Source organism: Peromyscus californicus, unplaced genomic scaffold (assembly GCF_007827085.1).
Source record: "Peromyscus californicus insignis strain IS unplaced genomic scaffold, ASM782708v3 Scaffold_7__1_contigs__length_154581171, whole genome shotgun sequence".
Classification (NCBI taxonomy): Eukaryota; Metazoa; Chordata; class Mammalia; order Rodentia; family Cricetidae; genus Peromyscus; species Peromyscus californicus.
In genome coordinates this window covers 57,764,727-58,053,084 of record NW_026294595.1, presented here as the reverse complement: position 1 = coordinate 58,053,084, position 288,358 = coordinate 57,764,727, and the positions used below count along the sequence as shown (strand labels likewise).

General features: G+C 39.8%; 3 protein-coding genes and 1 long non-coding RNA gene across 9 annotated transcripts; 2 read left to right on the top strand and 2 right to left on the bottom strand.

Annotated features, from left to right (window-relative positions):
• Positions 1 to 58,281: 58,281 nt before the first annotated feature.
• Nup35 (nucleoporin 35) lies at positions 58,282 to 84,477 on the bottom strand. 2 transcript variants are annotated; one of them, XR_008214983.1, is made up of 10 exons: positions 84,345 to 84,477; positions 80,836 to 81,006; positions 78,823 to 78,950; positions 76,779 to 76,833; positions 65,253 to 65,394; positions 62,162 to 62,231; positions 61,316 to 61,444; positions 60,039 to 60,203; positions 58,747 to 58,879; positions 58,282 to 58,577 (listed from the first exon to the last, which is right to left on the bottom strand). XR_008214983.1 is itself a non-coding variant. In XM_052723849.1 (9 exons), exons 1-9 carry the CDS (start codon positions 84,382 to 84,384, stop codon positions 58,802 to 58,804), a joined length of 978 nt encoding a protein of 325 aa, XP_052579809.1. In that variant the 5' UTR covers positions 84,385 to 84,477; the 3' UTR covers positions 58,282 to 58,801. The 2 variants fall into 2 exon arrangements, 1 of the variants encoding a protein (XP_052579809.1); XM_052723849.1 differs by having other exon boundaries at positions 58,282 to 58,879.
• Positions 84,469 to 94,382, top strand: LOC128101073 (uncharacterized). Its single transcript, XR_008214984.1, has 2 exons — positions 84,469 to 84,709; positions 89,047 to 94,382. It is a non-coding gene; the product is annotated as an uncharacterized LOC128101073 (long non-coding RNA).
• A 517-nt stretch (positions 94,383 to 94,899) lies between these two features.
• Positions 94,900 to 158,151, bottom strand: Dusp19 (dual specificity phosphatase 19). Of its 2 annotated transcripts, XM_052723850.1 has the most exons (5): positions 157,577 to 158,151; positions 108,944 to 109,657; positions 105,752 to 105,798; positions 99,457 to 99,609; positions 94,900 to 95,280 (listed from the first exon to the last, which is right to left on the bottom strand). In XM_052723850.1, exons 2-5 carry the CDS (start codon positions 109,164 to 109,166, stop codon positions 95,041 to 95,043), a joined length of 663 nt encoding a protein of 220 aa, XP_052579810.1. In that variant the 5' UTR covers positions 109,167 to 109,657; positions 157,577 to 158,151; the 3' UTR covers positions 94,900 to 95,040. The 2 variants fall into 2 exon arrangements, with proteins under 2 accessions (XP_052579810.1, XP_052579811.1); XM_052723851.1 differs by lacking the exon at positions 99,457 to 99,609 and having other exon boundaries at positions 157,577 to 158,149.
• A 186-nt stretch (positions 158,152 to 158,337) lies between these two features.
• On the top strand, positions 158,338 to 239,609 carry Nckap1 (NCK associated protein 1). 4 transcript variants are annotated; one of them, XM_052723846.1, is made up of 32 exons: positions 158,338 to 158,516; positions 169,734 to 169,751; positions 170,756 to 170,866; positions 183,841 to 183,927; positions 184,220 to 184,276; positions 184,984 to 185,126; positions 185,211 to 185,301; positions 189,553 to 189,690; positions 190,606 to 190,654; positions 193,270 to 193,426; positions 196,226 to 196,282; positions 197,152 to 197,248; positions 197,552 to 197,658; positions 198,363 to 198,495; positions 201,404 to 201,485; positions 203,324 to 203,382; positions 206,915 to 207,060; positions 208,810 to 208,942; positions 211,815 to 211,934; positions 216,399 to 216,538; positions 217,864 to 217,995; positions 220,678 to 220,896; positions 221,275 to 221,405; positions 221,575 to 221,672; positions 223,473 to 223,566; positions 229,008 to 229,090; positions 229,435 to 229,515; positions 233,372 to 233,465; positions 235,168 to 235,284; positions 235,824 to 235,933; positions 237,626 to 237,715; positions 238,720 to 239,609. In XM_052723846.1, exons 1-32 carry the CDS (start codon positions 158,409 to 158,411, stop codon positions 238,834 to 238,836), a joined length of 3,399 nt encoding a protein of 1,132 aa, XP_052579806.1. In that variant the 5' UTR covers positions 158,338 to 158,408; the 3' UTR covers positions 238,837 to 239,609. The 4 variants fall into 4 exon arrangements, with proteins under 4 accessions (XP_052579806.1, XP_052579805.1, XP_052579808.1 ...); XM_052723845.1 differs by having other exon boundaries at positions 183,835 to 183,927; XM_052723848.1 differs by lacking the exon at positions 169,734 to 169,751.
• The last annotated feature ends 48,749 nt before the right edge of the window (positions 239,610 to 288,358 follow it).

Below are 288,358 nucleotides of genomic sequence, written 5' to 3'. Positions count from 1 at the left end.
TTGGATATAAGGATATGTTGCTTTGGAAAAGAGTCTCTGCTTTTGTTCCCACAGAAAGCCAGAGGCTATGGATTTGTTCCAGATTAAGATACATCAGGTTTGACCAGCCAAAACCCCCTGAAAGGTCTCCGATGACACCATGGCCCAGATGATCCAACATCCAGAATGGTTTCAAGGCAACTGGCTCAGACAATACAGCCTCATGGACTATTCCATAATTCTAAAATTTTCTTTGTTTCCCCATAAGATACAGCACCCCCCTCCAGCAGGAAGTAGTAAGAGAAGCTACGCCCAAATTCCCAAATTATATGTAATTTTACTTTGTTAAGGTTAAAACCTTCCTTTTTGAAAAAAAAAAAGTGGGGGGGAGTGCTGTGGGATGTTCTGTACGGCAAATGTGTTGCTGATTAGTCAATAAATAAATCACTGATTGGCCATTGGCTAGGCAGGAAGTGTAGGCAGGACAAGGAGGAGAATAAAGCTGGGAAGTGGAAGGCTGAGTCAGAGAGACACTGCCAGTCACCACGATGAGAAACAGCATGTGAAGATGTTGGTAAGCCACAAGCCACATGGCAAGGTATAGATTAATAGAAATGGATTAATTTAAGCTATAAGAAAAGTTAGCAAGAAGCCTGCCACGGCCATACAGTTTGTAACCAATATAAGTCTCTGTGTTTACTTGGTCGGGTCTGAGTGGCTGTGGGACTGCCAGGTGACAGAGAGAGAGAGAGAGAGAGAGAGAGAGAGAGAGAGAGAGAGAGAGAGAGAGAGAGAGAAACATCAAAACAAATCAAAAAGACAAATCCAGAATGTGGTCATTCTGTGAGACAAAACAATTTGGTAGCATGGGTAAAAAGCTAACGAGGAGACCATTCTATCAAAAAAGAGACAAAAAGTACAACCACTGTCTTTGTTAGGGTTCATTTTGGGGTGATAAACACCATGAACAAACGCAGCTTGGGGACCAAAGGGTTTATTTCAGCCTACATGTCCACATCACAATCCATCGTGAAAACAGGGTAGAAACTCAAGGCAAGAACCTGGACACAAGCGCTGATGCAGTGGCCATGGAGGGGTGCTTCTTACTGGCTTGCCCCTCGGGGTAAGCTTACTTGCTCAGCCTGCTTTCTTATAGAACCCACAAACACCAACCCAGGGATGGACCACCCACAGTGGGTTGGGCCCTCCTTCATCAATCATAAATCAAGAAAATGCCCCACAGGCTAACCCAGAAACCAATCAGGTGGGGCATTTCCTTAGCGGAGATTCCCTCTTTTCAAATGACTCTAGCTTGTGTCAAGTTGACAAAAAACTGACCAGGACAACCACCAAATGTGAAAACCTATTGAAACCTTGTACTGTAGCAATCCTCTGACAAGAGATTAAAAATTTCAGGAAATTATGAAATATGTATTAGATGACACCAAATAATTATTTAACTATTGATTGAGAAAGTAATCATCAAGAGAATAATTAGGCTTTACACACTTGGACTGAAAATCAGTATTGTGTGCAATTCATCCTAAACTTTATCAACAATGAAAAGGGGAGGAGCTGCAGCAAATATAATGAAACCCCAATGAGCCTGATGAACTAATTTTCCATATTTGGAAGTTTCCATGATACTTTTAATACTTATTGATCAGAACTTCATTAGGCAATTTGTATGAAAACGTCCTTTCTAGGACAAATGATATTAGCAAAAGGCAATTAAAAGGAAAATATATGGCTATTGAAAAATGCAGTGATAGAAACCAGCTGTCACATATTCACGATTCACCACAGGTATAAAACACCACGTATTTATCTATGACAACCTTCATTAACTATTTATGAAATGAATGTGCTATCAGTGCCTGATTAACAAAAGAAATAAAATATGAGAAAATTAAAGAACTCTCTAAAACGTAACTTGGTTCATGTCATACACTAGCTACACACACAGATACGTTTCTTCAATTTAGGATTTTTAGCAGAACCATGCGTCCAACCACATATGGATTCACACAAAATTAAGCACCTGTAAATTTTTTAACAACTCTGAAATTCCATATGTTTGTAAAGGACCATTGTGAATCACTGCTGTCATTTTTTTAAAGAATAATCATAGAGCATGAAAAATGATAGATATACAAGTGTTTCTATGGGGTGTTGACTTCAAGTCCACTGGATATGCAACCATATATTCAGGAATAATACAGCAACATCATATGGGAGTTTTTCTTTATTATTTATTCTATGTGTCTTTTACATCACCTATCTTGATCCCATTCATTTTCCTGTCCCTTCACATCTGTCCTCTGCCCCTGCACCCTCCCCCAAATAAAACAAAATTAAAGAGAAAAAGGGGAAATGTTTTAAAATCTCACCATGGAAGCTGCAGTGTGATACAGTGAGTCACATAGTAAACCCCTTTGTCCATATATCTTTGCTTGCAAATAAATGTTCATTGCAAAGAGTCATTGAGGCCTCTGGTTTCTATTACACTATCAATGCTGGACCCTCACTAGGACTTTTCCTGGATATCCTGATGTTGTCCTGTGTTATGGAGATCCTGTTGCTTTGGGTCTGTGAGTCAGGCCCCTTCATGTGCTCCAGCAGATCACAGATGAGGTCAATGTTGGGGCGGGCCAAGTCACAACCCTGGTTCTGGGCCTAGGCAGCTATAGGGTTGGTCTGCCTGCCAGTTCTCCCCTGTCCTCACCACCAGGGTGAGTTCTCCAGCATTGCCCTGGCTAATTCACCTCTTGCAGCAATGAGTGAGGGTTGGGGCCAGTTCTGCTTTCACGCCCTCAGAGTCAGCTCTCCCACACCTACATCTTCAGGGCAAGCTCTGTTGTGTTGCCCAGGTGAGGTACACAGGCCACTCTCCTGAGTGCTACAGCTGGTGAGGGGTAGGGACAGCCCTCCTGCTCTGACTGGAGGTGGGAGGGAGGACATCTCTCCTCTGCCCATACTAGCACACGTCAGATGAATAATGGGGAAAGCTCTCCTTTGCTCATAATATCAGGGCTGGGTCACCCTCACCTTTGACCACTGGCAGCTCTACTGTGCTGCCTAGGTGAGTGGCAGGGCCCTTTTCCTGAGTGCTGCAGCTGGTAAGGGGAGGGTCAGCTCTCTCATCTATTGAGGCAGCAAGGGGAAAGGGGTGACAGGGGAGGGGTATTTCTCCATTTCTCACCCTCTCACATCACCATATGACAGACAAATAGTGAGGACAACTCTCCCATGCTTATAACTTCGGGCTGGCTCAACCACACCTCCACCAACAGGGTTGGCTTCATTGTGTTGCCCAGACAAGAGTCAGGGCCTGCTCTCCCGTGTTGCAGTTGGTGGGGATCAGGGATAGCTCTCCCACTCTTATGAACACAGGGTCAGCTCTCCCACCTGCCTCAGCCATTGATGGGCGGCATATTGAAGTTCTATCGCTACGTTTTAGAGGAACCTCTACACTGACTTTCATAGTGACTGCGTATATGTCCCTAAGTTGTACGTAAGTGTTCCTCTTTCCCAACATCCATGCCAGAATTGGTTATTTTTATTTTATTGAACATAGCCATTCTGATTAGAGTGAGATGGAATCTAAAAGCAGATTTCATCTGTATTTCCCTAATAATGATTGTTAACAAGTTTATAAATATTTATTGGACATCTGTATTTCTTTTAAAAACTATTCAATTCATTAGCCATTTGTTAATTGTAAGATTTTGGTTTGTAACTTTTGCACTTTTTATACATTTTAGATATCTCTTCTGAGATATAGTTGGAAAAGATTATTTTCTCATTCTGTAGGCTTTCTTCATTCTGGTGGTTGTTTCTTTATTATGCAGTAGCTTTTGTAACTTCATGTAATCCTACTTGTCAATTCCTGGGATTGTTTCTTATGCTATTACATTTCTTTTAGAAAGTCCTTGTGGGGCTGGAGGGACGGCTTAGTGGTTAAGAGCACTGGCTGTTCTTCCAGAGGATTCAGGTTTGAATCCCAGTGCCAAAATGGTAGCTCACAACTGTCTGTAACTCCAGTTCCAGGGAATCTGATACACTCTTCTGGTCTCTATGGTCACCAAACACACATGTGGCTTATAGACATACATAGAAGTCCTTGTGGATATCTACATCTAGAATTGTTTTTACCTGGGTTTTTTTCCAGATTTTTCAAAAATTCAGGCCTTATATATAAGGTCTTTGATCTACTTTGAATAGATTTTGTGCAAGGTGAGAGATACGAATCTTGTTTTCTGCTTGTAAGGGTGGGTATCCTGTTACCACAGTGTCATTTATTGAAAATATCGCCATATTTCCAATGTATATTTTTGACGCCTTTGTCAGAAATCAGGTGGCTGGACCTGAGAAGATGCCTGTTGGTAAAGCGCTTGCTATGCAAGCATAAGGATCTGAGTTTAAGCTCCAGAAGCTGGGTTTAAAAAGAGTAAACTGGCCGGGCGGTGGTGGCGCACGCCTTTAATCCCAGCACTTGGGAGGCAGAGCCAGGTGGATCTCTGTGAGTTCGAGGCCAGCCTGGACTACCAAGTGAGTTCCAGGAAAAGGTGCAAAGCTACACAGAGAAACCCTGTCTCAAAAAACAAAAAAAAACCCAAAAAACAAAAAAAAAGAGTAAACTGAGGCATGGTGGCACATGCTTGGAATTGAGTACTGGAGAGGCAAACCACAAGCAGCTCCCTAGCCTAACAGACAATGCCCAAGAATCAAGACGAACTTCTAGATTACAGAGAGAGAGAGAGAGAGAGAGAGAGAGAGAGAGAGAGAGAGAGAGAGAGAGAGACTCACTCGTGTTAATACATACACATGCACTCCTCATCCACACACACCAAGAAAAAAATATGTGCCTAGAGCTGTGTAGGTTTATTTCTGGGTCCTCAATTTTATTTCCTTACACTACAGGTCTTGTTTTGTGTACTACACAGTTGTCTTAGTTATTTTATTTTACTTTGTGGGTGGGGAGGGTTCATTGTTGTTTTTGTTTTGTTTTGTTTTGTTGTGACTATGGCTATGTGATACAGTTTAAGATCAAGTAATAAAGTGCCTCCAGAGTGGGAATTTCTGTTTAATGTTGCTTCAGTATTAAAGACCTTCGTTCATATTAATTTTATGAATGTTTTTCTAGTTCTGGGAAGAATGTCATTGGAATTTTGATTGGAATTGTGCTCTAGTCCATAAATTTATTTATTTTAGGTAATGCAGAAATTTTTATATTGGCTCTGACAGTCTATTGGCATGGGAGATCTTTCTATCTCGTAATGTTCTTTTTTTTTTTTCATTGTCTTTCTTCAGCATCTTATAGTTGTCATTTCTGACATCTTCTGCCTCCTTTTTTGGCTTCATTCCTAGAGTGATTTTTTTTTCTCTGCAATTACAAAATGGAGTTTTCTCTCTGATTTCTCTCTTGTAAAAAGGCTAGATTTCTGTATGTTGATTTTCTATTCAGCTACTTTAAAGAAATTGTTTAACAGAGTCGGGAGTTCTATGGTATCCTTGGAGCTTTTTAAGTGTAGTTTGCATCATCTGCAAACGAGAATACTTTTTCTTCTTCCTTTCCTATTTGTATCCTTTTTAGTTCTTTCTCTTGCCTTGTTACTCTAAGATGTTAAGCACGTATTGAGTGGCAGCAGTGAGAGTGAGCATTCTCATTTGACTCCTATTTTTAGAGAAAATGCTTTCAATTTTCCTCCATTTAGTATATAGTGTTGTGGGTACCATTTGTTTCTTTAGGACTTTTACTAGAAAAGGATGCTGGAATTCCTTACAGGTCTTTTCTGAGTCATTTCAATGACCATGTGGTCTATGTATTGTATTATATTCATCTGCATATTATAAACCAGTCTTGTATACCAGGTTGGAAACCAATTTGGTTTTGATGTATGGTCTTGTTTAATATGATTTGCAAGAATCTTTATGTCTATATTAATCAGGAAAATTAGTACATAGTTTTCTTGTTGTTGTTTTAGTATCTGGGTAATACTGACTTCACAAAATAATGTACTCTTTTCCTTCCTGTTTTATGAAACAGTTTGGGGAGTTTTGGTCCTCTCTCTTCTCTAAAGATTGGATATAATTCAGCAGGAATCTGTTCAGTCATAAGCATTTCATTGTGAAGAGATTTAATTTTCATTTCAATTTTGTTTCTTAATACAGATCTATTTATATTGTTTATATCATCTTTATTTGGCTTGGGTAGGTCATAATTGTCTAGGAATTTGTCCATTTCTTAAAATTTTTCCAATTTTCTTTTGAAGTAAAAGTTTTCAAAGTGTTCCTTACTAGTCCTCTGCATTTTATTGGCATCTGTTGTAACTTCTCTTTATCTCTAATTTTATCAATTTGAGTCTTCTCGTTTTGTTAGCTTGGCTAGAGGTTTGTCAATCTTGTTTTGTCTTTTCAAAGAACCAGCTTTTTGTTTGATTGATTTACATATTGTTGCTTTGGTCTTCATCTATTTACTTTCTGTCCAGATATTTATTATTTTTGTCACCTTTTGCATTAGGTTTATTTTTTTCCTGACACCTTGAGTTGCATCGTTAAGTTATTTGCTTGATCTAAGTTTTCCTTTAAATTTTTCCTTAGCTCTATCCCAAAGGATCTGTTAAACTGTGCTTTAAATTTCATTTGAGTCTGAGAATTTTAAATTTTCTTCCCTGATTTCTTTAATCACCCACTGGTCATTCAAAAATATATTGTTCAGTTTCTACATATTTGTGTAGTTACTGTAGATTCTCTTGCTACTTTTTTTTCTAATTTTATTTTTCTGTGATCTGACAATTATTTTGTTTTTGTTAAGACTTGCTTTTTGAACTAGAACTTGGTTTATTTTAGAGATAATTCCATGGGTTGGTGAGAAGAATTTATATATGTTTCCATTGAATGGAATATTTTACAAATTTCGATCATCTATTAGTGTAATTTAATTGCAATTTTTTTGTCAATTTGTAGTTTGGCTGACCTAGCTAAAGATGAGAGAGGAATTTTGAAATCGCCCATTCTTTCTTTATCACAACCTATCAGACTTTTAATTCCTATTAGTGTTGGTATTATGAAAATGGGAGCCATGACATTGTAGATGATAGACAGAGAGACAAATGATAGATAATATGGGTAGATATAGCTATATTTATATATTTATCATTGTTACCACTTATTTTGTTTCCCTTGGATTTTTTTTGACTGGCTGGCCCCAGTGTCTCCCTCTCTTTCTCCCTTGTTCTCTCCTTTTTATTCTTCTCCTGAACCTAGATTTCTCTTCCTATTTATTTTCTCTGCCTGCCAACCCCACCTATCCCTCTCTCTGTCTAGCTATTAGCCATTCAGCCCTTTATTAAACCAATCAAGTGCTTTAGGCAGGCAAGTTGAAACAAATACGAAACACCTTTACATAATGAAACACATTCAGCACAAAAAAAAGTAACACACCTTCACATAGTTAAAGTAATATTTCACGGCATAAACAAATGTAACACATCTTTATATAGCTAAATATTCCAAAACAGTGATACAATTTGTGCATCTGCTGGATATCACTTCCACTTTGGAAGGATAATCATGTTGGGCAGCCCATTATTAAAGGCTCAATCTCCAATACCACTCCATGAGTAGAAGGCAAAATAATATAATAGTGACAAAAGAAAACATTTCAAGATGGGGAAATATACCTGCTATGTAAGTCTACTGAAATCTACTACTACATTACCAAAGGCCATAATCCAGAAAATAGGAAAACCAATGTAGAAGATGCTATGAAATTTTGCATGTATGTGGAAATATTACATGAGGCAATAGGAAAGAGGAGGAAAAGCAAGGTTAAATGAAAAAGAGAAGAGAAGACAAAAGAATGTTGGGCGAGAAAGAAAAAAGAGCAAGAAAAATTTAAAAATTAGAAAAAAAATTAAAAAGAAAAGAAACACACAAAATTTTTTCCAGTGATAAGATAATTTGATTACAAAATTAAATAAATGTGAGAGGCCCACAGGTGCAGGCAGTGGCCAGAGGGGCGTGGGATATGACCAGACAGCAGCATGGGCAACAGGGCAACACTACAATGAGCGAATGTGTGATGGAGAAATGGGAGAGAAAAAGAAGCGGAGTCGTTCATGTGATGTAGAAAGAGGTGGAACTGATGATGTAATAGGGTGAGGAACAGGCTGATGTCCGTGGTCTGTGCCACAACCTGACACCATGTGATGTGTGGGCCTGTGCTCCTTCAGAGGGCCGTGTCTGGGTCCATGACCCTACCACAGCCAGGGTGGGTGTTGATGTCCTGGCCCATGTTACCACCAAAGGCCATGCAGATGTTCATGTTCTGGACTACTGCCTAAAGCCACAAGGGCCATGCTGAGCAGGCCCTACCCCTCACTACCCTGAGAGAGCTGGCCTCACTCATCGCTGGCTGCTGCAGGCAGGGAAGCTGACCCTGTCCCTTGCTGGTGGCAGCATGACTGCACCAGTGGTGGCATGGGCACGGGAGAGTTGGCTTTGATGGAGAGGGCATGGGAGAGCTGGCTCCACCCCTTACCAGCTGCCACAGGGTCATGGGCATGAGAGGGAGGGCTGGCTCGTCCCGTTGCCTGAAAGGGAGCGGGGGATGTCCTGGTGGAGGCCGGGGCTAACCAACTCAGTTACCACCCAGGCCCACATTCAGGATTTTGAGTCAGCCCACTCCAACATCGATCCCATTTCCTAGAGCACTTGACGGGACAGGTCCTGAGGAACCATAGTCACAGCATCTCCATGACTCTGGGCAACAGCAGGATATCTGAGAGAAGTTTTAATGAGGCTCCAGTATTGATGGTGTAGCAGAAGCCCAAGGCCTTGAACCAGAACAACCAACTCATTGCAATGAACTTTTACAAGTAAAGCTGTTTAAACGAAAGGGAGGACTATGCAACACACCGCAGCTCCCAATGCCACTATGACTAACAAATATGTCATGGAGAGGCGGGCAAGATGGAGGAGCAAAGTGGTTTTTGTGGTTATTGTTTAATCGTCATTCTTATTTTTTTTTTCTTTTCATTTGGGGAGGCTACAAGGGTGAAGGGTGGGCATGGAGGGACTGGGAAATGAGTGGAATTGGGTGCATGATGTGAAATTCCAAAAGAATCAAAAAAAGAATGAGTTTTTTTATTTAAATAAATGTAAGAAAGGAAGGAAAAATTAAAACAAGAGGGTTTTTTTTAACTTTTTTTAATTAAGAAAATTTTTTTGTACATTTTTCATACCAGTCACAAATCCCCCTCTTCCGGTCCCTTCAGCCTCCCCTCTCCCAACTCACCCCCTATTCCCTCCTACAGGAAGATAAGGCTTCCCATGGGGAGTCTGCAGAGCCTGGTACATTCGGTAGAGGCAGGTCCAAGCCTCTCCCACTGCCTTAGGGCTCTGCGAGGTGTCCCACCACAGGCAGTGGGCTCCAAAAAGGCACCGGAGATGGATCCCGAACCTGCTGCCACGGGGCGCCTTAAACAGACCAACCTACACAACTGGCCCGCTTGAGCAGGGGGCCTACCTAGTCCTGTGCCATGGAGGCTCCACGGGTGTTGGTCTAAATTTCATGAGTTCCCATTAAAAATAAGAGGTTTTTTAATGGATAAGATAAAATCAAAATAATATTAGAAACAGTACAGATGGAGGAGGGGGAGGGGGAAGACGTGAGGGACAAAAAAACACAGGAGGAAAATTCAAGATTGCCTATTAATGAAAATGTTAAGTGGATGCGTAGAGGGAAATTTTTTTAAAACATGATGAAGTAAAAACACTATTTTTAAAAAGAGAAAAGGGAGAAACGAGGCGGGGGGGAATGTTGTAGCTGCTTCTTTTTCTTTCTGGGTCCCAGACAGTTGGTGAGGAGAGGGCTCAGTTGGACCTGTGGGCACCTTACTTTCTCATGGTGTTCAGCCAGTAAGTAGTCCCAAGAGCCCAGTGTCCAGCAGAGCTGTATTCACTCAGCAGTTTCTCCTCTTCGCGTGCCAGGGACTTCTGCTGGCCACCTTTAGCTTTGCAGTAGACTGGGAGGGTTCACGTTCTAACCAGGGAGAGGCTGTCTCCAAACCGTGTTAGGAGTCAAAGCAATCACAGAACTGAGATCTGTAGGGGTGGAGAGCCTGCCTTCCTGTTTTAAGGCCTCCTAGGGATTTACCCACCTGCTGCGTCGATGTAGTCACAGTGTCCCAGGCCTCTGGAGGTTCTGAGGTTTGGACCCTATATGTCAATGAAGGTCAGGTAAGTGTCTCCAGGTAAGTGTCTGAACTCGGGTTCAGTCACCAGACTTCGGTGTTAGCTTCCATTGATTATATTGGCTTTCGGCCGTACATGGCAGGATGTTCCCTTCAACACTTCACAGCCTGAGTCAAACTTCCGGCCATCTGTACTTGAGTTTGTCAGCATCTGGCCTTCTTACTCGCCACAACTGCCTCCCAGGGCTGTCTCTCACAGCGGGACTGAGGCAGGTTAAATTCGGTCTCTCATTCTTCTAACTGTTCCTCATTCTCAGGCCCACCCCAGGGTAGCTCAGTTTCAGAGAGTAGAGCCTCCTCACTCCTAATGGGGCCTGATCTCTGTCTTTGCATTATGCAGAGTGACAAAGTAAGATCGATCTCAACTATTGACCCACCTGCTGGAGAAATCAATGTCTCACCAAAACTTTCAACTCGTTTTGAGGCTTATGAGGGCTCCTGGCTTGGCCAGTAGGGAAGGATCGCCAGTACTGGATCGTTTCTCTCATCTCTTTGTATGAGGCTTCTGATGCAAAGCCATGCAGCTGCGGCTGTGTCCAGCCTGGCTTCTTTCCATGCACCACCTGCTTTTTGCTAGGCCCTTTTCGGGTATCATGTAACTACCTTTTTTAATTTCTAAAATTTTTTTTCTCTTTCTTTGAAAAAGAGTCTTTTTTTTTCTTATCCTGTATTCTTTCTTCAACTCTGTCACATAGAAGCATTTTCTAATCTTCCATGTTAAATAGAAGTCCCCCTCTAGGAATTGTTTTTATAACCTTATAAAACCATCTTATTCTGGATGAGTGTATGTTTGTGTGTATCACAATGTTGTGTTAAGTGTTGTAGAATATCATTTTAGGGTGTGTTACTTTTGTCAATGTTGCATTTGTTTAACTCTGTGAAGCTGTGATACTGTGCCTGTCTAAAACACCTGATGGTCTAATAAAGAACTGAGAGGCCAATAGCAAGGCAGGAGAAAGGATAGGTGGGACTGCCAGGCAGAGAGGATATATAGAAGGAGAGATGTGGGGAAAAAAGAGAAGTAGCCAGAGAAAGAGGACTCCAGGGCCAGCCACCCAGCTACACAACCAGCAATGGAGTAAGAAAGAAAGGTATACAAAAATAGAGAAAGGTAAAAAGCCCAGAGGCAAAAGACAGACAGGGTAATTTAAAGTTAAGAAAAGCTGGCAAGCTGGGAGGTGGTGGTGCCTGCCTTTAGTCCCAGCACTTGGGAGACAGAGGCAGGCAGATCTCTGTGAGTTCAAGGCAAGCCTGGTCTACAAAGAGAGTTGCAGGAGAGCTAGAACTGTTACACAGAGAAACTTGTCTCAAAAAATAAGAAATAAAGAAAGAAAGAGCTGGCAAGAAATAAGCCAAGCTAAGGCCAGGCATTTATAAGTAATAATAAGGCTCCATGTGATTTCTTTGGGAGCTGGGTGGCAGGCCCCCCAAAAGAACAAAAACAAACAACAATTAAGATTTTCAGCTACTTATTCCATTTGTTTTGTTGTTCGTTTTGTTTCTTGAAACAGTGTCTCTCTACATAGCCCTGGCTGTCCTGGAACTCACTATGTAAATATATAGACCAGGCTGGCCTCAAATCCACAAAAATCTGCCTGCTTCTTGCTCCCAAGTACTGGGATTAAAGGTGTGTACCACCATGCCAGCCTTTCAAATTCCTTATATAGATTGTAACTGTACAGCTGCATTGTATGTAGGCATGATATTCAAGGTTGATGCATCTTTACAAACTAGTTTTCTAGAAAAAAGTCTATTCTAAATTTCTAATTCATCAATATCTATTTCTACATGCTAGAAAAGTAAGCCCTGTTGTATCTGGAGTTATGCTCCAATTCTGTTCTTATTACATCCACCTGTTCTCTCTTTACTCAGTCTAGTTAGGGTTGTCTATGATTCATTTTGTGACACAGTCAGTTTCTGGCTTTTTGCATTGCCCTGCATTTTCTTGTTATGATTTGCATTCAGAGTGGTGTGGCCTCAGACATGATCATCAGTGCAGTAGCTTCATCTGCTTCCTTGTCTCTGGAGGCTGGCTCCACTGTCTTTCTCTAACTTCTCAAGTTGGGCACCTGCTTATTTATCACTTCCTCGTTTTCTATTACATGTTGTTAAGGTATAAGTTCATCCTTAAGGCCAAGTTTTACTTCACCCCCATATGGAATGTGTTTATTACTTATGTTAGTTATACGTATCACTGGGCTTCATCATGACATTTTCATACACAGGTAATATGATCATATTCAGCCATTATCCTCACTGATCCCTTCCCTCTCCTGCTCATCCCTTTAATCTTCCCAGCCAGTCCCCCCTCTATTTTACATCTTTAGGAGTGGAGGGGGGAGTGATCCAGTGAGTTTCATTAACGATTCCTTGAGGTGCTTGCATGAGAAACTATGTACAAGAGCTGGGAACCTGGGCACAGGCTTATACCTCTGAAAAAAAAAATGTCTTTCTCAACCTCAGCAATGATTAACTGCCTAGAGATGCACAGGGTGGAGTCCAGGCTGCCAGCTGTCTCGGTCTACTCTTGCAAGATTCCCGAAAGTTGCTTACATCCATCTACCATTTCTCAGGTACCATTATATTCCTTCTCAGGTCTTTGATGGGATTGAAGACTAGCAGTTATAGTTACAACTTAGTATGTGTGTGTATATATATATATATAATCTTAGATAAAACATATTAAGTATTAGATTCAGGTTCTTTGGGATAGGACACCTTTTGGAATGATCTTTGTAACATACCACTTACCTACGCTCTAGAATTCTCTGGATTTTAGTATGTGATTCTTGCTTGATATTGTTCGCATTGGTTATAGTTCCATCTTATCTAGGTCATTATCCCTCATTATTCCTGGACAATATTTGATAACCATTCCTTTGTATATAATCTTGTATTAAGTTAGAACCTTCTTATTTAGACAAAAGGGGGAGATGTAGTGGGTAGCCATTCCAGCTTTGGTCTGGAAGTTCCAACCCCCATTGAGGCTTCAGTAACGTGATAACGCCTACAAGGCGGGGCCAAGAGAGGACCCTGAAGACCCGAGATCCGGATGCGCTGCCTTCTCTTGGTTCCCAGACCCTGGTTGCTAGAGGTAGACAGAAAAGAGTTCTCAAGAGAACACCGCTGCGTCTTCCCCAGACCCTGTAGCCTATCCCTTCATTTGTGAGTTACCCCACAAAATAAACCTCCCTTTTAACTACATGGAGTGGCCTTAATAATTTCACCAATGTGCAGGCCTTTGAGTTCTTCCCTGTTTTGGGACAAGGTGTTGACAGGCCCTGTCTTATGCAGGTTTTATGCAGGTAGCCATACTCACTGTGACCTTAAGAGGGCAATGGCCATGCCTGGGAGGCAGCATTTCACCACATTCCATCCCATCTTCCAGATCTTACTTTTTTCTGACATCTCTTCAACAACGTTCTATGATCCTTGCGAGGTATAATCTAGATGTCCCATTTAAGGCTGAGCACTCAATGGTTGCTTATTCCCAGTATTTTGACCAGCTAACAGGTCTCTGTAGTTATATCGCCCACTGCAGAAAAAAAAAATCTTCTCTAACCAAAGCTGACAGATATATGCAAAAAGAAAAGTGAACTATCAGGTGATGTCACACTACAGCCATTGCTACCTAAACTCTTGTCATGAAACATGGTTTCATTTCAGAAAAATATCATCCTCTATTATATAAATATCACTAATGTCAATTTTATTTGCTTTAATGTTAGATGTTTAGTGTGTAAATTTGTTATAGTGTCATGGTTATGTTAGAGCCACCTAATGAAAAGTCCACCTGAATTCATGTTTATGTATCTTTATATGACAATATAAGAACATAAGAAAATTCTACAGGTTGAAAAAGTTCAAATGTTATTTTTTTCTAGAATTGCTTCCTAATACAAGATATTAGAAGCTATGTAATTCCCACACATAAGATAATAATGCAATAAGCTATGCCACACCCACACAATAAAATACTAGGCAGCTATAAAACAGATGAAAGAAGATCTGTGCAAACTTCTATGAATGGTTCCCAATATATATTAAGTGAAAAACGGCAAAGCAGAGAAGGCATATCTCTGGTGTGCTACTGTCTTATAAGAAAGACAGTGTAAAACCTCACTAGAGTGAAACAACTAGGGTTAGAATGTGCAAGCTGATAAAAGAAGCTAACCAGGTATTATATTAGTCTGCTTTTAAAATCTAGTCCTCACAAGCTTTATACCAGCTCAGAGGTAGGTACAAAATACACTATAAATATTGAAGCAAATAATGCTATCTTGAACTTCCAGGCCAGTGACAGCAAGTTCTAGTCTGCTTTTTTGGGTGATTTATGTTCATGTCAGTAGCTAAACATAGGCAAGTCAGATAAGGAGAAAGCAGGAGACGTGGAGACACCCCTGTACACAAAATTGCCCACTAACCTTTCCTACCCCATCTCCCCAGCTCCTACCTGCAGATAAGAAGAATGAGGGTCAGTCGTCAATTGCATTGTATCCAAATGTGCATTACTGTAGGATAGGCTACAAGAGACATTTTACATCATTGAGCAAGTTCAAGAAAGTTGAGAGTACCACATAAGATGGCATGCCTTGTACCCTTCATCTGATGTCTCTCACACAGTGCCTTGTGATGCCTTTTTTACTAGTTCTCTAATTGTAATTTCTACTCTTTCATTCATTTTTAAGATGTATTTCCACAAGTACATTTTAATTAACTTGAGACAAGGTCTACCACGCAGTGCCCTCTATTTCGCTGAACCAAAGCAGTCAGTCATCCAGTAATATTTATAACTGCTTGAAATGTGGCTTTTCCTTCACAAAGAATATCAGGTTGCATTCAGACAGAGGGAATATCAGGTTGCATTCAGACAGAGGGAATCGAATGTACCTAACTTCGTGGTAGAAGAGTAAATGGGTATTGCGAAAGCAGAAAATAGTGAGTATTCACGAGGAGGCTGCACAATGCGTAGACCTGCTATCCTGATAAGGACCTTGTTCATCACCCAGTGAGCAACCAAAAGCCATTAAACATGACTTAAAGCATTGCCAACGTCAAATTAAAGTGGTTTTAGATTGTCCTTTGCTTTAGTCATCCATCTTGTTTTAACTTTCCCAGGAGTTTTTACAAAAGGTTCCCCTCACTGACTTTGCCCGAATCAAAAAGCATTTAGAGGGCTTTCCTTATCGCTACTTTAGATTTTTCAATTAGCAGGACTGTCAGAACAAATGCAATAGTATTTTAAAAAGAATCTCCTTAAGCCTCTGCCAAGCGTTTTTTATTTCCTCAATCCAGTCATATTCTGTTAAAAATCCTCACTTCCTCAAAGAGGATGAGTGAACTCCTGCACATCTGAAAATTACACAGAAGTCACTGGGTGTCTCATTGAGATGTGATTAAGTCCAAAAAGACTTCTCTGGCTCAGAGTCCTTACAAGTTTAGTGTCTACCATGGAAAACAGACTACATGAATAACTATATTTTAAGAGGAGAGCTGTTAAGAAAATACAAACCTAGCATGATTCATGTAAATTTCAAGGGACTGCACCATTAGGAAAGCTTGATGGAGTGTCCAAGAAGATCCATGAAGACTGAGTGCAAGAGGCAGGTAGCAGCATATGCCTTGTGGTTACCCATAAAACTTCAGTCACAATACTTTGTATTTATAATTTATTTTTATCAGTTGTGTGACCTGAGAAAATTAATCTTTACATCATTAAATGTCTGTGCTTCTAAAACAGCAATAGATAATTGCTGTAGATGGTCATCAAGCCTAAGTGAAAGATAATGAGAAAAGTACATAATAGAATGAAAAGCTCAGTAATTCATATTATTATCCAACAGGTATATTGGTGGGCTCTACTAAACTGTCTAGAACTTCTAGCAGCTTTTGCAATTATTGAGCATCTCCAGGATTGTCTCGCAAGGAAAGAAAATCTTTGGAAGCAAGGACAAAAAACTCAGAGTCCTAATCATGTGTCTCTGGGGAAGTATTTTTTTTTTTCTTTCCACATGTTCTTCAGCTTCTAAGAAGGAAGCACAACCCATTCTGAAACTGGCGTGGAAGATCATTTAGTTGAATTAGCACAGACCCAAGCTACCATGCAAACTAGGACAAGCCTTTCCAGGCTGCAGTTTTAGATTAGTGCTTTATAAGGTGAACTTTTTACTGAGTCAAACAAAATTATATGATGCATTAAAAGCTGATTTAAAGATTCCTTTTCAGGAGCTGGAGAAATGGCTCAGTAGTTAAAGACAATATCTACTCAAGCAGAGGTTCCAGCACCCACATTGGCTCAAAATGGGGCTCACAATCACCTGTAACTCAGCTCCAGGGGCTTCAACGCCCTCTTTTGGCCCCCACAGGCACATGCATAGATGTAGTGCATGTACAGACAAAGAAGTACATATTACATATACATAAAATAAAAAGAAATCTTCTTTAAAAGATTCATTTTCAATAATCTATAAAAATAAACTTGGTAAGGTGTTTTTAAAACATCAGATATACATTGCATGCATACATGAAATTTTAAAAAAATAAATGGAAAATATTAAAATAACAAATATTGTGTCAGACAGATATGTGTTTACATCTGACTCTGCCATTTACACTGTGACCTAGAGCAAGTCAATAACACACTGAACTTTGGTTTTCTGATGTGTAAAATGGAAATAATAATTGCAGGCATACTTAATTCTGCTGTGCTTCACTGTATTACACCTCTTGAGTAGTGTAAGGTATTTTGTTTTGTTTTGTTGAGGTTTTTTGTGTTTTGGTTTTTGTTTTAGAGATTAAAGGTTTGTGGCAAGCCTGTGTTTAGGAAGTGTATTGGCACCATTTTTCCCAAACTAATGGTTTTATGTCACATTTTTCTAACACTTGCAATATTTTGACTCATTCCTCTATTGTATCTTTTTGGTGGTTTGTGATTAGTGATCTTTTATGTTAATATTAAAATTATTTTGGGGAACCATGAACTGCACATATATAATTCTGTACCTTCAATTGGTAAATGTGTGTGATCTGACCACGCCTCCAATGGATCATTTCTCCATATCTGTCCCTCCCCTTGGGCCTCTCTTTTCTTGAAGACAGAACAGCATTGAAATTAGGCCAATTAATAACACTACAACAACCTCTAAGTGTTCTAGTGAAAAGAAGAATAGCTCATCTCTTAATTAAACTCAAAAGCTAAAAATGTTTGAGCATAGTGAGGAAAGCATGTGGAAAGCTGTGATAGGCTAAAAGCTTGGCCTCCATACAAGTTAGCCAAATTATGAATGCAAAGGGAAAGTTCTTGAAGGGAATTAAGAGTGCTAGTCCAGTAAACACATGAATGAGAAGAGCAGATAACAACCTTGTGCTAACACAGAGAAAACTTTAGTGCTCTGGATAGAAAATAAAACCAGATACAGCATTCACTCCAACCAAAACCTAATCTGGAGCAAGGCTCTAACTCTCTTCAGTTCTGTGGAGGCTGAGAAAAGTAAGGAAAATAGGTAATGCTAGCAGAGGTTGTTGGTGAGGTTTAGTAAAAGAGGCATCTTCACAACACACAAGTGCAAGATGAAACACCATGTGCCCATATAAATGCTGCAGCAAGTTACCTAAGGGATTTAGCTATGGTGACTGGTGGTGGCCACACTGCACCATAGTGTAGATGAAGCAACCTGTTATGAAGAAAGGATGCCAGTTAGGATCTTCATAGCTAAGGTGGATAAGTCAATGACTGGATTCAAAACTTCAAAGGACTCTAATTAAGGTGACTCTTACTGGAAGTCATTGCTTGTTTGCCAGTCAAAAGACCCTCAAGTTCTTTAGAATTATAGTAAATCCACTCTTCCAATATTCCATAGATGAGACTGAGCCTGGTTGGTGGCACATACATTTATAATATGATTTGGTAAACATTTTGCCACCTGATTCACAAATCACTAAATGCTCAAATAATCTCATTCATATTTTAATGTGCCTTCATTATTTAATATCATTAATGCCCATTATATCACCATATAAAGACACTGTACAGGTGTGTGTGTGTGTGTGTGCACATGTGCATATGTGTGTGTGATTATTATCAAGGTAGAAGATAGATGCTGTAAGTCTCTAAACTCGCAGACAATATTTATTTAAGGCCAATAACCTATAGCATTGTGAGATATAATTGTTAATTAAAGTCACTTTGGATTAAATTAATGATGCTTCACATTTTACCAAGGAACTGCAATTCAGCCAGGAAGCCATAGTGTATCTTATTATATATACATATGTACACATATACATATATATATGTATATACAACTGAATGAGATAATCTGATTTTTCCTCCTCTCCTTGAGTACTGCATTATAGGTGGCAATGAATAACCACAATAAATGACCACTAGTCCTAATTAATAAAAATCTGTTCCTTGTTGCACATGGCAGTGTACACCTGTAATCACAGTACTAGGAAGGTAGAGGCAGGAGCAGCAATAAGTTTGAGCTAACCTCAACTGTCAAATATAATCAAAAACAAAAAAGTTCATCTCATACAAGGACAGTTGTATATGGAGAAACAAACCACATTTCATCCACTTTATTCATCTACATCATTTAGTCCCCAAAGAAATACTCAGATATACAAATGTAGGCTGAATATAACAAAGGCATTAGATAGGATTTTTAAGTGCAATATTTAATGTCCAAAAAAATTTAGAAAGAAAAAGTATATACACCTGCAAATAGTTATGACTATAAATATTTGTGTTTTAGAAGTGATATATATCTATATAGTTATAGTGTTTTATAGTATTTGTCCATATTCCTTAAGAAATATAAAATGTTAAGAAATAAATGAGTTGAGAAAAAGCATTTAATCTTTCTAAAGAATTTGAGTCTCATTAAATTATTAAAGATTGGCTTTAAAAATAGTTTCAAGGGGTTGGAGCAATGTTTTAACAGTTAAGAGCTCTGGCTGCTCTTCCAGAGGACACAGGTTCAATCCTAGTAACCACATAAAGGCTCACAAACATCTGTAAGTCCAGTCTCAGGAGATCCAGTGCCCTCTTCTGACCCCCAAGGGCACTTAACATACATGGTGCATAAGCATACATGCATAAAAAATACCAATACACACAAAATAATAAAATAAATATAACAAATATTAAACACAAAATAATAAAAAATAAAAATAAATAGCTTCAAGGTCAACCTTGGTAATAACTAAACACACATTCTACAGGAGAAAATAAAGCTGTGTGGCAACTAGTTTACAATGGGGAAAGAACAGAATCCCAACCACCCAAGTTATAGTCCTTCCTTGTTCTTCTTGTTGAAGCCCATGGGCAGTGGCAGATAGAGCAGAAATGGAAGGGTTAATGCCAACCTGCATGAATATTAGGCAAGAAAGAACAGCAAAATTGTTGAATTATTTTTAAGATTGATTTATTACGTACACAGTGTTCTGTCTGCATCCATCTCTGCAGGCCAGAAGAGGGCACCAGATCTCATTACAAATGGCTATGAGCTACCATGTGGTTGCCGGGAATTGAACTCAGGACTTCTGGAAGAGCAGTCAGTACTCTTAACCTCTGAACCATCTCTCCAGCCCCGAAACTCTTAATTTATGGCAGTTTCTCAGAAACTGTGGGATCTTCTAGGTCATTATGTGACTCAGTATTTGTTTTATTTTTTTTATAATTTTTTATTTAAAAAATTTTTCTTTCCTTTTACATACCAACCCCTGTTCCCTCTCTCTCCCCTTCTCCCACTCCCCACCTCCCACATCCCCACAACCCCACATCCCATCCTCATCCCCTCCTCATAGGGGGTAAGGCCTTCCTTGGATAGTCAACACAGGCTAGCATGCCAAGTGGGGGCCAGCCTAGCCCCTCCCCCCTGCATCAAGGCTGAGTAAGGCATCTCAGCACAGGTAATGGACTCTAAAAAGCCAGTTTGTGTACCTGGGATAAGTTCTGGTCCCATTGCCAGGGGACCCACAAACACCTCAAACCACACAACTTTCACCCACATTCAGTGGGCCTAGTTCGGTCCCATGCAGGTTCCCCAGCTGTGAGTCCAGAATCCATGATAGCTTGGGTCAGCTATCTCTGTGGTTTTTCCCATCATGATCCTGACCTCCCCACCTTGCTCCTATAATCCTTCCTCCCTTCCTCTCTTCAACTGAACTCCAGGATCTTGGCCAAGTGCTTGGCTGTGAGTCTCTGCATCTGCTTCTGCCAGGCACTGGTTGTAAGTTCTATGATGACAATTAGGGTGGACACCAATCTCAGTGCCAAGGAAAGCTAGTTCAAGAACCCTTTCCACCATTGCTATGAGTCTTAGCTGGGGACAATCTTGTGAGTTCCTGGAGTTTTCCCTATCTGCAGATTTCTCCCCATCCCCTTAATGGTACTTTCTGTCAAGATTTCTCTTTCATTGCTCTCCCTCTCTGTCTCTCCCCAACTCAGCCATCTCGGGCCCTCATGTTCCCACCTCTCATCCCCTGCCCTCTATTCCCACCTCCCAGTTTACTCAGGAGATCTTAACCCTTTCCCTTCATGGGGCAATCCATGTGTGACCCTCTTAGTGTCAGTGTTTGTTTTTTTACAGTATATGTGTCTTCCTTGCTTAATGGCTTCATTAGTACCTGAAAACCCTGCTGTTAAATAAAGGGCTTTTAAATGAAAAGAAAAATAGTTTCCATTAAATTTAATAGAAAAATTGTGATATGTTTCATCTCAATACAAGATACCCAATTTTCACAGCCAGAAAAATGTACCAGTTTGCATTAGTAATAAACAGCAAATTTTGGAAAGCAAACAAATACCACCCATACTTAATAACACCCATACTGTTGCTGGAACCTTTTTACTAATATTTCAAATTTGGGGGCTCATGATTACTTTTCAATTAGACTACACTTGAAAATAAAAATCGTATCATAAAAAAACACCTTCTCAGCAAGATACAGGCATAGTGAGGGGAGTGGAACAGACTGAGGACTCAGAGGACACTGCATATTCCTATTTCTTCCTTGGACTATGCACACAAATGAGATGCTTTGTGCTCACCCACCCCGGAGGTAATCAGCACATCCCTCCCAGAAGTGCTGCTTTAATTGCCCTGCCACACTTGCTGCTTGACCTCCAACACGTAGGGACATGTCCCGGGTGGGTGTGCTACATTTGCTGTGCTCTCATCAAAGTCTGAGAAACAGCTCATCTGGTGATCCTAGCCTCACCAAAACTACCACACTGACTCCCAAACTACCATCTATTTGGTCCACAGAGATGTTTGCAAACATCACTGATGATTACAAGTGACCAAATCACATGGACACCACCCTGCCAATCCATCCAGAACCATTGCCATGAACCAACCCAGAACCATAGAGCATCCTACCATCTACCTACAGAAAATTCCCCCCTATAAAAGCTAGTCATAAAACTGGAAGAGGTTACTATTCTCACATACATGTAGAGGTCAGGATAAGGACTCTGAAAACATGAAAAAAAATCAAGCAAACATAACATCTCCACAAAATAATTGAATTTTTCCAAGAATAGACCTCCCCACCAAAAATCTATGAAATGCCTGTGAAGAAATGAAACAATGATTTTAAGAAAACTAAGTGAAATGTAACAAAATTCAGTAGCATTGGTTCGTGAGGATAACTCTAAATGAGAAATCAACAAACACTGAAATAATAAACAAAGATGTTTAAGTAGAAGAATTAAATAACATATAACCCTAGAATTTGACCTTTGACTCTTAATAAGTATATGTTCCTTAACTCCGCTGCATTTATAAGGTTGAGTCACTACCAAGTTCAACTTGGTGGCATCATGTGATATAATAGGATACAATGATGTTTGTGTCTTTATGATACAAAAGATTGAGACTTGAATTTGTATAACATGTGGAGTCAGGAAAAGCATTTAGAAATCTTCTAGCCTGACCTATATTCACATCCTTTCTTGAGAATCCAAACAAGAATTTAACTCATTGCTTGAATGTCTCCAGTGATAGGGAACTCAGGAGCTAACACCATTGAACTCGATATTATTGTCCATAAAGCACAAGAAACTGCTGTGGGGGTAAGTGATGTCATGAGATCAAGGAAATAAATAACTTCTTTGTTTACACCCTAGCTAACCTCCTCTTCCACATACTTGAATCAGTTGGTTTTCTCAGCCTTATGTGGAGATGTCATGGCATTGAAGTATACCTAATATAAAAGGCAACTGTCGAGTTGAGTCAACTTCCTATGCAAAACCGTGAACTTGGACTTCTCAATAAAATTGACTTTTTACCCCAAAAACTGCATTAAAGAATTTCTCAGCTTGATTATTTATAGCAATTGCAAAAATGATTTTAAAATATACATGAAAATCTGAGCGAACTAGAACACTAAAGGCGATCTTGAAGAAGGCAAGTTGGAGACTCACAAAACTCAGCTGAAACTTGCTACATTTCACCTTTTGCTTTTCAATTGGTCTTTGTCTATGGTGAGAGATGAAGGTCTAGTTTCTCTCCTCTGCATGTGAATGAACTATTTTTCCTATGCATTTTTTAATAATTTTTTGAGGTTGTAATATAATTACATCATTTTCCCCTTTCCCTTTTCTCCCTCCAAGACCCCTCATTGATCACTTCCAAACTGTGTGTGGTGATATTTTGTTTGTGCTCTAACAAATAAAGCTTGTCAGGAGATCAGAGTGAGGGGTTAGCTACTAGTTAATCATAGAGGCCAGACAGTGGTGGCACACACCTTTAATCCCAGCAGTTGGGATCTCATGCCTTTGATCCCAGTACTTGGGAGGCACACACCTTTAATCCCAGCACTAGGGAGAAAGAAGCAGGAAGTAATATGGCTGGGTGGAAAGAGGAATATAAATCAGGCAGAGACAGGAGCTCAGGCCCCCTTTCAGGCTCAGGAGCTGGTGAGGTAAGAAGTGGCTGTGGCTCGCTCCTTAGTCTCTCTGATCCTTCAGCATTTACCCCAATATCTGGTTCCAGGTTTTTATTGTTAAGACCAGTTAGGATTCATGCTACACTTGTGGCCTCTTTTTCCATGAATCGTTGTTACATGCATACACACACACATACACACACACACACACACACACACACACACACACACACACACACACATTTTTTAATATTACCTGCTCAGTCTGTATAATATTACCTGCATGTATATGTTTTCAGGGCTGACCATTTGGTATTGGATAACTGGTTGATGTGCTCTTCCTTACAGAAGACTGCTTCTCCCTCTCTCAGCTTTTGTTAGTTGCCTGGAGTTTTTTGTGTAGGGCTGAGATCTCTTGAGCTTTTCCCCATCCACATTAAAACATCTAGTTGCCCTTGTTCAGCTCATGTTTAGGTAGTCATGTTGCTGAGACTTTCTGGGTAAATATTCTGTTGTTACTAGGAGACAACCTATCACAGCAAACTCTCTGATCCACCATATCTTAAAATCTTTCTACCTCTCTCCTGCAATGCTCTCTAAGCCTTAGGTATGAGAGTGCTTTGTAGATGTATCCTTTGGGACTGGGCTTCACAACTCTGCATTTTGATTGGTTGTGCAATTTTTTGAAGCAACTGTTCTTTCCCTATGTATTCAGGGCATCTTTGTTTGAAAGTCATTTGACTGAATGGGTGGGTTTCTTTCTGGAATCTCCAGGGGCCTTTCTTGTCTGTTTTTATACCAGTGCCATGTTGTTTTGAGTGATGTGGCTTTGTGATATATTTGAATGTCAGCTGATGTAATGTTCTTGAATTTTCTCTTCATTTCAAGGTTGCCTTGTCTTGAAATACATAGCCTTTTGTAGGTGCATAGATATTTTGGGATTCTATTTATTTCCATGAAGAACGTCATTCAAGTTTTGACAGTTATTCCAATAAGACTTTAGGTTTGCTGGGTGGTGTGAACATTTTTATAGTGGGAGTTGTTCTAGTCTGCAAGAATGGTATATGTTCCTATCTGGTTCCTCCTCTTTCATTTCTTTCCTCAGACTTCTGCAGTTTTTGAGTGCAACTTTTTCACCTCTGTGGTTGGATATATTCTTGGATATTTAATTCGACTATTGTAGATGATATTATTTTCCTGATTTGTCTTTTATATAGTCCATTGTTGATATATAGAAATGCTGCTTGTAGCACTAATTAGACTCAGTGTGTTTTTTTTTTTTTTTAAAAAAAAAAAAGAGGACATGGAGTTGCAAAGAAGATGTGAGAGTTGTCTAGGAGAAGCTGAAAATGGGAAGTGGAGATGAATATGATCAAACTACATTGAATGCATACATGAAATTCTCAAAGAATTAAATGTATTATATAAAATTGTTATATTTAAAAAAAATTACTTTTTGGTGTCTTAAAAAATGAATTAAATGAAAATGTTAAATTTAACTAAGAAATTCAGTAACATACTAAATCAATCAAAAACAGAATTTTTAAATTTGAAGACAAATCTTTTGAAATAACACAGTTAGTCAAATGCAGGTCACTTGAGAGCCTCTAACCTAGAATTGTTATGTCAAGAAAATTGTCAAATGTGTCATTGACATTGCCTGAAAGTGTAACATTGAAATGTCATTTTTAATAGCATTTTTTGTGTGAATAAGTTGTTTTACAAAAAGAAAATAAGCCAGTGTCCAAAATGGCACCACTTTGCAAAAATCATTATGGTAAAAGTGCATTCCCTTAAATTGTCATTTAGAAGTTAAGAGTCAGCAATCACAAGTGGAAAGTGCATTTTGAACTGTTTAAATGTTACTTAAAGCATTAGACTGCTTATGTCATTTAACTCTTGAGATTACTCAATGAGCTAGCCTGTCTTTTATTGAGATTTTGATAGACAAAACGCCATGGACTCAGGACTTTAACCTCAACTACAGTTTTTCTTTAGGAGAGCCTTGCAAAGCAAAAGCTTTGCCATTTTGGTATAATTTAGCCACATTGCTCAGAACGGTACTATGGCAATGATCAACATCACCCATACAATTTCTAGGTCAATCTCATAAATTAAAGTATTATTATTTGTACAGTCTTGCCAAAATAATTTTCCTGTCTCATAGAGGAGACCACTTTTTTCTGGAGGTCCAAGGATGGCATGGAGGAAAAAAAGTGGCAACCTTCTATCAAAGAAGGACCCTTCAACTCAGCCCTGGTATGACGACAACACTGACTGCCCTTCCACCTGAACACTGTGTTAATGTCTCCTCCACCTGAACACTGTGTTAATGTCTCCTCCTGTTTCTGTGGTTAGCCTAGTGGTTCTCAACCTTCCTAATGCTGCAACCCTTTAATACAGTTCCTCATGTTGTAGTGGTCCCCAGTCATAAAATTTTGTTGCTATTTCATAACTGTAATCTTGCTACTGTTATGAATCGTAATATAAATATCTGATATGCAGGATATCCAATATGTGACTCCTGTGAAAAAGTCATTCAACCTCCCCAAAAGTGACCCAACCAACAGGCTGAGAACTTCTGGTCTAGGCTAAGCAACTCCCACTCCTCAGGGTTTATAAGAAAGTTAGTGGTTTATTCTTTTCATTATCTTCAAAAGTATATGAGAGTTAAATACAAAGTTTTGCTCCATTAACTCATATCATGTGACTATAAATTTTATTTAAGAGTCAAAAGACAATAGAGCCCCTGAACACAAATGTGAAAAATTATCTATTCATGATTTAAAGCTTTTCAGAACAACTAAAGGCAGTGCTATGCAATAGACCTTCTGTAACAATAGATGTGTTCTAATCTGGCTTATTTAATGTGTTAGTCACTAGGCGATTTCTGTTCATTTAAATTTAGATTGTTAGAAATGTGTCCATTAGGCAAAGATGAAAAGTGAAAATTTGAGAGACCCTGGTAAATAAGTCCAAGTAACATAGAAAAGATAAAATGATTGGTTCTTAGCACCATGTAGACAAAAAGCTCAGTTATGACTCTCACAAGTCTTTATCTGCCCATTGGGAAAGCAAACACCATAATTTTGATAGTTCATAAACAGGTGCTTGTCTAAGACTTGTGAATGAAAACACAGAAAAGTAAAATATTTCTTCTACCATTTCAGGTTCAGTTTTTGTGGGATATTTGTACACTTTGTGAAGATGTATTGCTCTGATTGGTGAAATAAAAAGTTGAACATAGCTAGGCAGGAGGTGTAGGCAGGATTTCCAGAGAGAGAAAGGAAAGTAAAGAGGAATCTAGGCTCATCGGAGACGCCAGGAGACACAGAGAGGAAAGAGGAGGTTTAAGATGGAAGAGACATAATGCCATGTGATATGATGTAGAATACTATAAATGGGTTAATTTAAGTTACAAGAGCTAGTTAGCAACAAGCCTAAGCTATAGGCTGAGCTTCCATAATTAATGAAAAGTCTCCATGTCATTATTTGAGAGCTGGCTGGTGGGACAGAAAAGGACTTGTTACATTCAGTAGCTAAGATATCAGAACTAAAATGACAAAAGAGAGTAACAGGAGAAAGGTGTTTAACTTGATGCAAATATTTTAGTATTTTGTGTACATGAAACTTCATAGAAAATGAACAAGTAGTTAGACCCAGGAACTACATGCCATGTTAGCAAAGCCAATAATATATAGAGGAAGTGCCATGATAGACAGAAAGGGCATGGCATAGGGTAGGGTTAAACAGATGTGAGAACTAGTGAAAGGGTGACATTATTTTAATTAGGTTTGTTTGTACAGATCCATCTCAGTGCTGACCTTTGGTCTGTGGTGAAAATGGTTGTCTCCCTCTCCCAAGTGTGGCAGTAAGAGCACAAACTTTCACGAAAGGAAACACAGAGCATGCTTCCTGTTTTTGCTGTTTCTTACATTGCCTTCAGTGCCAAACAATCCTTAAGTCCGAGTGGCATATTTTGAGATAAGAGATTTCAGTTCCCTTCACTATCACTAGTGATTTTTGTACAAGCAGAAACCATTTGCCTACTATAACAATTTTCATTTCAATGACATAAAGTTCAGCTTTTAAGGATATAGTCTGTCCTTCCTCCTTTTTAAGATTTTCATTCTCTGTAATTCACCTCAAAATTAGATCCTTGAAGTCTTTTTTTATATATTTATTTATTTATTTATTTATTTATTTATTTATTTTTGTGTATGAGCACATGTGCACAGCAGACGGAGTACAACTTGCAGGAGTCAGTTCTCTGCTTCCATCGTGTGTGTCTCAGGAACTGAACTGGGATCACATGATTGGTTTGCAATGGCCTGTATTCCCTGAGCCTCCTCTTGCCCTGTGCAAATCTTTTCTTTAGGTTCATGTATTAGTCGTCTTCAATGAAATGTTTTCTGAAACTCTACAAGATACAGGACAATCTCTGAGTGATGAGAATCTTTCGGAGAACACAGGAAGCATTATTACTTTGAATGAACTTAAAGGCTTATGGATTGGAAAGATTTAGAAATTAATGAGGTGAATACATGTTGTGAACTGGAGTTAGGAACTATACAAGAAAAGAATTGAGCCTCATGAAGGAATTGCAGGGAGAAGAGCGTTAGCCGAGAGGGTGAAGAATGCCTCTCTGGAGAGGACTCAAGTTTGCAGAGGAACTAAGGAGTTAAAGATAAAACAGACTGGGGCTGGAGAGATGGCTCAGAGGTTAAGAACACTGCTTGCTCTTCCAAAGGTCCTGAGTTCAATTCCCAGCAACCACATGGTGGCTCACAACCATCTGTAATGAGATCTGGTGCCCTCCTCTGGCCTGCAGAGATACATGCAGACAGAATACTGTATACATAATAAATAAATAAATCTTTAAAAAAAAAAAAAAAAAAAAAAAAAAAAAAAGATAAAACAGACTGAAGGAGAGTAGCTGTGCCCATAGGCCAAGAGAACAAGGGGGACACGTACAAGGACCAGCTAAGGAGGCAAACAAAATGGACTTGTTTGGATTTTATTCTAAGTACAGTAGGAAGCTTCAAAACTGTTTGGAAAGGAAGTGAGTGACGATTCAATTTACATTACAAAGTAGAGGTTCTGTGAACAAAACAGAGGGAGTGGGCATGAACACAGGGAGATCACTCAGGAGATTAGAAAGAATATTGTAAAGTACTAATAAATGCTGTGAGCCCTGGTTCCTGCGGCAGTCTATAATAATCCCATTGTATACGAACCATGTACTAAAACCCAGTACTTTAGCACAAAGTTAAGAAATAGATGCTGAAATTTCGTCACAAATCAGCTCAAGACCTCAAATTGATGCCTGCGATTCACTAAGAGTGTGAAATATACAGTCATTCAGATATAGATAGAGAGAGTCAAAAGAAGAAAGGAAAAAATACCAGGAAATGATGGAAGGGTCGCATGGGGTGGTAGGATGATGGTAGGAAAGGAGCAGGACTCATGAAGAGTAACTCTCACACAGTGATGGGACTCAGACTCAGCACCTCACGACTGCCAGGCAGTGTGCATTCATTTGCAGATCTCAGTCAGACTTCCCTATAAATGGAATGGATCACAGAGCATCCACCTTAACTTAACTGTTATTTGGAAGCACATGGAATGGTACCTCCAAATTCTCAGCTGACTCAGAACATAGACAAAACTTACTTATACTAATGTATATCTTCTCAACATAAATCTAGTTGACTCATACGATTTACCTATCCCATTATATTAAACTTATTTTTATTAGTTACACAAACTCAGTTACCTCCTTTACAAACCTTGTTCATTCACTTTGTGGCTCCCTATTGAGTTTACTCAGATATTTGCCCTTTATAAAAGAGTACAAACAGCTTGAAGTTTATTTTCTAGGTTAATATATTTAGGGCTCTAGGTATAATTCCTTTGCAAAAGTAGGATCAATCCAAAAATAATCTGCTTCGAGATAAGAAGACAACCATAACTTGGAAAAGGTCAAAAGGGAAGTGTTAGTATTTGAAGTGTGACTCATATTACTTCCCTTGTGATTATAAGCACAGTCAAAGCATTTCATTACATTTCAATGCCTAAATTATAAATCAAGTAGCTATTTGCAGCCATAATTATTTACCATATGTAATTAAGCTTGTAGTCACAAACTCTGGCAAGAATCAACATTAACATTTTTATTACTCTTTTTAAACTGGTTAAATGATGAATATAGTTATTACAGAGGAATTACAGGACTGAAAAGTCCTTAATTCTTACTAAATCTTAAACCCTATTCTGTACTTGAATTTGTTCTTACGGAAATTTCAAAGAATTAGTAGTTTGAACAGTCTCTATTTTTACATAAATGCCATGCATTTCATCAAACTTGCCTTTAATAATTAAGTCATTTAAGTACTCACAGACTTCTTATGTACAGAAAATATGTACCAATAGTAAGGGTAAAATTAAATGACTCATTTCCTTTGAGATCAGAGCTGAAAACCTTTTGTAACAGTTAGCTTATGAATTTCACCAAATACCTCATAGTCATTTACTGAAGTTTTTCTTCTCTCTGAAATTCACATTTCAAGCTATTGTGTACAAAATGAACTCAATGTTTTATAATATACCTCAAAATGTCCTTTTAAATGTCTTGCAATAAAGACAATACTAGCTAACACTTAGCAGAGGGGAGACTCAGTTTATTTCCTAATTTGTTTTTGTTTGTTTTATTTTTTAATAATTCTTTTTTTTTAATTAAAATATAATTATATCATTTTGACCCTTCCTTTTCCTCCCTCCAGCCTATCCCATGTACTCCCTCCCTAGCTCTCTTTCACATTCATGGCCTCTGTTTCTTTAATTGGGGTGTGTGTGTGTGTGTGTGTGTGTGTGTGTGTGTGTGTGTGTGTGTATGTGTGTATCTATGTCTGTGTGCCTATGGGTCTGTATGTCTATGTGTCTGTCTGTATGTAAATGTACAAATACAACTTGCTCATGACATAAAAACATATAATGTTAATTGTATGTATATTATTTCAAGGCTGACCACTTAGTACTGGATAACCAATTGAGGATCTCTTCCCTGAAGAAGATTATTTCTCCCACTAAGAATTACTGAGTTGTCTGCAGTTCTTTGTCTGGGGGTGGGACCTCCTGAGAATTCTCCTTTGCATGTTATTATGTCTATTAGTGTTGTCTGTTGCTAAAGTTTTCCTGCCTGGCCCACAGTCAGTACAAATCTCTCTCACCTGTCAGTCCCACAGCTGCTCAGACCCGACCAAGTAAACACAGACACTTATATTGGTTACAAACTGTATGGCCGTGGCAGGCTTCTTGCTAACTGTTCTTACAGCTTAAATTAATCCATTTCTATAAATCTATACCTTGCCACGTGGCTTGTGGCTTACCGGTATTTTACATCTTCCTTGTCCTGATGGCGGCTGGCAGTGTCTCTCTCACCCAGCTTCCTGTTCTCAGCTTTTTTCTCCTCCTTGTCCCGCCTACACTTCCTGCCTACCCAATGGCCAATCAGTGTTTTATTTATTGACTAATCAGCAACACATTTGACATACAGACCATCCCACAGCAGTTGTCCCTGTTCAGGTCTTGCTTAGGCAGCCCTGTTGTTGAGACTTCACGGGCATAGCTTCCCAGACATTTCTGAAACAAAAATCTCACAGCAAACTTCCTGATCCTCTGGTTCTTACAGTCTTTCTGCCCTCTCTCCAACAATGATCACTGAGCCTCAGGTGCAGGAATTGTGTTGTAGATACATCAGCTGAGGATAGTGATGGACCAGCCTGACTCCATCTTAAGGATGGAAGCCATCTTGTTATAAGAGCAGAACAAGTTCATTTCTCCTTGCTGCAAAATTCAAGTTGACCATGCTTTACCCTGTTTCTGGAATGTGACATGCTCCCCACCCCATGGAGTTTGACTCACACTTTGAATATACCCTGACAAGATGTTCTGTCAAATCATTTTGAAACATTCAGCCAAGTTCCTCTGGAAATCCGTCAACCCTTGAAAACTTTCTAGTCTTACAGTTTGCGGGGGGGCGTTATATAAGCCCTACCTTTTCCTATTTTCAATGCTATATTTTCAAACCCCACTTTGGAGCTGGGCGGTGGTGGTGCATGCCTTTAATCCCAGGACTCAGGAGGCAGAGGCAGGGGGATCTCTGTGAGATTGAGGCCAGCCTGGGCTACAGAGTAAGTTCTAGGAAAGGCTCAAAGCTACACAGAGAAACCCTATCTTGAAAAACAAACAAAAAACAAAAAACTTCAGTTTCCCAAGAACAAAAGACCTTGTCCATCAAACCCCACTCTAGGGAGATAGCCCTGTCTGACAGAAAATAAAGCTTACTTAATTTGACCAAAGAGTTTGGGTAATGGTCTTTATTCTCATTTAGTAGGATCAACACTAATTACCACATGATCTCTCCATTTTGATCAGTTGTGGTTTCCTGTAATAGTTTCTGTTCCCAAAAGAAGTCTCTTTGTTGAGAGGTGAGACCTATAGTTATCTGTGGGTATAAGGATAAATAATTAAAATGCAGTTAAGAATTATATTGGTTTTGGAAAGTAGTTATAGGCTCTCCTGTAAGAGTCACAACATCATTAGCCCTGAGCAGTTAGCTAAGTTTCTGGCACTAGGCATGTTTTCCCTCTTGTTGAGTGAGCCTTAAGTCCAGCTAGAGAACTTTTGGTTACTGCCAAGACCTGAGTGTCACTTTTGCACCCTTAGGGTTAGCATGTCATGCTGGTCATTGTTGTGGCTTATAGGTGTCATAGCTGAGTAGGACTCTTGGTTGCTCCCCTCCCTTGAATGCTTGCATCGTGCCTACTCGTCTCATGAAAAGCTTTGTCCTCAGGGAGGAAGCATTCAGGTCAGTTCTAGCTCAGGGACCTCAGGGCCATTTGTCAGAAGTGTGTGGTGTTGCTGGGCAGCAGTAGTGCACGCCTTTAATCCCAGCACTTGGGAGGCAGAGCCAGGCAGATCTCTGTGAGTTCAAGGCCAGCCTGGTCTAGAGAATGAGATCCAGGACAGGCACCAAAACTACACAGAGAAATCTTGTCTCAAAAAACCAAGGAAAAAAAGTGCATAGTGTCTTCAGAAATAAGGACATACCTTCCACCTCTGGGAAATAACTAAGGACAATATCAATAACCTATAATGTTTTTGGAGTCTCTTGGACAAATTTGACCAACAATTTGAAAAGATGTTTCTCATGACTTGTGCTTGGGGGGTTGTTAAATACTCTATGGCTCTTGAGGAGAACATTGTCAGTCCAAGTGGAAATTTTTCATTTAAAGTATATATGTATGCACATAGGCTTATATGTAGTATATGTAATTTCAGGTGAATAGATCATAGTGTGAGTCCTAATGACTTTTTCAGACATCCTTCCTATTATTTACCCTCCTTCCTTCCTCTCATTCTATATTGCTCTCCTTTCCACCTCCTGAATTTAAGTCCCTCCCTGTCCATTTTCCCCAATTCCCCCTTCTAATCACTTCTATCCTGCTATTCCCCTATTGCCTCTGTCTCAAACCCAGCAATGGTTCCTTTTTACTTTCCTGGTTTTTAGAGTTGCTCCAGGTTATATTCTCACATCTGAAGATTTGGAATTAGAACCATAGATGAGAAAGAATGTTTGTCTTTCTAGGTCTGGGTTACCTCACTCAATATATTTTCATCCACTTATCTGAAAATATCATGGTCTTATTTTTCTTTACAGTGGAATAGTATTCCATAGTGTATATATACCACATTTTCATTAGTCATTCACCAGTTGAAGAACATTTAGGTTATTTCCATTTTCTAGCTGTTGTGAATAGGGCATCAATGACAATGGCTGAGCAAGTATCTGCGGAGTAGGATGTCAAGTCCTTTGGGTATATGCTGAGGAGTGATATATCTGGGCCCTCAGATGATAGACTATTTCTGAAGATTCTGGAAACTTTAGGAGATGAGGCTAAATGGGTGGAAGTAAGTCATTGGGGTCCTTGGGGACATATTACCTCTGACTGCTTCCTGTCTTGCTTTCTATTTCCTGTTTGGCCATTGAAAAAAATCACTCCTCTATCACAGGCTTCCACTTCCAGGATGTTCTAAGCAAGTGTATGAAGCCAAGCAACTGTAGATTAAACCTTCTGAAACTGTAAACCAAAATAAACCCTCCTTTATTGTTGAGTAGTCACATTAATTTGAAAAGTTTACAATATAAAGTGAATAAATGCAACACCAAAACTCACTGGATAACATTGTGACAGGCATCAGAATAAGTTTAAATTATTGGAAGTGTATGATCTTATTATGTATGAGGGGGAAATGGCTGTAACAAAGAAGGGCTGCTCTATCTACATTGTTAGTTATGAACAAGTATTGTGTCCAGATAACTGATGTATAACTGAGTGGTAGCTCTAAACTGGAGTCAAGAAGCTTAGATCTGAGCATATGCACACAGTAATTTATCTTCTTCACTGAGCTTCAGTTTCTTTATGTATACAATGGGAAGAAGGGTAGATGAATACTGCCCCCAAAGCTATTTGAAGACTAAAGGAGAAAGCGTCCATGAAGATACTTTTCTATAGCAAAGTCTCCAGCTGAACAAAGCTTCATTGAGTGTGTGCTCAAGTGAACTAAGTCAAAAGCCAAAGACAGAAAGGCAGGCTGCCCGCTATCAAAACCTCTCCTGAAACAAAAGAGAGGGAAAAAAAACAGCATACATTCAAAACTTGCAACTTGTGGTAATATTTCAACTGACATGAAAATATTTTCATTTTGCAAGTTTCTACTCCCTCTTAAATAATATTATGTCTTATTCCATCCAGTTTGACTGACAGGCTCAATTTCTCTCTTTGGCTAATACTGAATGAAAACTGCAAAAAAAAAAACAAAAAAAAAAAAAAAACAAAAAACCTGTGCACTCTGTAATAACCAAAAATTAAAAATATGTATGTGGAAGTTTAAAAACAAATCATATATGCTTTTTCTTTCAAGAATCTGAGCACAAATCAGTCCAGGAAAGTGTTGAGATCAGAAGTCAGTTTGCAGTAGGCTGAAGAGGGAGTAAGCATGAAGATGTGCACATAGAAGACACTGGCTTCTTTAGGAAGACAGTCTGCTAAAAAAAGAATGGAGGAAGCTGTGGTGGACTGTACAGGGAGGCCTCCGGCACATAAAAGAGGGAAAGAGCAGTAAATTCCAAATGCACTCAGAAACATAAGACTTTCTTGAAACAATTATGCAATCAGAAGCCAGGTTGCTGGGATTTGAGATGTAGGCGACAAGTGAAAGGCAAGAGTGAGCCTGCCTTTGCTGCAACCTACACTCCTGTTCCTACCTCTTTCCTTTGAAAATAATGGGGACTATACACACGCGTTTACAGTCATGTGATCCTACCCTACACTCAATGAGAATCATAGTTGTATGACCTCTGTGACTACACCCCCTCCTGCTATTATAGATATTTCATAAAAATTAGTGCTAGCTTTCTCCTTAGCTTGTACATGGTTTTCTTTCATTTCAAGAGTTTATTTTATTTATTATTACTGTATGTGAATGCACATGCACATATGAAAATCAGAGGACAATTTTGTGGCATCAGTTCTCTCCTCCCACCTGTATGTGGGTTCCAGGGATAAAAGTTGGGTCATCAGATTAGAGCAGCAAGTGGATTTTATCCAGTGAGCCATCAAAGGACCCAATGCCCTCTTCTGGCTTCCACAGGCCCTGCACATGTGTGGTAGACAGACATACATACAGACAAAATATCCATACATATAAAATAAATGATTTTTTTAAAGAAAGAAAATGCTATCTATTGAGCAGGGGAGACAGCTATGTTGGCGAAGAACCTGCCTCTCAGGTATGAAGATCTAGGTTTGATCCCCAGAACCAACATGAAAATGTTGGGTATGGTGTAGATGTAACCAACCATCTTATTAAATAAGAAACACAGAGCCTATACAGAGATGAAAGCCAAGAGGTCAGAGCAATAGCTAAGAGCTAAAAACCTTACCCTTCACTGTCGCTGTACCTCTCTGAAAAGAGAGCAACTTCCTGTGTCTGTCTTTTTCTTATAGAGTTTCTGTTCTGCCTTCTCATTGGTTGTAAACCCAACCACATGACCTCCTAGTCACTGCCTGTTTGTCCAGACCTCCAGGTCTTCTATGATTGGTATTGAGATTAAAGGTGTGTGTCTCCAATGCTGGCTGTATCCTTGAACACACAGAGATCTACCTAGCTCTGCCTACCAAGTACTGGGATTAAAGGCATGCACCACCACCGCCCAGCTTTTGCTATGGCTTGCTAATAGCTCTGACCCCCAGGCAATTTTATTTATTAACATACAAGTCACATTTCAGTACAAATAAAATATCACCATATTTCCCCTTTTCTATTTTAATAAAAAGAAAAAAGGAAAAAGGTTATAACTAACATAAGAAAAACTATATACAAAAGGACAATAACTATATACAATACATACAAGTAATAAATACCTAAACAATGTCTAGTCCATTTGTATTTGACAAATTCAGAGAAAATAATTCCATTATCTATCCTATTTTGGTAAGTCCAAAATGTACCTAATTCACTTTCTATCCTAACTAATCTTCAACTATAACTAACTAATCTTCAACTCCCTCAGAGACCCAAGAAGGAAATAATATTACCTAATAAAAAATAAAAACAGGAAGTGCATGCAAGCAGCCTCCAAAAAAATGTGAGTTGATAGAAACAGCCAGCTGCCTGGACAGTCACTGAGGTTTCTCCACAGTGTTGGGGCATCATCTTCAGCCTATAGGCTTAGCGTATCTGACAGACTCATTTGTGAAGTAGGATGTACACAAGGTCAATAGTTCGACCTCACATTGGGTGAGAGCAGTCCATGTATCAGAAACACCTGAATTCCACTGGTATCATGTAATGATTCAGGATTTTAAATTCTGGAAATCATTGATGTTTTTTTTAATTCAGCTGTCCATTCTTCTTGGCTGTGTGTGTGTGTGGCTTCATCTCAGCATCCTGTTCTTCTCCATATCCTTCTATTAAATGCCAGTCTACTATTGAGAGGTGTGAGTTTAGTTACTCTTTAAGAATAACTGTTTCAGCTGTTGTTCTACTGCACATCAGAAGCCATTGGCCCACTGCCTGTTCAGCTGCCTTCAAAGAAAAGGGCACTGTACCTTTTCCGGATTGCGAAGGCCACTTCAGGGATGGTGACATATTGTCCTGGCCTTAGAAGATGCCTTTTGATAAAGCCATAACCACACTTGTTTTGGCAAGAATCATTAGTTCTTTGTTTCATGTCCTGTCTGTCCTGTTTGCCAGCAGTTGATTCGAGGATAGTTTGTTGTCCAGTGGCTAACTTTTGCCACAATGACACCATGGCCCAGATAATCCAACATCCAGATTGGATTCAAGGCAACTGGCTCAGACAATACACCCTCACAGACTACTCCATGATCCCAAAATTTTCTTTATGTCCCCATGAGATACAGCGCCCCCCTCCAGCAGGAAGTAGTAAGAGAAACTACACCCAAATTCCCAAATATACCAAGCTGGCTTTGGAGATGTGTAAAAGTTAAAACCTTCCTCTTTTTTAAAAAAAAAAAAGAAAGAAAGAAAGAAAGAAAAGAAAAGGGAAAGTGCTGTGGGGTGGTCTGTATGTCAAATTGCTCTGATTGGTCAATAAATAAAACACTGATTGGCCAGTGGCCAGGCAGGAAGTATAGGCGGGACTAACAGAGAGGAGAATTGAGGAAACAGGAAGGGAAGAGAGACACTGCCAGCCGCCGCCATGACAAGCAACATGTGAAGATGCCGGTAAGCCACGAGTCACGTGGCAAGGTATAGATTTATAGAAATGGATTAATTTAAGATATAAGAACAGTTAGCAAGAAGCCTGCCATGGCCATACAGTTTGTAAGCAATATAAGTCTCTGTGTTTACTTGGTTGGGTCTGAGTGGCTGTGGGACTGGCTGGTGACAGAGATTTGTCCTGACTGTGGGCCAGGCAGGAAAACTCTAGCTACAGTATGGTGGCACTAGCTTATAATCGCAGTGTCTTAGGGTTTCTGTTACTGTGAAAAAACACCATGACTACATGCAATTTGTAGAGGAAATGGATTATTTCATCTTATGCTTCCAGGTAACAGCTCATCATGAATGGAAATCAGGATAGGAACTCCAGCAAGGCAGGAATCTGAAGGTAAGAACTGATACAGAGGCCATGGAGAAGTGCTGCTTATTGGCTTGCTCCCCATTGCTTGCTCAGCCTAATTTCTTACAGCACCTAAATCACTAGCCCCATCCACAGTAAGCTGGGCCTTCCCATAACAACCAAGAAAATGCCCCAGAGGCCAATCTGCTGGGCATACTTTCTCAATTGAGGTTCCTGTTTCTCAAATGACTCTAACTTATGTCAAGTTAGCATAAAACTAGCACTCAATGCTGGAGAGGCAGAGATAAGATGATCCATGGGGGCCAGCATAGGCAAATTAATAAGCTCCATGCTAAGGAGAAACCCTGTCTCAAAAAAGGAAGACAGCATTCCTGAAGATGACTCACAGTGTCACTGATCTCTGGCCTCCATGTGCATACATAACACTCATGGGCACACGCACACAAACACTCACACATGCAAGCATGTACCCATATATACTTTAAAAAAGAAAATGATATCTGTTGAATGAATGGTGAAGCCCATGTTTTTGGTGTTTGTATACATTCTTCAAAAGCATGAGATAGATCATGGAAAGCCTTAGGATTCAATCCTTGGAATGGAGTAAGTGTCTGCAATTAGGAGGTAAACTTAAAAAGATTTTAGAAATGAGAAAATCAGACAAGAGATATATAGTAAACATCTACTGTGATCATGCACTACTTTAGATACTTGTGATACATTAACAAAAACTGGGTAAAGATTTCTGCTATTTTGGAGAGGAAAACAGTAAACAATAAGTATTACATATTAGAATCATTAAAAAGTGAATTATAGGGGTTGGAGATTTAGCTCAGTGGTAGAGCACTTGCCTAGCAAGCACAAGGCCCTGGGTTTGCTCCTCAGCTCCGAAAAAAAAAAAGTGAATTATATAATACAGTGAATGTGCTACAACAGAACAAAGGGTAGAAGGAGTCCTAGAGCTAGGGACAGGGGTACAATTTTACATGAAGAGGGTGATCACAGTTTACTTCATAGGAGCAGACATATCTGAATAGTCCTTAAGAAAGTTATGATGTTGGGTAAGTAGGTATCTGGCTTTTTCAGCTGGCAGGAGCCACCCACACAAAGGGGGAAGCGTTCTTGGGATATGTGAAGGACACCAAAGAGGGTGGCTGGATCTGAGTATGTGAGGAATCAAGGGGACCAAGAAGGTCAGCAAGGAAACACAAAAGAGGAAGTCAGATCATAAAGGCCATTAAAGACTTTCATCTTGCTCTGAAGCAATTGCAGGGTCACTGGACAGCTGTCAAAACTGGAATGGCATGTTGTGAGATATTTTTAAACCATCCGTGTCGATGCTGTTAGAATAAAGGAGGTGGTACTGGATATTTACATGACCTAAGTTCCCCACACCATGGCATCTTTGAACAATAGACATTGATTACTTCTTGACTGTTGACTAAAAATGTGGAAGCAGCTAAGCTGGCTCACTGTGACTCAAGGCATCTCAGGAGTCTACAACTGAGCTGTCAGCTGGGGCTGTGGTCATCCCAAGCCAGAGTGGCTGAGCCGCAGAGCTGTTACCAGAGGCCTCAGGTCCTTGCTAACACAAGTAGGTGTATCCAGAGGGCTGCATGACTGTCCTCATGGTGGGGCTGTTTCTCCAGAGCAAGGAATTCAAGAAGACAAGCCTAAGGCCACAATGCCCTCTAAAAGCCACTACTCCAAAGGAGAAGCGTCACTTTGCCTTATTCTATTCCCCAGGAAGGTCTTTGTAATTTTTCTGTTTTTTCACATTTTCTGAGCTTCACTTTTGGAGCAACTGCCTTAAAAGATGAGAGCCCATAGTATTCCAATTTAATTAAATACATTTAATCACAACTTTTACTTGTGCACACCCCCAGTAATTTAAAGAATTGGAAGAGAATTTCTTCCAAGGTGTTTAAATGTGTATATATTTGCATTAAAGTTGAATTAAAGTAAATGATAGCAAATTGATAAGAAGATATGAAATGTGCCCTTAAGAGGTCCATATATGTGTGTGTATGTGTATACATATATATGTATATATACAGATGTGTATATATACATATGTATATGTACCCAGGAATCAAGCCTTTACTATATACATATGTACATATACAGATATACACATATACTCTATATAAACAAAGGATGAAAAGTTCTGAAACCTTCAGCCAAAAGCTAATCTTTCCTCCTCATTTCCACCAAGTATCTGTCACTGCAATGAAAAGTATGAGACAAACAAAAGAGAGACAAGAAATCAGCACCAGCACTGTAGTGTCCACTGCAGTCATCTTACTAAAAGGCTCGGTGCTTCTGTGCTTACATTCACCCACACTTTGAAGCAATGTCCTTCACTGTGTAAATATCACGACACTCAGCCTTCACAGCATGCAAATACAATTGTATTTTGTTTCAAAGACTTAGGACAAGAAACATGGGGACATTTTCCAGAGGCCTGAAAAATGAGAGCCAGGGCATTACACTTAATTTCACTGTAGCATGCTATTGTTTGAATCTAAAATGCTTCCCATGCCTTCTGTAGCATGCTATTGTTTGAATCTAAAATGCTTCCCATGCCAGGCTGTTCTAATGGCTGGTGGTACTGTTTCAGGAGATTACAGAACCTTTATGAGGTGAGATTTAGTAGGCAGAAGTAGGCAACTGTCATGCTTTCTCTGCTTCATGGTCTACTGTGACATGCACAGCTGTCCTCTGCCACAAGCTCCCATCACTATGGTACTCTATCCAGTCCACATACAACCAAGCAATCATGGACCTGACCTCTGAAACCTTGAGCCAAACCAAGCCTGTCCTCTAGTTGTCTCTGTGAGGTATTGTAGGCACAGCCATACAAAGGTAAGCAACATGAGGTACTTCCCTCTCTCTTCTTCTACTAAAGTATAGTAAAAGGGTCAGAAATAGATTGCTTTGCTGCAATGGAAACTCCGTACCCAGTACACACTGCTGGATAAAAACCAGACCCTCTGAAGAATTAGGCTGTCGCCTGCAGGTAGAGCCCTGTGATTAATTTCTAAGAAGTCTCAGGAGCATTGTAGTTGGGCAATAATAAAGATCATGCAAAAATGATCTGTTCCTCTTAGCATCCTAAAATTTCTATCTCACTGTAAGGAAAAGAATGAAAGGAAGGCCTCTAACACAAGAAGGAAAAGCACAGCAGTTTCAGCAGACTGCTTCCATTTAAAGACCTTTCTGTGTTGGTTTTAAGTCCTCTGACCTATTTGCTTTAATCTTGATTTTTGTCCTGAGAAATAGGTTAATCTATGTAAATGCATCATGGCTTTGATTAGTTGTTACTCATAAAGAAAAATTCTATAGTTTCATATATATTCTGATTATTGGGTATGATAATACAGAATTTTTATAACAGTAGATATATACAATTAAGTACTTTGAGGAAAAAATATCCTCCAAGATGATATACTTCCTTTTTAATATTCCATACTTAATTCTATGAAGGGCTTAATCCTCTGCTGAGCACACAATAAACTGATGACACACTCCATTTTTATTTCACTAAACGCAAACTGAAAATGAACATCTTTTATTTGGGAACAAAATTCAATTATAAAGAAAATACGATCTGAGATCAATAGCTTATTAGATGCTCAGCATGAGGGATAGTTGCAGTTCAGCTTAATCTACTGAAATATGTATCTATATACAGTTTATTGGCATATTCAAGTCTACATGCAAAGAGACATGCTTTCAGTTTACTTTTATTGAAACATAAAGAATAGAATGGTTTTCAGAAACCTAACAGAAAACTTGAAATCAACAATCTAGGAATCCAAATAATGTATAGCTTCTCCTTAAATGTAAACTCAAAATCTGAATATCCAGTAGTCTCATTTTCATGAATATTTTATATTTCAAAAAGTTGATTGGAAGAAAACAGAAATGTCAGTCCTCTGCAATAGAAATAATTTAAAGATGTTTATTTCAATTTTATATATAGTTTTGCTCTGTTTTGATACAGGGTCTTTCCATGTCATCCAGGCTGGTCTTCAATCACAGTGCATCTCCTGCCATAAGCTCCTGAGTACTGAGACTACAGGTGTGCCTCCTCACTTCCAGAGCCATCAGTTTATAAGGTTGCAGGGAGGTATGAGAAAGGGAGCATCTGCTGTGGAAAATGCTGGTGATGAGCTAAGCAAGAGAAGATGAAGTATTAACTCTTACATTCACTGACATGGAAGATATCATTTGCCTTCATAAGACCACCTTCAGTGGATGGATCATGGTGAAAGCTTACTATCATATGAGTTTTGTAAGCACTGGAGAAGACATTTTCTGTAGTTGTGAGATTTTTATATACACTAAATAGATATATAACTAAAGAAAGATAAATTATGTTAAGAGGATATACTGTTCTTGTTTTCAATGAGAAGTAGCACCATATGTTTCATGATGGGCCACCCTTAGGGGGAAAAAACTAATGACTTGGGGCTGGAGAGATGGCTCAGGGGTTATGAGCACTGACTCTCTTCCAGAGGACCCGGGTTCAATTCCCAGCTCCCACATGGCAGCTTATAACTGTAACTACAGTTCCAGGGAATCCGACACCCTCACACAGAGATGAATGCAGACAAAACACCAATGCACACAAAATAAAAAATAAATAAAATAATGACTCAAAAGGTAGGAATTGTTATAGTGGGCAAAAATAATACAAGAGTTGCCCCAGAAGAGAGAGCAGGTGACTCCTATACAGTCACAGGAGTGAAAACAGTATTTTAGTTATTTTTCTCATTGTGACAGAATGCCTTGTACAGAGCAAGGAGGGAAGAGAGACTTAACTTTGTTCACGGTCTGAGGGGATACAGACCATCATGATGGGGAAGGCATGATGGCAGGTGGCTGGCAGAGTAGGAACCAGAGGGGAGGGCAATTCCAGGGCTCAGTTGTTCTCTTTTCCCTTTTTTATTCAGTCTGGGACACTAAATCACAGGCTCATGCTAACCACACTACAACGTGTCTTTCCCCATTCAGTGAGTCCTCCCCAAAAAAGCCCTCATAGACATTAATGCCCCAAGTGTTTCTTGACCCAAGCAAGTTGACAACTGAGATGAATCATTACAGCTCACATAAGACTGTGGGTGAGCAGATGTAGACTAGAGGCCTGTGGAAGTTCTCTTCTGCTTACCTAAATTTCCTCAGTGGAAAGCGAACCCAGATCCGCTGAGAGAGAGTGAAAAGTAAAACTGGCAAATTTGGCAAATTCTCAAATCTATATTATTTCTGAAATACACAAAGAAAGTCTTTTTATAACTCAATTAATTTCTTTTTAACACTTCACTCTGTTTGGAAAGATGTAGGAGGACAAGGATACTATAAAAATGCCAATTAATAGGTCCAGCTGGAACAACCTCTAAAGTGGGAGATACTCAACCAACTCAAAAAATGTAGCTGTTCTTATCATCCTCCTCTTCTCAAGCTGGCCTCTGAGGCCAGGGGAAGGCGGAAGAACTAAAGAGTTGGTTTGATCCCTGCCTTGTAGCCTGCCATCACTGTACTAGTCTCTGTGGGGTGCTGGTTATGACTTATGGGTGTACCAAACTGTTAGCCTGAGAAACAGTCCTGTTTTCTGAGGGCACAGTCCATCACCCTTGCTCCTGAGACTTCACATCTACCTTCCAACCATCACTGCCTCCACTCTTTGACAGACCTACTGTGTGAATATCCTCAGAGTCTGAAGGTGGCTCCCAGTGAGCATCCAGCCTCACTCGCTCCCTTCCTTGACACAAGGGGACTTTGAGAACCAGTAAAGCTCATCTTTTTAAGTACCTTTACCCACCTTTGCCACAAAATCACTCCCATTGACACAGAGACTGCTGTGGAATAATCCTTCTGTACACTGTGTGAATATATGTCACTATGATTGGTTTAATAAACAAGCTGACTGGCCAGTAGCTGAACAAGATAAAGTTAGGTGGGAAAGCCAAACTGAGAATGATGGGATGAAGAAGTGTGGAGAAGAGACACCAGCACACACGGAGGAAGCAGGACGTGCAGAAAATGAGGTAACAAGTCATGAGTCACGTGGCAGAGGGTAAATAAGAAATACGGGTTAACTTAAATGTAAGAGTTAGCTAGTAACAAGCCTGAGCTATAAGCATTTATAAGTAATCTTAGGTCTCTGTGTTAGTTATTTGGGAGCAGGCGGTTGGGACAGGAAAACTCCCCTACAAGAGACACCCTAAGTAACCTCACAGGAACATTCCAGATGGAAAATGGGGACAACAACTCATCTATCTGGGGCTGCTTACCACCTCAGAGAAGCCAGGAGACCATGTCTGACTACTTCTTTCCACACATTTAGGAGCCAGAAGAAGCAGGCTGCTTCATTTTACTGGTGGGGTCTTCCAGAGCATCGTGTCCTACTTTTTATCTTGCTACTAAACCCACCTACTTAACCTGAATGGGTAGAGGGGTCTTTGTTAGACTGTAGAAGAAAATATATGATAGATACTCTGGGTATGATTCTAAATAACAATAGACTTGCATTGTTAGAACTGAGGATTACTTAAAGTGGAACTACAGGAATCCTAAGATCAGATGCACTCCACACAAACAGTAATGACTGACATCTGTGCTTTCTATTTGCCCATGTACTTAGAACTGTGTTGAAAATATTCTTTCACTGGTATGGTATTACAACGGTGACTTTTCAAGCCAGCATTTCATTGCGATTGTTTTAGCATCCCTTTGTTTTGGTGGCATTACCATCTTTGTAATTCTATACTGATTTTAACTATACTGGTGATTGTTTAAAAGGCACAAATTTTACAAATAGACAAGTCAATAAACATGCTTTACTGCTACCTAAACTGCAAACCCAAAATATTTACCAGCCAACTATGTTTAGGCCATTTATGCATTCTCCCTGAAAGGTCACGTCTCTGGATAGAAGGGCAGACTGGCATTGCTTGTGTCTTGCTCATTGTCGTCTAACTTGTAGCAGCCTTTCTTCTCTTGGGAAAAGAAAACCTCATCAATTAATATTAACATACATAGGTCTGACACTCACGGCTGTTAAATTTTCAAAGCTTATTAATGCTACAATGTTACTAAGAATGTGTCAAGTGTGTTAAAATATTAGCTTCACTTAAGAAGCTTTAAAGTTGATGTACTTACTAGAACAAAAATGTTTATCGATTGTCCCTTTCAGTGTTTAGTAAATTAACTCCTTAATCATGATTGTGAAGTCAATGCATTTGAGCCATGTTTGGATCTTTGAGGATAAATTATAAATACACAGGAGGTTAAATAAAACGGCCAATGAGTGATACTCACATCTTATAATAGGTACATAGGTTTTTAATTCTACACCAAGAGTAATTTAATGAGTCCATCAAATCTCAAAAGTTTATAACTCATTGTGCTTCTATGTTGTTCTACATTGCTGGATTTTTCTACTAGAATTTTGCACTTTGTTTCATAATGAACACATAAACTTTGGAAAATATTTAAAAACTTGCAAATTGGTGATGAATGTATGCCAATTACAGCTGTTCATATTTGTTAAGTTCCCATTTCTTCTAACTGGCTTTAACATTAGACAAACCAGGCTTAAACCAAACTCTCCATTATTCCTTACATATCTGTACTGACTCAATGTCCCTGTCTGTATAATGAGGACAATTATATTTAAGGTTCCTCCAGAGTGATGAGTTTTTTGTTTTGTTTTATAAACTGCCTAATGACAGGTGCTCAGTGACATAGCTTTAATGAGCTCATAAAAGAGGAACTTGGAGTTCAGACGTGGAGGAAGGAAGGTGTAGGTTTTCTATGTGAAGCTGTTGTGAACAAAGTCTCAGAGGCAAGTGGCATTTCTTTTTGTGGTTGATGTTTACATCTTTCACTATTGGTCACATATTCTCGGTCCATATTCACAGACTTCTAGTACTACCGATGAACATCTCTATCCACGGGTTGGCTCCAGGGATACACTACATGACATATGTTGGAAATAGAACCCTCAGTTTTACTTTCACATTGGCATCTTCAACCAGTCTCTTGCATTCTGCTCATGTATCTTCTAGTTTTGTTTTTATTTTTATTTATTGTATGTGTGGATGTGTGTGAATGTGACATGCCACAGTGTGCATGTGGAGATCAGAGGACAACTTATGACATTTGGTTTTCTCCTTTCATCATATGGGTTCTGGAGTATGAACTCAGGTCACCAGCTTTAGTGGCAAACTCCTTTGCCCACTAAGCGGTTCATCCAAGTAACCCTAATGCTTCCAGTTCTGACACTAGAATGGGGAAGAGGTGCCTTGATTCCATAGAATTGACTAAACGGAGTCCTTTACTTCTCATCCAGAAATGTTTCCTACCTACCAACCATGTTCCATTGTGCTTTTGACTGCCTTTGTCCAGGTCTTGATAATTTCATGAACAGGTTAGCGTTCACTTTTTCCTATGCTCTTAATTCACTCTAGATATAGAAGACTAGTCCTACTTGATGACTCTGTTCCATATACTGTGTGTCCAAGAAAAACATGCACAGGTCTTCACTTTTCAAAGTATAGTATGTGACACCGAAAGGAATACCTATGATGCTTACCTGCTCCAAGTACAGATTCCTATGGACATCATCATGGTCTGTATATGACCCCAAAGGCCAATGTGTTAAAATCTTGGTTGCCACGTGAAGGGTTTGGGGACAGAGTTTAGACTATGAGGGGTTTTATCCTCTTCAGGGAATTAATTGATCTTATGATTTGATAGCATCCCTGGCACAATAGGTTACCTCTTACTCTCAACCACACATGCCCTTCACTACCCAGCCATCATAAGGCTTTCCTTCTCCACACCCTTCCACCATGGTACACTGCTTCACCACAAACTTAAGGCAATGGAGCAGCTAAGCATGGGCTGAAACCATGAACTGTAACAACTGAAGAAGCTGTACTAGCCGACAGCAGAGCTTCCTGCGACACTAAATTCTAACTTCTCCTTAGTTCTGCTTTTTAAAATAAGGGCTTCAATTCTTTTATTGTGTTCAAAGGAAAACTTTGAAGGAAAAAAAAAAACCTTATTTATACCTGCTCATTTTTGCCCCAGTATATTTTTGATCCTTTATAATAAAACCAAGTATGTATTTTAAAATTAAAATCAAGACTCACACATGGCAAGAAGGTACAAAGATGTAAAAAGTATTTCAGTATTTCCAAAAGCTTAGGCATTTTCACCTCACATTTTCCAGCTGCTATCTGGACACTTCTTGCTAGTCACCACAAGGTGGAGGCACACCTGCATTTGGGAAGTGTTTCTAAGAGAAGAACTTTAACTTCCCGTGGATGCATTTCAAAGCTACCTCTGGAAGGCTTAGCTTCTAAGCAGCAGCTAGGAGAGACTTATCTGTTCCACACAGTAATCACGCAAATAACTTAGTAATTCAAGGCTAACAAATTTATTTCACTGATCCATCTCTTAGAGAAGCGTTCAGAGACCCTGCCCAGGAACTCTGCCATCTGGTTCCTCCCCATTTGCTGAAATTTGGAACTAAAAAGCTGTTCATGCTCCCTGAGCAATCGAAACTTTTTATACCAAAAATGTGTGCACACCTCAGCCTCAACCATATACACTAACACCAAGATACATGAAGCATTAAACAAATTTTAACATTTAAATATTCACAACTAACAAATACAACCACTGACAATATTCAGACAATCTTTTGCAAAGTTTTGGTTTACAGAACCATGTGGTTTTTAAATTGTTTATATGTTTTTTAGTACTTTTAAATAATTTCTTAAAACATTTTATTTATTTATTTATTTATTTATTTATTTTTTATTTTTATTTTTTTATTTTTTTTTTTTTTTGGTTTTTTCGAGGCGGGGTTTCTCTGTGTAGCTTTGCGCCTTTCCTGGAACTCACTTGGTAGACCAGGCTGGCCTCGAACTCACAGAGATCCGCCTACCTCTGCCTCCCAAGTGCTGGGATTAAAGGCGTGCGCCACCACCGCCCGGCTCTTAAAATATTTTAAAGCAAGAGTTGTACCAGAGCCCAGAAAACACAACAGTTCTCTAGTGCATCTCAAATTTAAAAATCAAATGTATTTTCATAATTTTCCCTCCTTCTTCTAAGTACTCCCATGACCCCTACTCCCTCTCAAATTCATGGCCTCTTATTCGCTATTATTGTTACATATAAATAAATATGCCTGATGAGTCCACTTAGTTTTACACAGATATGTGTGTTTAGGCATCACTAGTTGGTATTATATAATCGATTAGGGTGCTCATCCTGGAACACTAATTATCTCTCAGCAATTGTTAACTGCTTATAGCTCTGAAGCACCCCATCTAGGTGTGGGTCCTTGTAAGATTTCACCCACTCACATTGGCATGTCAGCTAATGTTGTCAGTGTTAAAGTATTGGTTAAGCAGCCATGTTTAAGTAGCTTCTCTGTAACAGCTAGAAGACATAATCTTCCTGGTCCTCTGGCTCTTAAAATCATTCTACCCCTCTTCTGCGATGTCCCTGAGCCTTCGGTGCAGAGGTTGTGTTGTTGGTTGTAAATGCGGCACTTTTACTCTGTGAGGAAAGGTCATGAGGCACAACAAAATCCAGCATCAGAGTTTTATTGTGGAGAGGGGGGAGGCAGAAGAGAGTGACCAGGCCTGTGAAAGACACATGCCGGGAGAGATGGGGGAGGAGAAGAGAGCAGAAGAGAAAGGAGAGGAGTCTGTGACTGGCTTTTTAAAGATTCCCCCTGCACAGGCGCATGTGGGCTTATTGAGCTATGCCATGCATGCACAGATTGTGCAGCACACGAATGACATAAGACATAAGACCCCTTACTTAGCTACTGAACTGTGCATGTGCGGTCATATAGCTGGAGTGGCAGAATCCTAACCTTCCAAACTTTTTGCTTATTATAAAAAAGCAGGTGAACAGGAATAGGGGCATTGTTTCTCCCCGAAAAACTGCTTCCAGCTGACTTGGTGGGCGTTGGTTGACTCTTGGAGGGGTTGGGAAGGGGGCTTTTGGGGGAGCCAGTTGTCCTGGGGTCATCTGCTGCTTTGAGAATTGTCTAACAAGGTGCTGTCCAGGTGGATTCAAGGTGGTTTCTGAGCTCGCTGACCTGTCCAGGTAGATTCTCTGGAGTTTGGAATAATTTTTAAACATATTAAGAAGCAGCTATGGGAAATTTAAAATGTTGGGCTGGTAACCATACATTGTAGTGTTTAGTACTCTGCTTATATTGGTTAGTCTAGTAAGAGAGAGAGAGAGAGAGAGAGAGAGAGAGAGAGAGAGAGAGAGAGAGAGAGAGAGATTTGGAATATGTTTTTAATTTTTACCTGAGATAAGCTTTATCAGAGACAGATTATTTTAAGGCATCTATTTCCTTTATTAGTTTAGCATCCAGGAGACACAGGTGATCAATTGCTGAGAGCATTTAACAGTAATAGATTGTTATATTAAAGTCTGTATTTGTAGAGCCCAGACACTTTTGGGTCTGGGGGTGTAAATACCTTTGGGCTGTTACTGTTCCTTACCACCTGGGTATATACTTGATGGTCCTTGGACTCCAGCTCTATGGTGATCCTGTAACCATTAGCTGAGTAGTTAATTAGAAGAGGGAACCAGGAAGAGAAAAGCTTGTGGGGTGAAACCTCATTCTTCTGGAATTGGGGACAAGGCAGTGGATCCTGATGTCCTCTGGAACAGAGAAAGAGCAGGGTCCTGTCTGTGTCAGTGTGCATGAGGAGGAGAAGCACTGCTGACCGGTCTGGAGAGAGATGTGGAGGGAGCAAATGAAATGAAAGCTACCTTAGCTGGAAAATCTCTTCCCATTAGGTACCCCTGAAAGGACAACTAAGTGGTGGGGTCCGGTGAGATGGGTAAGGCAGTCCCCCTTCCCTGACAATAGGGAAATAAGGAGAAGTGGGACCCCAAAAGTCCCCCAGGACTGAGTAAGTGGCTCGGTGTCCAACAGGAAGGAAATGGATCGCCCCATGCTGCATCCTGGGTTCCCTGTGAGCCCATGGCCAAGCCTAGAAGGTCTACTGGAGTTCTTTGATGTCCCCATGCAACAGGTGCATGAGGGCAGTCAGATGACCTGTTATCTCTCTAGGTGGCTTTATAAACTGAGGGGCAAGGCATGCACTAGCCCACATGGCCTTTTCTAGCACACATTTAAAACAGGGATCTGGAAGCCATTATGCAGCAGCCTCTCAGATAGCATGTGCCAGCATTTGGCAATTCTGTTCATGGGCTTTCTCATCTCTCCCATGGTACCTTAAATGCCACAGCTGAAACTTCTGCCTGTAGGGTCAGGAGCCTTGCTCTCCAAATGAAGCATAGCCCTGATGTTGGGAATCTCTGGGAGACAAGAGACAGATTTTATTCCATATCTCGAATTAGGGGTTTTTTTTGTTTTTGTTTTTTGTTTTTCTGGGGGGGGGTTGTTTTGTTTTGTTTTGCTTTGTTTGGTAGTTTGCTGGCTTGAGCACAGCTTTAGGAAGACCCACCAGGAGGCAGGCTGTAAACTGATCTCTGGCTAGAGAGCCATCTGGATTATTCTGATCCTAAACTCATTTGCATGCATCCTAGCCTGCTTCCAGACCTGTCTGTGCTCCTCAGGGCAGCTGAGAAGGGTGACAGAGTGAAAGGGAGACCCAGAGTTCGGGATACCAGAGAACAGAGCTGAGGTCAGATAGGCTGAGGTTCTTTGGAGTCAGAGATTCCTCGGGTTCAGGAATGCACGTGGGCAGGAGAGAAAGAAACAGAAAGAGACAGTTCAGTGCTTAGGTAACAGTGTGGGGATAAGGTTACTCTTTTCACTTGCCTGTTCGCTGGCAGAAGTTAGATAATTCCTGTGAAATATCGGGGTTCAAGCAGCTATTACATGGCCATGTTTCTAGGGATATTTAAGGCATTTCTCAGAGGAGGAGTGGGACCAAGAGGAGGAAGCCTTTATGTCCCATGACTGCAGCTGGGAGAAAAATAAAATTAAAATAACAAATGGGATCCAAGACTCCCATCTTAGACGTCCCCGAGAGTAGGTAGTCTGTGGACCGGCATAAATTAGCAGTACAAATTACCCTACCCTTTGTCAAGGGAGGGGTAAGAGCTGGGAGCATACATAACAGAGGACCCCCCAGGAGTCCAGACAGCATTCAATGAGAGTGAGTCATGGTACGCAGCCCGAGGACACCCCCCCCCCAGGGGTCCCATGCAAGAAATATCTCAGTCTACAGTTGTGGGAAATGGCGAGGGATCAGAAAGGGGAAAACTCATCAATCTGGGCAGCTGGTGTGTTTTGCAGAGCAATCCCGGCGGCTGGGCAAATGAAAAAGTAGGCAGTAGTAGATCCAAGAAACCTTGGTACAGGGTCCTGGACACAGAGCGCTGGAAGAACCTGATTTGCACAGCACCAATGTTGGTTTTAAATAAGTGGCGCTGTTACTGTGAGATAAAGGTCACGAGGCACAAAACCCAGTATCAGAGCTTTATTGGTGGGGGGGAGGGAGGGACAGAAGAGAGTGACCAGGCCTGTTGGAAAGACACGTGAGGAGAAGGGAGAGATGGGGGAGGAGTCTGTGACAGGCTTTTTAAGGATTCCCCCTGCACATGCGCACGTGGGCTTATGGAGCTATGCCGATTGCGTGACTGCGCTGTGCACACTGAATGATCAGGCAGCGCATGGATGACATAAGATCCCTTACTTAGCTACTGAACTGCGCATGTGCGGTCATGCAGCTGGAGGAGTGGCAGAATCCTAACATGTAGATACACATGCATCAGTTGGGGCTGGGTTCCCCAGTCAGTTGTTCTCTGCATTGTGAGCAGCTGTGGCTTTTTCTGTAATGCTCTCCACTTGCTGTTAAAGAAGGAAAATAAAAGCTGCTTTGATGAAGGGTAAGAGCCACATTTATGTGTGCACATAACGATACACACTCAGATGCAGGCAAAGATTACACTGGTTTAGGAAAGTAGCAGAAGATCCATCACCTCACTAGCCACTGATAACTAACTAGGTTAGAGCATGATTTCCATCCTGTTGAGACGGCCTTAAGTCCAATTAGAGAGTTGTTGGCTGCCGCCAAGATAGAAGTACTTTCATTGCACCTTTAGGGATATCTTGCCATGAGGTCATTGTAATTCATAGGCATTATATCTGGGTAGGACTATTGATCCTTTGGTAGTTTGCAAACCACCTTCCAGTACTGTGAAAGAAGCCCTCAGGGAGGAGATTCCCAGGTCAGATTCAGTTCAATTCCTCCAAATTCTGTCTCCAAAGTGTGTGCTATCTTCAGCAACAGGACTTCTAGGAAGTAAACACAGGCAATAGCAATAGCCTACACTGTTTTAGGAGTTGCTTGGACTCCCCCAGTGGCAGAAACCAGGAAAATAAAAAATTACCATGGAGGTAGGAGGAGTTCTAGAGGGAAATACCAAGATGCAGGTAATATGAAGGGAGAAAAACAGGGTGTGTGTGGGTGGGGGGAGCTTTAGAGAGGCCAGGGAAGACACTATAGAAGGAGAGGAGAGGAAGGAGAAAGCAATAACACTGGGGATGTTTTAAAAAGCCACAGAGGGGGCGCTGGAGAGATGGCTCAGAGGTTAAGAGCACTGCTTACTCTTCCAAAGGTCCTGAGTTCAATTTCCAGCAACCACATGGTGGCTCACAACCATCTGTAATGAGATCTGGCGCCCTCTTCTGGCCTGCAGGGATACGTGCAGACAGAACACTGTGTACATAATAAATAAATAAATCCTTTTTTAAAAAAAAGCCACAGAGATGATAATACTCTCCAAGAGCCATAGACTCTAATAAAATCCCCAGTACTGGGCCGGGCGGTGGTGGCGCACACCTTTAATCCCAGCACTCGGGAGGCAGAGCCAGGTGGATCTCTGTGAGTTCGAGGCCAGCCTGGGCTACCAAGTGAGTCCCAGGAAAGGCGCAAAGCTACACAGAGAAACCCTGTCTCGGCGGGGGGGGGGGGGGGGGGGGGGGGGGGGGGGGGGGGGGGGGGGGGGGGGGGGGAATCCCCAGTACTGGGTGTTAGAAACCTCTTTTCAAAGACAATTATGAGTATAATTTGATACTGTCATTTACATCCACATTGAAATTATATCCCTTATGAACTTAGGTGTGAGACTTTGTGAGAAGGCACAGAAATGGAGATGGGTGTGTTACTAAAATTGAGACAGAGGTTCAAGGCAATATAGGAATCTCTTTCCTGATCCTAAATAATGATGGGAAGTACTAAAATAATCAAGAACAATAGTAACAAGACAAAGGACCAATGAGCACCAAAGCAGCTTGTGGAAATGTATGCACAGACAGAACAGCACAGTGCATATTACTGAATGAACCTGAGCAAAAATGAGACCCTCCTCAAAGCAGAACCTTGTGTGCAGTATGTATTTCCTCAGTTCCAAATCCCTTTTCTTTACTCTGCTTTGTGAGGTGGAACTAGTTCCAAAGAGTCTTTTCTTCCCGCCAGCTGGATCCTGGACTCTGCCAAGAGAGGGTACAGAAAGTGCACAGGCATCACCAGGAACAGGAGCTGTTTCTTTTCAAAGGTCTGTTTTCAATGTGGCTCGACTGAATTGAAACTGAGAATAATGACAACAGAAATGTAGAAAAGACAAGGTCCCTGTATATGAGGGCAAGTGGAACAGAGCCAAGGAAAACCGAAAGCCAGCTGCCAAATATCTAAATATTACAAGAAAACCACAGGAAAGAGGCCAACAGGCAGTTAGAAAGGCTTCCCTGGAGTTTACCTTTTCTAAAAGTTTAAAAAAAAAATCTACATAAAGAGAATCAAGAACAAAGTATCAAAATCAAATCTCAGTCCAGCCTGGAGGTACAACTGGGAAGGCCGAGGCAGGCAGGTCTCTGAGTTCCAGACCAGCCTGCTCTACACAGGAAGTTCCAGGCCCACCAAAGCTGCATAGTGAGGCTCACCCACCCCCAAAAAAAGAGTGGGGGTGGGGAGGAGAAGGAAGAAGAAAGGGGGGAAGAGAAAAAGGAGAAGAGAAGAAATCCAGCCTCCTAAATTAGCATGATAAAAGAGGGAACGACACCTGTGTTTCAGCAATGAAAGCAGGAGAGACACACCCCAGAAAAGAACAATATACCATAAACATCTATTTCAAGTGGAGCTGAGAGATATGAACAAACAATGCAGGCCTAAGTCAGAATCAGAACAAGGAGATGAGACAGAACTCAGAAAACAATCCAGTTGAACAGTTTCAAATACAGAAGACAACTGAATAAATACCCAAAGGCCACTAAGGCCAAGGTGGTCACTCTGCTCCTCACATTCTGTTTCTTTTTCTCCTTCCTACCCAAGTACACAGATTAGATACTCCAAGAACTCCAGGACATTTCTTACTTTTTAACTTGTAAACAGTAAAATGTATTTTCTACTAGTAGAAATGTATTTTCTACTTTTGGAGGGCTTCCAACCACCTCTCTCTGCTGTCCAAATACTGAAGTAAATAATGAAGCTGAAACATACCTTACTCTTGTATAGCAGTTTCCTTCCAACTGAAGCACTTCTTCCAGAAGCGAGGGGAAGGCTCATGAGAGAAATCCAGAATGTTGCTGAGAGCCCCTCTCCTCTCTCCAGCAGGATATAAAGGAGATGCTTCCGTGGTTAAGAGCTGTGGCTGCTCTTCCACAGGACCCAGCATATGGTAGTTCACACCATCTGTAACTCTGTTTCCAGGAGATCAGATACCCTCTTCTGACCTCCATGGCACTGGGTATGGAAATGCTGAACAAATATACAAGCAGGCTAAACACCCACATACATAAAATTAAAAAAAAAAAAAAAAAAGCTGATTAAATATTGTGGACACCTTGGTAAGTCATGTGCTTGTCAGAGGCCAGAAGAAAAGCCACCAGGTTTACTACACTTGTGAATTTGTGAGGGGTACAGTGGTCTAAGGCATGGAATAACCCCTCCCTAAATAACAATGTACTTAGCATTTCCCGCTGCTGAAAAGGATAGAATTCTGGATCACTGGAAAACTGAAAGACCTAGTTCTTGAGTGTCAGAAAACTTCCATGGGGCAGAGCAGGAGGGCCCTGGAGCAAATAAAGGCTATAATACAATAACCCACCATTTAGGCCACATGGTATGGTATATCCTAACATTCTAGAGATACAGTTGTTATGTCCAGATTACAGGGACCCCCAAAAGACCTGTTTTGGGGTCAAGCTGTTTTGGGGTCCCTCCACACAGTCTCCGGCAGTGCTGATTATAGAAGTCATCGACACAAACCTCTACTGTTCCAGAGCTAAAGTAGTTTTTCTAGAGCCTTAACCTTCCTGTAACAGGTAACTGTTCACTGATCATAAAGCAACTGCTGGCATTTTAACAGTTACATAACAGAACAGTAAACATGTGACCAGAGCTGCCCATTGAAAGCTGGGCATCATCAGCTATACTAAGTCCTAAGATCACATCAGCAGAGTTATCAGCTCACAACATGGTCAGGATAGGGTCCGATTCAGGAAAAGGTAGCCAAGTCCCCAACGCCTCAACCTCTCCCTCGCCTTACCGTAACTTTTGATTTTAGTGCGTTTCACTACAACAGCTGACAGTGCAGAGAAAACACGGGTAGTAAACAGGAAGGAACTGACATACCATTTTATGGCACACCAAAATTTGCTGCCATAGTGGACTTTGGGAATCTACCCACTTGGCTGAACTTTCACATTAAGTCTCACCAGCTTTTGGCCTAGTGATGCAGACAAATGAAATGCTGACCACAGGATGGCAATAGCCATCAAGTTATTGTTTTGAGGAATTGTTTGAGCTGCATATAGAAAGAAGCTTATTCACTTTCCCTAACATCTCGGGTGCATTCATCTATTTCCCCCAGTGGAAAGTTCCTGTTTCCAGTCTCGCTGTTTTCACACAGGTGGTCAAGTCCAAAGCTTGCTGTCACTTTCTCTGTGTTAAAATCCTCAGCTAAGTTGGGTGTTCTTGCAATGCACACTTCCAAATACTTGTGGTTATATTTTTATGTTTGCCAGATTTTCCCTTTTTATTCAACATGATCTGTTTTCTGTATTACAAAAGGATTTATTAATCTCATTAACTGCTTTCCTTTGATTTCAAAAGCCATCTTCAACTTACTTTTGTTGTACCAGATATCAAGTCCACAATCTTACACATGCTGGACAAAAACCTCGGCTCACTCCCAGCCCACCGCCTCAATTTTTCTTACATTCCCCTTAAGGAATACATCTGCTTTTGCTTATTCTAATTTAGTTTTCTTAGTGACTTTTTCACCTTTAGTTCCAATATTTTCTTAAAATTTTAAAATTCTAGGTTTTTGCTATTCTAATTTTCTAAACACATTAAAATTCAATATAAGGGGTTATAATTTTTAGCTACTTCATGGACATTCTTCCAGGTCTATGAGAATTTTATTTTGTCCTTTATCTTTCTTAAATTAGCGAGTGCTACAATAATTTTGCCATCCTTGTGTGAATCGCCATTTCTGAACTTTTAAAAGGGGGCTTGGTTTGAGGTTCTTCTAACTTTGTACAGAGATGGCAATTCCATTGTTTTAGATTCAATAATCAAAAATGCAGAAACTTGCTTACAGACTTCTTTGGCTCTTAAAGGGGAAAATCAAATACATTAAGAAATATATCTAGCCAAAAAACAAACTTTACTTTTCTAAAGGCCTAGACAAGCAATAAAAGACTCCATCCAATAAAAACAAAGCGCCTCTTTTTAAGTGTGTGCCCATTTCATAGCCAATTCGATTGTGAATAGAGTTTTTTGTATAACAAAACAAGATATAAAATACTTCAATGCAAAACTTCACCCCAGAAAACTAAAATCTTCAGCTGTAGTTTGCAGAAGCTTAATGAAGCTTAATGGTAAGTTTAATGAAGCTTACCAAAACCTTCTAGGGATTGTTTTATATAAAAATGTACTGAGGCCCAGACTGATGGCCCAGGGCCAAGTGCTACACTAAGCCCCGACAGCGTTTTTACAGCCAGCAGTAGTGAATGCAGAGTAACTGATTTGTGTCCAGCCCTAAAAGGAACTTCTGTACCAGAAGAGGGAGTGGAAAGACTGTAGAGCTGGGTAATGGGGAAGCATGCTCCGGGAATCACGAACTCGCAGCAGCTGAGGCAGCCCACACTTGGACCTATCAACCTTCAAGTCAGAGGTGGCGGAAGAGCAAATGGCGTCCTGTGCCTCCACAGCATACTACTGTCAATGGCTGCTAGAGAAGGGGGTGTTTTTGTCTTCAGTAGTGCAGGCGCTGCTGAGTCCCCGATGTTCCAGCAGATAGGCCCACACTCTTGCTCAGATGGGAAGCCCTGGTTAAACTTAGTACATATTAAAAACAGGTGGGAAAGAGACTTGCAGGGGGTGGGGGACTGTGGTGAAGAGGGGGATAAGGGAGAGTAGAGAGGACTGTGACCAGAATGCATTATAAGTGTCCATGAAATTGTCAATTACTTGCAGTAAATGTTTTTTTTTTTAAAGTAAAGTTAAATTGTATTAAAAGAAAAACATTAGTTTGGTACATGCCCTGTATTTTTTAAATAAAAACTTTTCTTATAAGGTGTGCTGAAGACCTTCCCAGCCAAAGGAGATAATGTGAACAAAAAGAACAAGGGACATGGGGAGCTGGAAAGATGGCTCAACAGTTAAGAGCACTGGCTATTCTTCCAGAGGTCCTGAGTTCAATTCCCAGCAACCACATGGTGGCTCACAACCATCTATAATGAGATCTGGTGCGCTCTTCTGGCCTGCAGGAACACATGCAGGCAGAACACTATATAGGTAATAAATAAATAAATAAATCAAAAAAAAAAAAAAAAGAACAAGGGACAGGACTGGGGTGAAACTGACTTTTTCAAAGGGACAAGCAAACAGTGATTCTCTCCTCTCTCCCTCCTTCCCTCCCTCTCTCCCTCCCACCCTCTGTGTGTGTGTGTGTGTGTGTGTGTGTGTGTGTGTGTGTGTGTGTGTATGAGAGAGAGAGATCTATGTACATATTTTGTATTTGAGTTCCTAAGACACCAAATGATAATGTCACTAGCATGTGCCAAGGCACGAAGCCATTATTCTGGAAGTGTAAAGGGTAAGGATTGGCATTTCTGTATCAATGTATGCTATTGCAACCAAACCCTGGTGGAGGAGCTCTTCTACAGAAAATAATTTCAAACTGTAAAGACAACAGCAGTGCCAGCTGGGAAGTTTACTGTCTCCAAACAACTGCTGCAGGAGAGCATCAGCAATACAACATTTCACTAAAGGATTCAAAGGACGGTCCAAAGGTGACAGGCTTGTACCTGTGTCCAATGATCAAGGTAAGCACCATTGAAAGTGTGACAACTAGAACTCAACGCCTCTTCTCTTTGTGGAAAGTATACCTATTGCTATGAAAAAGAGGAAAGCAGAATGCGATTAATTCTCTCTAGACCTAACGGCTAAGATGTGGACAAACTGAGGTCCAAGTTCAACAACACCAGCGGCAACTGATCAAATACTGGCACTGGACCAGGAAAGCAGCTCACACTCACACCGCTGCTTTACCAAGGCCCGATGTGTTGGGTGGTGAGGACTGTTTAACTCTACAGTCAATAAGACACTATTAGTACCGTGGCAACCTCATTAAGACCATGTTTTGAATAAGCACAAGAATAAACAGTTAATTTGGGGAAAAATACAGAATTTTTAAATGGCCTGTATTTTGCATATTAACAAACTTACCTCTATAGAAATGTTTTTTTTTGATATAGCCAAGTATTTGGATTAAAAATAACTCAAATCTGAGAAGTGCTTCAAACAAAAGGAAAGAGAAATCAAGTAGGAAAAAACAAAATGGTAATAAAATCTAGACTCTAGGTATAAGTTAATAAAATGTTTTCTATTATTTCAGTGAACCCTTAAAACTTTTTATGCCAATAAATCAACCTTCAAACAAATATTCAGCACATAAAAACTGACAAAGTTTATTAAGAAACATTAGTAGTCGGTGGTTTTTAAAAAGAACATAGAAGATGACAATCCACAAGACACATACAAAAAAAAAAATCAAGATATTAAATACCATCTAAAATTAAAGACCATAATTCAAATTGCTAATTGTAATCACTGCGTATGGTGAAGTAGTGGTTGCTCTCCATGAAATTCATCCATCTCCTCAGGAAAGCTAACGAGACTCACTTCAAACTCCATCATTTCCTTTCCTGCAGTCAACGCTGTCCAGGTGCCAAGCATGCACTGTATCACAGAAAGCACAGATGCTATCGGACAATCTTTTCCTCAGGTGTATTTCAGCCATCTTTTAAAGTGCAAGCTACAAACGGGCTGTTTCCTAAATAAAGGCTGTAAAAGACAGACATAGCTGAGACAGCACTCCAACCCTGCCGTAGATGGTTATAGAACTAACCCAAGGAAGCGGCAGTCCTCCGCAAAGGGGCCCAGTCCAGCTCGTACTGGACGGACTACCAGCCGAACATGTACTCCATCGCTCTGGACACAAGACTTTCATCTTTTTTTGGTGTTTGTCTGTCAGAAATAACCTATTAAATAAAACACACACCACAACAAAGAAGAGAGAAAAAAATGTGTTAGGTTACTGTTTCTTAAGTCAATTCTACAGTTAATGTCTAATTTAAAATAGAAACAACAAGCCGGGCGGTGGTGGCGCACGCCTTTAATCCCAGCACTTGGGAGGCAGAGGCAGGCGGATCTCTGTGAGTTCGAGGCCAGCCTGGGCTACCAAGTGAGTTCCAGGAAAGGCGCAAAGCTACACACAGAAACCCTGTCTCGAAAAACCAAAAAAAAAAAAAAAAAAAATAGAAACAACAAAATGAACTTAAGAGCACTGAACTATATATAAGTTTGACACAAAAATATGGATTTCTAATATTAACATTTCCAATTAAAAAACTAAGAAAAATCAAACCCTACAAGAAATGAGGAATTTAAAATACAGATTTAAAAAGATAACAACAAAAACTTCCAATTCTGTAATGATCTCCAAATATCAGGAGATTACAACACAAAATTCGACTGCCCATCTGACTAGCGCACACACACTCATGTGCAGGTATCATGACCTGTGCCAGAATTCAAGACTCTTGGTTAATTGGTAGGGGACAATTAACCACCAAGCAAGCACCACAATTCCTCTACCATTCTTCAGAGAATGTGATGAATTGCTCTACTTTTTTTAAATGACAGCTTTTTCATCTCTGATATTTAAAGTTGATCACCTCTTGATAACGACTACTATTACAAGGATTTTTTGTCTTTGCTTTTGTTTATAACTTTTTATAATCAAATAAGCTTTAATATTTTCTCATGCCAGCAATGTATAGTATTAATGTTCTGGTGGGCATACAACTGTAACTGAGGAAAAAAAAAACCTTTCAAGATATTTTAAGAAATGTTTTCTTCTGCTGTGCAGTACTGCAGATCAAACCGAACACTGTACACACACTGGATACGTGCACTACCACTGAGCTATATCCCCAGCCCAAACAAACTGCTTCAATGTTCTAGACAACTTTCAAACTGGCAAAGGTTCTTAACTTTAAAATGGGAAATGTAGAAGTCTGAAGGTTTCACCAAGGAAAGCCATCAGGAAACATTTAACTGTAATCTCTCTCTCTCTCCCCCTCCCTCCCTCCCTCTTTCTCTCTCTCTCTCTCTCTGATATATTATTATACTAAATACCTGGTAGTCACTGGTGGAGGCCTTGTATGCTGTAGCAAGAGGCCTCATGGTAGAAACCCTGGGAGTGCTTCCAGGCTGTGTTGGAGTGCCTAAGGTCTTGATTGGTGGTGTAAAGGCTAGAGATGGAGATGACAAGGCTCCTCTGTCACTGTTTTCCATGACACTCTGGAGAAACAAAGAAACACAGGATACATCATCTAATACTATGTAGTATTTCACAGAAAATCTTACTAAAAAAAAAAAAAAGAGGCTACTGGATTTGATCATATAAAGTTTTCAAAAAAATTTAACTTTGAGAAGACAGTATGTTTCTTAGCTACAATTTGAGACCTAACTCTCAGCCACATCAAACAGCCTCAATCTAATTATAAACCAGAAGAACAAGAATCTCTGAGCAAAATGGATGTTTGGGGAAGAAACAGGGTTCCAGAGAAGGAGGTAAGAGAGAGGAATGGGGATGAACAGGATCAAAGTATATGATATACATGTAAGAAACCTTCTTTGGAAGCATCTCAGGGCAGACCCTATGGTAAGCCAGCAAGGACAAAACAAAAGAAAAACTATTTTACATGTAATTGTACAATTACTGTTGTGCCATAGCTATCCCTATGGAAGAGAAGACTCTAGAGCCCTCTCAGTAGCCTCAGACTTTCAGTATCCTTTCCTATTCCGGTTTCCCTTAAGGAGTCTAGACAGAAACACCATCTGCTTTGTTTAATTTCGGTGTATACTGGCAACAAGCAACGCTTCCAGTATGTAACATTCAGGGAGAGGTTTGCATATACTTACTTCAAGTATGTTCAAACTGACTTTTTAAGCCACATGAAAAGTTTAAATTTTACTCACTAATATTGAAAAAGTACATATAAAGTAAGCTGTAAAGACTCTGACACAGAAATGAGTATCAGAAAGCCTTGGCTTTAGTTAGCATCTATGTGGAAACAGCACCAGTCATTACAGTTTACAGAACCTGATGCTGCTCTGAGCAAGATCAGAGTAGGTTAGTAGTCCAGAGTCTAAACTCCAGGCCTCACTTGAACAACTCCACACAAGTTACTTAGGCTCTCCAGACATTTCTTTTTGAAAACTGGAGGGGTGAAGACAGATTAACGTCCTGTGATTACTTTTGGCCCACTGCAGAACCATGCTACCATAAACACCATTTTATAAACTAACAGAAAGAAGTATAGTGAGGCTCAGGGGCAAACACTAATGTCAATACTTATCTGTGCTCTTCATACAGACTAAGAAGTTCTTTTAAGTCACCCACAACTTACTTTATCTATACATGGCTTGACACCAATCATGATGGATTCTCCAAATATTCTCCCATCTTTGCTTAAGGCCTTCCGGGCTTGTAATTTAGACTGGTAACGAATATGCATCCAGTTGCCTGTGTTGGACATCTGCAAAGAACCAAGTTATTTCTTAAGATACGAAACCCATATACGACATACAAACACGGGGACAAAACGAACTTTCATTTTTTTATTTGGTACCCCGTAAAAGGCTGCATAATAGAATTCAGAAAGATCCTATGGAAACAGCTTCACTAATCCCGATCCAGATCTCAACTTTCTAACATAGAACATGTGGCAAATATTCCCTAAAAGTAAAAGTAACTCTCAGAAGAATTATCTCCTACAGAAAAGTTTTATTAGGAGCTATTATGAAATTCTAAAAGGCTATATTCATAAACATGACTTTGTGTAGAAGAACTGAAGTAACAGAAATGCATTCTGGGTATGGCCTGCATATGGTACAAGCATCTCTGAAGGCCGCTGTCGGATAAAGAGCTCTTAGGAGACTCCAGCAGCTCTGGGCTCCCCGCTTCCTCTGTTCCCAATAAAGCTTAAGAAGAAAACATTAATGTAATATGAGACATATTATTAATCCTAGGAGGCTGCGAACTATTTAAGAAAGGGAGGGTGGACCCTGACACTCTCACTCAACTCTTTATTCCTTCTCAGCAAACACTATGCAAGTTTGAGTCTTCTAGACTCCACAGTATGTGTTCTTTAAATTTAGAAAAAAGACAAAATTCAGAAGTAGTGTTCTTCAATTTATAACTTTTTTCCATAATCAAAATCTTAATTGAAGAAAAAAATATAAGTAAGCCTTACCACATGCTTTAAGATATTCCCATATTGTGCAAACTGTAATAATATATAAGAAGCAGATGCTTGTGGAAACCTGGGGGGAAAAATTGCCCAGACAAACTGTCAATTTTCATTATCAATACAAAAGCAAACTACCATACCATACTTCCTCTATAGTATATCAGTCACTCAAAGGCCATACCTTAAAATTACTTTTGATTCAGCTATTCTCCATTTTCAGAGCCCATCTCTGAAATCTTTGAAATTCCCACTCCCATAGCTTATTACCACAGCCCTTCATCAGTTAGCCAGATGCAGGTCTGCACATACACATAATATATATTTTTATAAGCATTAGGTGTATTGTGACTAGAAAGGGAAATTTTTAACATTATAAAACTGTATCACGCCGGGCGGTGGTGGCGCACGCCTTTAATCCCAGCACTCGGGAGACAGAACCAGGAGGATCTCTGTGAGTTCGAGGCCAGCCTGGGCTACCAAGTGAGTTCCAGGAAAGGCGCAAAGCTACATGGAGAAACCCTGTCTCGAAAAACCAAAAAAAAAAAGAAAAAAAAAAAACTGTATCACTCTGCACTGTGCATCACCTTAAGATTTCTGGAATTTAGTGCTTAAAAATAAAACTCAGCATCAGTAACAAAGCTAAAAAGTTACTTAAAAGGATGACACTCAAAAATAAATCTAGCATCAATAACAATGATATTAATTACTTGAAAATGATTAAATTACTACAAAATTACTTGAAGGTGATATTCAAAATTTTAATAGCCATATCTTTTTTTTTTTTTTTTTTTTTTTTTTTGGTTTTTCGAGACAGGGTTTCTCTGTGTAGCTTTGCGCCTTTCCTGGAACTCACTTGGTAGTCCAGGCTGGCCTCGAACTCACAGAGATCCGCCTGGCTCTGCCTCCCGAGTGCTGGGATTAAAGGCGTGCGCCACCACCACCCGGCTAGCCATATCTTTAATAGAATACTTTATTAAGTCTTACACAGTTTGAATATTTTGCAATAAGGTATGATTACTTTTGTAGTCCAAATAATGAAGTGATTTTGTCTGAAAATAGTAACAGCTATTACCAGTATAGAAAAATAGCTTTACAAAATTTAAACTACTAATATATATTAACCTGAAACTTCAATTAAACAGTTTAGGGGTGAGGGGGGGGTAGTCTCTCACACAGACAAAAAAAAAGTGAAATTAAACACATTAAAATCTATATAAATAAATCAGGGGCCATGGCACATGTCTTTAATCCCAGCACTCAGAAGACAGAGGCAGAATGATCTCTGAGTTCTAGGAGTCCAGGAAGCCAGGGATAGAGTGAGATCCTGTCTCAACCACCCCTCCAACAATGTGAATAAAACACTGAATTCAGAACTGAAAATTCATTTTTATTTATTTATAGATCTCTGGATATGAGATTTTTTTGTTCCAAAAAAAGTAACAAATAAATAGGGTACAAAAAAAAGTAACAAATAAATAGGGTACAAAAATGAAAAGGAAAATAATGATTGCATGTGAAGATGGCATTTGAGAAACAAGACATAGTTTGTAGACTCTAGGGTCACTTTCAGTAAAATCTAAAAGTCCCCTATTCTTAAGGCGATCATCCAAGACAATGGATGTCTTGTTTATTTTTATTACTATGGCCCCACGTTGATGGAAGTTAAACAAGCAAAGGAACATATAATGTATCTCGGAAATACTCCCCTTAAATGATCAAAATAAAGTTTTATTCCTTAAAAAAAAAATGCTTCAGTAAACACATACAGAATAGTTAAAATATAAAAGTAATAAGATACAGCATTGTAAAAATCTTAAATATTTTTTAAAACACTAGAAGTAATTCAAGTACTTTTTTCAAAAAACGGACTAAGAAATTGACATGCACACTCAGCACTGCTCCTACTTTGTGAGGAAAAAAAATAGAATATTTAAACACTGAAAAACAGAATCAAGTAGCCAACTCAAATGCTGGGGACATGGGGCTTTGCAAGGCTTCCAAAAAATGCAAAGGAATGTGGTTGCCCTGCTTCTCACTAGAGCAGTCAATAACGTGCAAAATCCCTTCAAAGCAGTGGCCATCACACCTTTAAGAGAAAGGTCAGTTATAGCTGGGAATAAAAACAGGATTTAAGACTTTCCACCATGCACTCTTATACACATTTTGAATTTTTAAATGTTAAAATGTTAAACGCATAAAACCCAATAAACATTTATTGTCCACTATTTATTCTTCCTTCAAGGAGCCCTATGTGTTATCTTTATATGTTCTACTCCCCAAAACGAACACAGTAAGATCCAATATAAGTGAGGCAATCACACTTTGAGAAATAATCTACATGTGGTTTAGTGTAAAGACCAAACTGATATCAAAAGATGTCAGTTTCTGAAGTTCTTGCTATTTAATGAATTGTGATTGGCTGAAGAAACCACTTTGCTGTCTACAGTCCATTTCCCTCATCTGTGTAAAGTAAAAGATTTACTGGTATCTCTAAGGTGCTTACATTATTATAGCAATAAAAATTGTTCTTCGCATCTAGGAGTGTCACCACATTTCTATTATTAAATACTGACTAGAGTGTGACACCTTGGTGACACAGAACATAAATGTATTTCAGCACTGCCAGTTCAAGCCAGCTGAGAAGATTACTTAAGCACAGAAGGAGCCATTAGAAAATGAGGAATATCGAGGATACGGACATATGCACACTGCTGTCTGCCACTCAGTATGAAACATGTCAGCAACAGAAAATAACTGATAAGATGAGGTAAATGTTGTCAATGGTTCATAGTTGTAGAATCTACTAGTAGGTGTACATGTGTTTGCTGTCCAAGTCTTTCAAAGCTTCTGCACTGTTCAACAATATGACCAAATACTGGGTGGGGCTATGTTTTTTGTTTTTTGTTTGTTTGTTTTTCAAGACAGGGTTTCTCTGTGTAGCTTTGAGCCTTTCCTGGAACTCACTTTGGAGACTAGGCTGGCCTTGAACTCACAGAGATCCACCTGGCTCTGCCTCCCGAGTGCTGGGATTAAAGGCGTGCGCCACCACTGCCCGGCCTAGGGGCTATGTTTTTAAAAGGTCCATAATCCTTACCCAAACACAGTCACCCAAGTGTCATCGAGGTGATCTTCTGAAGTCAGAGAATCTCCTTGAGTATAAAAAGGATCCAATTGGGCAGGAGAGAGTGTTGTCTTTCGTGGTTGGCCAATATTTGCTGGACTAAACATGCTTTGTCCTATATTGTTAAGTTTAGGAAGTTAGTTACCAACATAAACACATGAGCTTATTTTAAAATAAAAGATCTTAGTTCAAATGGCAAAGTGTATTAAAAGTTGACCATTATATATAAATGATTTGAAACATGTAACTGTAGCCAATAGCCATTTCATACTGTCATGAGAGACAGTCATTAGTAACTGGGATAATTTATCATTTTGTCTTTGTCTTTCGCTATATAGCCTAGGCTGGCTCCAAATTTGCAATCCTCCTGCATCAGCCTTCGGTGCTCAGATTACACGAACATGCCATCACACATGATTCTGCATTTGGTTATTTTGAAATTAAGTACTAATGTCACATCATGAACATGGTAAACATTTGTATATTCCAACAGAAGATAATGGAAGCCCCCTCTGCTCCCCCACACCCAGTGCTGGGGATAAATCCAAGAGTGTCACACACGTGAGTCAACTGCACCTGTCACTGAGCTACACTCCAACCCTTGGTTGTTTAAGCCACATGATCCCCCTGCATCTGCTAGGATTGAAGAGGTATGTCACTAACCCTTTTTTTTCCTCTTTGGTTTTCTGAAACAGGGTTTCTCTGTGTAACAGCTCTGGTGTCCTGGAACCAGGCTAGCCGCAAGCTCACAGAGATCCGCCTGCCTCTGCCTCCCAAGTGCTGGGATTAAAGGCATGCACCACCACTGCCCGGCTGCCACCAAACCTTCTATAAATTTATTTCATCTCAAAGGTCTTGTCAATTCAGACTACATGTTTCTGAGAAGTAGACACTAATTTTCTTTAATTTTTACAATAGAAGTGATTTATTTAATTCAGGAAATCACTTCATATATATGGAACAACATTCTTGATGTTTCCGGCATAGCAACACAAGTCTTAAAAATATGAAACCAAGCACAAGCATCCCTAATGGAGCCTACATTCTAGAACAAAGACAAACAGATACATAATGTTAGAACCCACACTATCCTAGACAATAGCAACTAACAATTAGTCAAGAGAGGGGCTGTGAACACGGGAGGGCAGCATGAAAACAATGCAAAGTACATCAATGTCAAGTGTGGTAACCAGGTGGAGACAATGGCCAGTGCAGGGCCCGAGAAGGCTGGGGCTGGTGTTGAGTACAAGCAAGAAATCCACTACTTCCACACTGAGCAAGGAAGACCGAGACCAGCAGGCTCATAAGGAAGCCCTGATAAAAGGGGCTTTTGCTTATACCTCAGATGAAGCTGAAAAAAATCAACAAAAAACTATGAGCAAGAGTGACTCTAATAAGGGGCTGGAGAGATGGCTCAGAGGTTAAGAGTACTGACTGCTCTTCCAGAGGTCCTGAGCTCAATTCCCAGCACCCACATGGTGGCTCACGGCCATCTGTAATGGAGCCTGATGCCCTCTTCTGGCCTGCAGACACACATGCAGACAGAGAGAGCACTCATACATTCATTCATTCAATCAATCAATAAATCTTTTTTTAAAAAGTCTAAAAACAAAAAAGCAAATTAAAGTTATCAAATAAAAACACTAATGTAAATGAATTTCTAACCGAAAAAAATATGGTCACCTAAAATTTCAAACATCTCAATTCTCTTAAATATGTTACATAACTTGGGCTTAGGAAGTCATCTAATCCAACCTATTAATGTAGCCTTTACTTCAGGAAAAAGGTTAGATCACACTAGATCTACTAAGCTTATTAAAAATCCCTTCAAAAGGGCCAGCTTGGTGACTCAGCAGGAGGTAAAGAAACTTTCAACCAAGACAGATGACTAGAGTTCTATCCGAGATCCTTGTGGTGAAAGACTTGTCAACTTCTACAATATGTCCTCTGACCTCAATCAACATGTATGCCATGGCAGGAGTACATACATACATGGACAAAATAAAAGAGGGGAAAGACAATACAAATAAATAGACTAAGAGTGCTAACTACATATATGCTGTCATCTTTAGTTTTGATTGTCTACTCCAAGTAGAATCAGGCAGAGTTTCAATGAGGAACTGGCTATACCAGCCCGGCCTGTAAGCATGCTTGTAATGGATGTTGTTGACTGTATAACTTAAGTGGGAAGACTTGTCTTCTGTGGGTGGAACCATCTCTTGGCTGGGATGCAGGATTGTGAAAACAGAGAAATTAGGCTGGGCACAAATATGCATGCATTATTAACTCACAGTTCTTCATGTGGATATAATGTGACCAAATGCTTCAAGTCCCTGTTGTCTTGACTTCTCCACAATAATAGGCTACAGCCTGGAACTGTGAGCCAAATAAACCCTTTCTCCCTTAAGTTGCTTCTGTTAGGGTATTTTTAAATCAATGCAACAGGAAGAGGAACTAAAACATCTTATAACACACTGGACAATTATTCTTTTCCTTGTCATCACAGATGGATTTAATAGTAAAATGTATTTTTAAATTGAGACATTTAAAATGGAACATTCCAGGGACTTGGGAGTTGTCTCGGCAGTTAAGAGCACATAATGCTCTTGCAGATGACCCAAGTTTAATTCCCAGCACCCATGTCAGACAGCTCACAACTGACTGCAATTCCAACTTCAGGGGATCCAATAGCCTCTTCAGGACTCTATAAGCACTGTCGTTACACGTACATTCACACAGGCATGCAGACAGACAGACAGACACACACATAATTAAAAATAAATCCTGCCATGTATAGTGGCACATCTTTAATCCCAGCACTTGGGAGGCAAAAGAGGATCTCTGTGAGTTCAAGGCCAGTCTGGTCTAAATAGCAAATTACAGGCCAGCCAGGGCTATACAATGATACTCTGTCTCAAACACAAATAAATAAACCTAATCAACCATCCCTTTAAAATCTAATTAATTCTTCTATAAAGATATGCCTTTAATAAGCCAAAGACAATAAAAGGTACATCAGTATAAAACCTAAAGCCAATTCAATTTTTATGCCTTGTATAAACCATTAAGATACAGTTTAGTTATGCTATATCATGCAATAACCTTCAAGCAAGAAATTAAATTAAAGCTCAAGCTGAGACAACCATTATGACCTTTAAAAAGACAAACCAAAATTAAGTCTCAAATGAATAAGCAATCTAATTTTTGCCTTGTCAACTAATCTAAAAAATGTAATTACTTATATTAATTGAAAAAGTATTTACATAAGTTTAGTAGAATTGCTCCCCACCAAGTTAATATTTAATTGCTCCACTGAGTTCACTTCTTTTAAATAAAACTTCTGGTACCTATACTCTATGCTTTGTAAGATGAAAATAAAGTATGCCTATCAAAACACATCAGATCGGACAGTAATTTATCTCCCTGGGTAAATCACTATCCAAACATCCTTCATAAAATCAGATTAAAGAGCAGGCAAAAGCCCTTGTTACCCTTCAATTAAAGAACAGATCCAATTATTTCAAAAGAAATGAAAACAAAAGAACTATGGGAAATTTCAAAAGGACACGATAAATGAACATTGGGAAAGGAGTTCTTAGGCATGACACCTTCTCACGATGAAAAAAGTAGCAAGGATGTGTAAGAAAGAATTTTGCTTCAGCTCACTGTACAGTAGGACCTGTTTGGTTCCTAGGAAGAAATGCCTACACCCTGGGGATTTCCCCAACAATACAACTGTCATGGTAGGTGCCTCAGATTGACGTGACGGCATACACTACCAAGGTGACTCTTGGTCATTCCAGACAGATCATAATAGCACTTGCAGAGGTTTCTGAGAGCCTTTCACATAAATTATCAAAACTTAGGCTTATTTTGGTAATCCCCAAATTTATATCCAACTCATCTGAAGATATGACAGCCCTGAATATCCTCTAATGCACAGCCTGTGTCTGAAGTGAGGATAAACTGGTAGGTACTTTCCTTACAGTGTATGATCTGACATACTCACTGTATCAAGATGTGCCTTGGACAGCAGACAAAGTGTCTAATGAAGCAAAGTGGACAGAACACCTTGATTCCCTGGAGGCCCTCAGACACCTACTAACAGTCCTTCTGGGAAGTCTCTTTAGTGTGGATGGACAGCCGCTTCAGGGACCTGCTGCCCTGACTTCCCCACAAAGAGGGACTATAAGCTGAACTGTGAATCAAATAAGCCTTTTCTCCCTTCACTTGCTTTTACCAGGGTATTCTATCACAGCCACAGAAGAAACTAAAACAGTTAAGTCTTTTCTTCCTCATCAGAGATGAATTTAGTAGGGAAAATTTATTTCTAAAATGAGACATTTAAAACAAAACATGTCAGACGCTGGAGAGATGACTCAGCTGCAAAAGGCTCCTTGTTAAAACCAAGGAGAACTAACATGTGAGGCTTATACGACAAGGAGTCTTGTAGTAGAATATTATTTTAATGTGTTACTTTTGTTTATGTTGCATTCTTTTACTCTGTGAAGCTGTGTAACTGTGCCTGTCTGAAACACCCGATGGTCTAATTGAATGACCAATAGCAAGGCGGGAGAAAGGACAGGCATGGCTGGCAGGCAGAAAGAATATATAGAAGGAGGAATCAGGGAGGCAGGGAAGATCTAGGAGCCAGAGAAGGAGGAGGACTCCAGGAGCCAGCCACCCAGCTACATAGCCAGCCATGGAGTAAGATTTACAGAAGAAAGAGAATGGGAAAAGCCCAGAGGCAAAAGGTAGATAGGATAAATTAAAGGGAAGCTGGCTAGAAAGTAAGCCAAGCTAAGACTGGGCATGCATAAGTAATAATAAGCCTCCATGTGTGATTTATTGGGAACTGGGTGGTGGGTCCCTCAAAAGAGTAAAAAACAAACAACAAAAATTTGGTGTTCAAATGAGGGCCATATTTCTGTAAAGCCAGAGAAAGCTGAACAACAATCACAAGGGGTACCGTTCCCTTAAGGGTTTGGTCGGACAGTTTCTGCCAGTCACTGAGCCCTTGAGCAGCAGTACATTAAGTAGGAACAAAATAAGTAACAACACCTGCCACAGTATAAGCATTGGCATCCTACAGCTCTAGGAAGGTTGAATGCAGCTCTTGGTCAGACAAATCTCCAACCAACCCACCAAGAGTTTCACCCTTCGCTTTCCCAACCTGAGAGGCGAGTGGAGCCAGCCAAGAGAGCCACACAGAGAATCCAGATGTATCTTAGCAGTTTAAAAGTTTGCTCATGTGGTCAAAAAAGACTAGAGATATGCAGTAAAAGAGATCCAGACAGTAAAAACCCCTAAGCAGGTCACAGTGTGTTTAACCAGTGTGTGTAGGCTTAAGAAAAGAAAAAGGGTATAGTCATAGGGAAAAAAATGAATAGTTTATAAAGTCTTTAAAGAGAAAAGCCATGTAAGATGGAAAATAAACAGATAGTCTGGATCCTGTATGTTATTGTGTTGATTGCGAATTTTTTGATTGTTGAAAAGCAAAGGACAGCTGCAAAGAGACCTGGAACTGAAAAGGGGACTGTTGAAATAAATCAGCCTATATACTTTAGGAATGTCTTAACTTTTAAAAAGTCAAAAAAACATTTGTCAAGTGGCAATCAAAAATGCTTTGGAGTTTTGTTCCCACAGGAGATGAGAGGCTATAGATTCCTTCAGGGTTAATATGGATCAGGTTTGATCAGGCAAGACCTCCTGAATCTTGACAGGTGTCAGCAAAGGTTACTGCTGGTCTTCCCAGGACTTGGTCATTATTTCAAAATTTTCTCCTTGGGACCCTAAAGATACTTCGTCCACAGATAGTAGGAAGAAGTATGGAGAAAACTATGCCCACATTCCCAGGAGTTGGGGGGTGTGGATGGTTGTTGGTTATTTAGTGGGTTATGGATGTTTGTTATCATTTAGAGGACTATAGTATATTGATATAAATTTAAAGTTATTTTTGTTACACTCTATATTTCTCCTTTAAAAGGTTTTTGTATATTGATGCAAATTTAAGGTTGTTTTTGTTACCACACATATTTTTATACACACACACACACACACACACACACACGTTTCTACTCTTGTTTAAGGTATTGTACCTATGAAGTTCATTTAAAAATGTAAGGTAAAATTCTAGTTTTTGAAAGCTGTTATTATAAACTATATCGGATAACCAAGAAACATAGATTAGTAGTCATTTATAATAATCATGTACAATCATAATAATAATGTAGCTATGTTAGTTAGGTATGTTTTCCAGATCATACAGAGATATATTTTAGATAGATAGATGTCTTCAAACCTTTCAAAGACTTACAGAACATGGCATTTAAAATGTTTTGTTAACTTAGGGTTTTTCATGACAATGAGACACATCTGCTCCTAGCATTCAGAGATGATGGGCACTGAAGAAACTCGTTATGGAGTTTGCTTTCATTGTGGCAAAGTTAGCCCCAGGGCAAAGAAACTTCTCTTGCCTTGACTGTTGACAGTCCTGAGCAGGACACACAAGAAACAGATGGTTGAACTTTGCCAAAACAGGGCTAGACAATCCTTCAAAATTCCTGCTTCACAGAAGAGTCTGCCAGATATTCTGCAGGACACTGAGGAAAGCGACTGATGAACTTTAACAAAACAAGGCATGATAGTCCAAAATTCCTGCTTCATAGAAAAGTTTACAGATATTCTGGAACTGTAGGCTGAAGATGGATGCCCCAATGTCACAGAGGAACATTGGGTGACTGTCCAGGCAGTCAAATGTCTCCACTGTTAGGTAATATTACATCCTTCTGGGTCTTTGATGAAGTTGAAGACTAGGCAGTTATAGTTACAGTTTTTCTTAATTATGATAGGAAGTAAGTTAGGTATAAAACTCTGGATTCCCTAAGATAGGATAGATAATGCATTATTTTCTTTGAATATTCTAACTACAAATGGACTGAATATTGAAAATTAATTCTTACTTGGTAACTTTTTGTTGTATGCAGTTATACTATGTTAAAGTTAAAACCTTTATTTTTTATTTAGACAAAAAAGGGGAAATATGGTGATATTTTATTTGTATTAAAATGTTTATTTGTATGTTAATAAATAAAGTTGCCCGGGGGTCAGAGCTATTAGCAAGCCATAGGAAAGCCGGGCGGTGGTGGCGCACGCTTGTAATCCCAGCATTTGGTAGGCAGAGCTAGATAAGTCTCTGTGTGTTCAGGGATACAGCCAGCATTGGATACACACGCCTTTAATCTCAATACCAACCATAGAAGACCTGGAGGTCTATACAGATAGGCAGTGACGAGGCGGTCATGTGGTTGGGTTTACAACCAATGAGAAGGCAGAACAGAAAGTCTATAAAGACTTTAACACAGGAAGTAGCTCTTTCGGAGAGATAGGACCATCACAGGAGGAAGGTTAAGGTTTTTGCTCTTAGCTCTGACCTCTTGGCTTTCTTCTTTGCATTGGTTCTGTGTTTCTTATTTAATAAGACAGTTGGTTACATCTACAGGGAAATGTAGTAGAATATTATTTTAAAGTGTGTTACTTTTGTTTATATTGCATTTGTTTAGCTCTGTGAAGCTATGTTACTGTGCCTGTCTAAAACACCTGATGGTCTAATAAAAAGCTGAACAGCCAATAGCAAGGCAGGAGAAAGGATAGGTGGGGCTGGAAGGCAGAGAGAATATACGGAGGAAGAAATCTGGAGGATAGAACTAGGACAAGAGAGAAAGGAGGAGCCAGAGAAAGAGGAGGTCATCAGGGACCAGCCACCCAGCTATACAGCAAGCCATGGAGTAAGAGTACGATTTACAGAAGCAAGAGAACTGGAAAAGTCCTGCAGGAAAAGCCCAGAGGCAAAAGATAAGATGGGTTAATTTAAGAAAAGCTGGCTAGAAACTAAGCTAAGCTAAGGCAGGGCATTCATGGCATTCATAAGTAATAATAAGCCTCTGTGTGCGAATTTATTTGGGAGCTGGGTGGCGGGCCCCTCAAAAGAGCCAAGAAACAAACAACAGAATGTGGTGCTAGGGCCCTTCTCATCCTAGCTAGACGGAAAACTGTCACTGTCACTGCTTAGAAGACCCTGGAGGAGTGCTACTTCCTGCGTTGCTCCCCATGGCTTCTTCAGCTGCTTTCTTATAGAACTCAGGACTGCTCAGGAGTTGTCCACCATGAATTGGACCCTCCCATGTAAATCATTAATCAAGAAAATAACCCACAGACTTGCCTACAGGCCAATCTGATGGAGGCATTTTCTCAAATGAAGTTCCCTCTTCCCAAAATACCTGGGCTCCCAACTTTATGAGACCAAAGATTTTGTCTCTGAAGAAAAGGAAGCTAAGCCCTGGCAGTAGTGGCACATACCTTTAATCCCAGCACTCAGGAGGCAGAGGCAGGCAGATCTCTATGAATTTGAGGTCAACCTGTGTCCACAGAGCTAGTTCCAGGACAGCCAGGAATGTTACACAGAGAAACCCTGTCTCAAAAGACCAAAGAAAAGGAAGCTAAAAACCTCAAAAATCAATGAGTCCACTCATAGAGGATAATAATGAGAGGGTACAGTGAAAATCTGTATAATGAAAAAGGAAATTTGTCTATACTCAGAACACCAGCCAGGTAACTTTGATGCCATTAAGATTTTCTTTGAGAAAAAAATTAAAAGGGAGGAGACTACATATGCTGAAATTAGCCTCTAATTAGCCCTTCCCAATATTCAGCATATTATCCAATTCTCTTACAGTGCAGCCCAGTAAGAAACAAGAGAGCTTCTATTAACCTTGCCCCCAATCCCAACCAATGTGGACCCCTACCTATGCAAAAGATTCCATATAGCTAGCTTTTTCATATCATGTTCAATAAGCATGCATTTACCAACAATGACAAGAGAGAGAAAATAAGTACAAAAAAGAGAAAGAAACAGAATTAAAAAGAGTACTATTAACCTCAGCCACTAAGACATCTTTAAAGAAAGAACAGGACGTTATATTTCTAAATTCATTCAAAAAACAAAAAAGACTATGGAAATTAAGATGTCACAAAGAAGAAAGATTCACTGAGGAAATCTGAAAAGGCGGTATACAAATGTGGATGGTAATGGAGACAAGAAAAAAAGAATCACAAATCTCCAAGGGATCCAAATGCAAACCAAAGGAATTCCCCAAAAGAAAGCAAGCATCTAAGATCCAGATGGCAAGTTCCTCAGAACAAAGGAAGCACCTTAACTAAAGGATCCATCAACTCCCAAGGAAAACAGAAGAAAATCCCACAGCAATGCACACTGTGAAACTGAGAACACAAACCATGTAGAGATCATAAAGGTTTTCTCCCAAGAGCCATGAGTCGCCATGGTGGGTAACTTCCATAGAACACTGGAAGGTAAAAGACAAAGGGACTCTGTCGCGGAAATTCCAATCTCAAATATAAAGACTACAAAGAAGCATTTCTACCCTGTTTGTGTCTTACTTATTCTGCAAGCTTTATGATAAAGCTACTCAAATATGCGCTTCACCAAAAAGAAAATGAAAACAAAGGCCAGAAGGCAAGCAGATCTCTGTGAGTTCAAGGCCAGCCCGGTCTACAGAGTGAGATCCAGGACAGGCACCAAAACTACACAGAGAAACCCTGTCTCGGGGAAAAAAAAAAGAAAAAAAGAAAGAAAATGGCAGAATGGCAGATACACAACTAGAAAAAGGGAGATCCTAGGATGACAGTTGCTCACCTTCTGAAACAACAAACTGCCAGGAAAGGAACACTCTCAGCTTACAACATGGAAAGAGTATTTTGAAACCTCGCCCACCCCTATGACAAGGCCACAGCTCCTAATCCTTCCTATACAATCTAACAGGGGACCAGTATTCAACATGAGAGCTGTTAGGGTTTAGTCTCATTCAAAGCATCACAAGATGATATGTTAAGGAAGCATAAGCAAGCACACAGTAAAACTCACGCCAGTATAGCACAAGACATCACTTCACGAGAGCTGCAATTTCAGAAACCTCAAGTTAGGAGGTAAGCAAGAAAGGAGCATTTAACACTAAATACAGGAACTAAGAAAATAGCTATAAGTGAAGTCTGTTTTTTCAAGTTTCTCATCAATTCTCTTTTCTGTATCTTACTTAGCCAAGCCTAAGTCAGTATATCTGCTAGATCTTTCGAAAAACTATTCCTTTTTACTTGTGCCTCATTCAGACTTTCTATACAAATTCCTTAAACTCAAAGCAGAAGCAGCAGGGTATCCCAGCAGTCAGCTGATAGTAAGTATCATTATTCTTGCTTCTTACATTCCATTTTCTTTTGTTACTATGTTCTTCCTCATGTATCTAGACCACAACCATCTTGCTCTTGGATTACTCTAGAAGTCTCCAAAGGTTCTGTCTCTCTGTTCCCACTCTACCTCAAACCTATATAAATTAAGAGCCCTTCCAAACCAAAAAAAAAAAAAAAAAAAAAAAGAGACAAGGTTTTGTTGTGTAGCCCTGGCTGTCCTGGAACTCCCACTATAGACCAGGCTGGCCTTGAACTCAGAGATCTGTCTGCCTCTGCCTCCAGAGTGCTGGGATTAAAGGTGTGTGCCACTATGGCTGACAACATTAAACATTTAAATTAAAAAAAAAAAAAAAAAAGAGCCCTTCCAGTGCCCTCATTTAGTCCACTAAGATCTATGGCACGACCTTGCCCTTGATAACTGCACCACAGTACACATACAGCTCAAGTCATTATTCAGTTTATGGTAAGTAATAACATAGCAATAGAAAACTAACATATTACTCTATAAAACTCCAAGCCCAGCCAGATGAGGTAGCACGGCTGTAATCCTAACACCCAAGAGCCTAAGACAGGAGGGCTGGAGGAGACTAGCCTGAGTTACTAAGCAAGACCCCGTCCCCCCAAAAAACAAAACAAAACAAAACTTTAAGTCCCCACCCCACCTATACCCTTTCCTCTACACAAGATGTATTAGCTTCTAAAGAACGTTTATAATTTGCTTATTGTTTATAAACATAAATCCTGCAACCAATGCTGTCTACTTGAGGATTATCTACTGTGTTGTTTCACATAGCTTGTTACTGAGCAGCTGAATACACATGCAATGGGAATAATAAACATGTATAAAGTATTATGTCCTAAGGATTATACCTATAGTAATTAAAATGTTGTTAAAGAAAAACTAGGGATTACACTCAGTGGCTGTTAGATTACAGCTTTGGATCAATACCCCTCAAAACACCTGTATTGTTTGATCTGAGTATTCTTTCCAGTTGGAACAACTCTATTTTATACAGTTTTTAATAACTCAGGAAATACTTCAAAAGTCTATTAAGTATGCATTCTTAAATTCTTAATACTTTTGGTAGACTATCCTATCTATAAATTCAGAAAGCAATCTATACAAAACACTACCTTCCTTAAGGAAGTTACTGACATTTCAGGAAGTCTCCAAATCTAAAGAGGAAGACTGCTGGCAATCATCATAGCAGAGAACAGAGTTTGAGTAAGAGGACTCACCAGTCACAGGAGTTGTAACTCCAACAAGAGGACTCTGCATCACTGAAATGTTTGTCTACATGAAAACAAGAGAACTAAGTTAAAAGCATAAAGTTCTACCCATGCACAAACACAGTCATTACTACAAAGCCTTCTTCAATGGATAACTGAACTACTAGAATGTACTAACTTGAGTTGTCTCTAATCAGCTCACCAAAAGGTACTTACTCACTTTGTCTTCTGTCTTGACCAGTATTAACCCAAAATATGCAAATATCAAATTTCCTTTGGGTCCTTTAGTATACATTATAAAACAAGAAACATGGGTCTGATGACAGCTCGGTGTAAAGTACTCTTGCTGCCAAGCCTAACCCCTGAGCTCAAGGCCCGAATCCACACGATGGGAAGAGAAAACCTACTCCTACAGGCTATCCTGTGGTCCCCACAGGATATCTTGACGCTCATTTGCCCACAACATACATATATACACACAAAGTAAGTAAATTAATTAAAACATAATTTAAAAGAAGTTACATTGGATAAGAAAAAATCTTACAGGAATTAATGGTAATATTGTAGCTATTTGGTTTTATTTTTCAATGTACAATACTCAAACTAATGGATACAATGGTGATTTCTTCAAATCATCAAAATCACACAGAAAAACAACGCAATTTTAAACAGACACAAACTATAAAACAGAACACATTCAAATGACAACAAAAGACAACTTGTGTTTAACACTCTCAGTATAATATTACAAAGAGGAAAAAGTATCATTAAGCATCCTTAAATAAGAGAATATTTTAAAGGAGTTAAAAATCCTTTTATAGGGTTGGGAGATGGCTCAGACCTGAGTTCACCAGAAGACCTGAGTTCATTTCCCATCGCCCATGTCAGGCAGCTTGCAGAGGCTTCTAACAACAGCTTGAAGAGATCCAGGACCCTCTTTTGGCCTCTCAGGGCACCAACACAGTGGCATATATCCACATAGATACACACATACTCAAAAATAAATGTTTTTAAATCCTCCTATAAACAGAAAAAACTATCCAACCATCTGACGCAAACCAGAGCTAAGCACGGTATCCTGGGATTTCTAATTTGGTCTCATCTATTAAAATTCATACTGACTTCAAAATCAAAAACATCTCTGTATAGATGATCTACAACTCTGTAAACATTTCAACGAAGGCAGTAACTAATGCTAGTTCTTCTCATGTATCAGAAGAAAAATGAGAATGGTCATGAATCCAGAAGAAGCCAGTAGTTCTCATACCAAGCTGCACATCAGGTTTATTAAACCTTCAGAATGGTCTCCATTCAGGAGTTCTAGATTTGGTAAACCTAGAAGATCACTATCCATTAAGAATCTTACATATGCAGGCTGGGTGGTGGTGGTGCACACCTTTAACCCCAGCACTTGGGAGGCAGAGCCAGGTGGATCTTTGTGAGTTCGAGGCCAGCCTGGTCTACAGAGCGAGGTCCAGGAAAGGCACCATAACTACACAGAGAAACCCTATCTTGAAAAACCAAAAAAAAATGCAGGCTGGGTGGTGGTGGTGCATACCTTTAATCCCAGCACTTGGGAGGCAGGGGCAGGCAGATCTCTGTGAGTTCAAGGCCAGCCTGGGCTAAAGTTCCAGGACAGGCTCCAAAGCTACACAGAGAAACCCTGTCTTGAAAAACTAAAAAAAGAAGAAAGAAAAAAAAAAGATATCTATAAAAACCACAGATTACTAAAGTGAGAAAACAGTCTAGAGTCTGCTACCTTCCCTTTTTTGCTAACAGGATTTTGCTATATAGGACAGGCCAACAATCCTCCTGCCTTGACTCAGCCTCCCAAGTGCAGGGCCTATAGGTGTATGCCACCATGCTCCCTTAGAATTCTATAACATTTTAAGTACATTTCATGATAAACATGTGCATACATGTACTTGCTTATTCTATGCTCATGCTTACTCCAGAACAAGTATCAGGGAAAACTTTCTAATTACTGACCTCACTGTGTAAGCACACAAAAACACAAAATGACTAATTATGGAGCATGGAATTCATGTATCACCTGTCTTCTTGAGGTCAAAGGTGTTGATCCAAGTCCTGGACTGGAAATATCATCATATATACTTCTAACAGGTGGAGCTCCACTTTTATCTTTATGAGCAGGTACAACTGGCTGTGGTGGTGATCCCCCTATGATGTACAGAAAGTCAGGTGAAAAAGCAAACTAACTATTCATCCATCTTCTAAGGTATGTTTAATCTGTGGTTTTGAAATAACAAACTCTGTTTCCCAGAGCTATTCAACTTTTATTCTGTATAACCGTCACCTGGGGCTCTTGTTTGATGTCAGACTGATTCAAAAGATCCAGATAGAACCAGTGACTACACCTTAACAAGCTCCCAAGTGATATCACACTGTTGGTGAGCTGCAGACTGCACTTGGAAAGGGTTTCAGAATAAATTGCTACTGGAAATTTTAGGTTTTAAAAAACACATGTAATGTTGCTTCCTCTACTCTATGCTTAACATTTCAACACACAATGTGATCAATCCCAGAGCTACACATGGTGATATATGCCCTTGGTCCTACCTACCAGGAGGCTGGGTTGGGCCGATCACCTGGATTACAAGATCAAGGCCAGCACTGACAACATATTAAGACCCTGTTTCCAAACAAATAAAATATAATCTCATTTCTTCCTTGAAAGTATGTATTAAACAACTCCATTATACGCCAGGCGGTGGTGCACACGCATTTAATCCCAGCACTCAGGAGGCAGAGGCTGGCGGATCTCTGTGAGTTCAAGGCCAGACTGGTCTAGAGAGTGAGTTCCAGGGTAGCCAGGACAGTTCATGGAGAAACTTTGTCTCGAAAAACAAAAACAAAAACTCCACTATATATATCTGAAAAATTAAAATCACCTCAGTATGGAATTTGACCCTACTTATAATTCTTACAGTAGAAACATTTTTAATAATAACATAGGAGGGGCTGAAGAGATGGTTCAGCGGTTAAGAACACTGACTGCTCTTCCAGAGGTCCTGAGTTCTGTCCCAGCAACCACATGGTGGCTCACAACCATCTGTAATGTGATCTGGCACCCTCTTCTGGCCTGCAGATATACATGCAGACAGATTACTGTACACATAATAAATAAATAAATTTTAAAAAATAATAATAACATAGGAAAGGGCCAATTTTTGTGGCATAAACAATGCTAACCAATGAAGCATCCAGGCCTTTATTTAAACAAATACGACAGCTTCAACAGTAGTCTGGCTACTCAGAGCCCAGACTATGGAAAGAGATTGTCACTAAAGAACAATAAAGAACAAGCATTGTCAAATTATTATTATCTTCAGAGTCCTCTTCTGAAATACTATTTTTTGAAAAATGGAACTATTACTACCTATTTTTTCAAACTTTGTTTTTTTTTAGTATGCATGTTTGTAGCCTTGACTGTCGTGGAACTAGCTTTGTAGATCAAGTTAGCCTGCCTCTGCCTCCCAAGTGCTGGGATTAAAGATGTGTACCACCATCCAGCTCACACTGATTATTTTAATGAGGTAAATATAAATTGATTAGCATTCAGCCTTGTTCACTACTTAGTCAAGACACTGGGGAAAAAAATATAGCTTCATTTCTTGTGGGGGTTTATGGTAGTTGCTAACTAGTTTATAATTTATTGTTTTTAGACATGTGGTCTGTGGTTCAAGCTGACCTCCAAATCACTATGTGGGAGAGGATGTTCTCGAACTAATCCTACTGCTTCTATTTCCTAAGTGCTGGATTATAGGCTTTCACCACCATGACTGTATTTATGCTTTTTAGGCCCCAGCTTGCCTGAAATACCCTATGTGGCCCACACTAGCCTTGAACTCACAATCCTCCTTCATCAGCCTCCTGGGTGCAGAGATTATAAGGGCTCACCATCAGTCTGGGCTAAGGTATAACTTTATAATAAAAGTATTTAAAAAATAATAATGTGCTGGTGAGGAAGAATGTTGAACCATCCCTTATCTCAAATTCTACTATGCACACTGATAAACATAATACTACTAAGCAATTAACCCACCTGCAAGCAAAGGCGATCTCATTTCCATTACTCCTACTGAAGGGCCACTAATTGATCGAGGTTGTGGAGTCACTGGAGCTGGTAAATCCCCCATTAAAAATCCAGGTAAGAACTGGGCATTAACTCCTGTCTTTGGTGATGTCGGTGAACCCAGCATCATTGGTTCAGATCCTAAATTAATCAAAAAAAAATAAAAATAAAATAAAGTCATTTCTGCTATAATATCTAACAAATAGATATAGCAATTTATGATAAAAGTTGAATAATTTAACAAAAAAATCTTAAGTATTTTGAACTAGAGTTGAATTTATTTTAAAAGCTACTAAAGATTCTTTCAAAAAAGTAAAGCAATCTTGTATTCACAATATTAATCTTTCCTTCATTTTTACGATACTAGAGAGCCAGCTCGGGGCTTTGCCCATGCTACACCCACAGTGTTAATCTTTGGCAGATGTTCCTGGTTACATTACTTCACTGACTTAAAGCATCATTTGAAAACCTTAGCTTATTATTTTAAAAGAAATCTCTAATACAAGCAAAATAATTTTTTTCTACAGTTTCTACTGTGCAACCAAAACCAAGGAGAATACACCAAATTTATACAAATCTTGACAAATCAGAAGCAATGGGTTTCGTTTCTTCTTCCCTATACATAAAACAGTGAATTATTTCAGTATTAAAATGTAATCATGCACACAGTACAACATTAATAAAGTTATAACCTGCCTTTTAACTCAGAAATACATTGAAAAGAATTGTAAAATTTATTTTCAAATCATTTATCATTAGGAAAATCATTTGGAGAACTACAATCAACAAAAGTTTCCCTAACATAAAACCAATCTAACAAGAGAACACTTCATAATCATCAACTCAAAATCAATCTTCTAGGGTTGAAGAGTAGCCACAGTGGTTAAAAGCACTGCTCTTCCAGAGGACCCAGGTTTGATTCCCAACACCCACATGGTGGTTCACAAAACTCCAGCTCCATAAAATTCGATGCCCTCTGTGGCTTCTTCAGACACCAGGCACACATGTGGTACATAGACATAAATGCAAGCAAAACACTCATGCCCATAAAATGAAAACAAATACGTATTTTAAAAATTTAACCTTCTCAAATGGCAGCTATGGTTATTCCCATTATGAAAATAAGAAAACTCTGAATTTAAGAGTAAAATTAAGCCGTAAGAAAAGCACAGGCTACATAGAGATGTGAGTTCAGGTTCTCTTAGCAAAATGATTGTAAGGGTAGAATCCATTCACAGCTTTTATTAGAATAATAACAAGTATAACACTTGACCTGATAGTTAATATTCAATAAGTACTTAATACTAATTAGTCTACCAATATCTTATAATACCAAAACCTTAGTGAAGTGGTGATGTAGAATTTGCATTTCTGCTGAACACTTCATTTTCTTGCTTAGGTAGTAAACCTTTGTATGATTTATTGTATTGAAGAAGCCGGGTGTTTGATATTAATAGTTATATGGTTCTTACTAACTATTGCTTAACTTCTAAATAACCTAAATCCTTGTTTTCTGCTGTTCAAAAGCTTTCAATTACTTATTCTCCCCCCCCTTTTTTTTCATTATTGCAGATCTAGATATAACATAAGTTTAAAAAGTGGGAAAAAACCAAAGTAATTCATAAGGGTAAAATAAGTATCAAAATAAGATGTAAAGAAAAATAGCTTTATTGTAATTCTTTTGTGAAGTACTAATTACATGGTGCTACCACATATTTCAAAAGAACATTAAACTCAACAGTCAAAAAAGGCATATTCTGAAGAGATATTTAGAAAACTACAGTAACAAAATAAAAGGGTTTTGGAAACAACACAAACTACCTTCATTCTACCATCTATAAAGGGTAAGGGAAATTATGACAAGTGTAAGAATTAGGTCAAGGGCTGGTGATATGGGTAAAAGCCCTTGCCACTAAGTCTAAACTCAGTCTCCAGGGCACAGACACACACACACATACATACATACGCTTGCACATTATATAAAGAAAAATCTAATTAGGTCAAGAAAAGTTCAGTTCCCTGAATACATAGTGATAAAGTGGGAAGCCAGACTGTCACTAACCATCCCTTGATGGCTAGATTTAAAAGCTTTGTGGCTGCATCCTGAATGTCTTAAGTGTCACTTCTCAATCTCTGGCCCTAATTAAGTACTGCACTGTCTTACTCAGCAAGCAGTGTGTGATGAGTAGGGGCTGGGAAAATGTCATACCAGGAGATATCTGGAAAATGTGCAACATGTGAACCTGCACAATTAATATTGGGGAATGTCAGTCTTGGCTAGGCAATATACAAGGATGTGCTTAATTACAGTATTTATTAACCCAACAAACATGCACTCCAAAATGTCATTGAACAGAAAAACCTGGACCTAATAATGAAGTTTTCCGATCTCTAAATTAATATGAAAAAACCTAGATCAACACCGGGGCACAAGTTTAAGGTAACACTGTAACTACATTATTAACATTATAGGTTTAGCTTTACTGACACGCTGAAAGAAATCCAAATCAAGTTAGCTACTCTTTGTTGTTGTTATTTGTTTTTCAAGACAAGGTTTTTCTGTATGTAACTCTCTCTGTAGACCAGGCTGGCATCACAGAGATCCGCCTGCCTCTGCCTCCGAGTGCTGGAATTAAAAGGCGTTCGCCACCACCGCCCAGCCAAGTTAGCTATTCTTAAAAGAAACTTTTTCTGCCGGGCGGTGGTGGCTCACGCCTTTAATCCCCGCACTTGGGAGGCAGAGCCAGGATGATCTCTGTGAGTTCGAGCCAGCCTGGTCTACAGAGCTAGATCCAGGACAGACACCACAACAACACAGAGAAACCCTGTCTCAAAAGAAACTTTTTCCCAAAACACGGCAAGCATTACAAGCCATTTGAATCTACAAAGTTAATTCTGCACAATATATGCCATGCTTGCTCTCTTTTCCAAGCTCAGAAAGTTAGAAACTAATATTCTGGTAAGTTTATTCAACTGTAGACTGGTTGTTTTTGTTTTCGATTGTAACATATGGCCGTTGTCATTACTCACAAAAATCGGCGTTAATTAATTCGCTAGATTTTCTTTTCCAAAGACGGCACGTTCGGAAAGTTTCCCCGACAAACAATGGGCATGAATCTTCAGACTAAATAGTCCTCCAATAGAGCCACATTCCCAAGCAAAGGGCGGGGGAGGAGCGGGGAGCCAGGTTGGGTCTAGGTCATGCTTTCATATACAAACTCCTTTAGCGAAGGACACAGACACCCAGGGGGCTCGGCGGCAGCGGGTTAACACGCCGCCCCGGGGGTCACCGCCCACCCACGTGCATGCTTTCCGGGTGCGGGGCAGGTGCCCACACTGGGGCCGGGCGCAGCGCAGGGCTCCCGGGTACCCAGATGTCACCGAGCACAGCGCTTCCCTCTCCCTCCGTGGCGTGCGACGGCCGCCTCTCGGTCCACAACGGGCTGGCTGTGCCCCTGGGGAGGCTGCGGTTCACTTACCCAGTGTGGGCGCCTGGGGATCCACGGCAAACGCTGCCATCGCAACGGCCGCCACTACTCCGGCAAGGACCTTCCCAGTTTTCAAAAATGGCGGAAACTCTCCCCACGGTTAAGGCCGCGCGGCCTTATGGGTTGCGTAACTTCCGACCATGCGCTCTGCGGAGGCTGTGGGTGCTTCGGCCATTTTGGAAGAGGGCAAACTTCTTTGCCTGGTCTGCGAGTCTAAGAAAGGTTTTACTGGGGATGCATGCAACAGTGTGAGACCTCTGGTTCTGAGAATGGCATTGGTTCACGCCTCAAGCCTCCTGATATGTTGGTGTTCGTGCTTCATAGGAACAGATTCCTTTGCTCACTTGATTATTAATGTGAGTTTCCCCAGTACACTGTCTTCCATCGACTTTCCTAACACCTGAGAAAATAGGCTTAATGAAACTGTATATTCCTTTTTCTCAACAACTTCATTTCTGCACTTGATAGAGGACGTTCATTTCTCAAAGTTTTCTGCCATCTATATCATTTCTCTTAAATGTTGTGTTATGTAGGCACAAGTTCATATTAAAGCATAATCAACTTATTGTGTATTAATACATACAAAAGAATATAGATAAAAAATATGTAAATAAAGGTCATTCTGCTCGTGACATTCCTGTCCTCCCCTCTAAACTCTGCTGTTTTACCCTTAGGGTATATTCATGTATTAATCACACACATCTACATAGGATGTATATGTTAAAATACGTTTAGTTTCACTGTTTGCAAACTTAATTTAAAAATATGCTTCATGTTCTATATTCTGGAATGTGCTCTGGGCCTTTCCCAACCTTTCCAAAATATTGACATATCTTTTGCTAGTTCTTTCCAAGCTTTCTAAAATCCTAAATCCAGGAGGACTTTTGTTACTGGAGTGAAGTAATAATGTTGTGGTGTTCAAATCCACTGGGAAAGACCAAAGACTTAGACTCAATTCAAATTTGGATTAAATGGATATATTCTTACTGCTAGCAGAAGGATGACAGCCTTAGAACCAAAAAGCAGCGGGGCCAAAGGGGGCTAAAGGAAGGATTTATAAAGGTGGACATTACAATTATCTATGCTTTATGGAATCCACAGCTGGTGAGAAAACTGCTTTATTCCTCTCGGTTGTTTCTCTTTCAGAGACTGGCTGATCCCAGTCCCACAGCGACAAGTGGGTTTACAAAATCGAGAGCAAGCGGTTAATTATCTCATAGCAGTAACATCTCCAGGCTACTAGGATCTCACAGGCATTTCAGGGAAAAGGTCAACAGCCCTTGAGGGGTGTCTGCTACCGTGTTAAGTTTCTTAGCCATCACAGGGGAATCATGTATAAATCATGACACAGGTCCAACCACTCTGGGGAAAGTGTCACTAATGACTGGGATAAAGTGGTTTCTTCCTGGGCAGGCAATAACACAGTGCTATCAGGTTAGGGCTGGCTGTCACATCTCCACAATAGCAATTCCAAAATTCTATTTTGTTGTTTTTGTTTTTGTTTTTGTTTCTGAGTCTGGGTAACTTAACTCAGGATGATATTTTCTAGTTCCATCCATTTGCCTGCAAATTTCATGCTGTCATTGTTTTTCTCTGCTGAGTAGTACTCCATTGTGTATATGTACCACATTTTCTTAATCCATTCTTCAGTTGATGGGCATCTAGGTTGTTTCCACATTCTGGCTATTATGAATAGTGCTGCTATGAACATAGTTGAGCATGTATCTTTGTGGTATGATTGAGCATTCCTTGGGTATATGCCCAAGAGTGGTATGGCTGGGTCTTGAGATAGATCAATTCCCAATTTTCTGAGAAACCGCCATACTGATTTCCACAGTGGTTGTACAAGTTTGCACTCCCACCAACAGTGGAGGAGTGTTCCCTTTGCTCCGCATCCTCTCCAACACAGACTGTCATTAGTGTTTTTGATCTGTCAGATGTGGGTTGGTGAAGGTCTTTTCCCATTCTGTACGCTGTCTTTTTGTCTTATTGATCGTGTCTTTTGCCCTACAAAAGCTTCTCAGTTTCAAGAGGTCCCATTTACTAATTGTTGTTCTCAGTGTCTGTGCTACTGGTGTTATATTTAGGAAGTGATCTCCTGTGCCAATGCATTCAAGAGTACTTCCTACTTTCTCTTCTATCAAGTTCAGTGTAACTGGATTTATGTTGAGGTCTTTGATCCACTTGGACATTGTTTTGTATGTACAAAAAGAGGGTGGGGAGAGGAGAGAGGCTTAAATAAAGGCAAAAGCCGGCAAAGATTTTCAAAAAAATTAGCAGCAGAAAGTAGGAAAGAGAGTTGGAAACTGAAGGATTTAAGAAGGGTTTATAAGCGGGGTGGTGGTGGTGCACACCTTTAATCCTAGCACGCAGAAGGCAGAGGCAGGCGGATCTCTGTGAGTTCAAGGCCAGCCTGTTCTACAGAGGAAGTTCCAAGACAGCCAGAGCTGTTACACAAAGAAACCCTGTCTCGAAAACAAAAACAAAAGCAAAAACAAAAAAGAAGAAGGGCTTATAGATTATACTTCATATAATGTTTATGTTGGTAACAGATTTTAATTACTGTTTTCATTACATTTTAAACCTGTTTTCCTTGGATTTTAGTCTTTACCCTTCCAACTGGCTCTTTTCTGATCAAGACATAAAGATCTGGTGTGCCTCATCTCAAAAGTCTCTCAACTGATGCTACTTCCAGCCCCTGCACCCTCATCTCTCCCTCATATCAGAAGTCTCCCCGCTTTAACAGATCTTCTAGCTGCCTGTCTCCAACAACCTTTTGTTCTTTTAATGCTACATTTCCTAGGTCTCATAACTTTCTATCCTTTGCCTTTCTTTTCAGTAGCTGATCCCATTTAATTATAGTCTGGAAATACCAACAAAGACTCCCTGGTCAAGCCTTTTTTCCTCTCCTTTAAACTCTCAGTCGTATCCCTTGAAGTCTTTATCAGTTTTCATACTCTGTACATAATTTCCAGTACTATGTGTGCCCATTGTCCACAAAGGCAAGTGCCACTTTTCAGATGCTTGCTTGACAACCTGTCACCCTGTTAGTACATCAGCCCCAGTGTTTCTACTTAAAGTCCTTGGAAATTGAAACAATACCATGATGCTTAATGCATGCCCGGTCATCTTTGCTTCCATTGATCTCTACCTTTTCTGCCATCATGTGTTAAAATAGCAAGTCCTCTTCATTCTGCCTCAGCTTCTAGACAATTGCACCCAAGTCTTTCTACTCCTTTGCTTTCAGTCTTTTCCACTGAGCCCAGCAGACCACTAGCCAAAGTTCCCTTCTTTATACATACTGTCTGGGTGTTCAAAAACCTTCGCTGGGGGATAGGAATGTAGTTAAGTCTGGGTTTCATCTCTAACACCCAAGGGAAATAAAAATCTCACTGGCTTCCTTTACCAATAGGAACCTCCTTTGCTTCAGCTTTGGTTCCCATGTGTGTGGGGACTCATAGAGGCTCTCGATTAAGGCCTTCCTCAAGGTCAGAATCTGAGCTTGCTTTACCCAGCAGGGCTGCAAAATGGGATGAATTGATCATGGGCATGGTTACCAGGTATTTGGAAGGGTCTACACTTGGCTGTACAATGTGCTTTGATCTTGCAAGGGGGAGGTCTTTTGCCTCTCCCCTTGGCATTGTTATAAAAAGCCATTTTGAATAAATGAAGGGGACTGAGTATTGACCCAAGGCCCTCCCAAAGCTATCCTGTGTCTCTGTCTTTCTCCTCATTGTCTAGGTCTATCTTTCTGATATTTTCTCATTCCTCTCTCCTCTACCCAAGAACCCTTTGAAAGGTCCAGGCTGGTCCTCCCACAGACACCCCCACATACGTGAAACATATATTACAACTAAGAATATCCCAATATCCTTTGTTTTGTGTATACATTCTCATCTGGGTAGCACAGGAAGGAAATTTTTAATATCTCAGAGTGGGAGAATAGAAGAACATCTTTAATTTAGAGATTTCAGTAGGCATCCTTGGAAGCACTTAACTGGGAATAGGGAATGGTCTCTGTGGGTTAAACACCTGACATGCAAGCCAGAGGACCTGAGTTTGGATCCCCAGACCCAGGTAAATCCTGGCACATAGTAGCACATGTCTTTAACCCCAGCACTCTTACAGTGAGATGGGAAAATCTCCAGAAGTTCTTGGGTCAGCTAACCTTATATGTGCAGCCACAAATATGAGATTCTTATCTCAAATAAGGTGAAAACCAAGACACAAGACTATTCTCTTACCTCCACATGTGTGCCATGGCATGTACACCTATACTCACACAAACTTACTGCCCCAAAATCATGAATGCAAAGTTCACTATTTACTGCATACCTGGGTGGACAACAAAAAGCTCAGCCTGGAGATTAAGTAGGTTAAAAATACCAGCTTCAAAAACAAATCCTTCACCTTCTCGCCATAATTTCCAATTTTTTCTTTTCTCGAGGCAGGGTTTCTCTGTGTAGCAAGTCCTGGCTGTCTTTGTAGACCAAGCTGGCCTTGAACTCACAGAGATCTGCCTGCCTCTGTTTCCTCTGGGATTAAAGGCATGTGCCACCACCTCCCAGCTTCCAACATATTCTTCAACAGTCTACACACCTTCATCCTCTTCTGAACAGGTCTTCACATTATGAGCCTTGCTTGCAACAGTCTGCCTGCCTAACATACCTTCACTTTCTATCCCAATCTACAGTGATCCTGCCCTTCATTCAGCTAAGCCTTCATCTGAGACCTCCAACATTCCAGCATGGGTCACCCTATTTCAGAACGTCCAATGTGCATGAGGACTACAACTCATGTGCCAGAAGATGCTTGTTTTGAAGGTTTTATTTTTAGTCTCACAACATGGATTTTCTTTAGAACAAGGGCCATTGTCTTTTCTTTCTTATTTTCATTTTATCAGTAAATAGATGAACAAATTAATTACAAATTAAAATAAATATTGAACAAAAAATAATTGTCTGACATAACTTATTTGACGCAATTTTGCATGTTTGAAGATTTTCTCAATCATAATCATAAGAACCTTAGTTCTATTGGAAGTGCTTATAATCATAAACAAAGACTTGTTTTCAGTTCTGTTTATCGCTTTTGTTGTATAATGAGAGTTTCGAAACTTGGATTATCTTCTGTGAGAAACACGTGTTCATTTTTTTATGCTTCTTGTCACTCTTTGGAGGTGTTTTGTATTTGCCACAAGCCTGTGTTTATTACATTAGCATCTTAATCAGAAGGCCTGTCTTTCTATTTTCTCCTCTGAACCTGTTGAATAAAATGTCACGTGGGCTTCCCCCATGTCTATTCTGAATTTCTAATTTACCCAGGACTCGAGATCTCATCAATGTGCTGCTTTGTATTCTGCTGATTTTTCAAGCTTAGATGGAGAACTCTTTCTTTAAAGCACGGTGCACATGTCTGAGCAACACAAGAATCCTGATCTAGCTATGGAAAAATACAGAAAAAGTTCAAGCTAGACCAATCCAAGGCTCTGGCCCACTTGCCTGTCACTTAACAGTACAGGAAACACAGGTCGGAATTTTGATCTATGAAGAATTCAACCTGAAAATTAATTCAGGGCTGGACATATTTGAACTTTCTTCTAAACTAAAACAAATTGTGAAAATTCAGAAACACACCTCGGAATTTATTTACCTTTAATGAAATGACACAGCCACAGTCAAACTTTTGTGTATCTATCATATATACTAATAATTCATCGGTTTAATTAAATCGCTATTAACACAGATATATACAAATATAAAATCAATCTTGTGCTTTTAAGATAACTTTGCCTATTCTGTAAAAATGTAGTTTTTAAAAATCAAGGAGGGGCTAGAGAGATGGCTTAGTGGTTAAGAACATGTACTGCTCTTCAAAAGGACCAGAGTTCAATTCCCAGCACCCATACCACACCCAGCTCATAGCCACCTATAACTCCAGCTCCAGGGGAATCAGAGGCCAGAGGCACTTGCAGTCACACACACTTACGCACACACAGACATGCACATACATAGAATTAAAAATAATTTTTAAATTAAAAATCGAAGTGAAGAGAAAAGATATCCACCTTTTGTAAGACTTTGGAAAACAGATGGAATTTGTCTTCTTCGGACAGAGAGCCAAGGGAGGAAACATCATGCCTGTGTTATCATCTCTGCCTTTTGGCTGAGATGATATATCCCAGGCTGTCATTCACTTAGACTGTGACGTCACATAAATCATCCACATGACTTCACAGCAGGCCAGGCCAAATGATCTCCAAAACAGCTTCATGTTTTAAAGTGTATCCTCTCAACAAAAATACACACCTACAGTTGGTACTGCGTTTTTTGAGCCCTAAAAACAATAACAGCATCTGTATCTCTAAATGTCTTTAAATAATAATACACAGAAACATGAGGGTTTGCTGATGAACTCATTACAGGGAACACCTGACAGAGAGGGCACAGCCAGACATCGAATGAAACATGAACTAGGCCAATTTGCCTGTTCGTTTTTAACCAACTAAATGTATCCAGTAATTTCCAAACTTAAGTAACTTTCATGTGAAAATCTGTTTCCTGGTCCTGTATTCAAATACCAGTTAGGTTTAATCAGATATTATAAAGGTTCAGGGAAGTTACAGCCGTCAGAAGAGACAGCTTCCGGGGTTGGGGGTTGGTCTTGATTCCTGAAAGAATGATGTCTGGAATTTACCTTGAGATGACATGTTCAGGGGGGAATTGAGAGAACTGACAGTAAACATGACTGCTGCTAAAAAGGATGCTGTTTTCTATAACTCTGTTTGAGATTTTCTCTACATCATTTTTTTTTTAAACAGAAACAAGCCTAGGGGCTGGAGAGATGGCTCAGAGATAGAAGTACTGGCTGCTCTTCCAGAGGTCCTGAGTTCAATTCCCAGCAACCACATGGTGGCTCACAAGCATCTGTAATGAGATATGGCAATCTCTTCTGGTCTGCAGGCACACATGCAGACAGAACACTGTACATAGTAAATAAATAAATCTTTAAAAAAGAAAGAAACAAACAAACAAACAAACAAGCCTAGCTGGGCAGCGGTCCCTTTCATCTCGGCACTTGGGAGGCAGAGGCAGGCAGATGGGTATGTATGAGTTCCAGGCCAGCCTGGTCTACACAGCAAGTTCCAGGACAGCCAAGGGTGTTACACAGAGAAACCTTCTCTCAAAAACCAGCCAACCAACCAAACAAACAAAGATAAACAAGCCCAAATACTAAGATATTCAAAAGTCATATGTTTTGGTCTCCACTTATGTGAAAACTATTAGTGAAAAATCAATGAAGCCATTATTCTTTGCCTGATGATTATTTTTATTTAATGAATAAGTATTTTGTTGAGGACTGGTGCAATGCTCTTGACTTTGAATACTTAATAATTATGGGGCACTGGTAACTCTAGAGTTTAGTTGATTCATCTGAATTGTAGAAAGTTTAACATCAGCCTTTTATGTTATACACTGGTTTATTCACCCCAAAGTAGATACATGTTATTGCCTTATCAGTAATTGGGCATATCATATAGTATTTAATAAACAAATCTGGCTTCTCTCATTACTTAGTCTACCAAACTGATCTTTCCAAGGTTAACAATAACCTCCATGATGCTAAGCCCAGATGCCTTTGGTACATGTTTATTGTATGTATTTTCTCAGCATCATTGGTTGCATCTTATTTATCATGCACTTTGAAGCTTTCCTTAGTTCCTTTGACAGTGTGCTCTGGTTGCTCTCTTCTCTCTTTAGCCATATCTCCTTTCTTGGCTCACCCTCCACCCAGCCTTTATATGTGGTTGTTCTCTAAAACCCAATTTTATGGCCTTAGTTTTACTCTAAGCTCTTTGTGTGGTGCTATCCATTTCCCCTGCAAATTCATACCAATAACCAGATGCCCCATCAAGTTCCCCTCCTGACATACCCATTGACTTGGATATCTCAAGGACACCTCAAACCAAATATAAAAGGCCAACTTAAGAGTGAATATTTATTCCAAAGAATGGCATCACCAGCTCTCTAATTATTAAAGCTGGAAGCCTTGGGATGATTTTGAAAACTCTTCTTTTCTTTTTGAAAACTCCTCTTTTCAATAAAATTCAATGCCAAAGTTTATAAGACCTAGTCTCTAAATATTTTCCAAAAAATACCCACCTGTTTCCTTTTTATAAGATTCACTTTATTATTTTAATTACGTGTAGGTATATGTGTTTGCATGTGGGTATGTGCATGTGGGTGTAGGCGTCTGCAGCAGCCAAAGGTGTCACACATCCTGGAGCTGGAGCTGCAGTTACAGACGCTTGTGAGCTACCTGATGTTTGTGCTGGGAACCGAACTCTGGTCCTCTGACACAACAATAGGTGCCCTTAACCACTGAGCCATCTCTCTAGCTTCCACTTCTTTCCCTCTTGACTGCATCAGCTACATCTAGTTTCACCACCTGAAACCTGGACCTAACCTTCTGACTTGCCTTGCTTTTCCTCCCAACTCACTCTCTGCTATACAAGCAGACTGACGCTTTAAAACGACATTGTGCAGATCAGAGATCTAGCTCCGTTGTTGGAGTGCCTGCCTCGCACGCACGAAAACCAGCACCAACCACATAAACCAGCTTTGGTGGCCGGCGGCTTGTCACTGCAGCACTTGGGAGCTGATGGAAAGGGAACCAGAAGTTAAAGGCCATCCTCAGTTCGATGGCAAGTTGGAGGCCACCTGCTAAATTTGAGACCCTGTCTCAAATAAATGAACGATCATTCTTGAGGCTGGAGAAATGGTTCAGTGGTTCAAAGCCCTGGCTGCTATGGCAGAGGACCTGGGTTCAATTCTCAATACCCCCATGGGGCGGTTCAGTTGTCTGAAATTCCAGTCCCATGGGATCCAGTGCCCTATTCCAGCCTCCATGGACATCATATGCACATGGTACACAGACAAACATGCAAGCAAAATACCTGTACACATAAAATAAAAATGAAAACACAACAAAGCATTCTAAGCAGATCTCATTACCACCTCTTAATCTCTTCACTACTCTGAAAGACTAACATCTCAAAGCTCTCTACCAGGTCTCACTTGATCTGGCCCACAGTTCACATTCATGGACAGCATCTTATGCCCTCCACCTCAGCGCTCCCACATCTCAGCACTTCCTTCCATTACTCCAACGTTTCATGCTCCTCCCCAGACTTTGGCTTTTACATATATTCCTGACTCAATTCTGAAAAAACATGCCACAACCCACTCACCTTCAGTCAACTCCCACTTATGTTTTAGAATCTATCACAAATGTCATTCAAAAGGCATAAAAGAATTCTCTCATAACTAGACAAAGTTAAAATTTACAGTATGTATTCACATCAAATTTTAAAGATTTTTATTTGTGTGTGTGTTGCTGGTGATGGAGGTCAGGGCCTTTTTGCAAACTGAACATGGACTCTACTGCTTGATCTGCAATCCCCTGACCCAACTCAAAGCCATAAAGCAAATTTATAATATACATAATTCAGTTTTGTTAACATGGAAGCATTAAAGAAAAAAAAACTGTTCAAAGTGTTCTTCCAAGAAAAAAATATGTGTAATAGTAAGCATTCTAACAATATTTAAAATTTTTTATAGATTCATTAAATTTTATTTTCTAAAAAATACGTTTTCCTGCAGAATACTAAAATATAAAAGAGATCAATCTTAAGATTACATCTTAAAAAATCATCTCTCACTATAAGGTAGTTTTTAGGGATCCCAAGAGAAAAAAAAATGTGATAGGTGACCCATAAACAGAACACTTAGCACCCAAGTTAAAAAGAGCAAAGTGTTGGGCTGGAGAGATGGCTCAGAGGTTAAGAGCACTGACTGCTCTTCCAGAGGTCCTGAGTTCAATTCCCAGCAACCACATGATGGCTCACAACCATCTGTAATGAGATCTGGTGCCCTCTTCTGGCCTGCAGACAGACATACATGCAGACAGAACATTGTATACTAAATAAATAAATCTTTAAAAAAAAAAAAAAAAAAAAAAAAGAGCAAAGTGTGGCAACAGCTAATTAAAAAAAAAATCATAAAATTAAAGCTTAGAGCATCTATGCAATTACTTAAAGAATAAAAGAAAAATGCTTGTAATACGACCAAATTTAAAAGTCAAGATGAAAATTTGGTTTTCACAATAGGATTTAAAAATCACATGCATTTATAACCATTAGATAGATGTTTATATAAGCCTTTGATTCTGGTACTCTTTGGGGGAGGCTGAAGGTATTATTTTTTAACTTTAAAAATATTCTTACAAAAACTTTACTTCCTTTTGAAATGGTAAATCTTCACTTATTAGGTCTATCACTTCAAACGGTTTTTGTTCATGAAAGTGTATGTGAGAGAAGAATAAATTAAAAGGCTTCATTGGTTTGCTTTCCTATCTCTAACACAGAGATTTTTAGGTTTAAAATTTCTCCTACACATATCAGTGATTTAGCAATTTGATAATCCACTATTTTCTCTTAGGAAGTTAAAGAAATGCTTAACCAGATAATGCAATAACAAAGAGAAGGTAAAACTTAAAAATGTATTAATATATTAATTCAGGGCAATAAAAGTAACCCCCATTTTCATGGGTAAAAGACAACAGGAAAGATAAGTTTTACAAGTTTCCTCTCCAAAACAGAGGCAGATGCAGAAGTTGCTTGTACAGATCACGGGCCACGGCCCCTGTCCACTGAGGGCACGTGGTCACCGCCATTGCCCTCTTTGCCCACTTGGAAGGTGCGAAGCTGTTCTATGAAGCCGGGGTTTGGACATACGGATGGCCTTGCATCTTTCACCAACGAGTAAGCACTGGTGAATTCGATTTCTTCAGAACTCATCAGGAAGCCAATGACAATCGCAGCAGCCCTGGAAACCCCTGCGTTACAGTGAACAAGAACCACGCCATCCTGAAATGACATCAAACAAAATCCACGTTACTCTCCTGAGAAAGGTTATTAAATCAATTACACATTCTTAGCAGACTCAAAACTATAAAGAAAAAAGTTCATCTTGTCTATTTATTTCACAGAATAAATTTCACCACATAAACTGAGGAAACTCAGTTTATGTGGTGAAATTTATTTCCCCACATATGCTCTTCCCCAGGACTGAAATGTTCTGATAATGTGGTTGGAGTTCGCAAACGGCATCTTTAACAGGACTCAAATGATCCAGCCAAGTACACAGAAAAACCTAGCAACTTACCAGCACATGTATATAAACAACTGGTGTCCCTGGCTTGGAATACTAAGTACAAAATCACTGGCAAGGAAACAAATGATGCTGTTGGGACTATTATTCTGTAAGGAAGTAAATTACAAATATTCTTAACTGATCGGTTAGTAAATGATGGCATGAACAACTTACAACATCATGAAATGGAAAAGGTAATAATTATATACCAGCAGTGAGGTCAATAAATGAAAACTTCTCAGGTAACTCGTAAATGATACTTTACCAGTGAAATGGACACAATGCAGGATGGATGCTGGTTTGGGCAATATTGCATTAATAATGAATGCCATAGATCCAAGAGATCAACACTGATACAGCTTGGCCTATTGCAGGCTTTTAAAAAGTTAATGATCTGTAGTGAATGGAGCACACACCACAGAATTAAACATTTCAGTAGCTTCATTTTTCCATCTTCATCGGGTACAACACAGGAAAGGGACAGGAGGGGACCATATTACTAGAAACCCTAGTCCCCAGGCACACACATTACACTACTGTTGTTATGGGCCATTGGACTATTTTAGGTTGGCAAGGCAGCTTCCTCACATCTGTGTATCTGTGATAAAATTACTTTCTTGAGGCACCGTATTCAATCTGCAAGTCTATCTCTTTTCAAGAGTGATTAGCAACAACTTTAATATTTTGAAATTTCTCACATCAACAAGTCTGCTTCAAGTGTTTTCTTACAGGTGTCTATGATTCATTTTTGAGCTTTGTTTCTGCACAAGGAAAGTAAAATAATATTCACTATATACATCTATACATCATGAACTTTTCCTACTCTAAAAAATTATTTTTATTTTTAAAAATTATATATATGGGGAGGGGTGCATGTGTGGGTTTATGCACATGTGGGTAGAGTGCCCATGGAGGCCAGCTCCCCTGGAGCTGGAGTTACAGATGTGAGCTGCCTGGGTACTGGGAACAAATTTTGGTCCTCCAGGAATAAGTGCTCTTAAATGCTGGGCAGTCTCTCCAGCCCCTCTCATTTTGTTCTCTGAGGGATTTCCTCTTCATTTTGCAGTACTAATAATTAAATCTATAGCTCTACACACACTAGGCAAGCACTCTATCCCCATTTTTTTTTAACTTTTAATTTTAAGACAGGTTCTCATTAAGTAACCCAGGATTCTAAACTCACCTGGTACTTTTCAGTCTTCCTGCCTCAACCTATTTTTTTTTCCACTTTGTACCGACAGCTTGTTTTGTTTTGTTTTTAGAGACAGGGTTTCTCTGTGTAGCCTTGGCTGTCCTGGCACTCGCTCTGTAGACCAGGCTGACCTCGAACTCATAGAGAGCCATCTGCCTCTGTCTCTAAGTTTTGGAATTAGAGACATGACTCACCACCCAACAGTTGAATTTTTATGACTTAAAATGTTTAAAAATTTTATAACAACTTGAAAATTATTTATATTACTTAGTTCAAAAAAAATCTCTAGATCTAAGTTTTACCTGATTTACAATGTTAATATTTTCTTTCACTATTGTATATAACTACTTTTCTTTTTTTATAGATTTACTTACTTTATGTGTATGCATGTGTACCCTGTCTATGGGGTGCCCTCGGAGGGCAAAAGAAGGTGTTAGATTCTGTGCTGACTGGTCTTATGTCAACTTGACACAAGCTAGAGTTATCTGAAAGGAGGGAACCTCAATTGAGAAAACACCTACATAAGATCTGGCTGTAAGGTATTTTCTTAATTAGTGATTGATGGGGGAAGCCCAGCCCATTGTGGATTGTGCTATCCCTGGGCTGGTGGTCCTGGAGCCTATAAGAAGCAGGCGGAGCAAGCCATGATGAGCAAGCTAGTAAGCAGCACCCCTCCATTGCCTCTGCATCAGCTCCTGCCTCTATATTCCTATCCTGTTTGAGTTGCTGTCCTGACTTCCTTTGATGAGGAACAGATATGGAAGTGTAAGCCAAATAAACCCTTCCTCCCCAACCTGCTTTTTTTTGTTTGGTCATGGTGTTTTGTCACAGCAATAGAAACAGATTCCCTGGAACTGGAGTGACAGATGGTTATGAGCTGCCATGTGGGTGCTAGGAAACGAATCTGGGCCCTCTGCAGGAAACAAGTACTCTTAATGGCTAAGTCCCACAACATTCCAACATGGAGTGGGGGAGTGACTCACGAAGTCTTAACCCTACTTGAGGAGCTGCTGACAGTCAGCAGGTGCTAGGGTAGGGAGGGGTCAGTTTTCTTTCTAGGTGTGGTCTCGGGTAGGTTGACCGTGCTCCAGTGGGTGGTCTATGTCTACATGCATATGGGCAGCATTACTTAAACTAACTGAGAGGGGGATGCGGGAGGATCTTGGAGGAGTTGGAGGGAAAGCGTGGAAGGGGATGGGTGTATGATTAAAATACAATGTATCCATGTGTAAAATTCTTAAAGAAAAAATTTAAATATATTAAAAATCAAATCAAATCAAATAATGAAACACTTCCAATTTTTTTGGTAGTCAGCCTCTGACAATCAGTGAAGTGAGATTCTGGTGTAACTTCCTTATGATGCTGAGGTCTCATAGCAAGCTTCCAGCAGCACAGGTCACTTAGGTAGCACTCATGGCTGATCGGTCATGGTGCTGTGCTTTGAATACATTTTGAGCATGTCCCCTAGAGGCTCATGGTTTTGAAGCTCAGGATCATGTTGTAAGATTAGGAGATGGCGGGACTCAGGGATGTACTCCTGGAAGGGATGTACTCCTAGTCGAAGAGTTCCCATGGGACTCCCGATTAGTTCTTGGGGGAAGAGATTATTATATAAGCTGCACCCACCATCCTGCCTGGGGATCTGATATCGCTACTATAAACAAGTCTACGAGTGTGAATTCTCTGATACTGTTCTTTATCAAAAATGTAATACATTCCATTATATATAATAACTAAAGGAATTAATTAGAAAACTATAAACTTAATTACCATTAAAATGTAAAACAGAATTACTTATTGACAAAAATAATTTCAAGATACAACTTTAGGTAATAGCCATCCTAGAAGTCCTGCCTATCAGAATGTTGACATAGGTCAAAGTTAATATTGAAATAACATCTTGTGTTGGTCCTCTCAAGTCACAAAACCAGCAGATAGTTTCTGATCAGGATTTTATATAATCTCAGGACAGCAATATGCATTCTGCCTTAAAATTCTATGGTTCAAAATGCACAGTGGCCAGAGCTACAGCTCCACTGGTAGAGTACGTGCCTGATATGAACAAGGCCCCAGGTTCCATCCCCAGTAAACATTAAAACAGGTAATGCACACCTGTAAATCTAGTAGGAGGGTGGTAGAGGCCGGAAGATCAAAAGTTCAGGATCATCCTTGGCTACACGACAAGTCTGAGGCTTCGCCTAGGCTCTACAAGACCCTGCCTCCATAAATAAATAAATAAGTATTTTTTTTAAATGCACAGCTACACAATCTCTGTGCCTTAGTCATTGAAATGAATGAATATTCATCATCACAAATGCACTGACAAGACGAGAGCAGACTGTACCCTTTGGTCCATCTGGTTTCTGACAAATCAGTCAGGATGTAGGTGCTAATACAGTCCCAGAGGGAATTTAACTACATATTTGCGCAGGAAAGCTCAGTAATCGAGGGAGTTTATCTCCCAGTGTTTCTTGGTAAGAACTCAGAAGAAACAAAACTAAATGAATATGAAAAGTAAACTTCTCATTAAGAAAAAAAAAACCAATTAGAGAACCAAAAACATGAAGGATTTAATTAGTAATACTGGAGGGAAATTTTCATAGTGGCTCTTCACAAATTCATTAACATGTACAAAGACTGGGAGGTGGCCCATTTTCGAATTTCTATTCCTGAAGAACTGTATCAAAATAAAACTCACCTTCAGTTTTGCTTGCTCAATAAATTCAAAACATTCTGGAAAATAAGACAGGATATTGGTTTCAGGGACATCCAATATAGAAATGGTCTTATATGTAAATTCACTGAGAAAAGCATTTTCAACTCCATATGCAACATTGAGAATATGAGTCACCTTAAAGGAAAGAAAAAAAAAAAGATGATTTTTAAGTTCTATGAGTTAGATGCTCTAAAAGCAGGCTGTAATGTTAACTTCTGGAATAAGAATAATGAAGATGTAACGACTCACTGAATCTTCTCTGCCTCATCCCACAACAACAATGCTCTTTTATAATGCATGCATGGCCCTCTTACTGTTCTCCTACTCCTTGGAGATCGCCTCCCTCCCTGCACTAGAAACACTATGAAAATACAGACCAGGTTGAACTTAACTATCATAAGAACTTAGTAAAAATGACCTTAGCAGAAAGTACTTAAAATATCTACTGAAAAAAAAAAACCAACTCAGTGAATATCCATATAAAATTTCAGTGACCAAAGAGTGGTTTTTGTTTGTTTGATTGGTTTGTTTTTTTTTTTATTGCAATGAACCACAGGTGGTGGAGCTGATAAGGGACACAGCCAAGAAGGCTTTTTCTAAAAAGCTGAACTCTACCACTCAGTGAGGGAACTGTTTATCAATGCTGGCCTTGGGATGAGATGCCCTTTGCAATAGGGATAGGGATAGTTAAGAATACCTTCACTGAGGACTTCATATTTACCAGGCACATAGGTTGTCTCAGGTCTCTTACTTAGGCATTATTATTTTCCTTGCAAATCAAATTTTGTTTCTAACTGGCTCTGAAATCAAAACATTGTAAAAAGGAAAGATGAAAATGCTTGCTTGTCTCTACTCCATTTTTTCTACTCTTCAGCAATCATGTTCGCTGCTTTTCTTTCATATTCTTTTGGGGCTTCCTTATGCAAATATTTTATTTATTGATCTAGCACTCAATGACTATCTTACTAATAATACAACCACTATTACACATTTTACTTATTAGAATTAAATCCATACAGAAATTTCCTTATGGTCCTCCACAAGAGAATTTCCACCAATTACAACACTTGACCAAAGTTCTAAGGCAAGGCTTTGAAAATGCCACCCACTTAAACTAATCATGTGGTTCACAACATCCTTATATTTTTCTAGAAACTCTCCATCACACAACTTGCTTTGGCTTCACTCCCCTAGGCATTATTAAGAGGGTGACTCCGCAGAGAGGAAGCAGGATCTGATAGAGATGCCCTTGTTTCATCCCCCAAACAGTGAAGCAGAAAGAGGACAAGGGTGCCATTAAGAGAGGTGATTAAAAAAAAAAACAAAAAACAACCACTTGCCTATGCAAAGGCTTTTCATTTGCCATATTACCCTGAATAACACTAATTTGTTAGTGGAAATGAGACTGGAACTTTCAATAGCTTTGTTAACTGTTGATGTGCAAGGGCTCCTGGTATGAGATCCGGGATTAAACAGACGCCAGATTAAACACAGGTCAGTAAATTAACAAGCAACCCTGTCAGACTAGCTAAGGAATTCATTATTTGTTATTTTCCTTTGGGAAATAACTGTAAGTATTTATTACGTAACATTTTTATCCTTGACTCAATCAATATTTTTTTTTTCTCAGAGCGATGGATGACAAACAGAAAAGAATAAAGTCTTTATCTTCTCAAAGTCCTTGTGGTAATAATATAAGTGGTGAGAGCTAAGAGGATAATGAAGTGGACCCTAACGGGAGGAAGAGATTACTCAATGTACCACCTGCCTCGACCCCACTCCCCAGCCTCGTGTGTGGGGGCAGCCATACACAGAGCTAATCTTTTGGACTCTATGCTCTACCCCATCTGTGCCAGTCTTAGTTGCCATGAGGTTTCAGTGATGTGTCGCACTCTCAGAGAAATCAGCTCACCCAGGGTGCCCTACCAATCCACCCAGGGTGCCCTCTCACTGCCTTGTTTGATTCAGAGAAGATAATCTTATATGAAATCTTCACATAGCAACCTGCACATCTCCCCATCAGCTCTCACCATCTTACCTACACCAGCACCTGCCCTTTCTTTCTGCTTTATTTCAATAAATGATACATTCCTACACCCTTCCCAGTATGTGCACCTGGAACCACTCTATGACTTCCAGATGTTTCTCTAGTGACTTTCCTCAATCTTCTATTTGCCCCTCTAACATGAGCCTTAAAACATTCTCAACACTTCCTAAGCCCAACCCATTACCTCCTCTCCTGGCAGCACATTCCCTCTACTTCTCAGTCTTCTGAAATCTGGCTTATCAATTTCTCTTACTTGCTGTTCCATGGCTGTGAAGAGACACCATGACTAAGGCACCTCTTAAAAGCCATTTAGTTGGAGGCTTGCTTGCAGTTTCAGAAGGTTAGTCCATGATCATCATGGCAGGAAGCATGGCAGCAGCCAGCCAGACATGGCACTGGAGCAGTAGCTGAGAGCTCACAATCTGATCCACAAGTTGCAGGAAGAAAGAAGGGGTGAGACTGTGCCTGGCATGGGCTTTTGAAACCTCAAAGCCCACCCCTAGTGAGATACCTCCTCCCATAAGGCCACACCTCCTAATCCTTCCTACACAGTCCACCAACTAGGAACTCCCTTCTCCCTATAACTAAGCAACCAATTGTGCGAATTTGGGGCTCTCAGAATACCTCAGATCTGCCACTTCTCTTTACCCCTCTGAAATCTAGTCTAAGCCACTATCAACTTCTCTCAGAGTACCAAACTTCATAGTTGGTCTCCCCATCTCTAGCGCAAACAATCCTCCGATCTATTTCCCACACTGCTTCTAATGAGAAATCTTTTAAAAATACACATTTAGTCCTGTTATTTCACTAGGCAAAACCTGTCATTGGCTCTCACTATGTTTTGGATCATGTCTAAACAACTGACTCTGGTTTACATGGCCTTTCACAATCTGTTTCATGCTTACCTCTCTTGCTCATAGCTTGGTACCCTTTGTTCTCACACTATTTTCTGAACTCCATTTCTGTCCCTGAAAGCATCAACCTTCCTTTCCTCTGGCTTTGGGATCTGTACACACACCATCTCTTCTATCTGAATCCTCTTATGGAGCAAAATTTTAGTATTACCTCTACCAAGAAGCTTGTCCTTAGTTCCCCCAGTCTCAAACCAAACAAACAGAGTTAAGGGTATCATCATTCTATACTTTCCTACTGAACCATACAATATACCATTCTATAGTTTTTCAATATCTTTGGGCACATTCAGAGCATAAGCTTCAAGTGAACAGGAATCTTGATGCTCCTCAAACCATTCAACATGAGCTGAAACCATGCTTGATATGATAGCAAACAGCTAACAATTACTTTGAGGAAATACTGAAAACAAGTAACAAATCCTATCAGTTGTATGAAAGTAGTTGGTAAGAAACAGTATTAGGGAAGACTGGTATATGAACTAGGACTCAAGAATGGGTGGATCTTTGACAAGCAGAGGTGAGGGAAAGTCTGTCCCCTATAGAACTGCTTAAGCATAGGCAAGAAATTGATAAAGGTTCAATTTGAACAAGAGAGTCCTCTTAACTAGAAGAGGTGATAGTCCATCAACCAGAAGGACCACTCAATTTAAACTAACTTATATCACTAACACATGCTTTTCATTTGATCAGATATAACTTGCCAAAAGGGAACCTCTCCAAATTTAGGGTTGGTGAAGGGTTTTGTTTTTGTTTTTCAGGAAAATGAAGGGATCCAGCTAAGGAATCTGAAGAACACTGAACAAATGAGAAATCCAAAGAAAAAGGACAAATCACACAGAAAAAAATGCTCCATGAAAAAGATTTTCTGCAGTGAACCACGACTATGCCTAACAGTCTCCAAAAAGATGATGGGAGCCCACAATGACAATTCCACATGGACTATGATAATGCCATCAAGCTAACAACTACCACCAAAAGACAGGTTTTGGACTATAAACTGCTTAAGACAATATTGAGATGGCTAGCTGAGATGATACAGCCTCACAGACTACTCCAATCAGGACTTGACCATAATCTTAAATTTTCTTTGTGTCCCCATAAGACTACCAGCACACCCAATCATCAGGAACTAGCCTAGAAAACTACACACACATTCCCAAATAAATGGATTATGGATGTTTGTCTTTGCTTAGGGGTTGGTTAAAAATTGTTATTGGTCATAGTTAGTCTCTTTCTAAAAAAAAAAAAAAAGAAGATATAGATAAGAGGTAGATTATTGAATCTACTCTAAAAAAATAGAAATGATAAGATAAAAGGGTAGATTATTGAATCTACTCTGAAAAGAAAAAAAGGAGAATGTGGATATGATAAGATAAAAAGGTAGATTATTGAATCTATGTTTAAAAAGCAACTAATAGTTTTAAATATTTTGCATTGGATTGGATTTTTGTATATTGTATACAAATTTTGTAAATTGATACAAATTTGAGATTATTTTTGTTACAACATACTGTACATACATTTCTAATCTTGTTCAAGGCATTGTACCTATACAGCTCATTTAACAATGTAATGCAAATTTCTAGTCCTTAAAAGTTATTACCAACTAATTTGGATATAAAGAAATGAAAGTTAGTGGTTAGTTATTACAATTGAACTTGTAGTCAGATTAGGTATGTTTTCAAGGTCAAATATATATAATATATATATATAAAATATATATATATATTATATATATATTAGATAGACAGGTCATCTTCAAATACTTCAGAGATCTATGGAATATGGTATTTCAGATGTTTTAATAACATAGATTCTTTTTTTTTTTTTAATGACAATGAGACATGTCTGCTCCTGGCAGCACCAATCTACTTCAGAGAAGATGATGGGCATCAAAGAAACTCCATATGGAGTTTACTTTCTTTGTGGCAAAAGTTAGTCACTGGGCAAGAAAGTGCCCTCGCATCAACTGCTGACAGTGTGCTGTCCAAATGGACAAGCAGGACACAAAAGAAAGGACTGCTGAACTTTGCCAAGACAAGGTAGGAAGGCCCTTTAGAAAATCCTGCTTCACAGATGAATCTGTCAGATATGCTAGGCTTGTAGGCCAAAGATGGATGTCCCAACGTTGCAGAGGAATCTTGGGCGACTGTTCGGGTAGCCAGCTGTTTCTATCATTTCTCACATTTTTGGGAAGTCGCTTGTTTGCACTTCCTGCTTACTTAGGTAATATTATTTCTTTCTTGGGTCTCTGAGGGAGTTTAAGACTAGATAGTTATAGTTTTCCTTGTTAACAAATTCAGAAAAGAAACTCACTAAAGAGGTGCAAAGTGTATAAATTTGAAAGACATCAAAAGATAGTATTCAGTTGTTAATATAAATTAGGAGAGAAGTGAATTAGGTACAATATTTTGGACTCACCAAAATAGGATAGATCGTAGAGTATTCTCTCTGTATTTGTCAAATGTTTACAGACTGGACATTGTTAATGTAATTCTTGACTGTATATACTGTATATACTTATTGTACTTATTTTATATACTTCTTCTTATATTAGTTATAACCTATTATTTTAGATAAAAAAGGGGAAATGCCGTGATATATTGAGTACCCTAATAAATTTGTCTGAAGATCAGAGAACAGAACAAGCCACCAGATTAAACATAGAAGCCAGGCAGTGCTGGCACACACCTTTAATCCTAGCACTTGGGAGGCAGAGATCCATGGACTACTTGAGATTGACTCAGTCTAGGAGAGAAACAGAGGCAAGCAGTGGTGGCACACACCTTTAATCCCAATACTTGGGAGTCACACGCCTTTAATCCCAGTACTAGGAAAGTTGAGACAGGAAACGATATGGGTGGGCGGAGAAAGGTATACAAGGCATGAGGAGACAGGAACTAAAGTCTTTTAGTTGAGCAAAGCTGTTCAGGCTGAGGAATCCTAGAGGTAAGAGGTGGTTAGTTCCTTTATCTCTCTGATGTTTCAGCATTCACCCCAATATCAGGCTCCAGGGTTTTTTGGTTTTTTGTTTTATCATAAGACCATTTAACATTCAAGCAACACTTCCAGGGTAAGTTCAGGAGGTTGTGTGAAGGAATCTGAGAAGGATGTGAAACTAGAAAGTTGGGGTACAGAGCTGTATATTTAAATCAGGTACAATGATTTTGGCAATGCTATTAAAATGATAGCCCAAATGATACAGATTAAACTGAATGATGCAAAGGTTGGAGCAATACAGTCTTTCCCATGTAATGGGAGAATGGACATTCCTGTATGTGGTGCCAGACCTGAAACGTCCATTTACTTCATTTACCTTGTGCTTTCTCAGTAGCTCCAGATCATGAGCAGCATCCTGTGACCCTGAGGAAATAAATCATATTATCTTGAATACAAATACAATCATTCTGAATTTTCATGTGAATTTTGTGTAAGGATTCTCTTTAAAACCAAACAGAAGGGGGAAAAAATCAATGTGGGAGGACATCAGTTCAATTTTTGGAAGGGAAATTTGGTAATATTCACCATGAAAATTTATCTTTTATGTCTATGGACTTTCCCATTTTGAATAATCTATACTAAAATTATAGATGTTGAGGTGATTACTTCTGAGAATGTTCAACATACAACAAATAAAAACAAAACCAGCAAGCAAAAAACTCTAAGTCCAATATAGGTGCTGAGATAAAAAAAAAAAAAAAAGATGGTACAATTACATAGTGAAATCTGTACAGCAATATGTACCACTAGAAATAAAAATTAAAATAGGTAAGGCATGGAACACCTATTCTCAGTGTGTCAGGAAATAAAAATATGCTACAGGGGCTTGGAAGATGGATGAATGGGTGGAGTACTTGCTAACACAGGACCTGAGTTAGATCTCTAATACCCACATAGAATCCAGGCATGGTGTGAAATACACAATAAAAAACAAAAATATATATAGGCTTAAAAATAAAAGCACATGGAACAGAACATTAAATGTGGGGTTATAGGTGATTTTTTTTCTTATATGAATTTTATTGTTTATAATAAACACCTCATTCTTTTATAAAAGAAAAAAAAGGTATTAAGAAAGTCAGACACCCATAGAGTAGTAGCTTTGAGGTCCACAGGCTCCCACCCACACTGCATACCACTAGTGCTGTACCTTTCACAGTCTCTCTCTGTTGAAGACAGCTCTCTACTACCCCACATTTGGAGATGTTGATAAGCAAATTCTTATCTGAGAATGGCCAGTTAACATAGAGCAAGCTTCACAAATGATCAAACAGGACATTTACAATGAAGGAGTCCAAGAATATTACTTTCCTGTGGTTCTATCTCCATTATCAAAGCTCTCCCCCTCCCCTTCCATATCTGAGGAATCAGCCAGCTTCCCTTATATGATTTCTGGTGACTGAGGGGCCACAAGTACACAGTGAGTCCAAGCCGAGAGGTTCCTTACTAACCACACCTTCTGCTTCTTTCTACTTGGAAGTTGAACTTCCAAAATATGGACATTTAGTAAGTATAGATGGTGGGTATAGAAATTGTCTGTTCTCTCCTCTTTCTGTAACTTTCTGCCAGTTTGAAAAACTTCTTGACTAAAAGGTAATTCTCAGTTTTCAAATATAGGAAGTCTTAGCCATGTTGGGGTTGGGGAACAGGTTCAGATAAATTAATTTTATTTTAATAGTTTAGTGAACATACCATCTTTTAACTAATTATTCTGATCTGTTTGTATTTTAAAATAGTAAAAACTGCAACATAGCTTAAATGAAATTCTTCCCCTTTTTCACCCCACACTGTGACTGCCTTGGTAACCTCCCCGCGGCTCCTCTCTCTCTCCTCTCTGTCTTCTAAACCTGAAACACTCAGGTCAGGTTGATTCTATTTCAGAGTTGGTTGGTGTCTCTTCTAAGTGACTTCCAAATTATAACAACATTGACATAAACATTCTGTGTGTTTGTGGTGTTGAGGCAAGTACTGTATTGCCGAGTCTCACTCTGCTGCTCAAGCTGCCCTCACTCTGTAGCCCAGGCAGGCCTTGAACTAGTTATTATCCTGCCTCGGCTTCTGGAACAGCTACCATTGCAGCTAATTAGGATTCTGTTTTTAATGTATTTACTTATTTATTCATTTACTTTTTATGTTTTCTACCTACTGTGCGTGTGTAAGAGAAACAGACAGAGAGGGGGCGAGAAGGGGAGAGAAAGAAACAGAGACAAAGGACAAAGATAGAGTGTGTGAGTGACTATGGAGGTCAGAAAAAGCTTTAGGAGGTCAAATAACTGAAAAGTACTCATATACATATTATCATTCTTGGATACAGTGAACAAGATCTGAACCAAGATGGTTTGGGGGCCAGAGAGATGGATCAGTGGTTGAGAACACTTGTTGCTCTTGCAGAGGACCAAGGTTCAGTTCTCAGCACCCACACTGTGGTTCACAACCATTCTTAACTCCAGTTCGAGGGACTCTGCTGACTTCTTCTGATCTCTGAGGTTACCATGCATGCACATGCACAGGGTGGACATGTACACATGCATGCAACACATGTACATAAAATAAATAAACTAAAAAATATTTTAAGCAGATAGCTTTTGGAGGTCTAGAGAGAATAAATGAATTGCACCACCTAATGTAAGTCTAACTGCAAACAACATAGTATAGTGATAGAGGGTAAGAGTCAGTCAGACTTGGACTTGATGCCCAACTCTGCTATTTACTCAGTCTGTTACCTATGCAAATTACTTACCAGATCCTAAAGCCCAGTCCCCATTTGTAACATGAAGATAATCCCTACTTGGAGATCTTTAAAAGAATCATATGCTGTGCATGTTTCATATTGTGGGTATGTCTAACTCCTGGTTCTGTGTCCAAGTGTTAATTTCTCATTCATAAATGCAAAATAATGCAGACCCATGGGATAGGCTGGAAACTAAAGAACACCATGCCAGATCAACAAGATAACAAGTGAGTTTTCTTATATGCTTTCTTCTTTTGCTATTTGTGGGCCATGCTTGTATAAAAATTCAGTGTTTCCATATCACAAGATATAAGCCATCATCAGACTCATAGCTGTAAAACTTAAGCTTTGCTCTCAACACACCAAAGACAGACACCATGAGCAGATGCTCTGGGAAGCACGCTTTCAACGTCCTTTCACCAGCCAAGGAATCAGTTGCTTTTTTTTTTTTTTTTTTTTTTTTTTTGCATTTTTAAAGGATACCGTCTTTTTATAATACAAGAAAACACAGCATCCCATTATCCTCCAGAAAAACTTAGAAAAATAGGGAGAACATTTCTTCTAAAATTCAATAAGCAGGTGTCAAAATGATAAATGCTGTGGTGGAAGAAAGGTCCCTATTTTATTCCTAACCTAAAAACGTAAACATTTTAACTTTTCATCAGATAGCTGATAATACTATTGTGCACAGGGGGATTATTTTGCATAGAGGAGGCTGATGGCAAAGGAATCCAGTTAAAGGGACTCCACAACGCAGTGGCAAGTCAGTCTACTCACCCAGAAGCAACCAGGGCTTAATAACGCCAACTTGCAGGTCCAAGCTAAGGTCCTGCACATAGCCACAACCACCCCCACCGCTGGGCTCTGCTTCCACAACATGAACTGTGGCATCTTTCCACGTTTCTATCATTTTCTTTCCAGTCAGCGTGGTCACCCTGGTGCACTGCTTCCTGAGATTGTTCCGGGAGAATGCTTTGATTTCTTGGTTCAGGGAGTGCATTACATGAGCGGAGGAGGAAAAGCAGCAAGCACAAAGAAACACGGCACTCACTGCGCGTCCCTAACTGAAGCGGGATCCTGCAGGTGACAACCGCACCACTTACAGAGTAGCCCAACCTTGCCGTGCTGAGCGAGCGCACCGTTGTAAGGCGAGATCTGATTGGCCACTAAGAAACAGGGGCCAATTGGATGCTGCTTCTCCTCTGCTGACGGAAGTTCTGTTTCTTCCGGGTCCATTCAGCAGCAACTCTGCCGGCTTGTCTTTAGTGTTTAATCCCAGCTTTCCTTTGGATGCGGGATGATCATTTCTAAGACTCACTTGGAGAGAGCTGTCGTCTCCTGGCTCTCCAAGGGCAGTGTTTTCTGGAAATGTTCGGCTGCTTAGCTGCTGAACCACGGACTCTTCCTGTGGCTCACTGGCCTAAAGGGGCTCCAGTCGCCTCCAGGGGCTGCTCCGCGTGTGTCCTCACTTTTTCCTCTCTGCTGTTACCCCTAGGAGAAACGTTGACTAGATAAAAACCACTAAGTATATTAGTGAGGCTCCGACTGAAATACAATGTAAATAAAAGGTCGTTTTAAATATGTTTCTATAGATTAGCAAGGCTTAAAATTTGTGTATTCTGACTTTCCACGCCTTATACAGAAAGCATGACAGCAATTCTAGACGTAGTTGGGAAAAATTAAGTATACAAACAGAAGAATGGAATGACGATTCTGCCTGCAAAAGGTGATTTGTTTTGCAAACAAAACTGCAAGATTTCCTCAACTGAAAATTTACTTATTAACCCTTACTAAATTGCAATTTTAAGATAATTTGAGTACAATGTATAAAGTTAAGACTTAGAAAGATGTATGCTCCAGCGTTACATATGAACCTTTTTTTTTCTTTTGAAACTTTCTGACATTAAAGTAAGTTTATGGGCTGAATTTTTGTGTTCCTTCAAAATGAGTTGGAATTATAGCCTCAAGTGTCCTGATATTTGGAGATAGGACCTCTGGGAGGATAATTACTATTATATTAAAACATATGGCAACATTAATGGTTTCATGAAAAGGGAAGAGAACTCTTCCTTCCCTCATCCTGTACCAGGTAAAGGAGGATAAAGGAAGTTGGGAGAAGTGGGTGTCTGTAAGCCAGGAAATGGGAACACACCAGGAACCTTGCATAGGCCAGCACCTCGATTTTGTATTTCTTGACCTCCAAACCACAATAAGTAAATTTCTCTTGCTTACACTACACAGTTTATAGTTTTTTGTTATGGTAGCCTGAGAGAGGAACCGAAAATTTCTCCTTCAAATGGAGTTACCTGCTCACAACACCTAGTGGGAACTCCAGAGTAAACTGTAAATTGTTTGCATCCTTTAGTTGATCACAGGCGCATCAAAACCAACTCTAACCGTAAATCAACCCATGTATTTATCTAACAATGAGCACTTACTGCACACTGCATTCTGCTAAACTTTTACACACTTAGTGTTATGCATACGGCTCATAACAATAATTTAGACATGTCATTTTACTTCACCACAAGCTTAATATATATGTTATATATAATAAATACATATTTATGTAAGTCCACAGTATTACAACTGGGGAAACTTGGATTCAGGGAGAATATTTCACAGCTAAGTTTTGAACCACAAATAAAACCTGAGTTCAGTGCCTCAGTTTTTTGTTTCTGTTTTTTTGTGGTTGTTGTTTTTTTTTGGTTTGTTTTTTTTTTTTTTTTTTCCGAGGTTTCTCTGTATAACAGCCCTGGAGTGCTAGGATTAAAGGCATGATTCTGTCCAGCTTCTTCCTTACTATAGAATGCTGCTCTGCCCCTCAAAATAACAGTAATTGTATTGACAAGTATTAATTGAACACCAACTATGCGCCAGGTGCTTCATGGATTAAACACATTAGTGATTAATGCTGAGTCACCAATGGTGCATCCATGTCACATTAAGAAAAGAAATAAATGCACTTCCTCTTGGGGTTGTTTAACCAAGAATGGGCCCAGACTTTCTCTACTTCATGTTCCCTGAGTCTTCCATCCTGTCCAAATCTGTGCCTGCCTGGAGGCTGTCTGTGACTCCGTCCCTTTATCTGTGTCTGTTATCTGCCTGTGTCTGTTCCTGTACCTGTATCTGTCTATATCTGTGACAGTCCCTGTGAGTCTGTCTGTTGTCTGTGTGTCTGTCCCTGTGTGTCTATCTGTTGTCTGACTGTGTGTCTATGTGTTCAATCTGTGTGTCTATCTTTTTTGAACATCACAGTAAGTATCACATGGGGAAGGAATGATATACTTTCTAGAAATGTGTAACTCTAAAGGACAGTATGTGGTTGGCCTCAGTTGTCATAAAGTCTGTATAATCACTTGACTTCTGTCTGCCCAGTCTTGCTTCCTTTCTCCTGATCCTAGGAACGCTTAAAAAAAGATTTATATTATTTATTTTATGTTCATAGGTGTTTTGCCTGCATGTGTGTCTGTGCACAGCATGCACAGAGTGCTGGCAGGTGTCAGAATAGGGTACCACATCCCTGGGAACTGGAGTTACAAGTCAACTGCACTGTGGATGCTGGGAATTGAATCTGGGTTCTCCTGTAGTTAGTGCTCTTAAACATTAAGCCATCTCCAGCTACCCCCAAAAGCACTTTTAAAAGAATTGAATGCTAACTATACCTCAATCTGCTTCAAATGAAACTGAATTGAAAAGCAATATGTTATTCACTTTGTAGAGGAAAAAAGGCCAGAGCAACAGAATTTGTGAGGAGGTCACTGCCATGGTCAGAAAGTAAAATGACACATCTTAGGCAGCAGAAGAGGAAGTAGCAAGGCATGTTCTAGATACACATGGTCCTCAACTTAAGATGAAACTCTATCCCCAAACCCATCGTACGTTAAAATATTGTTAGGTTGGCAATACGTCTGATACACTGATACACCTATTGCATGTTGGAGCATAGTCACACACCCTTAGGGGGACGTTGTTTGTTTGTTTGTTTTCTCCTCCAGATGGTGTGGCTAAATGCCGGCTGGCAGCTTTCACTGCCTCTGCCCAGCATTACAAGACAGCATAGGAACTCACATTGCTGGTCTAGGCAAGGATAAAGTTTCAAAGTACATTTTCCACAGGTAATTATCACCTTTGCATCATCATAAGGTTAAAACACCATAAGTCAAAACATTATAACTAGGGACAGTTTGTACATGGGAATCAAACCACAAGGAACTGATAATAGGATCAACGTAAAGGATATTTGGATAATTCCAAATTATTAGCATGAGCAACTGAGTAATAAATGTGCCATTTATTAATAAAGGATTGTGCTGAAATGAGAAGCAATTCATGATAGGCTTACGATGTGTTCTGGCTAGTCTTATGTCAACTTGACACACAAACTAGAGTTATCTGAAAGGAGAGAACCTCAATTCAGAAAATGCCTCCATAATATCCAGCTGAAAGGCATTTTCTTAATTAGTGATTGATGGGGAGAAAACCCAGCCCATTATGAGTGGTGTCATCCCTGGGCTGGTGGACCTGGGTTCTTACATGAAAGCAGGCTGAGTGCTCTTTTTTGAAGGGAAATGGAGGAGCAGTGGATATAGGGGAGGAGGACTAGGAAGAGGGGGAAGGGAGGTTGTGTTTGGGATGTATTATATCAGAAAAGAATAAAGAAAAGAAATTTTTAAAAAAGCAGGCAAAGGGAATGAGCCAGTAAGCAGCACTCCTCCATGGCCTCTGCATCAGATCCTGCCGCCAGGTTCCTGCCCTGTTTGAGTTGTTGTCCTGACTTCCTTCAACTATGAAGAGTGATGCAAAAGTGTAAGCCAAATAAACCCTTTCCTCCCTAACCTGCTTTTTCATCATGATGTTTTGTCACACCAGTAGAAACCCTAAGACACTATGCTTAATATAACTGTTGTTTGAGTATTGGCGTCCAGTGGGCAACTATTCATAGGAAACTGAACTTGCTAAGAAGGTATCTTCTGAAAAAGTCCATTTTGGAGCTTAAAGATACCATTAAAACTACTGAACTGAATGAGGGGATCTGGTACAGAAGATTGGCAAAGAGGTCCCATATATGGATCCATTCAGGCATCAGAAAAAAATGGGGAGGCCTCAGCAAAGGAGAGATGTGAGGAGAGGTCAGGGAATGAGTGACTAGAGAGAATCCTGAGACTACAAACCAAAAAAAAAAGTGTTCTTGAAACAGTGTGGTCTGTGTTGTCACATGCCAATAAATGCCATCAAGGTGAAGACTGAGACTATTAGAATTAAAATTAAATTATTAGATTTAGATTAGAGCCCCCCTCAATAAAATGGGCACTATGCCCAGCACTGTACTAGCACTATTCCATGTAAGCTGCCAGATAACTCAGAGAGGTAGATACAATGTACTTACAGAAAAAGCTCATTTAATCTGGCTATTAATGGAGTAGCCCTTGATTGAGATTTCTTTGTTGAGTTTTAGTAACAAGGTTAATTTGACACAGCTCTGCAAGTTAAAAATATGTAGACTTCACACATTTTGTAAAGGTCATATAGAATTATTTTTTATATTTTTGTAGCGGCATTCATTCTTGATAATATTGTATCCTCCACAGACTGTCTACAGGCCAATCTGATCTGGTAGGTATCTCAACTGGGACTCCCTTCTCTGAAGATCTAGGTTTTTGTCAAGATCAGGCTAACTAGGGCAGACATCAATATACTGGCCATTCAACATTATCTAGTTTAATGCACCATTTCTCAGAAAAGGAAGTAAGGTCTAAAGGAATAAACCAATTTGCCAAATGTCACATCACTTGTGATCCCAGATCCCTTGATTCAATATATAATGCAGATTCTATTTTATTGAAAATATTTTAAAGGTAAAACTGTTCACAAAGCTAGCCTGGGTGCAGAGGTGTTGGCAAAAGCACTATTCTTGGTCCTGTAGTACTTGCAGGAGAGAAAGAAGCAAAATGCCATGAAAGAAAAGGAGGCATTTCACCCATGGGGTGGCATTGCCTGTTTCCACCAAGATCAGTAAGGGGTCATTCTGGGAGAGGGCTATTCAGGAGCATCATTTAACCTCTGTCTGGGTTGCACATGGTCATGATAACTTTAATGAGAGTATGATCACTTAAAGATTAGGATGAGATCAAAATAGTAACACTCCCTTGTGGAGGGGTGGAGGCTCACAAGGCTCCTCCCTTCCCTGAAATTATATGACGTGAGCATTGACTACGGGGTGGGACCCCTGAGCTGTGCAGCTTTTCATGAGTCATCCAGAGGCCTGGGAGTCCTTCAGTGGTGCATCAGCCTTTGAGTCACCCATGCTTCAGTAACTAACCCCAGTAAACTCACTGATTCACCAAAAGGGACTCAATAGACTCAGTGCCATTTCCATCTGAATTGATCAGATATTTACTTCTTTAGGTCTCCCACCCCAGGAGAAGAAATGAAACATTTGACACCCAAACAGGGATTGGCAGAATCAAAGATGAGAGGTAGAGCATCACAGTGGAAATTCTGGTATAGCCATCTTCATCAGTGTGGTGGGATGGTGTGCTTCCTTGTCGTGACAACACTTGTACAGCCCTTACAATGAGAAGTAGAACATGCAGCTGAGACTGAACTCTCTGCTCCGAGGGAAGTGACCCATGTAAGGGAGAAATTAAAATGGGAAATAAGCATATCGGAGGTATCCACCATGTTAGGTTCTGATTTGGAAGGAAAAGTAGGTAGCAATGAGGATGAGATACTCACTGGCTTGCCACCTCTCAGCTGTGGGTGTAAGGGACAGACAACGCTGTCTGAGTTACTCAAAGCAATGGTGCCAAGATTTGTGTCGAGCCAGATTTCCTAAGGGAAATTTTAACAAAAAGCTAGATGCTACGCTTATAAGCTGGACATCTTTAACACCTGCATGAGAGTTTGATGAAGGGGTGAAGGTAAGGAGAGGACCATGCTCCCCTCTGTACCGTGTTATAAAGGGAGAGTATCTCCTGGGTGGCAACCACCCAAGACACTTTCTCATGAGGTAACCAATGCTGCTGCTGCTGCTTTTCTTCTTCTTCTTCTTCTTCTTCTTCTTCTTCTTCTTCTTCTTCTTCTTCTTCTTCTTCTTCTTCTTCTTCTCCTTCTCCTTCTCCTCCTCCTCCTCCTCCTCCTCCTCCTCCTCCTCCTCCCTTTTTTTTTTTTTTTTTTTGGTTTTTCGAGACAGGGTTTCTCTGTGTAACTTTGCGCCTTTCCTGGGACTCGCTTGGTAGCCCAGGCTGGCCTCGAACTCACAGAGATCTGCCTGGCTCTGCCTCCCGAGTGCTGGGATTAAAGGCATGCACCACCACCACCTGGCACCAATGCTTCTTACAGGCAAGGATTGTACAGGGTGATAAGGGACCCATGCTGAATTATAGATTTTTTTTTTTTGATTCTCAACTAACGTGAATTTGAGATTTGCTTGGGTATGGAAGTGGAGTACACCTTAATTCATGGTGACTTCTGAAAGTCCCAGGGGCAAAGGGCTGCAGTGGGTTGATAAGGAGACAAAGCAGAGCAAGTGCAAAGGTTAAGCTTGATCTGTGGGTAGACTGTTCACCCAAATAGTATGTTTTTCTCCTGCAAGAAAGCATTCTGGGGATGGATATACTACTAGGAAACACACTGCATATTACACTTGGAGAAATTTTGTCTGTAGGTGCAAATTTTAAAGTTAGCCAAATATGGTAAGGATGAAACTGGAACCAAAGAAGTTGAGAGATGGTTCACCCAGCCTGATGTGGGGGCCCACAGAGACTCCCCAGTAAAGCCTTGCTCAAGGTCTGAAAGTCTGAGCTTGTTTTACCTAGCAGGGCTGCATAATGGGATGATTTAGCCAAGGGCATGGTTACCAGGTGTTTTTAAGAGTCTACACGTGTTGGTACTTTATACTTCGACCTTGGAAGGGGGTAGTCTTTTGCCTCTTCCCTTGCTGATGTATAAAAAGCCTATTATGAATAAGTTGGGGCAGCTGGGTATTGACCCAGGACCCTCCTGAAGCTATCCTGTGTCGTCTCCATCTATATTTCTTTTCACTTCTTTTTTCTTTCTTTCTTTCTTTTTTTTTTTTTTTTTTTTTTTTTTTTTGGTGTTTCGAGACAGGGTTTCTCTGTATAGTTTTGGTGCCTGTCCTGGATCTCACTCTGTAGACCAGGCTGGCCTTGAACTCACAGAGATCCACCTGGCTCTGCCTCCCAGTGCTGGGATTAAAGGCGTGTGCCACCACTGCCCAGCTCTGTCTATATCTCTGTCTAATACTTCCTCATTCCTCCCTCCTCCCTCCAAGAACCCTTCAACAGGTTGGAGCTGTTCTCCCACAGCCTGGGACCATTTCAGTGGCAGAATGTGGCCAACAAGGATCCCAGATAGCTTCAAGGCAACATCATGGTTTATGAAAGGCTAGATGTAGTAGATCGTCTTCCTGATGCTGCTCTGCTGTACTCACTATTACTTTTTAAAAATGTTTTCTCCCACTTTCTGATAAAATTTTTTATTATTCTCTCTCTCTCTATGTGTGTAGCAGGAATCTTAGAGAGTCTTATTTTTTTTTTTTTTTTTAATTTTATTATTTTTTTTTTTTTGGTTTTTCGAGACAGGGTTTCTCTGTGTAGCTTTGCGCCTTTTCCTGGAACTCACTTGGTAGCCCAGGCTGGCCTCGAACTCACAGAGATCCGCCTGGCTCTGCCTCCCGAGTGCTGGGATTAAAGGCGTGCGCCACCACCGCCCGGCTGAGAGTCTTATTAATAAAATCAAACCTGGGGCCAGTTATTGGGGTGAACACCGGAAGGTCAGAGAGACAGAACAAGCCACACCTAACCTCACCTGGCCAACTTCTCAGCTGATCTTATTTCCTCAGACTGGAAGCCTCTGTGTCCTCATATCCGAATGACTCTCAGCTGAACTATGCTGCTCAAAACCTAAAAGCTTAACCAGCCAAATGCTTCTAGTTTCTGGTCCTCACTCCTTATATACCTTTCTGCTTTCTACCACCACTCCCTGGGATTAAAGGCGTGTGTCACTATGCCTGGCCGTTTCCAATGTAGCCTTGAACTCACAGAGATCCAGAGGGATTTCTACCTCTGGAGTGCTAGGATTAAAGGTGTGAGTGCCGCCATTTTCTAGCCTTTGTATCTAATGGCTGTTCTGTCTCTGACCCCAGATAAGTTTATTAGGGTGCACAATATTTTGGGGAATACAATACCACCACGTGTGTGTGTGTGTGTGTGTGTGTGTGTGTGTGTGTGTGTGTGTGAGTATGTGTGTGATGTATGAGTGTGTGTGTGTGATGTATGAGTGTGTGTGTGATGTGTGAGTGTAGGTGTGTGTGTGATGTATGAGTGTGTGTGTGTGATGTGTGAGTGTAGGTGTGTGTGTGTGTGTGAGATGTATGAGTGTAGGTGTGTGTGTGTGTGTGATGTGTGAGTGTAGGTGTGTATGCTTCGATGGCTCAAGTGTGAGAGTCGGGGACAACACTGTACAATCTGTTCTCTTCTTACATGTTTGCATGAGTTTTCCTGGTTGAAATCCATCCCCAGGCTTGTGCAGCAAGTGCATTCCCTCAGAGCCATCTTGCTGGTCCCATTACTTTTTTTTGACAGAGGAATTGATACAAGTGATGGGTGTCTTTTTATACTGTTTTTTTTATGTACATATATACACAACACAGGCCTCATTTCAAAGGGAAAAAGAAAGTGTTTCTTTTTAGCCAACTGTGAATGATCATGGCCCAGAAACAGACGGAAGTTGTCATAAATGACATGTGCCATGCCAAAGTGGCTTTGTGAAACTTTTAAAGTTATAAAACAAAAGAAAATCAAGTTATTTCCTATTGGTGAGATCATCAGGTAGGTGGGTTACAGTCAAGGGGGGGGCTTCCCACCGTCAGCTTTAGATGCTCCCTAATAAGAGTCCTAGCTGGTGGGTGTTGGAGCTGGTTGTCTGCAATGGGTTTTAACTGATAGTCACAAGGATATTATCCCACAGGCCTGGAGAGATGGTCCAGTCGTTAAGAGTACTGGCTGCTCTTGGAGAGGATCCAGGTTCAATTCTCAGCACCCATATGGCATAACACAACCATCTGTAACTCCAGTTCCTGGGATCCTACATTATCTACTAGTTCCGTTTGATACCAGGCACTCTGTCTTATAGTCACCTTTAACACAGTTGTGGCTTTTTTTGTAAAGTTAAATTCCTGGCTCCCCTGGTTGGGTGAGTATTATGTTTGTTCACATGAAGGACAAATGTTGGCATAGTACAACCCACATTTAGGGTGGGACCTCCCACTTCAATTAACCTAATTAAAAAAATCCCTCGCCGGGCAGTGGTGGCGCACGCCTTTAATCCCAGCACTCGGGAGGCAGAGCCAGGCGGATCTCTGTGAGTTCGAGGCCAGCCTGGGCTACCAAGTGAGTCCCAGGAAAGGCGCAAAGCTACACAGAGAAACCCTGTCTCGAAAAACTAAAAAAAAAAAAAAAAAAAATCCCTCACAAATATGTCTAGAGGTTGTATCCATGGCAAACCTAAATTTATCAAATTGATAAGATTAACTATCACAATCATTCCTAACTATACATTCCCCTCTTGGGTGTATACTATCAAATATTTCATTTGATACTTGGAATATTAAAAATAATGCATTATTTTTAATTAAGTTTATTGGGGGGTGATTTTGTAGCTATAGCCTCATGTGGAGGTTTTAATTTTAGAGAGACTGGCCTTTCATGTCTATTTTAGTCACTGTTCTATTGCTATGAAGACACACTATGACCAAGGCAACTTTTTTGTTTGTTTGTTTTTATATTCCAATCAAACTTTCCCCTTCCCCTCTCTTCCCAATTTTTCCCCACTTCCCCCCCAAAACACACACACACACACACACACACACACACACACACACACACAATTCACTTTCTCCACTGTTTCTCTTCAGATATAGGCAGGCCTCCCATGGATATCAGTCAGCCATGGCATATAAAGCTACAGTGAGTGTAGGATCTCCCCTCTTCTATTAAGGATGGACGAGGTGATCTGGTAGGAAGAATGGGTCCCAAAAGCTGGCAACACAGAGACAGCACCTGCTCCCACTGTTAGGAATCCAACAAGAAAACCAAGCTACACAACTGTAAGATATATACAGAGGGCCCAGGTCAGTCCCATGCAGGCTCCCTGGTGGTTGGCTCAGTCTCTATGAGCCCCTAGGAGCCCAGGTTAGTTATTTCTGTGGTTTTTTGTTGTTGTTTTTTTATTTTTGTTTTTGTTTTTTGTTTGTTTTTTAATGGTGCCCTTGACAACACTTACAATCCTTCCTTCCACTCTTCCGGAGGATTCCCCAAGATCCACCTAACGTTTGGTTGTGGATCTCTGAACCAAGGCAACTCTTATGAAAGAAAGCATTTAATTGGGTGCCTGCTTATAGTTTCAGAGGATTTGTCCATGATCATTATGGTGGGGAGCATGGTATGTGGGAGACCTGCTCCCACATTTATGACCAGGGAACTCTTGAAGGGGGAGAAGTGAGAAATATTTAGATAGAAAGAGATACCTGGACGACAAGAGGAAAGACAGGGACACAGGATAGCTTCTGGAGGACCTGGGTCAATACCCAATAGCCCAGAACTTTATTCAAAAGGGCTTTTTATCACATTGCCAAGGGGAGGAGCAAAAGACTTCCCCCTTGCTAGATACAGCCAAGTGCAGACCCTTACAAACACCTGCACTCAGGCCCATGGTCCAATCATCCTCTTATGCAGCCCTGCTGGTAAAGCAAGCTCAGATCTCATTAGGAAACCTCTGTGGGCTCCAACAATGGTAGAATGCAGGCAGGCACTGAAGAAGTCACTGAGAGCTATGTCGTAATCTGTAGGCAGGGAGGGGGCGTGGACACTGGGCCTAGCATGGTGTCTGTAGCACAAATTTTAATTGGTCTTAATAAAAACCTGAAGCCAGATATTAGGGTGAAAGCTGAAAGATCAGAGAAGCAGAGCAGCCAGCCACTAGAGTTCTTCCCTCTACTGAATCTTCAGCCTGAAAGAGACCTGAGCTCCTGTCTCCTCCCACCATATATTCCTCTCTCTGCCCAGTCATATCACTTCCTGTCTCCACTTCCCTAGTGCTGGGATTAAAGGCATGAGATCCCAAGTGCGGGGATCAAAGGCATGAGCCTCCACTGCCTGGCACTGTTTCTCTTTTAGACTGGATCAATCTTGTCTAGCTCAGGGTGGCTTTGAACTCACAGAGATCTGTCTGCCTCTGCCTCCGGAGTGCTGGGATTAAAGGTGTGTGCCACCACTGCCTGGACTCTATGGCTAACTAGTGGCTTAGCTCCCCACTCTGATCTTCAGGCAAACTTTATTTGTTAGATCACAAACAAAATACCACCACAAATGTCTTAGTGTTTCTATTGCTGTGAAGAGACACCATGACCATGGCAATTCTTATAAGAAAACATATTTGGGGTGGCTCACTTATAGTTTCAGGGATTCAGTCCATTATCATCATGGCGGGGAGCATGGCAGCATGCAAGCAACATGTGTTGGAGAGGTAGCTGAGATTCCTGCATCTTGTATGCAACAGGAAGTGGACTGTCACACTGAGTGAAACTTAAGCAAGAGACCACAAAGCCTGCCCCTACAGTGACACACTTCCTTTAAAAAGGCCACACCTCCCAATAGTGCCACTCCCTATGAGTTTTATGAGAGCCAATTACATTCAAACTATTGCACATGGACTTTTGAAACCTCAGAGCCCACCAGGAGTGAAACTCTTCCTCCAACAAGGCCACATCTCCTAATCCTTGTAATCTTTTCAAATAGTGCCACTCTCCATATGAGCCTATGGGGGCCATTCTTATTCAAACCTCCACAATGTCCAAATTATTATACTTTTTTATTTATGATTAGTAATTTCATTTGTTTTATTATTTTGGCATTATACCAGATTCCAACCTGGGGAATTAAATGGACAGTTACATAACAGAAAAAAAAATCAAATAACAACATAACTTTAGTTTCTTTTCTAATGAAGTTGGGCTTTCTTCATGTAATAAATATTATTAATGACATTAGTAGAGACAAGGGGTCAGAACTGTGAGAAATCTGGATTTCATAGACTTTGTGAGATAATTTTGACTCTGGATCTGTTCCAACTCTCTACCATCACAAAGTTTCTATCACTAGTCTTATCAAATCTAGGTGTGAATTTTTTCCCCTGGGAGTATCAGCTTATACTATACTGGTAAGTCCCTTGGCTGCTAAGTCCCAAGTCCAATTTTATCTCACGAGATGGATGGCAACAGACCTTCTGAGATCCTGTCCACCTGACACAAAGCTGCCATTATACAATGCCTCCCATTGTGACTTACGGATTTGAAAAAGCCATACAGAATAACAGTGAAAACAGAAAAAGACAGGACACCCTGCATGGGTGAGAAAAGGAACTTTAAGATAAGGTTATTGTGCAAAAACCCAAATGCTGAGAGTACTGACTGATTGATTACCCCCATCCTGAAACACAATACAGGCTATTGTCACTATTGTTGAAGACCCCAAGCCTTGAAGAACATGAAGAAATCAGGCTGGGACAGAGCTGGAAGCTCCCTCCTGATTGTCCGGCATTCATAGTGCTTGAAGGCAGTATGTGGGCTGCTCTGAGAGAATTGCCAATGAATTCCCAACTATGGAGCTTGTGTTTTATGCTACAATAGGGTAGAGGAGACATGTTCGCAGGTGCAATCACTGCATAACTTTTATGAATGAAAACAACTCTTCCAATTAGATCTCAGTCCCTCCCCATAAGAAGGAAGCTGTGTTTGGTACTGTGAGCCCTGGCAAAAATCTGTGATTGAGGAAATCATAGGCCCCAACCATCTGCATGTTCCTGCTGCTATCAGACCAGTCAAAGGAGGCTTCTGTTTTGCAGTGGTTAACATGGAGGCATGTGACTGGGGTGGTGGCTGACTGAGAATGGGCTCCATAGGCCCATATATTTGAATGCTTGATCCCCAGTTAGTGGAACTGTTTGGGAAGGATTAGGAGGCGTGGCCTCATTGGAGGAGATGTGTCACTGGCACGAGCCTGTGATCCCGTTTCTCTCTTCCTTCTACCTACAGATCAGTAAGTAAAGTTCTCAGCTGTCTGTCCAGCACCATGCCTGCCTACGCATTGCCACAATTTCCACCATGACGGCAATGGACTAACCCTCTGAAACTGTAAGGAAGCCCCCCAATTAAATACTTTCTTTTATAAGAGTTACCTTGGTCATGTTGTTTCTTCACAGCAATGGAACAGTAACTAAGATTGTAGCTGGAAGATTTCCTGTGTCCCAGCCTGCTGGCGGTCAGGACAAATCTCTCCCACTTGCGTCCCCCAAGTAAACACACAGAGGCTTATATTAATCATAACTGCATGGCCATGGCTCAAGCTTTTTGCTAGCTAGCTCTTATATCTTAAATTAGCCCATAACTATTAATCTATACATTGCTACATGTTCCATGGCTTGACCTGTGTCCCATTACATGTTGCTCCTTAGGCAGCTGGCTGGTGTCTCCTCTTGGCCTTTTTCCTGTCTTTCTCTTTGAATTTTCTGCCTGACTCTAAGCTGCCTTGCCATAGGCCAAACGGCTTTATTTATCAACCAATCAGAGAAACACATATTCGCAGCGTACAGAAAGACATTCCCCCATCATAAGACAACTGGTCAAACTGCTGAGAGTGTCTGGTGCTGTGGCACAGAAAAGAATCATAAATATCTTTCTGAGTCTGAGTTTCCTCACTCAGGATGATATTTTCTGGTTCCATCCATTTGCCTGGAAATTTCATGATGTCATTGTTTTTTACTGCTGAGTAGTGCTCCATTGTGTATACGTACCACATTTTTTTAAAAAAATCGATTCTTCAGTTGAAGGGCATCTAGGTTGTTTCCAGGTTCTGGCTATTACATCGAGATCATGATGGGGAAACCTACAGAGACAACCGAACCAAGCTAGTAGGAACTCATGAACTTTAGACCAACAGCTGTGGAGCCTCCATGGGACTAGGCTAGGCCCTCTGCATAATCGAGACAGTTGTATAGCTTGATCTGTTTAAGGGGCTCCCTGACAGTAGGATCAGGATCTATCCCTGGTGCATGAGCTAGCTTTTTGGAGCCCATTACCTATGATGAGACACCTTGCACAGCCTTAATGCCGGGGGAGGGGCTTGAACCTGCCTCAACTGAATGTACCAGGCTTTGCTGACTCCCCATGGGAGGCCTTACCTTTTCGGAAGAGGGAAAAGCTGGGGAGGGGAATGGGAAGAGAGAAGATAGGGGGATCTGTGGTTGGTATGTAAAATGAATAAAAAATTTTAAAAAAGAATCATAAAACACACACACACACACACACACACACACATGCATGCACGTGCACGCAGTTTGGAGATCACTGTAGAAAAGAAGTAGAAAGAATGTAAGAGCCAAAGGAAGAATAGAGTTTGGTGAAGTCCATCTTGAAGCAAACCAGCTGCGATGACCCACATCAGAGTCTCACGAGATCAAGCCTATTACTATTCCCTCATGAGCTGGGTGTGGCGGCATAAGCTTTTAATCCCAGCACTCAGGAGGCAGAGGCAGGAGGATCTCAGTGTGTTTGAGGCCAGCCTGGTCTACATAGTGAGTCCCAGGCCAGCCACGGTTACGGAAAGACCTTGTCTCAAAAAAACAAAACAAAACAAAAAATTTCCACATGGAGGGAGGATGGAGGTCCCCAAAGCTGTCAGGGTTCCCCGGGCAACCTTTCCTGGAAGTACTGAATGGAGAGGGGTGACCTTCAGTGCTTCAGCTGCCGTCAGGCATGGATGGTGTGCGACGTTCTGAGGCTGCAACTGCCTTTGAGTCACTCATACTCCTATAAGAAGCTTTGATAAACTAATTTACTCTTTAAGCTGGACATGAGTAGAATCCTTTCTGTGGCATGCCTGTGCCCGCTCTATCTGGATGACTATCTTTACAGCTTCTCAGGAGTCACACAACAAAGGGCCAAGGGGTCTGGGAATGAAGAGCAGGAAGAGACCAGAAGTGAATACACCCTGAAACACGCTTTTCTGCTCTCCAGATAATTTCTCGTATTCTCTTCCCCTTCTTTTTCCTCCCTCGGCAATAAGTATTAAGCCTACACTCCTGCACATGCCACGCAAAGTACTCTATCAGCCCCATTTTTGCTTTTTGTTTGTTTGTTTGTTTTATTTGGAGAAGTGGTCTCACTAAGTTGTTCAGGCTGACTCTAAAATCATTACATGTAGCCCAGGCAGGCCTTGAACTGGTGTTCTTCTGTCTCAGACTCCTGGGCATCTGGGATTATGGGCCTGTGCCACCAGGTCTGGCTCCCTTTCTCTGTCTTGGCAGATTTAGAGTGCCTATGCCAAGTAGTACACTGGGCATTTTCCCAGCATTGGCTCTAATCTATCTGAAAACCTCAATTTCCACAAAATAACTAAAATGCAAAGAACCAGTAAGCCGCAGATCTTGTGTTCTCTCTGAGGTCTGCTGGATTTTAAGACTCCTTTTCATCTTGCCGCACTACCTGGCCTGACATTTTGCATGATAAAATCTGCCATGGGAACATGTAATCTTTATTAATTCAGAATGACTAGATGGGTAAAGTCTTTGTGTGAACGTGGCAGTCAGACTCCTTCCCTTTGCATTACAGTTTCTGGCCCGAGTTGGTGATCCCATCTGCAGTCGCTCGGGAAGCAAAGGCACAGACTGAAATGAGCGCAGGGAAAAGCTCCTCTTGAGGGTTTTGGCACCTGCTCCCTGATCTTTCCACAGACATTTAGAAATTAGACAAATTACAGCCAGTTTGAGTGCAAATTTCCTTTGTGAATTCAATGCCTCATAAGTGAATTTGTTAATGGGACATTTTGTCCCACAATGTGTTTTTATCTTATTTGCATGGCTTTATTTATATTATAATAATATAAAAAGAAACAATAAAACAGAAATAGATCCTCCTGCCTTCCCTACAAATATTAATTATTTGAGCGTTTAGGGCACTATTTAAGTACTCTGCATAGCCTAAAATAGCAGATCTTTTCAAAATGTAGAGAAATTTGGCTTAGGACATAATTCAGAATTTTAGTCTTCTGAGATATACTTTATACACATAAAAAGTAGGCTTAGCATAATTGTCAATATCTTCTTCATCTGTTCTTTCCTCAAAAAATAGACATTTTATAACTTACTTTTGAAATTAATGGTATGTTAATTATATGATTATAATTATATGATATATATGTTAATTACTGAGATGTTAATTATGTGAACTATATTACAGTCATTTATGCTTCAAAACTTCATGACCAGGAAATCAACCAATAAACTTCTGGAGTATCTGCAATGAGTATTGTGCTTCATCAAAGGCTAGGAAGGTACAGAAAAATATCTTTCACTGAACTTTAGGGATCATTCATTGTAAGACATATCACTATTTTAACGTACAAACAGAAAAGAAATATTTTCAGTTGAACAATGTCACATGTTTGAGACATTATTGTTTATAATATGCATTCTAATCTCAGAAAAACTAGTAAGATTTTTTTAAATGTACATTCTAATTGATAAAACTCAAAAATGAAAAAAAGATTCTGATTTTCAAGAACCTACAGGTCCATAGGAGAGGGATGAAAACCAAGCCAGAGCAGGTGAAGAGAAGGCTCAGCAGTCAAGAGCATTTTGCTGTTCTTATACAGTTCGGTTCCTAGCACCCACATGACCACCAGCTCACCATACTCTGTAACTCCAGTTCCAGAAGGTCTGATGCTTTCTTTGTGACCTTCATGGGCCCCTGCACAGTTGTGGTGCACACACATACACTCAGACATATATATATATATATATATATACACATGTACATAAAATAAATTTTGTTTGGGGAAAAAAACAAACCAGAAAAGAAAACAGAAATCATAGAAGAAAATCCACATTATTAACAAAATCATAGGTGTAAAACTTAAAACATGTTTGCAGGGATACATCCTGAGTATAAAAGGTACAGGCTTAAATTAATATTTACACTGTGTATTAATCAGGGGTCCCCAGAGGAACAAACTTAAAGAGTGAATATATTGTTACAAAGGAGATTTATTAGATTGGCTTACAGGATACAGGCTGTCTAACAATAGCTGTTTGCATGCTGGGGAGGCTGAGAAATTGGTAGATGCTCAATTTACGGGGCAGGATGCCCCTGCGGTTTCAATCTGGTACTGAAGTAAGGATGGCAAGATTCCTGGGGAGACATCAGTCTTCGGTTCATGCTGAAGCGTGAGAAAGCTGGGTTGTGCCTGTTGTGAAGTGGTGGCAATTGCCAACAGTAACAGGTTAGACACACTCACCAGCGACGAGTGGAGGTGAGCAAGCAAGAGTCAACAGTGCTTTCCCCTCGGGACCACTGCCGGAAAAAGTTGTGTGCTACCAGGGTCTTCCTCTTCATTTAATCCTCGCAAGAAATGCTCCTGCAGACCCACCAACAGATGTGTATCTTAGCTGACAGTCAAGATTAAACATCATATCCATACTAGATCACATAAGCCTCAAAAACCATGCAGAGTTACTTGGGTTTAGAGTGTTTATGAACATTGGGGATGTCATAATCAAATATTATTACAAGAGCTGAAGAAAATGTATCTGAGGACCAGTTAGGAAACTAAAGTATTAATTTAGTTATAAGGGACATGAAAAACTTGATTTTTGTTAAAACCCTTTTGAAAACATGACTCACCGGGCACTGTTTTAAAACATAATTCATAGGGGCTAGAGAAATGGCTCAGAGCACTCATTGCTCTTTCAGAGGACCTGGGTTCAGTTCCTAGTACCCACATGGTTAGCTCACAACCATCCATACCTCCAGTTCTCGGGGTTTAGACTTCCTCTTCTGACCCCCATGGATATCAGGCACACATGTAGTGTACTTACATACATGTAGGCAAAACACTTATACACAAAAATTAAGTAAGTCTAAATTTTAAAAAATAGTCAAGATGTATATAGGAATTGAAGACAGATGCCATTACATGGATTTTTGATGAGACATAAAGAAATGTCTCTTTCCTATAGGCAGAGAGAGCACCAAGGGATCAAAAGGATTCTCTCCAAGTTCAGTTGAGTGAATCAGTGAAGTTATCAATGTTACTCACAGGAACATAGGTAACTCATTATGCAACTCTACCAAGATGTCCATCCCAGTCAACTGTTTGTCTCTTAAACAGTGGTGACTGGAACCTCGGGGTGTGGAGGGGTCAAATGAAGATCTCATGAGACTCTTGAGTCTTGTAGTGCTTTCATCTCCCTCCATAAAGGAATGTTGATTTCATGATGATCCCATACAGGTCAACACAGGTGCCTTGCTTCAAAATGACTAGGATAATGTCTTCCCCAAAGAAGACAGAGTACAGAAGCCCATCAAAGATAACATGATTGTATTTAGTCAGTGAACATGACATTAGTATTTAATTTACATGGTGTGTTTTATTGTTTGTTTCTTCTTCTGTTTTTGGGGAAGGTTGTAGGCAAGCTAGCCTTGAACTGGTTATGTAGCAGAGGATGATCTTGAACAATCTGCCTGCCTCCAACTCCCAAGTGCTGGTGTTATGGATGTGCACCACCGCCCTCATTTTAAAAGTACATTATTAACCCTAGAATTTGACATAGACCACATCATTGTACATTTTTAAATGTGCAGACTTTGCTGGCCCTTCTACCACCAGAGGTCATTGCTGAATTAAATGTTATTATTTTACAAAAACAGGGGAAAGACGTGACTTCGGTGTGCATGGGCTGTTGTGTATTTGTGTCTATATGGCTATTTATGTCTCAGTAGCATAGATGATTCTGACTTGCCAGCTGTAGAGTCACACAACGGGTGCTCATCTCTATGGCAACCATTTCTAAGATAAACGTGTTCCTGAACAATGGGCCCAAAATAGTCTATTACCCATGTTGGTAGATTTCCACCATAGCAGCAAAGAACAATTTAGAAAAACCTGATCCATTCCTTAACCAATAAGCACATCGACAACAAACACGGGCAAACCTGTAGAGAAAATATGTCTAAGTGTGTCTTTGGGTTTAGGGAGAGCTATTTTTTTTTTTTTTTTTTTTTTTTTTTTTTGGTTTTTCGAGACAGGGTTTCTCTGTGTAGCTTTGCGCCTTTCCTGGAACTCACTTGGTAGTCCAGGCTGGCCTCGAACTCACAGAGATCCGCCTGGCTCTGCCTCCCGAGTGCTGGGATTAAAGGCGTGCGCCACCACCGCCCGGTCGCTATTTTTTTTTATATTGCATTTCACATTAGTGTGGGAACAGCTTCTCTCTTTCCACTCACTGTGTGGGCTCTGGAGATCTAACTTAGGTTTGTGAGACTTGACAGCAAGAGCCTTTTACCTGAGTCATCTCTCCAACCCTGTTTCATGCTTTGGGGGCTGAAGCCTCAATAGCTAAGGAGAGTTTTAGGACTGCCCTAACTACCAGGTAGACTAAATACTTTATCTAATTTTAAAAATGTGTTTGTATATGTAGGAACGCATATTTATACCTGAGGATGTAGACAACTCCAGGTGTCATGCTCAGGAGGACTGCCTACTTCCTTTAAGACAGGGTCTTGTGTTGGCCTGATGCTCACTAATTAGGCTGGACCCACTAGCAAGCAAGCCTCAGGGGTCCTCCTAGCTCTGCATCCCCAGAACCTGGATTATGAGGACACACCACCAAGCTCAGCATTTCCTGTGGGTTCTGGGGTCAAACTCATGTCTACTAGCAAGGCCAAGTGTTTTACTGGCTGAGCCATCTCCCAGCCGTGGTCTGACTTTATTTATTTATTTTTATTGGAGATGGTGGCATTTCCTTAAAGATTAGAGATTAGAATATCTTAAATATCTTGATTTTCCTGAAGAGGAGAGATTAGAAAGGGTTTGGGGTTCTCATATTGGGACAAACACCATCACATAGTTTTATGGGCAGTACAATTTGGTCTTGAAGATTTTTTTTTCCCCAAAAAGGACCCAAAGTTTGGGTGGGTAAGGAAGTGGAGGTGGATCTGGAAAAAGTTGTGGGGGGGCAAATATGATCAAAACACATGGTGTGAAATTCTCAAAAAACTAATAAAAATAAATCCACTGACACCCTATTAAAATGTATTTACTCTGCAAACACACCTCTACATTCCTCTGCTGGGTTTTCAACTTCAGAGTCCCCCCAAAGAGCAGGAAATACTCTGAGACCATCAAATGAGTGTGACCAGGAAACTGTCCAAAGATGGATAGACTCCTGAAGGCAAAGATGACTCTGCTCAACGCTTTCCATTGCCTGAAAGTAGAAACCTGACTCCACGGTTTTTGTGGCTCTATTCAATATCACGTCACAGTTTCCAGTGCCATTAAATTCTCTGTGCTCCAAAATTTGGATAGAAAGGCACCTCAACGGCAAGTACCCAAGTGTTCTTTTATTGGTGTGGAATTACTTAGAAATATCAGGGCGTGTGTATGCTATATGCCTCCTATAACCTCTCCCTTCTTTGAGAACCTACATTGTGCTCAAGCTACATTAATATAATTAGTGTAATTGTGTATAATCTGAGAAGGGAATTTCTCTTAGGGTCAATTTCCAGTAAAATTTGAAATGTAAGAACCTGTTCACATTTAGAAGCCATGAATAATTTGAATGCTCTTGACAGATATTAAATTAATCTCCAAAAAGGTTAGAGCCATATGTGGAAGTACCTCTTTTACTCAAGATCGATTTGGGCTGGGGGAATAGTTCAGCTGGCAAAGGTACTCCCCTCAAGCCTGACAACGTAAGTTCAGTCTCCGGGGTGCACTCTGTTACACCGTCCTCTGACCTCCACGAGTGTGCCTTGGAATGTGTGCACCCTCACCTACACCCACTCAAAATAAATAAAAATATAATAAAGATTTTAAAAGCAATTCTTTTACAAACTTAATTTTTTCTGTTTTCTAAAAGGTAGACTCTTGTTGCTCTTAATTTTGAAGATCACTTTTTTCTCATGCTGTAAACAATGAAGGAAATTAGGTGTGGGCAGTTTTGTGTGTCATCAAGAGCAGAAATTTTATTTCACAAATGACACAAAATTATAGAGGTTAATATTTCACTGTTTTATTATAGCTCTTTTCAATGACTTGAATTAAACTTAAAATTTACTAAATAAGAATTAAATGAGTATATTGTCAAGCTTGTTAATAAAGCTACAGGTGATATTATCAGCAAAATGCAAACAAAAACCTCTTTCATTTTCTTTTGTAATGGAAGGAGGGGTCATTTTTACTAGTTGACTCAAAATTATTATGTTTTTCTTGTCAGTATAAATCTCTAGCAATGTTTAATATTGAGGGAGACAGTCAATAATACTTCACTATGAGTATGAATATTATCTGATTAGAAAATCAGAAGTTGTTTTTCCTTATATCTACATAGCAGCCAGAGTACTTTTTACATAATCAAATTCCCTGTTCATGCCTCCTTGTCTGAATACACTGAACAGTCAATAGTCGAGGAGTGTTGTGAACAGAACAGACAGCATAAGGCTGGATTGGTTTATCCTTTGAGGCTGTAAAGGTTGAACTGGCTAGGAGAAGAAAAGGCAATTATTCTGAAGGGGGATTATTGTTCTTTCCTGCCAGTGACTCAGCACAGTGAAAAACCCCATGCATTCTTCATCTGATTCTCAAAGATACAAACAGTTAGAAAGCAGGGGTCATGTGGCCACCGTATCACATGCTGTTAGCTTAGGTTCCGTTTGCTAGAGATATACATACTTAACTGATCTCATAAGTTTGGCCCTCCGGACTGGCTGCTGCCAGGAGTGTCACTTTTGAAAAAAGACTTACTTTTTTAGTGTGTGTGTGTGTGTGTGTGTGTGTGTGTGTGTGTGTGTGTATGTGTGCTTGTATGCATGTGTTGTGTGTAGTGTGTGTATGTGTAGTGTGTGTATGTGTGTGTACTGTGTGTGTAGTGTGTAGTGTGTATATTTAGTGTGTGTATAGTGTGTGTATGTGTGTGTAGTGTGTTTAGTGTGTATGTGTAGTGTGTGTGTTGTGCGTGTAGTGTATATAGTGTGTGTGGTATGTGTGTAGTGTTTGTGTGTGTGTGTGTGTATGTGTCTCAAGAAGAAGGCATCAGGTGTCCTCCTCTATCATGCTCTATTATCCTTAAGGCAGGATCTCTCCCTGAACCCAGGGCTTCTGTTTTTTTCTGCCAGGCTGGAAGCCAGCAAGCCCCAGTCATGTTCCTGTCTCTGCTCCCTCTCAGATCTTGGTTACAGACATGTGTGGGGCTCCTGGCTTGTTACATAGGTTCAGTGGATACAAACTCTGGTACTCATGATTACACACCACTTTTTCAGTGAGCAATCTCTCCAGCCCCCAGGAGTATCATTTTGTTATTTATTCTTAGTTCTTTCAAAACTTGCTAATAATTTTTAATTACCATTAATTAATTACCATTAATAAATTTGAAGAAGAAAAAAAAATCTGGACCAGCAAGATGCTTCAGATGATAAAGGCAATTGCCAAACCACTGAGGTGTCTCTCCGGCATCCATTAAAAAATCTTTTAAAGGGGAAAATTGAAAATAAAATTAGCCTCATCTTGAAAATATTGTATATAACTTCAATGCCTACCTGAGGAAATTAAGAATAGTTGTCATTGAAAAAATGTTCCAGAGCTTACTTTAAGAGGTTTTGAGGGCTAGTTGTAACAGGGCCCCAGACTTAGTGAGCCCTGAGTCCTTAGCACAACTGACTCCATGGTGGAAGTACCATTCAGGTTGTAAAACAAGATGTAGACAGCACCACCTGCCAAAACTAAAACAAAGGCCTAATCCATCGAAGTCTGTAGTCTTGGGAAAATCTCTAAATGTACTAACCTTGCTTTTTTGACTTCTGTGGTCCTGCTTCTGGCTAAGTCTTCCTTTTAACTGTAGTATGTCAATCCAGAACATAGCTGTGTACTTAAAAGCTCACCCTGAGAAAGGCTCACAGATACACTGGAATTGCAATTGCCGGCCTGCTAATAAAGACTTTCTATTGACCTAAACCCATGTACAATCTTCTCTGGTAAATACCCCACAACATTTCTGGAGGCCCCAGCAAGACCCCAGAAAACAGACCTCGAGACATTAGAGGTCTCAGAGCCCCTTGGAGCTTGGAAGAGTGCAGTAATCAGGTGACTCCAAGGAGGTGCACAACCTGAGATGTTCCACGTCCCCAGGGGTCCCTTTGATCAATCACTTTCTAACACTTCAGAGAGGTCTGACACTTGTGGTGGTTTGACTAGAAATGACCCCCAAAGACATGATCCATAGGGAGTGGCAGTATTAGGAGGTGTGGCCTTGTTGGAGGAGGTGTATCACTAGGCGGTGGGCTTCGAGGTCATATATGCTAAAGCTAAGTCTAGTGTGGCAACCTCCATCTGCTGCTTGCGGATCAACATATATAACTCTCAGCTCCTTCTCCAGCACCATGTCTGTCTGCACACTGCCATGCTTCCTGCCATAACGATAATGGTCTAAACCTCTGAAATTATAAGCCAGTCTCAGTTAAATGGTTTCCTCTATAAGAGTTGCCGTAGTCATGGTGTCTCTTCACAGCAATAGAAACCCTAAGAATACCTCCACCCCCGAAGAAAATAAATTAGAAAGCCGCCTGGTCTGTCACCTCCAGAGGAAAGTCTGGTTAAGGCTCTGTGGTAGTTTGAATGTAATTGTCCCCATGAGCTCATAAAGAGTGGCACTATTAGGAGGTGTGGCTTTGTTGGAGTAGGTATGGCCTTGTTGGAGGAAGTGTGTCACTGTGGGGGTGGGCTTTGAGGTCTCATATATGTTCAAGCCACACCCAATGAGTCAGTCTACTTTCCTGTTGCCTTTGATCAAGATATAGCCAGCTCTGTGTCTGCCTGCATAGCACCATGCTCCCCACCATGATGATAATGGACTAAACCTCTAAAACTGGAAGTGAGCCACCCCAGTGAAATGTTTTCTTTATAAGAGTTGCCGTGGTCACATCTTTTCACAGCAATAGAAACCCTAACTAAGGTACCTTCTGTTTGGACACATAGTAGAGGTCGGTTGTGGCTGCTGATCCAGTGTCCAAGATCCATGTGGGACATCACTGGATCCCTCTGCTGTTCAGGTGTATGAATGTGTGGTGGCCAACCCTGGTTGTCTTTACTCGTGTGTGTGTGTGTGTGTGTGTGTGTGTGTGTGTGTGTGTGTGTGTGTGTGTATGCCTGTATGTGTGTGTGTGTTTCTGTCTGTTCTGTTTCCCTGTATTGACCAGTGGCTTTTTCTCATGTGAGAACTCCATGGCTTAAGACCTGTGCCCCCTCCTCTTGGGGTCCTAAATCCTTTTGGCTCTGCCAGGTCACCCAAAGAAATCAAAAAAACCTGCACTCTGGGAGGAAGAGCACTTGCTTGTTTCCCGCTCTTGGTCAGGGTTGGTCCTTGTGTAGGGCTGGGGAGAGGCTGGGCCTTTCATCCAGGGCCCTGCTACCTAAGCAGAATGCACACAGGGAGGGGGAAACAGTTCCCCCAGGTGAGCATCCCCTCTGCTCCACTCTGTTCTAAGTGGCCCCAGGAACGGAGAAAGTTCTCCTGAGATAAGCCTGAAGAAAAAGAGAAAGTCCCACTCCTTTCTCTTTCATAATTTATATCTCTTTTAAAGCAATGATCTGTAAAACGAACAAATAAAAAACAAAAAAGTCCCTGGGCTGGGGAGGGGAATTACTGTTAGACAACTCAGTCTGGACAGAATGGATTTTCCCTTCTGTCCAACACTGACCCAGGAGACTTTAGACAACTTTCATTAGGTCCTTTTTAAAGATTCAAGACAGCTGCTAAAAAGATTTCCTTTGTTACCCAGTTGGCCCAAGATATTAGAAAAAAGTTATCAAAATTAGAAAAATTTAAAGGTATTAAGTAGGTTTCAATTGCTAGAGGTAGCTTAAAGGTGCTTAACAACAGAGACCTGATGGGGACAAGGCCCTTTGCATAAACTGAAAGTCACCGTCACCTTCTCTGATGATGAGACACAGTTAGACTTACAGATAACGCAGTAAAATGCCCTCTGTCAGAAGATTATCTCCTAGCTGAAAGTTCTGCCTCCAATCAAAAGACACAGTTGGACAGTCTCTCAGATTGACAACAGAGATTCCAGGGGGGATGGGCAGAAACCAACTCCCCAGGACTTCCCAACACCAAGTTCCTATAATTGTTCAACTAACCAACTCAGCTACCTCCATCCAGATTAAACAATGGTCAATGACCCTGGACACAAAAGGGTAAGTTGTAGTGCATATTGCCTGGTTTATAGAGCTGGACATCCTGGTGCCCTGCCGGTCACTCTGGAATACACCTCTCCTGCCTATGAAGAAACCTAGGACCTCCGATTCTCATGAGTCTGATTCTTCCAGAGAAACAGGTATACACTGTCATGGACCAAAAAGATGCATTCTTTAGCCTCCCATTGGCAGAGATGAGTCAACCCATCTTTGCTTTTAAATGGACACATCCAGTGTGATGTTACAGTGGGCAACATACCTGGACCAGGTTGCCCCAGGATTTAAAGATGCCAAACACAGACTTCCTGTCTCTCTGTAAGATGTTTCTTAGAAAAATAGATTATAAAAGGGCCACTGAGGGACTGCGGCCAGAGTTACAGACCTTGGGCTACAGTATGTCAGCTAAGAAAGCCCAACTTTGTACATCAGAGGCTACCTATCTTGGTTACCAGCTGAAGGGAGGCAAAAGGAGCCTGTCTCAGATAGGACTGCTGCTGTCCTTCAGATTCCAACTCCAAAGACTAAGAGACAGGTTCCAGAGTTCCTAGGTGCAGCTGGATATTGCTGCCTCTGGATACCAGAGTTTGTGGAAACAGCAAGGCCTCTATACACCAGTACAAAGAGGGGCACTAAGCTCCTCATCTGGACTGAGGCTAAACAAAAGACATTTGAGGCTTTAAAAATAGCTCTGGACTTCAGCTCATGCCCTAGAATTTCCAGATATCTCAAAACCTTTTCATCTGTTTGTCCATAAAACAAAAGACAGAAGGGAGTTTTAACCGAAACTTCAGGGCCATAAAAACGCCCTGTGATATAACTATCTAAGTGACTGGGCCTGTAGCCCCAGGATGGCTCACCTGTCTGAGAGCTGTGGCAGTTACTGCTAGTTTAATGAAAAAAATCAAACAAGTCAACTCTGGGCCCAGATCTTATACTCATAGCTCCCCACGACATGGTTGGGACCCTCCTCTGAGGAACCCCCAAACGCTGGCTATCTAATGACTGAGTGACCCAATAACAGGCCCTACTTCTCACCCACGCTTGAGTTCGGTTTGAGAAACCCACTGCCATCAGTCCAGCCACCTTCTTGCCTGATGACACAGGTGCTCGTCCACAACTGTCACGAGATGAAAGATGAAACCAGGTACCTGGGAGCTGCAGTGGTTACTTTAACCAAAATGACTTGGGAGCAAGTCAGGTGTCTCAGCCCAGAGAGCAGAACTGATTGACCTGACCCAGGCCCCAGTACCAAATCCTACTCCTGGCCCACCCTAGAGTCTGGCCTGAGAAACCCACTGCCATCGATTTGGCTACCCTCTTGTCTGATGACTCAGGTGCTCACCCATGACTGACAGGAGATGAAAGATGAGACTAGAAAAATGGAAGCTGTGATAGTTACTTTAACCCAAATGATTTGGGTGCAAGCCAGGTACTTCAGCCTAGAGAGCAGAACTGATTGATCTGACCTAGGCTCTCAGATTGGGAAAAGGAAAGTCCACCACCATATACATGGACTATCAGTCAGTATGCTTTTACTACTGGGCATATCCACAGTATGATCTACATAGAAAGAGGGTTTTTCACTGCAGGGGGAAAAGGACATAAAAAAGTTTTGGCCTCCTAGAGACTATTTAGTTTCCTCTACAAATTGCTGTCCTACACTGCCGGGCCACTGACCTGGCTGCCCGATTAATCATTCCCAGCCAGAAATCAGGCAAGGCTGCTGGTTAAGCTTAGACCTGCAGCCCCTGTACTTCATAGGAATAGGAACTAACCAGACTGTCATCCCATTGATTGACAAAACTCATTTGTGACTGGGGGCAGCCCAAATCAACATTACAGGGCTTAGGGTCTGAAAGTTGTCTAATATCCTAATCTTTAACCCTGGCACTTCCCCTTATTCCTATGCCTGCTCTTCTGCCTTATGGGTTCATTCATCTTGATAACAGCAATATGACCAAGCCCCTGAGATGACTAAACATGCCTCTTCAGATGCTTTCCAAACTAAGTAGACAGGTTGATCAGGACCTAGAGGTATTATAACAACAGTTAGATCCCCTTACAGAAATGATCCTACACACACACACACACACACACACACACACAGAGAGAGAGAGAGAGAGAGAGAGAGAGAGAGAGAGAGAGAGAGAGAGAGAGAGAAATGATTCTACAAAATTGGCGAGGCTTAGACTTATCCCTCACGAGATAAAGGAAAATATGTCTGGCTTTGAAAAAAAACCCGTTGTTTCTATGTTAACTTATCAGGAGTAATTAAAAAAAAAATCTTGCCATGTTTGGGGGGAAAAAAACCTCAAAGAGAAAGAGACAAAGTATTAATTAGATAACTGATACCAGTCTCTGTTCTCTGGTCCCCCTGGCTAACTACTCTGCTATCAGCACTGACTGGGCCATTAATTCTCATTCTGATTGGATTAATGGTGGGCCCCTGCCTGCATTTTAGACTCTATGGCCAATTATGTATCAGTTCAGTAAAATTAGAGGACCTTAGGACCAACTACACCTCTTTGGAGCAGGATGAGCCCACGATTTGACTCATTCACTAAGACCAGTGGGGAATGTAACAGGGTCCTAGACTTAGCAGGCCCCAAGACCTTAATGCAACTGACTCCGTGGTGGAAGTACCATTCAGGCTGTAGACAGCACCACCTGCCAAAATAAAACAAAGGCCTAATCCATCAAAGTGTATAGTTCCATGAAAGACTCTAAATGTACTAATCTTGCTGTTTGGCTTCTGTAGTTCTGCTTCTGGCTAACACTTCTTAACTGAAATATGTCAATCCAGAACGTGGTTTTTGTGCTTAAAAGCTCACCCTGAGAAAAGCTTGGAGCTACACTGGGATCCTATACATCCAGTTAGTCACCAGCTGGCTAATAAATATGGGCTTAAAACCACATCCGAGTAGTTTTCTCTCATGAATACCCCACAGCACTGTGAAATGGCTTAATAGATAAAGGCATATGCAACCTCAATTCAAGCCCCAGGACATACATGGTAGAAGGGAGGACAAAGCCCTGTTAGTTGTCCTCTGATCTCCATCCAAGTACCATGGGACAAACACACAGACCACACAGAAATAAATAAATGTGACTAAAATAATTAATGGGCTAGAGAGATGGTTCAGAGGTAAGAACTCGAACTGCTTTTTCAGAGGACCCAAGTTCATTCCCAGCACCCAAATCAGTTGGCTCACAACTATATAACTCAGCTCCAGGGGATCTGAAGCACACTTCTACCTTACATGGGCACCGGCATACATGTCACACAGATACACACACACACACACACACACACACACACACACACACACACTCTTTCTCTCTCTCTCTCTCTCTCTCTCTCTCTCTCTCTCACACACACACACACACACACACACACACACTCATAAAAAATTTAAAAATATTTTTTAAAAATAGAGGAAAAAAGAGTTGTTTATTATCATTTATATTCTAATTTTTGACACAGCAATAAAAAATCTGGTTTAGATTATAGGCAAATAAATTATTTCACATTTAAGTTTGGAAAAATATCACTAATGAGTTAAAGCTGACTGGGCATTGTAGGGAACACCTCTAACCCCAGAAACTCAGGTGGCTGAGGCAGGAGGATCACGATGAGTTTGAGGTTAGCTTAGGCCACATTTCAAACCTCTGTCTCAAAAAAAAAAAAAAAAATAGAAAAGGGGGAAAAAGGTCAAAGCTGAGTGATGTGTACCAGCAAAATTATATCTCTGTCTGTCTCTCAAAAGCTTTAGGACACTCAGAACCTTCTCATTAAAGGCAAGACTGTTCCTTTAAGTTCGAAGGACACAAAGAAAAAGAAACCACTCACATGAATTGAACTAATTTGTTCCGCATGGACCGAAGAAAACAAATTCCTCATTACTAGTAACTGAATATCTTTTACACTGTGTTGTTCCAGAGTGCAGCCCGCTGCCCTAACTCTGGTAACCATTGTTACTTAATACAAACTGTTCTTTAACTTTACATGAGAATAATCCATGGCTTTTTTACTTCCTGTTTTTCTCTAAAGAAAACACTAGCAGTTTGAAACAGGATCAATTGTATCAGTGGGTGGGATTGCCACTTGTTCCAAAAGTAAAGGGAGGTATTACCAGGAGGCTCTCAGCTCTGAAGCCTGTGGGTGTCTGGGTGTTTGAAAGCCCAGCACTACTCACTGCTGCTTCTTTGGTGTTTGTGATCTTTGCGGTCGCTTATGTCTCTTCTTCCTCCTGTTAAGTCTTCTTAGGAAAAGGATATGAGGAGGGTGTACCAGCAACAGATTTCCCTGACGTACTGCTTCACACAGAGCAGCTTTGAAAGCTGAAAAACTGGCTTGCGTGTACTTCAGCAGCAGGTTTCAGAGTCTAAATTTGCAATGTTTCTGCAACCGTTCTAAGGCAGACTAAGTATGGCTTATGTCATGTGCAGAAACCACGGACTTGCTATAAAACACTGCATTTAATTTAGGACAAAACAGCCAACCCTGTGCTACTTACAGCAATACGGGAAAGGGAAACTCAGACAAATGACAACCTGCAGACAGTTTAAATCCTCGTGCTAAACAGCAGTTTGCACTTCTTCCTTTCCATGAAAACATTTGGCCAAGGTGTTCCACTGAAAAGCAAAACGAATTGGGTTTCACATTTCTATCTCTCCTTCTATCTTCTGTGGGAGGTGCCAGGCCGGGCAGCCAGAGAGCATGATAAATAAGGAACTTGAGAGGTTGATCTACAGTGGGCTATTTGGCCTTGATAAAATGTTGATTACAGAGGCTACCCTGCTGCAGAGGCTAGTGTATTGAACTGATCAGGAAAACTCTACAGCTCTAGATGACATACATAAAAACTTCACTTTCTGCCATGTATGTCCAGCTTAAACACGGACACTTCACAGTGACTTGCTCCAATTATGTCTCTTTTCTTTTTCCTAATTTCTCTGTTTTGATTTGAAACAGTTTCACTGTATATTTATTCTAGGTGGACTAGAGCTCCATGTACTCTTGCCTCTGCCTGCTATGCTTCTTACGGGCCGAGCGCTGGGATTACAGGCGTGGCTCACCATGCCTGCCGCATTTTGTCTCATTGAACGCTGTTATAATAGAGTTCTGGGGCAGTCTCTGAAGCTCTCTACACACTTAGTGAAACAACGAACTCTTTAAAATTGTGCTGGACTACGGATGGAGCTCACCTGTGCAAAGTCTCGGGTTGGATGCTTAGCACCAAACAGAAACAACAAACCCACAAAAACAGCGAACTGTGCTATGAGCCACAACTCACAACTGTATGTTGTTAAGATACCATGGTTCCTTGGACTTATAGTAGGGTCCCTGACCAAAAGCTAAGGAGGAATCTTAGTACTCAGAATAAATTCTGTATCAACATGTAAAGAAAAAAATGACTGCAATCACTACAATCATTGTACACAGCCGGCCTGCCTTGGAATGACTGCTGAAACACTGTAGTTTTGTATCTTGATCTTTTTTGACTACTGGGGGAAATGAGTGAAGATGACTTGTTCATTCCATTCCTTTCTTCTGAGTCAATTCATAGGATTCGAATCACCTCACCCTCTTTTCAAACAAAGCTGTCCAGATGAACTCTGTTATTTCCAACTTGGGCTGTGTCAGCCAAGTTTCCTTTCTAACATATGTAGTTTCTGTCGTTTACAAACAAGCACATGCATGTTTATCTCAGGCAGTACATGACAGAATTGCTAGCATTTTAAAACAACTTACCAATGTTTCCTGCTCAGGTCAAACAACTGCGTTACAGAAATCCAAGACAAGAAAGTATTAATATACAGTAAATGCTAAATCTCACTTTGCTATTTTAATTGTATAATCAACTATATGACATAAGTAAATGGATAATGGATGGGATTTTCTTCTCTTCATAAGCTAAAAATAACTTGTTTTTTCATTTCTCATATATACAAACTAAGACCATGGAATGGGAAAATGTAAAAGGAATTGTAGAAGATCTGAGTAAATTCTGATCCTAAAGGGCTTCAGAGCAGCAATGAGTGGAAGCAATTAAAAATGATATAAGAAATGGTGCAACTTTAGTATGGAAACAACCTAGGTGGCCTAATATATCTTCATGTTTGCAGTTGAAAACCTCATTGAGAATTCCTTTCCCTCTCTAACTCCTTTCATGTAACCTCCCATCACTTCTCCAGTTCACAGCCTCTTCTAAAGTTGTTTTACACACACACACACACACACACACACACACACACACACACACACACACCCCTATTCAGTCCATTTACTGTTAGTCTTATATCCATGTGTTTAGGGTCGACCACTTAGTACTGGTAACCTATCATATGGCTCATACCCGGAGGAAACTGATTCTCTGATTTTCTCTCCCTCGGCAGCAATAGACTTCCTGGAGGTTTTTGTTTAGGGATGGATCCTTGTGAAAATTTCCCCATCCATGTTGGCATATTAACTGGTATAGTCTTGTGCAGGCAACCACACTGTAGAGCTCATGAATACAGCATCCCTGTCATATTTAGAAGATACTATCTTGCAGCAGCATTCTGGTCCACAGCCTCTTGCAATCTTTCTCCTCCTCCTTCCATGATATTCCCTGCTTAGCTGTAGGGGCTGTATTGTAGATGGATCACTTGAGGCTGGGCACCACAGAATCACTTACTCTCAATTTTGACCAATCATGGATCTCTGTAATATTCTCCATCTGCTACAAAAAGAAGCTTCTTTGATGCGGGGTGAGAGCTGCACTTACCTATGGGTTTAAGTAGTAATATTTAGAATGCAGTTAGAAGCCATATTGGTTTAAGAAAACTGCAGCCGTAGGTTCTTCTCCAGGGTCTGTGACCTCTCCGGCCATAGGTTAGTTGGCTAGGTTTCTAGTACCAGGCATGACTTCTGATCTATTGAGTGGATGTTAAGTCCAATTACAGTCATTGTTTACCCCAAAATATAAGTGCCACTATTGCACCCTGGGGGACTTCTTGCCATACTGGTCATTGCTTTGGTTCACAAGCTTTACATCTGGGTAGGACTTACTGTTTTTCCCTCTTGACAGCTTGCACAGCACCTTGTCAGATTATGTGACTCAGTCCTCAGAGAGGAGGATTCCAGGTCAGTTCCAGCTTAATTACTCCAAGTCTTGTGTTCAAAGTATGTGGTGTCTTCAGCTATAAAGTCTTACCTTCAAGTTCTGTGAGGTAGCCAAGGGGGATGACAATAGCCTATACGGTTTGGGGAGTCTCTTGAAACCCCCGACGAACAATTTGAAGAGAGGTTTTCCATGCCTGGCACTGGGGTTTTGTTAGCTTGTCTATGCCTTTTGGGGTAAGTACTATCACCCTGTGTGTCATAATTCCATTTAATATATATAAAATGTATAATGTATATTAATATTATATTATGTATAATGTATATTATACCATATATTAATATATTGTATATTATATAGATTATACGTTTGTTAAAATATTTATACATTTTATATATACTAATATAACATATATTATATAAGGTTTTCAAGTAAGCTTATAATGTTCCCCTATAGCTTTTCAAGTATCCTTAGTGTTACATATCTCACCTTCCTCCCTCTCCCTCTGTACTACCTACCCTCCTTTTTTCAAGGTTAAATGCAATTTATTGTGTATGACTGTGGTAACACTGGATTTGCATGTAAGTGTGAATGCAAAGTTGAATTTATTTAATTTTTAAATTGTACTTATTTTTGTGTATATATGTGTATATGGTATGGCAGTGTGTGTGTGTGTGTGTGTGTGTGTGTGTGTGTGTGTGTGTGTGTGCGCGCACACATGCAGGCATCATGGTACAGGTGTGGAGGACTGAGAAGAGTTTTTGTGGGTTCATTTGTCCCTTTCCACCTTTACATGGGTTCCTGGGATCAAACACAGGTCATCAGGCTTGTGTAGCAAGGGCAGAGCCATCTCTCCAGGGCCTACAATGTTGAATTTAAGCAGTAGTGAACACCTGAATTATTAGAAACATTTAGCCTGCAAAGATGTCTTAATGAGGAAAAATCATCTTATGATGAGTTTGTATACTTTAACATGCTGTATATTTTATAATAAAGAAAAAGTTATTACCCTTGGCATTTGCATATAATCACCTTAGAATTATAGTGATTATGGTGTGTGCCTCACATGAAACAGTGAAAATATCATTTTCAGAAATTATTACTTTGAAATAGGAGTTTTTCAAGCAAAGCAATTTGATATAATTAGGTAGGTTTGTAATTTTTTTGGTTGAATGCTAAAACAATGTGTTAGCTATTTAAAGAGGGCTATTATGCCATAGCCATCACCCTACTCCTTTTCTGCTCCCTTCCTTCACTGTACTCAACTAAAAAAAAGAAAACCCACAAGCTTCTATTTTTCCTGCATGCAAATGCATGTACCAATGTACAGTGTACACTGTACAGAGAAGGGCGATAACAATAACCATGATAACCGTAAGAATAGTGACAGCAGCAACATTTACAGGCCATCTTACTGTAAATTTGCATCTGCTGAGATGGTCTCATACAACAACAGTCTAGTGAGGTAGGTCCAATGATGTCTACTGAGGTGAAAAACCAACATTTATAGAGTACTTCGGCCACATGCCCACAGCCACACTGCAGTGAGAAGCAGAGCCAGGTTCCACCTTTGTGCATCTGACCTTTAGCTTGGGCTGTTTTCTTCTAACCACACATAACATGAAGCTTGAGGGAACACTGGATTTTTTTTTTTTTTTGACTGTGCCTGGGGTATTAGGAGATATGATAAAACTTTTCTAATTCTCCCAAGAAAATTATTTTTAAAATTATGTGTATACTTGTGTGTGGGGTGGGGTATGTGCATGTGTGAGTGAAGGTGCCCCCAGAATCCAAAAGTGGGTGTCAGATCCCCTGGCATTGGAATTATAGGTGGCTGTGACCCAAACTCTGGTCCTCTGCAAGAGTAGTACTCTTAGTCCATCCAGTGATGAAGATGTGTGTGTGCGCACCTGCGCGCACGGGTCAAAGGACAACTTTGTGAGTCTCTCCTACTCTTACATGGATGGATGCTGAAGATGGGACTTAGGCTTGCATGACAAGCAGTTCATCCAACGAGCCATCTCACTAGCCCTTAACATGTTTGGTATGGTGTAGGAGCTCTGTCCCTTCCTCAGTATGAGTTTAGGCAGGACTTCCTTCTCTGCTCAACAGGAGCAATTGGATTTAGCTCCTTACAAGACTATGCTGTTTAGATGGAATTCAGTGGCCCAGATCAGACAGCTGAAATGGCAAGCACATTTCGAGTGATCAATACTGATGAATTACCATCATTATCCTTTACCCCCACCCTCATCAAAACAAAACATTAGTCTGGCCTCCTGTCAGCTGCTTCCTCGCCATGCCTTTCCTTCTTGCTCTCTTTAACGTGCCATGACCTTTCACAAGTCCTATGAGTGCATGTCTGCTTAGTTCATTCACTCAGTGGGGGTGGGGACATCGCTCCATGACAGAGTACAGACCGCATGTGTGGGGCAACCTGAGTTCAGTTCCCAGCGCTATAAAACAAACAAAGCAAGGTAGTGTCCAGAGCTCGTTTTGGTTGACCGAAACTCACTGAAATACTTCCTCTCTTGACTTCCCAGACTCCATTTGTTATGATTTGCAGGTACCTCACGGGCCATTTGCTACCTCCATTTCCTTGACCTAGGACCTACAGTCGGAGTCTGTCAGGTATGGGGACAAGATGGACAAGATCCTATTTTGTTTACTCAACCTATTTGCCCAAAATTATCTAATTTAATTGCATAAATACCAACTGTACTTTTTTTGTTTTTTTGACAATTGATTTTTCGAGATAGGGTTTCTCTGTGTAATGGCTCTGGCTATCCTAGAACCTGCTTTGTAAACCAGGCTGGCCTCGAACTCACAGAGATCTGTCTGCTTCTGTCTTCTGAGTGCTGGGGTTAAAGGCATTCACCACTACACCCGGTCCAATTGTTACTCTTATGGTTCCAATTTGCATCTCCTTGGAAGCCCCATTTATTATCATATTTGGCTTCCCTCCCGAGTTTTGAAAGAACATTCACACTTGGAATAGACTAAATGTAAAACTGTGAACAGATCACCTTTGTTTCAGTGGAGAGTTGGGATTATCACAGGTTTAACTTGTATTCTAACTGCAGTTCTGTTCTAACATTAATACTGCCAAAATTGTATGTTACAATCTAACATAATTGTGTATAAGGTGCTGAGGATTGAGGCCAGGTCTTATTATTTTATTTTTATTTAAGGTCAGGTCTTTACACATGCTAAAGAAGCATGTTCCTTTCAATTTCATTGCCAGATATATAGTCTAAGATTTAAAAATAAACCAAACCAAAAAGTTCAATAAATATTGTATACACTGATATGGATTCCATTACATGCTATTTGCATACACAAAATAAAAACCTCATGAGTCATTTGTGTTATGAAAATAACAAGGAAAATTAAAAAACAATCATGTACTTAAGTTGTTCATTGGGTCAGACTTGTTCCTATAGAAAAAGCTGAAGTTCTTTGGATGATTTTAAAAAGGAATCTAAACTGGACCTTGGTTGTGCAGTACGGAAGTGTAAGTGTGTACGAGGTGTATCACGGAAGATCTAGTAAGCTGTAAGCTGACACTATCTGGATGGGAATGATTAAGCTTGGGGCTATAATCAATTTTTCATTGCTTTCTTTTTTATCTTTTTGTATGGGTTCTATTTCTGGCATCTCCTCGGCTGACTGCTGGAGATGGTTTGTGTCTCCTGTGGTCTGTCTTGGTTACTCTTCTGTCACACTGTGCTGCACTCTCTGCTGAGTTTTAACTCCTTACTCCGCTTTCTACAGATACTAGGATACCATTGCACCATCTTTTCTTAATTCTCTTTCTTGATCATTTTTAGTCGTGTAAATCTCTTATCTTATCGTCTCTGCCATGCTGGAGAACAGAAACTGCAGTAACGATTTAGCATGCATCTTACTATCTGCCCTTTCTTTGACAAGTGTTAAAACTATAAGAAAACCTCCCATACTTCCCCATAGCTCTTTGCCTAGAGTTAATTCCTCTGTTTACACTACAGTCTCACTAAACACAGTCTTTGGAAAAACTTCATAAGTTTACTATTCTTTTGCTTGACTGTTCCCACAGTTTGCCCCACTTTTTTTCCTCTCTGAATTCCATTTTGGCAGAATGTAGCAGTTGCCCAAAAGAAGAGATGAACAGCATACGTAACTAATATATGTCTACTACTCTAGTCCTGGGTGCTTTCAAGGTGAAATTTGACCATCTATTTTGAGCTAGCAGTATCTAGTTTGAGGTCTGATAGAAGGAAAACTGTTGGATTTGTCTTTAAGAACAGGGAACTATCACCTTTGACTGAAGACATCCTAATCAAAGGGTTTTTAACCTAAGCACTCATGGAAATGCTGCCAGCAAGTTTTCTGCTCTTTTATTATGTAGAGAAACAATGGAGGGCTGGTGTAGTAAGCTTTCTTGTTGGGACTGTCAGCCTGCAAATAATGACATAGAGACTTATGATTAATTATGAAAGCTTGGCCTTAGCTTAGGCTTTTTTCTAACTAGCTTTTATAACTTAATTGACCTGTTTCTATTAATCTAAATTCTATCATTTGGCTCAGTTACCTTTCCTCTGTCCCGTATGTCCAACGTGTTCTGCATCTGGCTGGTGTCTCTCGAGCCCCTAGATTGATCCCGCTGACTTCCCCTCTCTCTGCTGGAAGTCCCGCCTATCTTCTCCTGCCTAGCTATTGGCCATTCAGCTCTTTATTACACTGTCAGGACCAGCCGACCTGTCGAACAGCACCTGAATAGAGGAGTGAAGATTAAGAAAGAAAGAGACGGCCGGGCAGTGGTGGCGCACGCCTTTAATCCCAGCACTCGGGAGGCAGAGCCAGGCGGATCTCTGTGAGTTCGAGGCCAGCCTGGACTACCAAGTGAGTTCCAGGAAAGGTGCAAAACTACACAGAGAAACCCTGTCTCGAAAAACCAAAAAAAAAAAAAAAAAAAAGAAAGAAAGAGACAAGAGACCGAAGATAGAATTGGGAGGACTCTCGGTGAGCAGCAGCCCCAAATTTATTTCTCATAGCCTTTTCATACCCAAAGCAAGTGGGGCAAAAGACTTTCTTACCATGGTTCAAGAAACAAACATGCATAAACACATCCTTAATTCTCAAAACATCTAGTAAACACGCCTTTGGCCAAATATCCTGTTATTCAGCCTTGAGGAGAAAAAATAAGCTTGAACTCTCTGACCTTAAGTCAAGATGGAACCAAGCCACAAGCTGGAGTCACTGTGGCTCCCACATTACACCAATCACAAAATACATCTTTATACAGTGTACAAATATCCCATAACATTTCCCCATTTTTGTCTAAATAAGAAGGGAAAGTTTTAACTCTAACATAGTAAAACTATATACAATAAGAACAATTAGCTGGGCGGTAGTAGCTCACATCTTTAATCCCAGCACTCGGGAAGCAAAGCCAGGCGGATCTCTGTGAGTTTGAGGCCAGCCTGGGCTATAGAGTGAGTTCCAGGAAAAGTGCAAAGCTACACAGAGAAACCCTGTCTCGAAAAACCAAAAAAAACCACAACAACAACAACAAAAGAACAATCAGGTAAGAATTACATTCACAATGTCCAGTCCATTTGTATTTAGTAAATTTGGAGAAAGTACTCCATTATCTATCCTATCTTAGTGAGTACAAAGTTTTATACCTAAACCACTTTCTAACATAACTTGTATTACCATCCTAAGAATATCTTTTTAGACTTAAAAACATTTCCTTAGATAAACAGCTTAAGCTTTTATGTCTCTCAACCTTATGCATTTTACATCTCTTAGTTTCTTTTTTTGAATTGGGTAACAAGGAAAACTGTAACTATAACTATCTAGTCTTCAACCCCATTAAAGACCTAAGAAGGATAAAATATTACCTGAGTAAACAGGAAGTGCAGAGTAAGCAACTTTCAAAGGTATAGAAATGACAGAAACAGCCAGATGCCTGGACAGTCACCCAAGTTTCCTCTGCAACATTGGGGCATCCATCTTGGGTCTACAGGCTTAGTATATCTGACAGATTTTTCTGTGAAGCAGGAATTTAGAAGAACTGCCCTACCTTGTCTTGGCAAAGTTCAGCAGTTGCCTTCTTTTGTGTCCCGCTTGTTGAATTTGGAGAGCATACTGTCAGCAGTCGAGGCAAGGGCAGTTTCTTTGCCCAGTGGCTAACTTTGCCACATAGAAAGCAAACTCCATATGGAGGTTCTTCAATGGCCATCATACTTTTTTGAAGTAAACTGGTGCTGCCAAGAGCAGATGTGTCTCACTGTCATGAAAAGCCTTATGTTATGAAAACATCTTAAGTGCCATATTAGGCCTTTGAAGTATTTTTTTTATTATTAAGAGATTTTCTATTCATTTTACATACAGATTCCCCTCTCCTCCCTCCTCCTGCCCCCGGCCTTTGAAGTATTTGAAGACCACCTATCTATCTAAAATATATCTGTTTGACCTTGAAAACATACCTAACGTGACTACAAGTTTGTTATAGATGACTAACTATTAACCTGTCTTTCTTTATTATCCTTAATAGCTTTCAAGGACCAGAACTTTACATTACATTTTTAAATGAGCTGCATCAGTATAATACCTTAAACAAGAAAGAAACATATATGCAGTATAACAAAAATAACCTTAAATTTGTATCAATATACAAAAATGGCTTAAACAAGAGTAGAAACATATATACAGTATAACAAAAATAACCTTAAATTGGTATCACTATACGAAAGTCCATACCAATGTAAACTATCTGAGACTGGTAATTGTTTTTTTAGTTTGAAAGTAGATTCAAAAATCTATCTTTATCCTATAATTTCTATATCCCCCTTTTCTTTTCAGAAAGAGATCCATGAATCCAACCTCCCTTGCTTTGTTTTCTCCCTTACCATGACAAATAGCAATTTGCAACCAACCACTCCTGAACAATGACAGATATCCATAACCCACCAAACGAACAAAACCAACCTACCCTAACTCTTGGGAATGTGGTTGTGTTCTCTAGACTACTTACTGTTGTCTGGAGGCAACGGCATCTTTAGGAGACCATGAGAAAATTGAGAAAATGGTCAAGTTCTGAGAAAACCAGCAATAACATTTGTTGTCCAATATTTGTGTAAAGTAAAGTGCAGGGCTTGTCTGAAGTCCTGGCTGGAATAGTGCATGAGGCTGGACCATCTTAGCTAGCAGCTTTGCAGTTTTTTGAATGTAGAACTTTGAGGACACTTTAACAGAGGAATTCTGAGAGGCTGGATCACCTGGGCTACTTGTCTTCATTGGTATTGGTCCCCTTTTTTCTGAAAACATACCATTTTTTAAAGGTAATGTGTGTGTGTGTGTGTGTGTGTGTGTGTGTGTGTGTGTGTATACATATGTATGTATATATATACACATATATATACACATTAACACAAGTATGCAATGTGCAGTGTGCACAAGTCAGCTAAAGATGATTTTTTTTGTTCTATGTTTGAGCAGGTAAAAGTCATCTGTTAACTGTATAAGTTTGTTTGGATTATATAGCCAAACCTCTATATCCATGTCATATGAAAGGATGACATATAATAATAAGTCATGAGGATTCTGTAGTCAACAAGATTTATCATGTCTCATCTAGTCTCAGAGTTGTTCTCATGCGGAGAGATCAGCATATATATCACCTGTCCCATCTTTCCTGTCTTCCTCCCTCATGTCTGTAGCCAAGATCCTCAGGAGGTCTCCCCTGGTCAAATCTAATCTTTATTAACTTTGAAGGAATCCATAGCCTTTTGTTTCCTGTGGAAACAAAGACATAACCTCTTCCCCAATGCAACACATTTCCCATCTTCTATTCTGAAGCCAAGACATCTCTAAAGTATATAGGCTAGTTTAATTCAGCAGTCCCTTCCACAATCCAATGACTCTCAGCAGCTGCTGCTCACTCACCAACATTCAAAAAATTCAAAGTCAACAAAGCACCATACAGGATCCAGATGTGCTGTGGAATAATCCTTCTGTATACTGTGAATATATATTATTCTCATTGGTTAATAAAAACTGACTGGCTGGTAGCCAGGCAGGAAGTATAGGCAGGACAGCCAAACCAAGAATGCTGGGAGGAAGAAGGGTAGAGTCAGTGAAGTTGCCAGGAGAAACAGAAGGGAGCAAGGCATGCTGGAGGATAGGCAAAGCCATGAACCAGTTGGCAATACATAGAGTAATAGAAATGGGTTAATTATATAAGAGATAGTTAGCAATAAGCCTGAGCTATCAGCCAAGTATTTATAATTAATATTAGCCTCTGTGATGGTTATTTGAGAACTGGTGGGCAGGACAGAAACTTCTGCCTACACAGATGTCCTGCACATCCTTATGTGGCTTATTATTTTTTATTACTTTATTTTTACTTTAAAGACTTTATTATTTTTAAACTATTTTTTTCTATGACTGTCTATACTCATCTTTTACTGCATCTGTTTAAAGGTTTTCTTGGTCTGGACCGCTTTGTTGTGTACCTGCAGCCTTTTCTGACAGTGCAAGCCAAGCCTTAAACCTGCTGTGCAGCTCCACACATGGCACTGACTGGCTCAACCCCACAGGCAGCAGCAGGGAGCCATGTCTCTGTAGCCGAGGTGGCCTGAGACACTGCGCAACTAGGAAGCCCAGTTTGGCTCTGTGTTTGCATGTTTGGAACTTTTTTAAAAAAAGCTTTCTCAGGTTCTATGTGGAAATATGTACCTCCACATTGGATGCCATATGTAAGGAGTCTTTCTCTATCCTGCCAGCCAGCTACCAAATAATGACATGGAGACTTCTTATTAATTATGAAAGCTCAACCTATAGCTTAGTGTTCCTAACCAGCTCTTATAACTTAAATTAACTGATTTATATTAACGTATATTCTATCACGTGGCACTACCTCTCTTCCATCTTGCACCTCCTGTTTCCTTTCCGTGTCTCCTGGCATCTCCCATGAGCCTCAATTCCTCCTCCTCTTCCCTTTTCTCCATGGAAATCCCACTTATACCTCCTGCCTAGCTATTGGCCATTCAGCTTTTTATTACAAAAACTACAGCAATACATCTTCACACAGTGTACAAATATTCCACAATAGGCTGGGTCAGATAACTGATTTAAAAAACTGTAAAGTAAGAGTCTTCACAAAAAAGGAAAATCAAAACAAACAAACAAAAAGCCAGTAACACAAGAAAAATCAAAACAAAACAAAACAAAGCAAAAAGTCCACAGAAGCAAAACATGGGAGTTCTTTTGTGTTGGCCAACCACTCCTTGCCCTAGAGCATGTCCTCAGTGACACCCCATTGGAGGAAACTTTGCTTTGAGGATTTTTGCTTTGAGGATGGGAAGGAGTTGGGGAGAGAGAGAATGATAGATTACATGAAGTTGAGTTGTAAGGAGGTGGGGAGGATTTAGGAAAAGTCAGGGGATGGAAAAACAGGATCAAAATACAGTGAATGACAAAACAAAAATCTCCCACAACACAGAAAAGCTCCATAGGCTATGGGGCTGCAGGATGCAATTTCCATGTGAAAAAATAAAACAAAATAAAATACATAATCAAGAAAACCCCTTCACAATTAGTAAAGAGCATTACATAAGCAATTCTCTGTAGTTTCTGGAGAAAGCAAAGCTTATGTATCTGTTGTACCTGTCAAAAATAGGTCATACATTCATTAGCTATGAACTGAAGGATGGGAACTGAAGGAAACATTCATGGAAACTGGATGGGGTTAGGGGACTATAGAGGAAAATGTAGATACTTGTTGACCAGATGAAACAAGATACAATCTTACCCAACTGATCTTTAGTACTATTACAGTAAACTTCATGCATGAATTTTGGAGTCAGAAAGATAAGGGATTCAATACCAGATCTGCTATTGTCTATGGGGTGGCCCTTCTGCAGTTGAAAATTAGTTATCTACATGTCAGTTTTGTTATTATCTCATAGTACAGTGCTTGCTTAACATTCATCTAGGACCTGGGTTCTATCCTCCAGCATTGTAAGGAAAGAAAAGTAAACAGAAGGGTTAGAATGACAGAAGGGAGGGTGTGTGTGTGTGTGTGTGTGTGTGTGTGTGTGTGTGAGAGAGAGAGAGAGAGAGAGAGAGAGAGAGAGAGAGAGAGAGAGAGAGAGAGAACAAGATTATACAACATCTCAAATATTTCTTCTTGAGATAGGTAGTATGCTTACTGAAATTTGACACATAATGTAAGAGTTTCTAATAAACACTAACTTAATTTCTACTCCTTATTTTATTTTCTTAATACAGAGTTTACATTAGTTGAAGAAACTATTATTGTAGCTTGAGTTTTCCTGCCTGGCCCACAGTCAGGACAAATCTCTCTCACCTGCCAGTCCCACAGCCTCTCAGACCCGACCAAGTAAACACAGAGGCTTATATTGGTTACAAACTGTATGGCCGTGGCAGGCTTCTTGCTAACTGTTCTTACAGCTTAAATTAATCCATTTCCATTAATCTATACCTTGCCACATGGCTCATGGCTTACCGGCATCTTCACATGCTGTTTCTCATCATGGCGGCTGGCAGTGTCTCTCTGATGACTCAGTCTTCCACTTCCCAGCTTTATTCTCCTCCTTGTCCCGCCTACACTTCCTGCCTAGCCAATGGCCAATCAGTGTTTTATTTATTGACTAATCAGCAACACATTTGCCATACAGAACATCCCACAGCATACTATCATTAAAATCAAGTTTTGCTGCAGTAAATCCATCCCCCAAGAGGCCTCAAATCAATTATTGTACACACACACACACACACACACACACACACACACACACACACACACAGAGCCTATTGAGCTGTTGCCTGCAGGTGTATTTGTTTAGGGCTGAACACTTGGAATTGGATTCCCGATCAGGGAGCTCATCCTTGGAGAGGACTAATTCTCCCTCTCCCAGCAGTCATTAATTAACTGACTGCAGCTCTTCATTTAGGGGTAGAGTCTTGTGAAACTTGCCCAACCCACAATGGCATGTCAATTGGTGTTATCATTGTGCAGGTCTTGTTTAGGTGATCATATTTTTGAGATTTCAGTGTGCAGCTTCCCAACTATATCCAGAAGATACTATCTCACGGCAGATGTTCTGGTCCCTCTGGTTCTTTCAATCCTTCTACCCTCTCCTCCACAATATTTCCCGAGCTTTCAATGTAGAGACAGTGTTGTAGATGTGTCAACTGAGGGTGAGTACCCCACAGCCACTTATTCTCTGCATTTCACCAGTTGTGAATCCCTGTCATAGTTTCTATCTACTGCTTAAAGAAGCTTCTTTGATGAGAAGTGAGAGCTACATTTGTCTATGGGTGTAAGTAGTAATGTTTAGAATGCAGTTAGAAATTATATTGGTTTGGAAAAACTGCAGTAGTAGGTTCTTCTCTAGGGTCTATGACCTCTCCAACCAGTTATTTAGCTAGGGTCTAGTACTAGGCAAGACTTCTGTTTTACTGAGTGGACCTTAAGTCCAAATAGATAGTTGTTGGTTACCCCCAAAATATAAGTGCTACTACTGCACCCTTGGGGATATCTTGTTATAGTGGTCTTTGTTGTGGTTGGTAGGCTTTATATCTGGGTAAGACTGTTTTTCTTTCTTAGCAGCTTGTATACCTTCCCATATTATGAGGGCCAGTCCTCAGGTAGGAGGCTTTCAGATCAGTTCCAGCTCAATTCTTTGAAGTCCTATGATGGGGATGTTGTTCTGTATATTATGAATATGTGTTGTTCTGACTGGTTGAGAAACAAAGTTGTTTTGCCAATGGTGAGGCAGAATAAGATTAGTCAGGACATTCTAACTATAGAGACAGGAAGAAGGCAGAGAGAGATGCCAGCCAGCCGCCCAAGAAGCAACATGTAATGGGATGCAGATAAAGCCACAGAAAACGTGGCAAAACATAGATTAATAGAAATGGGTTAATTTAAGATATAAGAGCTAGCTAGCAGGAAGCCTGCCATGGCCATAGTTTAAAAATAATATAAGCCTCTGTGTGTTTACTTGGGTCCGAGCGGCTGTAGGACTGGTGGGTAAGATAGATTTGTCCTGACCATGGGCCAGGCAGGACATAGGAAAAATTTCAGCTACAGTCCTATATCTGAAATGTGTGGCATCTTCAGCTATAAAATCTTACCTTTAAGTTCTGTGAGGCAACCAAGGACAATGGCTATAACCTACATTATTTGGGATATCTCTTCAATTCCCTTGATCAAATGAAAATAACCTTGATTTTTTTTTATTACGTGTGTGTGTGTGTGTGTGTGTGTGTGTGTGTGTGTGTGTGTGTGTGTGTCTGTTTAGGACAACTTGTGGAAATGGTTTCTCTCCTCCTATCATGTTGGTCCCAGGGATTGAACTCTGGTCATCTGGTTAAGTGTAACCTCCCTTATGCACTGAAAAGTCCTGGCAGCCCTGTATACATTGTGTGTGTGTATGTGTGTGTGTGTGTGTGTGTGTGTGTGTGTGTGTGTGTGTGTGTGTGTTTCCCTAATGTCTTTTACTCAAATGGATTTGGCTTATTACAGTGTCAGGTTAGTTTGTCTGAAAATTAGTTGTTTAAAAATTAAGTAAGATTAGTGTGCTGGCTAGTTTTATGTCAACTTGACACAAGCTAGGGTCACTGGAGAGGAGGGAGCCTCAACTGACAAAATATATCCATAAGATCAGGCTGTAGGCAAACCTGTAGGACAATTTCTTAATTAGTGATTGATGTGGGAGGTACCAGTCCATTGTGGGTGGGATCACTCCTGGGCCGGTGGTATAGGTTCTACAGAAAAACAGGCTGAAGCCAGGCAGTGGTGGCACATGCCTTTATTCCCAGCACTCAGGGAGCAGAGGCAGGTGAATCTATGTGAGTTTGAGGCCAACTTGGTCTACAGAGGGAGTTCCTGGACAGCTACAGCAACACAAAGAAACCTTGTCTTAAAAACAAAAAACGAGCCGGGCGGTGGTGGCGCACGCCTTTAATCCCAGCACTCAGGAGGCAGAGCCAGGCGGATCTCTGTGAGTTTGAGGCCAGCCTGGTCTCCAAAGTGAGTTCCAGGAAAGGCGCAAAGCTACAGAGAAACCCTGTCTCGAAAAACCAAAAAAAAAAAAAAAAAAACAAAAAAAACAAAAAACGAAAGACAAGAAACCAACAAAACCAAAAATGAAAGGGAAAAAAAAGGAAGAAAGAAAAAGAAAACAGGCAGAGAAAGTCACGAGGAACAAGCCAGTAAGCAGCACTCTCCCATGGCCTCTGCATCAGCTCCTCCCTCCAGGTTCCTGCCCTCTTTTAGTTCTTGTCCTGACTTCTTTTCAAGATGGACTGGGATGTAGAAGTATAAGCCAAATGAACACTTTCCTCTCCAAGTTGCTTTGGTCATGGTGTTTCATCATAGCAACGGTAACTGTGGTGGTTTGAATAAGAATGGCCCCTTAGGCTCATATATTTGAATGCTTAGTCACCAGAGCGGCACTATTTGAAATGGATTAGAAGGATTTGGAGGTGTGGCCTTACTGGAAGAAGTGTGTCACTGGGGGTGGGCTTTGGGGTTTCAAAAGCCCGGGCCAAGCCTAGAGTCCCCCTCTGCCTTCAGATCAGGATGTAGTTCTCAAGTACTTCTCCAGCTCCAGTCTGCCACGCCACGCCATGCTCCCTTCCATGATGATAAAGGACCAAATCTCTGAAACTGTAAGCAAGGCCCCAATAAATGCTTTCTTTTATAAGAATTGCCATAGTCATGGTGTGTTGCTAGAGTTTTCTTGCCTGGCCCACAGTCAGGGCAAATCTCTCTCACCCGCCAGTCCCAAGCCGCTCAAACCCGATCAAGTAAACACAGAGACTTATATTGGTTACAAACTGTATGGCCATGGCAGGCTTCTTGCTAACTGTTCTTACAGCTTAAATTAATCCATTTCTATTAATCTATACCTTGCCACGTGGCTTGTGGCTTACCGGTACTTTACATCTTCCTTGTCCTGATGGCGGCTGGCAATGTCTCTCTCACCCAGCTTTCTGTTCTCTCCATTTTCTTCTCTGTTAGTCCCGCCTATACTTCCTGCCTGGCCACTGCCAATCAGTGATTTATTCATTGACCAATCAGCAACACATTTGACATACAGACCATCTCACAGCAATGGTGTCTCCTCATAGCAATAGGAGAGTGACTGCTGTAGTCACTACAACAGTAACCCTGATGAAGGCAATGAGTATCTGCAGACTTCTTCTATTGGATACTCTAAGGTATAAGCAGCTGCAAGTATTCAAGTTCATATGGAAACCAGGCATGGTTCACATGCCTGTAATTTCAGCAGTCACAGGAGGCAAGGCAGGAAGATGACTGTGGTGATTTGAATGAGAATTGTCCCCAGAGGCTCATGCTTGAATACTTGGTTCCCAGTTGTGGAACTATTTGGGAAGGATTAGGAAGTGTGGCCTTGTTAGAAGAGGGTGTGTCAACTGGGAATGGATGGGCTTTGAGGTTTCAAAAGCTCATGGCATTCCTAGTTAGGTCTCTCTGCCTCACATTTAAGGATCAAGATGTAAGCTCTCAGTTACTGCTCTATCACCATGCCTGCCTGCCGCCACGTCCCCCATGATGGTCATGAACTCTAATGCTCTCAACATAAGCCCCCAATTAAACTAGTTCTTTTATAAGTGGCCTTGGTTATAGTATTTTATCACAGCATTAGAAAAGTAACTAAGACAACCACCAAAAGTTCAAGACTAGCCTGAGCTACATAGTGAGATGTTATTATAAAACAAAACAAAATAAAAACCCTTTCTACCCCAAAGCACAAAGAAACAAAAGATCATCTGGAAGCATGATAGCCTTTCTTGAAGAATAAGAATTCTGTTCAAATTTATGTGTCATTTTCTTGCTCTGTCTAGATGGTCAGAGTTCCGCCTGAGCTGAGCCCAGATTGTCATTTAGGACATTTTCAGTGACACTGCCATTTTGGGGGCCTGATTTGGACCTAACACAACTGTCCATAACTCCAGTGCCAGGAGATCTGACACTCTATTCTGGACTCTGTGTGTACCAGGCTTGCACACTGTGCACTAACATACATGTACGCTAAAACATTCATACACATAAAATAAAAATAAGTGCATCTTGAAAAAAATACTGCTACCCATCGAGACAGAACTGATTTCTGGTTTCCCTACAGACACATATTGCTTTCTACCCCCAGGGCCTTCACATTTTCTTGTCTGGCTTCACAGCAGCTTTCCTTTCCCAGTTTCCTCTTAATTGTCTCGGGTTCCAACCCCAGCCTCTGGTAAATTTAAATGTTAGCTACCAGCCTGGCAAGTAGCTGAGTAAATTAAATTTCCCAATTAGTTAATAACAGAGTAAATAGCTCAACAGATGGTTTCTGAGATGCAGGAGAGGGAGAGAGAGAATATATACATTGAAGGTATGCAGCTCTATGTATACTGCACACTGACAGATAAACTTTTGATTTTTTTTCCCGTGGGACTAGAACTCTTAAACAATCCTTAAGGAAGATCTATTCTGTGTACTCCTGTGGATTTCTGTAAGCTAGTAGATACAGTAGCTTTGTAAAATGTCTTAGAAACTATTTGTTACATTTCATTGGAAAGTTGCTTTGATGAGTAGTCCCGTATCTTATTAACCTCAGACTGCCTTTTATTTAAGGTGGTGGGGCATTTCATGATTGATTTAAGTTAATGAATACATTATAAAATTAGCTCATATTAGTTAAAGCCCCAAATATCCAAGTGACCTGAGTCCCCTGCGGTGGAAGTTTTCACTCTAGTCATTCACGTGGAGACCCAATTTGTTCATGTTTGAAACCCTGAGTGATCAGGAGTGGACCTGATGTGCGATGGGAGGGGTGTGTGTGTGTGTGTGTGTGTAAAAGTAGAATTGCTTCCCGAAAGGACTGGGGTTTAAGGTGGAGGCTGGGGGCGAACCCTCCTTCACTGAACCAACATTTTTTTTTTTTTTTGCCTACCACATGCCAGAGCCCTATTCGTGTCTCCTCCGGATGGGTGCCGGTCCTTGATCATTCTCCATTCTGATCATCTCAGGAACTCGAGTCGCCCTCACTTCCGACCTCCTTCCTCCGAAAGCCGGCCGGAGGCGGGAGCGAGGCCCGGGAGGTGGTGGCGCGGCGACGCCGGTCGAGCGGAGCACACATCTGCCGCCTTCTCCCGGGAGCGTCTGTCAAGGCGTGGGAGGAAAACACGCTCCCAGCCGCCAGCCCCCTCTCGGGGGGGTTGGGGGGAAAGTCTCCCGAAACACACCCTCCCCGCCCCGACGCCGCCGCGGGTCCTCGGTGGGGGGGGCGGGGAGCGGAGGCAACTTTTGGGGAAGTCGAGGAAGGAAGGCGGCCTAGGGGGGGTCGGGTCCCGGGAGCCGAGGCCGGGGCGGGGCGCCCAGGAGCGCGGGCCGCAGTTCTCCCGGCGGCCTCGCGGGGGCGCCGGTGCGGCCGATCAGGTGACCGAGCGCCGGTCCCGGCTCCGGGGAAGCCGCCTCGTTCTCAGCCGCCGCCGCTGCCGCCGCCGCCGCCGCCACCGCCACACCTAGCGGAGGAGCCGGGAAAGGCGGCCCCGGGGGTGGGGGGGGGGAACTGGGGTGGAGAGCGCCGCGGGTGGAGGCGGAAGGGCGGCGGGCGGAAGCGAGCGCCGCGGCTGCTGTGTCACGGCGCGGGTGGGCGCGCGGCATGGGCGCGCCGCGCTGAGGCGGAGGTCGCGGGCGGGCGGGCGGGCGGGCCTGAGGGAGGCGGCGAGCCGGGGAGTTGCGCGCCCGGCGGCGGCGGCGGCGGCGGCCACGGCGGCCGCACCATGTCGCGCTCCGTGCTGCAGCCCAGTCAGCAGAAGCTGGCCGAGAAGCTCACCATCCTCAACGACCGGGGCGTCGGCATGCTCACGCGCCTCTACAACATCAAGAAGGTGCGCACGGGCCGGCGAGGCCGGGCGGGGTGCGGCGGGGGAAAAGGAAAAGAAAAAAAAAAAAAAAAGGCCGCGCGGGCGCGAGCTCGGCCTGCTCGCGCGGGGGGCCTCCCTCCGGGATGCGCCGCGGCCTAGCGTGAGCGGCGGGGCGGGCGGGCGGGAGCCATTTTCTGGCTCCCGGCGGCGGGAACCGGCCGGGCCGCGCATGGCCGCCGCCGCCGCCGCCGCCGCGGCGGCGCGTTGGTTTGCGGGAAGGGGGAGCGCGCGGCCTTGCCGGGCTGCGGCGAGCGGGCCCGGGTTTCTTGGCGTGGGAGTGCGGGAATGTGGCGACTGACCCTCCGCTCCCCACTTGGTCACTCGATTTTTTTTTTCCCCCGCCTCGGTCGCTGAATAAAGCCCCACCCCCCACCCCTCCACCCCGACAGCATGTTGACGTTTAGGATCATTTCAGTTTGGAGATGGACGGGAGGGGGAAGTGAGGGTGGAACCGGTTTTCGTCTGAAGTACTTGTCGGCTGTGAGTCACTGGAACAGGAATAACCACCTTTCCTCTCTGCTCCTCCACGCTGTAGTTTTCCCAACCCTGTCGGATTAGCACCGTTCCTTAAAGTACAATGGCTGTATGAGATAAAGACGAAATCTGTGCCCATTGCTGTTCCCTTCGCAGCGTAGTACGATGATTTGAGCAACTAGCCAGTGGACCTATTGGAAACCTGTGTCTTCAGATTAGGGAGTGGAAGGCAGTATTGAAGTTAAGAAAAGTAGAGATTAAAAAAAAAAAATAGAAAAATGCCACATTAACTTACCTTAGAGGAAAACAACCCCAAATCCATTTATTTTAGGACAGCTTTGATAAGCCTCAGGGAGTTTAATAGAGAAAAGTTTGCTTTTGGTACAGTTTATATCTCTACATCCTTGTGGGTTTCTGTGTATTTGTGTCATTTTTTTTCGTAATCTCGTTTTTAAAAAAATGTAACGTGAACTATTGCCCTTAGACCATAGCAATCGAGTATAGGTTGTTTGTGAGTGTTGCTGAAGATGCTTTTAAAAATTCAAGTCAGTATAAACTTGCTTTGCTCCTCCAAATTGATTTAGACACTGTAATTTTGAAGCACACTGTTTTAAGTCAGTAATGCTAAACGTTGGGAAAGGATAGCTGTGCTGTTCTGGTTTCCCACTTGGTTTCAATGAATTATAGTCTCTAAACCCAGCATAATCTGGAGCTAGGATGTGCCCATTCAGTTTGTGACATGACAAAGCCCTCTGCATTCACTCCTTGATTGTAACTTTATGGGGTTAGGAAAAATTTTAATTTGAGGTAGTATGAGTTGCATTGATGACAACTTTTGGATTTCACTGCTTAAGAAGTTTGGAAATCAAGTTCTATATGGACTGTGTTTAAAACAAAAAAAAAAGCCCAGCAAATCAAATGTTACTAAAAGTTACCAGACGTGTGGTATTGTGGTTAAAGGAAATGGTTTTGATGGTTTTCTAGAAGAGGAAGTGAGAGTAACATCAGAAGTGGTTTGGGTGTTTGAGCAAAATAACTTTCTTTAATGCAGTCAAGTCACTGAACATTCTTAGAGAATAAGTATAAACAGACTCTTAATGCTTCATTTTCATGGGTAATAGTAGATGGAATTCTAAGCATTTAAACTCATAATTACAGTTTGCTGCCTTTTTCAAAGTGTTTTTCACTTCCTGTTTTGAGAAACTTCAGGCTCTTGTGTTGACTCCTGGAATGGGAAATAAGTGAATGTAGCCATTATATCTAATTGTCAAGCATTTTGGGTTATTGAAATGTTGTATTTTAGCACCTATGTATGGTTAGTTTCTTGAAATATTTTGCCTACTTGGCTTACGAATTTCTTCTGAGAAGAGCAATTCATTTCTTAGGGCATTTCAATACTTGGGGCATTATCTAGCACACAAGGCTTTGATTAGTGCTCACTGAAATCGACTCTGTGTGTGTGTGTGTTAAATGCATCTGATATTTATTTTGTGAGAGGAAGAGAGGGCAAGCAAGCAGGGCTGTGTGGAGGTTAGTGGATAACTTGTAAGAGTCTGTTCTCTCCTCTATCTGGAGGGTTTCTGGGATCAGACTGAGTAATCTGATGTAGCTGCAAGTGCCCTTCCCCTCTGAACCATCTTGCTGGCCCTTTTGATAGAATTTTCATCTTTTAGCCCATGGAACTGCCTGTCTGTATACCCAGTTGGCTAAGGATTGAAACATTTGTTCAAATATCATGCCAAAGAAGTAAGATGTGTTCATGTGTCTCTAAGGTTCATGTTGTCTGTACTCTTATGGCAATATAAATCACAATCTTTTTATTTGTTTCTATGTTCTTTAGATTTTTAAGTTTTATATGTATGAGTGTTTTGCCTGCATGTACTTCTGTACCACCTGTGTGCCTGATGCCCACGGGGACCAGAAGAAGGTGTGAGAGCCCCTGGAACTGGAAGTAAAATAGTTATCAGCTCCTACTCATGTTTCAAAACCTGGCACGAATGTCCCTATCCATGTTCTTTTCTTTCCCAGTCTAAAATCTTTAAAGTCTCAAGTCTCCCACAATCCTACTTACACACTGTGTTTGGTTAACTAGCTACACGTCTTTCTCTAATCAAGAAGATATGAATGTCTTGACACTGGACTTAATATTCCCGTTTCTCCAGTGCTAAAGGAGACATTCAGTAGATGGAGATTAAATGCATGGGCGGAAGCCCTCTCAACATTAGACTACCTAAAAGATGAGCTTATAAGGAAACATTTCCAAGATTCTTTTAAGAGATTATTTGAAATTGTCATATATACAAATCTGTTTACACATTAACAATTTAAGGCTTTATGAAGTTTGATATTATTAAAATACCTCAGTGTTCTGCTTCAACAGGGAATAGTTTCATCATTGTCTATACATTTTACCAAAGCCTGCAATATTGTTAAATTCTTGGTAATGGTATCAATTCTTATAATCTTAAGAACTTACTATATTCACTAACAAATACAATATTGAAAACAATGAGCAAGAAATCTTAGGCGTGTGATTACTATTAATTAAACTATTAAACAAACTTTGAGTATTATTAATGAAACAAACAGGCTAATCATGATTCCTAATTGTATTTCGTGTATTGCAGGTTACATAGTTTTTCAGTGTACAAAGTTATTATTTGACTTTGTGATTTCATACCCAAGACAGTGCTGGAAAACAAATCCCAGAGGCTGTGCTTGCTAGACATGTTCTGACACCAAGCTAAATTCCCAGCTTCACTATTTGTCTTTGAAAATAAAAATCTAAAATGAAGATTATGGAAGAAAAACTGTATTTCGCTGTTTCTCTTCATTCTGGTTTTCTGTTTTCTAGGTACTTCTCCTAGTTTAAGCAAAATGCCCTATTTATTTCTGTTAGTTTCTTATGTGGTTAGTTTTTATCTTGTACATGTTAAAATGTATCAGGGACTAAATCTCAGCAGTAACCATAAAGGGAGCTGAGGAGCGAGCTCATTTGGAAAAGGGTTTGTTACACAAGCATTAGAGTATGAGTTCAATCCCCAGTACTGACCTAAAATTTCAGATTTGTAATCCCGTCTCCAGGGAGATAGAGACAGGTGGATTCTTAGAGCCTGCTGGCTAATCAGCCAACCTAATCTAATCAGCCAAATCAGCCAGCCCCAGGTCCCAGTGAGACACCCCCCCTCCCCAAAATAAAAAAGGTTAGGTAACTCCTACGGAATGATACCAAAGGTGACCTTTGGCCTCTACATGTATATACATGTGCACACACCTACAGTTGACCCATGTAAAGAAAATCACAAGGAAAATAAACTTAACAGGCAAAGTTGATACAAAATATATTCTACCAAAGAAATTTGAGTTAAAATTTTAAATTGCTGGTTTAAAATTATCTCTCCTTTTAATACATTACAAAATCAAACAAATCTCCACTAGTACTCACTGATACACTGATAACATATTGAAAATGGTCTTTTCGCCGGGCGGTGGTGGCGCACGCCTTTAATCCCAGCACTCGGGAGGCAGAGGCAGGCAGATCTCTGTGAGTTCGAGGCCAGCCTGGGCTACCAAGTGAGTTCCAGGAGAGGCGCAAAGCTACACAGAGAAACCCTGTCTCGAAAAACCAAAAAAAAAAGAAAGAAAATGGTCTTTTCATACAAATTCCATCACAAATAATCCACAGTAAAAAGGAAAATTATGCCTCTACGTGTACATTTCTGTAAGGTTATTGGCATATTACTATTAATTGTATATTCCTTTTAGATGTTTAAAAAATTGAATTGGCTCTATCCACAATCAGATTTCTGAAGAACCTACTATGAAAATTTCAGGAGCAGTGAGATGCTCAGTGAGTAAAAGCACTTCTGCCAGACCTGGTGCCCGGAGGAGGATTTAAGGTCCACGTGGTGGAAGGACAGAGCTGACTCTGGAAAGCTGTCCTCTGATGTCTGCATGTGCTCCATGGTACATGTGAGCGTGTCCTCTTCCACATCTCTCTCTCTCTCTGCACCCCCCTGCACACAAAATAAATAAATGAATAAAAGATGAAATTTCTGAGCTGCATGGATGGCTCAGCACTTAAGAGCACTGGCTGCTCTTCCAGAGGACAGGGTTTGATGGCCAGCACCCATATGGTAGTTCACAACTGTCCTTAACTTCAGTTCCGAGGGATCTGACACCCTTTGCTGGCCTCTGGCAGCACCAGGCATGCCCACAGTGCACAGGCAGGATAAACAAAGATTAAATCCCACACCTTTTGTTCAGTAAAGGTACAAAACATGTTCTAAAATATTCGTGCTGGTATTTTTAATTTATTTTTTAATCTCTCTCTCTCTCACTCTCTCTCTCTCTCTCTCTCTCTCTCTCTCTCTCTCTCTCTCTCTCTCTCTCTCTCTCTCTCTCTGTGTGTGTGTGTGTGTGTGTGTGTGTGTGTGTGTGTGTACCCCCCAGTCAGTCAGAGGGCAGCTTGGGGGAGGGTGTTCTTCTCCTCCATTATGTGGGTGTTGGGGATTGACTGCAGTCATCAGGCATGGTGGCAAGAGTCTTTAACAGCTGAGCCATCTAGCCAACCTTAATTTTTTTTTTTAAATAGGCAAACAAACTATACTTCCCTGTACTTAGATTTTCTTTTTCCAAGTCTTATGATATTGTGTGTTGACAGTCACAGTCTAGGTAAAGCTTTAGTACTAATTTGTTTTAACCTTGAACAAATTATTTATCCTTCTTGGCTATAATTTATAAAGTGAGATTAGTAGTTTTTACCTACAATTGAATTATCCTTTATTTCAGTACACATTAGAATTGTCTTGGAAGAACTTGAAAATGTCTGGGTCTTGGCTTGACTCTAATGAGTCAGACGGTAGTTGTGATGCTGAGAAGCTCTGCTATAAGAAAAAAGTGGTGCAGTCCTTACTGTCTCTGAGTTCTTCCTCAGACAGCTATTCATTGTCAGGATTCCGTTTGTCAGGTTATAACTACATTCTTGGAAGGTTGTACAAGGCTCTCTTTAAAACGCAAAATGTCTTCATGGTATGTACCTGCCCTCAGGACCTGTTAGGTGCCGGACCTACATCTTTTTCAAAGTCTTACTAGCCCTGCTGGTTGTAGGCCAGCACTCTGTTGCTCTGTATCTCCAGTCCTCAGTATTACTGATTTTCATCCTTGGAATCTTAAGTAGAAGTTCCAGTTCTCCCATGTGGTGCAATACTGTTATTAACATCATATTCTGAGAGCTAAATGGGTTTATTTATGTCAAGTATTACTACAGTGCCTGGTAAAAAGGGATAAGTGAACTTGGAGAGATGGCTCACTGATTAAGGGTTCTTACTGCTTTTCCAGAGGACCTGAGTTTGGTTCCTAGCTCCCATTTCTGGCTCACAGATACCTGTAACTCCAACTTAAGGGGATCCAACATCCTCTTTTGGCCTCTACAGACACCTGCAAACAGCACCCCCCCCCCCCCTTAAGCTTTAAAAAAGGAATAAACAGGATAAATGTTGGCTACTGTTACTCTGTTTCTGGGTCTTGGAACAAAGCAGACACTTCATAAATGTTCACGCCACTTCCCATTAAGTCCAGCTGTGTTCCACCTTTAGAAACATTTCTTAAGTACCCTTTTCAATACTTGAGAGTATAGTTAGACATTAGTGTTCATACAGAGTAATTGCAGAAGTGTGTTCTGCAGTAGTTTTTTTTTTTTTTAAGATTTATTTAGTTAGTTTATATGAGTGCTCTATCTGCATGTACAACTTTATGCCAGGAAGAGGGCATCAGATCCCACTATACATGGTTGTGAGCCACTATATGGTTGCTGGGAATTGAACTCAGGTCCTCTGGAAGAGCAACCAGTGCTCTCAACCACTGTGCCATCTCTCCAGCACCCCCTGCAGTAGTTCTTTAAAGATCTACTTAATATTGAGCACAAGTATGTCAGTGTGTAAAATGTAAAAAAAAAATCTTTGTTTCATAAACTGAGATATTCTGTATATTGGAACTCAGACATGGAAGAAATGTAGTGACATAGTTATCTCCTTGTGAATTGGATAGTTGTTAGAAACTATAATGTGAGCCATTAAAATTATTTTATTAACTTTTTTTAGATTTATTTGTTTTATGTTGATATATTATGCACCCCAATAAACTTATCTGGGAGTCAGAGAACAGAACAGCCACTATATTAAACATAGAGGTTAGGCAGCGGTAGCACATGCCTTTAATCCTAGCATTCAGGAGGCAGAGATCCATCCATATCTCTGAGTTCAAGGCCACACTGGAAACAGCCAGGTATGGTGACACACACCTTTAATCCCAGGAAGTGATGGCAGGAAGCAGAAAGGTATATAAGGCTTGAGGACCAGGAACTTGAGGCTTTTAAGCTTTTAGGCTTTTAGCTGAGATCCTTTCAGGTGAGATCCTTTCAGGTGAGGACTCTTCTAGAAGCTTCCAGTTTGAGGAAACAGGATTGGCTGAGAAGTTGGCGAGATGAGGTTAGCTGTGGCTTGTTCTGCTTCTCTGATCTTTCAGAATTTACCCCAATAGCTAACACTGAGTTTTTTTATTTAATAAGTCCTTTTAAGATTTGTCTTACATATGTGTGTGAATGTTTTGCCTACAAGTATATATGTGTACCATGTGTGTGCCTGAGGAAGTCAGAAGAGGGCTTTGGATCTCCTGGAATTGGAGTTACAGATGGTTGTAAACCACATGTGTGCTGGGACTCAAACCAAGGTCCTCTGCAAGAGCAGCAAGTGCTCTTAACTGCTGAGCCACCTCCCCAACCCAGAATTACAAAAAAATTTAGGAAATGATTTTGAAGGATGTAATGGTTTGAACCTCTTAGATCCTGATTTTCCCAAGATTTGTTCCTGGAGAACAGAAATTATAATTTCTTTATCTTTAGATCTGCAATTACTATCTTTAATTAAGAGCTAGAATTATTAATAAAATTACATGAATTTGAAAGCATTTTTAGTAATTTTGACACACTTTTCTCTCAGCCTCTAAACTATTAGTGAAGTATTTATTTTTTTCCCTACTCAAACTCAAGGAAAGTACTTGTTTAAAGTAGAGTGTCTGGCCAAAATATAGGAGGCACAGGAGAAAAAAAATTGGAATAGGAACCACTGATTCTGCAATTCTTGATTGTACTATATTAAAAAAAAAAAACAACTTACCAAATTAGTCAGTTTTGAGCAGCTGAGTTATGATAAGAATGTAGTATATTTTTATATATCGCCTTGGCATCCATCTAGAGATATATCTTCTGGTATTGAGAATTTAAGTTACAGGTTTGTATTTAGGGCCTGCTGATTAGTGATTAAACCCTTGACTGGGTCACCTTTTTTCTCTGAAGCACCTCTCTTCAGGTAATCTGTAAAGCATGGGGGCCTTTGAATACGAGAATTGCCCAGTAAATGTTGCCTCTGCTCTCTTATTTTTGATTGTTTTGTTGTTTCTTGGGTTTTGTTAATAATCTTTTATGAATAGGTAGTGGGATTTTGAGAGTGCATTATTTGACTTTTTTTTTGTCTTGGTAAGTTCTTGGAAAAACATGTAGCTTTAAGCATGTAAAATTAAGCTGTGGTATGTAGTGTTAGCTGTAAACACTTGAGGAAAGGACTAAAAAGGATTTCAGTGGTAGGTTTGTGGAAAAAACTATCAGATCTTGTCTTAGTGTTTCTAGTCAAAGGCATCTATTTTGTGACTTACATAATATATGTTTTCTGGAAATCTATTCCTGGTGACAACATTCGATTTTGGTTTTGTGAGAAAATTAACTTATAGATGTTGAATTAGCATTATGAATGTAAAATTGGAAATCCACATAGATTGAAAGTTTTACTTTAAATTGAGAAGATGTGATTTAGAACTTATTAAATACTTATGTTCTAGGCATTGAGATAAGCACTTTACCTACCCTAGAATGTATATTTTAATCTTATGACCACCTATAAGATAGGTAGTATTAATATCCTTAAATAAATCAGATGGACTGTGTGCCACTTGGGCCAGAAGACAGGTCCTCTGCCCCTCCCCCTTCCTTCCTTCTTTCCTTTCCTTTCTTTCTATACTGTGCATCCATACTGGGGGAGGGGAGGGGAGTGTGCTCAGCATGCTGGGCAAGCATTGAGTTACATAGCCAGCCCATCAGAATGGCATTCAGGCTAATGTGGCTAGTCATCAGGCCTCAAGGATCTGCCTGCCTCTGTCCTCCCCAGTGCTGGGGTGAGAGGCACACTGCTCCATGGGCTTTTGCTTGGTTACTAGGATCTGAACTCGGGTTCTCATGTTTGCACAGCAGGGACTGGGCCTGATGAGCCATGTCTCAGCTCCTTTTGTTAATGTGTTCAGATTCAGTCTTTGTTATGGGCCTTTCTGGATGTATTAGTACAGACAGTTTTAGTAGCTAAGTGTTGTGATGTTTGTAGTTAATAAAAATCTGTACTTCTAGGATGACTAATCAAAAGTAAAGGATTAATTATAATTTTGATAGCATGAAATGCTTTCAAATATGTTGACAATTTCTGTTGTAAAACAGTAGTGGGGAAAATTAATCTTTATAGACAGATTTCTGGCCCGTTAGAATTTTTCTGCTATGGTAGTATTATGTGAAAACCATAACTGAGTTACAGTCATAGCTCCTTTCTAGGGTGTATCTTACCTAGGTAACTTAATCAGATTATAGTTTAGTTTTTCTTGTACTTTTTCCCCCTGAGTATTCCTCATATAAATATCTTTCTTTTTATTAAGTAAATATGTTAAGTAAGTTGATTTTAGAAAAAGTAGAATGAAACTTGTGTATATTCCTTTTATTTGTATTAGTTTTTTATTTTTATTTTTCATGTTCATGGTATGTGAAATACACCTATAAGTTCTTCACACCCACAAACACACCACACCTCTGTAGTGAATGTAGAACTTTTTAGGACAGGTTGTAAATACTATCTCCAGTTTAGTAGAAGAAGACACCAAGAGATGAAGGATAAAATCATTAACTCATGCTTTATAGCTATGTGACCTAGCCGGGACTTGAACATGGGCATCCTGTTTTAAAACTCATGTTCTTGGGCTATAGGGATATAGTGGTAGAATATGTTCTTAGCATATTTGCATTCATGAGTTCAATCCTCAACACCAGAAACCCCAAATAAAACATAAAGCTATATTCTTTCTGTAAGTAAAACAAATATAGTACGTTAGACTCTTTGATAAGTAAGAGAAAGGGATAATGTGGTTGAGAGAGAAACTTAGGTTTGTTAAGGAAGTTACACTAAATGTGCTGGTTCTAGATACCGTGCTATAGACCATTACTGATGATCAGTCTCCATAGTAGACTCTGGCTTAGGTGATTGTCATATTCTTTATTATAACCATTCCTAATAACGGTGTACATTTTTGAGCACTTATGTGCCAGTCCCTTTGTTAAATGCTTTACATGGATTACCTAAGCTCTTCAAACATTCATAATGACACTGTGAGGTAAGTACTCTCTCTCCCTTGGGCCTCTTACAGAAGGAACTGAGACTAGGAAATGTTATATATGTAAGGCCCCAGAGCTAGCGAGTGGTAGAGATCGGAGCCTAGCTGCTTAGCAGAATCTGGTGTCACCTCTCAGGGATGCTCTTACAGAGGCCCTCTGAGCAGCATGCAGAGAAGTTATGTATACTTTTATTTGTCCACTGAACTGAAATTCCTTTTTTATTTTGTTTTCAATGTAAGAAGAGCTGCTTATATACAGATTTCTTTTGTGATCTTGGGAAATGCGCATTGTTTTATTGATAGCTGCTAATACTGTTAAAGTTAATACCTAGATTTTTAAATAACTGGAATATAAAAGATACATATCATGAAAAGTCAACGTTGAGTCACTTTAGGATTCGGTACTGTCATAGGCATGCTTTATATAAGGAAATGCTAATCTGTAGCTATTTTTAAAGGGCAGTTTCTTAGTTGTATGGGTCTTGGTTATGTGAATCTAGTTTATGTTATATCTTGAAGAAAGAGGACAAATTAGAAGACCAGTCTATAAAAAAACTATTTCAAAGAAATTATAGTCTGAGGAAAAGTCAGATTATGCTAATATTATGTAGAAGTGGATTTGCATAGTAGCCTTGTCAGTCTCATTAAAGGTTAAGTTCTAAATTTAAAAAATTGTTTGATCTAATTATACTAAGAATGGGTACTGCGTTCCTATTTCCAGTTATAAAAATAGGAATGTTTTTTATTGGCTTTCTTTCATACTTTGGCTTGGAAGCTAGGTGATATTTGAAAAATAGTTTCAATTTGAGCTGAAGTACAAAGTTCATCTTGTAACAATTCACTTTTATTTTTGGCTACCGTTTCTTTTTAAGGTATGTAAAATTTCACTAATGGTCTTTGCTCCTATTTTTATAGCTGCATGTAGTCTTTATTTTTCCTTCTTTCTAGTATTATTTTAAGTTGATTTAGAAAGACCACCAAGATACTGACATGGTTGTACACTTACACGGTAGTATTTAATCTATATGAATACTATAAACTATATAAATCGGCTGTATAATAGAACTCGCTACTTAAGTACCTTATAAATTGTAGCACCATACAGTTCTCATTTTGTATTGTTATCCGTAGTCTGCAGTGCATAAGTTTTCTACTGAAAAGTATGTCATAATTGACAATCATTGTTTACACGTAATTTTCTCTCTTTTTATTACAATGCTTCCCCAGCAAGGACAAGTTTGGAAGGTTTGCAAAGCTTTTCACCTTCCCTCTGCCCGCTTGCCCGCTTTCAGATCAGTCTCATGTTTCATAACTTCTCTTTCTGTAATCCACAACATAGCCACAGTAAACTAGAAGGTCAGGTTACAGTACTGTATCTCCTCACATATGGCAGACATCACTATAAAAGCATATGCTTTAAAAATGGAATAAAAAACTTGAGCAAGAATGATACGATTTTTGATATTTCCCTAAGAAAAAGCATCTCAACACAAGCAGTTAACTGTCACATATTGTACTGTTGGTATTTCCTGTTAGTCCTTCCCAGTAGCATTTGTATAGTGCTTTCCAGTTCACTGCAGAGGAGGTTGTGCTGCTGATGGGATCAGATGGAGACCTTGCCATTATTCTGTGCTTATGAGATAAAGGACAGACGTAGGTGCATTGCTTGAGGTGCTACTGGTATGAGGGAACACAGTGTTGTAAACGCAGATGACCAGAGGAGCAGGCAACATGTTAGGAGTGTAGGCCAACTTCAGTGTTAGCAGCTTCCAGTTCTTTTGAACTAGGACTCTTGTATTAAAATGTTGACATCAAATGAGGAAAACATTTTGGAAAAGACATTTTCAGACATAAGCCTTCATTTTATAACACTTAGAAACATTTCTAGGACTTTACTTAGTATTTGATTTTGTAATACTTTATTAGCTTCAGATGAATACAATCCTACCTCAAACCAAAAAAGTTTTTCATTTTCTTTTCCTTTTTTTAGGTTTGAGCTTTTTCCTTCACTGCTGTTCTGCGCTAACTGCTTTAAAAACTTTCCATGCGTTTTTTTCAGTAGAAGAACATCTCTGTACTGTCTCCCATCGCATATTTCAGCTGTGATAATCCCTGCACTTTGCCTGTTCATTTTATCACCTGCTCACCAAAAACAATAAATCTTTCTAATTTCTGATTTCAGATTTGCTATTCTTCCTTGATTTTAGGAAGATACATTTCACTCTTTTTCATTACTGTTGTTTTTTTAGGCATGTGGAGATCCCAAGGCTAAACCATCCTACCTTATTGACAAAAACCTGGAATCTGCTGTGAAATTCATAGTCAGAAAGTTTCCTGCTGTAGAAACGCGCAACAACAATGTAAGTTGTCCCAATTTTCTACTTGGTGTCACCCATCTATGAGAAGAGCAATGTTCAGTGGAGTGTTGTGTCTCCCATTTATCTAACGCTATGTGCAGCATTTTCATACACAGAGTTTAGACCTTACTTAAGTGCTTCCAAAGACAGTATTCATATCTCTGAAACTAGAAAAGCTTCCAGCTACATGTTATGTGGAAAATGTTAAATTTTAATTTCTTACACTATTTTTTTTTTGAAGTTACAGTAAGAATAGTTAATGTATACATAAACAACACCCCAAATGTGTGTATGGTTACTTGGGGCATCTTGTAATCCTTATATCATTAACTTAATTTTCTTTTGAGGTTGGCAGTCGCTTCATAGAGCTTTTATTGCTTTAGTAGGCAGCTGTTTTTCTTATAAGATGTATTTGCTTCCCTGGCATTTTCTTGGTTTCCAAAAGCATTTCTGGATTAGTGAGGTTATGGTGCTAGGGTCTTTATTCCCATATTAGTTCCTACGTGGAAGTTTTCTCTTGTAAAGTTTGGTCATATTTAGTCTTTCTGGTGTGTTTATCTGGGGGCAGTTTTTTTTTTATAGTACTCTTATGAATAACCAGTTTTAAAATTTAGTTTTACTGTAGCATTTTTATAAGTTTTATTGACTTGGAATCTTTTCACAAGTCATCAGTTTGCTTTAATTTTCCCTAATATTTCCATACTGCACCCCTTGCTTTCTTTTTTGCTTTCTATAAAGATTTAGTCTAGCAATTTCCCCTTATTATGAGCTCCCAGTCTTGAGAATTTATTTAAAAGATACATTGTCAGGTTTTATCCTCAAATGATATGTGATCATAGAAGATTGCTATTTCCCTTGTTGTAAATACTTAAAACATTTCAATGTGGAGAGAAATGTTAGCCAGAATTAGTAAAAATAAGTCAAGTGCTATAAAAAAAAGTCTTGGGTTGGGTTTCTTCTGCTTTTTAAATATTTTGTTAAGGTTTGTTTGTTTTTGTTGTTTTTTTTTTAAGTTTTGGTTGGTAAAAATCTTGGTTTTATAAAAGATTGTATTAGTATTTTATAATTGATTATATAAAGGAATCACAAAGGTCTTGATAAGAAAAATTTTATTCAAAGCATACACTTTTTAAAAGGCAGTTATTTAATGTAGATAATTTAAAAAATAGCATGATGGTATTTCATTGAATAATTTCCATAAAATCAAAAATTAAAACAAAGTAAATAGAAAACATGTATTCATCTTTATTGCATAGTAAAATATTTGCATGATCTACCAGGTGTGGTGGTGCACTCCTTTGGACAAAGGCAGGTAGCTCTTGGTGACAGGCAAGATTGGTTTACATAGGGAGTTCAGGTCCCTAGGACCACATAGTGAGCCTGTCTCACAGTCTCTATGGAAAAGACAAGTGTGTTAGCTATGAACATTAATTTTCTCTTTCTTCTGAGAGATTATATACTCACCCGAAATGACAGTTTTAAAGAAAATCTGTCACTTAATTCTGTAAATACTTATTCCTAATAAAGTGTCTGACATGAAAATCTCTTAAATTTAGCATGTTAATTTTCATATGACACATTTACTGAATGTGAGATCTTATTAGGAGCTGATTAGGTATTTATGAACTGTTTAATAATAATAAACATTTTCTTAAGAAGCTGATTGATAATTTTACTGTCCTCAATATGCTTGGCAAACTGCTTGTAATAATAATGCTCTGCTGATCTTTGTTCTTTAATACTTTTTCTTGCCTTTTCAACATTAGAAAATTGAAATTTTTGGTAAACACTTTATTGATATATATACACACGCTGTACAGTTTACCTCTGAAGTGTACAGATTAGGGTTTTTAGTATCTGCACAGGATAATTCTGAGCCACAGGTACCATACTGTTGTCCCACGTGAAATAAACTGTTCATTGGTTTTTAGTATATTCAACAACTTGGTCAATTCTAGAGCAGTTAATCACCCAGAAGAAATTCTGCTTCCTGAGCATTCAGGATCCCTGATTCCCTGCCAGCCTCCCAGTCGTAGGCAAGCACTGGTCTACTTTCTGTGTTCGTGCCTATTCTAGAACTCTTTTGTAAATATAATCTGGACATGTCATACTTGGTGACTTGGTTCTGCCATTTAGTACAATGTTTTCCAGGTTTATCCAAATGTTAGCAGATTTCACACTACATTTCTTTTTATTGTAAAAATTATCCCACTGTGAACATAAAATATTTTATGAATTCATTCACAAGTTGATAGATGTTTGTATTATTTTTACTTTTCTTGGCTTTGAATAATACAGTATTTTGAACATTTTTGTATGTGTATGTGCATATATATATATATATATATACACTTAGTTTGCTTTTAAGGCATACATTTATGAGTAAACTTGCTCTGATATGTGTTTATTCTTTGTTGAACTTATAAAATTGATAATGATGTTAACTGTTAGGACTATGTGTACAATTAACTCTGCAGAGCCTGTTTGTCATTTGCTTTTACAATTATTCTGTATATGATATTCTGTGCTGTCTGTTTTTTGTTTGTCTTTAAATACACATTATATTATGTATTGACTCTTTGAGAGGATTTATTTCAACTTTGGTCTGGGTCTGCTAAAATACTGATGATAGACTGCTAGCTAGTTTAGATTAGGAAATAAGAAGTTGAGCTTTGTAATTATTTTTCAATTCCATAAAATTAGTTAATGAAGGCTACACATTTTATTGTAGCACTCAAGAGGCAGAGGCAGACAGATCTTTGAGTTTGAGGCCAGCCTGGTCTACCAAGTGATTTTCAGGCCAAGTAAGGCTATATAGTGAAACCCTGTCTCAAAACAAAAATTAGTTAATGAAAGTTTAAAGATCTGAATGGCAGTGTCTGGGACTGATAAGAAGTGGCACCTTTTGTCTGCTCTACTCTGTCGTCTTTGTGCCACAGAACATGCTTGTGTTTACCCCACAGTTGGCACTATTTCTGATTTGATTCATGCCGTAGAAATAATACTTGTCCTCCATTTAAGAAAAGGAACTCAAGAATAGAGATTGTTTTAATGAAAATTAAACAATCTTTTTGAAGTTTCTAAAACAGATTCTTTAAGAAAAGGGTTACCCCTACAACATTGTAACTAGAAATGTTTCTGGTTTTTGGTCCCTTCTTTAATAACTGACCTCATCTTATCTCTAAGCTTTTTAGTTCTGTTGGAAGCCATGAGAACAACTTGCAAGTGTATATCAAAGAGAGCAGTGCTGTTAGCAGCAGGGTGGCGTGTAATGCATCCTCCTTGTTTTCATTATATTCTTACTCAGGACCCTTTGTGGGCATTTATTGTATATTTAATTCTGGATTTAGGGGGAAAAAGAACTATACCAAAGAAGGAGGGGTGCTACCCTCCCCCAGCTATAATGTTGAATTAAATGCCTCAGATGCTTCAAAGTAAGTTGATGAAATGAAATTTCATTGTAATTGTAACATACTGGTTTTATAATTATAGTAGCCACTTACTGTCTTTGTATGTGCTGGACTGTGCATTTTGGTAGATTTTATTTCATTTCAGACTGTCCAAATTATTGAACTGTTATTTTCCATTATCTTGGAAAGTTCAACTGTGAAGATGTCCATATTTCTCCTAGATGTCTGAAAATCTGTTATGATCCAGTATGAGGAATGCAGTAGAAATCCATTTAAAACAATACTACTTTTCACCGGGCGGTGGTGGCGCACGCCTTTAATCCCAGCACTTGGGAGGCAGAGCCAGGCGGATCTCTGTGAGTTCGAGGCCAGCCTGGTCTCCAAAGCGAGTTCCAGGAAAGGCGCAAAGCTACACAGAGAAACCCTGTCTCGAAAAACCAAAAAAAAAAAAAAAAAAACAATACTACTTTTCATAGGAAAAATTTTAAATCCTCACATTGTCCATGTGTATATTTAAAAATTCTTGCTATTTTTAAAAATAATTTTAACTTAATTTTTTTCTTCTGTTTCTTTCTTTGTATTTACATCTAAAATCTAGCTTGTCATATTAAAATAAGAAAAATACTACCCTGTAATCCTAGTTCTTAGGAGGTAGAGGCAGGAAGATCAGGAGTTCAAGGTCATTCTCAGTTACAAATTCCAAGCCAGCCTGGGCAACGTGAAACCATGTTTCAAAATGCAACCAAACAAGTGTAAAAAGAATTCTGTCATTACAGAATTTTCCTATTGTGCATTTGTGTATAATATTTTGATTTTATTTCCCAGTGTAATTGGAAAATACTAATTACTGCCATGTATGTGTTGGATATAACTTAGGTCTAAGAGCAAGGGCATTGTTGGTGAGCAGAGGGCAGCAGAGATGAAATAGGGGTTCTGTACCAGAACACAGGCAATTGTCAAAATACTTGGAAAGTCTTATTTTTTGTTTTGTTTTGATTTTTCAAAATCAGGGTTTCTGTGTATCCCGGGCTATCCTGGACCTTGCTCTGTAGACCAGGCTAGCCTCAAACTCACAGACATCTGCCTGTCTCTACCTCCCAAGTGCTGGGATTGAAGGCATTCGCTACCATCGCCTGGCTGAAAATCATATTTTCAACCAAAGAAGAATATTTTAAGTTACGGATATTATTTCTTAGGGAAGCATAATATTACAAGAGGCTGTGTAACAATTATTTTCGGTTTAAATATATATTTTAAACACCTTTTTTTTTAACCCCTGGTGCCTGATAATAGAGAATGTCAAATATTTGATAAAGAACGAGTCTATTTGGTACCAACTTTCATTTGTATTAAATGTTGCCCTAAACTTATATCAGATCCCAAAATCTTTTTTTTTTTTTTTTTCTTTTTTTTTGGTTTTTCGAGACAGGGTTTCCTCTGTGTAGCTTTGCGCCTTTTCTGGAACTTGCTTTGTAGCCCAGGCTGGCCTCGAACTCACAGAAATCCACCTGCCTCTGCCTGCCGAGTGCTGGGATTAAAGGCATGCGCCACCACCGCCCGGCTCAGATCCCAAAATGTTTTTAAGCTAAAAAATTCCAGTGCTTTTTAAAAAGTAAAGTTAATGCAACTCTCATTATGAATGTTGTAGGGTTCCTAAAAATAACCTTGTAAAAGAATAAGATTCCTAGCTTTAAAAACATAATGAGTGGTAGGTGTGGTGGTGGTACTGGAGTAAATGTAGGACTGCCCTGATATGCCCACTGTGTGAAGAAGTTAGCAGGAAATGGTAATGGCATTTAATTCCTTCTTAGCCAGACTTAAGGAGCTTTTCTTGTTTTGCCATGATTTCTGTTATGAGAGAAGTGTAGTGGCTAGAGAGTGGATAGACTTTGGGGTCAGAATTTGAAGTCACATACTAGCTAAGAGACTTTAGGCAAAATCATTTAACATCTGAAGGCACCATTTTTCGTATGTCTAAAATGAAAATAGTTCCCATCTGAAGGGGTTCAATATGCCTTAAAGCATTTAGCACTCTGACAAATAGCTTTGAAAATGGTAGCTGTTGTTTATACTATCTCCTTAACTCCCTGGTTTACCTCAAAGCCAGTGAAGTATATTTCTAAATGACCCCTCCCCCCAAAGAAATCCCACTTCTGCTTCTGTGGCTTTGATGAAATGACGTCCTATTTTCTATGATTTGAATGTCTGCTGTCCTTTGAACAACTCCAAGTTGAACAGCAAATTTTTTTCCTTTCTATTGTGTTCTCTGCCCGAGCCATTATTCTGTAACTTGGTTGTTTAAACTAAAATCTTTATAGTCTCCTTTCACTTTTATAAAACATCAAGTTGTTTCGTTGGGGCTTGTCTTCAGCTCTGCACAGTTTCATTAACTCATTCAGATGCATGCTATCTGTGGAGACAAGTACTATATAGTAAGCCAAACATTGATTTTCATGTTTTCTAATCTACCCCCTTGCTATTCCTTCCATTCTCCAACAGGGGGAGTAATTTCTCCCTGATACCTCGCATATCTGTCTTTATGGACCAAACCATGTACTCATTTTTGAATCTCTGATGTCTAGGAGATATAATCTCTGATGTTTAGGAGATATAGGGCAACAAATAAAACTGGTTTAGAAGGAATCACTGTGGTATACAATATTATACACATTGTGGCAGTGTACTTCAGTATGAGTGTATGCATTCCCTGATGGAACTTGATAGAACGTTGGTTTTAACTAAATTGAACCTGAATTCTAAAAAACTAAAAGAATTTCAGTACAGTGAGAAATAACTGAGGCAACTATTATTTTTAAATGACAACAAGAAAGAAGACCTGATGGTTTTAAACAAATACCAGTATTTACTGAGGAGAGAAAGCAAAAGATACATGGACTCAGTGGAGGTTGTATACAACAGCTCAATCTTAATGTGTTAAGCTTGAGAGGACTAGTAGAAATCTGAGGGGAGACACTGGCAACAAATTGTATGTTCCAATCTAGAACTCAGACTAGAGTGGGATAAGCTAAGAATCAAAGAGAGCTAATTGTTGGGGATTTGAAGAGACTTGAGAAAGTGCTTTACCCATTGAGGAAAGAGGGAGAGTCACTTGACAGTAGAAACTGAAGTTGTGTCCTGACTCAGTTACTGTTGGTGATCATGGAATTAGATTAGGCCAAGTCATCGTGTGTATGCTATCTCCTACTGTAGGCTTCGTCAGGCAAGTGTAGGAGGAAGAGAAGGACCAGAGATAATTGTAATGATGGGCCATTTAAAATGAAGATGGGTAAGAAAGGAATTAGGATATGATGGTGAGTGACAGTTAAAGTAGGGTGAATAGTCAAGGGAGCCTTGAGTTCAGAGATTTGGTGGAGGTGTAAACATTCTCTCTCTAATGCCATCTAATATCCCCAAGCTTTTCAGGAACAGTCGATGTCCAAAAACAACTAAAAGATGCCAAGATAACTTAAAATAAATTTTATAGTTTTGCTTTTTGGCTTGCCATTAAGGAAACTATCATTCTCTCCTGTCAGTATGTACCCCAGATAATCCATGGGTTTCCTCGGTTCTAGGCCCATCTTTAATTTCCTCCGCCAGACTCACTGTCCTCACAATTCTTTGAAGCTATGGCTTTTTTACTATGGTCTGTCTTGTACTACAATACAAGATCTTACCCATTTCCTGTCATTACCAGTTGGTGAGTCCCTGTGGCTTGAAGCAAATGTGGGAACTATAGTTTCCCCACCATCTTTGAATTTCTACCTAGAAATAGTTGTGGAACTGGCTTCTAAACTGTATATTTAACTTTAGCAATATGTGTATGTATATGTACATCCCTTACTATACTTTACAGCTCATTTAGATAGTCTGTGTTCATACTTTTACTCAGCTTCTCCCAAAATGTCTGATACTTTCTTTGCAGTATTTGTTCACAAATAATGAATGATGTTATTTAGCAATTGAATTGCATTCACTTGGCTGTCTGAATCGCAGCTGAAAACTAAGAAAGAAAGCAGTTCTAATTAAAGAAAATCCAAATTTTCTCAGACAAAATAAAAATGTCTTTCTGAAGACTTGTTTGTAGCAGCATTGATTATTCATAATTCCAAACTAGAAACAGTTCAGATGCCTATCAACTAACTGATTAATGAATAAACAAAATGTGATTAACTCTTCCCCGGCTCCAAACCAAATTTCTGGAGGCTCAAAGGAAACACTACTGATATATACATATTTGTGCTACAACCAAACATTGAGGACATTATGCTAAGTGAAGGAGTCAAATAAACCAAGCTGTGCATACTGTTGGATTCTTTGCTACAGGAGGTGTTTACAGAAGAGAGGTTTGTTCAGACAGGAAGCACAGGGCTGAGAGTCAAACCTAGATTAATTGCCAGTAAGCACAGGGAACATTTTTTGGGATGATGGAAATATTCTGAGCTGAATAGGGTTGGTGGCTTAGTGCGTATAAATATACTAAAATTATATAAAAATTACTCTTGAGAAATAAGAAGTGATATTCTATAATCAGTAAAGTTTATTCAGAGGAGGGCTTTCTGCTTCAATGTCCCAGCTAGTTGAGTTTTTTTACACGTAATTGTACCAAGAATATATGTATTTTTAAACACATTGTACATTAAAGGGTACTTTTTTTTGGAAACATGATTATTGATAGGGAGAGAAATAAAAACCTTAAAAATACAGTGCCTGGAGGGTGGGAACCAAGGAGATGGCTCAGTAGATCAAGTTTGGTTCTCCAGCAAGCACATATATAAAGGCTGGACATGGTAATGTGTCTGTAACCCAGTGCTGGGAGTAGAAGAAGTGGCCTCAAGACAGGTAGATTATCCGAACTTGCTGGTCAGCCAATCTGTCCAAGGCAATGATAATATATATGATGAATTTTAAGTGGGATCCTATGATCCTTTAAAAAAGAAAGAGAGAACAAAATCTTTGTTTTAATTTGGATTTTCAGGTAACTTTAAAAGATTTGTTCATTGATACACACATACCATTCTTTTTAGTTACTTCTTTCTTTTATACTTACCTGTTCTGGAATGGCATGATCAAATAAATATTTTGCCCAGCTTTGGGGATCCAGTCACTGTATATGTTAAGATACACTCACCTGGGAGATGAATGTATTCCAGGTTTTGAGTTCATTTACTAATCACAAAAGTTTAAGGCTTCCCTTAAGATTTTTGCTTTGAAAAATTTGAGGATGATTGATCTGTTGTTTATAGTGTGCTCTGCACTCAGGCTGTAGATGCTGAAGCGCTGAGAAGATGTAGAATTCAGTTCAGATGGACACGGTAGGTGACTGAATAAATACGCACTTTCTTCTTGAGATAAGTGGGAGAAAGAAATAGGAAGCAAGATAGGGTTTAGAGCAGGGCTACTCACCCTCCTAACACTGGGACCCTTTAATGTTGGGGTGACCCCCAACCATAAAATGATTTTTGTTGCTACTTCATAACTGATTTTGCTACTGTTAGGAATCGTAAATATTTTATACACAGGATAGCTGATATGCAACACCCCCCCCCCCAAGGGGTCAGTACCTACAGGTTGAGAACCACTGGATTAGCGACTACTAGAAGGGAAGCTTACTTTAGATAAGTAGCCCTCAATAGTATAGCCTTCACCGAAGAGAAGTGAGCAAAGGACATCCCAGACATGACTAAGAGCAGATGCAAGAGCTCTGAGGTTGGTGACAGACAGCAAGGCCAGTGTGACAGCTATGGATAGTGGGGTGATTTTTGAGAAAGAAAAAACATCAGGTACTTGTAAGATTATATTTTATTTTAAGCATGTCAGGAGATTGCTGGAATTTAAAACTTTATTTTGAAATAACATTAGACTTACGTACATTTTTAAAAGACACAGAGTTCTCACACTGTACTTCCCATTGTGTTAACATATTACATGGTCTTCATTAGAATTGCTTCTTTCAAGGTGGAGCAGTGTGTACCTTGAGATGTACACTATGCTGATGCTATGTGAAGATACGTGAGGACACAAGTCCAAAGACCAGTTAGGAACCACTGTAGTAGTCCAGTTGAGTGAGCGCTATGACAGTGGAAAAAGGTATCTCAGTATTTTCTTATTGAAATGTAGCTGATGGTGGACTCTTACTAAGACACTGAACAGTTTTCCTGAAACTAGACTTCTTGTTTTCTTGTTTTGGATTTTTTTTTGGCATAGTTTTGATACTAGATGAAGCTAGACTGAAATTCTCAAGCCTGCCTTAGCTTCCTGATTGCTGGAATTATAGATGTGTGTCCCTGTAAAACCCAACCTTCCCCCGCTCCTTTGAGAGCAGTGATCTAGATCAAGAAAAAAAAATTATACACAGCAACTTCAGTAAAGAAGGTGATAACTATACTTAATTAAAACCTTTAGCCATGTTCCCTGTGTTAAAGATTAGTTAGCCTTGCTAAGTGTTGGTTCCTTCAGTAATTTACTATTGTCTTTCTTAGAAAATAACAAAAAGTAGCAAATGCTAAATTTCATTATTGTGACTGTTAAGTCGAAATCGTGTGATATTTATAAAATACTAGAAATAATGCTGGACACCCAGTGCACACTCAGCAAATATTTGTTTATTCTGTATGCTATGAGTAGTAGTAGGATTAATTATACAAGTGTTAGTTTTTGCTTATTTGGAGTGGTGGTCTGGGGCCTCCTTTATTATTCTCCTAACATTTGATACATAGTTTCTAGGTGTTAGCCACTATTCATTGTTGTCATGTGTCAGTTTATACAGTTGCCCTGGTTAATAAATTAGTTTCCAAGTGGTAATGGTGTTAGACTTTGAGCTGCTAAGCCACTTATCCTTTTCTGTTTCTGTTTGTTTTTTTGTTTTGTTTTGTTTTTGTTTTTTGAGACAAGGGTTCTCTGTGTAGCTTTGGAGCCTGTATTGGAACTTGCCCTGTAGACCAGGCTGGCCTTAAACTCGCAGAGATCTGCCTGCCTCTGTGCCCCCCACCACCACACCTTTGGAGATGGACTTTCTAAAAGCATTTCTTCACAAATATGTCATCTGGCAGTTTGCATTATGATCCTTTATTTAATACAGTTGGATTGGTTACTTACGTGTATGTAGTGTGGTTTAAGTACTGGAAACTAAGACTTGGAGTCGTGAATGCTGTCTCTGGTGCTGAGGATGACAATGACGAGCTGGAAAGCAGTGATGGCTCAGGAAGGGATGTTCAGTCAGGGGTGGTGTCTGGAAAATGGGCTTAGCATTTGAGATGAGTGCTTTAGGGTAGTGGGATTTGGATATCAATGGTGAGATTTTGATATTCCTGCAGGGAAACAGTTAGAAATCATGAACTATGCATAGAAAATAGCAAAATTTGTTTACTGTGTCGTCTGTGGATATAGGGAAGATTGAGTCTGGAAAGTAAAGGGGCCAGATTGTAGAGAACATTAAGAACTCACTCACTCAGAACTTCCTGTGTAGTCACTGTAGCTGATACAGAGCCTATTAATACATGCTTTGGGAAAATTAAAGGAGAAATTAGAAAGGGGTTCTGTTATTGATCAGGAAATGGCAGTGAGACTAGATAGAACACATTTGAGAAGAAAGTGAGATTTCTGATCTTGACTGTTATTAAGTAGATATTTAACTTTGCTAAATTTGTTTAGGATTTTGTAGGTAGTACATGTAATTTTATGAAAGTTAGTAATGTAATTTTATGAAAATTACATTCTTGATACATGAAATGAAGGTTTGTGTAAAAGATTATTAAGGTTTGTAAGAATCTGATGTGTCATTAACTGCAAATTAGGATATTGAGGTGGAAAAGAAGGCACTGTTAATGTATAAATGGGGATGAAGAAGTCCCATAGCAATCATGTGCTCTTCATATCTTCTTGTTTGTGTTTTGCTTTTTGAGATAGGGTTTCTCTACACAGCCCTCACTGTCCTGGAACTCACTCTATAGACCAGGCTGGCCTGAAACTCAGAGACTCACCTGTCTCTGCCTCTGGGTGCTGGGGTTACAGGTGTGCACTCCCACATTGGCTTTTTCCTACCTTGTTTGTGTGAGCCTGCTTTTCTCTGTTGTACACTGGAACTCAGATTTATAGAACTGAGAAATCAGAAAAAGAATTATATCAATCAAGAAGTGTCCAGTAAAGTTATTGAACAAGGTAAAGGTATAATTGGAGGACAGGGAATCATTCTTAAGTAGTTATTCACCTGATAATGCTGGAGTAGTAGTGACTAAGAATACAGAGAAACATGAAATTGTTTTGAAACAGATATATTCTACAGATAGTTAACTTCTCTCATAGAGGAAGCTGCACAGAGAAGTTAGACATCACTGCAGGTGCACAACTCTTGATTTGTGGGGAGAAATGAGACTTCAGTTACTCATGTTTCCCAGGCATAATTCCTTCTTTAGGTGTCAGTACATGGAGGTATCTAGGGTAATTTGCCACACAGCTTGCTGTTTTCAGTCAGTTTTTCCAGAAGAATCTTTTCCTGATATTAGACTCACTTTTGTAAACTTTCTGACTTATCATAATGGCTCAATATAGTTATGTATAGGCATTTCTCTCAATACTCCCATGTAAGTATACATAACCTTATGAAGACCTCAAAATTGTATGGGCTTTTGGCATCATGTTGGATATTTTTTAATGCTTTTTTGTAGTTTTCTGACATCCTGCGTGCTTCTCAGACCTTTCATGTGTATTTAGATCACCCGAGCTATGTTGTTTAAAAGGCAGATTCTTACTCAGCAGGCCTGAGGTGGACCAGGGATTCCACCTTTCTAATGAGGCCCTAACTGATAATCATTAGACAACACACAGAATATCCAGGCCTAATGGTCCCCTGGAATCCTGGACACCCTGCTACATAAGACACCAGAAAGGACTAGTCTTCTAGAAATTATGGTAATAGTTGGTTTAATAGGAAAAGGTAGTACTTGTAAGTTCAGTAATTTAGCTGATTGGAATACTTTTTTTCACGTTTCCTTCTTTCATGTCTAAACTCTAGTCTTGCCTTTTTTTTTCATTTCTTTTTTGTTCTTGTGATTTTTGCTTTTGTTTAAAATATTGTGTTCTGTGGGTCTGATCAGGGAACCGTTACTGTATTTTATGTTTGTATCTACATTTTATTTTGCATGCGTAACGTGGCTTTGCCTGGATGTTCTTTTTGGTAAGTTCCAACTTTATCTAGCGTATTGTTTTTTGTAGTGTAAGCTGTAATGTTTTTCATCTTTTTTTCTCCCACTTCTAGTGAACATAATCATGATTTGTTTTTAATTTTTTCAAGAGTTCATCTGATGTATCTTCTCCTAACATTTTCCCGTTTTCTGTAGTAGTGCAGTTTGGTACTAACCCGCCTTGATCTGTGCTATGGCCTCTCACTGTCAGCTGCTGATCACATTAGCAGTTGCTCTCTCAAGTGATTAGGGTTGAAAAAGCCTAATCATTTAGAAGTCTCAAAGCTTGTGCTTCCATATAGCAACCATAAAAAAGATAGTGTACAGTGAAATTTGGTACTTCTGTTCTCTCTGAAAATAAACTCTGTTTTTGTTTTTACAGCAACAGCTTGCACAACTGCAGAAAGAAAAATCAGAGATTCTGAAAAATCTGGCGTTATATTACTTTACATTTGTAGATGTTATGGAATTTAAGGTATGTATTTTAATATGTAAACTTTAAGATTACAGAAATTGATTTAGTATTTATTAATTGTATAAACTGCTTTGTCACTTATGTAAGAAAAAAGAATTCTTCCAGAACTAAAGTCTAAAGTATACTTTATACATTTGTGTTTTCTGAATTTAAAGTTATTTATTCGGGCCTGAAGATGTGGCTCAGCAGTAGACGGAGTACTTGCTAAACATGCAGAAACTCTGGCTTTACTCCTCAGCACTTCCCTCCAGAAGTCATACTGATAAAAGTTTAATTAAGCTTTCCTTTTCAGGACCATGTCTGTGACTTGCTGAATACTATTGACGTTTGCCAAGTCTTCTTTGATATTGTGAGTATCATTTTTGAGAAAATTTCCTAATTTTCTCGTTTCCAAAGACCTCAGGGAACCAATTACTTTTCTTTAAAGAAATGTTTTATAAGAGTATAAAGTTATAGCATTGTTTATCTGGCTTGCTGAATACCTTTTTTAAAAGTAAAACTGTTATCATATACTTTTGTATGTTATTGAATATAAGTCTTAATTCACTTGTAAAATAGCTGTTAAATTTAGCATTTTATCTTAATACACCCAACTATAAAAACTGGACAATATTTTTCTTGTAAAGTCATATTTGATAAAAGTTTTCCTTTGTATGACATTTTTTAGATACAGGAGGTTGAGGTGAGAAATACCCATTAACTTAATAGTAAAAATATGAAAAATTAAATACTCCTTCTTGCTTTGGTGAGATTGGTACCAATGTTTGTTTCTTTCTTTTTCTCTCTTCTTCCCTCCCTCTCTTTGTTTTGGTTTTGTCATTTTCATTTATTACCAGCTTTAATACAGTAGCCAAAGTCCTTTTTCTTTCTTCCATAAAATTATGTCACAGACAAAAAATTGTTACTTGTAACTCCCAAATTTTACATGTTTAGAGAAAAAAATTAGAAATCCAGAAACGGGAATAAACAGAGCTATAGAAAAAGTATGTAGATTTTTGTATGTTTTAAGAGTTACAGGAGTTAAACTTGTTTTTGTTTTTGTTTTTTTTTTTCCAGACTGTGAACTTTGATTTAACAAAGAACTACTTAGATTTGACTGTAACCTATACAACTTTAATGATATTGCTGTCCCGGATTGAAGAAAGGAAGGCAATCATTGGACTATACAACTATGCACATGAAATGACCCACGGAGCAAGGTAGGCAGACATTATACAGATGCTTCTAAAGTTTTTAATTTGATGGCTTATCACTCACTTGAATTTAATGTGTGTTATTTTAAGTGACCGAGAATACCCACGCCTTGGTCAAATGATTGTGGACTATGAAAACCCTTTAAAAAAGATGATGGAAGAATTTGTACCCCATAGCAAGGTAAGAGCTATTTTTTAGATGTGTAACAATACATGTAAGGGATTGCTTAAGCAAGGGAATTAAAGAGATAACTTAGTTTGGAGGTAAATATTATAATGGCTTATGAATAACTTTTTATTTATCTGTGAGTTAGAAAGCTGATTCAGATTCACAATCGTGTGAAGACTTGGGAATGTATTGATTCATATGGTTATTAAATTGAGTGTAGCATTTGGAGGTAGTAAGGGTGCAGTGTAGTAGTCTCAGGTCTGCCAGTATACTCTGAAATATTTTATGTCACTTAACCAACTTCCTTGGTTTTCACTTTTTTTTTTTTTTTTGCTAAAAATAGTATTAAAATATTGGTCATCTCATGTGGTTGTTATAAAAATGATGAAAAATCACTTCATCAGAAAAAGTTTGGATACATAATATTGCATTAAGAATTTAGATTTGTTTGGCTGGAAGGTTGAACACTGAGTGTCCTAAGTGGACATGAACGTGGTTGCGGTCATAGTATATTGGGACTTGCAGGTTACAGACAGTGGGAAACAGAAGGGACACCATTAGGAACACTTCAGAAGAAGCTTGCTGCATGAGGGCTCAGGGATCCATGGGCTACTTTCCAAACAGCGTTACCTTCATGAGCATGTTAATAAAAGGGTCCAAAGGGGATTTGCTGCACTTGGGGTAGCTATAGGGGCTGAATATTTCCTGGCTTCCCAGAATAAGAAGCATCACCGAAGACAGCACCTGGAATTATCTTGTGACTTCTCTCTCATAAAAATAAGATTTCCTCACTATAGCGTCCTTAGCTGTATGCTTATCCTTGAAAGAATATTAGTATAGTTTAATAAAGTAAGGAAAAACTTAAAAAAAAAAAGAATTTAGATTTGAGGCTAGAGAGATGACTCTGCAGTTAAGAGCACTGGCTGCTCTTCCAGAGGACTCAGGTTTGATTCCCAATACCCACATGGCAACTGATAACCACCTGTAACTCCAGTGCCAGGGAAAATGGCCTTTGCAGGCACTACACACACTGCCCACATGTAATACACAAATATAGATTTCAAAACCCATATACATGCAATAAATCTCAAAAACATTTTAAAAAGTTTAGCTACATAATATTCCATCCTAAGATTTCATGTTAATATTAATATTCATAATATTTCATTCTAAGAGTTATAGTGTTGAATCCATTTTAGCTGTATTATGGTGTCTTAGTCTATTCATGAGAAAAAGATGACAGGGACTTTATGGAAATATATGTAATGTCCTTTTTAAAGATACATTGAAAGTTACTTCTTAATGATATAAATTTGATGGGAAGAAATCTTGTCATGGTAACTGTCCCGCAGCAGGGTCTGTCATAGACCTATAAGCTTCTAGAAAACTTCAGGTATCTCATCCAACTTCATCCTTTATAGGTAGAGATTGAAGATTGGGGAAGATGACCAATGAAAGCCCCTTGGCAGCAGTGCCAAAACCAGGATAAAGGCTCAGAGTATTTGAGTCTTGGTTTACTGTTCTCTTTGTTAATTAACTGAACTTTTGGATAATACCATGTTTATATGATGCTATAATTTTTCTTGACATTCAGTTCTTATCAACAATTTTTTCAATGCTTTCTCTCATGAAAATTTGAAGATACTTTTCCAATTTAATTTCTTTGCCTAGCTATATTATGTAGGTTGAACATTTCTTTTTTGGTCTTTCGAGACAGGGTTTCTCTGTGGAGCTTTGCGCCTTTCCTGGAACTCACTTGGTAGTCCAGGCTGGCCTTGAATTCACAGAGATCCGCCTGGCTCTGCCTCCCGAGTGCTGGGATTAAAGGCGTGTGCCACCATCGCCCAGCAGGTTGAACATTTCTAATCTGAAAACACCAAATTTAAAATATCCAAAGTCTAAAGCATTTTCCTTTTGGGCACTGACATGATATCACATGTGGGAAGTTCTTCTGACCTCATGCTTGGGTTTCGGTGAGAATACAGGTCTACTAAAACTGTTATACAAAGCTGCTTTCAAGCTCTGTGTAAATGTATAGGACATATAAGTATATTATGTGTTTGGAATTGGATATGCATATATTCCAAAACTTAAAAACTCTGTATCAGTTCTGTTACCAATGTTCTAGTTAAGGGATATTCAGCCTATACCCATAAATTCACATATTTTTTAAAAAAAAAAAACCTTGAACTTAATTAGGTTATTAATTTGAAAAAGTTTGAAACAGGCTAGTAGTGGATGTCATCACTTTTGCAGTAACATTACCACTTGTGGCCAGAAATGTCAGAATTCATTAAAGCACTTCACATGTTGAGTCTGCTCCACAGCTGATTTTGTTAGTACTTTTTCTTACTACTGTTATCTTCTCTACTCCTTTCTTTTCTTTGTGGGTCTGTTCTGATTTTTCTCTAATCAGGTGTAGGCGTGTTTTTATTTGACTACTGCACACTTTTTTCCCTCCTCTCCATTGAAGTCAGGATCCTTCTTGAAAGTTCTTTAGTCTTTGAAAGTTCTGTTAGGATTAAAAAAAAAATGTGTCAGGAAAGTATTGCCTGTTTGAGGAACTACAATGTGATGGTTACAGTGAGCAATCTTTAGCATTTAGTAGATTATTACTATTTACCTAGGAAAATTATTCATTTGAGTTGGATTAGTTATTTTGTAATGTTGATTTTTCTTATATTCCATGATACTTCCCAGTTTTGCAATTAATAGAATGTCTATCATGCATCTGCCATATATATATATATATATATATATATATATTTTTTATATATATATTTTTTAATTAACTGTATAATTTAAAACAGTTAGCTACATCGGAATCTTGTGTTAGAACCTAAGTTAGAGATTTCTGGTTTCTTCTTAGAACCTAAGTTAGAGATTTCTGGTTTCTTCTTGCAGAGGTCAAGCATACAACATTTTAATGGAGACCTTAATTCTCTTTCAACTAACAGTTCAACTAGATTAAAGAATACCTCTATACAGGGGTTTTAAGAAGAAAAAATGGATAGCAGGGACAGTCACAACACAAAGTAGAAAACAGCTTGTCATGGTGGGGCACACCTTTAATCCCAGCACTTGAGAAGCAAAAACAAGGGATCTCTGAGTTTGAGGTTGACCTGGTGTACATAGTGAGTTCCAGGTCAGCCAAGGCTACAGTGAGACCCTGTCTCAGAGAAAAGCAGAACAAAAACTAACAATAAAAAAGCATGAAATGGGCTGGAGAGATGGCTCAGTAGAGAAGAGCACATTGCTGCTCTTGTAGAGGACCAGAGTTCAGTTCCCAGTACCTACATCAGGTAGCTTATTACAGCTGACTGTAGCTCCAGCTCCAGGGGATCCAGCATCCTCTCTAGATTATATGTACCTCACATGGGTGCATGTATATACACACTAGACACACATACACATGAATAAAAAAACTTAAAGGTCAAGAAACAAATGATGAGTAATTAAATACTTTTGTCAAGAAATGCATTAAGAGTATAGGGGATGGAGAGATAGCTTAGTGTTTAGGAGCTCTTGCTCTTCTTCTAGTGGACCTGGTGTGTGACAAAACTTTTTCTGTGGAGATGGAACACACAAGTCTACTTAGGAATGTGATCACGGAGTCCTTTTATTTTAGCAAGAATCATAGCTTAAACAAAAAGCATGAGAGTTCAGTGCTACTGTTTGATAGGTAGATAGATAGATAGATAGATGATAGATAGATAAATAAATAAATAAATAAGATTCCCAAGGTTGCCACACATTTTAACCTTTCAGTAAGTAACTTGTAGAGTTGGAGAAATGGCTTAGTGGTTAAGAGCACTGGATGCTCTTCTAGAGGACTTGGGTTCTAAAGGACCCAGGTTCAATCCCCAGCATTCATATGGCAGCTAAAAACCTGTGTGTAACTCCAGCCCCAGGTGATCGATCCCTGTACCCTTCTTGTAGATCTTCTGAACTCTACAAGGATCAGGCACATACATGGTGCACACACATATATGAAGTCAAACACCCATCTAGTAAAATAAATAAATACTGTGGCTTTTTTTTTTTTTTTAAAGAAAGTAGCAGTGGTTTCCTGAGTAAAGTTGTTGTCCAGGAATGTAGACTATAACTTTTGTAGAACTTAAAACAACGAAACAAATTTAGAAGAGACTTGAAACCCATTATAGGGAGCATGGTTGGAATCAGTTAGACATGTATAGCCCTTGAGACAGAAGTCTAAATGGAAGAAAAGCACAATGTTCTTTAGCTTATTTCCTGTTTTGTCAGTCTCTTTCAGACGCGCTGATTTCTCTTCAGATGGTGTATCCTAGACGGAACCTTTCGGCAGAGCAGTGGAGAAACGCCCAGTTGTTGAGTCTCATCAGTGCACCTAGTACAATGCTCAACCCTGCCCAGTCTGACACTGTACGTCCTTTTTACCCTTTAAATGCATATTCACTTGTCATTTAAACATGTCATTGCAATTTTTTTCTAATTAACATTAGTCTGTCAGGTTTATTGTAAAATGAGTATAAAAGTCACACAGCGTTTTAAAAAACTTTCTTAGATCTCAGAAACTGAAGTTAATACAAATGACGGTTTTATCTGGGGCTGGTGAGATGGCTCAGTGAAGAAAAGCGCTTGCTGCCAAGCCTGATAGCCAGAGTTTGATTCCCAGACCTAGGCCATGGTGGAATGAGAGAGCCAACGTGGGCGTGCGTGCGTGCGTGCGTGCGTGCGTGCGTGCGTGCGTGCCCACTCAAATCAGTGTCATTTTACAAAATTATTCTACCATTGTATAAAAATCTGAAGATGCAGACAAGTATAAAGAAAAAGCAAACACATGTCGTATCTTACCAGTTAAGAGAAAATCATTATTATAGTCTGCTATGTTTCTTTTCAACTCCCTGTTGGTAGATGAACATGGATATTACTGTTTCAGAGAATGCACACAAACCATTGTTTCACTTAGGAGGAGATGCAGAGGATCCAGGCACAGGAATCTCTTTTCACTTGACTAAAATAAATCATTTGCAAAAATGCAAACTCTTAAAGTGAGCTTGAGAACTGGAAATTTATCATTTGCCAGAAGACAGTTTGGCATCAGTATAGGTCAGAGATGGCTGCGGGTGTGCAGATGAGAGACTGCAGCTCTCGTTGTCCTCTGCTGCTTGTAAGTTTAAGTAGTTCTTCATTTTTACCCAGTGTCTCCAGTTTCTGTGGTATTTGAACCAAGAATTGAGCAGAGAGAATTAGGAGGAAGAGAGGTGGAAAGAGACTAAGCAGGAAACTGTTTAAAGAATTTATGTTAAGCACAGGTGTATCTGTTCTCTTTTTAAGATGCCTTGTGAATATCTCTCCTTGGATGCAATGGAGAAATGGATTATCTGTAAGTAAAATGGGTTAGTTACGGGATTACCTCTTAGGTTTAAGCTTTAACAAGGAAATACCTGGTAATGTGCCTTCACTCTGTAGTGAACACCTCTGTGCTTTACCTCATTCGTTCCTCATGCTGATCCCATCGGATGTAGATAGTCATAGAAATGAGAATCTAAAGTTAGATCACAGAGCTCCTGAGTGACAGAGACCAGGGGAGAGCTAATGCCAATGCTCAGGAGCTACATTGTCGCCGGTATCATTTTCAGTGTTGAACTTTTGCTTTTAGGAAGTTTTTTTTTTTTTTTTTTAAATGCCACATCTATTTGGTTAAGGGTTTTGATTTTAATTTGCATGTGATAAATGACTTACTGTTTGGCAGTTTGAATAGTATCTGGTCCTAGACAACTCAGAAACTGGAAAAATAGACATGATAAAGAATGAGAGTTAGTGTAGTGTATAGTCACGTTCCTTCTTCCCACTGCTCACTACCAGAGGGAATAGTTTTGAATAGCTTGTGCTTATTTCTTGATGTATTAACTGTCAACTTTTTATTACAGTATTTCTCCAACTAAAGTGAAGGACCATTTTTCTTTAATAGTTTAGTAAAATAATGAATGAATTTTTTTTAACAAAAACAAATATTAGATATAAAAGTCCATAGTTTTGTTAGAGTTGGCATAATCTAGCAATTAGATATTATTAAGTTTGTACTTTAAAATTACTACAAATTTTGAAGTACTCAACCTATGTACAAAATCTCATTGTAGAATGGTACTTCAGCCAGGCGGTGGTGGCACACGCCTTTAATCCCAGCACTTGGGAGGCAGAGCCAGGCGGATCTCTGTGAGTTCAGGGCCAGTCAGGAAAGGCACCAAAACAACACAGAGAAACCCTGTCTTGGGGAAAAAAAAAAAAACCAAAAAAAAAAAAGAAAAAAAGAAAAAAAATGGTATTTCCAATAACATTAACTTAAATATGAAAGAAAAATTTACTAGCACATACTACCTGTGCTTAGACATTGCAGTTAATTTTGTTACTTTTCAGATTTGTGATAGTAATATTTTTTCCTTGAAAGATAGTTTACATTTCTATGCCTTGTCTATTAACTTGATTTTAAAGAAAGGTAAGGCGTTTGAAGTATTGCTTTTGCTTGGTTATATAATGATTCTTAGTTTTTACTTTATGTGTTTGGCTGTGATTGAAGAATCGGGTTGAATAATAAGATTGACTGTATGGTAACCATACAGCTGGCTGGTTAGGATTTCTGTTGCTGTGATAAAACACCATGACTAAAAACAACTTGAGGAGGTTTATTTCAGCTTACATGTCCTGATCACAGAGGAGATTCTTGGCAGGAACTCAGGGCAGGAACCTGGAGGCAGGAGCTGATGCAGAGGCCATGGAGGGTGCTTCTTACTGGCTTGTTCCTGTAGCTTGCTCAGCCTGCTTTCTTATTCACCCCAGGACCACCAGCCCAGGGTGGCTCCATCAATGGGCTGCAGCCTCCACATCAATCACTAATTAAGAAAATAACCTACAGACTTCCTTACAGCTCCATTTTATGGAGACATTTTCTCACTTGAGGTTCCCATGTCTTAGATGCCCCTTGTTTAAAATTACACAAAGTAGCCAGCACTTTGGAATTCCATTTTAAAAAAATAGGAGTGACTATTGAGAAGGAAGAAAATTTCAACAAAAGTTGAAACTGTGCATATGTAGCAAGGACCAAGTAAATGTTGAATGAACAATGAGGCTTCATGCCTTTGTATAGAAGGCTAGAGAGGGCATTTGTAAACATATATATAGCATTAAACATTTGTGTAGGGTTTCCAGATTAGGCAACCAAAAGTAAAAGATATTTAGAATTCATATAAAGAGAGCGGCTTAATACATGCAAAAATGCTGTACTTCAGGAGTTAATATTTGGACTCTTCCTTTTCTTTTTTTTTTTCTTGAAACAGAGTCTCCTAGCCTAGACCTGGCTAGTTTGGGGCTCATTGTGCAGACCAAGCTGGACTCAAACTCACCGCTTGCCTGCCACTGAGTGCTAGGTTAAAGACGTGTCCCGTCATGTCCTGCCTGCCTCTGTTACTTTAGAATTGTTGGACTCTCACTCCTTCAGCTGTAAAAGAATGATACTGTCTTGTCTACTTCACAGAATAGTTCCATGAGGTAATATGTGTGCAAAGATTAGGGAGGGAGAGACTGCTGAGCCAAGCACCACTGTTACTCTAGCATTCCGTCTGCTGATCACAAATGTTGACTGCTTTTATTTTTCAGTTACTTTAACAGCTGTAATGATTATGTGTTGATTTCTGATCTTTTGCTTAAAATGTTTTTAATGTTTGAATTTTTTTAAAATTTCATTCATACCTCTTTCTAAAAGATATTTTTCCCTCTTGTTAGTGCATCTTCAAGAATATAGAAAATTATAATTTAAAACATTATTCATATACATACACATATATGTATGTATAGATATGTATGTATTATATTATGAATCTCTTAGGAGCCTGGATTCAGTGATGGAGGTTGTTTCCTCATCTGTAGAAAGTTACACTGTAACCAAAAGAACTTGTCTGTGCACTGCTTCTAACTTGTACTTGTTTTTCTTTGTGTTTGAAGTTGGCTTTATCCTGTGCCACGGGATGCTGAATACGGAGGCCACAGCACTGAACCTTTGGAAGCTAGCTCTTCAAAGTAGCTCTTGCCTCTCTCTCTTTCGGGATGAAGTTTTCCACATTCACAAAGCTGCAGAAGACTTATTTGTAAACATTCGGGGGTATGATGTTTTCAGTTTATTGATTTTGAGGGGGAGAAGCTGGTAAATGCAGTTTCTTTATTAACACATTTTGGGGGTAGAGAGTTGGTCATGTCCTACGGGAAAGTGTGGCCTAGACTCTCTTTGATGCCAGCAGGTTGCTTTTAACAACATCCTGATAATGGTAGAAATAATACCCTTATAGGTAATTTTACTAATTAAAATCTTTAGGGCTTCTTACCCTTTTAAAATTTGTATTCTAGATAAATGTGTCCTCTTTTTAATTCATACATGATTTTATGCATAATTATTACTGAAAGCAAAATATAGGATATATTTCCCAGCATGGTGTCTCACACTTTTAATTCCAGCACTTGGGTAACAGAGTCAGGCAAAACTCTGACTTTGAGGCTTGCTTGGTCTATAGAGTGAGTATAGGGCTATACTAAGAAACCTTGTCTCATCCCCTCCCCCAAGTAAATAACAGAGCGTATTTATAAGAGTTTGAAGCAATCAAAGTCATTAAATTATAGTGACAATTACAGAAGCCTAATCACAGCACGTAGGAATCGTGTTCTTGACAACAGAGTGCACCCAAATGACTTAAATTAATCATTCTTTGCAAAGCAAATACTTCTCTGGAATGATTGTGGATGTTCCCTTTGTTACTATCTTTAATAACTACATTTCTCTTGAGGACCTGTAGCCTTGTTAAATTCACACATGAGAGTAGTCGTATAATCTTTTGAAATAAAGAGCAGATAAAAAACCCTTAAATTGCTTGTACTTAGCTGAATATGTTGGATATGGTAACTTCAGGAAAAAAGTGAAATTTGTATATATTTCATGTCCAATTCAGTATTTCATGAAGTTGAGCTTTTATTGGTTGTTGAAAAATAACAATGTGTCTAGCACTAATAATTTGAGCCAGTCTTGTATCTTAGTGGGCATTTGAATTGCCCTGGGAATGCAAATTGAATACAGGTTCTCCATCATCATTATTATTGTGGAGAAAATAAAGTAGTTTGTTCTGTGCACCCTGAGTAATTTATTATTTATATTTCCATACAGAGCAATGAAGTCTTAGGGATATAGCTCAGTGACCTTGTGTGTGCACACTCTTGAGCAGCCATGACCTAGATGAGAGTGTAGGATGTCTCTGTCTTCACAGATGAGCCTTGTGCCTCTCTAGACACCACTGCCATTCTTACTCCTTCCTTTGTTACTCTTAAGCAACAGGGTTTGGACTTCTGTCATATTAGTCATAATAGATAAACAGTGCCAAGTTGCTTCTCCACTTTTATTTTATTGAGATTGTAAATGACAGACTTTGTATTATGTCTTAATATATTAGTCATCGCTTTATAGAATCACTTAAGTACATCAACATTTTAAACCAGTTAATGTATATATATTCCATGAATTTATGCATAGTATAAGTCTGATGATACCCCAAAATTATTTTTATCCTGTTAGGCTTCTTTTTTTTTTTTTTAAGATTTATTTATTTTTATTTTATGTGAGTGAATTTTTGCCTGCATGTATGTCTGTGTACTATGTATATGCTGGTGTCCAAGGAAGCCAGAAGAAGGTGTTGGATTCTCTGGAACTATAGATATGGACACTTGTAGAGTTGTGAGCTGCCATGTGGGTGTTGGGAACCGAACCCAGTTTCTCTTCAAGAGTAGCAGATACTCTAAAGTGCTGAAACATCTCTTCAGCCCTGGTCCTGGATGGCATGTCCCTAACCCCCCAAACCCACTTCCTTCTTTTTTTTCCTTTATTTTTCCATTTTAAGTTACGAGTCCCATTAAAAAGAATTGTCATAGTCAAATCATGAGTATGAAAGAGTATTAATTACAAAGGTCCGTCTTACACATTTTAGACATTTTCTCAAGGAGAAAATGAAACTCCCGAGTGCTTACATACAGAAGTTGGGATTCATCTTAGTGTTAATGGCTCAGCTAAGTTGTCAGGATGATTTTGTTTTTATGAATTTTGAATTTTTATCAGTAGTATTCATCAAGTTATTTATTAATACACTTCAGTGGTATATCTGAACTAAATAATACTGGAATTCTGTTTCTTTTACTTAGGCCCTTTTTTTTTTTTTTCCTGGAGACTGATTCTCATGTATAGTCCTAGCTATTCTGGGAGTCAGTGTGTAGACCAGACTCAACTTGAACGCACAGAAATCCACCTGCCACTGCCACTGCCTCTGAATGCTGGAATTAAAGGCATGCTCCAAAAAAATAAAATAAAATAAAATAAATAAAAAAATCCGTGTGTGTGTGTAAAAATAAGCCATAGTTCTTTCTGTCTCTCAAAAAAAAAAAATTAAAGTAATGAAAATGCTTTCCTGCCTTAGCTTTGTGTCCTCAAAACAACTACATTCAAAGTTGCTGCTGTTAATTGCTCATTTGTGCCCTTTTAGAATTTATCTGTGCTTATGAGTGACCTTGCTAGTCAGAGCAATCATTTTTTGAGTACTTTAGATACTTGGCAGTCACCTGATTGCATCAAAAGGAAATTGTAATATATCTAGAGCTTAGGGAAATAACAAAATGTAATGAAAATGTGCGTCATGAGGTTTCATTTTATTTTTGGATTTACTGTAACTAATACTGTCTTTCTAAGAAGATTTGATTTGAGTATGCAAAATACTTGAAAAATACATTTTAGATAGACTTCACCTGTCATTTCCTTTGTAAATCATTGTTATTGTTGAAAATAAGTATTTCAAATTGACTTTCTGTATTTTACTTCTTTGACTTTCTTTCAAATCAAGATTGACATGGTTCATATTTTCCTTGCACACAGCTACAATAAACGTATTAATGACATAAGAGAATGCAAGGAGGCGGCTGTATCACATGCGTGAGTAGTTCCATCTGTGAGGAATTTCTTCTTAAAATACTGCTTTGTTAAATGAAGACAGGTTAGTGATGTGCAAATGTATAAGATGAGAACTTTGTATTGAAGGAAAAGTAAGTATATAACCTTTGTATTACTGGTAACTTTGTAATTAGTGTAGATCTTAGATGTTTTGAAATACTGATAAAGAAATTCCATTCGAAGGACTTTATTTTAGTTGTTACCTGTTTAAAAAAATTTTTTTACATGTATTTAGTTAGTGAGAATAGGCATGAGTGCATGACTGCTTGTGTCACTGTACATATATTGTGGCCAGAGGACACCTTGTGGACATTAGTTCTCTCAGTCCACCACGTGGGTTCTAGGGAGCAGACTCAGCTGGTCTAGACTGGTGGCAGGTGCTCTGCAGTCCTAGCCATTAGCTCCTGCTGCCACTGTGTTCCCCACAGCAGTGCTTTCCAAGCTGGGCTGACTTTTGTCCACCTTCAGGAAAACTGTTACATTCTTACACTGGCCCAAACAATGTGAGAACATAAACACTTTCACAGTATGTGAACTCCTCACCTTGCTCCAGTTTTATATTCTGAAATTAAGAAATCTATAGAAATGACTGTATTTCAGATCTGTAAACAACTTTCCAGTTTCCTTATGAAATAATTAGATACCTCAACATAGATGTTAAAGATATGATGACATATTCTCCCATGAGCTTAGAGAAGATGAAATGGTGATACTGTCTGATCCATCAGTGTTTCTATGGAGGACGGCAAATCACAAGTTTTAATCCTCATTCTTTGTCTGTTATCATTCTGTGTCTACGTTTTCCGCCTAAGTGAAGCACGAGTGACATGTGATGATATCTTTCTCTACAGTGGCTCGATGCACAGAGAAAGGCGCAAGTTCTTACGGTCTGCACTGAAAGAACTGGCAACCGTCCTCTCTGATCAGCCTGGCCTGCTTGGTCCCAAGGTAACTGACTGATAAATGTGCCCTGTCAACAGCGAAAAAGCATGTCTTGTTTATGAAATTTGACTCAAGTTTGAGCCAAGAATGGATTTGCCTACTTGAGGCCCAACATCACACTTCTCTCTTTTCCTCATTTCTTATATGCACACTCATCTTTTTGGGTACTGCTCTGTGCTCTGTCTTGTACTGGCTGCTTCTTTTAAACTTAGTATTATTTCTTGCTAGGGACTTTCCACTTAGAGCAAGACTATGAGCAGTCTTGGTCCTTAATCATTGAATAATCAGTTGTTTTTTTTTTTTTAATAGGCACTTTTTGTTTTCATGGCATTATCTTTTGCCCGTGATGAAATTATCTGGCTACTCCGTCATGCAGATAACATGCCAAAGAAGAGTGCAGATGATTTTATAGATAAGTAAGTTAGTCACATTAGAGGAACATCTATTTCCTGTTTATTTTGATTTATGGGTCATGAGTCTGAGGACTTACATTAAAGCAAAGATGTTAAAGATGTTTTGAAAAACTCTTTGGGGTTCTTTATATTTGTAATAGAAGAAATGTTGGTAAGGTGGTATTAAATGATGTAATTAGAATGCAAAAACTCTTAAGACTTTTAATGTTTCTCTCTATTATAGTAGTGATCAGAAAGTTGTTCTTTGGCTCTGCCCAGTAATACATATCCTATGCATTTGGTTTTCAGAATTAATACTGCATAAAACATTAAGTAAGAATCATAACATGGTCTTGTTGCCATCAGTGTGTCATTTGAAATACCTTTTAGTCTGCTTTTTCAGTCAGGTAGAGGATTGAAAATAGAAATGAGTACATACAGAAAATCTTATTTCTTGTTAATACTCTGATTTTTAAAAAAATGATGTAGCTAGGAGAAGGGAAAATTTTACTTGCATTTGAATATTCTGCTGCCAATTTTCAGTCTTAGCATTTTTTCTTTCCATGTTTTTGTTGATATAAAAGAATTTTAAAAGGAAGTGATTGACATTAAAAATTAATAGCCTTTCTTAGGGGAACAGTTCTAAAAATAATACCAAAAACATTTAGTATATTCTGTGACGACAGTGAACTTATTCTCTGAAACCTTTCTTTTGACTTTTCACAAAGGCACATTGCTGAGCTGATATTTTACATGGAAGAGCTTAGAGCACATGTCAGGAAGTATGGGCCAGTAATGCAGAGGTACTACGTGCAGTACCTTTCTGGCTTTGACGCGGTCGTCCTCAATGAGCTTGTACAGGTAAGAAGTCTCCTAATTTCCTTTGTTCTTTGTTTCCCACCTGTTGAGTCATTGACATATGTACAACATGTATCAAATGGTATAAATAGAAGTAAGCCATGGTCACTTTCTGCCAGAGAGATCATTGTCTACAGGTCAAGAAACAGTCGTTTACATTGTAGTTGGTTATTTCGTGTGAGTTTGTACAAACTTGAGAACGAACACAATAAAGAGAACAGTTACTTATTCCCGGGATGGTTGTATATACTAACCAAATTCAAGAGGGCCTTACAAAAGAGCATAGTCCTAAGTCAGGACTTGGAAAGATCATGCTGGCCCAGTCTGGCTGCAGCTTTGCCTGAGGCCCAGGAGAAGACACCCGAGAGAAGAGCAGTTCTTGCAGTAGGCTACGTAAGCACTGATGCGAGCCTGAGCTCGGACAGCCGCTGGATTAAAGACCACGGTGAGGTGGCAGACGGTCTAAAAGGGGGGTGGGGAGGAGGACACCTTTGAGCAGCAAGTTGCAAGATGGCCATTAAATGAAAATTCTGTCTGAATCTTATTCAACTGTCCTAATTTTACTTTTTTTTTTTTTTTTTTTTTTTGGTTTTTCGAGACAGGGTTTCTCTGTGTAGCTTTGCGCCTTTTCCTGGAACTCACTTGGTAGCCCAGGCTGGCCTCGAACTCACAGAGATCCGCCTGCCTCTGCCTCCCGAGTGCTGGGATTAAAGGCGTGCGCCACCACCGCCCGGCCTAATTTTACTTTTATTTTGGATTTTCCTCTTTGGTTTTTAATCTTTGACTATTGCTAAAAACATTTTTTTCTGTAATTTCTTTACTTAGTCTTTTTTACTTTAACATAAATTGTCTTTGATTTTATTGAAGATAAACTATGATAAAAATAGTTATTTTATTTTGCTTCACCTTATAAACTCACAGGTACCTATGACTACTGTAAATTAATGAACAATATAAGAAAGGAGCAGTAAAATTCTCTTTAAAGGCTCTGGTTTTCCTGGATTCATTTATTTTTTTATCCACTAGATGGCACTCAGACTTTTTTTTTTTTTTTTTTTTCCTAAAAAAAAAGACTGGTCATTAAAATGGACCAGAATACCTGTTAAATTCCAAGAACATTATTGCTTTGTAATTTTATTTACAGTTTTTGACTGGATGAGTGTTAGCCTATCATTGCTTTTTATTATTTACTCATAATAGCATATAATTTTATAAAAAACCCAAACTTCATAGTTTCATGTAATTTTAAAAACTATGTTGTGGCTCTTTGGATTTTTACTAAGAAATTTTACAGGTTTTTGATATATTTCTAAAATGTGTAAACCACTTAATATATATTGGTGTGTTTTAGCTAAAATAGAGTGTACTAACACTGAGAAAGTTCTTTGCATTTCTCCTGGGATTGTAGTAAGATTAGTAGCAGTAGCAAGAATAATAATGTTAGAAGTTGCTGTGCCCACTGATAGTATATCTTAGTGAGCTGCTGTAGCTGTGAAGGTAGAGAAAATGACCATTGTTGAAGAAAGGGGCTAATATAACTGGTTGGCATTTATAAGGAGCAGAGCTAGTGTTCAAATTGAAGTCTGAACAGGAAAGACAGCTTTTTACTTCCATCTTCTTTTCAGGATACAATCATGGTGCTTTTAACTTTTTGCTAAGATGTAAATCTAAAAGTAAGATTACAAACCTGTTAATGAAGTTTATTGTCAAAGATGTTAGTTTTTATATTGCATTGATGTATAAAGAACAAAATTTGAGCATTTTGGCCATTTTTAAATTTATAGTTCAGTGACATGTACACTTATATTACTGTGTAAGTCTTAGTGTTTTCAAACTATATTTTATATACATTGTTTATGATTAGGCATCTACTTTTTTTAGCTATTTTTTTTAACTTTTTAAAAAAATTTATTTATTTATATTTTATGTGGAAGGGTGTTTTGCCTATCTCTGTCGGCATACTGTGTGTATACGAGGTGTCCATGGAGGCTGGAAGAGGGTGTTGGATTCCCCTGAACTTGAGGGACAAACAGTTTAGAGTCGTCATGTGGTGCTAGGAGTCCAGTGCAGGTCCTGGGGGAGCAGCCAGCTCTTAACCCTGAGCCATCTCCAGCACCAAGTGTGCTTCTGTTGTTGTATTTTGTTGTTAATGGCCACTTGAGATTCAGATGTTAAAATTCAGTTTTTGTTTTTGCTCTTGAAGTGCTGTGGATTAAACTAAGGGCCTGTTACCTGTAAGCAAAGAACACTACTGAGTGACATCCCAATCCCACAGATGCTCGTTTTCTTAACCAGTTAAAAATAGTTTTGCTTGGGAATTTTACTGTTCTACTGTGGCCCTGCCATGTTGAACATGAACGTGAATAACTAACCCTGAAAGTCGGTGTGGGAGTTTTCTTGTTGTTTCCTTGCTTTTTTTATATTTTGTTTTGTTGTGGGTTGTTGTTTTTTTTTTGGGGGGGGGGGGCGCAGTCCTTATTTTTGAGGCCTTTTTTTACATGTATTAAAATAATGTTTTAAATTTCTTTTCAATTTTGATGTAGTACATATTCATGTAACTCCCATCACATTTGACCTAGAACATTCCCAGCATCTTTAAAATTTTACTGTGTATCTTTATGTGGAGTCTTCGTAGATCTTTCCAATGATTAATGTCCTGTCCCTGCAGTTGTACTTTCTGAAACTTTTTCATGCATGTGGGATCCCACTTTATAATCTTTAAGTTTTATTTCTTTCCAGTAGCATAGTGTTCTTGAGATTTATTTAATTGTACAGATCTGCATTTAATTCCTTTTTCTTCCTGAAAAATACTTCTGAAGTGTGGATGTACCAGTTTATCTGTCCACTTGTTGATGGAGCTGTGAGTTGTCTAACTAGATGGCTTTCGTATTACTGTTTTTTTTCTTCTCAGAATCTCTCTGTTTGCCCTGAAGATGAGTCAATTATCATGTCATCTTTTGTTAACACTATGACTTCCCTCAGTGTAAAACAAGGTAAGTAAGGGCATATTGTCTTTCAGTTAGAGACTTAATTTGATTATTAAACACAAAGAACTTTAATGGTTAAATTTTTTTATGTTTGATATATTTGATCTATTGCCTTTGTCTTAATTTAGTTATGTCAGAGCAAGGATTTCCAAATTGGGTTTCAGATGGTGTTCATAAAAAGTTTAAGAGTCATTTTGTAATGTTTATTACTTAGGAGAAAAGAGGCACCTGTAACAACCAGGTGACATGGGAGTGCTGAGTGTTGTGATGTGTGTGGCTCTGGCACCCTGTGACAACAGCGCATTGGTGTCAGGTATAGCGTGTTTATCTAAGTCAGGCATGCTGAGAACCTGCAGTTCCAGCTCTACACAGTGGGTTCCAGTGAGGCACTGATCAGGAGGCCAAGTAATAATAGTAATTCAAAGTCTGTACCAGTGACTTTATATATGTTGTCCCATTTAATCCACAACATTAAAAAAAAAATTACTACTTTTATTTGTCAGATTTGGAAACTCTGATTTTCCCTAAAGGGTTAAGAATTATTTATAAGTAAGAATAGTAATTAGAGGTTAGGAATGCCAATCTCAAAAAAGAAAACCTACACCAGCTGGCCATTGTTTTGAACATTCTGTTCCAATAGATTGATGTGCTTTGGTTTGTATTCTTTTTATAAAAAGGTGTCAAAAACCCTGAAAAGATCAGATCGATAACTGTATTTTAGTTCCATCAAGCTTTATGCTTAGTATGTAGTTAGGCACCTACTACAGTGTTGTGTAGTGATGCTTGGCTTGTGTGGCCTTACCTTATGGTAGGAGCTTTAGCGTGTTAACACTGGCCTGCTCTCTTAGGTTGGCATTGAAGCACAAGAAGACTCAGAGCTCTTCGATAGAAGCCTGCTTCTCACTTGGCACAGTTGCTGTCCTTTATAGGATTTAAGAAGTGTTGAAGTCTTAGCAACTAAATTAAAATTTGTTGGTTTCATTTTTTTACTTAGAAAATTCACTTACCATACAACATCCTAACTATTTTTCAGCGTATTGTACAGTTAGGTATTCATTGCCTAAGCACTAGTCTGCAGAGCTTTTTCATGTTGGAAAATTGGACTCTGGTACTTAAACTCCATTTTCCGCTCCTACAACCCATGGTAACGCTTCTACTTAGCATTTTTTTGTAAATTGCTCTACAACACTTCTTAGTGGAGCCATGTAGCTGTATTTTTGTGGTTGGCTGCTTTTGGTTTTTTTCCTTTTGAGAGGTGATTTTGTACGTTACTTTAGGCATCCTCCAACTCTTTACATAATCCTTCTGCCTCAGCCTCCCAAGTACCTGGGATTTCAGGTGTAAGCCACTGTACCTGGCTCTGACTCATTGAACATCAGTGTTCAACCATATGTAGAATTTCCTTCCTATATAAAACTAATAATCTTTTGTGGTTTCTATGATGTTTTATTAATTCATTCATTTTTAGCAAACACTTAAGATGTTTTCAGTATGGAGTATTTTGAATTACCCAGGTATGACAATGGGCATACAAATACCACTTTCATACTCTGTTTTTCTTTTGGTTATATACCCAGAAATTGAATTGTCTTAGCTTTTTGTGTTTGTTTGTTTTGGTTTTGTTGTTTTTGAGACAGGATCTCACTCTGGTTGTCCTGGTATTCACTGTGTAGACCAGAATGTCCTAGAACTCAGAGACATCTACCTGCCTCTGCCTCTGCCTCCCAGGTGCTAGGATTAAAGTCCTGTACCATTAACCCATGTGTGTTAGCTCTTAAAGTACAAAATATAATTAACGACTTGTAAAATGGTTAATTTGTTTTGTCCCCCTTTTTTCCTTACAGTTGAAGATGGGGAAGTATTTGATTTCAGAGGGATGAGATTAGATTGGTTTAGGTTACAGGTAAGAATAACTTGATTTTTATTGTTCTGTTTTGTTTAAATACATTATAGTTTTATAACTTTATGAATTTAGCTTACTAAAAAGATGTCTTTTATGTGATGAACCACAAACATGAAATATTTTATACATTATTAAACTTGTATAAATATATTTCTAACAAGCCAATGTAGAGGTTTTTAATAAAATAGGTTATAATTTTATGATATGCGTAAATTTATATCCCTAGCTCTCTTGATTATCCTGATTCAGATATTTAAATTTTAATGTGAAAGTGCAAAGTTTCTTTTGATAAAACACATTTATAGTGTAGCTATAAACTTTAAAAAAATGATCGATAACTTCTATGCTGTTCAGTACTTGGTATAAATAACACTTCCATTATAACACCAGAGCAGCTGCAGACAATACATAAATAGAGTTGTGATGTATTTCAATAAAGCTTTGTTTATAAAAATAGGCAACTGGTCTGTAGTCCCTGGTCTACCATCACCTGATCCATTGCCCCAAACTTATTTCTGAACTACAGAACTACATAGTTTTGGACTGCAGTAGGATCACTTCATATATAATTCTCGAGTATCCAGTTATCTTGTATACTGTAAATTAGCAGTAGTTGACTGTATTTTTTGTTAGTAATTACACAAAGAAGAAGAAGGTACCCTATTTTAAGAGTTTTATAATCTAACTATGGAGACAAGGCATACAAAATTTAAAAAAATAAAACAGTTGAAAATCTAGAAGACTGGGGCTGGAGAGGTGACTTAGCAGTTAAGAACACTGGCTCTTGCAGAGGACCTGGGTTTGATTCCCCAACACCCATACGATGGCTCACAGCTGTCTGTAACTGGGTCTAGGGGATTCGATGCTCTCATTGGCCTCTGGGCACTAGGCATACAAATGATGCACAGACATACATGCAGGCGGAATACCCATACACATTAAATAAATGAATAAATTAATTAATGGGTTTTTTTTTGTTTTTTTTTTTTTTGGTTTTTCGAGACAGGATTTCTCTGTGTAGCTTTGCGCCTTTCCTGGAACTCGCTTTGTAGACCAGGCTGGCCTCGAACTCACAGAGATCCGCCTGGCTCTGCCTCCCGAGTGCTGGGATTAAAGGCGTGCGCCACCACCGCCCGGCTTAATTAATGGTTTTTAAAGGATTGAATTAAGAGATACCACAGATATGACCGTTAGCTAATGACAGCATCGAGAGGGAGGAAGCTCAACTGGTAGTAATAACTTTTACACAGAGTTAGAAAGATGAGTGGAATTTAAATATGAAGAAGGTAGCTTGTGCAGAAGAAGGACAAAACTAAGTTAAGTACAAATGAACTCGGGAGTGTGAAGTTTTCTTGTGAGAAGGAAATACGGATGATAGTACTTCTGTCACTCACAGTTGATTCCAGGTTGAAGAACGAAAGTGGTCAGATAAGCAAGCGTGGCCAGGGGAGCTGAAGGGTTCTGCAAACACCAGCCTTGGGAGAATTGCGGTGTGTGCTTTGCCCTCACTGGAGTCCTACCCAGTTTTAATTCTGAGATTGTTATTTTTTATACATCATTTTCATGTTTCACTTTTTCCTACTCTTGGGAGTTCTTTATCTATGCATTTTTAGTCATTTTCTCTTACCAAAGGATCACATTCCCTTATCAGTTTAGTCCCTTAGGCACTTAGGCATCTTCAATTCCATTCCAAATGTCATCTTCCTGTCTTTCCTTTATTTGGATTGGATTGTCCTGTCTTAAAAATGGCATAGGGACACACTTCTTCCATTGTTATCAGAAGTATGTTTTCAGCCATTTCCCTTGGCACAGTTTCTTCTGAATCTATTTTCACAATGTTATTTACATTCTGAGCTTTTTTTGTTTTTGTTTTTGTTTTTCTTCTTTTTTTTTTTTTTTGGTTTTTTTTTCAAGACAGGGTTTCTCCGTGTAGCTTTGGTGCCTTTCCTGGATCTTGCTCTGTAGACCAGGCTGGCCTTGAACTCACAGTGATCCGCCTTGCTCTGCCTCCCAAGTGCTGTGATTAAAAGCTTGTGTCACCACCGCCTGGCAAATTCTGAGCTTTGTAAGTAGGCACTAGTTAATGGAAATCTTTATTAAAGTCATGGCTACAATTGACTCCCTTTAAAACAGATTAAAGGCAAATAAATACAATTAGGCTTTTTTTATGTAAGTATTTACATCAGAAAATTGACATGTTTGTTTCTTATTCTCTCCTTTGTAGTAAACAAAAACTAAAACATAAAGAACTACGTTTTCTCACTTGTTATTAGTGAATGGTAATGTTGTCTACCTGAAGGCCTCTTGCCATCGTAAGATTAAAGATTTTATTTTTCTCTTGCTTATAAAACAGAACTCAGTTTCCTGTCATTCCTTGATTGACAGGACATGGAAATCCAAGAGACCAAGTACTTGATTTTTCCAGCATGCATGTCAGCCTGTGTGCATCATTTTCTCCTTGTCTCTGAGTCCTACAAGAATAGGTTAGGGCTTTTCAGATGGATGCCTTGTGTGCAGCAGATTATGTTGCAGCTAAGGGATCCTGAGCTTGAGGAATTGTCTGTTCTCTTAACAGTACACATGCTGCTCATTGTTTCCATAAAAACTTGCCTCATCTTTCAAATTTGATTGCTGTACATCCATAGTGTGGGTCTTGAGTCTTTTTCATATTTAACAAATAGTAGGAGTACATGAGATTCATCAAGAAGTGCCCCCTAACAGCCAGAACTGTCATCAACATCTGGAATTCTGTTGCCTAGCACACACAGTCATTTCCTACAGTGAATTATTTGAGTGACTATCACTGTAGACGAAGCCATCGTAGCTGTCTGACACATTGCCAGCATGTTCTTCTAATAGGCTTCTGCCTCTGTGTTTGTCCTCTATCTATACCCAATTTCCTGCTCCTTCCATATGCAGCCAACTTTCTTAAATAAGAACTGGCCATTCAGTTCACCCAAGGTTTTGAATCCTTTTGCATGATACATAATCTGGTTGAATCTCATTCTTCACCACTTCTTTTGTTTTCATTCAAACTCTGGCCACTGTGACCTATATTTATCTGTAAGTGCCTCTCGTTACTCTCTGTTCTTTTTCAGTATCCATTATTCACAGACAGGACTCTAATATTTGATTTGGTATCCAAGTCATGGGGTTTCTTCCTCTACAACTTGCTTGAGGGTGTTAGTTAAGTCTTAACTTTCTTTGTCCAGTTCATTTTAATAGTTTACTTACTCGCATATGTTTGTAAAAGCCATCAAATTAGTTTAGTCTATTACATTGTCCAGTTTTGTGTATGTATGCAGATGGTTCGGGACAGGGCACACATGAAGGTCAAAAGGAAACACTTGGGAGTCAAGGGATTGAACTAGATTATTTGGCTCAGCCACAAACAGGCCCACCTGCTGAAACAGTTGTAGAAAATGATGTTACTGGTACAGTGTTTTTCAATAATGGACTTTTCCTCCATTTTATGATGGTAAGATTTGAGTCTCTCCCTAAACTACTCTTGTTTGTTGTTGACCTGCTACAGGCATACACTAGTGTCTCCAAAGCTTCACTTAGCCTTGCAGATCACCGAGAACTTGGAAAGATGATGAATACAATAATATTTCACACAAAAATGGTAGATTCCTTGGTGGAAATGTTGGTAGAAACATCAGATCTCTCCATATTTTGGTATGTCCTAATATTCTTTAAATCTGAACTGGTAATGTTTATTATCTGAAGCTGCTTGATTGTTTTTTGTTAGTACAATTCTTAAGATAGTTCAGTATTGGACTCTTAACCATAAGAGAATAATAGACTTTTATAAAAACTTTGTAACAAGCTGGCGGCTGGCTGGTGACTCACACCTTTAATCCCAGCACGCGGGAGGCAGAGGTAGACAGATCTCTTAAGTTCAAGGCCATCCTGGTCTACTGAGTGAGTTCCAGGACAGCCAGAGCTACACAGAGAAGCCCTGTCTCCTTTGTAACAAAAAGAAGCTTGTCAAATGGAGATTTTTATGTCTGGTTTTAGTTACTCTTAAGAGAAACTGTTCATGGTGTGAAATGTCTTTTTTCATTTCATTTGAAGATGTGAATCTCACGTTAAGGGCTCTTTCACATATTTATTCTGAGTGTAAATACATCGTGGATAAATCAAGGAGAGCAAATATTGGAACTGGTAACTTCGTGCCTATAGTGTTAGACAGTTGAGTCACAGGAATGTGCTGGCTGCTCCCTGCATTGTTAAGCACAGCCTCCTATTACACTTAGCACTGTCATTCACTCTTCTCTCCAGAAACTTTTTTTTTTTCCGGAGCTGAGGACCGAACCCAGGGCCTTGTGCTTGTTAGGCAAGCGCTCTACCACTGAGCTAAATCGCCAACCTCTTGAAACTTATTTCTTAAAGGGAGTTTATGTTATTGTCTCCGTTTTGGTCTAAAATATAAAATACTAAGTGTTTAAGAAATGTTGGAGTAAATGAGTGAACTAGGTCATGGTCAAACTCTAGTACTGTCACTCTGTAGCTGTGTGGTACTGACTCAGTTTCCTGCTTCTTGGCCTTTTAGAAGGGTGAATTAGAACACCATAATATGCCTCCTTACTTCTGAAGTGCTGAGATATCTAAATGGATAGTAGTAATGGTGTCAAGGGTTGCATAGGGATGATTATCAAAAGCTTTTTGATTTTAGCAGTTTGTTAGGATAGCTTTTATTACTAGGGCTGGAGAAGAAATCACCAGGAATGAAGGCCTGCTTCTCAAAGGAACACATCAGTCCATTCTGTTTGTGGGTCTAGAGCCCTGTATGTTAGTTACATTTACGAGAATTTTAAGATTATTTGGATGCCTCTATTACCATCTGACCCAAAGCCTATCCTAGAAAGAGGATGAATCATTTTTGTTTGGTTTATTTTTTAGCCCTTGAAAGGTTCCTGTTATAAAAGAATATAGTTAGAAACTTCTTCCTCCGTTTTTAGAGATAAAAGCACTTTGTATAATATTTAAATTTTGTTAATTGTCAGTCATATTTGGTTAACTTTATCCATATTTTAAAAATTGTTGGCATTATTTAGTTAGCAATATTTTTCCCAGGGATACTTAAAATAATAGTGGTCCTTATAATTGATAATTCCTTAGCTATGATAAAATTTGAAGATAGTTTTGAATGTGTGTATTCATATTCTATAGATATTGCAAATTACCTGTTGAAATTTTTGTTTAAAATGTTTTGATGTTATTGAAAGAGTATTACTCGGAATGAATTATTGATATGTGGAGGGTACTTTGGGGGGGATATTCTTAAGGGAATAAATGTGATCAGTTGGTACCCTTTATTCACTTGAGTTTAAATTAACCAGCCATTGGACACCTTATCATTTTTCTGTCTGCATGTAAGCTGTGAGTGTTGCTGTTTGATGCCTTCGCTGTCTCTCCTAACAGTTTTTACAGCCGTGCTTTTGAGAAGATGTTTCAGCAGTGCTTGGAGTTGCCCTCTCAGTCAAGATACTCAATAGCATTTCCTCTCCTCTGCACTCACTTCATGAGCTGCACACACGAGCTGTGTCCCGAAGAGGTAACTTCAGCACAGCGCTGTGGTTCGTTCACACAGGAAAGCTAGATCAGTGGGTAGCCAGCCAAATGGTTAAAAAGACTCAATTACTAAAGTTTTGTTCTCACCTAAGCCTCTTTATGTAGATCAGAAAAATACTTGAATAAATACATGATAAAACAGTGATCAGGAAGATGTACGATAGAGGTATGGCCACTAAGAATATACGTGGGTGAATAAACATTCATGTATGTCAGTCTTTTGCCTTTTAAAATAACTGATGTGACTGGTATTACTGTTTATAGATTCAATAATTCAATTGAATATTGAATTTAATAATTAAATTTCTATACTTTTCACCTTAACACTGAAAGGACTTGAAAATTGAATTTATGGATTACTGACTCATTAACATCATGGATATGTTAGACAAAGCTCAGGTTTGCTGACACTTGGGAGGCAGATATAAACACACAGCTCCTGAGGACAGCTAATCAGTAATTTTGGAGATCCTAAGTATCTGTCAAAAAATATGCTGGGTATCAAAAAGAAAGTTGTCGCTTGAAGAACTGAGTTTCAGTGGTCTGTTACACTGCATGGTGACACCGGGCATGGTAATCCCAGTGCTCAGGAGGCTGTGGCAGCAGGATGGCAAGTTCAAGGCTAACCTGAGCTACCTAGAGAGACCATCAGAAAAGAGTAATAATAATGACTATTTTAACTGGCTCAAAAGAGGAGAATTTTAAAATTCTTACTACAGAAATCAAGTAGGTGAAGTGATCGAATCTTTGTATGGTGTACACACAGATCATAATGTCAGGATGCTGGGAGTCCTTAGTGTGGTAGAGTGCTTGTTGGGTGTTCACAAGGCCCTGGGTTTATCCCCAGAATAAAAGAAAACATAAATAATAAAACATTACACTGTCTCTCCCATAGATGCACTTATGTTTGACAACCAGTAAGGAAATACAATGAAAAGATGTTTTCTCTGGTCTTTGAAAAAATTATTTTATAAGTATGGCAAGACTATACATTAAAATTGAATAATGTATGTCTTTGTAACTTAGTGTTTACTCTCTTTTCTTAGAACTGCAGAATATGTTGAAAAGAAACTTGAGGTAGCATATCTCTAGCTTGTGAGTATTCCATGGGAAGAGGACTTTAGAGATAGAGATGAGGCCACAGGAAGCTTTTTGGGAACTGAAAGAAAGACTTGTATGATATGTTAAGAGACCTAGCAGAGTCTGTTGGTCCAAGCCTATAATCTCCACTACTTCTGAGGTTGAGGCAGGGGGATTGCATGTTTAAGGCCAGGCTAGGCAACTTAATGAGATCCTGTCTCAAAGTAAAGAAGGCAAATGAAGGTTGGAGATGTAGTTTATTTGTAGAGTGCTTACCCAGTTAAACTGTACCTAGCTCTTGGTTCAAGCCTCAGTACCTCCCCCGGCAAATCCTCTGAGCTGCCACCCACACATACACATACAAACTGACCAGTATTGAATTATGTTTGGCTACAGTCCCTTTTGTTTGGATTCCTATTAAAGTTTAATAGGTCATTTAAAATAAAATTTAAGGTTGATAGATTCAAGAATGATTATTTTATGGGTCAGATATTTGTATGTTGTATAGCATTATTTCAACAACATAGACTTTTCTGTATGTTACATAAATATGGAAAACAGAGAAAGACATTTTTTCTTAATTTCTCTAAAATATCTCATGTATAGTGGAGAATTTATGCCTTCATATACTAAACATTCTAGTTTTTTGTTTGTTTGTTTTTGAGACAGTTTCTTTGTGGATCCCTGGCTCTCCTGGAACTCATTCCATAAAAACGGGCTGTTTTGAAGATTTTCAGTCAGCAATTTGTTTTGTTTTGTTTAGTTTTTAGTTTTTTGAGACAAGGTTTCTTTGTGTAGCCCTAGCTGTCCTGGAACTCGAACTCACGGTAGATCACATTGGCCTTGAACTCAAAGATTCACCTGCTTCTGCTGTGTTGGAATTAAAGGCATGTGCCACCACCATCCGGCTCTAATTATTTTTAACAAAATCTCACCAAACAGCTACAATCCACCAGAACTAAACAAATACAGACTTCTCTAGAGATAAGTAGGTTGTCTGTTACATATTTAGATAAAGCTCTATATACATACAAATGTGTTAACAATATCCTGAAATAAAGTACAGCATTCCCCCTGCTGTGTTCAAAGAATGCATGTTCAGTTTTGTTTTTCTTCCCTTCCCCATCCCCAGGAAGCAGGAAGAGAGGAGATAATTTCAGAAATTTTAAATATCTTATTTATTTTCCCAACTTGATTTTTAATACTTTTATTTATCTACTTGAGCTCTTGCTTATTTTATTACAGAACTATGTCAGAATTTATGTATAAGATGTAGATATTGAAGAGTTAAGATTAGAAAACTCCAACTTAAATATGCTCATGTACATTGTGTGCTTTATTTTTAGATACTGAATATCTAGATTTAGAACTTGGTGAATTTGAATGATGAAATACATAGTGTATTGTCTTTCTTTCTGAGATAGAGTCTCAGTCTTGTGATCCTTCTGCCTCAGTTTCCCAAGTGCTCGGATTACAAATGTGTGCTACCATGCCTGGCTAAAACATAGTTTTATGCTTTATAAATAGTGATCTTTGAAGATTTTGCTCAATCATAATTTTCTTACATTGTCAATGTTAGAAAATACATATTATTTTATGTGAACTGTGCAAACAGAATTGTAGTTTAATTTCTGTAGTAGAGAAAGCAATACACATATACTTCCCCACCCGTTACAGTTAGAATAGGACTTTAACTGAATTTTCAAGCTTATTTAAAGTGTTTTGTTCAGATGACTTTCTTGTGAACTGTGTTGTTTCCATCCTCTGCCTACCAGCGCCATCACATTGGAGACCGCAGTCTTTCCCTCTGTAATATGTTCCTGGATGAGATGGCCAAACAAGCTCGGAACCTCATCACTGATATTTGCACAGAACAGTGTACTCTTAGTGACCAGGTAATCATTTCTTTTTTTCAACAGATAGGAAATGTGTAAATGCAAAAAAATAAGTCATTAGATGTTAATTTACTTTCCTTTTTAAAATTTTCTGACTCTCAAAAAAGCTCAGTTATTGCCTCTTGTTGTAAACTCCAATAATCGAACTTCTTACATATGTAAAGTCTGTCCATGCCTGTTCTTTTTTCAAGACACCTGCATTGTCTACTTAATTTGATTTTTGTGATTTTAGTACTGGATTTCATTATTCTTTGATGACTGCAAAATGTTCTTTCAGTTCTCTTATATTTAGTGGTTGTGGTACATTTTCATAGATTTTTCTCATCGACTTCTACTCAGTGGTATAACTGTAAAGGAAAGCAACAAAACACTTGGCTGTTTCCCTTTGTTTCCTAGGTAACTAGTAAATTATTTTATACTATAGTGGGTTCCTGGAATACACCATGTTTGATAATTTTTTAATTCACTATATTTCTATACTGAAAGTCAGATTGGCTCATCTCTGGCCAGTGGCAACCTATAGAGTACCTGAGAGCCTTCTTGCTTTCTTGCAAGATAAGACCTGGGATAGCACATGCATCCGCACTTGCCTAGTATGTATAAGGGCCTCGGTTCAATCCCCAGTGCCAAAATAAACAAATGAGTTCATTTAAAAGTACCAACTTCATCTTGTGTACATTTTTACTTAGACAACTTCTCTTAGTTTTTTTCAGTGGGACGTATCAAGCTCCAATCTGGACATGAGGGTGCTTCCTGGTCTTATTTAGGTCTCATGAGACATATTCATTCATCATCACACACAGGGTCCATAATACCACCATTTCAAATTCAGGACTGCAGCATTGCTGTCTTCTCTTATTTTATATCTATGTCTTTTTTCTACATTGAGAATCTTGGTTTCTAGAATACAGAAGATGGAAAAATTTTAAGTTCCCATGATTAAAAATTTATTTCTTCAAACATGCACAGGACAGTTCCATAGTAATAATATTAATTTTTTTTACCACAAATATATAATTACTGACAAATTTACAGTTTTTTCCATATGTTCCTGACGCTAACCCTATTAGTGATGATGTAATGACATCAAGCTTATGAGTATTACATACTCCGCTCTTTCGATGTTAACTTTCATTCACTTTACCACTCTTACTTCTCTGAAAACGGGTTTGATGCTCCAGTTCTACTTCATGTTTATCTCTTTGGTGGTTTTATTTATGCATTTGTTGCTAGAGTTGACTTTCTATTTTCAGCAAGCTTTTGTTGATTCTTTTGGGAGGGTTTTGTTTTGTTTTTGGAGATTATAATATAATTACAATATTTCTCCGTTTTCTTTCCTCTCTTGAAACCCTCCTATATATCTCTCCTTCCTCTCTTTTAAATTCATGGCCTCTTCTTTCATTAATTGTTATTGCATGCAAACACATACACACACACTTACACATTCCTAACTATAACCTGCTCAGTCCATATGTTACTTATATGTATGTTTTCAGGGCTGACCAGCACTGGCACTGGACAACAAATGGTGTGTTCTCCACTGAGGAAGATAACTCCTCTCCCCTCCCAGTTTTCCTCGGTTTCCTATAGTTCTTTGTGTAGGGTTGAAGACTTGTGGGCTTTTCCCTGTCCACTTTGGCAGGTTCATTGGTGTCATCCTTGTTCAGCTCACATTTGGACAATCATGTTTGTAAGGCTTTTGGGGCATAGCTTCTGATGTTACTGGAGACACAGTCTCACAGGAAACTCTCTGATCCTCTCTCTAGCTCTTAAAATCTTTCTGCCCCTCTTTTGCAGTGTACTCTGAGTATTAGGTATAGGAGTGTTTTATAAATCTATCCACTGGGACTGGGCTCCACAAGTCTGCATTTTGGTTGTGGTTTTCTGTAGTGGTCTTCATGTGTTGAAAAGAGAAATTTCCTTGATGAGGGGTGAAGACGAAACCAATCTTTGGGACAGATGTTTATAGATTGTTGTTAGGGATTATGCTGGCTTAATAAATTAGTGTTGGAGATTCTCCTCCAGTATCCATGACTTCACTAGCACTGAGTAGTTATCTAGGTTTCCAATACTAGACATGGTATCACTCTTGTTGAGTGGGTCTTAAGTCCAATTGTCGAGCTGTTGGTTATCACCAAGGTATGTACGCCATGACTGCGCCTTTGGGGCTATCTCCTCTCCATGCTGGTTGGTGGTGTGGTTCATAGGTATCCTAGCTGGGTAGGACTGTTGGTTGCCTCCCCCCTCTGGAAGCTTGAATAACGCCCTTCTGGTATAGTCCTCAGGGGGTAACATTCAGGTTAGTTCCAGCTGAGGGTCCCGGGGTTGTTTCTTAAGTGTATGGTATCTTCAACAATATACCTTCCATCTCTGGGCAACCAAAGGGCAATAGCAATAGACTGTATGTTTTGAGAGTCTTTTGGACAGCCTCAGTTGTTGGTTTTTTTAAATTAAATTATGTCTCATTATTATCCTCTTTAAGATATTATGTAATGTATTTTTTAAACTTGTGTTTTTTGAGTCTGGTATTTATCTATGAAATTTTTTTGTTGTTATTGGGGTTTTTTTTGTTTTATTTTTATTTAATTTTATATCCTGGGTTTGGTTTTTCCTTGTACTTTGATTATCTATAGAAATAATCTTTTAAAAATTTATCAATCTTTTTACTTAACATCAGCCTTTGTGTGGAATTAAAACTTGGTATTATTTCTTACTTACTTTCTTATGCAGTTTATTGTCTTGGATTTGTGAAAGGAGTTATTAGCCAGATGGTTTTTCTTACTTTCACACACTTTGCTGTTCCCACTTGACCTTAACAAATATGGCTGCTTACTGTTCAGTGTTCCTCACATTGACCTATGTCCTCTCTTTCTTTTACCTCTTTAGTTCTTACCTTGTACAATTTGATTCTATTCCCAGAAGGTTCTGCTCAACATGGGGCACTGTCTTGGTAGAGCTTGGACTTGGATGTTGAGAGTTAGTGGGACTTGAAGTCCTTCAGGGCATTTGTATAGGGCCCTTTCTTTCTTTCTTTTTTCTTTTTTTTTTTTTTTTCCAGAGCTGAGGACCAAACCCAGGGCCTCGTGCTGAGCTAAATCCCCAACTCCAATAGGGCCCTTTTCTTAGGGTCTCCGATTCCCTATTTGCTCTGTCTGTTCCCGAGGGGACACTGAGCTTCAGATTCCTGCTAAGTTTATTGGGGTGGAATTTTGGATGTTAGAGATTTGATTTTACGGTCAGGATTGTTGATAGGTTTGGGTTTGTACTGCAGCAGGTTGTTTGTGAATTAGACTTAACATCTGGTTTTTAATTCGTAACAATGACGAATTCCTTAAACATTTCATTTTTCCTCTTTTTTAAAAGAAGATACTCCATGACAACATACGTTTCTCCTCACACATTCCCATGTCTTTAGTTAGTTACTCACATCTCTAAGGACTAAATTGCTTTCAGGCCATCGCTGGCCAGCAGAGAGGTGTGAGCCACATGTGTAGTTTAAATGTTTCTAGTAACCATGTTAAAAATATAAAAAAAGAAACAAGGAAAGCTAATTAGTATTACTTATTGCGATATATCTAAATTTTTCATCATTTCAGCATCTAATCATAAAATGTTTTATACTTTGTTCTAAATTTTTTAAATCTGATGTTTTTTTTACTTATTGGACATTAATTGGATAGGTACGTTTTGAGTATACAAGTGGCATAAGGCAACTCTGCTGTATAGTACAGCCCTCATCCACCTTCTCATTTCTTTTTGCTTGATGCTGTCTATCAAACTAAATTATTACTAGTTGGACTTGAGTTTTGTAATAGTGGTATTAGCATTGTACTAGGTAGAAACCTTTTTTCCCCCTCTCTTTATATATATATCTAGATTACTAAATCTTTCTCAAATCTGGATTTTTTTTTTTGTATCTGTCTTGTCTTAATTTTATACCCTTTCTCCACAGCTTGTTTGGTTGTCTTTGTTTAAAATGTTTCTTCAGTCAGTGTTAGAATTAGCCTTAGGAAATATCCTTTCATACTGTGGCTCCATTTGTAAAAACTGCCCCTGTGTTCAGAATTGCTTGCAATGTAAAACCTCACCTCTGGCTTCATTCTCAGGACTCTCTTGACAGCTGAAACTAGTACTTTATTTTGCACTTTATGCCCACTACATAGTATGCCCACTAGATCCGGAACAGAGTTTGTTTCTTTTTTATAGGCCATTCATATAATTGTAGTGACTGTTATATCTCTCACCCCATACTTGCCTTGTATGTTTTTATTTGTCTTCTGAATAATAACTTGATACTTTAATAGGTTTCTACTTTTTTTCCATACTCTGTAGGCCTTGTGAGCTAGATACTCCCTACATTTCTGTCCTGCTTGCTTGTTCAGACTCAGCTAAGGTGTCCTGCATTCGTTTATACATTCTGATCAATTGGTGCAACAGTATAATGTCATTCTTACTCCATTTCAGTTACTGCCTAAGCATTGTGCCAAAACCATCAGTCAGGCGGTGAACAAGAAGTCAAAGAAACAGACTGGCAAGAAAGGGGAGCCTGAAAGGGAAAAACCGGGGGTTGAGAGCATGAGGAAAAACCGGCTGGTCGTGACCAAGTAAGCCTTCTGTGCTTATTGTATCTCTTTGTTTTGGTAGATTCTTTCCCTGTGGTATTAGAACTGAGACACTGGTAGGAACTAAATAGATTTTCTTTTCTAGCCCTTACCAAGGAAAAAATTATAAATTTGATTAGCTGTTAGTACTTTATTCTAAAATGTAGATTTTCTTTCTTTCTTTCTTTCTTTTTTTTTTTTTTTAAGACAGGGTTTCTCAGTGTAACAGCCCTAGCTGCCTTGGAACTTATTTTGTAGACCAGGGTGGCCTCAAACTCACAGAGATCCACCTGCCTCAGTCTCCCAAGTGCTGGCATTAAAGGCGGGCACCACCATCACCTGGCCTAAAATGTAGATTTTTGAAGATACTTTTGCTGTTATTGTGACAAAATACCCAAGAGAAGCAATTTAGGAAGGAAAAAGTTTGTTTTCGCTTATGGTTTGAGGGTGCAGTCCATCCTGGTGGAGGAGGTACAGAGGCTGGCGCTTGAGCCTTGGTCACATGTACTACAGCCAGGAAGCAGGGAGAGGAGTGCTTGGTGTTCAGCTTCCTTTTGAGTTTTTGATCCCTGCGGCCCCAGCCCATGGAATGCCACTGCTCACAGTTAGGGTGGCTCCTCCTCCCACCTCTGTTAACTCCATCTAGAAACTCCTCACAGACAACCCCATGGGTTTATTTCCTAGGTGACTCTCGATCTGTCAAGATGACAGTCAGTATTAATTCTCACATATATAAGAGATGGTATTTGTCTTGATGGACTGAACACTAAGGTCAAGAATCTGTCTCAGACTTTCTGAGTAGCAGTAGAAATGATCTTAATCCTTAACTTAAGTCAGGTAACTGAGACTTTTAGCATTTGGCGATACATTATAATGTATCTGATACCATCGTTTGAAAACACTGGATCATTTGTTAAGTTTTTGATTGTTGGGAAGGAAAGCATATGTGGTCAGTAATTGGGTGAATGTTTTTTACTAGAATGTTCTACTTGTTCCTAAGATGAGCAAGCCATTGCCACTTTATAAATTGCTCCATCTCCCATAACAGATCAGCACCGTCAGGAGGAGGTTATGCTGTTGAGTGCAGAAAAAGCACCTCTTCCTGTGGTTGCTCAGTATATTCATTATTAGCTGAATGTAGAGAGTGCGAATTTTTTAAACATTGCCTACTTGAGTTAAACCTAAACATTTTGAGCTTTCAGTTTAAGAATAAATAGAAAAATCAAATTCTGCAGTATTCTCTGTAAGTCTTGCTATTTTTATAAAATGAATTAGGAATTGCTTATGATGAAGTATCATTTTAATTAATATTTATTACTGTTTTTTAGCCTTGATAAGTTGCACACTGCACTTTCGGAGTTATGCTTCTCCATAAATTATGTTCCAAACATGGTAGTGTGGGAGCACACCTTCACGCCGCGCGAGTATTTGACTTCTCACCTGGAAATACGCTTCACTAAGTAAGAGAGCACACAGACTGCTGTCATTGCTTCAGTTTAATGAGCTGTTTTCATTGTCTAGTACCCATCTGATACTAGCTTTTATTAGACAAAGTGAGGTGAACTGGTGCAGTACAAATAGCAGTGCAGTGGACTGAGAATCATGTAGAACAGTGAACTGAGACTTCCCGGGCAGCAGGTTCCTCTGCCACACTTATCACCAGTTACTGACACTGCTAACGTCAGTAAGTTTCTTCCGGAGTTTCAGTTGTCTTACACAGACAGTAGGTGATTTGCCGATCTATCTTCAGGCTTATGGAGGACAAGTGAGTAAGACTGGGAGGTTACTAGGCTGCAGTCAGTAAAGAAAGAGCAGAGAAGGAATATGAAAAGATGCAAGCATTGACTGTCATTAGTGTCTAGTACTGCTTGTCTGTGCACACCAAGCTGTCAGTTCTGAGTAGAGTTTTCCAGGTATTTGACTAATACTGCATAGAGTAGTAAAAAGTCCTTTCAGTTCTATGAATGTACTTCAAACTTCTTAAAGTTAATTATTAAGGAAGTGTTTATCACTTAATAATTTATAATCTCGAAAGTCTTAGTATCTGAAAATTTTGCCAAAGGATTTTCAAAGTTTTGTTGTCATTAATGAGTAATAGTTCTATTGCTATATGCTTAACATTGTGGTAAGGAAATAGTATAATGCTTAAAACTTCAATTGGTGTGGCAAGAATACTGCAACAAGAGAACAGCATGGGACTATATAAAAACAGGATTAAATTGAGTATTGAACCATTATTTGTCTAGAGAAGCAGCTGGTGTTGAGAACTGCCTTTTGTTCCCTTTATCAAATCAGATACACATACTGACAGTAAAACTCTAGTATTTAGACCCAAGGGGCATTATACCTGGTACTTAACATTCTCAGCTGGGTGGATTGCAGACTCCTGAGTAGAATCGGAGACTCAATTTTCAGACCCTGTGTTTTCTTTCTATAAATAGTTTGGTTTGTAATCTGTGGACATACAAATGTTTTCTTTTTCCTGAACCTCTGTGTAGTGGTCAGGATCAAAACAAGGGAGCAACTTGCTTTGTGTTTGTTTTGTTTTGTTTGTTTAGTTTTAGTCTTAGTACTTAGGTGCTGTATACCAAGAATAGCAGTTTTCATCTTGAGTTGACTTGTCTGGGTGTAGTCCTAGCCATGGCTTTGTTTTGTCTGCTGTCTCAAAAATGGATCTTTACAAATACAAGTCTAAAATGTTGGCACATCAGATGCTTAAGGGGGCTTCTTAAAAAAGAGAGTAGGGGCTGGCAGCATGGCTCAGTAGGTACAGGTGTTTGCTGCCAAGCAAGCAGACACAAGGCAGTAGAGAACTGACTACAGCATTGTGTTCTTACTTCCACATGTGTAACATGGCATGTATGAGCACGCGCACGCGCGCGCGCGCGCGCGCACACACACACACACACACCACACACACACACACACACCACACACACACACACACACACCACACACACACACACACACACACACACTCACACCTATGTAAATAAATGTAATTTAAATTTTAAAAAAAATTTAAGGGAATAGGAGAGACTAATGCAGAAAAAGACCACTTAGAGAAGTGTCTTAGGGTTTCTATTGCTGTGAAGAGACACCATGACCACAGCAACTCGTATAAAGGAAAAACATTTAGTTGCGGTGGCTTACATTTTCAGAGGTTTAGTCCATTATCATGGTATATGACATGGTGGCATGCACGCAGACATGGTTCTGGAGAAGGAGCTGAAAGTCTTACATCTTTACCTGTAGACAACAGGACGTAGTCTGTCTTTTTGGGCGTAGCTTCAGCATATATGAGACCTCAAAGCCCACCTCCACAGTGACACACTTTCTCCAACAAGGCCACACCTCCTAATAGTGTCACTCCCTATGATCTTATGGGGGCAAAAACATTCAAGCTACCAAAAGAACTATTTTCAGATTGGTGTTTCTTTTTAGCTTATATGTACAAGGGGAATAAAAATGAGTTTTAATGTGCTGTTTCGTTGTCATCTTGTTTTAACTGATTTGCAGTTTGTTGAAAATTAACATTAAATCAGGCAGACATTTATGGATAAGTGCTCATTCATGTTGTCAGCTTTAGGTACAAGACGTATACCTCCATAAATGCTTAGTTAAACTATTTCTGTAGTTATATGTTTACATTTCTTCTTAGGTGTTTGGAAACTTTGTTCATTCTAGACAGACCACCTCCAAACAGTAACTTTTTTTAGTTTACTTATGTTTTGAACCTTATTTTTTTTGTTTATGAAATGTTAGTGATGATAACTATATAGTCATGTTATTAAATATTGAGATTGTAGTTCATTCTCATAAAATACAAAAGGTTCAAGCAGCAGTGCCATGCAAATTTAAGCTATTGGTTAAATAGCTCATCATCCTTGCTATATTAATGTAGTTTTTAAAGTCCTTTTTATGTTTAATCATTGTCATTAATTTACATTCTCAGAATGTTTTTTAATTATTTGTATTCCCACTTTATTATTTTTAGCTTATTAAGGTAATGACAGTAATAATTTCATGGCTTTATTTTAAAAATCTTTAAAAATTTTATTGCTTATGTGATATTAGATGTTAGCAGATTGCATAGATTGTTTACATAAGTGGGAAAATCTTACTTCTTTTATTATCCCCAGATCAATTGTTGGAATGACTATGTATAATCAAGCTACACAGGAAATTGCAAAACCATCAGAGCTTCTAACAAGTGTAAGAGCGTACATGACTGTACTCCAGTCCATAGAGAACTATGTGCAGATCGATATCACCAGAGTATTTAATAATGTTCTTCTTCAGCAAACCCAGCACTTAGACAGTCATGGAGAGCCAACCATTACAAGTCTGTACACAAATTGGTAAGGAACACATTTAGAAATTTTGAATGATGGAAAGTTTTGTTTTGTAATGAACTCCTTAGGAAAATCATTTTATGATGAAGTGCTTATATATAAAATGTATGTGTACTGTGTGTATGACTGGTGCCCTCAGAGGCTAGATGATATGATCCCCTGGAACTGGAGTCACAGCTGGTTGTGTCCCAGCACATGGGTGCTATGAACCAAACCCGGGTCTTCTTGGAGAGCAACCAGTGCTCTTACCCTCTGAGCCATGTCTCCAACATCATGTCCTCATATATTTTATCAGTTGACTTGACACTTACATATAAGGATGCATTCCATAATAAATTTTGAACAAACCTTTTCTTCTGATTACAAATTTACTTTTCTCTTTAGGTACTTAGAAACTTTACTAAGACAAGTCAGCAATGGCCATATAGCTTACTTTCCTGCAATGAAAGCGTTTGTGAATTTACCCACAGAAAATGAATTAACATTCAATGCAGAGGAATATTCTGACATATCAGGTGAATATTACATACTAATGAAGAAAACCTGATTGTTTTACATAACTTGATTTGGCTTGGTTGTTTTGGCTATTAATATTTAGTTTGTAAGATGGGGTAGTGCAGTATGTCAGTGTTTCTTAATATATTTGCTCTGTCAAGAAACTGAAATTAATTCATTTCCTTTCAGAAATGAGATCATTATCAGAGCTCCTAGGCCCATATGGGATGAAGTTCCTAAGTGAGAGTCTTATGTGGCATATTTCATCACAAGTTGCTGAACTTAAGGTACATCAGCCCATCTTGCTGTCCTTGTTTGCAGTGTTGGGTTTTGAACCTATGAACTCACATGTGTTGGCCAGTGCTCTACCACTGTGCTACATCTCCAACCCTTTTCTCATTTTTTATTTTGAAACAGAGTCTTAGTAAATTTCCCAGGCAGGCCTCAAACCTCCTTTACCAGCCTCCCAAATAGCTAGTATTCTAAATGTAGGCTGCCAAACCTGGCTTTATTCACCTTTTAAACATTAATTCTTGTAAAAACATTTCAAGAATGTGAGAAAACCTAGAATTTTAAATTAACCTAACATGAGAGTACCAATATGTAAATAAAATTAAAGACTCTGAATGGTATTTTGGCTTAGTTACACTCGAGAAAGCAAGAGACCTAAAAAGGTGAATTAACTTTCAAAAGGGACTGAGTTCAGGTTTCTCAGTATTCTTAGTCAAGCCTTAATTCTGTTGTATAATGATGCTTTTATTTGATTATGTTGAAAATTCTAGCCCAAGTTATTTGTTCAGTTTATCATTTGAGTATATTGTTTTCCACATTTCCACAGCTTGTGACATGAGCATTATTAGGTTATTGGGCATGTTAGAGATTGAATGCAAGGCCTCTCACATGGTAGGCATATGCTCTACCACTAGCCACATACGTGGTATTTTAGTTAGGATTACTAAAATGCAATGGTGAAACATCATGAACCAAAGCAAGTTGGGGAGGGAAGAGTTTATTTGGTTTACACTTCCATATCATAGTCTATCACTGAAGGAAATCAAGATAAGAACTCAAGCAGGGCAGGAACCTGGAGGCAGGAGCTGATGCAGAGTCCATGGAGGGGTGCGCCTTTCTGGCTTGTTTCCCATGCCTTGTTCAGCCTGTTTTCTTTTTTCTTTTTGTTTGTTTTTCGAGACAGGGTTTCTCTGTGTAGTTTTGGTGCCTGTCCTGGATCTCGCTCTGTAGACCAGGATGGCCTTGAACTCACAGTGATCTGCCTGGCTCTGCCTCCCAAGTGCTAAGATTAAAGGCGTGTGCCGCCATCATCACCACCACCACCACCCGGCTTCAACCTGTTTTCTTTTAGAACCCAGGAGCACCAGCTCACGGATGGCACCACCCACAATTGGCTGGGTCTTCCTCCATCTATCACTAATTAAGAAAATTCTGTACAGCCAGATGTTATGGAAACATTTTCTGAATTGAGGTTCCTTCTTTTCAGATGACCCTAGCTTATATCAAGTTGACATAAAACTAGTCAGCACACCTAGCTTCGTGTGTTTTCTTTTATCTTAAATCCTTTAAGCTAGGTGAAAAATGTCTTTGGGCTACATAGTGTTCAAATAAAAATATTAAAGGCAGCAACATTTTAAATTACCATTTTTTATCATTTTAGGAATATATCAGTGCTAATATAGTGCTAAGATGAACTATATCAAATAAGTACATATATATATATTTATAAAATGACTGTAGGTCTTGAGAGAATTTGAATTTGGGTCACTAAAACTTTTAGAACTTACCAGACAAAAAAGGTATGTTTTAAAATACTGTTGTGTATATAAGCATATGATGGTCCTTATTCTTGCTACTTATCTCTGCTGAATTTTCCTGACCTCTTCTTGAATTGGAAAAATATTAATCTTATGTAAACAATTTGAGATTCCTTTATTAAAACAAAACTGTATAGTACAGAACATCTGGACTTCATGGATTTCGTTTTTTACTTTCCAATTGTAACTCACAAGCAAGTTCTTGTGTCATTATCACAAAGGTCTGTGCCTGACTTGGCTCACTCTTCTTTTTTAAAGAAACTTGTGGTGGAGAATGTTGATGTGCTAACACAAATGAGGACCAGCTTTGACAAGCCAGACCAGATGGCTGCACTCTTTAAAAGATTGTCATGTGAGTAACTCATGGTCCTTTTTATAAACAGTTTAAAGATTTAACATGAAATATTTAATTTCTAGCCAAAATTTGTAACATAAATGCAACCCGCAAATTATGCAAAGTGTTCATTAGCATATGAAGAGAACTAGAAAAAAGGTACAGTCAATGGAACTTTTCAGTATATATCTACTTCAGTTTTGTTTTTTTTGTTTTTTTCTGGGGTGGGGGAGGCAGAGTCTTAACACAGATTGGCCTTAAAATTCACAAAGGTCTGCGTGCCTCTGCTTTCTGCGTTGCTGGGATTAAAGACATGTACCACCACACTAGCTTTACTCCAGAAATGCTTGACTGTACTTTTAGTATGTGTTGATTATTAGCAAACATTGCTATTAATAAGTTCTTGAACCTATTAAATTTAATACAGTAAGTGTACATTAAGTAGACGACAAGATAATTAACTTGGGAGTCTATAACGTCCTAAAAGTCAGCTTCCCTGAAATGTGCAGACATGGAGTGAAGGCTGTGGAGGACACTGACAGGTGTCATGTCTCTGCAACCGTGGCCGTAGTCAGCATTCTGTCATCTCCACAGCCCGTCTCTCTGTTGTCTTCCTCCTCCCCCTGCCCCCGCACAGCCATTCCTGCCCCCATAGATTAGATTCCTGTCTGGCTTCTTTCACATAGTGTGTTTCTTGGATTCACCTGTCTGTGTTGTCCACTCAGGTAATAATTTGTTCCCTTTTTTTTTTTTTTTTTTTTTTTTGCTAATTAGTATTGTATGGCATGAAAACCCTGAGCTTGTCATTTACAGCTTAAAATTTTCTTTAAATATCTAGTTGAAATTGGTGGTCAGACATACTTTATTTATAATGGTAAAGGTTTTCCCAGCACTAAAATTTAAGAAATCCAAAATAAAATTTATTTGTATTAGACAAAGGCAGAATGAGTTTATTACTCTCCAGAAATCTCACCAAAATTCCCAGGTTCCTGGGGGGTAGGGTGGGGGACTCAGTGATAGTGCACATGCTTAACAAATGCAAGGCCATGGCTTCTGTTCTAGCATTAATATATCTGAAACAGTATCAGTAATCTGAAACAATTAAAGCCTGCATCTGATGAACTTACCACCTGACATTTTCCTTTCAGATGCTTAGACAATCACTTTATTGCCTGTCTTCTGCTTTAAAACGCCAGCTAATTAAATGAGCATAGTGCTACAGAACACTGGAGATGGTCTTGTAGAGCACAACAGTAGTTTCCAGGACTTAGAAAGGAAGCAGCAAGGGAGTTTGGGGGATGATGGAGCTGTTTGCCATAGAAGCGATGTTGGTAACAAATACGTGATAATTTCATAGAACTGGACACCGGGAGTGGGGAGTGAAGCTGAGTTTATCATGTGGTTGTTTTAAAAAGAAAAGAGATCAACTTAACAGTCTTACAAGGGAAAAGTAGAAGTAAATGGAAATTTTTTTATGTTGTATTTTTTTATTTTATAATTTAATTTAATTTTACATATCAGCCACGGATTCCCTTATAAATGGAAATTTTTTTTTTTTTTTTTGGTTTTTCGAGACAGGGTTTCTCTGTGTAGCTTTGCGCCTTTCCTGGGACTCACTTGGTAGCCCAGGCTGGCCTCGAACTCACAGAGATCCGCCGGCCTCTGCCTCCCGAGTGCTGGGATTAAAGGCGTGCGCCACCACCGCCCGGCTATAAATGGAAAATTTTTAACCTTTAATTTTTATTATTATTTTTGCTGTCTCTGTGTTTTCTTTATTCTCCTTCATTGTTTTTGTTTCTCTCAGTTTTGGAGTCAGCTGATTGTGACCACCCTCCCAATCTTACTATACTTAACTTTCCTAGTAATAAGCAGTTTTTTATTGGATGTTGTCATTTGAAGCAACTAATACACTGAGCTGTTTAATACCCTGCTCCGTAAGTCTACCTGTGCAGTTGAAACAAAATGGAACATATTTAAGTTTCAAAGGGAATTTGCAGACTTATAAAATAAAATTTATTGTCCCCTATTGAGATTCTATATGATTGAATTTTATGTATAGTAAGACTTGGGGATTTGGTAAAACTAAAATTTAAACTGACTCTTTGTGACCTATATTTATAAAATTAGCCTTTAAATAAAATACATTAAGCCTATTTTGTGTTTTATTAGAAAAAGAAAAGATATGCTTGAGAGAGGCTTCTTCGAGCAGATGTCTATTCTTTGGGGTGAAATGTTTCCAAAATGCTCTTGTCCTTGACCCCCTCTTGAGCTTCCTTCACCCCATATGCAGAAAGCCAGAAGTTTAATTTAGAATCAGCAAGTCATTCTGTTAAAGAGACAAGGTATTATGATTTATTAAAAGTGGCACTGAATTGGGAGTCAGTGTGGGACTTCTTTTTTATTTCACTGTAGGGTTTCTATATCACTCAAGCAAATCTCATGGCGTCCCTGGTCCTTACTTTCTGTCCTCTGACAATCTCTCTTGGAGCCAGGCTGTCCCCTGATTCCAGACCATTCTCCTCTAGCTTTCTGCTGTGATTCTTCCTTTTGAGAATTTATTTCATTCACCTTTGCCCTCCTATCACCCTGTCTAAAGTTACATGTTTCTGCAGAGCAGTATTGAAGATGGCGACTTCACTGGAAATAATTCTACAGTACTGTTGGAGTTTGGAGTTCTGTGTCCCCGTGCTCCGTTCCATTGGTGGTCTTGTGTCAGTCACTAAAACCCATGTTTCTGACTCTCCAGATCACCCTCTCTTTTATTTCCCTTTTATAAATTGTGGTTAGTGAAGCTTTCTCTTTTTTAAATTACGCTTAGAGTGTATCTGTGTCTGTGGAAGGTTGTGTGGAGGTCAGAAGTTGGTTCTCTCCTTCACCCATGTAGGTCCTGGAGGCTGACCTCAAGTCGACAGGCTTGGCGTCACGCCCCTTCAGTGCCTCCTGCTTAGCTTTTTGGAATGGAATGTCTTTTCTTCTTAGTCCTCCTGTATGCCAACTAGGATGAAACTTTCTCAGATGAATCTTCTGTTTGTTTTTGTTTTCCACTCATTTCTTTCCTCTGGTAGAAGCGTTTCCTTAGTTTTCTGTTACATTGCTTTCATTAATTGTCTGCTAGTCTGCTGGTCAGCAGGTACTAACATACTGTAGACAGATAAAAAGATGAATAGATTGCTTTTTGTGGAACTGATCATGTGTTTGTGTCATTTTGTTAGCAGTTTTTACATTTATCATATTTAGCTAATATTATTCTTGCTTCATTGCTTAATAAAAACTTTATAGTGTGAGTTTAAATTCTTAGAAAGTCCAAACAGAACACCTCAATCCCTTCTCTTCAACTTGCATCTGTGGTTTTTTTATACACCTTTTTCTAGAAATTTGCTTTTTTTTTTTTTTTTTTTTTTTTTTTTTGGTTTTTCGAGACAGGGTTTCTCTGTGTAGCTTTGCGCCTTTCCTGGATCTTGTGCTGTAGACCAGGCTGGCCTCGAACTCACAGAGATCCGCCTGCCTCTGCCTCCCGAGTGCTGGGATTAAAGGCGTGCGCCACCACCGCCCGGCGAAATTTGCTTATTTGAATTGTTTCTAACATAAATGCAGTCAAATTTTAGAGGCTTGTGTGTGTGTGTGTGTGTGTGTGTGTGTGTGTGTGTGTGTGTGTGTGTGTGTGATATTTAAGTGAGTGTGTACATGGATACACATTTCCAGAGCCCCAAGGCTTATATTAGGTGTCCTCCTCAATTGTTTCTCCACGTTATGTTTTTGAGATGAGGTTGTCCCAGAACCTGGAGCTTCAATCATACAGGATGACTAGCCAGTACACCCTAGGGATCCTCCCGTATCCACTCCATGACACTAGAATTACATGAGTATGCAGCCATGCCCAGCTCAAGATGTGGGTGCTCAAGATCCAAACCACACTTTGCGCACTGAGTTCTTTCCCTAGCCTCCTACTTTTTTTTTTTTTTTTTTTTTTTTTTTTTCCCCGAGACAGGGTTTCTCTGTGTAGCTTTGCACCTTTCCTGGAACTCACTCTGTAGCCCAGTCTGGCCTCTAACTCACAGAGATCCTCCTGGCTCTGCCTCCCGAGTGCTGGGATTAAAGGCGTGTGCCACCACCGCCTGGCGCATTTTCTATATTTATGTCGTTATATAGTCCATTCCCTTGTATAGGGTACTTAGTAAAATATTCCCTTTGAATCCCACTCTCTTATTTTGTTAGCACAGTTTGAGTATTAAGTATATAGTAATCATCTTCAAAGTTATTTTCTCTAAGCAACATGCACATGATCAAGTCCATCACCATGGCTTCCAGTGATTTAGCTCTGCGCCACCTATTTATAATCTCCTTCCCATCCAGCACTGATCAGGATGGTTCTGCTTAGCTTCTGAGACCACAGGTGTTTGGGGTGGTATTTTCATAGACCTGCTTATGATCTTAATAAGCAGTTCTTTCATTTTTGGCCACAATTTAGGAATTTTCCCCAGGGGATTAGAGAGATAGCTCAGCAGTTAAAAGGTACTTGCTATTCTTACAGAGGACTGGAGTTTGGTTCCGGCTTCTCATCAGTAGCACGCAACTGCCTGTAACCACAACTCCCAATTCCAAGGGATCTGACACCATCTTCTGGCCTCCTTGGACACTCACACATTTATGCCACACAGAGACTCATAGAAATGCACATTTTTAAAAAAGCATTTAAAAAATTAAAATGTTAAGTCAGGTGGCAATGGTGCACACTTTTAATCCCAGCACTTGAGAGGCAGGCTCTGAGTTCAAGGTCAGCAGGTCTACAGAGCATGTTCTAGGACAGCCAGGGATACACACAGGGAAACCCTCTCTCGAAACCTCCTCCACCCCCCAAAAATTAAAATACCTGGAGAGATGACTCTGAGGTTAAGAGCACTGGCTGCTTTTCCAGAGAACCTAGGTTCTACTCCCAGCACCCACATGGCAACATAACCCTCTGTAACCCCAGTCCCAGGGATCTGATGCCAACTTCTGGCTTCTGCAAGTACCTGTCACACATACATGCAGGCAAAACATCCATACACATAAAATAAAATAAAACTTTTAAAAACAAAATAATTTATTCAAAGTTCCTATACCATCTGAGGGTTTAACTCCTAACCATCCTGATGGCTTTCTCCCCAGCTCTCGCCTTACTCCTACCTGCAGCAAGTTTATGAGGGGATTGCATAGTCTTTCAAGATCTTGATAAATGTCAACCCTCCAGTACATTTACAAGAAAAGAGTTTTAATATATGTGTGTGAATTGATAAATAATTTAAAGTTTAAATATTGGCTATCAATACATTTACCTCTTTAAACACTGTTGAATTAAAATGCAATTAGTCTTAGTATTTATTCTAGAAATTTTGATTTTGAGAATTTTCTCTAAAGCTAAAAAAAGTCAGTTTATGGTTGTTGTTTTTTTTTTCCTTCTCGCCTTCCTTGTAATTTAGCTGTTGACAGTGTCTTGAAAAGGATGACGATAATCGGTGTCATTTTATCCTTCCGGTCATTGGCACAAGAAGCACTGAGAGATGTAAGAAATCATTTCCATATCATCTCTTTATTTTCCACAAGTTAAAATTCACAGCAATATTAAGAGTCAAATTGTAGTTTGCATAGTAATGGTAAATAAAGTATGTTTTTTGGTTTGGTATTGGAATTTGGTTAATACACTATTTCAGCTTTGCTCTACATTAAAGTGTTCCTTTTGAACTGTATTCATCTTAGCACTGAATATGTATCATTTCCATGTATTTTGACCTTTTAGAAAGGTCCAGTGAAGTAGATAAATACTTTCTGTGTGTAAACTTGACCTTATCAAATGGTAGTATGTCATCAGTGTACAGTGCTGACCTTGTTGTTTATTGTCCTGCCTAGGTTTTATCCTACCACATTCCTTTCCTCGTGAGTTCCATTGAAGATTTCAAGGATCACATTCCAAGGGAAACTGACATGAAGGTAGAGCTCTTGTAGTGTGTTGTTTGAAAGTGAGATGTTCGCCCACATGTGAAATCATCAAATGTAACAAACCTGAAAATAGCATGCATGCCTGTGCTGTTGCTCTCTGAGCTCACAACACCAAAACTTCTTAAGCATTTTGATCAACTAAAAGGACATAAAATTTGTTAAAAATTGATCTTTCCCCCCTAATTATAAAGCTTTTTCTTGCATGGCCATAAAGCAGCAAGATGAGTTGTTTTAAATTCACTTGTAGTCAGTTTTCAAAATAAATATTTAAAAGTCTTATAGAAGATTGCTGTAGTCTAATTAAAACCAGTTTTCTTTGGCATCTTTTTTTTTTTAAGTATTAAATGGAGTTTTAATAAAGTAAATGATGAGTATAACAAGAACATCTTATCATGTGCAATATAACAAAGCTCATTGAAAAGTATATATGTTGCTTTCCTGTACGTAGCTTGCAATTCAAAATACATAATGGAAAACGTTGATAATGGCATACTGTAGGCATCTTAATTTTTAATTAATGAATATAAGATGGGAAGTCAATAGCTTTTTAAAGGTCTATAGTTATTTGTTTTAAATTTTCTGATTCATGTGATCCAACCACTGGTTTAATCCCAGCTGTGATTTCCTACTGTATTTAAATCATGTGATGAACAAGGAGGCATAGTTACTGCCAAGTGTCCATGTTTGAGAGATGATTTTATACTTGGTTGAGAGAGAGAGAGAGAGAGACTGTTTGTCTGTCTGTCTGTCTCCCAGGGATCAAACACAGTTGTCAGGCTTGGTGGCAAGTGCCTTTGCCCAATGAACCATCTTGCCAGCATCCTCTGCATATTTTGACTCTTGAATAGTGTTCAAGTTTCAAAGTGATGCCTTCCAGACTTTAGAGTGGGATAGGGTTGGAATGTCTTCCTACGTATCTCAGACTGGCCTAGAACTCTAAATAACCCTCCTGCCTCAACCTCCTAAATGTTGGGATTACTGATTTATGCCACCCTGCTTGCTTTATTCAAATGGCTTATCATCTACTGCTCTGTTTATCTGCCCCTCTCTTCATATGTATCATCTGAGCTAATCAGATTTGTAAGCATTCTCTCATGTATCCATTTACCCTCTTCATTTATTGTACTTGAAACATTGCCCTCTTCTGTTTCTGCATTTGGAAGTCCTGCCTATCTGTCAAGGCCAGGTTCACTTGCCAATTTCTAAAAACCATTTTTAGGTTCCCAGTGATAAAAGTTTTTTTTCTTAGTGCTAGTGGAGAACTTTTGTTCTTCTACCTGTATTTATACTAGATAATAAACATCTTAAAGGATGAGGCCTTGTTTCTTTTAATTTTTGATTTTCCTATAATGCTTTACAGAAATAAGCATTTGTGAGCAATGTGTCCTGTGAATTTATGACTGAAACTATGAATATAGCCAAAAATGAGTTTTTCTTAAGTGGAAATACTGCAGAAAGCACAAGGTTAAACCGTTCTTAGGAGCTCACTGATGTACAGGTGCTAAGAATTCTAATACTCTGCCCACGTTGAATTAATCATCCAATTCTTATTCATTGGTATAATTATATTTAGTTTCTAGCAAACTGTCAATAAAATTTACTTTGTTTAAAGAATCCAAACATGGAGCCGGGCAGTGGTGGCACACGCCTTTAATCCCAGCACTCGGGAGGCAGAGGCAGGTGGATCTTTGTGAGTTCGAGGCCAGCCTGGGCTACCAAGTGAGTTCCAGGAAAGGCGCAAAGCTACACAGAGAAACCCTGTCTCGAAAAACCAAAAAAAAAAAAAAAAAAAAAAAAAGAATCCAAACATGATTTTTAACAGCTTTATTCTTATGTCATAAAATTACTCATCTAAAGTGGTTCAGTGGCTTTGAGTGTAATCACATGACCATCACAGTTTCAATCAGTTTCAGAATATTTTTATCATCCCCAAAGAGCATCAGTACCCATAGCAGGCACTCCTGACTTTCATCCCACTCGCAGTCCTAGATAACTGTCTGACTGCAGACTTGCCTGTTTGGAGTACTGTGTGTAAATCACACAACAGATATTCTTTTGACTCAGACTTCTTTAACTAGCATGCTTTCATGTTCTACTATGTTACAGCATGTGTTAGCACTTAATTTTTAATGTTCCATTGTATGAATATGCCATAGTTTGCTTATTCGGCCATCATTTGGAAATAGGGGTTGTTTTTACTTCTTAGATGCTGTAAATAGTGCTATTTCGTTTGTCTGTGTTGATGTTTTTGTTCTCTTGTATAAGGAATGGACTTGCTGGGTTGTAGAAACTATTTAGCTTTGAGGAACCACCAAACTGATTGGCCATGGCAACTTGTTTTGTATGGCTATCAACGCTGAATGAAGGTGCCAGGGTTTCCTATATCCAGTCTGGGTCGACTGATAAGAGCCATTTTAGTTGGTGTGCAGTGGTATCACACTGTTTTGGTTTGCATTTTCTTCAGTTAGGAGGATGCCACGCATTGTTGTTGTGTCTGTATGGCTTCTTTAGAGAGAAGCTGCTTTGAACCCTGTGCCGTTTTTACACCGTGTTGTCATCTGTGAGTGCAGAGTTGGCCCTCTCTTTTCCCCCGCCTGGCTCTAGGGTTGACCTCCAGGTGCCAGGCTTAGGCAAGCGCCTTTTCTGCTGAGTCATCACTGGCCCACATCACTTTACTTTTGAATGTCAAGAGATACTATATCCTCGGTAGAATCATTATTTGTACATTTCCCCCCCTGAATTAGCTTTTCAGTTTCTCTTGGTTTTTTGAGACAGGGTATCTCTGTGTTGTTGTGGTGCCTGTCCTGGATCTTGCTCTGTAGCCCAGGCTGGCCTTGAACTCACAGAGATCTGCCTGGCTCTGCCTCCTGAGTGCTGGGATTAAAGGTGTGCGCCACCACCGCCTGGTCCCTTTCGGTTTCTTGATGGTATCCAAGAAGCACAGAACTCTTTAATTTCAGTGTACTTTAGCTTATCTGGTTTTTCTTTTGTTTGTAGTTCTGCTATCAAGCACTGTCCTGACAAAGGCCATAAAGATTTATGCCTGTATTTTCTTCCAAACTTTTTAAAATTTTAGCTTTTACATTTATGTCCTTGACGCATTTTGAATTTGTGTTTGTGTGTGGTGAGCAGTGTATGTCTCTGGATCTTAGTGCATGGTTGTTTCCATTTGTCTGTGGTTTAGTAACTGTAATATCAAAGGTAACTAATTATGTACACAGTTTTTAACTAAAGTATCAGTCAGACTATCTCAAATAGTTGGAGTCCATGTATGATGTAGAAAATTTCTTACCAGAAATGGCTTTATCAGATTTTTAAAGTGGTGTTTCTTGAATTTTTCTGTAACTGATTAAGCATTGACCTCTAAAGTTTTTCATTAAGTAACTGTGGACTTCAGCATAGATTCAGTAATGTTAATTCACTTTTGTGTGTTTATTCTTCTCTTGGCTGTCACTGCAGCCCCGGCTGAGCTGGAACTCGTTCTGTTGCCCAGCCTGGCCTTGAACTCCGAGGTGCTGGTAGTACAGGTGTGAGCCGCTACAGCTGGCTCCGTTTATTCATTTCTTTGGACTTAATGTTTTACATCTGTGATTCTAAGACAAACCGTAACTGGAGAATGAACCTGTGGAACTTGCCACAGAGGGGCTACAGATCTCGTTGGTCTGCACAGTGCGAAGTTAGAAGGAGCAGTGTTAGATCGTTGTCCACTGTGGGTTAGCTGCCTGCTTCAGCCAAGTTGCCGAAGTCTTCTAGCATGTTTGTAGGCATAAATATTTTCTTACTAAAGCAAATTTTCTCACAAGTCTGTTAAAACATTGATTTCTTTGTAATTCTTGTATCTTGTCAGGTTGCAATGAACGTTTATGAGTTGTCATCAGCTGCTGGATTACCGTGTGAGATTGATCCTGCCTTAGTCGTAGCTCTTTCCTCACAAAAATCAGGTAAAATGCATTAGCAGATATGTAGTATTCCTATCAAAATTATAGGGCAGCCTAGGTGTGCACGTGGTACTTACTTTTGCAAATGCCTTCTTAGTATTAAACTTTAATTTTTTTTAATTGCTGTTTGGAGTTTTCTGTAGTGTAGTCATTACATACATACTGTCTGAGCCATACTCCCAGATGAGTCTGTCAGAGCCATTTAGTGTAGATAGATGCATCAGTGCAGAGGAACAACACCATTTCAGCTTTAATGAGCTCAGGGAAGTGGAAGGACCAGTGGAGTTAGAGAAAAACAAACTAACGCTGGGGAGAAAGCTTCTTAGAAAGTGGAAAGGGAATTATCAGCTGTGTAGCGGTAGTGAGCTATGATGATGAGATCGCTGTCAGTGGAGTTCCCTACACAGCACTCAGATGAATGGGAGGAAAGGGATTGCACGTAATAAGTTTGGAACAGCTCTGTCGGGAACAAGGACATGATGTCATAATAGCTAGAGGAAGGAGGAAAATCAAGGCTTTCTTTTTGTGTGCTTGAGCTATGCCCCAGCTTATGAAAAGGACTTTCTGTGATGGAGAAGTTGAGAGCATTTGTATACTGGTGGAAGACTGTCCTTATGATAGCTAGGAAGTTGGTAACTAGAAAATAGTATCCCCTTTTAATTAGAATAGATATTCACCATAAAAAAGTAGATATGTAATACTGACCATTTAGAAATTTTAAGGCCAGTCCTTTGAAACATAGTACCAAAAATGTTCCATATAATTCTAGGTTTGTCCACAGTGTAAAAAAGTTTTGTTTGTATTGAAATGCCCTTCTCTACTCTTGATTTTATTTTATTTTTTAAATTTTTATTTACTTTGTGTGTATGAGTGTTTTGCCTGCACTCACATATCTGTACCACGTGCATACCTGGTGCCCAAGAAGTGAAGAAAAGGGCATCAGCCCTTGGGACTGGAGTTACAGATGGTTGTGAGCCACCCTGTGGGTGTTGGGAGCTGAACCTAGGTCCTCTGGAGGAGTAGCAAGTACTCTTAGCCGCTGAGCCATCTCCAGCCCCCTTTTCAATTTCTTTTGAGCCAAAGTATAGTCTTTGAGTTCATTACTTTTCCTATTAGTTACACTTTGTTTTCATCATTCAAATGATTTATTATTGCTTAAAAGTACTTCTTATGATCACCCAAAATTTTAAAATACTATGTGATTTGGTTTTTTTTCTGTGATCAATCCATAGTTACGTATAATTGCAAACTGCAGGGTAACTAGAAGTTCCCGGGTATCAGGTAAGAAGTCAGGTGCTAGACAGAACAATTTAAATACCCTAAATATTTTTGTAAAGGTTATTGTCTTACAGCTATAGAGCATGCTAGATATTCTCATTCATAACTGCTTCCTTTTGTTTTCTAGAATGGAGAAATAGGTATCCTTTAAGTATTGGTATCCTTTAAGCAATGTATTTAAAATGATATTATTCATAGCTGTCTTGGGGAAAGAAAGAAATTTTTTTCTTTCAGTGAGTTTTCAGATTATGAGATATAAAAAAATTTATAAATGGCAATATATTATGTTCTTATAATTTTTCATCACTTTTCAATTAGAAAATTTAGATAAAAAATTTTTATTACCTTTATTTTTTTCTAGGTTAGATTGTTAGCTTCTAAATAATCTTGAAGCAAAGCTTGATCTTTATTCCTCATTTTTCTTTAGAGAACATTAGTCCAGAAGAAGAGTATAAGATTGCTTGTCTCCTGATGGTCTTTGTAGCAGTTTCCTTGCCTACTCTGGCCAGCAATGTGATGTCGCAGTACAGCCCTGCTATAGAAGGTACCTGCCTTAAAATTGTTGGGACACTGAAGGGTCATTGGTTTTAATATAACATATACTGTTTGCTTTGTGTTCTGGTAGTTTATGTTCTTTTCTGATAAAATATAGATTAAGTTCTGCCAAACAGTAGCTTTGCAATGAGCATCTGTTTCTTTTTTGAAGTCGTAGTTTTCTAAACTATGACATGTGTGTAGGTCAGCTAGAAAGTACAGCAGAGGATGGTGAGCATGCCCAGATCATGGGGTGATTTTAGGGACTGAGAGATGTCGTCTCTAAAGCAGCTTAGCCGTTAACATTTCCAGGGTGTACATCTGAGTGTTTGCCTGCTAATGAAATACTGACCGATCATTACATGCATCTTTGCTGTGAGTGTTAAGAGCGCTCATGCCCATAAAAGGAAAAGAGTAAATCACTTTGCACCCTAACTCAGTCATACTGCTGTTTATGTAGCCTGAGGAGTCATTAAAGGCTTGCCTTCTGTGTGTTACAAAGTTTTGGGGTCACACAAACTACACACAATCCTGTTTGTACTTTCTCAGGACACTGCAACAATATACATTGTTTGGCCAAAGCCATCAACCAGATTGCTGCAGCTTTGTTTACAATTCACAAAGGAAGTATTGAAGACCGACTTAAAGAATTCCTGGCGGTATGTCTATTCAAATATCAGAACTCATGACATTTTACAAAGCAAACAAAATTTACGTAACAGTAAATTTCCATTACTTTTACATTTTATTTAGTTTTTTCCAGTGATATTTTTGTTCCCAATTTAATTAAATATATAAATCTCACTTATTTTTTAATGTTTTGTTTTTGGAAAGAGAACAGGTTACATCAAGTTTATCATTGTTTTCCCTCCTGCTTGGATGTCTTCCCTTCTCTGCCATATGACCTTTTTGCTTAAACTAATGTTTGGACTAGAGATTGTCTCCACATTTGAAAGATTGTTTTCTTCCTTTAAAGGAAAAATGGAAGCAAAGAGAGATAATGTGTCCTTTAAAAGATACAATTTACTAAAAGAGAGTAGTGTTAAATCTGTCAGTCAGACAGCATATCTTTTTCATATTTGCTTAAAGAAAAGAGATTTAAAAAAAACCTCTAGAATCTTTGAGTTTTTTTCTTTATTGAAAATTCTGTAAGCCTTTAAATTTAAAATATATATAATTTAAGGAGAAAACTTAAGTTTGAAAACAGTATTACAATTCAGTTGTTTTCCTTTTATTTGCTGTATTTTGTTCTGGGTTTAATGTCCTTCCTTGCAAATTCAAACTATGAATTCAAACCTAGTTTGAAATTGTCTTCTTATTTAAGACCTAAAAAATACACAATAAATTTCCCTCTTACCAATAAAATATGCATTCAAAGTCTCTTACCTCAAGAGGGTACCTGAAGCCAGGGGATAGGACTGAACCACATACGTTGGGTTTGTGGATTTAGCTCAGTGGTAGAGCGCTTGCTAGCAAGGCCCTGGGTTCTGTCCTCAGCTCTGGGGTGGGGGGGGACCAGACCAAAAAAAAGTAAAAGTATATCCAATAAGTATATACAATATACACAGTCAAGAATTACATTAACGATGTCTAGTCCATTAACATTTGACAGATTCAGACAAAAAACTCCATTAATATATGACAGTGTCCAGTCCATTAACATTTGACAAATTCAGACAAAAAGTTTTCATTACTTATCCTATTTCAAACAAGTAGTTCCTTTTTAAAAGTAGATTTGATAATCTCCCTTTTTATCTTATTATATCCATATTATCTTTTTTCTTTTCATAATAGATTCAATAATCTACCTTTTGTCGTTTTTTATATCTTCCCCTTTTGCCTTTTAGAGTTGATTCAATAATCTACCCATTTATCCTATTATTTCTTTATCTTTTTTCTCAGAGTAGATTCAATGATCTACTTTATATCTATAAAATTATCATGACTTGCTACCAAAAGAGACTAGTGCTAAGTCCCCCGGTCAGATGTGGTTTGGTGAAGTTCTTGGACATTAGTAGCAGATACTGTTGGTAGTTGGGGATTTTCAGCAGCATTTAACAGAAACCTTTTAGAAGAATACTGTAATCAGTAGTAACTGTATGTTTAACTCATGAAAGCTTTGATGCAGAGATTATAATCCTTCAGTGACCATGTGGTTGAATTCGGTAAACGTGGAGAAAAATGTCAGTTTTAACAAATATTTGATTATATGTACCTTAATTGTTAATTGATGTAAGGTCGCTAGCTCATCATACATGATACATTGAATAATTGAACCATACTGAAAATGAACAAGTAAATGAGAAGCGTTTTATCGCCAACCTCATTAACTGCATGTATGTACTTTTAAGCTTGCGTCTTCCAGTCTACTGAAAATCGGCCAAGAGACAGATAAAACTACAACAAGAAATAGAGAATCTGTTTATTTGCTACTGGATATGGTATGTCTCATTTCAGTTTAATGAACTTTTACTGATAACAAAAAAAGATCCAGTTCTTAGAATGCCCCTTCTTGGCAAGTAAAAGTTTTGTTGGTGTTTTGTTTTGTTTTTGTTTCTTTTGTGATTTTTGTTTTTTCTCCATTTCTGTGTTCACTCCACCCAAACCATACACTTTCTAAAAATTCCTGCAAAGACTGACGCCACTCCCATTTAGCCATAGGTCAGTAATAGGAAGTAATAAGGCCAATGATGAGCAGTAACTGTGTGACGTCCTGTAAGGATGTGCGCAGGCCTTGTATTTGCCTTATATGTCAAGTTCGGTTCTCTGAGCTTCCCAGTGGCTGTGAATCTGCCTTGAGGCTCTTCTCAGAGAAGTTTCCTTAGCCTTGGAAAATCAGCAGAACTCATAGCTCCATTGTTTTCCCTGATGATCTTTCCAGTCACACAGGCCTGTATTAGTCTTTTTTTCTTCCTTTTGAACTCTAGAATTTACTGCTCTCCATTTAATTATCGTTGGTCTTATTTTTTTTACTTGACTTTCTAGCTTGGTTTTGGGCCTCTTAAAATGTGCCATTAGCTGGGCGGTGGTGGCGCACGCCTTTAATCCCAGCACTCGGGAGGCAGAGCCAGGTGGATCTCTGTGAGTTCAAGGCCAGCCTGGTCTACTGAGCGAGATCCAGGAAAGGCGCAAAGCTACACAGAGAAACCCTGTCTCGGAAAAACTTTAAAAAAAAAAAATATGTCTTTAAATTTTAAATATTTTTGTATTCATTTTTATGTTTAGACTATTGCCAAGGATTTATGTTCATGTGTTCCTGTTGATTAATTGATAAACTTGAAAGTAGCATTTAAAAGTATTTTGATAGAATTCACTGTGGCACATTTGTATTTTAGATTTTGAAATAAAATGGTTTGTGTCTGTTTCTAATGAGAAGAATATAGAGTTGTTGTTTACTACTCCCATTGAGTAACTTGAATTTTGACAAATTTTTCTACTTTTCCAGATTGTACAGGAATCACCATTCCTAACAATGGATCTCTTGGAATCTTGTTTTCCTTATGTATTGCTGAGAAACGCATATCATGCTGTCTACAAACAAAGTGTTACATCTTCTGCATAGAATACTTACTCAAGACAAGCACGAGTGTTTGTTGCCTTGTTTATCTGTAAACTGTGGAACTCTTTTACCTTAAAGCCTGAAAACAGTTTTGTGGATCAAATTTTCTTCATGCTGTTGTATTTTCTGATCATTGGCTTCCTAATATGGTTGTACTAAGGTATACTTGGTTGATTTAGTTGCACATTCTCAAAACTCAGTGAAATTCTATGATTTTAGAGTATCATTTGTTTGAAATACCATAACACTATGTTTTTGATAACTGATAATGAAAAAAAATCCTTGCTTGTTTATTTCTGAAAATGAATTGTATTTAGTGATTATTTTAGATAGTGATATGATAGCATTCATCTGTGTGTAAATTATTTCATATAGGGAGAGTTCTGATCTGTACCTATGGTTCTTACTAAGATCAAGACTGGATGTGCATTTCTGTGATGCTTACGAATACATTTCTACTTTATTTTGAACATTTGCCAAACTAAATACTCTAACACTATTTAACCTTAGAGATGTTAGATAGCGTGAGCATTGGAAGCAGATTCTGAATCTCTCAAACAGCAGCATACGCTGTTGCCTGTAGAAAGCCTACTGATGATCTCACCCCATGCCCCCAGTTGGCATCAGCACAACCACGTACCCTGCTGTATAATAACAACCAAGACACTTGTCGACTGTTGATACAGGCGTTAGTCCCAAACCACTTTTTATATGTTTTAAATTTTGAAATTCAAGTGTATCTGCCATAACATAAATAAACACTAGACTGTATCACATTTTGAATTATTTCTTTAAGATCTTTGGAAATTTATTTGACAATACGAGATTTTTAGTTTAAACTTTGTTTAAAGTAAACATAGGTTTAGGGATATCTTAGAGCATTTGATAGCAGATCCATTATTATAAAATTTGTTTAAATGTTTTAGAAAATACTCCACTGGAAAAAATACTGAAATTAGGAATAAGACTACATGACATTGTTTTAAAGATAAGAACTAAAAGAAAGCACATGCGTGCGTTCATGTGTGTGTCATTGGCTTCCTCATTTTCTCTGTTCCCAAATGGAGTTGTTGAAGAGTAAAGAAAAATGCAGTGACCATGGAGCGGTGCTGTGTTGTTAAGGACCGGGTCAGTACTGGGTGGAGGTTCACAGAGTGCCTCTGCTTTGTGATTGGCACGGACAGCGGGGCAACACATTCAGTGTTGCCTTCCGATTGGTGTGAGACAGCCTCTTCAGCTCTGTCTGGAGAGCACAGAGAGCTGCTGTTCATACACTGATAACATCACTTCCCAACTCATTAAGTCACTCATAGCAGATGCTTTGTAATTGCTTTCAGCTCAAGCTGAGGGTGCCACCAAATTGTTAAGATTTCTTTTCATCCCTTAGTGACTAATCAGTAAACATATTCCACCTTCAATGTGGTTTGAATATTTGTTCGTTGATGGTGATATAATTTTATTGAGACACTCATAAACTTTATATGCTACTCAGTATTTTCAGAAACCATGACATTGCTCCTTTTCAAAATACTTGGAATTTAGAAAAAAACAGTAGAAAGTTTTTGCTGTTATGCATTTACTGCATCATACAGTAACTTGAAAAATAATATTATCTATAAACTTTGGGATATGTCTGAATATTCGTGTTACCCCAAGCTTCACATGGTGAAATGTCATCTCCAATGTAATGATGGAGTGGGCCTGTGGGAGGTGATTATGCCTTGACGGAGGAGTTCCTTATGCCTGTCGCCATATGAGGGAGGACACAGGAAGGAAGCACAGTCTCTGAACCTGGAGGCACGCCTTGAAGACACCAGATCTGCCAACACATTGATCTTGAGATTCCTTAATATTAGCCACCCAGTCTGGGGCATCTAGTTAAAGCAGCCCACACAGTCTGACATCTGGTTCTGGAGGTGTAACTGTGGAGCGATGTAACTGGTGTTCAAGATGAAAATTCTGCTTCTGAATTTGCAGTTACATGTCATCGTTTAAGAATGCACACCAGTTATAGAAAAACTATAACAAATGTCACATAAATGCTTGCATTATAAAGACATAAAAGGAGAGTTCAAGTTACAGCTAGAATGAGTATATTTATTTAAAAGGTCATTGAACTGTTAGTAAATGAGAATGCCATACTAGAGAGGGAGAGGCAGCAGGATTAAGAGTTCCAGGCCAGCTTGGGCTATGTAGTGAGACCTGCTCAACTGTGTTCACAGCAGCTTTATTTATAGCCAGAACCTGGAAACAACCTAGATTCCTTTCAACCAAAAAAATGGATAAAGAAAATATGGTACATACATACAATGGAGTATTACTCAGCTGTTAAAAACAATGGCATCATGAAATTTGAAGACAAATGGATGGAACTAGAAAGAGAATCATCCTGAGGTAACCCAGGCCCAGAAAGACATAGTATGTTCTCACTTATAAGTGGGTATTAGCTGTAAAGGAAAGTATAACCATGCTACAATCCACAGACCTAGAGAGTCTAAGTAACAAGGTGGGCCAAGGGGGGACTCATGGGTCTCCCTGGGAAGGGGAAATAGAAGAGATCTTGTGGGTGGACTGGGGACGAGTGGGGATGGGAACATGAGGGGTGAGGTTGGGGGTGGATGGAAGGGGAGAGTACTGAAAGAGATGACTGGAAACGAGGTGGAGGCATTTGGGGGTCAGGTAGAAAACTGGTACAAGGGAAACTCCCAGGAATCTACAAGGAAAACTCCAGCTAAGGCTCCTAGCAATACCGAATACATAGCCTGAACTTGCCATCTGTGACCAAGCAAGACTTCCAGTGGAGGGATTGGGACACCAACCCAGCCACCTAACCTTTGAGCTACAGTCTGTCCTACCTATGGGATGTCCTGGGATAAGAGTGGCACAGAAATTGTGGGAGTGGTCAACCAGTGACTGAACCAACCTGAGACCCATGCCATGAGAGTGAGCCTACCCATGACACTGCCTAGAGTGCCAAGACGCAGAGGCTGGATGGCCCAGAGACCTAGGATAGAACCAAACATGATTGGAGAAAGAAAGTCAATATAATGATGCCTACTGATATTCTGCTGTACTCATAGATAGGTGACTACCCCAATTGTTATCAGAGAGCCTTCATCCAGTAGCTGATGGAAACAAATTCAGAGACCCACAGCCAAACATTAGGCTGAGCTCAGGGAATCCTGCTGAAGAGAGGGAGGAAGGATTATACAAGCCAGGGTGTCAAGGACATCACAAGAAAACCCACAGAAATAACTAACCGTGGGCCCAGTAAGAATGCTCAGAATCTGAACCACCAACCAGGGAGCCGGCATGGGACTGACCTAGGTCCTCTGCATATAGGTGACAGTTGTGTAGCTTGATCTACTTGTAGGACTCCTAATAGTGGGAGCAGGGGTTGTCCCTAACCTTCAGCTGGCTCTTGAGAACTTATTCCTCATATTGGGTGACCTTGCCCAGCTTTAATACAAGGGGAGATGCTTAGTCCTACCACAACTTGATATGCCAGGCTTTGTTGATACCCATGGGAGGCCTGCCCCTTCCTGAACAGAAACAGGAGGAGTGGATTTGGGGGTTGGGGGAAGAAGAGGAGTGAGGGAAAACTGGTCGGATGTAAAATAAAATACGAAAGCTAGCTTACAGATTAGATGTGGTCATAACCTGTATGATGACTGTCGTTGGTACACACGTGGGCGTCATAAAGTATGATGAAGTAGGCATTTAGTTACTTGTTTAACCTTGCAAAGGTGAACACTCAAGAGTAAAGAATACTGCCGGGCGGTGGTGGCGCACGCCTTTAATCCCAGCACTCGGGAGGCAGAGCCAGGCGGATCTCTGTGAGTTCGAGGCCAGCCTGGGCTACCAAGTGAGTTCCAGGAAAGGTGCAAAGCTACACAGAGAAACCCTGTCTCGAAAAACCAAAAAAAAAAAAAAAGAGTAAAGAATACACCACTACCCAAGTCAGAGCTGTCATTGCTTTCCTAGTTTTTACCTACAGTCCTGGTGCACAAACGAGGATCTTGTGTGCAGCCTGATGCAAAGTCCAGCTGGAAGAGCTTGAGGAGGCAAGGCCAGGAAAAACGTAACCTTGGCTGATGCTACTGACTGTCCATGCCAGCAATACTGGCTGAGGCAATAATGAGAGTAATGTTTACTGAGAACTTGCTATGCATCATATTGTGCTGTATTTTATCGAATGTAACCTTAAGTTAACAGTTGTTTAGTTCCCAGTCCTATATGACTGGTAAGCCCATTTACTGGTGTGGTTACTGAAGCTCAGAAAAGAAAGACATTTGTATAAACACTGCAAGGAACACAAGTGAAGGTGCAAACGTAGTCCAGAAGCTGCATTTTTGCCTCTTAGATTACTCACATATAGATGTGGAGTTTTCTATTCAACAGCGTTGAAAGCTTTTGGACTCACTGAAGTGCAAGGCGTCGAGAGCAACGCTAAGTTCTCACACTTCTCGGGTATTTTCATATCCATGTTCGTTTCATCTCAACCAAAGTGCTCACCAGCAATTTTCCCCAGTTGTCATGAATGAGGAACTGTCTCTCAAATAGGTCTCCTGCATAGTATCAACAGAATCATTGAAAACTAGTGTTAAAGTGCATGAGTGTTGCCTTTCTAGCCCCCATTTGTAATACTGTGCCATGCTCTTTTCCAAGTGCTAAAACAGTTTCCTTGATGAATGACTGGGTGGGCTTGCATACTGTGCCCACTCCTTGGTCCCTACTGATCCCAGTTTTGTTATTTGTCACCTGTCACTCCTGTTGGCCTCAACTTCGTGTATTGAATCAAATCCCATTCCTCCTCTGTTTCCATGTTATTGTTTGAATCTGTAGTGCCATACATTCAAGGGTTGGTTACCAGCAAACCATGAGAGGTTCATGGATCCTGATGGCTTTGCCTTAGTTCTCTTCTGCATTGCTGTGACGAGTCCCCTGATAAAAGTAATTTAAGGAAATAAAGAGGGTTTCCCTCACAATTTGGGGGTACAGCCCATCATGTAGGGAAGCCATGGCAGCTGGAGTGTGAGGCAGCCTGATGCTCAGTTCCTTTGATGCAGTTTGAGGACCCAATCCATGGAATTGGTACCACCTTCACTTAGGGTGTATCTTCCCACCTCAGTTCACCCAGCTGTGATAGCTACTTTTAACTACATCTAGAATGAACTAAAACCCAAACAGCTGGGTACTGTGGGATGTCTTTCTGTACGCTGTGAATATGTGTTGCTCTGATTGGTTGATAAATAGAGCTGCGTTGGCCTATGGCAGGGCAGGATAAGGTTAGGCGGTACATTCAAACTAAAGACAAAAGGAAGAAGGGTGGGGTTGAGGAGATGCCAGCCCGATGCCAAAGGAGCAACAAGATGCCAGCAGACTGGTAATGCCACGGTCACATGGCAACATATAGATGAATAGAAATGGGTTAAGTTATAAGAGCTAGCTAGCAAGAAGCCTGACCCCATAGGTTGTATAATTTGCAATTAATATTAAGCCTCTGAGTGATTATTTTATAATCAGCTGTGGGACCGTGGGGCCAGATGGGACCAGAGAAACTTATGGCTACAGTTGGGCACACCTGTGAGGGAACTTTCTTGATTGGATCATTTGAGGTGGGAAGACCCACCCTAAATCTGGACCATACCTTCTGGTGGCAGCCCACAGAAAAGGACAGGAAAGAAGGAAGCTTTTGCCCGCTTGCCCTCACTCTAACCAGCTAGTTCATGTATCCTGCTGCTGAGGCATTCCTTCTCTGGTATTAGAGCCTATTTCTTTGGGATTAAGATATATACTAAAGACCAGCTGAGACATCAGCCTCCTGGACTGAACAACTATTGGATTCTTTGACTTTACTGTCCAGAGACAGCCATGGTTGGACTATCTGAACCACAGCCTGTAAGCTGCTCCAATAAATCTAAGTAAATAAATAATTACATATATATATACATATATACATCCAGCTATATAAATTTATATTTATTCATTTTATCATTTTTTTCTAGAGAAACCCATTATACCAGCCAATCTAGAAACTGCCTCCCAAACATGTCCGGAGGCATGAGCCAACAAATTTAGAATCATGATTCTAAATTCAGTCAATTTGACAGTCAAGATAAAACCATCACAGGCTCTGGCCTAGTCATCAGATTAATCCCTAATGGGTTTGAAATATGACATCATTCCTAGGAAGTGGTAGAAATCAGAGGTGGGAACTACTTGGAAGGAGAAGGTCACTACAGACAGTCCCTAGGAAGATAAACAGTGTTTCCAGTCCCTTCCTACCTGCTTTTGTTGCTTCCTGTCTGCTATGGGTTGAGAGGCTCTGTTCTCCCGTGCCTCTCACCATGATGCTCCATCTCATCACAAACCAGCAATGGACAACTGAGATTTCACCAAAATACATTACCTCCTTTAAATTGTTTCAGGTGTCACTGTGATGACAACCAGCAACACAGGTAATATGTCACATATCATCAATATTAATATACCCCTTTTAATTTTTTAAAAAATCTATTTACCTTTTATGTGCAGTAATGTTATATCTATATGCCTGGTGCCCCAAGAAGCTAGAAGAAGATGTCAGAGTCCCTAGAACTAGAAAGACAGAGGGTTGTGAGCAGCCATATGGATGCTGGGAATTGAACCCGGGTCCTCTGGAAGAGCAGCCAGTCCTCTTAACCACTGAGCCATCTCTCCAGCCCCAGACTATTTGCTTATGCTTCTTCAGAAATTGTCTTCAAAGAGTTTATCATTCTTTTAGCAGTGTAGTATCACAGCTTCCACTCAGGAGTATGTGACACGTTCATGTATGGTTATAATCTGAAATTTTCACATTATCTTAAGTGAAAAAGAGTGGTTTCCTTAATTTTAACATATAAACATGGATAAAATTAATCTAAAGACTGTGCTGTGGCATATATATATATACATATAATGTATGTATTCTACATGTAACATGTATAAGATGTAGAGCTTATACCTTCGGATGTTATTGTGACACTCAAAACGGTTATGACAACTGTTCCCTGGAAGCCCCTCTCCTTTTCTGCGTGCTGTTCCCTGCAGTGGTATTTGCTCTGCCCATGACCTTGGGCTACAGGGCCTGAAGGAGGCAGTGTTTTCTGCCATTGTATATGACCTCTTAGAGAGGGAGAAGGGTCACATGGCCACTGTCCTTGCTCCTGGTGAGATCAGAGGACAACGTCAGCTGTCTACTCTGTTCTGTATTCATGAGTGTATTCCTCAATTTACCTTAGTAAATTTCCCTAATACTTCTTAAACAGACTCCTGTGGAGTTATTGGTTTATCTGGTGCCCAACCACGTGGATCTGAACCCCACATGCTCCTTGTTAGAATTCTGCCCTCACTCCAGCTACATGACTGCGCATGGGCAGTTCAGGAGTTAAACAAAGGGTCTTACGACATCAGTGTGCACTGGCGACTACTTGCACGAGGTGTGGTCACGCAATCAGTGCATGCATGGTGTAGCCCCATAAGCCCGCTTCACCGGGAGCCCTTAAAAAGTTGATTGCAGACCCCACCCTCTCTCTCTGCTCTGCTCTCCTCCCACCCTACCATCTTTCTCTTTCCTCCCCAGGCCTGGTCCTCTTGTCCCTCCTTTCCTTCCTCCTACTAAAGCTCTCCACTACTAAGCAACACGGTTCTGTCTGTCGTGACCTTGACCTTTCTGCCAGTAACCAGGCCGGCACCAGCACCCGCCCTTTATCATTCATTTCTCTCCTAATGGGGCTACTCACGTGACCAAACCCTAATGCCCACAGGCGGCTACTGGTGACTTTCTCCACCCTGTAGGCTCCGTGCGAGCCCCCCACCTGACCCGCGCTCAGGTGACCACCTGAATACAGCGGCCGTGCTGGGAGCCTGCAGGCCAGGCAGCTCACGTGGCAGCAGTTCTTGTAACCAGTGCTTCCAGTGCTAGAAGCACTGGTTTGTGCTTGTAGCGGCCGGGAAGGGTAGCAGACCCCCGCCTGTTTAGAGACTACCAGCAGACTGTTCCTTTACTTTTAAAGCTGTTCAGTATGGCTGCTGCCAACTCCAGTTTTTGAAACTCCCTCCACCTCTGCCAGCGCCACCCACCGAGGGGCACAGGCGCACAGCCAGTCCCGAAGAGTGTCTGCAGGTGTCCCAGGCAGTGCTTCTAATTGTTTGCTTGTGTATTACCTCATCTGCTGTGATCCCAGCAGCTCTGCCTAGAACTCACAGGTACCAGGTGGGGGTTGCCTGGGTGAGTGCTTAATTCACAAGAACCCTTTCAGGGAGCCTGAGTCAGCTGGCACCAGACCTGTTTGAGTGCTACACCTGCGACACCTACTGGCCAAGCAACAATACTACATCCAAAAATCATTGAATGAACCACCCATTCACCGAACCTGGAACATCTGGACACATAGGACAATCTTTCGAGGATTTTATCTGAGGTAAATTACTTGACAATTTTACACTTTAAACTGACTGATAAATAAGCAAATTAATAAAGTTTTCTTTACAAATTTTGAATATTTCTCAAAAAATGGCAGACAATTTCACCACTCAAGCATTTAAAAATCTTTTTGTTTGTACTATAAATGAAATATTACAGGACATATATGACCTTCCTGAGACGTATATAATGTTCACCATAATAGTAATTTGTGGTGATATTTTAATTGTGCTGAAATGTGATTTTATTTGTATGTTAATAAATAAAGTTTGTTGTAGATCAGAGGTCACATAGTGAGGTCACACAGCCATAAGCAGAAGTCAGGCAGTTGTAGCACACACCCTTAATCCAATCACATGGCAAACAGAGTCTCTGTGTGGTCAAGGACACGGCCAAACGTGGTGATATGAGCCTTTAACCCCAGTACCAACCATAGAGACCTGGAAGTCTGTATAGACAGGCAGTGACAAGGAAGTCATGTGACTGGGTTTAGAGCCAATGAGAAAGCAGAACAAAAAGGCAATAAAAGCACAAGTCACACAGGAAGAAGCTCTCTTTGGGGAAGCAACAGTGGCGAGGTGGTAGATAAGGTAGTCATGGCTCTTCACTAGTTCTCTGATCTCTTTGGCTATTGCCTCTGTATTTGGCTCTGTGTTTCTTATTTAATAAGACTGTTTAAAAATTTGTCTACAGTATTTAGCATAGTGATTCATCTCATATCAAATGAGACATTAATGAGACAGATACAGGACTTAAATAGAAGGATTCTTTCTTTGGAATCTACTAATTTACCACAAGAACTTCAGTCTGTTAATAATACTGGACAGCCAGATTTAATTCTATTGATAATAAACATGAATACTTAATGGATAAAACAATAACTCCTCAGAGCAATCTTAATACCATTCAGATAATTTCTAAGGAGAAAAGATCATTGCTAATTGATAGAATAAAGTCTAGAATCACATGTTTCTGAGGAATATAAAAAATTGTGTGATTCCATGAAATTTCTAGAATCCTTTATTACATAGGAGGTTCAAACACTGCAACAGGTGGTAGTTAATCAATTTCAAGCTCTGGAAGAGTCTCTCAGTAAGGATAATAAAGTAACTAATAAACAGAAGGGCAGAGCCATACAAGTAATAACATTGCCAGGTGGCTCTTGTAAAATGGCTTATCCTGTCACCATCCATGAGAAGCCAGCAGATGATACATATCCTGAAGAATATATAGAATATCTCTGGCAACCTCTTCATTTGAGAGATTTAAAAAATATTAAGGAAATGGTAGCCACCTATGGAATCCATTCAACATATGTAAAACAGATGTTAAATACGTGGTCTTCTAGAAATAGAATCATACCAGATGAATGGAATCTGTTAATTTCAGCTGTATTAGAGTACAGCCAGCAGTTACAATGGATAAGCTGGTTTAGAGAAGAGGCTAAGGCCCTTGAACAGCAAGGTAAAATCAGAGTTTTGAGATCTCCCAAGATCAAATTCTTGGTGAGGGCTGTTTCGCTGGTTTAAATTAGCAAACTACCTTGGATGAGCATATATTATACCTATGCTGTACAGCACCTTTAAATGCTTGGGGAAAAAATCCAGAGCCAGGGAAATCAACTGATCTATACATGAAGGTTTTCACAAGGTCAAAAGAACCATTTGCTGATTTTTTACAAAGGCTGACCATGGTTGTAAACAAGACAATATCAGACCCACAATTAAGACAAGTATTAACTCAATCTTTGACTGATAATGCTAATACAGAATGCAAAAGAATACTTACACCATTAAAGGTCAGGTCAGCACCTTTGGAGGAATGAATTCAACATACAAATGGTATTGAGCCTCTTAACTATAATAATGAGGCTTGGATAAAGAGAGGCAATTTTCAAAGGTGGAAGGAGGTGGTACACCAGGTCACATAAGAAGAAATTGTACACAGGGTGCTCCTAGAAGCAATGCTTCTATAGAAATAACCCAAACAGGAGACCTCAACTTTCTGGATTATGCAGAAGATGAAGCAAAGGCTGACACTGGACCAATGAATACAGATCAATGAGAGACATATGAGGCAACCCTTTACCAGCAGGAAATGCCTTGCAGGGCCTCTTGCAGGCCCCCAAATCTAATGTGGTCCAAACATTTCCAATCACTGTAGAGGAAATTCCTCCCCAGGATAATTAAATAACCCAGTGTGTAATGTAAAGAATGATACTGCACTGGATGATAGAACAACTTTGATAGATGAATAAAAAAAAGCCAAAATACACCATAAAAGGAATATTTTGGCAGACTTCTATAAATGAACAAAGACCAAAGTTTAAATTACAAATTAATAACATTTTCCTTGAAGGATTAAGGGACACAGGTGCAGATGTGACTATAATTACACCAAAATTATGGCATCTGAATTGGCCTCTTCAAGAGGAAGATGTCCATTTTCTAGGGATTGAAACCCTATCTCAGGTAAAACAAAGTTTGAGATGGGTTGAATGCATAGGGCCAGAAGGACAGAGAGAAAGACTGAAGCCAGATGTAGCAAATATAGCAGTAAATCTTTGGGGCTGAGATCTGTTACAACAGTGGAATGCCCAGATTAAAATTCCTACACTCTCAGAAAAGGAATACAGACCAATGCATGTTTCTAGGAATAATATCATAATGTGCTATAAAAAAAGTCACCAACCATTCAGGCTGTACACAGAACACAACTGCTGTTGAACTCTCAGAAGTACCAACTGCCTTACCTTTAAAATGGCTAACTAATAAACCTGTCTGGGTTGGACAATAGCCTTTGACAAAAGAGAAGCTACAAGCTTTAGAACAACTGGTTCTGGAGCAGTTAAATATTCAACACATTGAAGAATCTTTCAGTCCTTGGAATTTTCCTATATTTGTTATTAAAAAGAAATCTGGTAAATGGAGAATGCTGACAGATCTGAGATCCATAAATAAATTAATTCAGCTTATGGACTCCTTACAGAATGGGATGCCCTTGCCTTCTCTGTTACCAAAAGAATGGCCTATTGTAGTTATTGACTTAAAAGATTGTTTCTTTACCATACCTCTACAAGAAAAGGATAGAGAAAAAATTGCCTTCACAGTACCTACTTATAATTCCCAGCCAGTCAAGAGATATCAAAGGAAGGTTCTCTCACAAGAAATGCTAAATAGCCATACCCTGTGCCAAACCATTGGAAATTTTGTGCAAAAACCATTGGAAATAATTTCTGCAAAATTTCCACAATCTATAGTCTCCCATTATATGGATGATACCTTATTAACTGATCCAAAGTTAGGTACCTTAGAAAACATGTTTGAAGAAGTAAAGAAAGTTTTGCCTCGCTAGGGATTACAAATTGCTCCTGAAAAAATACAAAGAGGAAATTCTATTAATTACTTAGGATATAAGATAGATCTACAAAAAAAATTAGACCTCAAAAGGTACAACTCAGAAGAGATCAATTGCAAACTCTTAATGATTTTCAAAATTGTTAAGTGTTTCCAACTTACAGACCATCATTGGAATACCTAAAGATGGACTAGTAAATTTGGCCAGTACCCTAAAAGGGGACAAGGACTTAAATAGTCCAAGAGAATTATCAGCTGAAGCTGAGAAGGAATTGGCTGTAGCAGAAAAAAAAATATGAGAGGCACATGTGGATCATGTGAATCCAGAACTTAACTGCACTCTGGTCATACTCCCCTTGAAATACTCCCTGATAGGGATTTTGATGCAGAGGGAAGATATTATGAAATGGATATTTCTACCATGTAAACCGAGTAAGAAGTTAAAGACTTATGTAGAAAAGATCTCTGATTTAATTCTAAAAGGAAAATTAAGACTTAGTCAATTGACAGGAATGGACCCAACAGAAATTGTAGTACTTTTAACTAATGAGGAAATTTCCTCTTTATGGAAAGATAACAAATACTGGCAAAGAACCTGCAGTAACTTTTTGGGAGAGATTAACAATTGCTCCAAAAGCAGGAGAATAGAATTCATAAAAAGAACTGAATTGGTCCTTCCTCACACTGTACTGCAAAAACCAATCTCTGGAGTTCACACATTCTATACTGATGCAAGTAAATCAGGTTGGGTCTGAGTGACTGTGGGACTGGCAGGTGAGAGAGATTTGTTCTGACTGTGGGCCAGGTAGGACTGGAGAAAACTCCAGCTACAGAGAAGGGTCACATGCTCCTTCTCCCTGCTCCTTCCTGTGAGGTGGACTCGCTCCCAATCAAATCGGAGGACGATTTCAGCTGTCTACTCCATTCTGTGTTCATGAGTGTATTTCCTCAATTTACCTTAATAAGTTTCCTTAATACTTCCTAAACAGACTCCCATGGATTTATTGATTTAGTTCCCTACCCCTACAGTGCAATGTTCTCTTATATTCTGGCTGGTAAACTCCTGATCATGTTCTTGGAATTGAGTTTTGAGTGTCAATAACCTCGTTCCTTAAAGCATGACTGTTTCTTTTCAACCTTGCAAATGCCTTTATAATAGAACACACACTAAAACATAATGATTCTTACATGTGTTGTCTCATTCTGGGAATATCTTGAGGTTAGGGTCTGTTTATTTATCTTTCTGTGTGGCCAGATCTCCAGCCCTATATAGCTCAGAAACTATGACTTAAGGTGGAAAAGGCTGGTGGCTAGGCAGATGCTACCGATCTCCTTTGGTAGAGTTGCCCTTTGTTTGGCTTCACGTGGGAAACAGGTGATTCTGTTTCTCTTGGTTCTGGTGGGGTTGCTGAGAATCATGAGTTACGGCAGATGAGAGGATTTCCATTACCTGGAATATTGACATTTTGATGGTGACAGAAAGAAGTGGTCTTTGCTATTTCGTACAGCAAGATAATTCACTTGCCTGGGAATTTTGAGAAAGACACAGAATAGCATTGGTGGGATATCAAAAAAATATTTTCCTTGTTGCAGAAACAAATTAATTTGGAAATATAAACAAAATATTGAAGAGCAAAGGGGAATTTTAAAGCAAGCCTTGAAGTAACTGCGCATGAATAAATATTTCCATTCTGGTGACTCATCTCTAACTGAAGTCACTACTTAGTAAAAAGTGCTTGGCTTAGTGGCACTTAACTGTAATCTTACCCCTGTGCTGAAATTCCTCCTGCACTCAGGCTGGCCTGGTCATCTGATGTCACCAAGTGCAAGGGATTAGTAAACCTTGACATTTTATCCTATCAATGTAATACACTGGCTTTTCTCAAGATTGCACTGGCCATTTCTTTGGCAACTGATCATACAGGGAGAAGCGTAGAGGCTCACAGGCTTTCAAGATAGCAGAACAGCCTTAGAGAATGAATGTCCTGCCTGCTGTAGGTCACAGCACCCAGAAGTGACTAGAGGTGGCAGGTGATGGCCTCTGGAGCCTGGAGTCAGCTCTGCTATTTCTGTCATGGGTCCAGATGCTGCTGACAAGTGAACTGTGTCACACCCCCATTCTGAAGGAGAATACAGCTCTGAACTAGATTCTCTTCAGCTATGAACCATGAACCATCTTCAAAACAAAAAGTGGTTGAGACCCATAGAGACTCTCACAACTGAGGGGGGAAAAATGTAGTGTTTTGAGAGAAGTTTCTAAAGCCTGGACCACACTGTGGAACACCTGCTCCTGAGGTTCCACTTTGCTTCAAGGCTGACTTTATCATACCTTGAGAAGTAAAGGTTCCTAAGTGTACACAGAAGACCAGACTCCAAGACAAGGTGTGAAAGGGAGACCTTGAAAGTTCCAGCAGCCCTAGGACAAGCACTGAGGTAGAGGTGACAGAAAATGCTCTGACAACCAGTGAGAACAGATTCTTGCCTCAAACCATCACATATGGTCTTGGTTTTATCACCCTTTACAAGCTCATATTTTTAATTTATTTAAATTAATGTGTGTGTGTGTGTGTGTGTGTGTGTGTGTGTGTGTGTGTGTGTGTATGTGTGTGTGTGTGTACACCATGGCATGTGTGTGAAGTCAGGACTCCCTGTGGGAGTTGGTTCTTTCCTTATATCATCTCGGTCTCAGGGATTAGATTTAGGTCATTGTCTTACTTAGGGTTTCTACTGTTATGATGAAACAACATGACCAAAAGAAAGTAGGGGAGGAAAGGGTTTATTGCACTTACATTTCCACATCATAGTCCACCACTGAAGGAAGTCAGCACAGGAACTCAAGCAGAGCAGGTATCTGGAGGCAGGAGCTGACACAAAGGCCATGGAAGGGTACTGCTTATTGGCTTGCTCCCCATGGCTTGCTCAGCCTGCTTTCTTATAGAACTCAGTACCAACAGTCCAGAGATGGCCCCACCCACAATGGGCTGGGCCCTTCTCTATCAATCACTAATTAAGAAAATGCCCTTATTGTGGTGGTGGCGCACACCTTTAATCCCAGCACTCGGGAGGCAGAGGCAGGTGGATTTCTGTGAGTTCGAGGCCAGCCTGGACTACAGAGTGAGTTCCAGGAAAGGTACAAAGCTACACAGAGAAACCCTGTCTTGAAAAACCAAAAAAAAAAAAAAAAAAAAAGAAAGAAAGAAAGAAAAGAAAATGCCCTATGGCTGTTATGCAGGCATTTTCTGAATTGAGGTTCCCTCCTTTCAGATGCCTCTAGCTTGTGTCCAGTTGACATAAAACTAGCCAGGACAGTCACCTTTACCCATCCTTCCCAGACTCCATTTTTTAGAGAACAGAGGGGAAAGGCAAAAAAGGCCTCTATAAAACAATAACACCAAAACAGCTGATTGCTTGCTGTAGCATCATAAAGGAATTTTCAACCCGTGAAATTCTGTACCATCTGTCCAGCCATTAACCTTTTTCACCCTGGAGAACATTTGGGGTTTAGGGAGTGGATTTTACTTCAAGGAAATTTAATTTCTCATTTTGGAATCTTGAATTTAATGATACAACACCTCTTGACATTAAAATCGACTTAAGGTATTTAGAAGAGAATATACTCATTGTGGTATTTTTAAAATGAGAAGTGGGCTGGGGTGCAGCTCAGAGGGTAGAGTTCTTTCCTAGTATGAACGAGGCCCCAGGCTCCACCTCCAGCACCACATATACCAGGCATAGTGCCAACGCCTGTAATCCCAGAATTTGGGAGATTGAAGGTTATCCTCTGCTTTGTAGCAAATCTGAGGCTAGCCTGGAATACACATGCCTTGGGGGTTTTATTGCTATGAAGAGACACCATGACCCCAGCAACTCTTATGAGAAAATCATTTAATTGAGGGGGCTCATTTACAGTTTCAGAGGTTCAGTCCATTATCATCATGGCAGTGTGCAGGCAGATGTGGTGCTGGAGTGGTAGCTGAGAGTGCTACATCTTGCAGGCAACAGGAAATCGACTGAGACACTGGGCAGTATCCTGAGCATAGGAAACCTCAAAGCCCACCCCATAGGGACACACTTCCTCCCACAAGGCCATACCCACTCAAACAAAGCCACACTTTCTAGTAGTGCCACTCCCTATGAGATTATGGGGGCCAATTACTTTCAAACTACCACACCATGATACCCTATCTCAAAACAAACAAACAAATAAACAAATAAATAAATAAAATTTAAATGTGGAATGGCTTCCAGTATGCTTATAGTGGACAAGTGTTTTCTGAGTAATTCTATAGTAGAGCCTCTGTACTTGATATCTAAACAATTGATTGATTTTTGTTATATACAATAATTGTTACTGTGCCCCCTCCCCCTTTTTTTTGCAGTCCTGAAGACTGAACCCATGAACTGCACATGGAAGGCAAGGACTTTACTGCTGAGAGACATCCTCAGCTCTTTAAACTGACTTATCTTTTAATGAATGATTTGTTAAGTTTCCATGTACAAGCAGTGTTAAGAGCAAAGTTAAACATCAGTTTCCAGCTTTAAACGTTTGCATCTCAGCAGCGGTTAGATTGATCTGTTCAGAGCTCAAAACTCCCGCGACTTTATCTTCTGCTTTCCTTCCCTGTCACATGTAAACTGTAAAACCTAGAAACAGTAATCCATATCTAAGCATCAGTTTACTAAATGTAGTTTTTTTTTTTTAAATAAAAAACACCTACTATGCTGTGGGGGGTCATCCCTCACTCCCACATTTCCCCAGAGTACTCTTGAGTAGAAGCAGCAGGAAATATTAATTAGAAGGATAGAGGGGAGAGAAAAAGACAGAAAATACAGGATAACCTCGAGAGAGCGTGGCTCCTAATCCATCAGGCCAGACTGTCTCTGCCCTAGGGTATTTATAGAAATGCCAAGGGGTGGAGCAAAAGACCTCACCCCAGCACAGCCAAATGCAGACCATCTCAGACACCTGTACTCAGGCCCATGATCCAATCATCCTCTTTATGCAGACCTCCTGGGCAAAGCCACTAGGAAAAATGGGCTCCAACATTATGTGTTAAATATAGAGGCCAATGATATACAAAGCCATCCTAACTAAGGAAAAGCACAATTGACTAGATTTGTCTATGGTTACATGTTGTACTTATAGTTTCATTCAGAGGAGATTATACTTGGAGGGAAACTTTAAAAGTCTCATGGAGTAAGGGTTGGGCTGAAATTGGGAGATTAATTGTACAAGCCTTAAGATTATGAGAGCAAAGACTACCAGAAAATTGACCAGGAAAGAAAAAGAGAGCAAATGCATTGTATTGGTTTTCTGTCACTGTGATAAAACACCATGACCAAGGCAACTCAAGGAAGAGTTTGTTTGGACTTATAATTCCAGAGGGTCAGAGTCCGTGATGGCGGGCACAGCATGGCAGCAGCAGGCAGGTGGCAGGCATGGTGGTTAGAGCAGCAAACAGCCCACATCCTGAAGAGCAAGCACAAAGCAAAGAGAGCAGACTGGGAAAGGCACAGTCTTTAAACTCTGAAAGCCTGCCTCCAGTGACACACTTCCGCCAACAAGGTCACACCTCCTAAACCTCCTCAAACAGTGCCACCAACTAAAGACCAAGTGTTCGAATACATGAATGCCCTATGAGGGATAGTCTCGTTCAAACCACCATATGCCTAAAAAGAGGCATGAGAGGCTGAGGAAGGGAAAACAGTCAAATTGTTTTTTCACCTGAGTTAATTTTTTTTATAAAGTAGGTTTTTTTTTAATTTTATTTTTATGTTCATTGGTGTTTCACTTGTATGTATGTCTGTGTGAGGGTGTCAGAAGGCCTAGAACTAGGGTTACAGACAGTTGTGAGCTGCCATGTGGGTGCTGGGAATTGAACCAGGGTCCTCTGGAAGAGCAGCCAGTGCTCTCAACCACTGAGCCATCTCTCCAGTCCCCACCTGAGTTAATTTGACTAGACTTGTCTTGCAAGCAAAGGGCTCTGTGTAGAAAATGTCTACAGTAACTATTTGTTGAATGAATGAATCCATTTGAATGAATGAATCCATGCACATTGTTTCATTATTAAATATGGTTCTTCATATCTGTAAGAACCAGGTATGCTCCCTGATGTCACAGAAATTACAGATTAGTGAAGAGGACAGATTATATATTTCACTTGACCTGTAACACAAATCTTAACACTTCTCATATTTGCAAGAGGCAGACAGCAAAACAGAGAATGATTGTTCAGCATGACCTGTCAAAACTCAGCAGGGACTCAAGTGAAAGTCTCAGTATTATTCAGCACGGCCAGTGCACTGGTGGATGCCTTTGAAAACTAGCATACTATCTCTCACTAGCAAACAGAACAAGTTGCACTTACCTAAAATCCAACTTCACTGTCCCCCTTCCCTCTCTTTCCCTCTTTGAAAAGCAGTTACTGTATCCTGCTAGTGCACATATTTTTTTTTCCTGGAGCTGAGGACCGAACCCAGGGCCTTGCGCTTGCTAGGCAAGCGCTCTACCACTGAGCTAAATCCCCAACCCCAGTGCACATATTTTAATTTTGTTAAGAAATGTCTAATAGAGTAAGCAGAATGCTACAAATGTTGAAGCACATGCTTATCCTAGTGACCAAATAGTAATAGGTCATTTTGTCAATTGTGATCTAGCATTCCAATTGAATCCTTATTGCTAAGAGCAAAGCACTTGCAATTGTGGATTATTCAAGCAGGAAAGGGGCATATTTCCCTACAGAGCATAGCTGAGCTTGTTGGATGTGCTTTTCCATTTTTATGTTTTCTCATTTTTTGCTGAGAATAGTGCCTATCTTGAATGTGTAACTTTGTACCTCAAAATTATAAGGTGCTAAAAGATGCACCCGGCCTTTCAAGGACACGAGGAAGCTCACAGTGGAAACTCTTTGATCCCTGCTGGCTTTTTAACGGAAAGATTTTAAGAAATCTTTTGGCACTCGCAGAAACAGAACTGTGGTGGCTGTTTATAGTAGCTGGATTTTATCATTGGATAAGAAAGTATTTGTTGAAGCCAATTTATTAATGCCTGATGGGCAGCATGTTGCCCTCCAGGCATATTTTTCTCACTTCAAAACTCCCTTCTTTTTTTTTTAAACGAACATCCAAAGATATTTAAAACAAGTCTATATTTTCTTTTCTAGCCCATCATATGCTGAGAAGTAGGACTGAAGTCTTTTGAACTTCTGCGTTTTGTTTTGTTTTGTTTTTTTCCGTGATGTAATTGATATCATACCTACTCAGTTGGCCACCAGCTTTTAAGGGCTAAGTCTATTTGCTGAATTGCTTGCATTTCCTGCTCAACTGAAAGAACTCAAAGACATGAAGTGTCTATTGTGAAAATACATGAATAATTCGAGAGCTGTTCTCAAGAGGCCTATCAGAGTGGGGATCAGTGCAGTGACTGCTCTCTACTGATCTCATGGAAATATAGAGTCATGTCAAATTCACTGAGGCACTTTCTCCTGGCATTTTTTTCTGTTTGTTTTTTTTTTTTAAATAATTTCTATCAATAAGCTCCCCCCACTAACAAAAACAGGTGCTTTTCAGCATAATCTTTCAATTAACTGGGACAAGGAGGAGTAGAGTAGAGATGTGGTGCAAACTAATTGGTAACTCTGCCAGCTCCGAATCATGATGATGACTTCAAGTGACAGAGTATTGGTTTGTATGTTCATAGTTGGAAAGTTAGTACTTTGTTGTTTTCATATGGTCAGTTGTTATAGAGTATGCATTAGCTCTGTGGGTCAGTAAAATCATAACTTGTAGGCTGTCCTGTGGGTTGAACCTTTTCCCATGTACTTGATTCTGTACTGCACAGGGCACGGTGAAAGTCTGATCACCTAAGGACCCATTTTCTGAGCTCTGTTGGATTCTTTGCAAGGTACATACAGTCAGATACCATGAGCTACTCCATATTCGAGTCAGATGCAAGAAGGTAAGGGCTCCAGGAGTCATCCCTGTTGGCTAGGGAGCTGGTGGGCTCATCCCATGCCTCAGGACTGTAGAGAACTTGGGTGCCAGTACAGTGGAACCCACTGGCTGATAGGAACTGGCAAGCTGTGTTGTTTAGTGTTCTCTGGGGTAGCAGTGGCATCCTCCCTGGACTTTTTATGCTTCTGGTGGCCCAGTGTCCAGATCTGGGTTTGTAGCATGTGCGCACACTGGTTAATATTTCATGAAATTCCTCTTTATTTAACAAAATTGTACTGTTTGTTCTTGGTTTTAAACAGATAAACACACATATTAGTAAAGTAAGCTCACTTACACATTTTAGTGCCTGGGAATCTGCACTCCACTTCAGTAGACCCTTTGTGTGAGTTACACCCCTTCAGTATGGCAAATGTAGGTGTGTGTGGATGTGGTCCAGCTGAGAAGGTTAGTGACAAGGCTACTAGATGGAAAGGGAACCACGGGGACTCCAAATGTCCAAACTGCAGTGACCATTTCCCCACATGTCGCTCAGACCCCCAAGGCTCTGAAAAACATTTCTTCCAAAATATTTTGGATTCACCTGGACACAGAAATTCTGTCACCATTTCTGGCTCTGGGGGCTGCTACTCTTAACAGGGCACCTGTGCCAATCACCATGACAAGGGCAGAACAGCTGCTCAAGTTCTGTGACAGGGGCAGAACTTCCACGGTACTCAGCTGAGGATGGGGGTGGGTGGCAAAGGTTGACCCTGATTGGATTTGCTTGGATCCTAATATAGCCTAGAGCTTATTAAGAGAGTTTTAACTTGTACTCATTGCTGTTTTGGCTTCCAGTGCATTTATGTGACATTGGGTAGTTGAACAAACTGGTTAAGTAATCAATCTTTGCAGGAAACTATTTCTCCTTCATGCCAGAGCCCTGCAACTGAATTCTTGAGAATTTAACTATGCCTCCTTCCCACACAGGTTGAGGCCTGGCCCCAGTTTAACAGTGTTGCAACCTTTAAGAGGGATCCGTGCTTCTCTTAAAGTCTTGAATTCTTGCTCATACATGACATAATGAATTCATGCTCATCACAAGCAAGGTTTATTGGGAAATGCACTTGGCACCTCCCCGTTCTTCTACAAGTGATTTTCTTCATGTTCATTCCCCACTCTCACAGGCGCTCATGCCGAATAAATGAGACAACCTCATTATTTGTTACAGCTACCCTAAATCAACTAAGAAATGACTCTACCATCTCCCTTTGTATTTTGGCCTTCATCGAATCCTCATTCCTCTTGTTTTAGCAAACAGGGTTACATGTATGTGAATACTAAATGAATCAGAATTTGTGGGTTTTGACCAGGAGGATGTTTGGCCTTACTATAAGTCTGTTGATGGCAATGAACTATAGCTAAGGTCTTTCTCAGGCATACACAACAGCTCATGCTGAAACTCAACTCATGTTAAATATCTAGCTCCATTCTTAATCATAAACCAAGTTCAAAATGAAGAACCATCTGGACACGCCTGTAGTCCTGGCACCAGAAGGATGAGGCAAGAGGATTGCTCTGAGTTTAAGGTCAGTGTGGCCTTACACTAAATTCCTGGCCAGTCTGGGCTCCAGAGTAAGACCCTGTCTCAAAACACAAACAAGAAATCAGAGCACAAAAAACCTCTCTGTTCAAATTGTTTGTATTTTTGCCACTTTGCATCCTAAAATTATTCTCAGGGAAAATTTGGTTTTAAAAATGATTGATCACAGGCCAGGTGGTGGAGGCACACACCTTTAATCTCAACACTCAAGAGGCAGAGGCAGGTAGAGCTCTGTAAGTTCAAAGCCAGCCTGGTCTACAAAAGCAGGCTCCAGAATAGCCAGAGCTGTTACACAGAGAAACCCTGTCTCGGAAAACCAATAAATAAATAAATAAGAAAAAAAGAAATATAAAAATAAAATGATTGCTCATTTAACTAAAAAAAGCATACAGGAAAAAAAAAATCAGTAAACCTATGTCCATCAACACATGATAAATGAAGGAACAAATGTGGTTCACAATAAAATTTTATTCAGCAGTAAAAAGGGGGAAATTGACACATGCAGCAACATGGATAAAGGGTCAAGATGTAATAGGTGAAACAAGGCAACTACAAGGGACAGATGCTGGGACTCCTCCTCTCTAAGTTGGTATTGAGAGGAGTCAGTTCACAGAGACAGAAGGTACATGGGGAACAGGCCAAGCAGCCTGCAGAGTAACTCTCCTTGAGGAAGATGAGCAAATTCTGAAAATGGATGGTGGTGGTGACCACACAGCAATGTTATGTACTTGCAGAATATGTGCTTAAAAATTGTTGGAGAGGGAAGGTTTATATTGTATGTATTTCATTACAATAAAAAAGACAATAAGAAATATTCTTCAGGGGCCAGAGAGATGGCTCAGTGGTTAAGAGCACTTGCTGCTTTTGCAAAAGACCTGGGTTTAATCCCAATACCCATGCCAGGCATTTCACAACAACCTGTAACTTCAGATCCAGGAGATATGCTCTCCTCTTCTTGCCTCTGTGGGCAACTTCACGTATATAGTATATAAACACATACACATGAACTAAGAAGTAAGCAACTAAGTGAATCTTTAACAAATATTCTTCAATAGTCATCAGCATTATTTTTCTTGTGTATTTATCCAGGAAGTTCCTTGTGTATATATTTGTAAGTATGTATATGTGTGTTTGTAAGTATATACATATATACATACATATGTTAATAAAAATATCCTCTCTGAGTAGCTTTCTTTGTTTATTTTGTCTTGGACCTATTTCTAGTTCAGAACCTATAGATTTGCATTATTCTGTTTAGTAGAACCAAAAAATAGCATTATCTTGAGATAGTTTAAAATTTTATTAGTGCTCTGTTGTTGAACATTCTGCATTCTAGTTGTTTCCTTCCTTTCTAAATCAATCAACTTCTCTCTGTCTCTATTTCCCTGTCTCTGTCTGTCTGTCTGTCTGTCTCCGCATGTATGTTCATGTGTGTAGAGGTCAGAGGACAACCTTGGGTGTGATCCTCACTCTCCCTCTTGTCTGAGACAGTTTCTTTCGTCATTTTGCTTTAGTGTACACTGGGCTAGCTGGCCCGTGATCTTCCTGAGGTTCTTCTGTATTCACTGCCCATCTTCCTGTAGGAGTAGTAGGGTTCTAGACCCTCCCAGATTAATGTGGGTTCTCAAGATTTAAACTCAGGTTCTCACTCTCACACAGCAATGGCTTTTACCCATTGAGCTACCTCTGTAGATAACTCCAACGTGACCCCCTTTTGAAATTCTGACCACCCTATCTCTATCTCCCAGGTTCTAGAATTAAAGATGTATGCGTCCAGCAAGACTAGACCCCTTAATGGTTCCATAACCTCCTAAACAGTGCCACCAACAAGAGGCCAAGTGTTCAAAGACATCATAATATGGGAGGGGGCATTTCTATAGTAAGAATTTTAAATAAATATTGGCAAATTGTGTGACAATTTTTTTACTTATTTTGTTGTATTTTCTTTTATTTCTGGCAGGGTCTCACTTTGTACCCCAAGCTAGCCTTGAACACCTGATTTTGCTGTTTTCTCTTCCAAGGTGTTTATATTACATTACATGTGGGCATGACCTTGCCTGGCTCATACAATTTCTTTAGCAGTACAGAAGTTTTAAATATGCATTCTGTTTTGGAGAGAAGCTGGTTAAGGCTCAGGAAGTTCTAAAGGGAATAAAAATTTCATCCTATAAAGAAACTTTTTAAGCCAGGAAGTAGACAACAAAAGGGCTTCAGGAAGTCCCTGAAACTAACCAGATATACAGGGTCCCTCTCTGCCCAAGCCCACATAAGCCATAAAGACAGCTGAGTGACATCTCAGAGCAGCAAAGTTGCGAATAAGATTCTCAGACCAACTAAGCTGCCTGGAAGAGATGAAAAGACACTCTCCAACCTGTTGAGGTACCTGCAGACTGCAATATGCTCCAGGTTCCAAGCTTTTGTGAGCTGTCATTCATGCTGAGATGGACTTTGATGATGCAGCTGTCTTTGAGTCATTTCTTCACTCATATTCCTATAAGTAACCCCAATACAACATGTTGGTCCAGGAAGTTGTACTTTGGTGTGATCCCTCTGTAGCTAGAAGGTTTCTCTGGTCCTGCCTGGCCTCAGGGGTCCCACAGCCACTTATAAAATAGTCATTTAGAGGCTTAATATTATTTACAAACTATATGGCCTATGGCTCAGGCTTTATTAATCTATGTTTTGCCACGTGTTCTGTGGCTTTACTGGTTTGTTGGCATCTTGCTGATCTTTCGGCGGCCTTGCCATAGGCCAAAGCAGCTTATTTATTAGCCAATGGGAAGAACATATATTCACAGCATACAGAAAGATATCCCCCAGCATCCCTCTTTTGACCTATCACTGGTTCTATGTCTGGGGGAGTAGCTGTTTATGTCTCCCCAGGAATAGTGTTACACAATAGTGTCATTTCTATAGCTTCTGTAGTTTTATCTTTTCTCTTAAGGACTTACTATGTGTCTGCTTGTGGGTATGTGTGCATGAGTATATGTTTCCTCAGAGGCTAGATTGTCAAATCTTCTGGAGCTGGAGTTACAGATCATTGTGAGCCACCTGATATGAGTGTCAGGAACTTGAGATCATCTGGAAGAGCGGCAAATGCTATTAAATCATTGCCACTCACAGTTTCACATTATGCTAATTGCCTTCCATTCATTACATCCCTATGGGAAACAAGTGAGGAAGCTAGTTCAGGAAACCCCCATTTCTTGCTGGTGATTGGTAAGTTCACAATCTTAGCTATAGAGGCATAGCCATGCTTCTGAATGGCTAACGTGTTCACGGAATTTATCACCAGAGACTACCTATGCTGTCTGCTCCTGCATTCCACAGAACTGGCTCTGGAGAAGAGCATAAACAACCATTTGTCAGAACCACTGGCGCCCAGCCCAGCTTCTTCTTAAGCACTGCATTTTCACATCTCTCAGGGGGTAGCACAAATGGATGTGCAGGACGTTGCTGCTAGTGCAGCGTGGTACCTGCACTGACACAGACCCCCGTGTCCGCCTGGGCGACTTAAGACTGTGCTCCTTTCTCACTCAAAGGCCAGAAGTGTGATAAGTTTCTCAGAACACTGATACTCACCCCAGAAGTGAAACCAGACTAAACCTGTGCTCAGGTCATGGGGACCTGGGACTCCATTTAAGGATCATGGCACAGGTTCTTGTACCACTCCCTTTTTCTGTGGCTGTGACAAAATGCAAAAGAAACATAAGGAACAAAAGGTTTATTCAGGTGCACAGTTCGAGGGCACAACATCATGGTCAGGAAGGCACGGTGACCAGAGTGCAAGGTAGCTGGTCACAGTGTGCCCGGATGCAGGAGCAGACCGTATTAGTCAGGGTTCTCTAGAGAAATGGAACTGATAGAGAGAGAGAAAGAGAGAGAGTGTGTGTGTGTGTGTGTGTGTGTGTGTGTGTGTGTGTGTGTGTGTGTGTGTATACATGCGCATACACAGGATTACAGTTATGGCCCTACTGTTCCAACAATGACTGTCTCCACATGGTAAGTCAAAGAATCCAGTCTTTGCTCAGCCCACAAGGCTGGATGTCTCAGCTGATCTTCAGTATATGCAAAAATTCCAAAGAAGTAGGCTCTAATGTCAAAGAAGGAATGGACTTGCTAACAAGGTGAGAGCCAACAGGCAAAGAGAGAGTGCGTCCTTCTTCTTCGTCCTTTATATAGGCTGCCACGAGACGACGTGGCCCAAACCAAAGGTGGGTCTTCTGACCATAAGTGATATGGATTTTCAGGTGGGTCTTCTGGCCTCAAATGAACCAGCTAATTAAAAATCCCTCACAGGTGTGCCTAGCAGCTTTAGTTAATTCCTGATGTAGTCAAGTTGACAACCAAGAATAGACATCACAGAGAGATAAATGCTGTACTCCGCTCACTTTGTCTTTATCTTTATATTCAGTCTCAAATGCCAGCCTAGGGGGTGGTGCTGACCACATTCAGGGTGGTTTTCTCTCCTCAGTTCAACATCTCTGGAAATACCAGGCAGATAGCTGGAGGTATATCTGTCAGGTGGTTCTAAATCCAGTCAGGTTGATAAGACCAACCATCACCTTGTTATGTTTATATACTTGTGTGCTTTTCCTGGGGTAAACAGTTCCTTTTTTTTTTTAAATTAGATTTTAATAGTTCATGTTGCTCACTAGTTTTTTTTCCCCAAAGGAAATGAGAAAAGGCCAAGAATTATTGAATAGCATGACCTGTATAGAATATCTGCTTAATGAATGTTTGCAGCATTGTGTATTCCTGAAAGAGTTCCTTCAGTATAAAGCTTTTCATGATGGTTTTCTCCGTTAGGAACTCCCAGTTAAGAAAGGCAAGAGTCAGCAAATGTGTAAATATTTCTAAAAACCTTCTGCTTTTTCTTCAGTCTCTCTGCTCCCCCTTTTCTGCAATCTTTCCTGAAAGCTGAAGGAAACTCTGTGGAGAAGTGTGAGAAGATGGAATCCTAAATGTGCAGTCCTGGCTGCAATGAAGCCAGAGTAAAGGTCCACGGTGTCTCTGGTTGCCCGGAGACCCATGCTGCCTGGGTGTCACATGCAGCTGGCTCTGCTCCTGAAAGAGCTACACCATTTCTTCCGTTAGAAGCAAGTTACTGAAGGAAAGGTGAAATGAGATGGCAGGACCGGGAAAACTCGAAAGTGTGATGAGAAAACCTGGACGCAGTCTAGACTGACCCCTTTCCCCTCCCCCACTCCACCCTCCCCTCACCAGCTGTGTGAGTATACTCAACAGGTGTTCTGGGAGGGGGGAAGTTAGGGCAGTCATTCTCAACCTGTGGGTCATGACCCCTTTGCAGGTTACACATCAGATATCCTGCATATCATACATTTACCTTGTGATTCCTAACGGTAGTAAAATTACAGTTATAAAGCAGCAACGAAATAATTTCAACTCTTATTTTGAAAAGAAACACTACAGCAGTGGTTCTCAACGCGGCGACCCTTTAATACAGTTCCTCATGCTGTGCTGACCCCCAGCCAAAAAATGATTTCATTGCTACTTCATAACTGTAATTTTGCTACTGCTGTGACTCATAACGTAAATAGCTGATATGCAGGATGTCTGATCTATGACCCCCAAAGGAGTTGTGATCCACAGGTTGAGAATCTTTAATTTAGAAACACAGACCAGAGATTTCCAAACACACAAAACATAGAATGTAATGTGAAACATAAATAAAGCAAAACCAAGCTCATGCTGAACAAAAAAAAAAGTCTATTTCCACCCCGTCTATATTAGCTAAATTGAGTCAAAGCAATCAGTAAAGGAAGTTAAAATTCTGTTGTGTTTTGTCTACCTACAAGCAGTGGTTCTCGGCCTTCCTAATGCTGGGACCCTTTAATACAGATCCTCATGTTGTGGTGACCCCCAACCATAAAATTATTTTCATTGCTACTTCATAACTGTGACTTTGGTACTGTTGTAAATAGTAATGTAAACATTGTTGGTGATAGAGGTTTGCCAAAGGGGTCACGACCCACGTGTTGAGAACCACTGACCGGTAGGCAGGAATTACAAGACTTCAGCAGAAACAGGAAACACAATAAATCCCTCCTTTATTTTTGTAAGTGGATATGTTTTATGGTGCTCTCAAAAGTCATCTGACTGGGGAAACAAATAAATGCTAGCTTGTATATTAATAAATAGCCTCTGCTGAATTATAGCTTGTTTATCTATTTAGCAGTGCTTTGTATAACAATGACTGTGTTTGCACGGTCGGTAGGAATTCGTGAACTGTGATTCTGAAACGAAGAGGAAACAGGCATTTGACACTGAGCCTGTGAGCTGTTATAAGTAGTCACATTTCCTGTGAGTGGATGAGAAGAGGGTGATACGTTGGAGCTCATTAGTTTGAATGGAAACATGTTAGTCGAGGGGCGGGGAGATGGCTCCACAGATAAAGCTCTTGCTGCACAAGCCTTGGGACCTGAGTTTGAACCCACAGAGCCCAAGTCAATTGCAGGAGCAGCATCTGTGTGCCCAATGCTTCTAGAATAGGGTGGGTGACGGAGGCAGGAGAATCCCTGAGGCTCGCAGCCTGCTCATTTGGCATATGGACCGTTAATCAGCAAAGAGACCATATCTTGAGCAAGATGTAAGACAAGGAGCAACTCTGGAGGGGTACACCAGACTACACTCTCTCTGTCTCTGTCTCTCTCTCCCTCCCTCATACACACACACTGAAATCTTTCAGGAATATGATATTAGGCATGGGATAGCATATACAAGGCTCTGAGTGACATTCTTACCCTAGCCTTTTTTTTTTAAAGCTCATTCAAGAGAAAGTAAATATCATGTAATTACTGTCATCAGGAGGACAACTTCCTTAAAAAGTAAGAAAGAGGGGGGGGAAAAGTCCTTTTTTTTTTTTTTCTAGACCACAAACGAAAGCCAAGAAACTTAAAGACCAAGGGGAATCTCTCATGAGCCCTGTAGTTGAAAGCTTTCACCGTGTGTCATTCCCACAGCAAGTGCTGTGTTCTCAACTGCAGCTCACATGAGAGCACAAACATGGACTCACTGCTTCTTCTGTTGTTTTCATGCGCTGCTTCAGGGCAGGTCTTCTGCCGCACACCCAGCAGAATCCCAAACTTCTCAGGCTGAAAAGGAAGTATTTTTTCATGGAAGTTGGCACAGAGACTGGGTATTGTATTAGAAAGGATCCACTCGAAGGTGGTACTCTCTCGTGGAGGTGACCACATTCCCTTCTTTCTGATTAGACTGAGAAGATAACCCCGATGGAAAAGTAAGAAGGAACTGGACACCAAAACAAATTTCCTGTTCCTGGAGCTCCTAGTCAGTGCTACTTGGGCTGGTAAGTTAGCACAGAAAAATCATTTAAATGACTTAGACTAGGAAAAAATAGAATATATAAGTCAATTAGAAATGTTACATACACAATCCATATGACATAAGAAAATTCTTACATAGAAATTGATACATCTTCACTTTGCAAATCTGAGATGTTCCACACACAAAAAAATATACTTTAAATGACTATTAAATCATGTTTCAATTAATGGGTGGTTCAGCATCCTAAAATTGTAAAAAGTCAACTATACCTCAAGAGCACCTAAGAGATTAACAGCTAATGGTTCAGTTGTTGCCAAGTAATTGTGAGGCTGAGACCATAATCACAAACCCATATGGCCTGAAAGAGCTCTGCCTGCAACAAAGCCCAAAAGGGCAAAATACTACAATTAAAAACCGGGATTTGATGGGACCTGGAGAGAGGGCTCAGTGGTCAAGGGTACTTGTGGCTCTTCCAGAGGACCTGAGTTCAGTTCCCAGCACTTACATCACATGGCTCATGATCATTTGTAACTCAAGCTCCAGGAGAGCCAATGTCCTCTTCTGGCCTCTGTAGGCATCCACATGCATGTGCACATACTCACAGATAGACACACATGTGTTAAAAATAAAACTTTTGAAAAGCTTTTATATTAACTTTTATAAAACTTTTTATATTAACATATAAAATACAATTTTTTTTCAGAATGATATGATGTGATGCCAGATATGATAAAGTCTGGCAATTGGTTGATCTATTTTAATCTTTCAAAATGCACATAATTTAAATGATTTTTCTGTATTTAAAGTATTTCCTCCTTGAAAAACATTTATGTATTTACTGAAGAAAATCCATGTTAATCCAGGAAATTTACAGATAATCAAAGATCACAAACCTTAAAATCACTCTAAATTTCATTCCTCAGAAAGCTTTTGTTAGATGTTTTAATATCTATAGATATATTTTAATGTCTATATAAAAGCATACTATATGGAATATTCTAGATTAAACTATTAAAATTTATATCTGTCCACAAATCTATATAACATATATCCTAGAACTATGTGTTTCTATAAATATATCTATATTTATATCCACAACTATGTATCCATCCTGACATCCTCTATCATTTATCTCAGTAGTTGTAATGATATATTTTCATAACATCATACAACAGATAATAATTGTGTTTGTGCATGTGTATGTGGTGTGTGCATGTGTGTGTGTATGCATTTTATGGGGATAATAAGGAGATCCAAGGCCTTGTGCATGGTAGGTAAATGCCCTTTCAACAGGCTGCTGCTCTGTTTAATAACTTCAGATTTTTTTAATATATCATGAGCATTTCCCCATGCCATTTTCTTCTCCTTTTGCCTAGTCCCAATCATTTTAACAGTTTATGCTTATATAGCATGTACCAATAACTGATTCTTCGTTAGGGAACATTTCAGACACCAAATTCCGGGATAAGATTGGAAGAGTTCAGCCTTTCTGTGACCCTTTGTTCTGCAGGCAGTCCACTTCTCTTTCTCCCAATAGAATTGGACAGGCCTGCTTCCCCACCTCATACCAAACATTAATTTAAGGTTTTATAGGCTCTTCTTAATACGAACAACTCAAAGTACCACATGCACACAGACACACAGACACATACAGACAGACACACACACACACACACACACACACACACACACACACACACTCACATATGCTGTAAGTAGCCGTTGTTCTTAATGAATCCTGTGACTTAAGTCATGAGGATCTGCAGGTCACCTCTGTGACCTCTCCACTCCTTCCATTTCCCCAAGCCACAGGGTCTCCTCATCACTCTTACAACCTGCCACACAACCACCCACCTCAGGCCCTACAGGCCACTGTGTCTGGGACTCCCCTCTCTGAACCTTCTCCTTCTCCAGGTTTCCACTCAACCATCCTAGCAAAGCCCCCTCCCAGCAGAAGTGGGTGGGGGGAGAGCCTGACCTTCATTTGAAAAGAGATTATTGGCTCTTCTTTTTTTTTTTTTTTTTTTTTTTAATTTTGCAATACAATTCAGTTCTACATATCAGCCTCGGATTCCCTTGTTCTCCCCCCTCACCTTCCCCCCAGCCCACCCCCCATTCCCACCTCCTCCAGGGCAAAGTCTTCCCCGCAGACTGAGATCAACCTGGTAGACTCAGTCCAGGCAGGTCCAGTCCCCTCCTCCCAGGCCGAGCCAAGCGATCCTGCATAGACCCCAGGTTTTAAACAGCCGACTCATGCAATGAGCACAGGACCCGGTCCCACTGCCTGGATGCCTCCCAAACAGATCAAGCCAATCAACTGTCTCACCCATTCAGAGGGCCTGATCCAGTTGGTGACCCCTCAGCCATTGGTTCATAGTTCATGTGTTTCCATTCGTTTGGCTATTTGTCCCTGTGCTTTATCCAACCTTGGTCTCAACAATTCTCGCTCATATAAACCCTCCTCATTCTCGCTAATTGGACTCCCAGAGATCCACCTGGGGCCTAGCCATGGATCTCTGCATCCAGATCCCTCAGTAGTTGGATGAGGTTTCTAGCACGACAATTAGCGTGTTTGGCCATTCCATCACCAGAGTAGGTCAGTTCGGGCTGTCTCTCGACCATTGCCAGCAGTCTGTTGTGGGGGTATCTTTGTGGATTTCTATGGGCCTCTCTAGCACTTTGCTTCTTCCTATTCTCATGTGGTCTTCATTTACCATGGTCTCCTATTCCTTGTTCTCCCTCTCTGTTGTTGATCCAGCTGGGATCTCCCGCTCCCCCAAGCTCTCTTTCCCTCGACCCTCGCCCTTCACTACCCCCACTCATGTCCAGGCTGTTCATGTAGATCTCATTCCATTTCTCTGTCATTGGATGATCCCCGTGTCTTTCTTGGGGTCCTGTTTTCCAGGTAGCCTCCCTGGTGATGTGAGTAGCAGTCCAGTCATCCTTGTTCCACATCTAGTATCCTCCTATGAGTGAGTACATACCATGTTTGTCTTTCTGAGTCTGGGTTACCTCACTCAGGATGATTTTTTCTAGATCCATCCATTTGTCTGCAAACCTCATGATGTCATTGTTTTTCTCTGCTGAGTAGTATTCCATTGTGTATATGTACCACATTTTGTTTATCCATTCTTCAGTTGAAGGGCATCTAGGTTGTTTCCATGTTCTGGCTATTACAAACAATGCTGATATGAACATAGCTGAACAAGTGCTCTTGTGGTGTGGTTGAGCATTCCTTGGGTATATGCCCAAGAGTGGTATAGCTGGATCTTGGGGGAGATGGATTCCCAATTTTCTAAGAAAGCATATTGGCTCTTCTTAATAGGATGTTGGAATAAACAGTTATTTGAGGCACGATTTAAAATGTTGACTCCACTAGGTATTACTGGGATTGCCTTGCTTGCTGAAGAGTCAGACGTTAGGTCTGGAGATGAAATGCAGCTCAGTGGTAGAACACTTGCCTACAACTTGCCTAGCGAGCATGAGGCTCCCCGGTTCCATCCCTCACCCCAACACAGGCAAACAAACGCCATTCTATCACTTTTTTTTTGCAGATTTGCATAAGTTTCCATGTGGCTAATATCTCATCCCCTGAGGGTCTAGTCTCATCACTGTCGAACTATTTAAGGGATGTTTTCAGCCCCCCAAGAATTTATGTACATTGTGCTGCATCAACCTTCTCACTTTCCTGTAATTTTCTATCCATACACAAATTCCTCCCAACAACATTTGTTTTGCACATGGAAAACCCCACAGATGCTTCAGGAAAATGGAGAGATTTCTATCACAGGTAAGTCAAGTCAACATCAAAATGAACTATTAGGTATTTCTGATGTTGAAAGTGCTTTGGCTGTTTCTGCACGGTGTGCTCTAGTTTCTGTAAATGACACTGAGTGGTCATGGGGTGGTTGTGAGGGCAAGTGAGAGGAAGGATGACCCACACTTTGAACACTGCCTGGCATGGAGCAACTGTTAGCCCTCATGATTCTCTTAGCCTCATCTTAATTGTTCACTGGCCGTTGCTGTTCTCTTTCCTTTGCCCCCCCTCCCCTCCCACCCCTTCTTCCTGCCCCGACATCTAAATTCGCTTTCATTCTGGTTGGCTACAGATCTTCAGTCCCCCCATCTGAGATGTTTATGAAAGCATTTCCTAAACAGATACGGTTTCTTTTCTAAGAATCCTGGTGCCAGCCATTAAGATAAAATGGCTTGCCTCCCCCTCCCCTAAGTACTTGTAGCTTGGGTAGAAGATTTACTTATGTTACAGATACAGCCAGATTCAGATCATGTTTCACCCCCACGTCCCAGATAATCTAGCTACACAGTTTGCTTATTGACCATACCATGTGTTTTTTTTTTTTTTTCTTTGTTAAAGGAGCACACACTCCCCAAAAGGCTGTGCACCTACAGTTTGTTCTCACTCATAAACTCCGGGGTGGACATACCCAGTGAGTAGCTGATGTGTTCCCCTCCTCTGCCAATGTCATTATGTTGAGATGTGTCTTACGCTTACCTATGTGTCTTCTTATGAGATCTTCATCATCATTTGACTTTAGACCGAGGGACAAAATCGGAATTATTCTACACTCTAGAGAGTTCAAATTAAAACTAATAATAAAATCAAGTACAAGGTCACCACAGGGAGACAATGGAGAGCAGGGCTGTGTCTAGGAGGAACTGGCACGTGTGATGGTGCATGTTTATATTGCACCAGGATCTCCTGAGTTTTATGATTGAGCTCAAATGGTTGGCACTGTTGAGGCAATGTGCATTCTTTATAAAGGAAAATAACGTCTTTCTGATGCTTCTGCACTATTGTGCTGATCTAGCAATAAATATATGAGGACTTTTGTTTTAAAAACCTGATTGAGTGAATAGATCAAGCAATGATATAGTCAGAACTGGGTTTGGTGGTGGTTGCCTGTACTCTCATCACTCAGAAAGCTGGGGCAAGAGGCTTTTGAATATGAGTCTAGCCTAGGATGCATAGATGAGATCCTGTACGAAAACAAAGCGTGCATGTTCAGTTTCCAAGAGGAATACATACGTGTGTGTGTGTGTGTGTGTGTGTGTGTGTGTGTGTACAGAAGGGCACTCCTTTTCAAGTGGCATGACCAGTTTTAAGCCGTTCTCCACAGAAGGAGTGGAAAAGCTGAAACAGTTACATGGAGACCATTTGAGACTCAGCAAGTAGCGATTTCATTGGGAGAAGACAGCTTTGGGAGTGTGGCAGTGTATGGGCACTAGTGTGATGTGTGCATGGGCATGCCTGCAGGAATTGTGCACCTTTGCAGCACCCGGGGGCTGTATTCACGTTGTGGAGGCACAGTAGAGAGAGTGCTTTTCTTTCTTGTGTGTGGCTGAGGGGAGGTTTGGGATGTGTTTATTTTAATCTCGTAGGGCATTTTACATGAGCAGGGCCTTGACAGATCAGTCTTCATTCTCTATAATATCCAGGGATTCATCAAACGCCATTCTGTGTCTCCTGGTGTTTGTTGACTTATAAGAGAGAAAGTCCCTGTATTTTACACTCCTTGAAAGGAAGAAGGAAGGTGAAAGGTATCTATATACTTCATAAGCTGTCACCCAGCAACACTGATTAAATACCCACATTGCTATGATATGATAAGAATGGTCCACTTTCCTCCCACCTAAACCCCACCTCGGCAGAACTTGCAGCTCAGTTATGCATAATCTAGCCCTTTTTCATTTATAACTGGTGGAATGAAAGCAATTTATAAGTGTTGTGTCAGTTAAAAAAAAAAAAGTAAAGATGCAGAGAAATGGACAGTGGTAGTGGAAAAGAAAAGCCAAGAAGAAAAGATGAGAGGAAGGAGGGAGGGAAGAAGAGAGCGAGGGAGGGAGGGAGGAAAGGAGAGACAGAGTAAGAAGTTAAAGACGATAGGGACAGAGATGTGTTATGTGGAAGATTCTGGAACTGAGAATTTATTCCATATTCACTATGCAAACGGAACCTGGAAACAGATGGGAAACCAGTTATTTAGCTGCTTCGCCAAAAGCGTATGTAACATGTCATTGTGCTATTGTTATAATCTCAGAGCCCAAAATAATGCCTAGAGCAGCATAGATAGTTTATAGTGCTTGCTGGATGAACAGATTCATGGTTTTCATAAAGACAGGCTGCTTTGTCCTTGTTTTCTACATCTTAAAAGAGAATGTGAAATTCCCTTCACCCAGCAAGGTAATACAGAATTGGAAGGGCCGAGCTGACTTAGCTTTTCTGGAACTGAATCAGTTTGACTTCCATGGAGATGTGGCACACATCACAACTGCTTTGTCCCCCCCCCCCCCCCCCCCCCCCCCCCCCCCCCCCCCCCCCCCCCCCCGCCCTTTCAGACAGAAAAGTAAGTACTAAAACTCGGAGAATTTTCACTTCTCTGTGCCAACCCCTCCACACTCCATTTGCACCAAGCATGTGGATGGTGTCCTCGGTAAGGAAGGCCACCGGCCACCGCCGTGGAAGCTGTCACAGCCAAAGCCAGAAATTGTTTCGTTGACAGTCACCAGTACCATCAGTGTGTGGGGAAAGTCTTACCTTCCTGGCTTTCAGGTGGACGTAAACTCTTACACAGAAAGGATGGGCAGTAATTTTTATTATCTAATTTCTTTAATGAAAAAATATCAGCAAATATAGGGGAAATGCATAGGTGAGTCTGAGTAGTGAAGAGACCCCATATAGAAGATACCGTAAAACCTGGAATGCTTTGAGGCACCCACATGAGACACGGATGCAGGATTGTCTTTCGGATGGAAAGACAGATGATGGTTTCAAGGGCAATCCGTAAGAATTGCTAACATTTATTAATATTTGTCAAGCACTACTGTAATTGCTTATACATTTAATTTATTTTCCATAGCGATCATGTGCGATCTAGGACTGTCATGTTGTCAACTCACAGGGGAGGAAATGAAGGCTGAGAAAGGTGAAGACCTTTGCTCGGGGCTACCCACAGACTTCATGCCTTCAGCAGGTATGAGGAAGGGCAACTCTACAATGTGATGAGTCAGGGACGATGACCATCCTCAGGAGTGTGCCAGAGGTTGAGTCACAGGCATAAAGTGCTCGCTCTCTTCATAAGCTCTGTGACTTCTCCTGGCTGCATACGCTGTCATCCTCTCAAATTCTTTACAAAAATTTCTCTTGTCAACACTGTAAGTGAAAAGAACACAGAAGTTTATCTGTGGATGTAATGGATGCAAGGGAGCCTGAGATCAAGGAAAAGATCGAAGATGGTGGCCAAGTCCACAAAACCTGTAGCAAAAGGAAAATTCAAGGCACAGGTTTAGGCAATAGCAAAGTCCTTGGAGATAACCAGATAGCTGCAAAAAAATGCAGACTATGCAACTGAGAAAACAGATTCAAGGCATTGCTGAGCGAAGGTTATGGAATACTCTCGTCTGTAAGTGTTGAGATTTGGAAGTTCTTAGACTCATTTCTCCATCTGTGTTTCTATGGCACCATAAAAAGGAGGTATGGTTTTCTCATTTGTGGCCACATCACCTAAAAGATTTTCTTCCCGCACCTGCCAGCTACTCTTGATCTTGGTGGCTTTTCCTAAAGAAGATTTACAGAATAGGAAAGAATCTCTTCACCCTTAGACTAGGATGCCTAGTTGTTGATGGTGGAACAGTGCCCTGTAAGGAAGAGTGAAGAGCACAGGAAAGAGTTATGAGATGCCCTTTGACCTTGACACACTGAACGCTGATACAGGCCTCTAGAATAAGGAACAACCAGGTAAGGGGCGTGGTTCTAGAGGTGACGCCGATGTAAGGGTACCAGAGTAGGAAAGGACTCTTAAGTTTATCTTAGTTATCAGTTTGAGCGGAGCAAACACTGCTTTTGAGAAATAGTTTTGTGTTGACTTGGAGAGAGGAAGATCTGCATTCTGTGGAAAAGAGATGCCATGGAGTGGTATTGCTTGGTGAGGAGAGCTTGGCCTAAATGGTTGGAGTATGCCATGGGGTCTAACAATCCTTAAAGGACTTCACTAAAACTCTGAAAGGTAAGTCTTACGCCAAGGTTTCTTTCTGTATGTCCTCATGAAGCATGAGTTGGGGGAGGCTGAACGCCAGGACTCTGGGTACATCCTCCTGCTGGGGCTTGAGATAGGCCCCTTTGAGCGGGGTCCTCCTGAAGCTCTGATATGAGGGTCGTAGTGGGTGATTTCCAAGAGCTGATTGTTTTCTTCCCTTCACCCCACTAGAGCTGGATCTCATTTCGTTAGGAAAATGTGTTGAGAAATTTAAAATCCATTCTTTTTTTCAGATCAAATTCTCTCTCTCTCCTCTCTCTCTCCCTCCTTCTTTCCCTTTTTTGTTTTTGTTTTTTGAGACAGGGTCTCACTATGTAATTCTGGCTTTCCTGGAACTCGCTATGTAGGTCAGGCTGGCTGGAACTCACAGAGGTCCATCTGCCTCTGACTCCTGAGAAGTGAGATTAAAGGTGGGTGCCACTACATCCAACTCATATCAAATTCTTAAAGAACGAAAAGTTGTTATAGTAGGAATAAATAATACCTGTTCTATTTAGTTTTCATTCATTTTTATTCATTCTCACAATCTATATTCATTGAACATCAAATAAAATGTTATGCTACTAAGAACCCAACTCATCTTTTCGTGTTCAGTTGATTTTACTTACAATATCCCTCAGTTTCATTCATTTTGGCATAAGTGACACTACTTCATTATTTTTGGCAAAATAGTATTCCATTGTGTATATACGGCACATTTTCTTTATCCATCATCTGCTGACGGGCACATGTGTTGACTTCCTGTCTTGTGAGAAATGCAGCGGTAAGCATGGGAACAGAGACAGTTCATACCATGATGATTTCAACTTCTTTGCACATATATTCAGGCAGGATAGCAGGTCACATGGGAAATTTAGTTTTAATTTTTTAGGACACCCCCCCCCCCCATAATGTTCTCACCAACAGTGTGGAAGGGGCCCATTTCTCCACATTCTCTCTGGTGCCTGTCGTTTTGTGATCTTTAAATTGTAGCCATTCTAACCAGGGTAAATACCGAACTGTGGTTAGAGAGGCACATCAAATTTTAGAGTATGTGGTGATTTGAAAGAAAGTGGCCCCCAAAGGGAGTGGCGCTATTAGGAGATATGGTTTTGTTGGAGTGAGTATGGCCTTGTTGGAGGAAGTGTGTCACTGTGGGAGTGGGCTTTGAGTTTTCCTATGCTCAAGATACTGCCTAGTGTCACAGTCCATTTCCTGTTGCCTCCTTATCAAGATGTAGCCAGCACCATATCTGCCTGCACACCACCATGCTCCCTGCCATGATGATAATGAACTAAACTCTAAAACTGTAAGCCACCACCACAATTAAATGTTTTTCCTTGTAAGAGTTACTGTGGTCATGGTATCTTTTCACAGCAATAGAAACTTAAGACAGAGTGTCTCAGCACAGTAGGGTTTTCAGCATCCTTCTAATCTACTATACTGTATGAAGTACTAGAAGGGAAGACCTTAAGTCTCAAAGCTTGAATGACAGGGAGAGGCTCATTCCCCCCACCCCCACCTCCAATTTCATCAGCAGGCATTGCATGTATGCATTGGAACATCCTACTACATCCTATAAATGTGTGTAATTATTGTGTGTTAATTTAAAAAATCAAAATAAGCCTGACAGTAGTGGCACATGCCTTTTAATCCCAGCACTTGGGAGGCAGAGGACGGTAAATCTCTGAGTTTGAGGCCAGTCTGGTCTACAGAGAGAGTTCCAGGATGGCCGGGGCTACACGGAGAAACCCTGTCTTCAAAATAAATAAATAAATAAATATTAAAATTTCCATGCCAAAGACACAAAGCTGGGCAGAACTTAGCTCTTTTCTTCACAAGAGGTCCCTCCCTGGTGTGTGGCTCACATCATGTTATCATGTGATTCAAACACTTTCAGATTAGAAGAAAAGCCACCAAATACATACCCCATTATGCTTACTCTTCATAACCTCAAGAATGGGTTTAGCTTCATTTAGCCTCCTTAAATCTGTGTGCCTCAGAAGAAAACTCTTGGTTAAATAGTGCCAAGATGTTGTTGTTGTTGTTGTTGTTTTTACAGTCTATCACAAGGCCTTAACTGTCCCGGGCTCATCCTACAGTGGCTCACAGAACAGCCTAGCAATGATTTTATTTAGTTTTACAATCTTATTCTGATAAGTGATACTTTTACTGAGCAGGTAAGACGCATAAGGTGCTTGGTATAATAAGATGGTTTTAAGACTTTCTGGGTTAAAGCATTTTTGATTTTATTACCAACAACATTAGGTTTTTCTCTAAAAGCCTTCTTTTGTTAAGGTGAACTTCTGAAGGTGGGAGATGTGCCCTAACTGCTCTGACAAGAACAGATGAGCTGTGGCTATTTCCACAGATCCCGTGTGCATTTCATGTCTTTTCCACCCAACAAAGCCAGAAGGGAACACATGATTTCAGTAACTTGTGGTATAATGCATTTTTGGTTATCCTTTCTTAATCTTTAGGGATACAAGCCCTAAATTCTCTGCTTTAAATTGAGCAAACGCAGCACCACTAAATTTAGAAAACAAAACAAAACAAAAAGCCCCAAATCAAATTAACCAAACAACCAAAGGAAATCTGTGAGGTTTCTTGTTTGTTTCATTTTGTTTTGTTTTTAGAAAGAAATTGAGGTTTCTGGAACATATTCAAATCATTGAACTAACAAATCTTTAATTGGGGGCAGTAGGTTTGATTTTATCCATTTGGTATTCATGTTTGTTTGCCTAAAATGTATCTACCAAAGAGCAGCATATTTACAAAATGCAGTACATTTGTGGTTTCTTCTGTCTGTTGATGCTATGGACCATTTCTGTCCTGGCCATATTAACACTGATGTGGAATCTAATTAGAACCATGTTGTGATTCTTCGGTCAAATCAAGACTGTCTCATCAGGGTAAGAAGATTGGCACTGTTGATAAGGGGCGGGGAAACTGGCTGGAAAGTTTCTCTTCTTTGCCTTGGTACTGTAAGGGCTAAAGCTAACTTGTAAGCCGCCCTTGTCCAAGGACAGATAACTTCCTGGAATGCGAGGGGTAGTTGTTCATGTACTATAACAAGTCATGTGTTTTCCCTTCAGTAAACAAGTTTGGTTGCCCCACCTGCACAGGATGAGCATCATCACAGGTAGGTAGGAGGTACATAGGCAGGAAGTACGTCAGGATGTATTCTTGTGCCCAATTGGACAAAGGTGGGAAGTACCATAGCCTTGTGGGGTTTGCCTTTAGGAGCACCTGACTAACTTAATTCAGCAACCAGTCTCTAGGAATCCCAAGTATAGACCTGGCCAGTGTCCATCTTCCTGGCCAGTATTAACTAAAGTTTGCTTTAATTAGACAATCATGGATTTGGTCTTTCTCCTCATAAATTTCAAGTTTAACAGTACTATTCCAGGAGGACTCCAAGCCTCCATGATTCTCTATGGTCTTTTGTCTCTCTCCTTTATCTCCCTAAATCATTGTCAATAGTGAAGACATTCATATGTACTTCTGAGTGAATACAATGACTCAAATTACAAATGTTTTATCGAATTATTTTAGCATTGAAAAATAGCTTTAGAAAACCTTAGTATGACAGGCAAATAGCCAGGTAAGAGAAAATTTAACTAGAGTCAACTAGACTTTGCATATGTGTAGACAGAGAAAGAAGAAAAATAAGAGAAACCTTGGGTGTGTTGAGAGATAGAAGATGAAGGCTGAAAAGTTTGGGAAATTTTGCATCACATGTAAATCACTTCTTGAGCCCCATTCAGAGTCTCGTTTCAAGTTCGTAATTTCATTTTGTCCCCTGTTCCTCTTGGATATTTTCTCATATTATGTTAAACATCTATTGTTATGAGATGCTCCATTGATGTTCTTATAGTGACTGTCTTTAGACACATCTAAGGTTCACGAGAACATGTCCTGAATTAATTAATTTTATCAATGATCTGTTGGAAATAAAACAAGCATAGTGAACCCTGAACCTGGAGAGACGAGTGTTGAATTACAAGCAGATTCACACAGAAGTGGTTGGTAGCATTAGCCTCAGTGTGGATCAAGCTTCTGAACAGCAGTCACATGTACCATAGCATTGACCCTATAAAAACATAGTCTGTCAAAACCATCTCAGGCCCTGGGTTTCAGAGGGAGGCTATTCAGCATACCATCTGTTCCATCTTATGTTTATGTAGTATTTAATGTCTAGGGCATTTTGTTTACAGAATGGCAAAGAACAGGCAATGTGAGAGGAAAATTGATTGGAGTAGGGTCGTGAAATAGAAAAAAAGGATAGAAATTGAAAGCATTAGGGTCCTTGTAAATAGTATTTTTGTTTTATTATTATGAGGCCCCTTTTCTTTGACTCTATTTATAAAGATAGCTGGTGTTCAGTGGGCATGGTGGTTCATGTCTGTGGATCCCAGCAGCTGGAAGATGAAATCATGAGCATCGGGAGTTCAAGGTCATTCTCAGCTAGGTATCAAGTTTGAGGTAACCTGAGTTACACGAGACTTTGCCTCAGAAAACAAGACAGAACTAAACTAAACTAAATTCACTCTAGTAGATCGTATTCTTAAGAATGGGATCTTTAGATCTAACAATAGTGCTTGCTGCATATTGGTTGTCTATAAAACAGACTTTAAAGCCATGCTTTTTTAAGTTGCTACATTACCTAAAATATAAATAAACACTACTTTGAAGTCAAGTTCTGTTTTCCAATGTCTCCAGAGATTAAAAAAAAAAATTCTTAAAGTCACACATAGAGAAAACAAATGATATCTTTAGATTTTAAATCCCATCATATTTGGTGGTGTATTGCTCATTCATCTTGTTATAAAGGAACTAGACTCTAGGAACAAACAGGGGTCCCTGAGGTGGACAAGACAATTTGAGACTCCTGGTAAACCTGAAAGATGCCGCCGCCACCACCACTACTACCACCACTACCACTACCACCACCACCACCACCACCACCACCACCACCACCACCACCACCACCACCACCAAAGGTCTATCTTTATATCAACACAAAAACACAACTCTCACCTCAAAGAGGGTAAGAGATAGTTTATTCTACTGTCAGCATGGCTGAGCCGGTCTTGCTAGTTTGGGCCCTACTAGTCATGCCAAGTCTATGAGTACTGGCCCACTGGGTTTCCTCTGCAGGCTTTTCAGGGCGATCACACAAGGCACCACGAAGTCGGAGTTCCAGAGTGTCCAGAGACCTGTTCATTACTCACAGAAGTTGCCCTTGCGCCTGCGCCGCCCCTGGGTTGTCGTTCCCAGGGAATGGATGTTTTCTCTGTCTGGAATTATGTTCTTACTTTCCCTGCAGACATGGAGTGCATCATCACAGAATTCTTCAGCTCCAGTGTTCCTTACATTCTTTCCTGGTTTCTTCCCCTGCTTGGAAGGCTCCATGCTGAGCTGGTCACAGGCAGCCATCGAACATTGTTTTTCCCTTGGAAAATTTAGCAAATATTTACCTCTTCTGTTTCTAGCCTTTAAAATAGATACGACAGATTTCCTTGTGATAAAGTTGATGTTGAGAGCATGCAAAGGTTAAGCACAAATGTAACCATCCACTTTTTTTCTTTCCCTTTCTCTTAACGATTTATTTCAAATAGAAGTAGTAGCCTCAGTGATATAACAGTAATATTGTCTGTAACAATTTACAAATGCAAAAATGGAAATATATAACTTAACATACTTTAGATCAACATATGAAATGAAAAAAACCCTTAATTCTCTATATTCAGGAGAAAAGAAATACATTTAAATTTAAGTGGAAAACATGAAATGTACAAATGCTTTAGGAACATTGCATTTACAAAAAAACAAACAAACAAACAAAAAAACCCCACAAACAAGCAGAGCATGTTCACTCATAGATTGAACCTAGAAATTTGTTTCCTTAGCATAGCGGTTCTCAACCTTCCTAATGCTGCGGCCCTTTAATACAGTTCCTCATGTTTGGTGACCCCCGACTGTAAAATTATTTCATTGCTACTTCATAACTGTAATCTTCCTACTGTTATGAATTGTAATGTAAATATCTGTTACACAGGATATCTGATATGCGGCCCCTGTGAAAGGGTCATTTGACTCCCAAATGGGTGGAGACCGGCAAGTTGAGAATCACTTCCCTAAAGGCAGCAGCAGTTGAATAGAAGCCGGTAAGTGGGCTACTGAGATAAGTTTTTCTCCCCTGGCTGGAACTGATCTCTTCTCTGCAGTTGCTTGTTGTCTTTGCCCCGGCTCACTGTGAACTGTGACATGCATTTCTGCTTTCTTCTTAAATACTTTAGAGGCTGTCTTAGTCCACCGCTGGTTTAACCACATTCTTCAGAGAAAAAGACGTTTGTAAGCAAGATGCATACCAGATGGAGAGCACGACAATCCCGTCTAGCCTCTCATCACAAGTGAAATTTTTAGCCACAGGTCATGCTCACTAAATTGGTGATGTGCCACGGTCTGACAGCATTCCTTGCATTCTGCACAAACCTGCCAATTATGGTCTCAAAGATACTTCTAGCTCAAACTTTTGGACCTAGAGAGGAACTGTAATGTTCTGCAAAAAAGTATGTCCGTGGATGATGTGGAAGAAAGAAAAAAAATAAAATGAAAATATGGACCTATAATTTGGTGAAATGAAAAGACAAAACTTGACTTGTGAGCAAAGAATTATCTCAAAGGTATACTTTGAAGCTCTCAGTAGCTTTGTAACATGCCCCGTTAATTATTTTCAACCCACCGGTCTTTGAAAACCTCACCTTTCAATTACCCTCGCTTTCAATTACATGCAGAACTTGAGGAGGAAAGGGTTTATTTCATCTTACAGCTTAGAGTTCATTATCCAGGGAAGTCAGAGCAGGAACTCAGGACTTAGGAACCTGGAGGAAGGAACTGATGCAGAGACCATGGAGAAATGCTGCTAACTGGCTTGTTCGCCATGGCTTGCTTGACCTGCTTTTTTATAGCATCCAGGGCCACCTGCCCAGGGGTGGCGCTACACACAGTGAGATGGCCCTCCCATATCAATCACCAGTCAAACGAAATGCTCCACAGGCTTGCCCACAGGCTAACTCTGGACATTTTCTCAGTTGAAGTTCCCTCTTTCAAAATGACTATGGCTATGTCAAGCTGACGTAAAACTAGCCAACACATTTGAACACTCTTAAGTGGGTTACCCAGGATTCTTCATCTCCAATGGAAACCTCACTGTAATATAAATGATAACCTAGTTGATCTTCCCTCTGCAAAGTCACACAGTTGGCTGGTATGCTGGTTTTTCTGTGCTGTAGAGAAAACCTATTAGAATTTAGGTTTTATGACAGTTTGCACCCTGATTTGCTTGTTGCATTATTGACCCCAATCTATAACTGCCTAGTACTTAGAAGGTGAACACTAAGTGTTCAATGTTAAAAAAAAATGAATGAATTATTTTTCCCAGAACAACAATATTTTCTGACACCTTCTTCAGAGATTTTATTCTAGTTCACCTCCAAAAGAACTTTTATTGTTTCTTCTGTGTCCTGCTCAGTTTGACTCTATTAGACACAGCATTGCAGATCTGAATAGTTTGGTGCTTCACTGTGTTAATCAACTGTATCATCAGCATAGTCAGAAAGGTGAGAACAAATGGTCTCGAATGGACACTCCCCTCCAAGGCCTTCTCAGGCACCAATACCTATTTTTATTCAAAGCAGATCACATTTTCACATGCAGATTAAGAGTTTTTACTTTTAAAAGTGGGAGAAACAGGAACTCCAATGAGAGGAATGATATTCTTGTGGAATATTTAATTAATATTTGTATTGGTGATTACTGGTGAATTGCTTTAACCCTTGAATCTCTGTCAGATGAAATGAAGAGTTCATAAACATGTCGAGCTAGTTGGATGACTCAGTGCGTAAGGATGCCTCCTGCCAAGCCTGATGAGGAGGGTTAAATCCCCAGGACCTAGTGGTAGAAGAAGAGAATCTATTCCCACAAATTGTTCTTTGACCTCCCCATGCCCTTGTGAATACATGCACACAGTAAGTAAATGTAATTAAAATTTTTCTTAATTATAGAAATTCTGTATTAGGAGAAGCTGGATGTCCCCATGTGGTCATTATGTGTGTAGATTGCTTAACTTCACCAAATTTTGTCTCTATCAGGCCATGAGAAAGGATGGATAACTTGCTGTCTCTACTTCAAAATGACTTACGATGTTGCGGCCCACAAATATTCATAGCAGCCTTATTTATAAGAATGAAAAGTGGAAACAACCAAAAGCTTAACAATCAATAAATAATAAATACACATTATTAGATATATTCATACAGGGGAATATCTATCAGCCATAAAAAGGAATGAAGTACTGATATGTGCCCCAAGATTCATTGTGCAAAGTGAAGGAAGCCAGGGGCAAAGGCTATAGGTTGCATGAATCTCTTTACATAAACAGATGTATGTACATCCAGAATAGACACTTCATACAGGTGAAAAAAAAAAAAACAGAAAAAACAAACAAAGGTTATTGCCTGTCAAGGGTGCAGGGCTTTATTTGAGGGTACTGAAAATGTTCTAAAAATAATTGTGGTGATGGTTCACAATTGTGAGTAAGCTTTGAACCACTGAATTTAAAGGGTGGATTTCATAATGTGTAAGTGACACCTCAGTACAGCTATCATTGCAACAAATATATCTGAGAAAATCAGCGCAGAATGTCACCGTTACTTATGCTAAAGCAGATCAAACTGTTCCTCATAGGCATTGGGTCTGGATGAGAGGAGTGCATTTGTTGTCCTTCAGAAGCATGCAGGGCTGAAGTAAAGAGACCAGAGGTGGAAGCACATTACAGTAGAAGCAAACTCCTGGTCAAGAGAATAGAATCTCTGGCCTGGGTAAGACTGATGGTTTTTTTGTGGCGCTCTTGCCCCAAAGGAAAAGTCATGACACATGACAGATTCCACTAGCAAGAGTTTTATCAAGACAAAGAAAAGGGATAGATGTGATCAGGCCTGTGGAAGGACATGTGCGAGAAAGAGACTGGGGGAACATGGCACCACCTTATAAAGGCCAAGACGCACCTGCGTTTACACAGGCCCACGTGCAGAGATCATGCGGTCATGTCCCCACGACTACGTGACCCAGTAACCATGGGTCATGGGTCATGTAGGACCTTTGACCTGGAAATGACTAGGCAGAGATGACTAAGTGTCCCACTGGGCATGCATGACCATGAGGCGTGGTTAGAATTCCTATCAAAGACCTCCTGCTGCAACTAGGCTGGTTCAATTTCCAGGGACCGCCCCTGGAAAGGCGGGCTCACCTTAAGCCATGCTAAAGAGATCGGTGCAATAATTAGTTCTTCAATGGCATGCTGTCCTTTCCTTCCCAGGATCCTCGGCCTTACAGCTTACCCAGACATGAAAGGCCCTTATGTCAGCCCCCTTTTCAAAGTTACCAAGAAAAGGATGACTTACCTTTTTCTATCTATCTTCCAAGCATGCCACTTTGGGCTTTCCCTCAACATTTCAGGATTCCTTACTCTTTCTCTAAAGCCCCTCGCCCTGCCGTGCGGCTGTCTGTCAGCCTTGTGTTTGACCTCCATGTCAGCCAAATGGCAGAGCTTTGCCCTTCTCTCCTGCATTGCCCTCTGGGCAGCAGCTGAGCTTTTACAGCTTGCCTCTCTGGTTTTCCTGTTAAGCTGTAAGAAAGTTGCCCTGTGCTTCCATTTGAGTCTATTCTTAAATTCTTTTCTTAATGAGACTGAGAATCTCAACAGGGGACCTCAGTTTCCCCTTACCAGCTGGAGTACCTGAGTTTAAATTGTGGCATGAGCTCTTATTGAGTCATGGGATTTGGGAACAATTATTTTGTGGCATAGTTCCCTAGTTCCTAAACAGATGATAATTGTGGTGCTGTATAATAGGGGTGATGTGATGCTTAAAGCTTTGACAAGTTCTGGTATAAAATAAAGCAGAGTAAGTGATGCATAAATATTTGGTATAAATGTTATTACATAGGTTAGCAAATTGAAAGCATAACTTCCTGGTGTTGATTGAACTCCAACCACTTGAGAAAAGGAGGAAAATTTTTAATGTAGAAAATGGGTGTGGAAGAAAGAGTTTTTAGGAGAAGAGCAAAACAGCGGAAGAAAGGGTTTGCGCTTGCCTCCTTCTCATGTCATGTCTGCATAACTGATTAAACACGCTTGGGGAAAGAGACGAGACGCCTGCATTTACCTTTGGAGACTTACAGTTAAGAAGTTGTAAGCTACTAGCTTCACTATTCAGGTGCTAAGGCTGTTAGCATGGGGTGATTGCCCTTTTCTGTCCTGAGTTGCAAGACGTACAGTTTCTTGTGATCAAAGAATGGGAAGGATGACCGAAGGATTGCTAGCCAGAACCGGAAGTGTGAGCCAGTGATGGGAAGAGTGGCTAGCTGAGGACCCCCTTGAGGATCGGGGGCTCAGTGAAAGGGATCTCAGGGAAAATTCCATGGACGATTAGTGAGATGACTGACATTTGGGGCTTAGCAAGGACAGCCTATCAGGATTTCCAGATGGTGCAACTAGCTGGCTGGTGATGCAGAGGCACTAAACCTGCTCCAGGAAAGGTTCTGTTTGCATCAGGAGGATCCAGATTAAGACTTGGGCTGTTGGCATTGGCTAATGTATCTTGATGTTTCTCACCTTGACCTCAAAAACCAATCAATAGCTAATCAATATGATTAGCATTTCCTCTTCAAAACTGAGGGAATATTTTTCTATTTTCTTTCTTTTTTGTTTGTTGTTTGTTTGTTTGTTTGTGTTTTAAGACAGGGTTTCTCTGTGTAGCCCTGGCTGTCCTGGAACTCACTCTGTAGACCAGGCTGGCCTTGTACTTAAAGATCCACGTGCCTCTGCCTCCCAAGTGCTGGGATTAAAGGCTTTGCCACCACTGCCAGCCTTTCCCCCCCCAGAAATCTATAAATATCTCTTTTCTAGATTAAAAAAAAATCTGCTGGATTTGGTATTGGATATACTTGCCAACTCTGTGGATTCATGTTCTCATTTTCACATATCTACAGATATGTTTCACTTTCAGGGTAGTAAATCCAAGGGGCCTGAGAACCAGCTGGGTTATTGCTTCTTAGTGATTGTTTTGTGGATTTCAAGGTATATAGAGATCATTTTATGGCTATTTTCTAATTTGACTGTAGTTACAGTTAATTGTTTACAGTATAACAACCCCAAACCCTATGTTAGAATGAACTCTAGGCTACTGGCTTTTTCTTCTGTCACTATAAGATAAATCAAAGATAAAACAAGTCCCTTAAATAGTGAGAAGAAAAAAGTAACAAAATGTGTGTGTCTATTTAGAGTAAGAACATGCCAGAACCTATCTGTAATCTTATTTTGTCAAAGGATTTCAGATTATTGCAGTGCACACCTATAACCCCAGCTCTCAAGAAATTGAGGCAGGTGGATCAGGTAGTCAAGTGCAGTCTTAGCTACACAATGGGTCATGGGTCATCCTGGGCTACTTGAGATCCTATCACACACACACACACACACACACACACACACACACACACACACACACATCCAACAACAACAAAAACAATAAACAAAGGCAGAGAAAGGAAGGAAGGAAGGTAAGAAAGAAAAAGAAAAGAGAAGCAGTGTAGGAAGGTTTGGGGTTTAGCTGACATTAGGTGTAGGGAAACATGTCTTGGTTGTGCTTGAACCCCCAAATGCTTTGCGACTATTTGGAAACTTGGATAATGTTAAGGAATTGTATAAACAGAATGTTCTGTATTTTATTTCAGCTACATCTAAGTGGTACGTGGTGTTTCCGAGTGTGTAAAAACATACAAATACTCAGCATTCTGAAGCAGAATGGCATAGATAGAACATTAACTGGGATGCATAGTGAACTATCATTGGACTTCATTTGTGGACTTTAATTGCTTTGTGTCTTCTCTTCATGTAGGTATGGAACTTCAGGAAGGGCTGAAACTTTAGAGAAAGAGGTGGGTGACTTAGTTGGTTGAGTTTCATTCTACCAAGACACTGGATGGGAGTGGGGGTTTGTGCCATGACCCCTTAGGAAGGTACATTAAGTCCTGAGTGCAACATGATTTTAATACTTAGGCACATTAGTGCTATTATTATGGCTTTTGAAGAAGTGATAGAAATAGACAGGCCTTCCTCTAGTCTTCTTCTTAGATTCCTTTACGATAACTTGTGGTTCCAACTTCTCAGTTTAAAAAAAAAAAGAACATCAAAATCATAAGATTTTTTTTTATGAAATTTCAATAAGATGGAAAGAATTGACCAAGGATAAATGGAAGCTTATTAGTTTGTTTAAAAGGATGGCTCTCTTCTGTATGTATATGTGTGGTGTGCTATGTGTTCCTGTAGGCATGTGTGTGCAGGTACAATGTGGAGGTCAGAGGTCAATGTCAGCTATCTTTCTTAGTTGCTTTTCACTTTATTTTTTGAGACAGGGTCTCTCACTAAATCTAGAGCTCACTGACTAGCCTAGACTGGCTGGCCAATGAGCTCCAGGGATCCTCCTATCTCTCTACCACAGAACTGGGGTCACAGATGTGGCTGCTGAGCTGGCTTTTTATGTGGCACCAAGGGTCAGAACTCAGGTCCTTAGGCTTGCACAGCAGGCACTTTGCCAACTTAGCCATCACCTCAGCCTGACCAGGGTGATTCTCTAAGTTCCCTTGGGCAGCAGCAGGAGGACCACCTGAGAGCCTCTTAGAAATGCAAACCCTCACACCCCAACTCAACCCACCCTTCAGAAAGCCTAAAAGGGGTGTTGCTCGGTCTTGATCTGTCTTCTGAGGTCCTCCAGAGGATCCTGATTCA

Coding starts and splice junctions, on each gene's coding strand:
- Nup35 (XM_052723849.1), bottom strand. CDS start 84,384: ATGGCAGCGTTTGCCGTGGATCCCCAGGCGCCCACACTGG. Junction 76,834..78,822: donor CTTTGACCTCAAGAAGACAG/GTGATACATGAA, acceptor GTTTTCATGTAG/ACAAACATTTCAGTGATGCA. Junction 65,395..76,778: donor AGTTACAACTCCTGTGACTG/GTGAGTCCTCTT, acceptor TTAACAATATAG/GACAAAGCATGTTTAGTCCA.
- Dusp19 (XM_052723850.1), bottom strand. CDS start 109,166: ATGCACTCCCTGAACCAAGAAATCAAAGCATTCTCCCGGAACAATCTC. Junction 105,799..108,943: donor TAAGCCCTGGTTGCTTCTGG/GTGAGTAGACTG, acceptor TTATTTCCTCAG/GGTCACAGGATGCTGCTCAT. Junction 95,281..99,456: donor TTGAGCAAGCAAAACTGAAG/GTGAGTTTTATT, acceptor ATGTCATTTCAG/GATGGCGTGGTTCTTGTTCA.
- Nckap1 (XM_052723845.1), top strand. CDS start 158,409: ATGTCGCGCTCCGTGCTGCAGCCCAGTCAGCAGAAGCTGGCCGAGAAG. Junction 221,406..221,574: donor GGAATATTCTGACATATCAG/GTGAATATTACA, acceptor ATTTCCTTTCAG/AAATGAGATCATTATCAGAG. Junction 235,934..237,625: donor GACTTAAAGAATTCCTGGCG/GTATGTCTATTC, acceptor TGTACTTTTAAG/CTTGCGTCTTCCAGTCTACT.